At 38.9% G+C, this 288,358-nt stretch overlaps 4 protein-coding genes and 1 long non-coding RNA gene across 18 annotated transcripts; 3 read left to right on the plus strand and 2 right to left on the minus strand.

Annotated features, from left to right (window-relative positions):
• Positions 1 to 900: 900 nt before the first annotated feature.
• BRDT (bromodomain testis associated) lies at positions 901 to 23,261 on the minus strand. 3 transcript variants are annotated; one of them, XM_032118176.1, is made up of 19 exons: positions 23,043 to 23,261; positions 20,807 to 20,944; positions 19,955 to 20,084; positions 18,971 to 19,143; positions 17,511 to 17,882; positions 16,371 to 16,499; positions 16,012 to 16,200; positions 14,569 to 14,756; positions 14,205 to 14,494; positions 14,007 to 14,120; positions 12,334 to 12,456; positions 11,364 to 11,425; positions 9,992 to 10,154; positions 9,136 to 9,248; positions 7,740 to 7,881; positions 5,959 to 6,032; positions 3,171 to 3,370; positions 1,829 to 1,988; positions 901 to 1,105 (listed from the first exon to the last, which is right to left on the minus strand). In XM_032118176.1, exons 1-19 carry the CDS (start codon positions 23,232 to 23,234, stop codon positions 1,037 to 1,039), a joined length of 3,021 nt encoding a protein of 1,006 aa, XP_031974067.1. In that variant the 5' UTR covers positions 23,235 to 23,261; the 3' UTR covers positions 901 to 1,036. The 3 variants fall into 3 exon arrangements, with proteins under 3 accessions (XP_031974067.1, XP_031974066.1, XP_031974068.1); XM_032118175.1 differs by having other exon boundaries at positions 9,992 to 10,175; XM_032118177.1 differs by lacking the exons at positions 9,136 to 9,248; positions 9,992 to 10,154.
• A 26,826-nt stretch (positions 23,262 to 50,087) lies between these two features.
• On the plus strand, positions 50,088 to 166,311 carry TGFBR3 (transforming growth factor beta receptor 3). 3 transcript variants are annotated; one of them, XM_032117543.1, is made up of 17 exons: positions 50,088 to 50,287; positions 63,769 to 63,944; positions 96,020 to 96,204; positions 115,528 to 115,665; positions 128,651 to 128,834; positions 134,351 to 134,519; positions 136,815 to 136,962; positions 141,540 to 141,729; positions 142,934 to 143,247; positions 143,927 to 144,076; positions 145,859 to 145,990; positions 146,242 to 146,409; positions 149,024 to 149,323; positions 149,809 to 149,929; positions 153,903 to 153,938; positions 155,955 to 156,062; positions 162,306 to 166,311. In XM_032117543.1, the coding sequence occupies exons 2-17, from the start codon at positions 63,884 to 63,886 to the stop codon at positions 162,422 to 162,424; spliced, it is 2,523 nt and encodes an 840-aa protein (XP_031973434.1). In that variant the 5' UTR covers positions 50,088 to 50,287; positions 63,769 to 63,883; the 3' UTR covers positions 162,425 to 166,311. The 3 variants fall into 3 exon arrangements, with proteins under 3 accessions (XP_031973434.1, XP_031973433.1, XP_031973435.1); XM_032117542.1 differs by having other exon boundaries at positions 50,089 to 50,287; positions 142,931 to 143,247; XM_032117544.1 differs by lacking the exon at positions 162,306 to 166,311 and having other exon boundaries at positions 50,089 to 50,287; positions 142,931 to 143,247; positions 155,711 to 156,061.
• A 44,302-nt stretch (positions 166,312 to 210,613) lies between these two features.
• On the minus strand, positions 210,614 to 227,452 carry CDC7 (cell division cycle 7). Of its 2 annotated transcripts, none has more exons than XM_032118582.1 (12): positions 227,398 to 227,452; positions 225,772 to 225,922; positions 223,804 to 223,887; positions 221,747 to 221,882; positions 221,016 to 221,109; positions 220,771 to 220,913; positions 218,842 to 219,091; positions 218,199 to 218,294; positions 216,995 to 217,173; positions 215,740 to 215,822; positions 212,782 to 212,931; positions 210,614 to 211,794 (listed from the first exon to the last, which is right to left on the minus strand). In XM_032118582.1, exons 2-12 carry the CDS (start codon positions 225,863 to 225,865, stop codon positions 211,418 to 211,420), a joined length of 1,686 nt encoding a protein of 561 aa, XP_031974473.1. In that variant the 5' UTR covers positions 225,866 to 225,922; positions 227,398 to 227,452; the 3' UTR covers positions 210,614 to 211,417. The 2 variants fall into 2 exon arrangements, with proteins under 2 accessions (XP_031974473.1, XP_031974474.1); XM_032118583.1 differs by lacking the exon at positions 227,398 to 227,452 and adding an exon at positions 226,746 to 227,184.
• LOC116448327 lies at positions 219,320 to 225,846 on the plus strand. Its single transcript, XR_004241889.1, has 4 exons — positions 219,320 to 219,560; positions 221,471 to 221,587; positions 223,364 to 223,474; positions 225,765 to 225,846. It is a non-coding gene; the product is annotated as an uncharacterized LOC116448327 (long non-coding RNA).
• A 21,905-nt stretch (positions 227,453 to 249,357) lies between the features above and the next one.
• Positions 249,358 to 285,688, plus strand: HFM1 (helicase for meiosis 1). 9 transcript variants are annotated; one of them, XM_032118181.1, is made up of 39 exons: positions 249,358 to 251,565; positions 251,660 to 251,728; positions 252,404 to 252,557; positions 252,945 to 253,066; positions 254,501 to 254,807; positions 255,550 to 255,815; positions 257,346 to 257,393; positions 259,089 to 259,159; positions 259,653 to 259,785; positions 261,991 to 262,142; positions 262,489 to 262,566; positions 262,710 to 262,871; positions 263,599 to 263,687; positions 264,341 to 264,384; positions 264,476 to 264,577; positions 265,941 to 266,086; positions 266,501 to 266,595; positions 267,377 to 267,510; positions 268,407 to 268,454; positions 270,510 to 270,590; positions 271,218 to 271,309; positions 272,119 to 272,225; positions 272,313 to 272,360; positions 272,573 to 272,670; positions 272,759 to 272,890; positions 275,697 to 275,782; positions 276,715 to 276,798; positions 277,808 to 277,965; positions 278,685 to 278,788; positions 280,682 to 280,837; positions 281,071 to 281,166; positions 281,578 to 281,696; positions 282,513 to 282,598; positions 282,705 to 282,808; positions 282,915 to 283,013; positions 283,478 to 283,538; positions 283,805 to 283,910; positions 284,287 to 284,444; positions 284,718 to 285,688. In XM_032118181.1, the coding sequence occupies exons 1-39, from the start codon at positions 251,505 to 251,507 to the stop codon at positions 284,782 to 284,784; spliced, it is 4,323 nt and encodes a 1,440-aa protein (XP_031974072.1). In that variant the 5' UTR covers positions 249,358 to 251,504; the 3' UTR covers positions 284,785 to 285,688. The 9 variants fall into 9 exon arrangements, with proteins under 9 accessions (XP_031974072.1, XP_031974073.1, XP_031974076.1 ...); XM_032118182.1 differs by having other exon boundaries at positions 281,578 to 281,681; XM_032118185.1 differs by lacking the exon at positions 284,287 to 284,444.
• Positions 285,689 to 288,358: the final 2,670 nt, after the last annotated feature.

Genomic DNA, 288,358 nt, shown 5'->3' on the forward strand with positions numbered 1-288,358 from the left:
TCCAAAGTGGAGTACGGGGAAAAAAAATTGAATACAATCTTCAAAAATTACAAAATAAAATAATAACTAAGCAAAATTAAATAAACAGGATTAAAAATAACATCAGAAATTTAAAATATTATAATGTAATATAAAAAATATACTAGTACAGTGAAATATTGTATATAACTTATAAATTAATAAACGTACATGTCTTGGGGTCCATGCTTAAAATTTTTAAATGATGGGGTACATGACAGAATGGGTTTGGAGACTACTGGACTAGATTGTCTGAAGGGGGCCCCTTCCACCCAGAGTTTCTCTAATACACATTGTGTTTTGGTATTAATTCTATAAAACAGTATTTCATTAGTCCCATGTTAATTTCCCATAGCTGTATATAATCAACAAGAATGTATGGTTTTTACATTCCAGTTTCTACCTCAGACAATTTTTCAACATTAATAATATCTTGCATTGATCAGAAAATCTTTCAAACTGGAGCCAGTTGTTTTAGATAATTTCTTCCTGAGAAGAACTAGAACTATTGTGGTAAACATGTTTGCACCCTTAGCTAAATGTTATGTTAACATAAAATACATTAAACACATCTGGGCCTTAAAAGACATGCAAGTACATAAGACTTACTACTGAAATTATAGAGTTCATGGAAGCTTTTTTTATGATTACAGGTAACGTTACACACCCCTTAGACAGTACCACTATTAAAGAGATCTTTTTGTCACAGCCCAGATTTTGTGCAGGTGTGTCACAGTAAAGTAAAAAAATCATTTTTTTAATACCATATATACACAACAGATGAAACTATAATCAAATTAACAACTCCATTCCACTGTGTAGTAGACTAGATTACGTGTTACAAACAAGCAGTGAAAAAAATAAATCTTGTGACACTTCAGGTATTAATGAACAAGCTTTTAATACAAAGCATTTTAGAGAAGGTCTTTAAAGCAGTCTTAACATTTAAGATCCTAACAGGTACAAAATTGTGCTATTTGTAGTAGTTTGAAGTTAAATTCTATATAAACTACTGCTTTCACTCAAGATATTCTTCGAAAGATGCCATAATATCTCTCTGCAGATTCACATCAATTATCCAGGCTGTCTGCAAGAAAGCAAACAAGTGTCTTTTCAGAGCAGTCAGACATTAAAGAATACTATGCAGGTCAAATACTTAATGATTTAAGAAAAAACTATAAACACATCTTCTCAAAAAATGTATGGCTTCTCTATTATGATAAATTTGAGTGTGCTTGTTGTTGAAGCCCTCAGAAAAGAGCCAAAGGATGAAAGCTTCAGTCAAACTTACCTGAATCCAGCAAGGTCTCATACTGGTACTTACGTTCCATTATACAACACTAGGAATTTTAAAAAAATGTTTAATCTAAAAAAGGTAGCAATTAAAAACATTAATTACTTTCACCAATAAAACCAGATAGTTTTTAAAAGGCTCAGGCTTGGTATTTCACACCAGAACAGTATGACTAGCACTTTTGTTGACATGGAACACATTAAAGAGGATGGACAGCTTGCAAGACTGAAGGCTGGAAATTATTTAGAGGGCGGGAACTCCTCCTCAGAATTTTATTTTACCACACAATTATTCTTAGCTTATGGGAGTAATAGGACCAAGCAGATAGCTTTTCATATGATATCACCTGAAGACATACTTTGAGTTTCCTTTTGCATTTTCTGGACTAACTCTTCAGATAGTATAGTTCTGTCATTTTCAATCATTCAGATCCTTTGAAATAAGGACCTGACCTAGTATTTGTTTATTCTCTAATAAAGTTGAAAAAAAATCATGTAGCAAGAGTCAGCAACTCACTGCTTCCTTCCTCCTGCGTTCTTGTTCCATTTTTCTTGCCAAGTTACGGTCTTGATCAAGAATATGTTGTTGAGCTTTGGGCAGTTTGCTATTATGTATTTCTTTTTCAAGCTCACAGTCTGTTGCTGCCATGGCATCCACTCCTGTGCTTTCATGGTCCCTTTAAAGGCAGGAGAAGAAATCAGTATAGGATAAAAGTTCTTTTTTTTCATAACAACCTGATAGAATTCTGCAAATAATTTCAATCAGTGCCCAGCACTTAAACTGTGGTTCTCTTTCACATTGTTTCATAGTGATTTCCCTTCACGAGAGTTATGTGCACACAACTGTTGGGCTGTCGTAGGTTCATGTTTCCCGTGTCCATGTGGGATTTATAGATGTGCTACACAAAACTTACGTACACTTGCTTTGAAATTCTTGATTTTCTGTTACTTTCTTGGCCTGTGATATTTTTCTTCTACCTTCATCCTCTCCAATTACTTGAGGTAGATTTCGCTAAATTCTGAACCAGGAGTATACTCTTAAGTCTCTCAAATGCTCTGATTATTAAAATAAAACAATCCAAGCAATTGACTTATTCTGATACAACCAGGAATGGGCAAGTGCAGGAGAATTAGGAACCAGCTCAGATTTATCTTTCACAGGGTCAAACAGACAAGAAAAATCAAGACTACTGAAGAGGGAAGTCTTGCAAACACAGTTTCCAAAAGGTGGCAAACAAAGTCTATACTTTTTTATATTACTGCAATGCAGTAATTGGTAGGTGGTCCCTTATCCCACTCAGCATGACCATAGGCCTCAGGGCATTCCCTAAAATGGGCTGCAAACAACTAGGGAAGAATACTACAGCAGGGGCTTATTGAAGGTGCCTTTCTACAGCAATGCAAAGAATTCTACTGTCTGAAGTGATGCACACTGGAACCCCTGTATAACTATGTTAATACCATGCTCTCAAAGACTATGTTATCCTGTATCCCCTTAGGAGAGCAACAAGGAAAATAAGATACTGAGGACAAATGTGAACTCTGGTCATGACCAGAGGCATTGAGTGCTCCAGAGGACCAAAAACCCTCACCTTAATGGCCAAACAAAAACCAAACAGTCCTCCATCAAAAAAAAGAAAAAAAAAAAAAAAAAAATCCCAACGCACACTAAGCACACTAACAGCGTTTTGGATGTGCAGTTGTGCTTACAGTGGTATGGCTCCCCAGCTTCACCTCACCTGTGGCAATTACCTAATCCAAAACACTTGTTCATGAATAACTAAGCCACCCAGTATACCATACAGGCAAAAACCAGAATAACACTTAAACCATAACACATAACATATGTGGTTACAAACCTTTTGTTTTCTTGTGGAAGATTTTGCAGCTCCTTCTCAGCTTGCAACAGAGGCCTTTTTAACTCCTGCACTTGCCCAGTCCTCTTTAATACTGCATCCCTGAACTGATTGAAGCTCTCAGCAGAGGCTTTTATTGGAGCTGGAATCTTCATCGTTTTACAGAGGCTTACCCAGGAATCAATAGTCTTAAATTCTGTATCCTGAAGTTATTAGAAAAAGGAAAACACAGAAGAGGAAAAAATATGCTGCAACTACTGACATCTTTTACCTGCTTAATTCTTACATTAGCACAGTGTTTGGCTGGGCCTGTTTGGAAATATCTACACCAGAATATCCTTCCTTTGGCAGGATATTAGTGCAAACACAGCAATCTGAGAAGACTTTGATATGCGTTCTCATCAATTTTGAGAGTTGTTGGCAATATGCCAGCAATCATTAGCATTTGTAGCTATTCTTACCATTAAGTCTACCTCTCCACTTTTTCATTTCAGAAAAGAAGGCTGAGTTTACACAAGGTCCATTGACAAGGTTTTAATACAGAGAGCATCCATCTATCCTCTATATGTAATCCTTACATAACAATAGTTTTATACTAGGCTTGTGGGTTTTGTTTGTTCCCCTGTGGCATTTTCTTCACAGCATAAACCAGAATAAAACCAGCATTCTTAAGAAATCCTGCTTCTAGTAGAAGCATGTTCTTACGAAGGAAATACGTATTTTTGGAATTGAATTCAACATGTTAGTTAATAGCTTTCTGAAAGCTAAGTGCCTAAAGGAAAATCCTAGAAATATTTTAGTACAACAGATGATATAGAAAACTTTTTATGTCCAGAGATTCACATGATCCATTATTAGTAATTTTGATCTAATGTTTTAAAATAGCTGGTTACACGAGAAGAATTTAGTAGATGAGAAAATATCTCTGTCCTTCCATTTACTTACTGTATGCTAGGAAATACTTTGCTTAACTGTCATAAATACTTTTAGTCATTAAAAATGCTTTGTCTTTTTTCAGAATAGGTTTTCCATTAGCACCAAGACTATATTCCACATTACTCTTATTTTTGTTAGTGGATCAGCAAGGGAAAGTACACTAGTAACTTGGATATCAGAACTAGATCCAGGAACACTAGTTCCTTGTTTAAATATTAAAACTAGATGAAACAAGCCATATTTTAATATGACAACATGGGCATACTATTTTATATATATATATAAACGTATCTTATATACTTTACCTTCTTGTCATAGGTTAGCAAGCATCGTCCCGGAAGGGACGTCCTTGCTAAGGGGTGCTTACAGTTTCCTCTGGGAACTGATAGAACCTATCAGCTGGCCAGTTTGAATATGGACAATTCTCTAAGCCACTTAAAGTTGTGATCACCTCTGTGATCCACATTTAAGAATAGGCAAACTCCCCCTCCAAGCTCTCTCTCGTTTCCGCTGCTGGCACAGGTGGCTGTGGGCCCCGAGTGGGGGCCAGCGGGCCCGGCCAGGCCCTGCTTGGGCCAGGCCGGGCCGGGCCACGGCCATCCTGGAGCCGATGGACCTGTTCCAGCCATGGAACCCCCCCCACTGCCTTGCCGTGGGCAGCCGGAGCGGCTCGGCTCTCCCCCCTCTCCACTGCGATAAGAAAAATTCAACATTCCAGCTGCAAAGCTGCAAGGCCGAGGTGAGAGTAACCCTTTTACTGCTGTGAAGAGCTGAAAACCTGAGGGAAGAGAGAGAGGAGATGCTTAAAGCTGAAAGTCTGTTGTGAAGCTATGATATAGCAGAGTATCCTGTTGTAATTTCATGAAGATATGGGGGGTGGAGTGTTCAACTCGTGAGCAAAAGCACCTGCGCTGAGATAGGCAGATGCTGCCGCAGCTGTAATTTCATGAGAAGTTTGGACAGGGAGAGATGAACCAGATGAGGACTTTTGCTCCAAATGGGAAAGGAGAAAACCTCAGTCCCTAGAGATGAACCAGATGAGGACTTTTGCTCCAAACGGGAAAGGAGAAAACCTCAGTCCCTAGAGATGCTCCCAGAGATAGTCCTAACAATGAAGATGAGGAAGACCCTTTGCTCCCAGGGAAGGAGAAGGGCCTCTGTTTTTGTTTCTGAACGGCTCAACCTTAAAATTGTACCCCAAAAAACTTCAAGAGTGGACCCTCGAAAGCAGTTGCGGGAAAAGCTGCAAGTCGGGGGAAAGGACTCACACGCAGGCAGAGAGATTCCTCTTCCTAAATGGACTGAACAATATTTGGAAGTGGGCGGCTGGCTCGTTGTGATAATGTTTTCATAGCATGAGCAAGAAGAGACTTCTCTTTCTAAATGGACTGAACAAGGTTATTATGGAAGTGGTAAACAGACTGAACATCTTAAGGGTTGTCTTTTCACATTGTCAGTGGGAGAAGGGAGGAAGGTGGGGGGAGGAGGAGAGTTCTGAAGGTGGTATAATTTTTTTTCTTCTTTTAGGTCTGTTAATAAACTTCTTTATATTCTTTCAAGTTTGGTGCCTGTTTTGCATTTCTCCTAATTCTTATCTCACAGCAGATAAACAGTAATGAGTATTTTGGACCAAACCACTACACTTCTGAAATGAAAAGAGTCCATAGATTTGTTTGCTTTTAGCACTAAAAATGAGATAAATCTGTACAGATTATAACAATGTCCAAGGCCTATTGCACACTAAATACTCTAATCGTAAAATAACAGATTTTTAGAGAAGATCCCAGGTCAGGGAGTTATTCAACCTCATAAGTAAACTCAGCCTCTTCTCAAGTAGAACTTGAGCAACACTTACCTTTCTTGGAAGAAGTTCAGACATTGGCTCTAATATGTTTTTATCATTACATTTATCATCGGGTATACAATGACCTGATGGAAGAATTAAAAAGGGCTTTTCAATCATGTTGACTTTATGAACTATTTTTTCTCAAATCTAAATGATAAAACTTTAGTCATTCCAGGAATTGACTTAAAAGCTTACATTGCAGTTTATTATTTAGTTCAGAAAGACAGAAATTCTTCCAAACATGTCCTAAGCTTAAGTTGAACTGGACCACTTCTCTCCACTTTTGGGCAGGGAAAGGTATCATTAGCTCAGCTACAGATGAGAAATTAACTCCTGGTTAATTCTAGGAGAGGTCCAAGCAGAATGCTCAAAACATTTGGTCAGAAAGCCTCAACACAGCCCTTTGCCACTTACTTCCTTCTCCTCCCCACCTAGCCCTCTATCCTTTTGATTCCAGCATTATTTAAGAGTACCTGATAGATTATGCAAACTTATTTCACCAAAAGGTCTCGACCCTATTTTTTTTTAAAAAAGCAAATAGGTCAGCCATCAAGGGCTAGTCCTCCCCTTTCCAGTAGCCTACAGCTGTACAAATACTCCATGCTGTTACTTTATTATTTGAGGGGAAAAAAAACCCCAAGCACTATTTTCAAACCAGAGATAAACAACACATTTTATCTTATCTTCTACTGTAGTTTGAGATGTTTCAGTGTTTAGGTAAATGCTTAATAAGAAACTTCAGGTAACATGTTGGCCTTTTTTTATTATGCAAAGGATAAGTTTTTGAATGTTTGAATCTAGAATACTGAAGTATCAAAGCCTCAGCCAGTTTTTCATAAAAGGGGTTTTCAGAAAGGCCTCACAGCCTCAAAACTTTATAAGTGAAAATCCTTAGCCAAAGCCATGGACAGTTCCACTGCTGCAAGTCTAAGCAAAGGGGGTCAGTAGATGTATGGCTTGATGTGTTAAGACCCTAAAATGAATAGAAGTTCATAGAGAGTTAAATCTCCATTTTTAGAAATGCTTTAATACACCACAACTACTTAGCATTATTCTTTGGCAACAAAAAGAGAGTTCATCAGTGAACAGGCTCTGCCTTTTAATTTCATCAAGCTTTCAGAAGCTTCTTCCCTCCCTGTAGAGGTGTTCTAGAGGGCAAAGAGTAAAGGAGAAACCAAAACAATCATTGTCTGGTAATACTGGACACAGAGGATGGATGTTCAGTCAATTCTTTACTTTGAAATATGTATGAAGTACAGAATGCAGCTTTCAGAGGGCCAATATTCTTGTAATAATTGCAAGTTTATTCCATAGTGAAAGTCTCATTGGCATTGATTGACTGTCAGATCCTTGTCACCAAGAGCCAAAGATAATAACTCAAAATACACACAAAGTACCCTGGGAAAAGAGCGCCATGAAGCTTCAGCAGAAGACACGTTAAAGGCCAGGAAAGTTCAACAGATTGAGGCATCAATTCTCAGACTTCATGGAAGACTGGGTTACTTATCCCTAGTACTACATTCAGAAAGCTAAATTCTTAAATAAAAAAGTAATCTTCTTTATATATTTTAACACAGAACAAGAACCAAAGATCTGTTTAATTTCACTTTTTTTTTTTTTTTTAAAGCAGCAAATAAGAAAGAGCAAGGGAAAACTGCACACCCACTGTTATTCTACAAACTGATTAACGTACAAGTGTTCAGCAATACATTTCTTTAAACCGGTTCCATATACATTTTTGGCTTTGCTCCCCTGATAATGGTTACAGTTTTTATTATGACATTACATACTTTGTTCTTGACTTATGGATGTTAAATCAGCAGTTCTCACACAGGTCTTGTTTTGAAGTTTATTTGATTTGTCTAGATGTCTTGTTTGCTCAGCTTGTTTACTCCAGTCAGCACTGTCAACCTGGAAAATGGTGTTGGATACCTAGAAGAGAAGCTAGACTTCAAAATATGTTCTTCATAGTATTTGTGTTTAGCACATAAGGATTGTTATTATACAGCATCAGGATTAAAGGTTTTGAAGCTTAGAGCAGTAAATTCTTGCAGCTCCAGTTTCTGTAAACACCAGGGAAGAAATAAATTTCATTCATATTATGATAACCAAAGCAAGTTCATACCTCAAGACTTCAGATTTAGAATATGCACTGCTCAGCAATCCCAAGTGATAGAGTGGGTAGAGCATGAGAAACTGATACAAGATCTTTAACCCCTAACATTGTACAGCAGAATAAGGTTGTCATAAAGCCTGCTGCACTTGAGCTTGTGGATCAGGGTAAAGGGTAGCTGTGATCTTCAGTGCAGTGGTATTTTTTCTCTGTGCAGTAATCCCTTGAACTGAGGACAGTGCTGCACAAACCTGAGTCATAATTTGCATTACATGCTACCTTGGACAGTGGACACCAGTAGGAAAGGGCAAGCTGCTTTTCATCCTTAATAGCAGGACACGTTCTTGTGCTCATAGATTCAAAAGGTAGTTTCTATCCATTGCCAAAAAGAAAGCTATTACAGCCTGATTAAAGCAACTAAAATTTACACCACATCATCTTAGGAGGGAAGTGATCTTGCTGCAGTAACATCAATAACTTCTTTTGTTCCACAGAGGCCCTTCTAACCAGGATACTCTCCAAGAACATACTAAGACAGAAATCAACAGTGACTGAATATTTTGCAACCTCATCTAGACCCTGAAAACCCCAGTTTCCATAGCTTTAGGAAAAGTATGAAAAGCAAAACACTTTTCCAGTATAGCCTCTAGACCCTCAATATCACTTAGTTTGTGAAATTGATACTTCTACAAAACCAAAACACACATTATAATCTGCTTCTTTTGTAAAGCTGTTGGTTTACAGGGTGGACTTTTAACCTGGAAGTGTGCAAGGGTTACTTAAGTTCAAGCTATAGCCCCAAAAAGACGTAAAATAAGCTTTATAGTACACTATAAGCTTGATCAGCCAAGCTTTCCTTTTGTGTTGCAGCCAATAGGCAATGAAGCAATGCCCTGTTAAAGGATGAGAATCACTTTGTTATTCGGGTTTTAGAAAACTTTTGTTGTAAACCTTAAATGGCCTTCATCACATCAAATTCAAGCCTGAAGTGTTATATTACATCTTATTTAAAGGGTAAGAACATACAAAGATGCTGTTTGAAATTAATTCGTTGGAGAGAAGCACATATTCACCTCTGGAAGAGCATTTCTGGAGTGGGTGACAGAAGACTGAGTTGTCTTTGGAGTACTCTGAGGAGTTTGCTGGTGTGGGGCATCATGCAGAGCAGGTACAGCTGTGATTATACCTGAGAAAGAAGTAGGGTATGATTTTCCCCCTGTCATGCAAAATGCAGTCCTACATCTCAAAATTAGGTCACTGTTTGGATCTGTGGAGTAACTCAGTATGAAGATATGCATTCTGGCCACATGATTTAAGAGAGTTATTTTTAATTAGTTTTTAATTGATTTCTCAGTTCATCAGCTACCAGTTCATGCTGTCTTCTACCAAAATCTCAGAAGTGTCTGATGTTATTAGACTTTTTGAAATGAGGGAGGGAAAAGAATAGCTCCTTGGGTCAAGTTCCTAAGCAACTTCATGTATTTGATGTGTCTAGACAACAACAATCAATTCAGAAGACCTATGGCACCAAGCCTTACATTCAGCTAATAGGGATTTCAGACATGAACTTGGATAGTGGGGACAGTTTTAAGCATCTAATTCCTGCCTAAAGGTGTTCAGCACTTCCTGTAACTCCCAAGTCCTTAAGGTATCCTTTTCCATCTCATTGGAAGGAAGCACGAACACCTCCTGGTTTTAATACTACTCTGCCCTGCCACAAATGCCCCAGTAATCAGAACCCCCTAGCCAATCCTCAGTGCTGCCATGCTTTAATTTACATCACGCTCTTTTGTAATCCATACCCTGCAAGGACTTTTTCAGTTATCCACTTGCTAACCTCCAGAACGCCAAGATAAGCTTGCTGGGCAATACAGGCATACTGACACCCCTTCTTTCCTCAGCAGTCAAATATAACCATAAAGGTATTACCTGAGAGAGTCTGAGCATTTTGTTCTGAAGGATTAAGTGATCTAAACTGAAACGTTTGTGGTGCATTGGGAGGTTGCTGCTGCAGTTCAGATGATCCATGATTTTGCAAGCTACTAGTAAGAGAGGAAGGCTGTGCTTGCAGAACAGCATTGCAGGATGTCCTCTGTAAACAAAGTGGTATTCTCTATAAAGAGATTGCAGTGGTTAATACAGCCAATTTTTTTTAATAGCTATTTGATCCTCTTCTCCCACCACTACCCATTTCCACCGTTTATCGGATTCAGTACTCCTTGTATTATGATCCTGAGCCGTAATTTTCTAAGAGTTTTGATGACAAAAAGCTGTGAGGTAAAGTGCACGCTCTGCCTTGGTCTGACAGGTACAGGAAACCCCTGAGAACAAAATGTAATGTGAGGATTTCAAGTATGATTGGTGCTACTGAAGGTCAGTAAGGGGCTGCTACAACTGACCAAGCTGAAGCTCATTTCCTGGATCCTGTTTTCTCAAGTTTATTGCTGTCATTCTGTCACTGCAGAGGCTGCAGTTCTTAAGCAAAAAAAAAAAAAAAGGGTGTTGCATAATTCCTTCCCTGAGTCTTTGCTTATGAAGATGCAGAAGGAGCAGCTGAATAATAAATTTGCAGCCTAGTTTCCCGTACTTTAAGGGAAAGCAAGTCTATTGCAAGAAGAATGAAGATTTTGCTGTGATTTTGCTTTGAAATTCAAGGTCTCTGTCTCTGGTAGCTTCAAGGGAAATTGTTAAAGGCAGCTAACCTTGACAAGAAATAACACCCACTGTATAATACAGTAACAGAGCAATTCAATCTAAGAGGCATTAAGAATTATTTCTAGATAAAATTGCTGTTGATTCTAATAATGCCATAGCAATAAGCAATATTAAAGTATCCTGAAATTAAGGAGTATATTGTACAATTTATTTCTTTTCAGGTGTAGAAGTGAGGTTATTAATAGATTGAAAAACATTTAAGTGGGGCTTGCACTGTTTGCTAGGTCAATTCTATCGATTTGGAGAGTATCTGTTTTTTTTGGGGGTAGGTGGGGTATGTGGAACATTCTGCCCTTCATCAAACACAATCACCACAATAATTATAAAAGGTAAAAGCCTCAGAAGTATATCTGTTCCTGTATAGATGCATAAGCTACTTCTAACAAACAGCTCATGTGAATCTTCATATCAATCAGTCCTACAAAACACATAGCATTCAAGCCATATTCATTATTTCCTGATAAAGTTGCATCACTTCTAGTACCATTATATGTTAAAAAATAACTTTGCTTAACAAAGTTATTCGCGTAATTACTTTGTTATTTGTTTAGGGCAAAACCACTATATCCATTCCAGCCAGGTTTACCTTAGACTTTTCTGTAGAAGCTGGACAGTTCTGCCTGGCTCCAGTCTGTTTTGAACAGGTTTCTGTAACCGTAAATACAGTGAGGTGGGCAGAAAAAGAGGGACGGAAAAAAACCAAAGCAGTCATTGACATATGTTTCATTATTCACACATACAAGGTGTGAATTGCAGTTGTACCTAGATTCAAACCTCGCAGTGAAAGGAACATTATCTTGAATACATTGACTTGAGCTTGATATGTTTAGAGAACTTCTCCCAGATATAAAAAGAGACCACAAAGATTCCTGCAGGATCAGGGTCTTCATTGCCATTGATTCACTGTGTTTGCTCCCCCCCCACCACTGCAGAGAGTTGAGCATTCATCTCACCTTATACCTCATATGGAGATCTAACACTGTAGACCTCCAGTTTGGCAGATCTATTCTTCCCTAGAAAACTAAAGAGAGTTCTGTGTACAGAGAAACATCATTCAGTGTTCTGATGCTGTAATACCCTTTAAACAAGCTTGAAACAGCTTAAGCACCAGGGTGGATTTTGGCTCTGCAGTTAGTGCTGTAGGCACTTTTCTTGCTCAGGTCACCCTTCATGCTGCAGACCAGAAGATGAAATTAAAATGAATCACACTTTCAAAAAGGGATCAAAGCTACAAGAATAAGCTATAGCCCAATAGTTGAGTATCCAGGTTATATACACAGACCTTTTGCTAGCTTATTTTGGTCCCTAAAGATTTTCACTTGTAAGTTGAATGGATGTAGTGGGGTTTGGTTGTTTTGTTCTTGGGTTTTGTTTTGTGTTACCTGGAATCTCAGTATTAAGGCATTCATTTTGTAGCATTTGAATTAAGCCTTCAAAATGGAGCAGAGGAAACCAAACCAAAGATAACTAAAATCCTTTGTAAGCATGTGGAACAGTAGATGCTAACAGAGATAAGATTTTTTTGCCTACACAAACACAAAAATAAGCTTTCTAACCTGATTCAGAGTCACTGCTATCTGAGGAGCTAGAATCACTGCTGGTGCTGCTGCCAGAATCTGAGGAGCTGCTGCTGTCACTCAGTCTGCTTGGCTCAGTACTTGACTCAGCATTGTTTTCAACTGCAAGAGAAAAAGAAAGAATTCAGAGCAACCTGCAATGGAGCATTCTTCATATACAAGACTAGGATCAACCTTGTTAGGCCTGTTCTCCCATGTAAGAGTTCATCTTATTTCCCTTCCTTGTGTACTGTCAATTTAGCAGTGGACTTGAAAACAAAGGCCTCCCTCTAGAAAGGGGAAGAGTGGGATTTACCAGCAGCAAGCTAGTTGAATGAATGAAATATCCAAGGAGAAGCTGTAGTCACACAATTTACAATTCTGAAGTAGATTAAAACTATACAGTCTTAAGACACAATTCAAGTAATTTTCCCCCATAAGCTTTCCTGCTGTTAAGAGCCTGTTTCTGTGCATGTTGCTGCTGCCAGACTTGGATGTAGAGTTCTTTATCTACAGTCAGCTGTTCTTTCCTAACCACGTGTACTACTCCCAAATTGCCATCTTTTGCCACCTCCCCACCATCTGACTATTTTTCATCTACAGGGTTGATTTTACTTGGCTTACAATGATTTTGCAGTCAAATCTTTTTCAAAGTTTTTGCTCTGATAGAGGCTTCGAAAATGAGAAGTTACATGGATACCTGTTTCCCTGGACACGAGTCCAGATTTAGCTCTTGTAAACAAGCCAGATACCAGTTGTAAAGACTTCCTAGCCAGCTTTTTTCCCTCTCTTCACAACATATACTTCATAATTGATTTCAGCTGCTTCTTTAAGCTTTTCTTTGTAGGATATTTTCAAGCCATTATGTATACAAGACAGGAAGACCTGACTGAGCTAATGCTGGATACAAGTGTCCCTGTGTCTTCCAGAGATGATTCTATCATTTCAGCTAACTGGTTTTACATAGGAGCTAAATAGATATCCAGTGGCAGGCAATAATAGCACTCACTCTTTTAATGAGGAACAGCTTGACTCATAATAGCAGCATCAGCTGCATTGATCCATTCTCAGCCCCTGATGAGAGCCATCAGTAAGTGTACAGCTCAAGTGCGCACTGAATTTCTGGCTTTGATCTTGAAATGCATTATTGCCTGAAAAATGGAATTGATTCTCCTAGGACACTTCCTTAAGTCTAAGATAACACAGCACACCTGTCACTGATACACAAGTTTTGTTAGCATGGCAGCATTAATGACACTGCCACCTAACAGGTATGACTAGAATTGGTTATTCTTGCATCTCTAAACCACAGAAAATGAATTGCAAACAGACTGCGTGACTCTCCACACACCCCACCATATTTTCATATATTAGCATAAGAGAATTGTTCAGTGTCTCAATTTCTGAAGCTGTTACCATCTTTACCTGTAATAAAGTATTAGGTGCAGAAATAAGGAAGCTGCTTTAGACAGAACAAGTAACTGACCAAATTTGCTGCTGTGACTCCAGCTCACTCAACATAGAAAGAATCTTGAGACTAGCTGTGGGAAGCTTAATACCCCAACTAATCTGAGGAGAAAGTCCCCACCTGCCTAACAGGACTGAAGCCCGAGGGAAGAATTCCACTTTAAGCTATTTCCATTGCAAATGAGTAAAAGTAAGAGCCACATTACCCTTGAAGCTCTCCTTCTTTGGGTTTAGTTGACCATTGACATCCAATAGTCTCTTCTCTAGCTCTTGTTTCCTCTCAGAATTAAGTTCTTCTTTTGACTTTGTTGGATTTTTATCTGCATGTGAAACAGAAGTTAACATGAAAGCAAAACAGAAAGTAAATCTAGTGGGCTTTTTAAAACATCATTTATGCTACCTACCCTGTTTTCTTTGTTTCTTCTTCAAACAGGTTGCTACATATTTCTCTAGTTCTCTGAGTGTTGAAGCATTTAAAGTTTCGAAGTCTATTTCTATCTCATCAGGGTTAGAGTTCCTCAGTGCAGGTTCTCTTGACTGTATTATATGGACTACTTTTCCAAGCTTATCTCCAGGGAGTTTATTTATGTCCAAACTCAACTGTCGTTTTTCATCATAATTCATAGGTTTAGCAGCATCTTCATCTTCTGACTTATGTGCCAACAAGATCTGCTGCATGGTTTTCTTTGATTGACTGCAGGAAAAAAGTATACTGCAGTAACAGCAGTTTAAAATAATTTGACACCCACACAAGTTCCCCACACTTACATGTTTAATGACAGCTTTTTCTTAGATTTCTTCATGTATTTCAGATTTTTCTTCTTTTGAATCAAGCTTTTTATTTCAGCTTTTTCCTTGTTCTTTCTTTTCTTACTTTTAGCCTTCCCTTTTTTCTTTTCTGGTCTAGATAAGCATGCTTTGGTCAAAAGCCACAACTGCTGGTGAAGAGCTTTAAGCTATCAAAAAGAAAAAGAAAACAAAAAACCCCAAAATCCTGATAATATTGGCCAATGTAGGAGGAACAATAAATTGGTCCTAAATATCACAGGAAATTTGTGGCAGCTGAGTGGATATTAATAAGATATTTGCTTTCCAAACCAGATTTATTTTCCAAACATTTTACTATATTTTATCTTGGTCACAGATTATGCATCTAGAAGATGTAGGATTGTTTATTTTATTCAGACATTTCTAACAGCATGTGCCTTCTAGCATCCTGTCAAGAATACTTTCCTCCACCCCCTCCCCCAAAAAAAAGAAAAGAAAAAAAAAGAAAAGAAAATCACTGTAGGGGTTTCCAGAAGCCTCTCTTCAATTTCAGGCATTTGGGATGCACATAAATGCCTTATTTGGTTATACTTCTACAGCATTGCTGAATTAGGCACGTGGGACTGGGCTCGTACATCTCATTTTGCAATATGAAATGGCTAGTTGGGACATAGTAAGAGTTTAGAAGAGCTTCACACAACATGAATTGGAAGATGGTCAGATAATGAGATTAGAAATCAGACACACTGAAATAACTCACTACTGTAAAGGTTGGCTTGTACATTTCCTTCTGCCTACATTCATAAATTGATGATGCTAGTCTGACAAAGACTGAAAACTCTCTCATTTGACTAGCAGAACAAACGCTAATTTTCCCCAGAGTTTATAGATACATCAGCAACAGGTTAAAAAGTTACATTCAAGCAGAAGCAACACCCATCACACTCCTAATATGAAGCATAGCTTTGCTTCACTGGTTTACATGAGATTCCTTGTTTTCTCTCTCATACTGAGCTTTGTGAAGTAGAATTTAATGACTTTTGTGTGGCTCAGAAGAGACTGAGGGTAAGGATAAGGCTTTTTAACCATATGAAGTAAATGATCCTGTTGGAAAAATATGCTACTAAGCTACATGTGGAATGTCTGCAGGCTCTCATACCACAGGAACACAGTTTTATTTTTTAAGAAGTTTGAGAGTCCTCTGAAGAAGTGGTAGGCAAGAGTAGTAGAACAATTGTTCACTAAAACCACTTTGTATTTGTTGAGGCACTATTTGTTTAACATTTAGCAGTGCTTCCAAATGGGAATAAAGTTCTGTGTTAAAAAGACAAGTTACTAGAATCTTTTAAAAACTGATTTTTGTTGCTAAGCCTTGATATAAACCATTGAAAAGGGCATTGCCAGAGAGATCTTAAGTCACACATATTAAGTACTAATGCTTACCTGCTCCTGAAGCTTTCCTAAGTGCACTTTTCTTTCCTCTTCAGAGTCTTCAGATGATTTTTCTTCTGAAGAGTTATCATTACTACTTTCACTGGAATAAGCTTCTGTCATTTCTCTCATAGGCTGTGGCAGATGATCACTTGCAACAGGCTCATCAGGAATTTTAGCAAAGTGCATTTCAAAAACATCCTGAAGAGTTAGAAATCTGAAAAATATGCTGTTCCCAAACCTAAAAGCATTATGCAGCTACTACTTGCAGAACTACACAGAAACATAGTAGTTCAGTAATATTAGTAGATTCTACACCAGGGCATGAGATGAACTATTCTTTTTCAAGTCTGACTTAAAAGACAACTCACCTGAAGTTTTCTTGCCATAGCAACTATTTCATGGTCTGGAGAATTACGTTTGTAGCAGCTCATGAACATTAATCTAACATCTGTAGCAAATTCTTGTATATCACTATATTCAAAGTTATCCATTTTCTTCTAGAGGAAAAGAAATTTAAGGCACATTTAGTAGACAGTATCACCATGAACAAGCCGAAAGAAAGGAGGAACAAGAATTTTGACATATATAGTCAGGTTCAGCTTGTACCAAGACAGTAAATATTATAAAAAACATTATGGAAATACCTGCTTCTCATTTCAACATTGTCTCTTTAACAAAGTTAAGAGATTTTTTTCCCCCCCTCTTTTAAACCGATTTAATTGTAATTGCTAGAAGGACTTTGTAGTACTAGTTTCAGCACTTGGTCAAGATGACAGTGTTTGGGTGGTTTTATTTGGTTCTGAACTCAGCATCTGTTTTTTGATTCTAAACATGGTATTTACACAAAGCTTATTCCATAATAGCTGGAGTCAAACTAATGGACTAGAAATTGGGAAATTACCTTTGTATTGTGCAAGTCAGCTTTCAAGATAATTTAGTAAACTATTAAAATTGAACATTCCCCCAAAAAATGGAGCTTAAGTGGGCTAAATAGTTTAACCCCATACAAACACTCTCAGTGTTCACAGAGCACCATCCACATATCTCCATCTAGAATGGGTGCTTTCCACTCAAAAGGTGAAATGTGTAAACATACAGCGCAGAAGTTCTAGGGCACTTCACCAAGAATATTGAGATTGAGGGAAAAGCAGAAGTGGGCAGAATTGCATTTTGTTTTATGGGACATTAACAACAGCACTGCATGTACAGACAGATATTTAACGTGCAGCATGCTTGGAAGGGCTTCATGGAGATCATAATTCCCTCACTACTTATATTAGCTTGTTCAGCAGATAAGTAGATTAGCCACTATGTGTGGCTATGTGTCACAACGAGACTCAGAAGAGTTTCTTCAGTGACCTTGGCTAAGTTTGAGAAACAAATGTATTTGGTTTCTAGACCTGTTATGTCTTTCAAAGGAGAAGCAGCTTTCATGACACCTTCTCAGCTAACAGATTTAAAACCTTATAATTACACAAATAGTCTAATTTCCCCAGAAACATACTTACTTTAATGGTTCCTAGGTCTGTAGGAAATTTGGCAATGGCTTGGTTTGCACCAGTGGAGAAAGATGCCACATCTAGAGGTTTTAAGAAAGGCCATGCATATGCTGCATGTTTCTTTGAAAACATTTCTTTAAGTATTGCATTACAATGTTTTAGTTGTTCTGACAACTGAAACTTTTTAATAATTCCAGGTGGCTGTTGAGAATCTGAAAAGGATCTATTCAGAAGCTTGTTTGTTACCATACATTCATTTTCACCTCCACGTGCTTTAACAGCTTTTCTTTCATTAAACATTGCAGAAGATTCACCACTTGCTGTCACTATTGAAGTACTAGGAGTTGTAGTGTCAGCCTTCCTTTTCACACCTTTTTTTGCCTAAGAAAAGACAAAAATAAACAGGTGTTCAGAACAGTAAGAGAATGGTCAGTTTTAGATTATTCTTTCGTGTGTGTGTAGTCCAAAAAAGTGTCAGAACTTTTACAGCTATTGAAGTCACAGCAGAATGCAGCAATCCCCCAACCTTAGACTAAATACCTACAAGGTATTACAAGATCAGCACACCAGACTCCATCTTAGATGTAAAGAAAAGAAGAAGTACTGCAGATCAGGCTGTGGTCAGATTTTAGCCAATTGTGAGGATCCCAGGAAGCTGGCAGGTTATGAAATTACATGCAAGTTGACAGCTACAGGAAGGGGGGAAAACTACTGCAATTAATTTTAGGCCTGGTTGAGTGCCTTATGCACATGGTTTATCGCTGTTTTTCTCTAACTTGATCAGTATTTGGTTTGGAAGCTATATAATGTGTGCTTTTTCATCAGTGTTCAGACTCTGCGTGAGTGTAAATAGACACTATAGGAGAGTCTGGAAGAAGTGCCTGTTGCTCACTGAAGAGCAAAACCAAAACAAAGTCAATACAGGAGTGTTTTTCGTATGTTCACATACAACTCAGATTGAGGTAAACAAGAATTTGCTTTGCTTTTGTGAGCTACAAACACCTTCCATTCTAGTTACAGTGTTTAAGCAAACATGCTAATTTTTGGAGAATCAAGCGTTTGATTTATGTTGAAAACACGAGAAGTTATTAAATAGAACTTAGAGCTTTATTTTAGTACTAAAACCTTTATCCTTAAGGTGAAGTCTGCAGAAGTGTATATAATAATACACTTCAAGAATGATCATCTTAAAATTAATTTTGTTTCTTTGAGAACAACATTTTAAAACCACATTTATAGGGAAAGATGCGCCAAGCAATCATCCCAATTTCTGTTTAGTTTCTAGAATTAGTACTGGCCCAGTTATTTAGCAGAGACCTAGATTTTAATAGAGATCTCTTACTATCTTCTATTATAATAAAAGTTTCAAAAAGATACAGCAATAAGAATGGCTCCTAAGGTTTTGCCGTCAGTGCGTGAGGAAGCAATTTCAATATCTTTCTTTCTGAAAGTTATTTGAGGAAACTTACTTTTGTTATAGAGACTGCAGCTGGCATTAAAGCAGCCAGCTGAGCTGCAGACAAAGGAGCCAGTGGAACCTGCTGTTGCTCTCGAGTCATCACTGGAGGCTGCTCACTGCTTTCAGCTTGTTTCTCATTTGAGCTTTGTTCATTTGAAGTCCCAGGGTTGGGCTGCTGTGGTTCTGGTTATTTTAATACAGGACATTTTAGAAGTTAGGTCTTCAATATTGCAGTTAATTTCTTTCATGGTCAAGTTGACCAGTTGTCAACATAATCACCCTTCTATACATGAATGACAAATATATGCAAACAAGAGTGTTTGTTACAGCAACCTTGGTATCCTCCTCTACTCAGCACTGTTAGTGCTTCAGCTAGAATATTGTACCAAGTTACACATTATTTGGCTTCAAGAAAGTGTGGATTAACTTCAGACCAAAGATTAAAGAGGCATCATACTGCACTCTGTACATTGTAAAAATGTTCTTGCCAAGGAAAGTATCAAGTTATTTTCTACAAACACAAAGACCAAGCAGCAAAGGGTGCAGACTGCATCATGAAGGTTCATGTTTCCTAAGCATAGTTAATATCTGCATATATTGCTTAGCAATATTACATATCTCCACCACTGAGATCTCAGAACAGTTTAGACCAATGTTTTTCTGTATTTTGTTTGGCTGGTTAGATTACTCATGTCTTTTTCGTTCTTACTCTGTTTAGTTCCCACAGATGTTCACAGTGCTAAGTGGCATGACAGTCTCTGAATTGGAAGTCAGTTTCCTTTTCTTAAAAAAAAAAAAAACCAAAAAAACAACCACTTGGTTTTTTTTTTTTTTTAAGCTTCTAAAGCCTTATAGAAGTATTGTTATTTGTCTGATTGTTCTGGAAAGAGTAGAGAGCACCCAAACTGTTCCAGGGTTGGGTTGTGACAAAGAGCCTATTTCCAGTTTTGCTTGCTTAATACATTACAAGTTCAGCATATAAAACAAGCCTTACCTTCTGTCTTCTTTCCTTTTCTCTTTCCTTTATTGAGACTCACTAGTCTTTCTTCTGGGGGCATATGGGCTATTTTCTGCATAAACACTTTTTCTAGTTCTTCAGCCATAAACACAATGTCATCACCTGGCTGCAAAATATGGGCCGTACCATTCAGTCAAGGAGAAGCTGCAGTATTGGGAGCTATCTCTTAAAACAACCAGACTAGAGAATTCTGTCCCAACAGATTGAAAAAAGCCACCAGTACCCGAGAGGTCTAGAAATCATTGCCATCCCTGCCCCTGCAACTCTAAAGCAAATTACTTTACCTTTGAAATACTCTTTCTCCCACTGTTCCACTGAAAAAAACTCCTTTACATCTGCATACTTCTACAGCAAAGGCCAAAGGGGGCAGATCTGCAACTCCCTTTTTTACTCCTGTGTTCTGAAGAAGCTGTTGAAGCTCAAAGACACTGACACAGCCAACAAATATTCAAGCACAGGGAGGTGCTCACACTTCATTAGGTTAAATTTGTTGAAGGAACAGAGCATGGCTCAGGCTTACTAGCTTTAGACTTGCACAGCAGTGACACTGTGCTTGCTGTTCATGAGCTCTGCAGCTAAACCTCAGAGATTTTGGATGAGGGATCATTGTGCAGAAAAGACTATGCACTCGGTTGTTGGAACAGCAAGCTAGACTTCACTTGTGTCCTCAGTCAAACCTAGAAAAAAAACCTCCCCAACATTTCAGAGAAAATAGTTCCAAAAAAATCATGAAAATGTCAACTAACTTACTGCATGTTCTAATAACCATGTGCTTGTTTGTATCATTCAGTAGAACCCGTTACTGGTACAAGTTGCTGTTTCACATACCTTGTTATACATGTAGCAGTTCCAGAACATAGTTTTAAAATCTTCAATGCATTCTGCAGCTTTTGTGTAGTAATTATGTTCCAGACGCTTTTTTATGGTGCCTAAATCCATAGGTTTCTTTATGATAGTGTAATAATCCTGTAGGTATTGAAAAAATAAGTCACCAAACAGATACCTTAAAATTAGGATATGAAGATTTTTACAGATTTAGTTATGAAAGTTAAATTACAAGAGAGGAGAATTGCATTATGGTAGAAGCAATATTTTATTTAAAGGAAAACATTCCCCTATAGTCATAGGCACCAAAAAAGTACGTGTTCAGGAAATCTTCAGCTTATATTTTGTCCTTGTCCTTCCATGTAACATACCATTTAAAGCCCCAAAGAATATTTCAACAGGCTCCAGAGCTGTGCTGGTAGTAGTACGTATTAAAAGTATATGCACTTCTCATTTGTTATCTCAAAGCCATTTACACAAAGTAGCACTCCAGTTTACAGAACAGAGGAAAAAAGCCAAACTTCAACAAAGTCTCAGTCACTAACAAAAAGAACCTACCAAGTTTTCACAATTGCTGCCAAATACTTTATACCTGGCTATATTGGCTCTCCTCTTAAGGTTGGTCTAGTGAAGATGTGGCAATATCACTGAAAGGCAGCTGGAATGGCAACTGTCACCATTATTGTAGTAGCATAGCTAAAACCTTGTGAGGCTGTTTCCCTGATGGAACATTTAAGAAATTGGAATGCAAATATCCCCACTAAGTTCACATATACATTATAACATATACATTGCAACTGTATGAAGTAACTACTACTTCTGGAGTGTTCTAAAGCTATCCTAACAATCTGTTTTGGTGAAATAGGAATGCTGAATACACCAGAGTGCAGGCTATTTAATATAGCAAAACAAAAATGCAATTAATAATTAAATATTGTCCATTCTGCATCTTCTAACATTTGGCGGAGAAATGCAAAGGGGGCAAATACTTTTACTGCTCTTGCCATGGAGCCAGATGCTTGCTTGTTACTGTGCAATGGTTGAACTAATACATACTCTTGGAAGTCAAGAGGCTGCCTTAGAAATCCAGAGAGGCAGAACTGGCCTGAAGCCAGCTGCAAATGGTACCACAACTCTGATGGAATGCCCCTTAATATTAGCCTTAACTGACAGCCACTTCCAAGAAGGAAAAAAGGTAAGAGAAGACACAGAGTGATAGTCACTTTGTGCTTTTGTACAAACCGACCAGATGGGTTTGTCAAAAGAAACAGCCACAGAAAGACTTTTGTCTGCTCTAAACATAGTTTGCAAAATTAGTCTTCAAAATTTGTGAGAAATAAATATCAATGCTTAAGCTGGTGGAGGGGAAAAAAAAGAAAACAATCCAAGGGAACGTATAATGGTTTTATTTAACACCTTTCTACTTATCTACCAAGAGCAGTATCTTCCAGGTCATTTGAAATACCATTGTGCCAATAACCTGTATTTTCATTTGACTGAAAAACATCCAAAATTGGAGTCTAAAAATACCTGAATTAAAATCACACGTCACAAAACATTGTAGTCAGGCACTTTGTTACAATTAAGCTGTAGCATAAATAACATGCACGCGGCAATACAGAAAAATCATTTAAGCATCCTATCTTCTATTTCATGGAAGGAGGTTCTTCCACTGTGGTATAATGAGAACCACATCTCTTTTTATTTCCATATTTTTGCAGGGACATTTATTTCCTCTAGAAACTTCAGAGCATAATGATTTGAAATTGACAAATACTATAGGTCTAATGACTTCTCTGCTACAAAATGGTTCCAGACTTGCCTGTTTACTTCGGGGTCAATCAGATCTGATTTTCCATCATAACGTATTTGACATTAAGGCTGCCTAATATTAAAAAAACTCAAAGGCCAAAGAAAATACTCATCATTTGCAGTTTTAATAAATATGTCTAAACCAGAAGACAAGACTGAACACCAATATACAGAAACTCTAAGAAGCCTGTTTAAGTGTTATTATTATCATCCATTAGAAATACTGATTTACTAGTTTCAGGTCAGAAAAATCAGCAAAAAGGCAGCATTTCTCTAGAAAGAAAAGCATTTTCTCATAGACTTGGATTAATGACAGCAGTTCAATAGCAAAAATAGTCTTCCAAAATCTCTTGCATCAGAAAAAACCTGTTTAACATTAATTGACACGATTTACATATTAATACCCCAATTCCAAAATGGTTCTTACAGGAAGATTCAGTGCTGCTGCATCTACAGGTTGGTGAAACGGCCAGGAAAAGTTGTGTCTCCACATGGCTCTCATGACCACCCTCTGTAAGTACTGAAGTTGGTTTGTTTGACATCCACTACTTTGGTTATTTATGTATTCTGGTGGAGGAGGGTTAATAATACTGGAATGGTGTTGGCTTTGAACAGACATCTTTAGTGAGTTTGTATATCCGCTTGTTCAAAGATCTTTATGCATTTAACCTGAAGGGAACAAACCAGAAATATTCAGTGAAGATATCTAGATTTAATGCTGTTTACATGTTCACATGTTTGTAGAATGTCAATACTGTAACTCCAGGCATACCTTCATGTTTTAAGCAAGACATTTATTTTAAAGTGCATATTTGGATATACTGCACCCCTAGAGTCTAGGAATGCATACTAGCTTTCTCCTAAAAAATCTGATAGCCTGCTTTTCTTAACAGAATGAAGTATTTCATGAGGTGCAGAAAAAGTCATGATAAGGTAGACAGCTACTGTTATCAGCACACTGACAGAACAGTGCACATGGCCCACTCTTCCAACAACTGCATCGTCCCATCAGATATTGCTGATCACACATCTTATATTTTCATTTATTTCAGCATTCAAAGCATACCTCTTCTGAGCTCCTGAAGCCTACACTTCAGCTAGTAAGAGTGGATACTATTTGCACCACCACACATCATTAGGTAAATGCTAATCCTTTCACCAAAGTATCTATCTTAGAAGGGAAAAATCCAGACTCATACAGGATCTGCCTCTTGTATAAACTGGCCAGCATTAGAAGAAAAGTTCTGAGGTAGTTTTAAGTACCTCACAACCCAGCCAAGTCCATCATACACTATTTTCAACTACTACAACACACTATCATTTTTTCCTGCTTCTTTCTGCCAAAAAACCCCACGCTATATGATATCAAGTGCAAGCTGTTCACCTTCCCCATCCGAAGCTCCAAGGTTAGAAATGGATGACAGGAGCAAAAGAGTACAGTTTGAACTTAGCAAAAAATCTTATAGCAACAAGCAAATAAACAACAGCATTTAATACTTAAATAAGAACATAATGAAACGTCTAATTTCTTGAACATTTTGTAAATCAGTACAGTAGAATCTAGAAAAAAAGCTCAAACTTGGCATCAAGAGCGCCAAGGAAACCAAGAGACTGAAGTTTTGTGTACATAGCAGTGTCTTAGGCCTAAATGCTTAGCTTTTAAAACCTTAATTTATGCTGCGGAAACTAACTTCTATGCTAACAAGAGAGCTGAGACTGCATCTTCTAAAGACAGACAGCAGTCTGTGTTTTGGTCAATCCCTTCTTTACTACCTCCCCCTCCATCTCCCCAGTCACATAAGACTCTTCTGTATCTTAAAATAAAACTTATGTTTGCATACTGAAGCAAAAGTGTGGTGGGATTCCAACCAGTTAAGTTGTTTGATATTCTTCAAACGACCCCTTCCCAGCCCTGTGTGTCCTTGAACTACTGAATCAGGTCCCAAAAGTCAAGTAGTCTTGAAAAGATAAGCCTTGAGTGCTTTCTTAAGACCCAGTTTGAAGTTTTCAGCTAACCTGATAGAGATGTGTTTTTAGTTTAAGAGTAAAAAGCAAATAGCTTACATGAATTACATTGCTAGAGAAGTCAAGGCTTTTGGCAAGATATCACATTTTGTGAGAATCAAATTTCATTCCCTTTTTTTTGGTAAGAAGATATTATTTGCTATCAGTGAGCACTCTCTAAAAGCATTAAAATGCATAAAAATGCATTAAAGAGCCTGCTGAAAAGACAGCTATTTCCTCTTGTTTTAACTCCTTATTACAACTACCACCACAAAACTTGTATACACCATATACTGGTCAAGGATAGCAGCTTGGAGAAATATTAACATACCACATACAGGAAAAAGGCAGACTGTCTACCAGAGTCTACACACCAAGAACATTTCATTCTTTAAAGCTTTTTAACAAATTTTGTTTAGGTGATTGCCAATAATCACACTGAAGATTCATAAATAATACTAGAACCTCCCTTAGGTAAATATATTAATTATTATTTACCTTGGGTAAATCTATTAAGACTACACAGAACAGAGCACAGCCTTCTTACTGCAAGCAGCACAATCTCTTCTTTCAAAAGGACGACTATCCCCATAAAACAGCATTTCTGTATTTTTAAGACCTCTCCTAGGATACACCAAACAAACCTTAGTTTTAAAGACAATCCATATAAATATAAGGTGTTGAGAAAACACTGACTTGCTGCTATTACCATAACCAACACCAACCACTCTTGGGCAATTCCAAACCAAACTTCCACCCTCAAAGCAGATCAGTCATCTTTTTTACCTTAATTTTAGGAAAAGCCACAACTCGCTTCCTCCCCTTCTAAAAGATAAAGAAAGAAGAGAGCTTTAGAAGGCAGACAGGGTAGTCTTTACAACCTACTCACACCCTCATTTTATTCTCTAGCAATAACTCAAAACACCTGCAACTGTAACTAAAACCTGCCCTATCAGTGGTTCTCATTGGGAAGTTATCAACATAAAACAGGATCAGCTGCTAAGGGCTAAAGCATACTTGATGGTTATTTATGCTAGGCCTCCTCTCTTGGCAGTTAATAAGATAGGGTAGAGGGATGCAAGAAGGGGAGTGGATATACTTAGATAAATTTTGGTTTGATTTTATTATCTTAACTTCTAAGTCTTAAATTTAACATGATGGGAATGCTTATGTTTTATCAATTATCCTGGGTCACGCTGGATTATGGTATAAGAAGAGTGTAGAAATAGTATGTCTGGTTAAGAGTGGTACAGTGTTCATATTATCCTTTACCCCACAGATTCATTGGTTAAATTAAAACCCAAATCTTTTTAGTAAATGCACAGTAGTATAAAAATGAGGACCAGGTTGTTTCATAATAAATTTTGTTTGTTATCATTAAAACTACAAAGACTTGGAATTTAGCCAGCTTATTTTGAATTTTGGCTATTGACTAAGTATTTGTTTCTCTGAGTACACCTAAAAAGCTTCATCCCCGGCATGCTTTAGTAAAAGGCAGGTCTGCAAAATCAGATTTGTATTTAATTTGTTGTTCCATTCATGTGTATGCCCCAACTTGGGATCAAAACCTGCTTGGACTCTTATCGTGAAAGTAATTAATCTGTATGCTTTTTAAATTTCCCTTATTTTTTTTCACCAAGATGTCCTGGTGACTTTGAGACTGCTGCATCACCCTCACAACACATGAAATAGAAACAAAATTGAAACTTTATGATTGCAGACTTTGATTTATTTTAATTTGTAAAAGTTGAATTGTATTTCCCAAAAGTATTCACTTACAGCATGTTAAAATTAGTGAGAGCATTTAAAGCACTACTTCACCTAGTGAATGCTGTGTGACAGGACCTGTAACTACGCAAGTAACAAATACTTAAAAAACCACTGGAAACAGAGTAACAGGAACTGAAGCTCCCCACAAATAAAATGTGATTACAGGAGTCAGCTTTGCATCACAGTAACACAAAGAAATTGAGGTTAATGACTACTGCTCCATGTCTAAGCCAAATATGAATTTGGAATAACTCTACTAACTTCAACAGAGTTGCTTAGGTTTTCATCAGGGTAAATGATAGCAAAGTGTCATTTCCTTATGCTGTTTGTCACTGTATCATTTTTCTAGATATTTATAACTTCGTTCATCTGAGACTCTGTGGCAGAGTACCCATGAAAGTTGTACAGACACGTACAGGAAATGACTGAAAAAAATTCATCCATCCCAGGAAGCTGCACTATTCCTGCTTGCTTTTTCACCCAATTAGATTGTTCTCACACCTAGAGAAATCTCACACTTCAGTCACTCAGCCTTCAGCTAGTGTCCAACCAAGGGGCTATTGCAGAATACCCTGAATGGGGTATAATACATCATCATCTGATTGAGCTGGCAACTACCTATTTCTCTCTCTGAAAATGAATTTCTAAACTCTTTCATTGCAATTGAGTCAATTATTTCTGACAGCCAGTGAGATGCTCCCTGCACCACTGCTGTGGCTCTCCTGGCCTCCACCAGCCTGCAAATAAGCAGCCTTCTCTTCCTTGCTCTGCCTTCTGGCACTTCAGCTTCTCACCCAAAACAAACATGTCCCTCCACCTGCTCTGCACCTGCCTGGTCTCATTGTTCATTGGATTGGTGAGAGGTATCTGCTTATTTCTTGGGTCTTCTAAGTTTTTTCTTTTCCTTATTAATTACCTTCTCAAAATAATTTCACTCTGGTCAGGCCTTCATTTTTGATGGCCAGCTTGTTTCTGTGCTTTCAGAGATCATACCTGGATGTGGATGTGGGGGCTGCTCTGCTTTGAAAGGGAGGTATCCTGTGAAAACATCCATTCCTCTGTAAGTTGAGCAGGAAAAGAAGCCTTTAGTTACTGGGCTTCTCTGTATAGGACTTTAATGCATTACTCTAAAGAGTTCAAGTACACGTCAGTTCTTTGTCCCATTCCATGACCTTTGGCCATCTTACAGAGAGAGTAGAAAACAAAATTTCAAACTCCTCTGATGTGGAAAGGGATCTCTTTTCATTGTGTGTAAAATGAGCAGGATGAAATTCTCAGCATGCTTTTCACAATCAAAGATTTAAATAGCTTGCCAAGAGAAAATGACTAGCTTGTTCAGTGTATTTTTGTACTCCCCGGGATGTTGATACTCAATAGCAGCACTAAATTGTGGTTATTAGAACTAACTAGAGTGCAAAGAACAGAAACAAAAACGTTTACTAAGTCTGAATTTCACCTTATTTTACTTCACGCAATGCCCTTTATAAATACATCAGGAAATAAGCTTTTCTTTCCTAGGAAGTCTCCTAATGTTTTCCTAAAGCAACAGCACATGACAAAATCCTATGTGTTTAGCCATAAATTAGGGATCTAATTTCTGTTATGCAGTTATGGTGTGGCTGTGCTGCTGTCATATGATTGAATCCAGAGAATGTGAGTGGCCCTTCCATGTGTATCGAAAGGTTTGGGTGCTCCCCATGCTGTCAGTCTCTTCCTTGTGCTGTATGAGAAACTGAGGGTGGAAAAGATGCATCCACAGCCTTATCTGCTTACTGACTTGACTTTGTTGAAGTAATTTTCTTACTTGTTTGAGTCCCTGAGAAAACAATCTTTTTCTGAGCATAATTTGATTTTTTAAATCCTCTTCAGTGGTGGCTTTGTGCAAGCTGAGGTGGCTCTATATTACAGCCGGCTAGGATAATGTACATTCTCTTAATTACTGTGCCTCAGCTGAAAGCTAAGAACTTTTTGAACAGCTTTAACACAGTTGGAAGCTATTATGTGTTTGTACCCTTCATGATCTAAGCTAACCCAAAGCAGATCTCACTAAAATCAATTTCAGCAGTCGTTTCCTTGAATAAAATTGGCTCAAAGTTATGTTTGGAATGCAAAACTTGAGGTGATGATTGAGTAGTTACATCCCCTAGCTATGTGCCTGATTTCTCTGTGAGAGATTATACCCTTGCAGCAGAATTGCATCAATTTATACTTTTATGAGCTCTTATCCTTTCAAATCCCAGATCATTCACCAGGCTGGAGATCCTTAACAAAATGCTTCTCTGCGTTTCCCGATTATGTCCAGTGCCCTACACTGTTGCAGTCTTCTGCCAGTAGATGTCAGCTCAGAACCGGTGAAAGTTTATTCTGCTTGTTTCAAGGTAATTAAAATCAGCGGTCCTGCGATTTTGGCCTTAACTGTTAATATCGGATTGCTTGTTCAGAACATCAGAAAGTATGATGTCACTATTCAGATATTGAACATATGACCAGTGTGATATTTGCACACTTGGTGACATCTGTAAAGAGAGAATTCAGACTGAATTCATTGTGATTGCAAAAACAAAGCCAGGTAGTCAGTCATTAAACTTTCTGGAAAAATTTTTCAAGATTGGACTCTGATTCCAAGTTGACTCTGATTCTAGATTAAGCTAAGGAACCAGGGGAGAGGAAGCACCGTGTTGCAGAGGGTGGTAGTAGTTTGTGGCAACCTCTACACTGCCAGAAACAGAATTACTGGAGCATTTGGAGGAGTTCCTGCCCCAGTGAACTGGTTATCCCTGTGAGACAATGTGAGGGAGGGATATGCTTGCTGTTGGAATTTTTTTTCCTTTTCCTAGAACTATAGGACTAGTTAGTATATGTTTATGGTTGTAGTTTGTATGTGTTGCTGGAACAGCATTTGAGAAGCAAACCTTTGATCAGTGGTCTTTACAGTATCACGGTACTGTACATACGGCCACCTGCTGGAACAGGAAGAGCTGGATTTCTCTATACACGGTGCAGACAGGCGCTGTAGCACTGCCTTCGCTTGCTGTATGGCCTCTGCTCTCCAGGCACACAGAAAGACTGATTACATGTTCTTGGGACATGGTCATGCTTCAGGGTGTTCCTGTGTTTTGTGAGCAAGCATGCATGGGACAGTCAGTCTTACCTTCAGAAATTTCTGCTTCAGGGATAGAAGCATGCTATTAGTGCATTCCCACACTTTCCATACTGCTGTAGCTATTTCTCCTGAGGACTCTAGAGATCTAGCCCAGAGATTTTAGTGCCTCAGACATGGAGCTGTTCTGAGTTGGTCTGTGGTACGGGAAACTTGCTGTGCCCTGTGAGGCAATGACTTTAGCCCACTTTCATATCCTGATGGCAACCTTCTCAATCTTCTCTGACATTCACTGGACTATCAGCTGACTGTGGTTACTGTTAGCAGACCTGCTCTTCTCACCTTGCCTGGGAGCTTTGGGATGGGGACCTTGCTGGTGAGGCCACTGTCACCACTGGCTTTGTGCTTACTCAGCCTGGTGGAGCAGCCGGCTCCTGCTGCTCCCTGACACTAACCTGCTGCTACCAATGGGCAGCTATCACAGGCTGATTTATCTTCTGTAGATTGTAAATCAAAACTTAAAAATACATGCATGCATTAAAATTAAAATTTGTCTTGGCAGTTCAGTTCTCTGTACTAGGACCATGGAGTCTGTTAAGTGATTAATGATGTCTCTCCTCAAAATTCACAAAGATAAGAATTTGTACATTATTTTCAGAGATTAGGCTTTTGAACTGATAAGTGTCTTATAGATGGCATATCTGCTCCCACTTGATCCTCTAAAAAGAGAAAATGGATACATCAATTCCAAGAAAACATTAGTCCTCATTTTTGCAGACTGCAGCCTAAGTCAGTGCACAGTTGTGGATGTCAATACAATAAATTCAGAAAAGTTGAGTTGCACAGTTCCAGTGTCTTTAGGAGATTAGCTGCCTGTTTGTGTAAAAACTTGTTTCTAGTGACCTTGCTCCTTACCATGTGTCATTACTTTTTTTTTTTTTTGGAGGGGGGAGGTTCCTCACTATTCCCATTGCTCAACAAATGGAGCTTTTTTAACATCAGAGTGCCAGGGACAGTAGAACTGGCTGTAAATATTTGACAGTGGCAAGAAGGTGATTTTGTTGAACTGCATGAAGGTTGATGCTGGTGACAAAAATCCATTTGGGTATCAGTGTTCTCAGGGCCCTCAATTAGACTGAGCTAACAAACCCTGCACTGTAGACCCAGAGGTATTTTTATATGGTGCATTTTCAGGAGCCTGCTTGTTTCAGGAGCTGATATAGGCAATCAGAAAGTCCCATTGTTCCTGGGGCTAGCTCAAGATAGGTGGGGAATTAAGATATACCCTGCATACCTACCTCCAAGTGGCATAGGAAGTGAGTTTCTGAGGGGAGCTGTAATAGCTTGAACACTTTCAATGAATTTTTAATTAGATTTAACTATACAACCATCAGTTAATTTGTCACAGGCTTTATGGATTTATAGGTTTAGGGAGGTTTTTAGGTGTTAAGTGACCATATGTTTTACAGGCTTAATATGGCTTTAGGTTTTAGATTATTATGACATTTTGCTTAAAGCTTAGTAATTCGTTCCTTGGTTCTTCTGCATGTGCAGAACCCATATAGCAATGTATTTTAATAACAAACCAAATAATTAACTATTCAATCAAAGCCAACCATTTTAAGCCTACTAGATACTTGTTCACATACAGAGAAATAAAAGTGAAATGTGATTTGAAAAGATCTGTACCCTTATGTGCTCAAAGCCTTTAAAAGAGCTATAGTGAAATTATGTGACCCCGTAATAATTAGAGTAATGAAGGTCAGTCCCACTGGTAGTGGATATCTGAAGAACTCTGCATTCCCAGACCTGAGCAGTTCTTGTGTGAAGTGGCTTGAAGCTGAGCATATGGATGCTGGTGCTTCAGAGCAGTGCACCGGTATTGAAGCTGGTAGAAAAGCCACTGTGAAACCGTGTGTGCAAGCTCTCGTCCCCAGACTGGTGACTGATTTCACAAGCATGAGGTCCTGCTCCTAAGCCTCTATCCTTGTGCAAGGAACTTGCCCTGCTCTTTCTGCCTGTGCATTCTGCATCCACTTCTGTGGAAAACTCATCCAAGGCCTGCTTGACTTTTCTCCATTGCTAAACAGTCCCCACTTCGTGCATGTCAGCAGCAGCTCTTGCTATTAGCATCTACAGGCACATGATGTTAAGGACAGTTTAATAATGTTAGAACTTGGCCTTCCTCTATTACCAGTGCTGGTTCTAACTTTCTTTAAGGCCAGAGAAGTCCTGGAGAGTACAACAGTTGCTAAAATACCATAATGGAAAAAGGAACTAATATTTGAGGCCAGTGGGAATATTCCACCTCTCTGCGCCAAGGAGCCTGTGAACGGAGCAGTGTATCAGCAAATGGAGAGGCTTAGTAAGTGACCAGCCCAGTCCTCAGGAGTTTGCCCAGTCCAGAAATCTGATAGCCTGTCACTGCTCCTGCTCTCATAGATAATGCTGATCAGCATTATTTATTAGGGAGGAGGAAGGATAACGCAATGCTGCACTGGGATGCAGATGCTTGCTATCAGAACAGCTTCTCCTCCTTCATCCTCTTATCTATGCTCTGCAAATAAATGAGGAAGGATAAACAGTGTGGATTTACAGCTCTGTTCTTGCAATATTAACAGTCCTCATGGGAAATGTTTATCACTGTATCAGTGTGGTGATATGTGCCTTTTCCAGGGGTTGAGGTGTTGTGATAATTAAAGCTACAGTCTGTAGAAAGGGAATGAGGAACCTCTCATGGGATGAAATGAGAGAGAGGTCCTTGCTGCATCCCACTCTTGCAGCTAGCACAGTCCCAACTTCTGCATGTTCTTGGCCACTGCCTGAAGCGGAACAATTTCTGCAGGGGCTTTGAACTTTGAAGGTGGCAAAGGAGAACAGACTGCTCAGGTGGAGAATGCATTCTGAGTGCTTCTGACCTAACTTCAAGGGCTGAAATGCCTTTAGCTGGAATGGGGAGGGGAGCGTGTGGAGGGGCATGTTTCTGGGAGTGAGAGGTGGCAGGATTCAGGACTCTGGTACTCAGTGAGAACAAATAATGAGACAGAAGAGAAGGGGATTTTGACACAACCTTTCTTTTTACTAATGCAAAACTGAGAGATTTTTCAATAATACAGTAGTACTTAAATAATTATGTGGAGTACTTACCCCTCCACCATGAAACTCCACTATGCATATTTGGTTTTCTTCATGGGAGGGTCAAAGTATGTTAAATTAATCTTTTAAAACAGAAAAAATGTTGAGTCTTTTTGGGGGGAGAAAAAGCTGAGGGCAAGTAGTAGGTTGGAAAACTGGGTTTTTTGAGATAAATGGCTGGCTGGAGTCAGTTTTAGCTTAAACAAGGGTAATACAACTTGTGTAAGACTGACAGCACAGCCTGTTTATCTAACTTTTGTTTATTATTATCTAGCTTTCTGAATTTCTAAACCTCTGTTTAAACATATTTAGAATTCCCATTTCATTTTCGCAAGATGCTGTATTTCGCATTATGCATTTGGCTGTATTGCACGTGCAGGGGTTACAGAAAAGGCATTATATGTACATTAGTGCTGTACCTTTATATTTATCTGCATGCCAAGATTAGTCCAAGATGCGGTAATGTTTTGCCCAGAGCAATTGTACCAATGAACCTTAACCCTGATCTTAAGAGACTTACTCTCTGTTCCTGTGACAGTTTGTTTATTCTTCACTTCAGGGCCTCTTTCGAGCTGAAACAGCCATTAAGAGCAAATTGTTCTAGACAGCTTTTCTGCCTCCAAGTAACAAAAACTGTGCAACTTATTTTCATTTCTTCCTATACCTTTTCCAGGTGATTCTTACAAACATAAATCCACTATGGTATCCATCCAGCCCTGGAATGTTCTAAATGCAGAGAAATTACTCGACTCATTAACAGTGTGACCTTTCAGCATTCTCTATTTGTGAAAATTGCGTGCAGGGGACAAATCCCACTGTACTTTGTGTACATATTATTGTGAATAAGATGTGTACAATGTCCATATTGGAGGAAAAAATGCATCCAGCTACTTTGTATATTTTCATCTGTTTCTGTACATTCTTGTGCTGTGTGAGTGCCAGATGAAATTACAGCTGTATTGTAAAAGAATGTTATGTGTTAAGAGTTTAGTCCTAAAATAGATCTAAACCCCTGTAATTCTGTGGAAGGTGTAAGTGCTCTGTATTTATTCAGCTATTTGATTAATCCAATTAATTAACTTAATCATTAAAATCAATAATCTCAAAAAATGACTGAGAATATATTCCTATATTAAGCAGAAAATAGCTTTTTACTTCCTTATAAACAAATATATTATCTTTGAAAGGGTAGAAGAAAAGAAATGAAAAGGATTGTTTGCCTGTAGTACAGTGGAGATATCAAGGGAAAACTGGAGCTTTTGTTAAAGTTAATAAGAGCTGGATCAAACCTAGGATTTCTTACAGCTCTCATGAGGCATCACAGTTCTTGACTTCACTAATCAAGAATTAAAAAGGAATAATTATGAACTATATCTTTCTTTTCACAAAAGAAGAAATAACTCCCAGGTAGATTAAACATGGTAAAACTTGCTTTATGAAACCTTTTTTAATTAACCAGATACCTTACATTATTTCAGGTCCTGCTGTTCTGTTTCTTCTCATAGGAGGACTACTGAAATGGAAAAAAAGGTCAGTTTAGTAATATAAAACTTATTTTAGAATTACATCTAAAATGAAAAGTTAATCAGAAATAAAATTATCAGTATCCGTCAAGTTAAAATCTCAGGCTGGCAGTGCAAATAGGTTTAGAGTAGAATAATAAATTAATTGCTTCCCTTTGAAAACATATTTTGTTGAATTGCAGTTGCAACATAATTGTTGGAAAGGAGGTAGAATTTTTTTGTTTGTTTGCATTTTCACAGAGATTTTTCTATGGCTGCCACAGAACAGCGACAGTAGTTACTTCTGTATTGTGGCAAATACTCTTCCTTTCTGTTTGCATAATCCTAACATAACTGAGACATTTCGCTGCTTAAAATGAAAAAAAAATACATGGACAGATCCATATGTATAATGGTTATGTGATTACAGATTTTTTTAAATAGAAGTATTTTTATTGCTAACATTAATTGAGGTTTCTATCTTGTCCCCTCTTTCACTTTATTAGAAATTATGATCTAGGAAAATATGAACAAGTGAAAAATCTGATTTACTGTTTCATATTGCATCTCATTAATTTTAAAGCTGCATAATTGTAAACTACAGTAATACTTTTGAACAAATTTATATGTAGTTGAATAGCTAGATTGAGGAGCTGAGGTGGAGTCTTACAGGATACTTAAAATATTCTATGAACATTTTGTACTACATGCATTAATGGTAAATTTTGAGAAGTGTGAAGTGTTGATGGATGCAATGAACAGAGCTGGGATTGAGGTTCATTACAGCTGCAGCAGTTTATAAATACGAGGGTTGTGACAGCTTATTCTTGCAGAATAAGCACCTGCTCATTGTTTGTTACCAAACAAATGAAACACTGAGAGGAATCTCAGACTGGTTTCTCTGTGCAAAATCTGCTTGTGTTCAGGTATTATTATCCTGTAGTGAGGATCTGAGGACGAAAGTACAATTTACCACCTGAAGCAATCCTGTCTTGTCTTGTATGATTTTACACAGAACATGTAAATTTCTCAGGTGGTGCTCAGTTAGCTGTAGCTTTCTGCAAAATTATGTAGGAACATAAATAATTCTGATAGTTCATGAAATATGAATAAAGGCCTGTTCAATACTTTTTTTTTTTTGAGGCTCTTGGGAAACCTAAACTGAATTGTGTTGCTGAAGTTCTTTTGAATACATATTCTGTAAAATTTTTAATGTACCATTTACTTTTCCATTTATTTGAAATAGCTTTCAATTCTTTTGGTGTTCCTTCCCGATGAAAAATTTTGGCAAATGCCAGTCCTCATTTGTACAAGGTTTCCAACAAGGGCTATTGGACATGTCCTAAAATGATTTACCTCAGTGCTGGAAACATTTCACTTTTCTGTGTTGCTGTTTCTTGTTAATACAGAGAGAAACTGTCTTCTGTTATTGCTGGGCAAAATGTTTTGCCTCTAAGTAAAATTATAGAGATGTTATTTGTCTGTTTGACATCTATGAATACAGAAAGCCCAGTGCTGCTGCTTGCAAGGCATCTTCAATTCCCTGTGTGCACTCACGCAAGGGGCTTTCCCTGCATCTCATCATTGTGCACTGTGAATGTAACAGGAACATAAAAGACAGAGTATCTGTCACAGATGTTCCTAAGACTCCTGCTGCTGCGATGTCTTTCTTGCCCAAAATTACAGCAGACTACATCAAGATTAATTTGGTCAAAAGAAATTATAAAAAGGCAGAAAAGCTTTCAAATTGAGAGAGGTGAAAAACTTCAAATAAGATAATTATATACCTTAGATAAATAAGACGTGCCATAACTCATCTGGTTTTAAAAAGTAATAGCAAATATTGCTAAGTTAGAAAAGGAATGGCTGTTCACTTTATCTTACAAAACACAGTGAATAAGATAGTCACAAAACTGAAATGTTTTGCCTGCAAAATTGAAAGGAAGTTTTTCATGCAATGCATATTGTCCTTGGGGAAATTATTATTTCAACATATGGTTTGATATCTAGAGTTTATTGGGATTTAGAAAAAGAGTTGACCATCAATAAAACTCAACAAAACAAAACTAAAACACATCCTTACTCAGATGTGACATACTGTTAAGTAAAGAATTAAGTATTTTAGAGAAGAGATAAACACTCTACTGACTTATGGGGTCTAGAAGAATCTTTACCTGAGGCAGGTATGACCTAACTACCTCTTTCAAAACACTTTTAAGTTTTATGAAGCAGCTGTGGCCAAGGGCAAAGCTGTGCACCAGTTGAACCATGGGCCTGATCCAGCACAGCAATGCACTCCGACTGCAGCAATTCCCCATGATGTAGAATGGGGCCCTCATGGTGCCCTGACACCTATTAGCTTTAGGGGGAATCTGCATGTGTTTCCTGGGTTGTATGATGTAAGGGAAGTCCAGCTCAATCTCCTACACTTCACTAGCTTGTAGAATCACCAAGGGTTAAAAGCTGCTACTTCAGTGTTGGGGCCATCAATGTAGCTCGAGTTGGTCAGCCCAGCAGTGCTGCTGATTCCCATGCTGCTGGTGAGAAGCTGGAGCTCCTACTGCTCCTGCCAGGAAACCCGTGTCCGTCTGCAGGGGCAGGGCACTGCCAGGTACCCCTCTGGCTGCTTAGGGCTGGGGAAAGGAAGTATTGGGTCTTCTTCTACTGACCTCCAACACAGGAGTCTAGGTGACTCCAGGTGTGCTTTTCTTTCCTGTTTTGCTCCCCTTTCAGCAAACCTGGGTGCCAGACACAGCTGATGCTTCCGCACACACTTTGGTGTCTTTTTGCTGGAAAAAATGCTGATTAGCATCCTAATGAAAATCTAATTGATGCAGTCAAGTTGTCTCTGATCCTGAAGTACATATGATGACAGACACTGTAAACAATTTATTTTCATGTATAAAGGAAATATGTCAGCTCCAGTGTGACCCTGATTTACGTTAAAGACACACTATTAAGAGTTTTGCCTGATAATTAAGAACCAGCATGAAGATCAACTGCTACTTTAATTTATACAAATAATTTCTATGAAACAGCTACTTTGAATGAGACTATCTGAAATTGAAGCCTTGGAAGTGCTTTCCAATAAACGAGGTATTCAGCATTCTAACATTTACTGCTGAAATACGATTAATTATATGTTACACTTTACTGTGAAAACTGGGTACGCTTAAACTCTCCTCAACATATATGAGCTGGATGCTTTTTCATTCTCTTTTTAGCAGAGAATTTCACATGTTTTAAGTGAAAACTCTCTTTTTTTTCTCATTACTGTTCCATGTCTGAATTCAAATCTCTCTCCTGTAATGCTGGGTGTGGTTTTACTTGCTTTATCACTGGCATTTCCTATAGTTTGTGGTGATTTGGAATCTAAATGCTAAAGACATCCCATCTCTAAAGTAATGGCAAAATTATAAGAGAACCTGAGTGTGTTGCTACTAAATTAGGCCTCTTTACCCTCTTTGCACCTCCCTGTCCCAAGGGCTGAAGTTGGCTGAGCCACAACTAGTTCAGTCGAGAAGCTTATTTACAGTCTTATGCAAGGGGCTTTCATTCTGCATATGTTACAAATAAGAGCTTTGGACACATAGGAAGATCCTAGAACATTACTCTGACATCTGTAAGTGATTATTAGAAGTTACATTCCTGGTTGAAGGATCTCTCCAACTCCCCCTCCTCTTCTCCCAGATCTCTGCTGGAAGAAAAGCCATTCTCTGTATGTTTGAAGAAACTGGTTCTGAATCTCTTACAGTAGGTACGTTGATAATCCTTATGGTAGAAGTCCAGTCTTACTCCTATGTATCAACAATGGCTTAGCCACATGACAATTACTGTAATAAGAGAAAAAAAGTCTAACTTTTGGTAGAACATATTGTCTGGTGAACATATGCCTACATGCTAGAAGTCACAGGCTCTTTAATCTGAAGTGGCCTGATTCAAGCACTCGTGTCAATGTGTGAATTTTCCCAATAAGCAGAGCTATCAGAACCTTGGCTGAGTTATGCACTATTCCACAAGGAAGAAAAGCAGCAACCTACAGCATAGTATGCATTTTTTTCTTTGCTTATTCTGGCCTGAGTCTCATCTTTGTTTGAGTCTTGGTCTTTGGCTAGTGTTTGTTTGCTAGTACCACTAGGAGAACTGAATTCATGCAAACCAAAATAGTGAGAGGTTCCAACTTGCATCTCTCCAGGCAGATGATCTCATCACGGTTCTTGGCAACAAAACTTACACGCTCGAGCAATTTCATTAACTCTGAGGGGAACAACTTATTAATTGATTGGTACATACGTCAGTAATGGTTGAACTGGGGCTTCATGAAGATAAGAATTATGGATGAAGTTCCCTAAGAACTTCACTGGCACAGATGGGTAAGATGATACCCTAAATTAGAGCACCACAATAATCCATGTGCTGTTCTGGCATGAAGAACAAACATAAGGTAATACTAAAAGTAATAAAGTAAAACCACTTTGTAAAAGTTGGGTTTGTTGGTTTTTTGTGTTGTTTTTTTTTTTTTAAGGAAAAAAAGAGAGCACTGTAATTAGATACTATAATGAAAATATTTTGTAAAATTGCTCAAATTAGCTGTCAAGCTAATGTAAGCTCTTTTTTCAGATCCACAAATAAGCTTAAATTCATGTTTGCTTTTTTTAAAATAAATTGACAAGAAAAATATTTAAGTTTAATTTGACCAGATTTCGTGTATGCCGAAAACATGTAGTAGATAAGTGTGAAAGACTTGGCAGACAATTTGTATGGGCAATTGCTTCTCTTTTCATACATGCTAACTTTAAAATCAAAGTGATAGCACATTTCTACAGTATATAGTTGATCAAAATATAATAAAAAATTGTAAATAATTTTGAAATAATAATAATAATTTTCAGGATAAAGCTTATTCTTTTGAACGTGTTACAAGAACTATGAGAAAGCAGAAAAAGGGGCAAACTAAAAAAAAAAGATTGCTCACATTTACATAGCTAATTTAACAGTGGGCTTGTATAACACTTTCCTTTCTGGTATGTGATATGTCCCACATGCAGTATCTGTATTTGTTGGCAGATGAAAAATGGGAGCAGAGGGAAGTGTTCCTCATTTAAACAGGTCTGCTTTCCTTTTTTTAATAATAACCAAGAAATAAGCTATCCTTTTAGTGTGCTTGGCTATATGTACTTTGCTGCTTAAAATGGCCCTGAGTGTATTAATAGTACAGCACAGGATTCAAATATTATCATTTGTGGTGGGTGTGGGAGTGAAGGCCTCGTAGTTGGGTTTTGGAATATATACCATGGGAAATCTCTTATGAAATAACTGTTACTTCACTCAGTGTGGTCCATTCCAAATGCTAACCATTTACTTGTCAGATATTTTTCATGAGCCTTGCAGATAAGATAGCTCTGTGGGGATTGATTTAGCTGTGTTCAGAAAACTAAGCTCTCACTAGAGATGGGGAAACCACCCCACCTTTCTTTCAATTTGGTATAGAATATTAACGAGGGGGGTGTTAGTCTCTGGAGCTTCATCCCACCCTTCAACACATCAGATTCATATTAGCAATAGTTATTATCTAGAAGGGTGACTCACTGTCAGCTGTTTTCATTTTTGCTTATAGTACCCTGGAGCAAAATGTATATGTAAGTAACAATTTAGATTTTCATTTCTGTGTTTTATTGCAGTGAGGCTGGTCACAATACCATAGTAACAGTTGCTTTGCAGTTTCACTTTTGACAGCATTTGATTCTTTGCCATAGCAGACGTGGTTAAAAGGCTTGCTTGTGGTAAGAACTGTTAAACCTGCAATTCTGAATAATTAAGTGCTATTATTTTATTGGAAGAATTTAAAAGAAAACATTTGTCTTTATTTAAATAAAGACAAATATTTACAGAATAAGTAAATAGAAATATTCAGCACATTATTTTGCTTCAGGACTTGCTTCATACAAAATGTGTGTGTATATTATATTCAACAGCATGCGCAATGTGTAAAGACAATTTTACAACTTCTACAGCTGTTCACCACATGTGGGGCTGCATGGGGAAAACAAATATGAGCTATGAATGGTCCCCAGCTTATGCCCCTCTGAGAGATATATATGGTTACAGTAAAAAATGTACATATAGTGTTGTTAATAAAATGCCAATAGTTACCAAGGTCTAAGTTTTGAGTAATACAACAAGCCTGCATTTCAAAAACTACACACAGAACAAGAAAATTCAACTAAACTCCTGAATAGGTTGGACTCTTTTTTTACCCACAGAAATTCAACAAATAAACAAAGTCAACATGGGCCTCAGTATTACTGCTTAGGATAGGATTTACTCTCAAACATTAACTGCATGTCTTGTAATTAGAAAAGACAGCAGCCCAGTCAGATGTTTTATCTGTCTTTTGCTAACTTGACCTAACAGATGCTAACTGCCTTTCTGCTGGATGAATGGTTTCATTTGTTGCCATTGTACTTTTTAACGTAAAAGGTAAAAGAAATATGTTGTATCTGAAAAATCACTCTTTGTTTTGGTAAAAAACAAGTTTTCTCAACCGATAGTAAATAAGGCTGTTTTATCATTAATGTATGTGGGATTTATTATGCAACTGTTAAGAAATTACTTTCGTAATCCCTTGTGCACTTAAGAGAATTTGTTACCTTTTAAATTTCTAACATTAAACCTTTTGAACCAAGGAATTCAGTGGTTTTCTCTTCAGGGATCTGAGCTCCATCCCATACAATGACATAGAACTGTGGTTGACTATTTTTACCTTGAAGAAGTAAAACCACTTACAAAATACAGGTCAGCACAACACAGTTATCTCCTCTGGTGTATTTGCCTCACACATACAAGTATGGATATGTAAGGTTCCAAGGCTAATGGAAGAGTCATTTGTGTTTTGTTTGAGAGGAGAAAGAGGACTGGGGAGAAGGATTCTACAATCCCTTCATGGACAGTCAGTGAAGTTCTCCCTAGCAAAGGGCCAGTACAAATCCTGGACACAACACAGAGTCAAAATAGGAATGAAGAAGAGCAGAGCAGTACATGAAAGCTATTTCTCTGCATTAGCATGGATTTCGACACTTAGAAGCAAAGACCTAAAAATGTTTTGTGAACTTGCATTCCCTTTGAATGTGAACGTCTTGGAATAGTATCATATGCATGTATTTGGCAGGAAGCAAGTGCTGGTGCTGTCAGTGCTCTGCAGTATCTTGTCTGTCAGTTTCTCTTGCCCATGTGTGTCCCTGAAGAGAATTAAATTGTGTCCTGTGAGGTATTTGGGATATGCCTCCATCAGCATTTTAGGTTGCACCAGGAGCAGGCTTTGGAAGTGAACCTCCTAGTAATTCCCACATGTGGAGCTTTGGTTTTCAAGGTGGTTTACAGTGTCAGAGGACACAAAGGGGATTACCTCCTGAGTAAAATTAAACTGTGACCCAGGACCTAGCATGCTCCAGCAACTAATGAACATGCAGTCCACACTGGAACTGGTTGGAAATAACTTCCCATAAGCTGTGTCTAGTGTAGATACCAGACTCTCAACACATATGGTTTTGTTCTATAGACCACTTCCTATTGTACCTGGCTAGTTGTTAATGGAGAGATACCCACAGCCTGATCATTAACAGGTCTTGCTTTTTAAAAAAAAAAAAGATTATGGGAATCTGCTCTTGTATCTCCTATTCCTTCTGGAATTAATTACTGTTCATTAACAAAGTGGTTGGTCTATTTCATGGGAGAAACAGGATGAGACAGATGGAGGCCAGCCAATGTTCTTTAGCATGAGGCCTTTCTCACCCTCATAGTGCTAGTTTTGTGGTTTGCACATTAGGAATAGTTTTCAATGTAGTTAACTATTCTGCTTCTGCTGCCTCATAATATCTAAATATCTTGACATCTAAATATCTAGATTTCCGAGTAATCTGAAAAAACGTGTTCTTTATCTGTGAGATAAGAAAGTGCTCCCTGGTTTATAGATTTTTCTATCTCTCTCTGTGTACTTCTATAGATCAGTATATTTTCTAGGGTAGGCAAAAAGAGCACATTGTGTAGAAATGGTTTGTAGATTTTTTTTCTTTTTTTCTCCCCAAGAGCAATTGAACTAAACAAATGAAGTATCAACAAGAAAATGCAAGTATATAGTGTTTCTTTCTTCAGACTTTTGGTCTCTTACACCCTATAGAAGTAGAAAACTCTTAGGTACATTTTGGCTAATTCATAAAAACATGAGGTTTTCAGTATAAGTTTTGAAACCTCCTGCAGATCTGTATTCCTGTGGTGGCCACCTACCATGCCAGCCTGTAAAGATCTTAAAAAAAAAAAAAAAAAATTAAGTGCAAATGAAACTCCCAATCCTTAAGATAAAATTAATCCCTGAGGCAACAGCAAAATTTGAAAGGCCTGAACAGCAAATTTACCGGATACATGTATTTATAATCTCTGCTAAAGGCATAACTTGCCTTTGATTATTTCTTTTTGTCCATGGTTTTCAACAGCATTGAGTGTGCAATTCTGTTGCCCGTCTGCTAAACTACAGATGGTTCAACAGATACATAGATCACATGTGGCAACTGTAAGCAACCTATTTTGTGCAAAAAGTTCTTGGCCCTGTGATATAACAGGACCTAGACTGTCCCTGCTTTTAGCAATTTTCACTTGGTAACAGTGAGGGCACTGGCTCTGACGTACTTCATTTGCTGATGTCCTTCAGCTCATTATCGCCTTCATATTTGACATTGCCAGCTCTGTGGAAGGAATAATCGAGAAATATGTAAAATTCTTATTGAGTAAGGGAGGGAATCGTGGTGGCTTACAAGAAGCAACTGTGAAAATTACTAAGGCTTGTGTTTGGGCCCATAGCGAGGAATATTAATGAAGATACAGATAGCTGAATATACTTTGGACTGCTTATGAACTGGTATTTCACATTTTTTGTCTTCAGATTTGGGCTGTGATTAGTGGTGTTGGTCAGCTGCTTTCAAGTTATTTGTGTTGATTTTTATGTTGAAAGATTGTCTTTCTCCACAAACCCTATTCTCACTAGTGCAATCAAGAGACCCAAGAAGTAGAAAGACTAATCTTTTCCCTCAAGGTTTGGTAAAGGAGCAGATGGAATATTGGGTTGTTTTTTCCTCCTCTGTCTCATTACTCAAGATCTCTCCTATCTTTTGTGCATATTTGAAGAAAAAGAAACTTGCATTTGGCTTTTTTAATATGTAAATGGCAACAAAGACTGGATTTTTATAGCATTCCACATGCATCTACACTAAATAATTGATACTTTATGAATCAATGTATGACATGAAAGCCTTCCAGCAGCAAATGATGTGTCAGATAAAAGTGTAAACCCTTCATATATTATATGTATGTAGTTGTCTTACATCCCCATCCAGACTCAATGAAGGACAGTTAAGACTGATAGGTCACATTCCCTGGCACGTGTTATTGTAATTCCAAGGATGATGAAATAACATGTGGGAAAAACAAACAAATATCCAACATAAGGCATTAATCAGTAGCAGTCTAAAGCAAAATAAGGAATGTCGTGTATTGCACAGCACTTGGAGGGATAAAAATCAGATCCAATACTTGCAAAAAGACTCAAATTCTCATATACACAAAGACAAAAGAATATGTTCTCTGAAATAGTTAATGCTGCACTGTATATGTGAAAGAAAAACTTCTATGTTGATTCATAATTCCAGCTGGATCTAAACTGTAAGTCCCATAGGAAAGTATAAAATTAAGCCCTTTTACAAATTTGTTCTGCAGTAGTATTTGTAATTTCCATTGCAAAAGAAAAAAAAAAAGGTGTGTTCTCCAGGAGCAGTGCTAAACCCGAGCACAGAGCAGCAGTGCAGAGGTCCTTCCTCGAACTTTTGGAGTTTAAATAATTAAAGAAATAATTTGGAGCATAAGCAATGCATTACTTGATAATTCCCAAATCCCAAAATTTTGCCACAGGTTGGCATTTAAGTTCATACAGCTAATAGGTTTAAACGGGTGACTTTTTCTTGTGGGGAGCATGTTTGGAAACACACTGTATACTGAAGAGAGGCTCACTTGATGGCTTTGCTTTAAAATGTGATTACCTATATTGGACTTCAAAAATATCACACGGCATCACCTTATAAACATCTCACAGCCTCCTCATCCTCAAACCACTTTGCAGACTGATAGTAAAACAGTAGATTTATTTACTAAAATAAGGACTTGCCACTTCCGTTTTTTTTGGTTTGGTGGGGTTTTTTTCTGGGGTCTTTTAGATTTGATTGTTTACTTGACATGAAATTTCATTGGTATGTATAGCTAGATTCTGACCATCTAGCCAACCTATTCATTATGTGACAGAAATATAGCTAAAAGAGTCTTATTTCAGGCATTTTTACTGTGCTAGATAAAATTTACTTTATGAAAGATAACGACTGTTTATCTAGTAGCTTGATTTTTAGCTCTGCTTCATCTGTGAGGCAGACTGTACTTAAATCTCCTTTAATTTCTTTATCATGACCCATTTTATCATGTCCTTGCAATTAAATCGATTGGGAAAGGAAGAAAAAGAGAAAAACAGATCAAAAAGGCTAAAAGGAAATGTCCAAGAGAAATAATTAATACAGTGTGTCAAACTTCAATGCACAATTACACTGTCTCGCATCTCTTTCATTCACTTACCTTTGCTAATTGAAGTTGTTAGCTCTCTATGCAGCAGCTTTGTCTTGATGTTTTTCAGTAAAATATTTGGCGCCCTGTGGAATTATGTAGATAAAAACTAATAAAGTAATTAGGAAATTGTAGACATGAAAAGATTTTAGCCTGTGATACTTTCATATTGGCTACAAAGAATTTCACCCATAATACAGTCTTGAAACCCCAAGCATGCAATATGAACTTCAAAACAGAATACAGCAGTTTGGGACCCAATCCTGCAAACCACACATGTAGTTTTAGCCATATGTATAGTTCCATATTTTAGGTATTACAGGGTCAATATCAGTTATTTAATATATGAGCTTGAATCTGAAAGTATATGTTATTTAATAATTTTTATGTAACTAAGGTCTAGGTGTGTTATGATAGAAAATAAAGATAATTGTCTGGAACTGAACAGTTTAAAGTAATCTACTGACTTTTGCCTATTTGATTAGACTTTGCATTGAGCTTTAAACAGACAACATACAATATGAGGAATGGGATCCAGCCAGAAGGAAGTGATTGAGCAGTGAAGGTATGTTAGTTTCATATTTTTCTTGTTTGATCTTTTGTTGATTTTTTCCTTCTCTCATATAATCTCTTTCTTTCCTCCCTCTTCTGGTCTGTTGTGTTTGCATTTGGTAGGTTGAAGGCCTATAAAAATCTTATCAGAAAAATGTTGGAAGGAGGGTAAGGGGCATATCAGAGTCAGTAGAAGAGTGCTGGGTATAGAGGAGCCTGTGTAAGGCAGGCAGGGGAGAACAGGAGGCACAAAGGAGATGGTTAGTCATGCTGGAGGGTTTTGATCTTTTTCCTTTTTAAAATCTGAAATCTGTAAAAATGTGTTATTTGAATTGGATATGTAGCCTCAGATTTGAGTTTGAAACCCATGGTATCTTCCAGGATTGCACTATACATGACTTGTCCATGCTTGGAATTATTCCAGATTTGTTGCTGCACTTGAAATTCACTCCCTGCCTTAATCCAAAGTAACTTTCAAGTGTAGACAAGCCTAACAGTTCAACGCTAACATTTACTTACCTTTAGCAAAAGTTTTAGGTGTTCAAGGAATGCAGGATCATTTAGTAAGGAATGTAGAATTTTACTTCATTAGTTTGTATTAATGAGTTATTTCCTAAGAAGCTTTTAATGGCTTAATTATATTAACTGAACCTTCATGTTAAAGGTTGTTGGGTAGAGTCATATGACTAAAACAATGGAGTTACTGCAGCATAACAACCCATATCTAGTCAGCAACCTATGGTTAATACTTTTAGACCTTTCCTTTCCTTGCTTTCAGCAGCACAATAAATCAGCTTAAAACACAAAGCTAATTTTACATAATAACATTTTACCTCAGAGAGGGACAGAATGGATGTGCTGGGCAATGACTGCACTCATCTGAACATGCTGCTTGTGCTTGATCCCAGTTCCAAACCCATCTTACATACAAGATATCCCTTCCGGATGCCTATTCATCCATTTGGTTTTTGAAATTTAGTGGTTTAGCATGCTTACTCTTTTCTGGATTTTCAAAACTACCGATGGTTCTTTGGCATTTCAAGAGCATGGCTGCTGGCCTGTTTTATGGATCCAGTGTTACAGAACCTGTATTGGCTTAATGTAGAACATGATCCAAAAATTTAAAAGCAAACAGGAACAGTTCTTAGGACAGTGTGGTCCTCCGTAGCTTTCTTTTTTTTTTTCTAATGCTTTATTGGTTGGGACAATCTTTTAGCCTTGAAAAGATTCTAGACACTGTGTAAAGTATGAGAGTTTTGCGAGAATTAGTCCTTACTAGTGTCTGAAAATAATTTCTGTGATCTTAAAATACTTTATGACAAGAAAACATTTTCATACCAAGTTGCTCATTTATGGAAATCTGTGTCTTCAATTACATTTCCAAGTCAATTTGGGAATAAACATTCTGTAGAGCTATTGTACCCTTCATTTCTTCTGGTGGGTGAAGTATGTTTAAATAGTGCTATAAATAGGTAAGTGATCATCAGATGCCTACATCCTGCAGCAATTATTTAAAGTGCACTTGTACTCATGGCAGTGGATTCATCGTAAGAATCTGTTAATTAGCAGGCAGTATATTCAGTACTCCATCAATGACAGGACACAGTCCCCAGCTCCACGTTTAGTCCCAGGGCCCCAGTCTAACGTCACTACAGAAGGCAGAGAGGATTCTGTGTTTCTTAAAACTGTGGAAATAACCCAGGCAATTATGGGTTTAGTGCTAAAGTTTTGAGAAGTGAATCCTAATTCTCCTTTCCAACCCATTCTATGATTCTGTGAATATAGAATGGTATGCAAATTAATAACCCCTTTCCCTGGGAAGGATTAATTAGTTCAGGTTGGATACCATCTTAACAGATAAATACTGCTCCTGGCTTGGGTGAGCTGAACTCAGCTGGCTTCTCAGCGCAGGTTAGGGCTTTATGACCATAACATGAAATTAGTAACTGAAGCTAGTCTAGAATTTTTTGAGAGCAGTAAATGGGTAGTTGTTATCCACAGGAGTATCCCTACTGAATTTTGTGGAAGAAGAGGAAAAAAATTAAAACTGTGATGTTAATAGTTTTAACAGGGCATATTTTTTAAGATTTTACATTTACTTAGGCTTAATTCTGTGGCACCGTGAAAACCTCTAAACCTCCTGCAAAAGTGAACTGTCACAGCTTTCATACATCTTAGTGAGGATAATACATTATGTTGCTGGATTGGGTCAATGCCTGCTCAGTGAAATAATCCTGCCCTGGGCTGAAGTTAATCACTAGATCAGTAAGTACTTAAAAAGTAAGTAAAAATGTAGATTATGTATGTAATTGTGTTCCTCAGCTGCAAAGATTGAACACTATAGTTAAGAGTACAGGAATTTTCCACGGTTTAAAGAGGAAATTATGTGTTTTCTGTTTATTCTGTCACAAAATGTAAAAATAAAAGAAATGCCAAAGCCAACTGTGTATAATTATGTTCCTGGGTGAGCCAACCCATGTGCCAAATTGTACTTTAATGTGGCAATTTGTCATGGCTTCAATCTTTGAACTTCATGTACATCAACTGAGTTACACATTAGTTTATAACTAAAAATCAGTGTTCTTTGCTTCTTAGAAAGTCTTGAGCTTTTTCAGACACCAGGACAAGTGGTGTAAATCCTAGACTTTGGTCAAAGATGCCGAGTACCCAACAGAATTGGCTCCATGGACAAGAATCAGTTCTTACCAACATCACTGAAAATGGTGATAATAATTTGGCTAGGGCTAGACCTATATGCAAAGAATTTGATTTTACAAAGGTGCATACACCTTTGATGTCACACACTTGAACAGCTCTCATGGCTGCTTATTTGAGTGAATCTAATTGGTTTCATTTAATCTTTGAAGGATTGGGACCTAAATGAGTAATTAAAATAAAAACAATGTGTTTGCTTAAGTTTTAATCACAATTTTAATCAGTGGTCTGGAATTTTAGCTAGCAGAAATATAGTAGACACACAATATGCCTTGAAATACATATGTTGCTGTAGAATATTAGTTTTCTTCTTTGTTCAAGGGACTTCCCCCACCTCCGCATCCCTCTTGCAAAGATTTTGCATCCAACACATGAGAGTGATAAGAGAGGAGGTATGTCATGCTCCAACATGCACAACTTTTCAAACACTAAAAATAAATAAAAAATTCTGAAAGCGAGCTTAGGCTGCCAACAAGCAGCCTGAACTTGTATTTTACTTGTTTCTGCAGGTTTTTCTCCAAGTTTTGTAAGGCTGTTTGCTGAAATATTTAATGTAGACTAAATGCTTGTTATTTGGTTTACTTTGAATTACTTGCTAAAGCTCTCATATACAGATAATGTAGAAATTTTGAGGACTAGTCTTTGGGGGACCCAGCCATTGACTGATGTGTGGTACATGCAGCAGAACTGTGAGTAAGGCTTGTTCAAACGTGTGCAGGTCAAAGCCAAATGGCAATGGATTATTCTAGGTTGCAAATTGGCATTTCAATTCATAAATTGTCTCTGAACTCTCCTAACATGCCTGTTGGGTAGATGAAAGAACTTGGCATTCATGACTCAAGGCAAAGGGCTGGAAGTCAAACAGCATTATGAAATATCAACTCACCCCTAATCCCCTCAGTAAGAAAGCCAATTGAACTAGTAAAATTTTGCTGAAACGTCCTGAAACTTCTCTCTACTTCTCTGTATCTCCACATAGTCTCCATGCCTATACAAGAACAGTTGATTATTTGGATAATAATAGCACTAGGGCTAAATTTTGTGATGAGAGTTTTACTGTATTAATGTTTGCCAAGTTCTAGTACTGCTTTCATTACCATGACCTTTAGAGGACATACAGCTTCTGAGAGCAGCATGCACCTGATCTTGCAGTCTTGCAGGGCTGTGTCAAAAACTAACTCTGTTCATACTGTGGAAGGATACAGTTATGATTGAACTGGGCTACGGCTGGAAAGGCCTTATCCGTGGTGTAGCTCCCTTAATGACAGTTTGCTCCACAACTCAATAGTCTTAAAGTTGGGGTTTTGACAACCTTAAACGTGCCTTCTGCACTGAACAGCACTTTCCGTTACTTTCTAACATAATGAACCTCGAGTGATCTGGATTAGTTTGGTCTGGTGTAAACGATGTCAGCTCTACGGTGTTGGCCAAAACTCGTTCTTATGTGGGCTTTTGGCTGCCCTTGGCTGGGGTGGCAGCACTGAGGGGGCGGCCGGGGCCTCGCTCCGCGCCAGTCGCCGGTGGGAGCTGGGCCCACCCGGGGGGCTGCAGGGACGTACCTCGGTGCACAGGGCACGGCCTGCACCGTCACACCGCCGCTCACACTGGGCCGAGCGCAGCCCAGGCCCCGTTACGGACGCGGTGCCCGGCGGCCTCACGCGGTTTCGAGGCCGGTAACTTAAAGCCGTTGCCGGCCCCGGCTGTCGTGAGCGGGGTCTATCGCCGCTATGCCCCTCGCCCCGGCTGCGCGGGGGTTTTCGAGCCGATGGCTGCCAGCACAGCTGGGCCCTGTGCAACCCCGGGACCCTGCCCACGGCTCCCGGCAGAGCGGGCGGGGCTCAGGTGCGGGACGGGACGGGACAGGGGCCGCGGTGCGCGCTGGCTGCACGCGGGCGCGAGGGGTGGTGGCGGTGGCGGCGGGCGCGGCCGTCACGGCGCCGTCTCCGCCCCGCGCCCAATGGCGGCACCGCCCGCGCCCGCCCGCCCCGCCCCGCCCCGCCCCGCGCGCCACGGGGTTACTGCCGGGCCGGGGGCCGGGCGGCCGCACACGCGCCTCCTTCGCCTCCGCCTCCTCGCCGCCTCCTCCGCGTACCGCGGGCCGGGCAGCAGTGGCCGGCGCTGGGCGGCCTTGGTGAGGGCTGCGTTCTTGTCCCGTCCCGGCCCGGCCGGCGGTGCCCATGGCGTAGCCGCGCTGCTGCGCGCCTGCCCCGCGGGACGCGGCGTGGACAGACCTGCCGCCAGGTAGGTGCGGCGGCCGCGACCCCCGCCCCGACAGCGGCGTTCCGGGCCGGGCGCCCCGCAGGGATGCGCCGTCCGCTGGGGCGGGCACGGGGTGTGCGCCGCTCGAGGTGTCACCGTGCGCGGGCTGAGCGGGAGGGTCCCGGGGGCCTCCGCCGGGTGCGGGAGCTGCCGGGGCGGTCAGTGTCCGCGCGCGTGCCGTGAGCAGCGCCGGGAGCGGGGTCGCCCCTCGGACCGTGCGAGCTGCGGGCCCCCTGTGGCAATTGAGGGGTGAGCCGAGAGGTGGGCGTCTGGCGAGGGAGAGCTACAGGTGTCCCAGCGTAGTCCCGGTGTCCGGCTGGTTGGTACGTGCTGGGCGAGTTACGGGCACCGAGGGAAACCCTTTGCAGATGCTCGCACTGCTGTGCGTGCGTGTGTGTGTCTTCGTACCCTTCATGAGGTCAGGTGAGAACTCAGCAATGTACGAGCAGAGCGTGAGTTTAGTGTGAGAATAATATAAAGGTCAGTTGTAATGTCCCTTCATTGCTATTTCACTGAGGAGTTGTTGACATGTGGGAGTTACTGTTGCATATTTTGCAGGGGATGCACTGGAGTCAAGTCACTGCAGGCTTCTGAGTACATCTCTCCTAGCAATAACAAGAATGTGCCTTCAAAGCTAGATGTGAATTAAGTAACTTTTAAAATACGAGCTTTCCCCAGTTTCAGGTGCACTTGTAATTCCAAAGTCATTGTCATTGGTGTCAAACAGCACGGGAGGTGATACTTCTTGTCCCTTTCAAAAAAAAAAAAAAGGACTTACTTCAGGCATAGTGTGCGTGTGCAGTTAGGCCTTTCCCACTTGCTGTGGATGTAACCAGATGTAAAGCTACTTATCTCAGTTCTGTTAAGCTGTTGCTTTTAAAATTGATTTGCTATAATTTAGTATTCTCAAATGTATGATCATCAGCACAGTTCATTTTTTTACAGAGACTTTCTGGTAGTGTTTGTAACTTATTAGAGAGACACTTGGACAATCAAGTGCCATGATTTTGTTCTAAGAAAAAGTTTTTCTGGTTGGGTCTGTATTTATACCAATCTAAGCTTTTATCTACTTTTTGTTTGGTGAGGTCAAAGCAGCTGATATTAGACCCCCACTGGGAAGAAAACCCGAAGTGAGAGAGCTGCCTGCTTATCAATTGTGCATCAATGAGGTTTGTCTCATGGTGACCCAGAAGACTGATACTATTGTAGTTTTATATGTGAAAGACTTTACATGTGTAAATGAAATGTCTTCCCAAGACAAAATCTATTTGTTTATTGCTACTTATGAAGATTACTTTATTTCCCTTACAGTCCATCCTTTTTTTCCACGAATGCCAGGCACAGCATGAGTTGGTAGCTGGGTTTTAATTAGCACTGCACAGCTGTCCTGTCAAAGTATTCCCAACAAGACTGTTAGTAAAATGTTAATGGAAGATGTTTATTCATTTTGAAGAGCTCCAGTTTAACCCATGAAAGTTTACAGGGCTTGAGTTCCAGCTGAGGAGGAGTTGCTCTTTGAGTGCAGACCTGGGCCGACACCAACTGCTGCAGCTGGTGCTCGGCTGGGGGAGGAAGGGAGGGACGCGTGTTGGAGGGGGGGCAGGTCATTGGCTTCCTTCAGTGAAGAGTCCTTTACTCTGAAACTTGCTTCCCCCAATTGTTTGCTGCAGTCCAGCCTTTTTAATCTTAAAGTGACGCTTCAAATTTTTCTCTCATGGCACGCTTTTTGTCCCTGGGGAGATCTTGTTACATTGTTGATTTTGATGCACATTTTGTGTGTCCAGAGCCTCATCTAGTCAAAGTGTGTAAATGATATCCACCAAGGATGTGGATTCTTTTAAAAAGTAAGCTTCAGTTTTTGTTCCTGCCATGCAAAACATCTTTCCATACCCCAGCATCTTGATGCCTGCCTCAGGAACATTGTTTTGAAGCCAATTGCTAAACCAGCAGGGGGAACACAAAACTTTCTGTCTATAAAGTCTCTCTTCCTACCATAGTTGTAATTTATTAAAACTTTGGGCTTATACTTTTGATACTATTTCTTTAGAATGTGAATATCAATTTACTTGGAACACCCACTTACATTGAAATAAACACATTATTTTAAAATTCTTGTTTATAAATTTCCTCTAGCAGGCATGTCTCCTATTCATCTGGAATTTTTGTCATATTAGCCATTACTGACTTGCAAAAACATTAGAGGTTTATTTGACTGAAATTTCTCTTTGAAGATATTTGAAGTGAATTAAACCTAAGAAATGATATTTTGAGCAATCCTGCAAAGTTTCAGATATTAAACTAGACAAAATATTTTCACAGTGGAGCTCTTACTATATCACATTTATGATATAAAGATATCTTGAGCGCTCAAGTTGACTTGTAAAGCAGTTGTATTCTCACAAGAAACTATTTCTAGTATTTAGGATTTCCATAAGAGAAAATATTTTTAGAAATTCTCTTAGATTTTAAGAAGTACTTACTAGCTTATTATTGTAGAGGTCAACTGACAGTCCCAGTGCAGATCAATAAAGGTTTTCCTTTTTGATTCGTATTGGCATAATGATGAAGTCCTTTGTACCAGCAGTACTGGATGAAAAGACTATGGCCAAGGAAAGATATGTGGATGGCTTGCACCAGTCCATATTGCTTTCTGGTCTGTGAAGTCTGGTGCAGCCAAATGGCAAATACTGAAGGTGTGGATGTACAAACAGATGGCTGAATGCAAAGTGAAGAATGTGAATTAGCAGTGCGTCAGCTATTCCCCAGTCAGAGCTGGGGAACAGGCTCTTACCCACAGTAAATGTGAGAATCTTGCTTCTACTTGGGGTTAAGCCACCTTTCACTAATGGTGGGATAAAAATGTGCCAAGGAACATTTGCTGCAGAGTAGCCAATTTGCTGCTCGTGAGTGATAACAATTGTATATTCCACTAGCATTAGGTGTTAGAGAAAGTAGAGACAGTAAAGTTCATATGAAATTAACAGTGCTAGATCAGGTTTAAAGCAGGATATGCAGGCTCTGGTTCTAGAATGGCACTGACTGCATAGTGAGGTATAAAATACCTATAAATGTATATGAAGTATATGTGTTTTTCAATGGCCATGCATTGTTCTCGAAGAGCATTATGTGATGTTGCCTGCTACTGAAGGTACAAAAGGGTGTATGTTCAATTCCATTGGCAATCTCCCTCTTCCGCTGTTTTCATGGAATCCCCATACTTTTTCTCCAGGCGGTTCTCTGAGATGCTGAAGTGTGTAATTTGTAAAGCCAAAGAGAAATTCCTGTTTTAATGTGATTTGAAAATAGCAGTAAATCTTTGCCTACTTTGTCTTACAGTTCTTTTCTTTGATACCTCCAGTAATATTCTGTTAACATTTAAGACATGAAATACCAAGTCTCGGGCCATTTATGTGAATCTCAGAAAATACTCTCTGGGATACAGATTGCAAATGTCTTTGCAGTCACATTGCTTTTGATCTAGTTCCACAAAATATTTGTGTGTTATAAATAGGCATTACTTCTATAGCAGTAATATTTGTGGTGATTAAAAGTGGCATGCTAGTTTCTAGCCACTTCATGAATAGAAGCATGTTTTGCCATAAAAATGTACTAGCAAAAAGTAGTGCAATTGGAATTGCTTTATCCATAACTGTGGATTCGCATTTTTATGTGCTGGCAGTCATCCAATAGAGCAACATTTCTTGTGCTATTACAGCAACAATTAACTCTGTCGTAGCCAAAATGAAAGAGATTTACACCTCTCTGAAAATCACTGAAAGAGGGACTTAAAAGCTTCAGTTTATATTCCATATTTTTATTTCAAGTGTCACAAAATAGATTTTTTTTTTAAAGAAGAACTTACTTTATGACCTTGATTATCTAAGTACTCATATTTGTCAAGTTCAGCAGCGAGCATTTCATATATTGCATTTTAAGTGTAATAACTGTTGATTTGTACTGCTTACAAATAATTATGTCTAGGAAAGTCTGCTAGTTTCTGATGTATGCATAATCAAATGAATGGTGTTTTTGAGGAAAATGTGAAAATAATAATTTCATCTTCATCTTGTGAATAGTGCTTTAAAATGAGCTATAACTGCTTATTATTAACGAATTTAATTGCATTATATTTAGCACTTCTCTTTAATAGCCTGTCTAATTTCAGTACACTAGTTAGCCAAATTTAGATTTTTTTCTTTTTTTTCTTTCCTGTTGCAAGATGTTGTAAGGTTTTGAGAGTCAGCTGGAAAGTGCCTCTCTTTTAAATAATTTCAGTTGTGACCTTGCAAGAGACCTGTTTAGATTGCAGGAGAACAGCTTCTCTAGAGGTCTTGGGTCTGAAACAGGTTAATTATAGAGCTACTATGTAGAGGTTGTTTTTCTGCATAGAAGGCAATAGGTGCTGTGATACATAAGGTGGTGTTAGTGATTCTAAAGAATAATGGCAATTCACTTATTCTCTGATTCTCCTTTGTAAGCACAGGTATTTTCTGTTGGAAATCAGTGAGTTATATTGTGTGAGTCAGGGACAATAAAAAAATCCCAAGGTATCCAGTGAGTTTACTGTGTAGTATAAATCTGCTGAATTAATGTATTTCTTTGCCAAGAAGCTGGAGGTGGATTGAAGACTGATATGTCCTCTTTTGTCTTACATTTAACAAGTAAGTTGTTACACTGTAGCTGCATTTGACACAGTGTGATTGAGAACTATGGTAGTATTTTATTGCACATGTGATACGTTGTTTTTGATAATGAAACAAAATTCTATTTTACTTTACGAAGTAGCTGTTTTAGTATTTGAAAAGATGGGCCTTTTCTTGTAGTGAAGCTATTGCATTAACGAACCAAGTCAGTATGTACAGCTTGTATTCTGTGATAGATTAGTTCCTCTCTCCAGCATTTAACATGACCAGTGTTTCTGAATACTTGTAGATCTGGTGATTTGATTCATTCCAGTGATGAGGTGTAGCAATTTCCTTCTGGCAGATAAGATGCACAGATTATTTATATGACTACAGGAATTTGTTGTGGTTTTCCCTCTCCCTATACCTTTGCCCAAAGATTTTTACAGCTGTCATTTATATGTTTAACGTAAAATGATCAAAGGAAATTCTGAATGGTAAAGATTTTATGGGAGTGTATCTCCATTCTGAGTGGAACATTCTAGTGATTCATACCTTGACTGAAACAAATCCCCAGTGAAGAGCTTATAAATAAAAACTTGTATGAAAAAATTTTGCTCCAACCTGAATGTGTTTTTCTGCTCAACAAATGGAATTACACCATTATTATTATTATTTGACAGACAGTCAGGGAAAGGGCAGATACCCCTACACAAAAGGAAACTCTTCTTGACTCATTCTTTTAACTATGTGTCACTTTAAGGACTTCCCTATTTGTGTGGGAGAAGTTTCCTATGAGATGTGCAGCTGAAAGTTTAGTGGCCAACAGTTAACTTTTGGTAAATGTGTTTATCTTGCATTCTTGTTTATCAAACTGAAGAAATACTCTATTAATCTACCTGCCTCTTAGAGTTTACCTTATTCTAGAGACCAAAAGACATGCTTCTTTTGTTGTTCTGTTTCGTTTGGCTTTTTTCCAAAATGTGGGTTTGATTATGCATGCAGTTAACTTTAAAATACCAGTAATTAATATTTCAACCTGTTAATTTACATCTTGTAGTATCTAATGGCCCATGGCAGTGAGAAGGGCTGGTTTGTATCACCTCATCCAATTCCCCTGTAATGGGAAGCACTGATTTTCAGTCCTGTTCACTTATTTACTAACTACCTTTTTTGTGTTTGTTTTTCGCTTCCCAAAGAGGATTGCGTCCTTATACAGTGAATTTATGTTTAATGCTATAGTCTTGCTTTTCATCATTATTCTTTGTGGGTTTCTCACAATGAACCCAGACAGTTTCAGGTATTTACAGGTCATGGTTTCAAAACTAATTTTCTAAAGGTGTAGATGTCATTTCAAGATTTTAAATCCACCAGACACTGACTTAATTTGTTTTCCTGGTAGGAAGGTTCTAGGTAGAATATTTCTAGATGCAGTCCTAAGGTTTTGCAGTTCAGTCTTGAAAAAAATAACAGCTCCAAGCATTCATTGACAGCAATTTGCTGAAATCTTTGACCCTGAGTGGAAGAAGCCTTGCTGAATTGTTGGTAACTTTCCATCCTGCTATGGCTTCAATTCCACAGAGATGCCTTCCCTAGGGTTATATCTGTCTTGATAGGTACATTAGAGCTGTTATCTGTTTAGTTTAGGTGTGCAATTAGAAACTCAGCCAAGTAAAACTTAAGATGAATTAAATTTGTGTAAAATTGTTGGCTGCTGCTGTGTTTGTGAAGAGTAAGATAGTTCAGTGCCAGGAAACCTATTCTGTTTCCAATTAGAAACAATAAAAGACATAAGTAATTAGTCCAAAGAAATTTAACTATGAGAAGAAAAGTTTGTAGAGATGTTTTTTCATGCAATTTATGATGATCTTGCTCTTCCTGAAGATTTCTAGTGCTTTTGTTTTTGTTTTAGGGTAAACTTTTCAGAAGCAGCAAGTCCCATTTAAAAAACGTGAGCCTGGTTCCTGTTAGTTGTGGTGAGATATTACTGGTTAATAGGGAATTTGAGTTTTATTTAAATGTACATTTGAGATTTCTTGGGTTGCCATGTTTTTTATGTATGTGTGTTTCTAGTAATCGCTGCTTTTTTTCTTCCTTCTGCTTCCTGAATGTGTATCAAGAAGATGGTATATAATTGTGCTGCTGGTATTTCCTGGTAAGATCCATCTTCTAGTTAGAAGTTGGAAGCAAAATGCCTAAAGTTTTATTGTCTTTGTAGGCAGCTGTTAAGGGGGTGCTGCTGTGGCCAAGGTGAGGTCCTGTTATAACTCTTTTTGCTTGTGAAAGAACGGAGTACCTCGGAGTTGCACAGAAAATACATGGCTGAAGCTGGTACTAGATTGCAGATTGCTTGAGCCATTACAGTATTAGAGCTGTACAGCATCCCAGCATCTTGTTTTCTCCACTCCCTTTAGAAATGTCCTGATGTAGGAAGTGCCTGAGGGCTCTACGATAAAGTAAAAAAATTCTGATTTGGTACTCAGATTACGTGTAGGGTGTTGGTCTTGTTAAACTCTGTCCGCAGTGCCATCTGTGCTTCCTCCTGCAGAGGTTCAGTAACCTCTAGGAATTTCTGCTGTTGTCAAAAAGCAATCTGTTCCAGACTACTCCTTGTGGAAGTCTTGTGTACTCCTTCCTCTTTAAAGATACCCGAATGCACTTCCTTCCCTTCCACCTATTGAAACCCTCCTACATCCTGATCCTGTAAGAGACTATTCTCTTGTTTACACTTGGTAAGCAAAACCTTGCCCCTCAGCCTAGGAAGATGCAGCTGTATGCCTCCCCATGTCTGGGGGAAGGGAAGTCCTGGGAACATGCAACAGAATGATTTTTGTCCTGTTTCTGTAAACTATCTCTTACTTTTGTGGTATATTGTGCTATGATTCTTTAGCTGAAACTTCCAGTGTCTGGTGTCATCCAAACTCACAGCAATAAAATCAGGTGATTAAAAAAAAAAGTTGTGAAGCTGAAGGAAAAATGGGTTATAAAAGGATGCTGAGAATAGACACTCTCATCCAAACTGGGGCTTCATTCCAGCTGTGGGCCAAATATGTACCAGGTAACAAAATCTACCTCAGTATACTATTACTAAATAGGTGGAATGGTTTCACATTTTTAGTGGAATTATTTGTGTATATTTTTCTTCCTGTAATTTGGCAGGCGACATTGTAATACATTAATAAGAAAATAAACAAACAAAATACTAAAACAAAAATCACATGGAATAGAGGGGCACAATTGCTAAATGGCATAAAACATCTTCCTTTGGCACTTTTCCAGTTCCCATAGCCTTTAACTGTGACTTGTTGAAATGTCCCATTACAAGCACAGCAGCATGTGAACTGCAGGACATCAGAGTTACTTTTTCCCTGGGCTTTTGATATGTCAGGATTTTTAGTTTTATTAGTATTCATATATTCCCTGAAAATGAAACCACTTTGTTGTTTCTAAACCAAAATCTATGTTATAGTTTATGAATAAGTTACTATTTTGAGTTCTGAATGGTGGGACTTTGTGTATATGCCTTGGACATAGGCATTTAAAAATATGTACAAATTTTCAGTTCCACATGAACATTAATTCTAATCTTATTAATCAGCTTTCCAACCTCTATGTCCGCAAATCATGCGGAATTGACATGATAAATGTCAGCTAATTAAAAAAAGATATCTTCAAAAATGCATATTTAATAGGAGTAGGGTTATAAATAAACTCTTCCAAAAACTGTGCTATTCCTAAGTTTATAGAACGACTCATACAGTTAACTATTGTGTTGGTTTTTTTTACTTGAGATTGGGTGTACTTGATTACAAATGATTGCTTTTTTTTTACTTACACATGGCACGCATGCATTCATTGCATTCACATAGGGAAGCAACCTGGACAAGTGGGAGAAAAACCGGTTAAATCAGTGAAATGGTTGCCATGCGTAAAACAAGCAAACAAAAAGTGAAAAAGCTTTGGCTGTGAAGGCTGCCTTGGATGGCCTAGAAACTTGGGTTCATGTTGCTATGGCAAAACAACACAAAGGGGCAGATCCTGCTGGCTTTGCTCAAGTATCCCCATTCACTTTGTTGGGACTTGTGATGTGACTTAGAGAAGGAGGATTTTTGGCTTGCTTTGGTAAAGAAGTGTTTGTTAGCAGTGTTGTAGAGAGCTGTGCAACCTCTGGCACTACACATGGAAAGAGGAGGGGATTACCAGAGTCCATGTTGATAAGGAGGAGAGGAAGTGGAAGTTATTCTTCAGGCAGTAAAGGAAAAGTTTAGACAAGAAGAAGGACAGAGTTAAGGCAGGGAAGAACTTGTATGGCAAAGGTAGGCGCTGATTAATGGCGCTGTTAATGGTGGCTGTTGGGGAAGGGGCTTAAGGCAACAGAAATAAAAGGGGTGAATAAAACAATAAGTTTCCAATTCAGCAAGAAATGTGGCAAATTCCTATTCTAGAGAAGCCTTTAATAGGAAACAGAAACACCCCAGAATCTGTCGCTCAGTCCACCAGGTTGGACTGGGCAGCGAAGCTTTAAAAAAGTAAGCAAAAATAAATTTACCAAGAGAAAAAAAGTTTGCAAAAGTTGAAGCTAAGGAGACTGCTGATTTCAAGAAGACCCAGTACATAATAGGTACTTGGGTAGAAGAACAGAATCAGACTGAGCAGAAAGGTGCTCAAATGTCCTGAAGCTTAATCCCTGGGTGTACACTTGTTCATTTTCATTTATAGTTCCTCAAGCACTTTAGAGCAGAGTCCCATGCCCTTTCGGGAGAGCATTAGGCTGGTGTGGGGGTGGATACATTTCTGCTAGTGGCAGAACAGTGCAGCATGTGATTTTTTAGTAACAAGTCATCCATAGGCCACAGAGCTTTATGGTCTGGGAGTGCCTGTCAGTAAGGACTGGAAAATCCTTAGGGAAAGGTGTTTTTTTAAGAGTAAGCATCATGCTTGTAACCTGTGAGTTCTTCCATCTTGTTGTAGTATTAGAGGTGACTTTTTAGTTCAAAGGATAGCTTTAAAAAATCTAAAGACTGAAATTCTGAGGAAGATGAGTAGCAGATTTTTCCAAAGAAAACTATTTCTGTTAGTGAAAGGCAGAGAGAAAACAGTAGTGCACTCAAGTGATTTGTATTTTGTCTGCTGCTGGCTCTAATGAATTTAGATTGCTTTAAATACCACTGAATTAAGGAGCATTTGTTGTCCTCTAGCTTAGCATAGCAATGAGATCTGTCCTTCCAGTCAGCGCACTTCGGTATCTTTCAAAAGCACCATGCTTTTCACTGGGTTCTAGCTAAGCCTTGTGTATCAAAATTCTCATGGGCATCAGAGGCTCCTAGCTGAAACCAAATTAAAACCTTATGCTTTCTCCTCTCCTTGTTCTTATGTGCTTCAAAATGTGTTTTCTCCCCTTCCATTCTTCCAGTCTTCTTTCAAAACTAATAAAATAATAAAAAAAAAAAAGTAAAAAAATAATAAAAAAATAATAAAAAATTAAAAAATAATTAAGTAATAATAGAATGTAGTAGTAGTAAGATTCTTCCTGATGTTCCCAGTAGCACTCCTTCCTGATTGGATCTGCATATATATATATATATATTTTTTTTTTTTTTTTTTTTTCCCCTCAATGAAACAGGGTCTTTGTGCATTCTAGACACTCACTTTTAGCAGGACTAGTGGCCTTTACAACAGCAAATTTCACTGAAAATGATCCTGTGCTCTTCAATGGTTTTGATTCAGGTGCCCTCTTTTGCCAGCCTTCCTTGCAGCTTGTCATAGTATAAAGCATTGGCATGAAAACATATTTAGTAAACACAAAGCTCTCATGTCTTCTTCTTTCTCTTCCACATGGGGATTTTTTGGTTATACTTTTAATATGCCCTTTTGTGACCTCATTTACAAAAATAGCCACCCAGATATACCCCAAAGGAAAAGATGATTCTCTTGGAAATTTCTTTTGAATCTCAAGTTGACTAGCAGTTGTGTTTACTTCTTGAATAAATAGTTTATGTTCCTTATCCCTTTGCACAGCTTTCTTCTCTTATTTCAAAGGAAATGTCTTCCTATATTGTGGAGTGGCTCTACTTTTCCTAGTTTGCAGGTTTCACATGTTTTTTTAGTGACAGCAGGCCTTAGACTGAAGCAAAATCTGGCAGATTTTGCACCACATCTTAATTTTCTCATGTTCTTTTTTTTATTGTTGTTGGTTTGTTTCTGTTTGCTACTGTCAGATGGTCACTTAATAGCAGCTTTGTAGCTGACTCCTGTCATAAGTGAGGATGATCAGGTTTTGCAAAATACTGACAAATTGCCTGCTTAGTAGGTTTATTCTTAAATGAGTTATTAGTAGCAGTTTTGTCTTCTGGCTTAAATTGCAGCTGCGAACCTGACAGTTTGGGTATCATTCATCCTGAATTCATGAAGCTGACTGTCAGTTTGTCACCTCTTCATGTTGTTTGCTATTTGCCTTCCTTTTTAAGTTTGTGAATGCATGTCTTCAAGCAAGGGAGCTCACTCTTCAGAAAGCCCTTTCAAATTTTCATTTAAGTCTTCATTATTCACCCTTCATGAACTGGCAGAATCAGGGTAGAAGTTTAGGGCTTTTCAGTCATATACTGGCAGCTCTTAGTTATACCATGGAAATGTATTGGTCAGTGGGTTGTGGTAGGAATCAAATTACTCATACAGACAGAAATATGTATGTGTTCTCTCTGCCTTTTAAATTGTCTTTTTCAAAAAGACTTTCATCAAAGTTGAATTGAAACTTGACATTTTAACATACTTAGATGCTCAGGTCAGAATAGGATTCTAAACAGCATTGCTTTCTCTCCAGTTGTTTCCCTGTGTTCCCTATTTCTATCCAACTTGGTGCCTTATAAAAATGTCACTAAAGAATGAGAGGTTTGTGCTGATGGGACAGTGATCAAAGTCAAGTCTTGTGTTTCCTATTTGATATATTAGTGTATGTGCTGTAGTTGCTCTTTTTCTGGTTTCTCTTCTGTTAATGTTGGTGGTGACATGATTGCACACCAGTAACTTGGGGTTCAGAATGCTTCTTCATTGCCTATTTGCACACATGACATCTTGCAGAACATTATGATGGTCTTCTGTAGATAACACTGATGAGAAACCTCATTATTTGCTCTATTTGATAATTTTTCTTTATGGCAGCATTTAAAATTTGAATTTGCAACCGAATACTATCACCAGGTAGCATTAGGTTTCTTTTCATCTAGAGAAATAGCAGCAAATTATTCCAGTTTATATTTGACTTCCCAAATGATGCTCAGTATTTGTCACGTCTTGCCATTTTGCCAAAAGTGCATCTTACGTGGGACACTGAGCTTGAAAGTGACCTGCATGAACCCCATGTTGTGACAGATGGTCAGCTCCTTGCTCGCCCCATACACTGCTGTCCTGCAGAAGTGTGTCTGGGTGCTCCCAGCAGCCTGCAGAGCTGCTCCTGGGCTTTCCTCCCACCTCCCAGGTGGAATCTGGGGAGCTGCCAAGACCGGTTGGAGGTTCCAGGAGTTGGGTGCCAGGTGAAGAATCTCTTGGAGGCTGGAGTTCTGGCCTTGGGCACTGACAGCCCTTTCAGGTGTGTGGATGCAGCTCCCTGCACACAAAGCAGTGTCGTCCCTGCCAAATAACCCGTGGAGAAATGCTGCAGAGGAGTTTCTCGTGTTTTCCTCGTAGCCCAAGGAGTGCTGGTCTAGGTGCAGGTTTTTTGTTGAGCAGACTTTTGCTGGTGCCCAGCATGGCACACACTGTATAGCAGAATCTGGCCTTTTGTCCTTGTGCTTAATTCCATTTTAATGTCAGCAAGAACCTTTTAAATGGTATTCATGTTGCCACAGTTTTAGATTTTTTGGTCCTGACTCAGCATTTTGCTATCACTTAGCCCCATAATGGGGGTTTGTAATTGCTTGCATTGCTTTATGGTGAGTGTTAGTGGTTGCCAAGGCACCATCTGTCATCTGCTCCCAAAGGCTGGTAATGAAGTAAAGTAGATACAATTTTTTATTTGACTGAACACAATACTGACATTCTGGTTCTTTACCTTCTTGGTGTGTAATCTGATTCTAGACATCTAAATGACTGAGAATAGATTTAAAAAAAAAGGTGGAAGAGGATACTGTGGATCTGGTTAAGCATTTCCCCTCCAAAATCTGCAGCATGCATTCTGGGGTCAGAATTTTCAATGTTTGTAAGGCTTGCAGGCATCAGCTGTATTGTCGTTTGTTAATATAGCACACTAGAGTTGTTTAACTGACCTGGTATATCATCTCTTGAAATCTCTTAAAATAAAGATTCTGACCAGTTTTATGTTTATATTTAGTGTCAAGTGGCATTGAAAAGTTTTCAAAGTTTGTCATACTGAGAAATGATGAATTAAATCGAGTTACCTGTAAACCAGCTAGAGCACATGTGAAACACTTCTCCATGCTATAATAAAGGTAGTAGCAGATAACGAAGCAAAAAATGTTTATATGCCCCAGAGAAAGTCTGATTACTTAAAATAAACATGTCTGAGGGTGTGAGTACCACTGGCAGGCTTCAAGTGGGACTTTGGTATTAGCTGACAGAAAGGACTCTGGGATCTCACTTCCAAGTAGATCCTAACTTGCACAATATATAATATAAGGGAGCAACATCTGCAAAGAAGTACTGAAATACAGGGGGAAGAGTACTAGGCCACTGGTACCTAGGGTATCTGGCAATATAAAATGCATTCCTCTAGTAGTCCTTTGAGAAAGTTCTGTTTTTCTTCTTAAAAGAGAGATAATTTAAATACCCAGTAACATTTCTGTAAGTTGTATTTGTATTAATATTTACTTTTACTTCTTTCTGTAGGCAATTAAAAGTCCAGAAGATCTGATTTCAAAGCACACCACAAATTTCAAAGAAAGTAAATCTACATGAAGAGCTACAAAGGAACTTGATTTGAGAAGACACAGCATTTACAAAAATGTCGTCAAGTTGTGTGACTTCAGTGTTTGCTTTGATCGTTTTGTGCTTTGCAGCTGCAGGTAGGTGGTATTATGTAAATCATGCATTCAGTGTAACTGATCGTGCATATTTAGAACTGTTGATCAAAAATACTTTTTCATGCTGAAAAAATGTAGGTCACCTAAAGTTTGTTTATGTCTAGGTTTTCAATAAAACTATTGTGATCATAATTGCATCATATATGATGTGAGAAACAATGCTGTTCCTATAAGAATGTTTTCTTGCACCTATGTTCACCCTTAAAATAATTTAAGAACTGCAGTAGTAATGTGAATTAAGTTATTTACTTACTTATTTTGTAAAAATTGCATGGTGCACATATATTATAAAGGGGAGGGTTGATATGAAAGCTTTTGGGAGTGGAAGCAGGGTAGCTCTGCCAGCATGATGAACTATTGGCTCTGTCAAGAAGCTGGATTTATTTCCCCAGGTGCAGGGTTGTGTTGGTGGAGCTGAGGCTGCTAGAGTCTCTCTAGAGTTGGGCTGAAAGGGTGTACCAGCTCAGCTCCATGCTGCTTCCAAGACCTATAATCTGGAATTAAGACCCAATTATTTGACTTTATAAAAAATATATCTCACAAAATCCCAGTAAGGTTCATAATACATCACTGAGTCTGTCCATCCTTCCTGGATTATTGGAATAAACCTCACCTCGGTCGTTCCTGACAGTTGTCTAATCTGTTTATAGTTAACCATCAGTGCTGATGGCAAAAACCTTTTAATAACAGTTGTCAGTGTTAATGGAGTTCTTGTAGGTTAGGAACATGCATTGCCGTTTAAGGGGATTGTTGCTGTCCCACATTTTGGCCTAGCTGGGGATTTTGAAAACAGTATGTTGCAATAACTTATGACAGAGAAAGGAAAGATCTGTGGAGTTCAAGTACATAGTTCATAGTGTCGTTTCTTCAAGCACTGAAGTGATTCTACTCAGTATGTTTGTTTGTCAAAGTTCTTTCTGTGGTTGCAAGGGGAAGCCTCTTATGTGTCCAGCTTGTGTACAGCATGGGTCTTTGGAGAAGAGGCCAAGTGGATATACAGCCAGTCAAAATGAGACAGTGGGAAAAGCGGACAGTGGACAGATGGCTTGCTTAAATATGAGATGTCCTCACTGTGGAAAAGATGACCAGCTTTGGAAGAGACAAGGCTGAGCAATTAAATATGTTACAATTTGGCTTCATTTCATCTTCAGCATGGAAAATTATGTTGTTTCAAGCCCTCAAGCCTTGTGGGACTTTCTCTGGGTTTGACCTCCTTGAAGGCATCCATCCAACATTAGTAACTTTGATTGTTTAATAGTACGTGATGCTAACATTTTGCAACAGCTTCGTTACAGACAGACTTTCAGCAATACCGGGTGTGTCTGAGTGTGTCTGCGGCTGCAGCTGAGGACATGAATGCTGCTCTTGGCTGAGAAGAGCCATTACTTGGAGCAAATCCCAATCGTTCTAGATGTGTAAAAATCTACTCTAAAAGGAAGTGCCAGTGCAAAAAATAAAAGCTTTTTTAATTGATCACAACCATAATTCTGTTTTGCTGCTGAGGAGAATGCTTGCCTAACAAGGCAGCTTACCTCTTAACACCAGCTTTAATTAAAACTCACTGATTTAAAAGTGTTATCAAATTGTACTACTATTAGAAAGCTATTCAGTGTTCAGAAAACATGTCTGTCTTGAAATTTATTGTGGTTTTTTTGGTTTTACTCCCCAATTTTGTGTTTTCCTCTGGCAGATATTCTTGAAACAAACTCTTAAAAAGATTTGGATTCAATCAGATGCTTATTCATAAGTAGAGTCACAGAATTATTTTGGCTGGAAGGGACCTCTGGAAGTCTAGTCCAGTACCCTGCTTGGAGGAAGGCTAATTTCAAATTCTTTCTTTCTTGGAGACTGATTCTTCCCTCTATCTGAATGGGAAGAAGTTAGCTGAAGAGAGTAGGAAGGGTCACAGTTTGTTGGGGGAAGGTGAGGAAGCACTGTCTTTGTGGTTTCTGGCAGTACCTCCCTTTGTATTTTGGTTTTCCTCCATGCTTTTAAATTTTTTTCAATAAATTCTTAATGAGAACAACTAGTTAATGTCCTTTACAGAGCATAATGAATACAGTAAGATAAGAGCAAGAACTGGTGGACTATGATGAAGAGGAAAGAGATGTCAGGCAGATATAATTAAAACTAAGGAAGGACAGCTCTCTGAAGGTTATTTAGGTAGAGCTTTTGCAACTTGAGATCTCGAGTCCTGTTAATGCAAACACTTATACTTTAAATGCAGGGAGTTTGTGTCTCTAGGTGAAGAACAGGTGGGAGCAAGCAATGAGTTCCAGTCACGTGAAAAAGCTGTGGCAGAGGCCCCTGAGCTCTGGTCAGCGTGATGGCCAGGGTACTGCAGGCTTGGCTCTTAATTGCCAGTGTACAGAACCCGTGCTCTTTCAGTCTTGAACCACTAATGTACTAGTATAAATAAAACTAGAAGTCTAAATAAAGTTAAGAAGTATAAATAAAATCCCCGCATGCTTGTGGTGGAGCCTGGGGGAGGCAGGGGGCAGCATGCCACCTCCCTAGGGTATTGATTTTTATACATTGAGCCCTTTGCCAGCTTGCTCTTTGTTTCTGAAGAAGTCAGGCTGCTGCAGCAGAACACACCTTTCTTTTGTTTGCCAGTCCTACACTGAAACTGTTGCTACTGGTCTAGGGTTTTTTTTCTGACTTTACAATATCTTCAGCATTCTTGTATTTTCAGTGTAAGTGAGCTTCTAGACAGAATCTATGTTCTGTTTAGTTTCTTTCTTTTTATTCTTGCTCTTTAAGGTACTAATGTGTTAAATATATCAAAAAACCCCCAAAACCCTGGAGATACATGACATGATGCACAGAGATGGATTGTCAAAGATGAGTCATAGACTTGCATGTTTTTCATGCCAATAGCTTGAAGATTACACCTCACTAACTGCATTGAAAATGGTGTATATAAATATTCAAAGAATATTTGCCTGTTTTTCTACCTCCTCATACTACTTGGATGTATGTAGCTAAATGCTTATGTGAATCTGATTTGCTTTCGTCTTGTATGTGGATTTCTTGTAAGTCTGTATTTATACAGCTTCAATTAGACAGAAAAACACTGTAAAGAAAACCTTGATTACTCTGAGATTTTTCTACTTCATGGAGAGTCAGAGGCAGGATGGAGAGAAGAACTGCTGGCAAGCTATCTGCCTGACTGAAGGAATTAAGTTTTTGAAGTGGGATTAAATTAAGGTCTGGCAACCTGCAGTAGGAACTCCATACAAACACTCAGAACTGCACACAGTTATCCAGGCCTTGGATAACCTCTTAAGTTAGTCTGGCTTTGTAATCTTGGAGCAAAAATATTATGTCCTAATGTGGCTTAAATCAAAGGCTGGAACATACTTATTTTACTTGCTGGCAGATTTGTTCAGTTGGGTGCATGATGCATGTCTTAATAAAATGTCTTAGAGGACAACTGAAATGCATACCTGCCCTAGACCCTGAGGGCCAAACCTTCAGCAAGACAGGTCCTTCCATGAGAGAATGGGAACATTTTTTTAACTTGAACTTCTATTTTTCCTTTTTTCTTTGCTGCATTACTCTTTGGCTGGAAAGAAGACAGAAGGGTGATACAGCCTCTGGATCTGCACTGGCCAAAGGTTCTCATTCCAGCCCCTGGGGTCGATCCTCTGTTGGTGCAAATCCTCCCTGCTGCTGAGAAAGCAGTGCAGCTATGCTATCTGATAGCAACCAGAATTTGCCCATGTAGCCATGTTCACTTTCCTTCAACCCCCCTGATATTTGGCCTGTGCTTGCCTTCTAGACACCTCTCTCCTATGACAGAGTTTCCTGGTTGTGGCCAAGCAGATGAAGACCCTGTAAGAATTGGATATATTCAAGAATTTACCTTTTTTCTGTAATACCGTGGTTACTGGTTTATCTGCTCAGGTTAGGTCTGTCTTTATGGTTTTCTTCCAACAGCTCTTTATTCCCTGGTTTTCCACTCTACTGTAATCCTAGCTGTTTTTTCTTTCTTTCTACATACTTGTTCTTATAAGTAGTATTACATTGTTTGGAGCATGTGTGCTTCATTTTCAGTAAGACTGTCCACTTGCAAGCTCATGTATCATTTGGATCTGTGCCCCCCAGATATGGTGGTGATGGGTGCCATGTTAATAAGCATAACAACAGGAAGAAACAGGCCTTGTCATGACATCTACTTTTGCTTTTTTTTTTTTTAGACAAACTTCCCCTGACCTTGAACACTGTGTTTCCAAAAGCAATATAGGATTCTTCAAAGCGTAGTAGAAAAACCTTCAACTGGAAGGTGAAGGACATGATCTAAAAAAAAATAGAAATTAATACTGGGAGTTACACAAATTTCCTTCTATTTTAAACAGTGGTTGCTGGATATTTCCCAGATGTAATTAGGTTGTAATTTAAATTTTTTTCCCAAAGTATTTGTTGCCAGAGGTATGGAATTTTTTGTTTGTTTAAATTGTTTAGAGGATGAGAACCAAGGGACAGAGGCTGGATCTTGAATTCCTAGGACTGAAGTAAAGCACAGGCTGGTTGCAGCTTTTGAATGGATGAGGATTTCACTCTCTACCTCCCTTTCCCTTCACTTTCTCATAATCAGCTGACTTCTGCCTCCCTTGTAAAATCACCTACTCCTATCCCTTTATGGTCTGGGTATTCAGACTTTTGAGGATGAGATGAACCATCACTAAGAACATTTGAAGATTTGCAGTCTCAGAATTAGAGGAGCAGAGGGCTGGTTCCTGTGCTGTCCATGCTGGAAAGGCTGTGAGCCCTCCTGCAGGGGCTGCAAGGGAGTGGTCACCCTCTTCATGGGAGGCTAACGTGCTCTCAGTTCTGAGAAATACTATTGAGAAACCAATGACTGGCTATTAAAGGTGGAAATTGTTCTAATTTTTTTATTCTTTCAGCGCCCTGATGGTGATTCGAAACATCTTAATATCAGTTGTTTATCTGATAGGGAAGAAAATGATGAATTCCTAACTTCATGTCAGTGAGCTCTGTGAGGTAACCTTGAGATGCCAAAATATACATTAAAAAAGATATAGTTAATTTTAATTTCACACAGACCATAATACCTTTCAAGCAGTAAATTGTTTTAAGTGAGCACTTTAAATACAAAGACTGATTAAAACTCGGAAGCTAGACTAAATCTGTGTCCCCTGACTTGAGTTTCTTCAGCATTCTTCTGCTGCATGGTGATCTATTCCTTTGTAAATTACATTTTTAATCTGGTCATCTGTCTGTCTTTCAACAACTGAATTGCGCCAAATCCTGTGCCATTTCTGTGTGCTTTATGAATAAATAGTGGTATTTTATCTTCCAAACCCCCACAAAAATTCTGAAGAACTTAGAGTCAGGATACAGAGAAGGGTTATGTATTTTCAAAGAGGTAATTGTATCACAGACTTGGAATGGCTTGAACTGAGCAGATTTCATTTTTCCTGTATCAGCAAGGCTATTAAGCTAAAAGCAGTTGAATTTCAGCAGAATTCTGCACAATTCTGCACCCATGTGGAGCAGTAGGATGTGGGATTGTGGGTCCTGATTGAGCAGAACAGCTGAGTGTATATTGAAGTGTTTGCTGAACCCAAGCATTTATCTCTAAACATGACTATCTGGTTCTTTGATTAAAACTGACTCTGGGTGATGCCAAAGGAATCCTAAGAAATAAGAAGCCCATAATGCAGTACTCAAATTGTGTAGATGCAGGCAAATGGCAGCGTTACTGAGGGTCTCTGGGGAGAAGTTCTCCACTGATGAAAAGTAGTTTTGAGGAAAATTTTATGGCACAGAATGGGGAATGGCATTAATCCTTGTCTTTCTAAGGAAATTTATTCAATTTTTTTTAAAAGAGAAACTTGTCTTTAACAAATTCTAAGCTTCACATAATTATTTTATAAATACTTTGCTAAAAATAATTCTTTTGTTTTCTGAAGGGAATTGGGATTTGAGGTTTTGCTTGTAGATCTTTTAATATCCTTTCTGTATCGCAGGCCCTTATTAACTCTTTCTTAGCTTCTCCATCTGTCATTTGTCTTATAAATAAAATGAACCCTTGATCCCTTTAATTAATAAAAAAGTGAAAAGGGCCTATTTAGTTAACTAAAGATTAGGCTTCAAAGGCTGTAGCACCCCAAACCCAGCATTCCTGAATGTGATCCTGGGGTGTCTCAACAAGAAATGAAGCATCTGCTATTAGAAGAACAATTGCTATTTTCACATGAAAATTGTACTGAATTTCTGCAAATCTTTTTCTTTTATAAGCTCCTTCCACTGCAATATGCTTGTATGATTCAATGCTGTTATTTTGCTACTGGTTATATTATAGTGTAGAGAAAATACAGGGATCAGACACATTCCTTTTCAAAGATGAGAAATAATTTCATCCTCTGTAGCTAACGACAGAAAGAACTGAAGTCCCTTAGGCTGTCATAGGAGAGATGAATTTGGAGTGAAAAAAAAATATATTTAGCACAAAGACTGTACCATGTTTCATTACCTGAAGGCATTGAGTTGGATTCGTCTTTGGTGTAAATTTGTTTTAAGTCAATGGAATTTCACCAAGGATAAATTTTGACCCCAGGTGACAAAAGCAAAGGTTTTTAATAATGCCATGAAGTGCAGCTGCTCTAAGCACAATGTGCTGTTCCTCATAAGTGTACTTTATAAAAGATGGAGCTATTGTTCCTTTTTTTGGCAGCCTCCACACTGTGAGACTTACTAATAGGCATTTAATAAAAAAGGGATTTTACCTGTCAGGGATGGAAATAACTAAACTGAAAATGTCATTACTCTCATTATTTGAAGTAGTGCAGAGAAGTAACAAATAAAGGAATTCGGGGTTGGGCGACAGAAACATATGTAAGGTTTGTTGCCATTTTATCTCTTCAGGGAAAAGTTTGCTTTCATCTGAAGCAGGTTTGGTGTTTTGGTGGTTGTTTTTTCTTTTATTTTCTTTTTAAATTTTAAATTAATGCATTTTTCTTAACAGTTGGAGCTGAGAGTGAGTGAAGAATTTATTTTTATTGTTATTTTCACTTCTTTTCCTCTTTTCTTTTTCTTCATTTCCTGGATCACTAAATTTGCCTTGTGTCTGGAAAGGATGATTGATGCAATCTGTTTCGGAATAAATAAAATTTTTCTTTTTTATTACTTTTAATTTAAATGGAGCAGTAATACATATGTCCTACTAGAGATGCTCCTCAAGTTACTTTGATTCTAGCTACTACGTCAAGTTTCCTTCACAAGATTGTGTCCCTTCCATTAGTGTGTAAAAATCAGTGGGGAGTGACTGGACACTTAGTGTCACAATGCCTTGGTGATTCTTTAGACTTCAGGAATTGTATTAAAGTGGATAAAGGTGAAAAGGTTATTTGAAAATTTAGCTATTGCTGAAGTAGCTTAGCATAGTTCTGTTTGCAAATTTGGGGTTGCTTTAAGGAAATCTGTAGAAGATGAAGGACTTTAAAAGCAATGGTCACACATTTTATATATTTGTGGATGTTTGTGTATTCCAAATGGGCAATTCCTGGTTACTCTTGAGAAACATGTGCTCTGTAGCATCAAAGCTCCCTGTGGCTCAGGGCATGGCTGGACAGGTGCTGCTGTGTCTGAGGACCATGGTGGAGTCTTCTCCTGCCCATGGAGTGATGTGCACTCTTCACAGAGCCAAGGCACAGCAGCCCTGTGTGACTCGATGTGTGTGTATTCATCCTCTGTGGTGGCTGACTGTAAATGCCCGTGTCTGAAGGACCTCTGGGAGAGGGTGGAGCGAGTTAGGGCTGTCAGAGCAGATCCTTCCAGCTGTGGCTCAGCCATGAGCAGGGAGTCCTGAAGGAGAGCGCAGGGATGCTGGACCACCAGCTGGACTTGTTCTCCTTGTGGAGTCCCCGTGCCCGATGGCTAGAGCTGTATTAAATGAATAGGGCTAATCTATGAGCTTCTGCTTTTGACTGAAAGATGAAAGGCCTTGTATCTGGATTTGTGACTTTCTCTGTGATCTCCCCACGAGTTATTTCATCTCTCCATCTTGGTCTCTTGATATGTAAAACAGATGTGTTCAACCCTGGCATCTTCCATGCAGGACTGTTTGAAGAGCCAACGTAATCACTTTAAAGTACTTGGATCACATTGTTGCAAACTGCTGTGTTCTCATTAATTCTTCAAAACCTCCCTCTGCCCTTTTTTGGAGGTAGGAAAATGGCAAAGGTTTTATTTAAGGGACTGTCAGACGTTTTGCCTATTTTGCTTATTTTTAGACTCATGGATGCTGAACTGCAGAAGTTTGTTGTGATCTCTGATAAGGAACAACGTGGTTGAAGTTTTGGCAAGTCATAGATTAATTATGATATTCTGAGAAGTGTCTTAACTCATGGAGTAACTTCTTTTTTCTCTACCTGCCATGCCAATCCTCATTAAAAAAAAAAAAACAAACCCAAACTATTTTTGCAGGAAGTAGAATCAATCATACTAAGGCAAGGAAGTGGGAAATCTGAGACTGTACCAGAAAGGATTTTCAGGTGAAATGCAACTCATTTCTTGCATCACTGGGAGACAACTTACAGCAGCAGGTAGTACTGTGTTAAATCCCATACATAGTTTGAGCAACATGATACAAGTTAATGTGTGGCTTCAGTTTCCTGCATTAGGGTAGACTTTGACTTTGGAGATGATTTGTTAAACTGTATAATTTGTAAAAGTTGCCAGATTTCTGTATCTTCTGCTTTGAAATGTTAGGTCAGTCTGGCAAAATACTCTTTTATAGCACTAATGAGTTCAAAGCAGTAATTAATTTTTCTGTGGGATATTTTTACCTTCAAGCTGAAAAAGTAATGGGTATTTGAGTAAATTGGCAAGAAAACTGTTCAGAGATTACTTTGGAAATTACTTGTCTCAGTTGCTTTTTGGAACTAGGCCAAAATGCTAAAATAGTGCTCATGGCCATATTGTTGGCTTCATTCATTTTCATTCTCCCAGTGCTAGTGTTTGATCTCTGTGATCACATTTACCATCACAGATGGAAGTAAGAGAGCTCAAGTTTGCATCATAGGAAGGTCTCTGAGATTTTTCAGAAGATTACAATTGTCTTAATTGTAATACTTGACAAATGCTTCTGCAGTGCCTCCTGGTTAAAAGGCCAGTTATCTGACTTTAGTAATGGTTTGTTTACCAAGGAAAAAAAAGGAACTGAAATGTCAGAATAAGGATTACTTCATGCCAGTAGTAGAAAAATAAAAGCAACCCTGAAAAAGATCTGGTTGTGTTACTTGTGTTCTCTTGAAATCTTTTTTATTTTTTTGAAATTAGCAAAACTAAGGTTTTTGTCAGCAATTTCATGCCCAAGATAAAACAATGTTTAAGCCTTTGTGAAGGTTGATTTTGAATAAAACCATTTTTAAAAATTAAAGTTACTTGATTCTAGGTCTCTGATACTCTTACTGGATCTCAAAAGTATGTTTGCAGCAAGAAGCCTATAAGTCAGCTCTTGTAAATACTAGACTGAACTTCAACTTTATTGATATGATTCAGGAAAAAAGAATTCTAATGAAACAGTTCTGAGTATTGAACTGCTTAATGGTGTTGTTAAAATCTTCTTGTATGCAGAGAAAACCAAACCAGCTTATCCTTCTGTTTGTTTCAACATTACACAAGCACTATGTAAAGGATTAACCAAAAAAATTGTCTAAAACATTTCCAGTAAAAGTTGCTAACAAAGAACTCCTTTATTTTTTTCTGCCTTGAAGAGTCCTAGAATGTATCTTCCCTCTTTCTCCAGAGAAATAATAATGCACTTGAGATGGTTTTATGGGTCAAGCATTCATGTAACTGTCTATGATTTGACAAGATTGCACAAAGAAGAAGTGGAATGAAATCAGGATTTACCAGGGAGGATTTCTGAGCAATGAATCAGTGCTTTTTTGGCTAGTGGACTGAAGTAATTTAATTGGAGCAATCTACATTTTTTGTGCTAGTTGACTGAACTAATTAAGTTGATTCAGTTCTGATACCTGTGTTGTCATCTTCTTCCAGTTTCTTTCCTTAAATTTTTGGAAGGAACCAGCCTCTATACTGGTGTCCCCATGCTCCCTGGTGGCATCCCTTGCTGGAATGCTTTTCTGAGGATTTCGTTTGTTGCTTGGTGGGCTACAAATGCTGCAGACAGAACAGGTTCATGTTCCGACTATAACTTTCTGCAGATTTGCTGTGTCTTCTCCCCTTTAATTCCATTCTAAACCAATGAGTAGGTGTCTGATCCTGATACAGTTGTATAGCAGTATGTCTCTAGGAAGATTTAATGGGAGAAATTTGAAAGATCCATCTTTCTTAATGGATTTAATCCTAGGGTTCATGCCCTGAAATGGTAACAAAACTCGTGTTCTGGTCTGAAGTCTTTTGGCATGCCTTCTCCACTGGCGACACATGGGTTTGTTTGCTTTTTCTTCAAAGCTGCTTCTTGTTAGGTCCTCTGGGCTATTTTGTTAAATAGGCCACGGCTGGTGGCATTGGAGAGAGATTTACTGAGAACCTGCTGTGCAGGGGCTGTTGTGCCAGTGAAGGGAAATCATGCTATTGCTCGCTGTTGGTGGGACCCTGCAATGAATGTGATGTTCTCTGCTCCCCTCTTTACTTGGGGGTATGTTCTTCCTCCTGTGTTCAATACCTCACTGTAATTGTCTGTATCCAAGATGTGTATTAGTATGTTTTTTTTAGTTAGGATGATCTCATCACTAATGAGTATTTGATGCCTTTGTAATGCTCCTAATATACACATAGAACAGCTGGAAGAGACGTTTTAAACAACCATCTTTGTAATATCCTGAATGATCTCAAAGAACGTTTAAATGCAACGGTGCAGTAACATTGGAAGCTTTAAAGATAAACATTTCTTTTTCGTACAATGGCTGAACAGTGGGTAGTGGGTGACATATGGGGTCTCTCTGCATTTATGATGAATGAAAACTGCAGTAAACTGTCCAAGGGGACTAACTGAACTGTTAATGGTTAATATTAAGTATAATTTAAAAGCTGGTAGATTAGAGTACACTTCTGTGCTATATTTCTGAATATATTCAATTAGTTACTGTAGCCTTGTTATCCAGAGAAAAGGATTGTTTGTCCTCAACAAGAACTTGGTTCTTTTCCAGCCAAACTTGTGGCACTGGTGGTAGGGCTGTCAGTAGTGGGACTGTCGAACTGCTCTGCCTGCGTTCTCTCTGAGCGTGAGTCAGGTCTGTGCTGTCCTTGGGGGAGGGAGTGGGGGTGTTTGTTATTCAGTTGTTTGTATCCAATTAGAAAATGTTGATACCGTGCTTCAGTTGGTAAGTAGGGGGCGGTGGCTTTTCTAAAGCAGGATACACTCAGGCTTATGCTTCACCAAGTAACTTGCCTTGCAGTGTAATGTTAAGACTGCCTCTGCATTGTAGGGACAGTAAATTACCACAGATCTCATGAGGTATTAGTGAAAGAATAGGTGTTAACTTCCATTCCATTCAATGAATTTAAACCACTGGTCCACTAATAGGAAAAACAAGTTTCAGCCTGGCTCCTGTGTGCTCACATGAGAGCTTTTGAAGTCCTAGAAGTGGCTGGTTTTCTCTGAACCGTCATGATTGCTAGAGCAAATAAGGGACCCTTGAAAGTGAGTGGCAAGGGTAGTGGAGCCTCCCATTTTTGCAGCAGCTCATGTTTGTTCTAGAGGAAAATGAATTTCCTCTTACAGAAGTAGAATATCGAAGTATTGTTCAAGTATTTTGAGCAAGCTGATCTATGGTTCACCTGGTGGCACAGTCAGACATAACCACAAAGTAAAACATAGCCTGTCAGAATTGGAACGTATGGCAACAAAACGATTTGATTTACTGGCATAGCTATACATCCTTACCCAAAAGTACATGAAAAAGCTGACAGAAGCACTTTTTTTTGTTCTTATAACTTATGTAATTCTACCCATAACAAGGGTTTGCCAGCTAGTTTCCTACAGGGATATGCAATACCTTACAAAAAGGAAATGTGCCACAGTACAGTGCAATGTGAAACTTTTATACTTTTCCTGTGAAAACTGTTCAATAAATGAGGGGCAACAGTCTTTCTCTGGACTGTGAGCTGGAACCCTTCACAGTCAGTGTGTTATACTACAGTGTAAGCAAATGCAAGCCTGAAACATTTGAGCTTGTTAAACTCTACCCAACCATATAGTTTAGCTGGGCCCTGTGTTAGTTTCTTTGCTTGGTTTTTTGTGTGTATTAAGATGCCACTTGTTTAATATCTAAGTTTTTTCAGTCCCTAGCTCTTGTTTTTTTCCCCAAAATCAAAACCTGATTATTATCTCCTAATCACAAATATGTTGAAATGGGTTGCTTAAATGGTATTCTACAAAAATAATAGTAGTAATTAAAAAAAAAAAAGGAGGGGGTTATGTAAGATGCATAGCAGTGGCCTCTTTCAGGCTGTTATAAATTCCAGCAAACCAGATGAATTGCCACAACCAAGTGCTGACTCAATGATAGCTTTTATGCGTACTTTGAATATTTAGCAGGAAGAGAGATTACTCATTCCCCCACCTTTCTGGGGGACTGTTTGAAAGCTTGCAAAGCGTGTATGAGGCCCCTCAGACTGCTGACTGCACTGCAAAGTTATTTTGCATCTAGTAAGTTCCAGGATATTGTGACTGTTTTCTGAATAACACTATCCTTTACTGATTGTACTTGAAAACAAATAGTGCTGTTGTAAGTGTTACCAAGTCACTTTGAAAGTCTCACTGAAAGGTTTCTCAATGCTTACCCCATATATAGGGCTGGGCTGTTGGTTGTTCTTTCTGTTGGAAGCAAAAAGCCATCCTGCTCACTGAGGTATCTGCTTCCAGTTAAGTCAGGGGACAAGCAAGCTTCTGTGATCTTGCACTTTTACATTTAGTTAGTGTTTAGTGGTTAGTTTTTACAGAATCTACCTGCATATTTTTCCTGAAGTCTTGTTTGTTTGCTTGTTGAAGAAGGAGCAACAGGAGTTTTCATGTACTGGAAAAGACAAGGAATTGTCCTCCATCACCGGCAGTTGGTTCCATGTGTTCCCTGTTGTCTGTAGTGTCAAGGGGGTTCATGCTTCCTTCATGCAAGCCCTTAAATGGGAGTTGAACCCTTGCCATACAGAAAGATGGATTTCTACATTTGTGGGGTCTCTGAAAGGGAAGTACTTCAGATGTGCGTGTGAACATTTTATATTTTTGTGAAACCTGAATCAGCTTTGAGGTTCCCTGAGACTTTTTTCCATGCAGCAATGATACTAAGATACATGTCTTATAGAGGCTATGTTAGCATTGGGCACAAATGACTTATTTCCTGAGTTAAAACTCCTTTCCCCAACTTCCCTTAAAAAAAAAAAAAAAGTTAATAAAAGATTATTTGAGGAGAAGAGCCATTGTGATTTCATATGGAGGCCATCTCAGTTCTCCTTTTATATCTGCTGCTTGCCTGGGAGTATATGCTGTACTCATGTCCAGAGCTTGAATTGTTTTCAGCTTCTTATTAGTTTTGAAAATGCGTTCAGCAGTTAACTGCCAACGTGTGTGCGCCTTCTGGTTACTGCTAACAAGCAGCTGGGCAGTACATTAAGAAAATATGGAATCGGTTAACTCTTGTAGAACCACATCTCTGTTTCTTCAGTTGCCCTTGTAGAACTATATGGGGAGAAATCCTGTAGGATAACACATGGGGCATGTGCTTAATAAGGGAAGAAATGAGCAAAAGGAAGTCAAGGAGAAGAAAATCTTTTGGTGTTTTGGCAGGGAAGAAGGGCTGTAGTGAGCGAAGTGCGAGTTGTTGCCTAGATAGAAAGAAGATGAGTGAGTGGTGGCATTTAGTAAGAAACTCCTTAAAGAGAACTTTACCTCACGCGGAACGGAAAGAGATACATTAGTGAGTGATTCATTTCAGAGCTCTGATGTTGCAGATGGCCTTTTGAGAGACATCTCCTAAGTGAGCAATTTTACTTTTTCATCGAGAATGATTTTGTTTTGGCATGGGGTTTGTTTTATTGCTGGTGGGCAGAAAAGAACCCCCAAGGATGTTAGTTAGTAAGTATTTTATTTTACAGGTGAATATTTATCCCTTTATGTTACTGTAACAGTTTTGAAAAATCTCATTTCTGGATTGATTCTGTGAAAATTTACATTTTAAATGATCGAACTGACGCCTGTCTGCTGATGAGCCTTTTTCTTTTCAGTGAGGACGAGGCACAAGTATAGGATATATACGGCCAAATCTTTTTACATGTGGCTGCCATCTGCGTGAGCTAAATTACTCCCTATGAATCAGGCGTACAATATGCAAGCTCTCTGCTCTGTATAAAGATCTGCTCCCAGCTTGTTTAGAGTCATCCTTTCTCACTCTCCATTTAGTCCTTTCTCTGGCAAATCTCCCATGGACTTCATCTGGATTCTTGCCTGATTAAGGACTAAGAGCTTGACCCTGTGAGGTAATAAAACCTCAACATCCCTGCAAGAACCTACAGATTTCAATGGGAGTTGAAGGCAGCATGTGCTGCTAAAGTCTTTAGCATGTATTCTGGGTTTAAGGTAATGATTCCAGGACTTGGCTGTGTTACAGTATACATACTGGCCCTAACCTGATTAAGCTGTGAGTATATTACCATGATTTCAATCCTCTGTGGAAAGGGAAACACATAGTCTCTCTGTGGATTTTGTGGCTTATTTAGAATGAATTTTCATTTTCTGCATCTGCATATTGAGATGTTTCTCACCAGAAAATTTCAGTTTATTGGTACTCATACTTTTTTAGGAGCTGTTTTCCTAAAAACAGGGATCCAAGAGCAGATTGCTTTGGGAAGTGGAGGCCATGAAATTTTAAGAACTAGAAAGGGTCGTAACTTTTATTGCACACAGCCTTCCAAAATGATTCACCATTTCCTTAAAAGATTCCAGTATCTCCAAGTTTTGGTTAAAAACAAAGAAACACAAAGAAACAAAGAAAGCTAATTATCACATCCAGGAAGAAAACACATTACTGAATTAGACCATATAATGAGATAATGAGCCCAGTTGGATAGTGACCTTCAGCTCTTTGTATGGGTAATGCCCTTTAGACTTTCTTTAATAGAGTGGACTACCCAAACCCAAGGTTTAAAAAGAAAAAAAAAAATCCCACAGAACCTTACAGTTTAGGAGGGGCAAAGAAATATTGAAATACTCACATAGCCCCCAAATTAGATTTTAATTAAAAACTGGGTAAGTATAAAATGCATTTTAACTTGCAAATAATTTCTGACATAACAAAAACCTGTTCTTTAATGTTGTATTACTGCTTATAGGTTTGTTTTGGAATGCTATTGCACCTAGGTACAAGAAGGGGCCTGAAACTCAATTTTAGGTTGAAAGAATAACCCCTAAAAGACAAAAGTTTCTTGATTTGAGCGCTACAGCATAGCTATAGGATGCCTACAAAGAAAGTAATTTTTTATTGAAAAGCTCACCACAAGCACAGGTAGTATTTAATTAAAGCAATATTTTTCTGAAACAAAATATATTTGTCACCTAAAAATATAGGTAGCTTTCTGGTGGTAATGCTCTGTCTTTCAAGACCAGCACTTCTGTTTTTATAAACTGTTTTGGTGCATATGCTTCTTTTTTTCCTGTGCCTGTAATTGGCTCCATACAAGGTTCACAGGGCTGGGTGTCACTGTGCTTGCACACTTGGTAGTATCTGGTCAAAGGGGTTAACACTTGTGTGTTTACAAGCCTGATGTGTTTTATCTTCCTACTACATGGACTTCTGCTGTGATGACCTAGTGACATGTGGTGTTTATACAGATAGGAACAGCCAAGCTTGGCTGCTTTGTGAGTCAAGCAGAACGGATTGTGAAGGCCCACGTGATGCAGCCCCAAAGAGGTTATAATGAAAAAAAGATATGAAACAAAGACTAGTAAAAGTGTTCTTGTACACCCTGATGCATATTCATGATAGTGGTCTGAACCAGTAAGTTTGTGGTCACTTTTCTTGTAGAGACTGAAGGAAGTAAGATGGGGTTTGACTGAGAAAAGAAATGGTAGCTGTGAAAAGAAAGAGTAGAAGGCAAAGGCTGTGAAGGAAAGGAAGGAAATAGTGTGATTTCTGTTATCCAGTCTGTGTTGTACAGTTCACGGTTATCACAGATACATGGGGGAGGGCAGGAAGGAGGAGGCAAAAGGACCTCCTCCCCACCTGAAAATGCCTTTGGCTGGCTTCAGCTGGGGAAGTCTCCCAGCCTGTGTGGAAAGGACTGGTAGGATGCAGTGCCTGGAAGAGAGCACCCTCAGCCAGTTCACTGATGGTACCGAGCTGTGCGGTGTGGCTGACACGCTGGAGGGAAGGGATGCCGTCCAGAGGGACACCGACAGGCTGGAGACATCAGCAAGTCCAGAGGAGGCCACGTAGTTGTTAAAGGGACTAGAACACCTTCCTTATAAAGCAAAGGTGAGGAAGTTTGGGCTGTACAGCCTGGAGAAGAGAAGGTTGCATGAAGGCCTGAGAGTATCTGAAGGGGGCCTACAAGAGATCCAGAGAGGGACTCTTCATTCAGGAAGTGTAGTGACAGAACAAGGAGTAGTGGGTTCAAACTGAAAGAGGAGCAGTTTAGGTTAGATATATGGAAGAAATTCTTTTCTGTGAGGGTGGTGTGAGATACTGGAACAGGTTGCCCAGGGAAGTTGTGGATGCCCTATCTCTGGCAGTGTTGAAGCCTGGTTGGATGGGGCTTTGAGCAACCTGGGGTTGTGGGAGATGTCTCTGCCTATGGCAGGGCCATCGGAGATAGATGATCTTTAAGGTCCCTTCCAACGTAAACCATTCTATCATTCTGTGGTTCCAAGGGGAGGGAACATGTGTCCATTTTCCTGGCAATTGATCCAAAATAATCTTTCCAGTCCCAATTTTCCTTAAAAAATTCTGAGATTTTAATTCCATTTAGGTTCGTGTCTGTTATTTCCCATGTATGGCTTTTACTGTGTTTCAGGGCTTGAACTGCTGAGTTCAGAGGAGTGGAAGATCAGGCAGGGCATGGGGCATATGCTATACTGTGGCACTCTGGCCAGGTGTATGATTACGTAGTCCCACCATCAGTTTCTCCTCCATTAAGTGTGTTTTGCAATATGTCTTTTTTGTTTTTTTTTTAAAGGAAGAGGTGAATAAACTTTAAGTCGTGTTTTTCATGTAAAATGTTCAAGGAGAACCTGCTGTGTTAGGTAAACAGGGTTAATTTGAAGTCTCATTTAAAAAACACCAAATTATTTGCCTAAGGACAAGCTCGCATTTTCAGCTGCTAAATTTCTTTTGCCCTATAAATTAGTGGTAATAATGTTAACAGGTTATAAAAGGGAGAAATACAGCAGTGGAGCCATGTTTGTGCAAACCATCTATCTCAAGTGCTAAGCTGCACTTTAAATGATTGTTATGCGTTTAGGAAACTGGCGCCAAGCATTTCAAAAGTCTCAGATCCTCAACTTCTTGAAAATACTCTGAAAAAATGTTTGTCTAGGTTTATGCACCTGGAATTTCTGGTTTAAGTAATCTTACTTTGAGATAACTTCACTGTGATGATGGCAACACTGAGCTGTGGTGGAATGGCCTGTGGTCTAGTGGAAGGTGGGTTGGTTGTTTTTCACATGTAAATATTAGAGTAACAAGTGAGTTTAATATGTAACATCACACTTTGAAAACAGATTCTGTTAAGAGTGTGGTGTAAGCACTGAGCTTGTTAAAAGGTATTGTTTTTGCTGCTTCTTGTCAGCCTTTTTGTGTAGATGTTCAAAATAGAGATTTCTGAGGCCACTTGATCTCTGTGCTTGTATTCCACTCATCCTGTTGAGTCAGTCTTATTGAGAGGGCAAAGTTCAATTTCTTCCAGTATGGGGAGGAAAAAACAAAGATGATTTCTGCTTTTCCTAGCTATAAGCCAAAAGCAGTTGACTTGCAGAGAAGATCTCTTTATTTACTTGTCTCTTTATTTATTTACTATTTTACTTGTCTGAACATTTACAGTTTTATAGAAGTAGCAGCAGAAGATGAGAAAAAATGTGCACTTGATGTGGACAGATATTATGCCCAGCAAACAAACCTCTGGACAGTACTGATGAGAAGATGTTTATTTTTATTTATTTATTAAGCCTTTCAATGGTTAAAAACCATAGATATATCTGTTCATGATTAGATGGTTTCAGAGTTGGTCTGAATCAGAGGTGCTTTTTCTCCTGTAGAAAGCTTTCTCCTTCTTTGAGGCAACAACCTGTGTATCAAGTCATCATGCACAATAAAACCCAATCATGGCAAGGGATTTGGATTATTTTCTTGGTCACTCAGATTCTGGGCTGATGATTCCCAGCTCTGTGTAAGACGGATGTGATTGATTACGTGTCTGTACTGGAGAGGCTGGTGTCTTTAAGACAGGTACCTGCCCAGGTGGTCATTTTGGCATGACCCCAACAGTCAGTTAGGTGGAATAGATGCTGACATTGAAATATATGCAGGAACAATACCTGCAGATCCCACTTTTATCTACTTTTGAACACTTGGGCTTTCATCTGTATTTAATATTCAATCTCTGTAAGTGTAGAAGGCCTCTTGACTTAGTCCGCTCTTTTGCACCATGTCTTCTCTTTCTGCCTGGAATCTTCTGGACAGAATAACAGGAGTTTGGTTGTTTGTTCAGGACTTTCTGGGATCTATGAGCTTGGTTAAAGCTGCTGGTACTGATATTGGATAGTTTACACGTGTTTGGAAGTCCAGGACAAATGTCCATGCACTGCATAGATGCAGGTGTTACATTGCTGTGTTAGAATGACCATACTGCTGCTTTTGAAGGAAAGGATTGGACATTTCAGATCATAATTTTCAGGTTTTTAGTGGTTTGGGTTTTAATATTGACCTACATATTTGTAAATTTCTCCCTGGACATACTGTGATAATTTAGCAAATCACCCTGTTTCATTAGCTATGTAGGTGAGGCTGTGTGTGGTGTGGCAAATTATTTTAGGTCTTCAGATAGAATAGTGATCTTGCAAGGTGAATGCACAGAGAAGTTGTCTGCAGCAGTTTTCAAATCTGTAGCATCCTGTATACATACATCTTGTCCCATAAAAAGATTCTATAGCAGTAACCTGAGATGATGAAAATGTGTAAACCAGACAGGATTTACCCAGGATCTGTTTAATCAGAACAGTAAATAAAACTTCTTGATCCTCATTTTTAGGTTAAAAAAAAAAAATAGCATTTCTACCCTCACCCTTTTACCCCACCCTGAAAGCTAGAGGTAAGTCTAACTTGGACTGAGAGCTAAGCTGGTAAAAGAATTGTATGGCTCCTTCAGTCTCCTTGAAAAATTATTCTGTCTGAATAAAAAGCTTTATGTAAATTCAACAATAATAAATAACTTTATGGTATCTGAAGGACTGTGCCATGAGGTCCTAAATATGTAAATGAATTGAAGTGACAGTGTATGCATTTAATAAATTATTAAACCAGTTCAGACTTCTCCCACATCAGGTCTAATACTGCTACATCTAAGGTGATTCTTCACAGTGCAGCTGTAAATGCAGTTTCCAGGAGTTTACCACAGGAAGGGGAGTGCAGAAGTGCAATGTAGTTACCACTTATAAAGGCGGTAGCTCCAGTCTTATATTTCATATGATGTGTTAAGAGTGGGCTTACAGGAACACTGCTTAGGAAAGCAATTTTAAGAGACCATGTGTCATGACTGCAATGTCTGTCATTGTAAATGGTGAGTATAGTAGTGCTGAGGAAATGAAATGAAATTCCTTCAGGAAAAGTTTTTATGTCAAAAAACAACAGTCTCTTGCATGCTTTTCAAAAGCAAAACAAATACCTTTATATTACTAACGTGTGGTTGATCTCACTTCCACTGAATGTTTTGCCAACATCTAGATGAAATAGCTATGGAGAACGTGTGTGTACATATATTTACAAACACACATGGACATACATAGAACTTAGTGAGGTATTTCATTAAGCCTTTTTGGTAATCAGAGCACTTGTTAAACTGTGACTATTCGTGTTCTCCACCATGGAAATAATTATTCAAAGTGAAAGTGCATGAGGAGCTTTTGAAAATAAAAAATGGTAGTTTGTCTCACTGTTGTGCTTATCATGGACTAGAAGGAAACTGCATTTCAGCATATTTTCTAAAATCAACAGTATCTCCTTCTAGGAAGGTCTTTTCACATTGTCAGTGAGGTTTCACAAGCAAGCATAAGCAAGTCTGAAGGCTCCCTGCTGCCCATAGTAGGGACAGGGGTGCAGTTTATTCCAGTGCCCTTGGTGACAGTCAGCATAGGTACTCCCCAAACCTTCCTTCCTGCTCTCCAATGCACCAAAGGCCAACAGAAACCTGCTTAGTCTCTTTATTGCTGGGTTACTTTCCTGTCATGTTAGTGAGTTCAGTCAGCTCCTGGGGAAGGCAGGTTTGGTCAGCATCAAAATAGGCATAAGGTAGCTGGAAAGTGTTGGTGGGAAGGAGGAGAGAGGTGGAGAGAATGAGTCCTAGGTTGGCTGTGGTTAGATGTTGGGTGATTCATCCCGTCTCATAAACCTGCAGGGTTAGGTTTTATTGTTTTTTCATTACCTGTAGAAATAGCTGTGTAGGTATAGGTCTGTCAAACCTGCCATCCCACAGACTTGTTCACTGGGGTCCATCTCCCTCTGGATGATGTGGCACCCTGTGTACGTGAAGCTGAGAGCTGTGCCCCGGGTGCCAGGCACAGCATTTGTCACCTGCCAAACAGCCACTGGGGACTGGGGGACTGTCCGGCAGCTGGGCTGGTGCTTCTGAGAACTTTCAAATCATATGCAGGCATTAAGTCACAGTGCCCACAACTGCCTTGGCTTGGGGCATTCTTCAGCACTGGGGCCAACCTGCTGTTTCCTTGTCTTCTTTAGGCACAGAACCTTGAAAAATTTTGAGCACAGAGTCTTTCTTAGTTAAAACCAAACCAGATAAATATTCAGAAGTCTGAAGAGAAAACCTGTAGCAGGGCATATTCCAGGGTTGATTTCCTTGCTGATTCTACAGCAAAGGGCGAGAAGCAATTGGTAACTGAGTGGGGGCTGGGGTACAGTACAGTAGTTTTTGGCTTTTTTTAGTTTATTTTTTAAGTATCTCTTTTTGTATTTTTCAAGACAAGACTGAAGCTTTTTAGTGTTTTGCAGAGGGAAGCTTTGTCTTGCTTAAGCACTTGATAAGGATCAGTTTTCAAGGTTTGTTCAGTGAGACATTTAGTGATAGTGAACTCATCCTTAAAGGGTCAGTTACAGGAATTCAGCCTTCAATTGAACTTGTAATCTTGTTATTTTTAATTAGGAAAAAGCTGGTATGCTTTCAGTTATGGAGCCATCTTTCCCCCAGTTTTTCTCCTTCCCTTTGGCTTTTGCTGCTTCTGAGATCCCCCCTGCATTTGATAGGACTGAGGCAAGCAGTTGCCAACTGCTGGAGCTGAAAGCCTGAGTAACAAAGCTACATTTCTTTATTTTAAGAAGGGTCCTGTCCACTGATGAGGATTTTCAAACCTTTTGCAGCTGAGGAGCTGGGAAAGGCAGCCCCAGCATGTCCTGGTGTGGCTGGCAGCGTGCAGATCCCGTGGTTCAATGCCGCTGCTCTCATTCTGACTCTGCGTCCAGCAGCGGTGTTTATCAGATCTCCCTGACACACAGCACTGAGCAGATGTTCCCTTTTTTAGTATGGAGTGATGTTTCTGACATGCAAGCTGAGACTGGGGGGGGGGGGGGGGGGGGGGAAGGCTTGTAAAGTTTCATGCTTGAGTGAAGCACCTATATGTCAGTTTCTGACAGGCAGAACTAAGGGGAGGGAATACCAAACCCCAAACCAAAAAGTGCTCTCCAGCTGCTTTTCACTGAGTGCCTGGTGTTGGAAGCAGAATCCACAAGCTTCAGTACTGCCCAAGGATTAGAGGCAGTGACTGCTAGCCTGTTCTTCTGATGGGCTACTCACAAATGGCAAGGCTCCCATGCAGCCCTGGGCCCAGTGACAAAGTCAAAGCAGATGATGATTGCAGGAAGTTGCTGTTGAGTTGACAGCTGTACCATCTGGTACTCTGCATTTCTGTGGCTGTCAAAAAGATATTTTTGAAAGGAAATCCCCTCTCTCTAACTCTCCAGATGTGCATGCATCCATATGCACCAGCATCCAGAATTCATTGTTCCCTTTCTGAAGACCAAAATACAACTTGCTGATAATTGAATTGACAGATAAAGGCAAGACATCTTATTGAAAGAAGAGCCATGTGTATGCAGGTGTAGGGAATGCTGAGTGCTGATGAAGCTTAGGGGACTAGGTAGGAATGTTTGAATGGAATAATAGGGGTTGGGTAAGAAAGAAAACCAACTATGGAGAAGGAAAGGAGTTCATAGAGGTGATTAAAAAAAAAAAAGGTGCAAACAGAGCTCCTGTAAGTTCAGTGTGTCTATGTATGTGAAGAAAAGGAAGCAGCTTGGGCCAGGTAAAAGAAATTAAATAAAAGGAAAACTTCGGCTACGCTTTCACTTTGAAGCTTGGATAACCTATCAAAAATAATGCTAATGTTATGAATTAAAGGAAAATCTGTTAGTGGTTTGTAGAATTGTGTAATACTGTAATTGTTTAGGAATGTTTGTAAAGTGTCTAATAGATTCAGTAAAAGCAATTGGAAAATTTTCTAAATTGCAAGAGTAGCTATCAACTCTGATTGGGATGCCCCCTGAAGCAGTAAACATGAGGCACCTCTAAATCTGTCCTGATCTCATTGAGGTTGTCCTCATTAGTCACCAGATAAGATATAAACTCTTTTCACCGTGTGGTAGTGCCCCTTGGACAACCAATATAACACAGTGTATTTTTGGGCAAAAGATGGCTGCATATGTAGTTCCAAATGAGAGTCAGTAGGGATTAAGCATGTGACAGCTACTTGCAATTCTGAAAAACTGCCATGGGATATTTTTAATAAATATGATTCAGAAAGGGTGAAAAAAACCCAAACAAACAACAAAATCCACCTATGCCAAAAATCTTACTGCTGCCCCCATACAGAAAGTATGCTTTCTATAATCTTACTATTACTGTGTATTTTGGTACCTTTATCTATACTATTGATACTGCCTGACATGGAATTCCAACACTTCCTGTGTTGGTTTGAAAATAATTAGAACTTGTATCAGCACTTTCAAGAATGCACATGAGTATACAAAGAAGTGAAGAATATATTTCCAATTGAAATAGGTAACATTTTGCTTAGAGAGACTCAGGAGGCTTGTTTCCTTGGATAAGCATAGATTAGTGAAGTTTACATGTGTGTTTTTGTGCATGCTCTTTGATGAATTCTTGTATGGCTGATTGTGAAAGTAAGTACGGTTCTCTGTCTTTGCCTCCTGAAACTGATTTTATGAAGTCTGGAATTTCCTTCTCTGCCATCTTTAATTTACCCAATTTCAGGAATACAGTAAAAGCAGTAGTGTGGGTAGGATGGTTTGATGAGTTTCAATACTGATTTATTTAAAATACAATGGTTTTGAAACCTGTTTGAGTTATTTTTGCTCTAAGTAGGCATTAAATTTTTATACAGGTTTTTTTTTTTTCTTCCTTTTGGCCCCAATACAGAGCTCTCGTGTAAACCAAGCAGAATGCTTCCTGTAGTTTTCTGATAAAAAGTGCACTTCCATTCATTGTTTCCATTCAACTTCCTATCTTTCTATAGTAAAGAGGGGTGAATCTGAGACAATTTATGGGCTATCTCTAGGGAAAATAGACTTTTACAACATGATGTTTAATTGTTGTTGGAATAATGAACAAGGAATTTTAGAAATAGTTTGTGTTTATTCATTTCTTCCTCATTGTACAATCACTGTGCTGAAGACAACTTCATCCATTAAGAGTAATGAAAATTGAGTGCTACATTTGCTTCTTCCATTAAGGCTGTTAAGGCACGATGTTTCATTGCGTTTTAGGTACTGCTTGTTATCTGAAATAATTTTGTATCTTTTACAATCTTGATCAAAGTTCATGATGCAAGTTAGCCGTTTCTGAAATACAGTCATGCCTGGGGGCAGGGAAGCCCTCAGTCTGACTAACACTAACCACTGTTTAAAAAAGAAGGAGTGCTTCATGGGACATAGGATTAATGCAAGAGAATCACCTGCATTTGATTTTTAGACTAAGTGCTTGAAACTTTGGGTTTTTTTCTAGTACTTGAGGATAACAAAGGGAAAAAGTCAACAACCCTCTTTGAAACATTGGTGGACCACTTTGTTTTCAGTTCTTTGGCATGGAAAACAGAAATTGTGCTTTCTGGATGTGTTTAAATGAAAGTCAATGCATTCATGCTCTCATGTTTGCAACATGCAAACATGTTCTGTTTATAGGGATTAAAAAGATGCTCTTATATTAGTGGAAATGTTTTCCAAATACTTGCTTGGGAGAAGGAATGGGAAGAGAGAGTAAGAGCATGTGTGGATGAGTTTGCACATTCAGGCATGGAAAAATACTAGAGAAGAGTTCCTGTGCGCAGTGTTTTGCTGCAAACCTCAAGAGAAGGTAGGGCTCTGACAGTACTTCTGGTCAGAAAGAAGTACAGCAGAGGTTACATAAAATGTAGCTCTGTGGTAGAGTACATCTGCTTTTGAAAGACTTCTTTGTTTTCCAGGTGCAGATGTTTGTTTTCTAAGATTATGCCTCATGGGTAGTAATGCCTTAAGACTGTGCTCAGCGGATGTTAAACCAAACAGGTTTTTCATTCATTGCCTTTTCTGTTTAATTAGCTTAATATGTGTATAAACAAGACACCTGGGGTTTCTTTTGTTAAACAAGATACTTACTGATTGACATTGCCTAGTTTTGCCTTGCTTGCTTAGGTATTGAAATAGAATTTTGCTGTGTAATGAATAAATATGACTTTATAATTTGCAATTTTTCATGAAATGGATAGCTTAGGTTTAATTAATAATTTCTGAGTAGCAGTACCTTGCTACAGCAGTTGAATTTTGTTTGATAGTTAAGCTTTCCAATTAAACTTGCATCAGTTTAATGTCCTGATAAGGACAAAAGATCAATAGACGCTTATTTTTCAAAAAGTGGAAGAAGGAATTTCTCCTTTAAAAATGTAATTTAAATTTTTCCTACATGGAAAAAACTGTGAGGTCCGTGCAGGTAACGCTTGAAATTAGATCATCTCTACTAAACAGCGATAAACCTTGTGCTTTTACCAGTGGCTGGGAGCCATGGGAGTGGATGTTTTGCAACACATCCACCAGAGAGGCATAAAAAATTATTTTACTTAGAAGGAGAAGCCAGCATCAGGAGTTGTACCAAGCATAACAGCAACCTAGAAAGGCAATGGGGCATGCCATCTGAATGATTCCCAGTGGGCAGGCAGATGATATTAGATAGACTTTACTATGTATAAGAGAAATGTCTAGAAAAACTGCAGAAAACAGAGGATCAAAAGACATGGCAGATTAAGTGTAATCTACTGTGTTGAAATGTCTGAATAGTTTGGTCCATACATGGAATAAGTCTGGGCAGAGTTGATAATAGTGGAATGGGAATTAATTGGGGGATAGTATTTGGGGATAGACAGCCCATGGAGCAAGGGTCTAATTGCATATAGCAGTAACACCAGATGTCAGTGTAAAGGTGAAGAATGTAGGTTAATGCGTAGTTCCAGAGAATTTTTTTCTTCCTTGAAGAAAGGGGAAGGGTGCAGGGATGGTGTCATGGAGCTCCTGGAGGTTAGTGAGCTCAGAGCGCTGGAATAGGAAGCCTCTGCTGAGTTTTTGCAATAGCACATGTTTTTAGTTAGTACAGCTTGTATGTTTTAACTCCTTCTACAACAAATCTTGCCACCTGTACTGGATATTTCTTGAGGATATATTTTTTTCTCTTCTCAGTAAAGTTTTATAGCTCGTTCAATTCAAATAGGTGTCTGTGGAGTCTGGTATCTTGGGTGTTTTGGTTGGTTGGATTGGTTTGTTTTTTCAAAACAGGCAAAACTAGTCCATGTTCATGAATCTTCTCCCTGCAATTTTAAACCTCTCACCCTTGCCCCAATGCTAATTCAGTCAAAAGTAGCTCCACCATGAAAAACATGTGCTAGATGTGACAGTAAAAGAACTCCCTGAAAATTAAGGATCTGAAGGGAAATGTGTAGATTTATACAAATGTAAAAAACAGTAATCTGCTTTAGTCTTCCTCCTGGCCAGTAAGAAGGTCTGATATTCTCTGCCCTGCATCTTTCTTATGCCAGTCACACTTACTCAGAGAGGAAAATCGTGTAATCCAGGAGTAGTCTTGGAGAGCCCATCCACTTGTGGTTGCTGATCATCATGGAGGTGCTTCTTCTTTTCATGAGCAGAAACACTGTGGTTTCCTCTATGCCGCTGCCTCTCAACACAAAGCCGTGTAATATTTCCTACCACCTGATCTTGTCTTTTTCATCTCTCAAGGCTGCTTGCCAGAATTAACTGGTCCTGAGCAGAGATGTCTTGCTTGAGTGCTTGCTTAGGAGTGTGAAGCTGTTTTTTTTCATAGACATCTGTACTAAAAGCTGCTCTTCATATTAATAGTGGAGGTTGTCCATTATTCTCTACATTCAAATTATTAGGAATTTGGCTTTCCAGGTGGTCATTTGTGAAGGGGTATGCAGGAAGGAATTTAGTTTTTACTGTTAGAGAGCCACTCATATTGAATAAGTAGTAGTGACTTATATTTTCTCTGGGAGGGATAGGTATCACTTCTCTCTGTAAATTCTTATTTGCCTCAACTGTTGAGTATATTTTTTGGTAAAAATGCTTCCCTCAGTGAGAAACTCTTTATGAGAAGAAGGTTGTGTAGGTGGTAACAATTGCTCCATGTAGAACAGTGGCCCTTCGCCCATGCACTTGTATCTTTAGAAATGAGTGGTGAAGGTCATGGGAAGAAGTTATTGCTGAGTCTTGCTCAAGTGCTCTGAGAAGCTTTTTAGTTCAAGAGAAAATGGCTTTCCCTCCCTGTTGTTGGTCAAAAGCATGTTTGTTTCAGCCATCATTGTCACTAAGAGATATAAGAAAATGCCCTTAAATTAACCTTCTCTGAAAGAACTTTTGTGGAAGTCTGTCATTTGGGCATACTGAAATCTCTGCTTTAGTTAGCCTCCTCCACATCTTAATGTGCCTTTCAGCATAAAGTGATGAATTCTAGCAGGATCCGCAGTAATTTATATTACTTTGTACCTGACAGCATAGAGATCCCTTGTGTTCCTCAATAGTCTGGATTCTGATTTTTTTGTTTTTACATATAATGACGAGATTAGTGTCATTCTCTCATTCAAAAAACAATTAGAATAAATCTGTCCTTCTTCTGAGAAGTGTTCAATCCTATTGGTGTGGGTTGTACCCTCTGCTATGGCATATGGGAACCATGCTAATGTGCTGTGGAACCCCCAGCACAGATTCATGCAATTTGCGGGAGCTGCTCGTGCTTTTCAGCTGACAACACTGCAGAAATCACCATGGAAATACAACAGAAAGTACATTACCCTTTACTATTTGAATAAAATCAATCACAGTTATGAGTTGGTCTTGGGCTGTTGTGTTATCCCCCTTAGTGTCTTACTCCCATTTCTGCTACCTTCTTACAGCAGAGCACATGTTACTCATTAGTAGCATGGATGATATGGGAAACAAGAATGTTGAAGTTGTATTGAATATGTTCCAGATGGACACAACTACACAGTATCAAACAAGGTTGGGTCTGCACTGATTTCCTTTAAAACATTAATTGGAAGTGAAAAATAATTCAATACTCAACAATTCTCTCGAATTCTGAATTCTCAAAACATTTGCTATCGTAAAATATATACCTATTAATTGTTTCTTATAAAACTGCCTAACCTGCTTTCCATCCTCTAAAGGCATTAAGCAACTAAAATTTGATTGTGGTAGGAGCCAGGATTTCCTAACAAGATTAAGTGGTTACATGCTCCAAAGTTAAACAAAAGCCCAAGGATGGCTGTGTGTGTGCACTTAGATTCTCAGCAGAGAAGGCATTAAAAGCTTGTGACATCACTAGGATGGATAAACTGAAGATATCTTTGACCCTTTAAGTTTGAGGGGGATGGAGACACAGGAGAATATCTGTACATGTTTAGAGCTGATAAGGCAATCTTGATGTGTTAATTGGATGTTGAAAAGAATGGATTTTGGCAAGATGTTGGTATTGCTGATGCGGGTGAGGTTGGCAGAAACAGGATGTGAGGCTGGAGTGGGAAACTGGCAAAGCCTCATCCTGGGGTTTGTGGGGGGCAGAGCAGCACGACAGTAAAGCTCAGGTAGGATGAAGCTGTGGTTTCATGTTGGCTTTCAAATATGAGTAGGTGGTGTGATAGACAATCAGATAACAATAAGGTGATAAACAATCAGATTAGCAGCGTCCTAGGGTGGACTTTGTGTTTGGTTTTTTTTCAGAGTGGTAAATATGCCTTTTTTTAGGGTTTAAACTACATAGAGAAAGTAACTGGCTTTCTAGTCAGAGAAAAGTGGCAGGCAGGCAGGAAGATAAAGAGAAAGGATCTGTGAGGGAGCCAAAAGCTGCTAATTTGGATAGAGGAGAGCTCTCGCAGCTCCCACTGGAGTAACAGTACCTTGTAGCAGCATCCACCTTTCTTTGACTGGGGCAGATCTGCAGGTGCAGTAGGAAGGGCTAGAAAGAAATGCAGTTAATGAATGTTGAGGAAATAACTCCATCATTGCAGCGGTGCACATGGTGTAAGAATAGACTAAAGTACAGCATAAATGCAGACAAGGTGGCAGAAGGAGCTGCCTTGTGCCATGTACAGGCTGAGCATTCAGTGGACTTTGTGACCTAGGAATAAGTTTTCCTTTCACTTGGCACTACGTCCAGGTGTGCCAGTGTATGCTGGGCATGGCACTACACCCAGATCAGTGGTTGGGCAGATAAGCCAATATCAACGCACGAGGATTGAGGTTTGATATTGCCAGCATGTGTAAGAGGAATGGTGATCATGGGAGTCTTGAGTTGCTGGGAAAGGCAATATGGGCCCAGGACATAGCTACACAGGCACCTATGTGAACCTTGGCAAAAATGAGACAGCTGGAGTAACCTCTCGGTTATTTACCCCCCAGCATGCCTTGTACATGGGCAGTCTCACAGCACGTGTGGGCTCATTGCAGTGGAACATCCTCTGATACTCTGGTCGTCAGTTCAGATTTCCAGGGCTGTACCCCTTTACAAGGCTGGTCTGAAAGCAGTTCTATCAAATGCAGTAGTTCCCCCAAAGCATTGGTTTCTTAGACTGAGCAGCTCAGAGCAGCTCTGTGTACCCCTTCCCTCCAAACAGAGTTGACAGAGGAGCATGCCCCAGGCTGGCAGGGCGTGCGGGCAGGCGCTGTGCAGCTGCACTGCTGGAAGAGTGGACCTACACCAGTAAGCCGTGCTCAGGACTGGTGCAGCACGTGGGCTCGCTGCCAGCAGGGTGACAGGATTTCTGCCAGAGATCTGGCCCCTGTCCAGCCAGGGTGGAGTGCAGGCAGAGCAGGCATGCCTCATTCTGCCCGTCGCTGTGCAGATAAGCTCAGCTGTGCACAGTTAGCCAGGATCTGAACCTCTGCTCCCTCTGGGACTGTTTGCATCTTGCATGTTGAGCAGAAAAGAGGGATTTCTTAATGTGCATGTGAGGTGCCAGCAAAGGAGGCAGTTACAGCCTGAACAAAACAGTCACAATCATCTTCCCCTTGTAGGATGTGAGGGGAAAATCCACATGTCTTCTACTCTAATGTGGTAAATTTGTTGAGAGTAAATACCAGATGGAGGCTGGAGGGGAGGATTGGTAGATGTACTGCATGGGAATAGGTGTTCACAAGGAAATCACAAGGGAGGTATTAGGTCTTTCTCCTGAACCTTTGCTAAGTAAAGTGCATGTTTTTGTCAGCAACTTCATTTCTGGTTTTGTTCAGTCTTGCATCTTGTTCTTTGTGAGTGAGTGTGTGTTATGACTGAAACATCTTAACCATCAACTCCATTCTGGCCTACAAGAAACGATTCAATGAACAAGTGCTTCTTTCCTTCCTAGCCTGAGAAATGTTTGTGGAGTTTAGAAAAGTTTTTTGTGCAGGTTGTATAACATGGTGTGCTGTAGGACTTACACATCAGTGGCCGGGCTAATTGGTTAGTAGGTTCTCTGATCTGCTCTTGTACATCAGGAAAATGTGGCCTCTCTACTGATTGTTGTTATTGTTACAAATTCTAAATATTTCTTCAACCGGAACAAAGGGCAACTTTTTAATGGATGGTTTTTTTTTTTAAAGTGAGTATCATTTCTTGGACTGGTCCCATTTTGTATGTGTGTTCTTTAAAAGGAGTCAAATAAACCCCAGAAAACCTCAAGTCCTCCAAGCTGGTGGTCAGTGCTACTGCCAAGCTTCTCGTTTATAGAGAAGAAAGTTTGTTTATGCTCTGTACCCCAAGCACAGGCATGCGTAATTTATGCCTTGAGCATTGCCTTTACAAATATCCCTGCTCTGTGGGAGCTCATAGGATATGCACTATGCACTGGTGGGTTTCAGGAACGGCCCTTTTGTGGCCCAAGGCACTGCAGAAATCTCCCTGTGCTCAAGGGCTTTTCTTTTTCCAGATAGTCTGGTTTAAGCCAGACTCGGACTTGTAAATAAATGGCCAACTGCAAACTGTATTTTGAAAGAACCATGGTTTTAACCAGCAAAGTCTAGGTCAGTGCTAATATAATTAAACATACGTGTACACCAGTGTCAAATGAGCTCTAGTGCTACAATAGCTGGCTTTAGACTTGACAAAACCAGATAGAGCTCTGCCATTTAATCAGTTGAAGATTTTCTTTATTTTGAACTTCTTTCAAAGGAAGCATTTTACTACAATTGCAGACATGCACGATCTGGAAAGAAACTATTCTTCTAGCTTGTATTTCTCTTTTATGCCTGGCAGCCTCTGAACTGACTGATTCATGTGAGTGTAATTCTTACCTGAGTGACTTTGGTGCAAATTAGGGGTTAAATCAATTACGTTCTCCTATGACCTTCTGAATCAAAAACATACATGCATCTGTTACTGTCAGGGGTGGGCTTTAGCTGTTTTGGAAAAGCAGGGCTGCTTTTCCTAAATATTTGTCTTGATTTAGTTTCCTGAGATATAGTTTAAATGTAAACTGCCCCGTATGCTTCAGCTTTTGTGCTATCTTGCTCTATCACATCACACGGTCTCACGTACTATATAAGAGTATGGCACTGCATCATGCTGTGGTGATTATTTGAAAGGGCGTACACTCTGTTTTGGACTAGATAACTGTTATCAGTGTAGATAATTGCTGTCAGACACAAAATAGACTCAGTAAACAAACATTTCATTTTATCATGTGACAGATGCCTGCTGTTTTGTACAATGTATTTGAATGATGTTCACTATAAATCAGCACTGCTTCAAAAGCAACAAATCCAACTCGCCCAAATCCTTCCTGATGTAATTACCTTTATAGTAGATGTTAACTTTTTGTTGTTATTTATACATGATTGCATTTTCAGTGTTTGCAGATAACAGTGTTTGACATAAATAATTCGCATCTAAGACAAACCAATTCCCCTGCTACCACTGTGGTGGTGGGTTTTTTGGTTGTCTGTTTTTTTGAGGGGTTTTTTGGGGTGTTTTTGTTTGGTTCTTTGGTTTTTGTTCTTTTGTTTTGCCTTTTTTACTTTTTTTTATATTTTTTTGTTTTCCTCCCTGGTAAAGAAAAGACTACCTTCAATTTTGGAATTCATACTTGAAAATTTAGACTTTCAGAGAGAAACAAACCAATGAGTTAGCATATTCAAGAGAACTTAGAAGGGCAATGGGAATAAATGTCTTAATTTTGTGGAGAATGAACATGAGGCTTCTGCTTTTGTTCCCGTGGATTTTCTGAACAAAAGGATGATCATTATTTGACAAGTATAAATGATGTATTGTTTTTTTTTCCTCCAAATGATGTGTATCTGTGTCTTTCTCTGCAGGTCCTGTGCCTCAGAGGGAATGTGTCTTATTGCCTGTTAACAATTCACACCCAGTCCATGCCTTATTGGAAAGCTTTACAGTCTTATCTGGCTGTGCAAGCCGGGGCACAACGAGCCTGCCACAAGAGGTGCATGTCCTCAATCTCAGAAACCCCAAGGAGGGTCTTGGCCATCATGAAAGAGAGGTAAAGGGGAAATTACTTTCTGTCCAGATCCCTGGTGATAAGTATATCTGCAAATGGGGTTATTATACGTTAATTTGCTGCATAAAGATATTTCTGAATTGTCACCAAAGTACCACAAAAAACCATGTGCAATTTGCATGGAGACTGTCCACCTATGCTTTGCATGTCATATGATTAAACTGCTTCCATACCTAGCCACCCACTTCATTATCTTTCACAACCCCCAAGTATACTTAAAAAAGGTGGGGGGCGGGCAAAGGAAATAAGAAACAGATTTAGATCTCCAACAGGCCTTTGCAGAATTGGCTGTCTTCAAAAGCAGATCGTTTACCTAAATGTGTTGTAAATTAACATGAATACCTTTGGATCCCTGCCATGACCACTATAAACAAACACTGAAGTTCAGATTCTTTTACCAGTGTAGTACAGCCCTAATGTTTCACTGAGGGGGGACTGCTGAACAGAAAAGCAAGCAGTGCTGACTATGGTAGTCCAATTACTTATTTATGTGTGCTGCACTCGGAGGGACTGGCAAGAACTTTAGCTGTTCTGAAAGCCACAGCAGAATAAAATTTTTGATGTCAAATTGTGCCATAGTGTTGTTTACTCTCAAAACACATCAAAACAGAGTGCCAAAGTGCAAAGAAAACGTTGCATGCCCTGACAGCTGAGCTTTTTAGTTCATGTTCTTACAGTATTACACACAAATCCTTAGTACTGTGTCCTGTGAGAGCAACATGTGTGTACACAATTAGAGAATTTGTGATGAGAGAACAAAGAGGATGATCCAACAGGGAGAAGCTTAGAAAAAGAGGATTGTTGCAGTGAACCGTGTACTGCAGCAGAGGATCTAAATCTGTGCTGAAAGAACTTCCAAGTGAAGTCTTTTATAGTGATTAAAATAAAGGCAGATTCTCTTGGCCAGAATCAGTCTTTCCACTGACTTCAGTATCAGCCTTGTTGGATTTGTGATGGCTTCAGCTCAATGTGTATTGTATGCATCCATGAAACTTCAGCTGTTGTGTTCATTTTCAGTATATATACAGTCTTAAATATCTAGTATATGATAAGAAAAATTATTTACATTTTTTTTCAGTAGATATCTTACTGGCTTCCATTAATCAAAATTGTCAGGTCTTTTACTGTCACAAGATGAACAGAAGAATTACACTTTTTTTGGTGGGACTGTGAACGAGGAACAGATATTTTTATATTTGGTGGGGGGTATGGGGGTTTGTTTTGGGATTTTGTTTTGTTCTGGTGTTTTTTAAGCCTTTCTTAGTATGTCAGGCGCTGGGTTATCAGCCTGATAAAGGCACTGTGAATGACTGAAAAAAGTGTAGGTACAATCAGTTCTCTGCACATGAGGCCCAAATTGTAGGGCTTTTTGTTCTTTTGTGGGGTTTGTGGGTTGTTTGCTTGGGGGCAGGGAGGGGGTGTGTTTGGAGGTTTGTTTGCTTTGGGGCTTTTTAGCATGGTTTCTGATGAGAACTAAATAGCTGTATGTGATTCTGCTATGGATTTGTCAGTGCTTCTCTAATCACTCAGCAAACTTTAAATCCGTTGCTAAGTCACAGGCGAATTTGGTATGAGTAGATCTCACAAGGTAATCACAAGTTTTATTGAAAGCGGGCAGAAGAGTGCCCTCACTGTGGGGACGTAGTACCAGGGGAACTTGTCATGCCTTGGTTACTAAAGGGTGCCCATGGATGGGATGAAGCAGGCTGCAGCTGGAGCTTGTACCTCCCAAGAGACCAGAATGACTGAAGTGCACATTTGCCTAAGCCCAAATTTCCCTCTGGCCCGCTGCCGGCGCCGCTGGCACTGCTTGTGTAACTCGGCACTTGGTGCAGTTGTGTGCATGCACAACGGGAGCGAGGCACGCGTGCACGAGGATGCAGGCTGTGCCCCTACTGCCTGATCAGCTTGACAGAATCATAGAATTAAATACTTGGGTTTGAGTAAAAATACTTGCTGTCTAGCAGAAAGAGGCTGCTTGTGCCTCATCTGATGTGCTTATGTTAAGAAAGCAGCGTGCCCTAAGCTGTCTTGTCTGTGTACTTTGGGGGTATACTGAAGTGTAGGGCACTGAATAGATTTCAGCATTTGGAGCCTTGAGCCTCCTTCTCCCATTTCCTGAGCAATTTCCAGTCACAGCCCGTGGAGACGGCTGCTCTAAAAATGCACAGGAAGCTGGAGCAATGTTTGCTGGCAACAGTGTTGAGCAAAAGAGTGTCAACAACTTGGAAAGATCCAATTTTACTTATAGGATCAGACTCAGAGAACAAAGCAGAGCAAATGTTATCTTTTCCATTATTGTAGAAACCAACTCCAAGTGGCCCTTTGTCTAAAAGTAGAATGTACCCATCACCTTAAGTTACGTGAGCTTGATTTACCAGCTGAGGTATTTCCTGTTGCCTACAAATGCTGATACCAAAGGTAGAGATCTGTTTGTCATACAGTATTTCCAGTAGACTCCAGAATAAAACAAGTGGCTTTGTTTGACAGCACATTACTTAGATTTAGCGACATCGAAAGCATGTTTAAAATAAATGATGTATTTGTTCAGAGGTTGGCTGAAGTTCTGATAATATGGAATGCAAGATTGGAAAATCTTTAAGGGGAGGCTTGCTTTGGGGGAGGAGGTCGGGTTGTTTTGTTTTTAACCTGCACTATGCTAGAATGCTGCTAAATTACACATTCCTTACTTGCTGGGAGGAGTGTAAACTTCCCCTAGCAAATTCCTTGGAGGGTTCATGCATTAAACATACTTGTGCAGTTATCATAGTTCTCATAAATATGCAACATATGTGTATGCATTAATTTAACTCACTCTGACACTTGTGTAGAATATACAGACAACAAGGGTTTGCAAATTTAAACACAGGAGGGGTGGCTGATGTGGGGGGAGGGCTTGGCAGGGGTGTATGTTCCTCCTGTAACACATGCAGGCATTTCAGTAAGGGTTAGTAAGATTTGGGTGCTTTTCCTTCCCTGTAAACTGGAAAAAAAGTAGACAAAAGACAGACTGAAAATGTATAGGCTTATGTATTTTGAACAGTCTTTGTGAAACTGAATCAGTAGTTTACCACTTTTGTGTTAAGGCAGAAATCTGGTAAATATTGGGTCATATCATGAAATGCTGTAATCGCATCTATGATCTTCAAGGAATTTGTTTGTATTTTACTTCATTAATCCCACTGGGGTGAAATCTTGTATGTTGAGACGGGGAATGTCTTCTTTCTTCAAGCAAAAACCCCTGAAGTTCCAATCTTTTTCAAGTATTTCTTAGAAATGTCTTTTATCACCATTCATATTTGGCCATGCTTTATCATAGGAAATAGAATACGGGTGCATGTAATAGCCTCAAGTGTTTATATTGAACTTGGCATGAAAAATGCAAGCCTTTTTTGTTTGTTTTATTTGATCAAATATTCCTGGGGAAGTGAGTGCGTGTGTGCGTTTCTGTACTGATCTGGGTCTCAGCTGAATGCCAGGAACTACTGAACTCTTACAATAACTTTCTCTTTGGCTTTGGGTATCTTCACTGCTTCAGTTTCTCAGTTTTTAGAAAGGAGATAGTTGCTTCCTCATGGAGCTGTTTGTTCCGAGGAAGAGTTTGCAAAACTCTAGAGATGTGCACCAGAAGAGTGTGTATAGAAGAGCATAAAAATTATTTTAAGATGGAAGCCCCCCTTTAGGTATATTATCAAGTCCTAAATTAACAGAGGATTCTTTTTTTATGCCTCTTGGTTGAATTTCCCTGAGTTGCTTCAAGCGTGCAGTCACAATTGAAATAGTTAAGGGGAGAGAGGAGGAGCATATAAAATTAATCTCATGTGAATACTTAGGATTGAATACATATGAATACATGGAATCAGAGTTCCTGGCAATGGATTCACTATTGTTGTCGTTGACATCCTCATCCTCAAAAACTTTAAGATGTTACGCCTGATACAGATGTTTAACATGTGTTATATGAAATGAAGGCAGGAAAACTAAGGACTTGTCTATATTTTTATAGTTTTGAGTAACGCCACTGAGGCTGTAATAATCCAAAAGACCTTTTTCCCCACTGTTTAATCAGTGCTACTTGGCAAAAATCTATAATAACTTCAAAAAATTTCCTTTGAGAGTAAACCTGATATTAAAATGGCTGTTAGCTCCTGGAATAAGCTAATTATAATGGGCTGATCCTGAATTCAGGATAGTTTTTCTGTGTCACAGGATTTTGGGTTTTTAAGACTATGAAGATCTGGGTGATGAAGGTGGTGAAAACCTAGTTCGTTTTGCCTATTATGCTACACATTTACTGTATTTCCCAGTGTGTTCATTTTAACTGTTTTCAGAAGTGTAATACTACAACAGCCTTACCCAAGGCTATGTCGGGGAAAAATGTTTTGTTTCATGCTCAGGCATCCAGAGATCCAGGAACAGCCTTGAGATTCAGCTCAGATAAAGGGGCCACTTTCTGGGCGTATTTTAAACATGCTGACCTGCAGCACCAGAGCCATGGTCAGAGGGGGCCTGGAGGTCGTGTGCCGACAGCAGGCAAGAAGGGAATTCAAGGTTTGTTATTTGACAGCTGGAGTTAGTGAGGATTTTGTTACCTATTCATTTGTTTGAATAGGTATACATCGCTGCACATGGGTATATTTAGTACTTCTGGTAGGTCAAAGGCCTTTGCTTTGAAGAAAAATAGTTGCTGCTTTAGAAGAAGCAGCTTTGAGAGATAAAACAAAGCACTGTGCCTCTGCCAAGGTACAGACCAAATCTCAGCATTGCAAGGGTATTTTCCTTTCCTTGCCTCTTCACTTTCTGACCACCTTGGCTTGGCAGCAGCAATGGATCTCTAGCTATTGCAGCAGACATGCAGGTTTCAGTGCGAGTATGTACAGGGGTTTTGAACCTTCAGTCTCTTCAGCTGGCCAGCTCTCCTGTTATGCTGAGCCCATCCAGGTTATTAATCACTTCACCCCTTACTTCTTGTTCCTTGATGATGTGTGGTTCATGAAGTTATGCAGAGGCAACATAATCAGCTATAGTGGGCATACAGAATGACAGTGGAAAATGAGTTTGGCCACCTGCAAGCCTCTTTGTCAAATTCGAGATTGACTACTGCTTTTTATTGTGGTCTTCTTGCATGGTGTGTTGTGAGGGAAGAAGATCCACAACATAAGAAGATCGAGAATGGGAAGTCCAGATGAATTACTGCTTCCACCAGTGCTCTGTGGCAGTTAGGTCTCAGAGTCAAGTTGTGGGTGACACTACGGCAAATGTACTCCAGGAATACCCTGTATTTGTTGCTTGGAAAGCAGGAGTTCCTCATCACATGCATCTCTGATCGTGGGTAATTTCAAAAGCTTGCCCACAGCTTGTGGTAGCTCCACTGGCTCACCAGGGTGGTTTCACAGGCTGCTGTTACTCCCTTTACACACAGCCATGCCCAAGAGCCCAGCTGGAGTACTGGACTGAATCAGAAATTAAGCTCATGATAGACCTTATAAAGCCTTAAAGATAGTGGTAGCATGCTCCACAGAAATCATAATCATTCAGTGTCTGTCTCAGATAACTCCACGTCTGCTGAAAGCCGCAACTCCCATGCCGCTGATACACTAAAATGACATTCATGTCTTAATTGCCTTGATTGATGAACATGGCATTGCCATATCTTTAAGAAGTGGAGTTTGCTTGTTTTTTGAAAACCATCACAATGCTCTTCCCCCTCTTCTCTTCGTTATCACTTTTGAGGCTTCTGTGCTTGCATAAAATAACACCTTTTTTAATGTGCCTTTTTCATCTTGTTTGTCTGGACCGCAGTCTTTGCGTGTTGTTTTTAGCCAGCTCAGGATTTGCTGGTCATTGGACTTGGCAGTCATTTCAAGTTCTGCCCACCAGAACTGCCAGAGGAAGTCCTGTGTTGGCCAGAGAAGCATGTTTGTACAGAGCCGGCTGTCCTGCGGGAGCGTGGCTTGATGCGTGTCTGCCCTTAAAGAGGCAGCAGTGACATCTCATGACTTGGAAAGTGCTGTGCAAACCCTTGGTATTTTCCGTTTTTAGCAATGGGACTGTTTGCTGTGTGCAGAAAGTGAGCCCTGTTCTCAGTTCAGAGAGCTGTGTGGAGCGGTGTCTGAGGCCATGCCAAGGCCTACCACAGAACGCTGACGGGTTCAGAAGGAAAAAACGCCAGGATGAGTTTTCTGACTGCTCACAGTTTTTGTGTTTGCTGTCTGCTGCTTAAAGCGTCACGTTGGAAGCTGTAAACTGGACTCTTGTTTTCCTCTGATGCAAGTGCCTGCAGGTACTGATGTGCTCTTGCAGGGTTGTAGAGAGCAAGAGGGCTGCTGCTGCTGTTTACTAGATGGACTCTTCCTGTCTCTCTATGGCTTGCGTGTGTAAGCACATTGTGCATCTGTGCTCACATGTTTCTTTCAGGCAGATGTGTGTTGATTTTTGATCATAGACTGTGATTTGTGTTTGTGGTCTCCAGTTCCCTCAAAGCTTGTATCTGATATGTCTTAGAGTATTTATAAATTACTACTCTGTCTGTAATTACTTTCCCCAAGAAAAGATAATTAAGGAAGTGATGATATTTCCAGAAGTCCATTTATATCACAAACCCCATGGTCAGGTTTCAGTCTAGCTTTGGGCTCATGCATGTGTGTGTGAGATATTGGAGCAACATTTGTCGTGAGTGGTCATGTTTATGTTGTTCTCTAGAGTGTCTGTTTGAACCAAAAGCTGGAATTAATGAAGTCATTCTTCTTCAGCTCCCAGCACAGGGGAGAATTTCCAACATAAATTGTGTGGACCTTGCCATGCATGACAGTCATGCTCCTGTATCAGCTGATAAAGTAAAACCATGCTATGGCAAGATAGGAAAACAACAAATGTTTTAATTGGTTGGGTGTTTTTATGTTCTCGCTTTTCAATTACACTCGACTTTGTGTTTCTCTAGAAGTCTCTTATTTCCCTGTGAAACATAAGCAGAGTATTTATACTTTTTATTTAAAGGAGAAGATGCGAAAATAGCACCACCATGAGGTACAAATATCTGAAACTTTAATTGCTTGGAAAGTTTGAAGGAAATATAGGTAGTTCATAGCTGATACTGTCTCTTTAACAATTGCTATGGCAATTTATAATAAAGAAATGTTTTTATTATGATTAGAGATCATTCCATATGTAATAAACATGGTGATGGCAGTAGTTAGTGTTCCTGGATGAGAGGTGGTATTTGTTGATGACTCAAATGCCATCAGCGAGGGATAAGTATTAAGAGCTGTCACCATTCTGGAGATAACCAGCATTCTCTTACCCTGAAGACTGTTTGAAGTCTGGCTCACTCTTCCATCATCTCTCAAGGAAGCACAGTGTTCATGTCTTCTGCATGAATGCAGTGTGTTAGTGCGTGTGAATATGTACATAGGGTTTCGGGGCCTCTTGGGAAAGTGACTCTGTCTGACATTGGTTTTGCAGAGAAGTACAGTGGCACTTGCTTTGTAGATGTCTCTTCAGAGTAGGCCATTGGAACATGCCGTCTTTCCTCTGCTAATTGGGTTTCAAGTGATACTTGCAATGAAGTAAATTGAACACTGAAAATGCACCTGGAAGCTACATGGAAAAATACTGAATGCAAGGAGCAGCAATTGGTTCTTTCTTGCTGGAAAGCAACCCAGTATTTTCTTCAGTAAATCTCTTTTCAAGCAAGAATCAGCAAGACAGTGTAGATATGAAGTGCATAAAATGGCATCATTGTGCAAGAATATACTTGATAGCATCACAAATACCTTCTGGAGGTTTTTGTCAGATTTTATGGTATTGATTCTGCAATTATATAGAGAAAAGAGTAGTCTTACTTATAAGGCTAGGCCTGATTAAATGGAAAATCTGGTTCCTTAGAGGTTTTGGTGTTCTTTTTTTCTGTGTAGTTAGTATCATAAAATCATTATTTGAAATATTCCCCAAATACTCCTTTGTTTGTACAGAGATTAAAAGTTGTGATTATTTTTAAGTTTGACAATAAGAAAAGAATTGGGAAGATTGAAGACCCACCCCAGGGGAATAGAAAGACAATATATTGGTGACAATTACTTTTAATCTTCTGAAAGCAGTTTCCTTTGTATTTAATTTCTAATATTATTTGTGAGCAAATGTAGTACAGACACATATTTGCACCAACTCTTACTTGGGCTGGTGAGTTACTGACAATAAAGTAAACAAAACTGTTTCCTAAATCTGGAGCTGCTGCTAGGTTTTCTGTTTTTTATGAGTCATGCACACATGCTGTTCCTTACTCTGGCTTGGAAAGCAAGAATTTAATTTTTCATATCCAATAAAGATGTGAATGCTGCATTTTACACTCTCCTGTGTGACAGTGCCCTTTAAAAGACACCTGTAGAATGATGTTTCTTTTTTCCAGTCATCTGGATTTATGTGTGGTCTAGCTGCAAACCGTGAGGACCAAATTCCTTTGTGTGTGGAGGCTTTCAAATGGCATAACCCTTTGTCCTGCAGTATTTCTGTCCTCTTTTTCATGTTTGTTTGTAGTATTTACTTGTTTTCTGAAGCCGTATTATATCAGCCTCCTCCTCTTCGCCACCTGCAGCTTGTGAAACAGTGGAAAGTATGATGTTAAACCATTAAGGGTTTACCCTGAGATTTGGAAATTGTCTGTTCAGATTCCAGTTTTGCTATGATGTTCTTTAGACACTGTGTGCTCTGTTACATTTGCATGGTGTTTTGCAGTTGAGATGAACTTGAACCTGCTGTGTCAATTCTACCCTCAGACCTGGTGTGGATGGGATATGCTAATACTGTCTCTGAATACACATAGTATTCAGTATTAGTACCAAGCCTTGATTAACAAGACCTGTTGAGAGGCAGTATGTATTGATACTGTAGTGATACATTAGTGCAGCCCTGTCATTTGTGGCTGGGTGGCTAGCACCTATCTAACTTTCTACAGGCAGTAGAAACTTGGGTGTACCTGGAATAGCCTGCCTAGATTTGTTCAGAAGGCCCCAAATGCATTTAAGGTAAATGATCCTGGCAGAAATTTGTTATACATCTTTTATCTCTCAGTTTAAGAAGCATTTCCTTTGGGACATGAGCCGCTTTTTAGTATGTACTCATATTCTCTAACATAGTTAATCCCCTTTACACCCATTTTTTCTTTTCAGGGCATTGGGTACCCTGTTACACAACTACCTGGTAATAGTTTAGGGGTTGGAGAAGGGAAGGCAAATTAAAATTTGCAGCCCAGATGATGCACTGAAGAAAAAACCTGGATTTGCAATATATGTACACATAAGTATGGAATAGAAAATTAGTTTCATTTCTGCATGAGTCTTCTACCTGAATTGTTGAAGTAAAATTTAGTGTGATGATACCATTTTTTTGAATAGGCCGCTATCAGCAGTGGGGGGGATGCTGTACTTGTGTACAGGGACAGATCCTTTGCCCTTAAACAGATCTAAAGCCAGTAAGGAATTTTCCCACAAAATGTATAAAAGGAAGACTGTCCCCTCAGGATTCATTATATGCCATGTGAATGGCGTTGACAGCTACTGATTTATGCAAATCTGAGCAAAGCATTGTGTTTTTAGGACTCAAGTGCTGGGAAGCCTGGCTGATCTGCAGAAGGACGCAAATGGTGTCCCTTAATCTTTGGGAGCCTGAGCATCTAGCTCAGGTCACAGACAGAACTGGTGAAGTGGTCCCAGCTTTGCACTGATGGGCATGAGTTTTCCATTGACCTAACCATGGGGCTGGTCACTGTGGGCAGCCCTTGCTCTCCAGGTGACCAAAGTAGGGATTATTGTGTGAGGGTTAGATTTGGTTGGCAGAGCTGAGCAGAGCTGCTTGTGCAGAGACTGGTTTTTTTTTGCTGCAGATGGAATTTTTTGAAAAATCTTATTTTTCAGGAGAATTTTGATTCTCAAAGCTATGTAATACAGAACACATTCAGTGAAAATTGAATTGAAATATATATGCACAGGGAAAGCTGGATTTTATGTAATTCAGGTAAATTAAGCTAACATAGGCAGTGTGTGTATGGTATCTACATAAAATTTATCAGTAAACCCTTTGGGTTGTACTTTCAAGATGATTGTCACAGAACTGTCTCAGTATGACTTGCAGTAATACAGTTATTGCCCTTTGTGTTCTGTCCTTATACAAACCCTCAAGTTTTCTTACTCTTAACTATTCTTGCACTCTGAAAGTAATACCCCTTTCTATTGCAAATAGGACTTCAATAACTGTCCTGCTTTTGTTCTAAAGGGCTCCCTCTCATCTGACTGTTGGATACAACTGCCAAGTCAGTGTATGGGCAGAGGTCAGTTTTCTGTCTGGTTCTGATGATAAGCCTTAGATCTTCCTTAAAAACAATGTGTTGCTCTGCATGGAACAGGTGCCAAACTCCAGGGTGATGCTTCATCTGTACTGAAGGTGAAGGGAGCTGTGTTTGGTTCTTGCCTTGAACATGTTTTGAGGCTGCCATTTAGCACCTGAGGTCACTTGTTCTGTTCAGCCTAGAGAAGAGGAGATTGAGGGGAGACCTCATCACATTCTACAGCTTCTTCATGAGTGGAAGAGATGGGCAGGCACTGGTCTCCTCTCTGTCGTGACCAGTGACAGGACCCAAGATAATGGCCTGAAATTGTGTCAGGGAAGGTTTAGGCTGGTTATTAGGAAAAAGTTCTTCACCCAGAGGCTGGCTGGGCCCTGGAACAGGCTCCACTGGGAAGTGGTCACAGCCCTAAGTATGACAGAGGTTAAGAAACATTTGGACAATACTCTCAGACACATGGTGTGACTCTTGGGGACGGTGCTGTGCGGGGCCAGGAGTTGGACTCGATGATCATTGAGGGTTCTTTCCAACTCAGCTTGTTCTGTGATTCTCTGATTTTTCCTCTGAATCATTAATAATGGGAACATCATGCATAATTCAAAATAGTTTGTTAGCAGATGTTGGCATGTTCATGTGCTGCGGGACTTGATTTTTAAGCTCTTTGTGTCTAGCACAGCACACCCTGACCTTTAACCTCTATTGCAGGACAAGTAGGGGTGGAGGGAAAAGGAGTTTTCAAACACGTTTTGGTCAAAGGTTTTTGAGAGTACTTCTTAATGAAGAGAGTGCAGTGGGCCCTAGGTCATAGCTGGGCACTCCTTATCAAGTTTTCTCTACTCTTGTCTTTTTTTTTTAATGGAGCCTAGTTTTCCAGTCTGGGTGGTAGATTGTAACGATCAAGAGATTGTGCAATAGTATTCTCTTTTTTTATGAAGTAATGTATGGGACCACATCAGTCTCTGGTTTAATGCCAGTAGCTTCAGTGGAATTATGCCAGGGGTGAATCTTTCCCATGATTTTTAAAACTGAGCTATAACTGCTGTTTTGTCAATCTGATTCTCTCAGTACTGTGTGGGCGAGAAGGTCCAGGCAATGCCAATCTATTTGCAATCACATATTTAGGGTAAAATAAGCAAAGGGTTGATTTTAGAATTAGAGTGTTGCATGAGCCTTGGAAATAAACTACAGTCCCCCACGCACCTGGGTAGATGCTACCAGGGACTCAGATCCATTCCCTAAGGATTGAGTCGTGCCTCATCCTGGAAGTAACAAAAGGTCTTTTCTCCCCTTGTGCCTCATGCATCACAGCCCCCATCCCTGCTCTCTCCCAAAGGGGCAGGTCCCTGCCCCAGCAGCATCCATGAGTGCTGGTCTGGCAGAGAGAAGGTGGTGTGGTGCGTCCCTGGCAAGGGCTGTGAAGGTGGCCAGCATTGGGTTCTGTGGGAGAAAAAGGAACTGTCTGTGGGTACGAGTACTTTCTTTTAGTGCCATTGCAGTTTCCCTGGAGTTAGTGGTTTCTTTGATACTGATTTGAAGATTGTCTGTCTGATTGCTGGGATGAGTTTTCAAAAACTGGTGCTTGCTCTGTCTGTACAAAGAGTCTGCACTGGAGAACCTTCCTAGAAGGGAAGCAGTAGGATCTCGTGTGCTTTTAGGAACGTGCTTATACACTCATTTGATTTAAGAGTGCAAATATCTAACCGTTTGAGCAAAGTTATGTTCAAGCAGTAACACCATGTGTACATACTTGGAGTTTCTTGGAAAAATCAGCAAACTCTCTCTCAGAAACTGTTGACTCTGGAAAGCTGGGCATTGTGATCTACTAATAGCTGTCTTGGTATCAAATCTGTAACACAATATTCAGTGATCATAGCAAAAATATGAGGGGGAGGAAAAAACAGTATTCTATTTTGAATTCACAGTCCATGTCTAAAGAATACACTTTTCCTTTACTTTTATTTTAAAAAGATAAGTATCCTTCCCAAAGTAATTGATGAACACTTCTGAAAAGTGGCGCAGTACCAGATCCCACCACTTGAGGTGGATTAATGGATTAATCCTTGACTGAATTCTGTTACAGCCAGTGTACCAACATTATATTTTTTCAAGTGAATTTCAGTAGAAATTCCTAATCTCCTATATTGATAGACACAAGTGAACTGTAAAAATAAGTTTCTTCATATTAATTTCTTTGACTTGCAATACCAGAACAAATTATGTCTTATAAATATTGTATTAAGAGAAAGAGTGAGAACACTTAAGGCAGAGATAGGTACAAATTTTCAGATTTCAGCTCTAAATTTTGCCTGCTTTGAATGAGTTAATCATTGCAGCAGAGTAATGAGTTAAGATGTCATAAATCCATCTTTACTGCATCACTTGTAAGTCAAAAAATGTGCTTATGTGATCTGAGAGTTAAAATTCTTTTTTTCCTTCTTTTTTAGAGAACAGCTGTCCAAGCCTAGGCAGTGTAATTCAATACAACCCTGCATATTTTGTCCTGGCTTATTAGCAAAGATTTGTAATGGCTGTTTTGGAAAATGTGCTATGAATTTATCTAAAGGTCTTCATGCCGGAATAGTTAATTCAACCTTACAAATCCTTGGCACTTAACTTTCATCTTTTTAGAACAAAACACAGAGCCTGTGATTTGATGCCTTGAAGTCAGCAAAACAAAATGGTACTTTAACAGCAGCATTTACTTTGATCAGTTTTCAGCATTTGTGTCCTTGCCTTTCACATAGTACAAATTGCTTTACCAGAGTAACAGGGCAGGAGCCCGTAGACTGTTTTTGTAGTTGGTTTCTGTGGTGATACTCAGCCTTCCATGAAACTCTGATCTCTGGGGACAGAAGCTTCTGCAGCCGCCTTAACCTTGCTGCTGCTGGAGACCTTAAAGGAACTGTGTGCAGAATGTGCAGACAGGGGTGAGCAGCATGAGTCCGTACAGAGACAGCTGCCTCAGCAGTGCCAGTGAAGGTTTGATGGACATTGTGCCTGTGAATGGAAAAAGGCATTCTAGCAAATAGGACACAACAACTCTGTGGTTCACGTCCCAGTTGTACTTGGATGCTTTTTAAAGATGAATGTGTAGGTTTTAAGATTTTTCAGAATAGCTTTCATCTATAATTTTCACCTATGACCAAACTGTTGTATTCCTCACAAGTTAGTCATGTATGATTTGGAGGAGTGCGTGCCAAGGGGGCCCAGACGTGAGTCTGGAAGAGGAGCTTCCTCTGACAAACAGCTGCTGAAGTTGAGCCTTGGTGAGAGGACCATTGCTGACACACATGCCCAGAAGGTCTGGCCTAGCTACTCATTGCACAATGCAAATGCTGGCTGTGCAACAGCTCAGTGATCAAATGAGTCCTTCACTGGGAGTGAGGAATGTGTTGGACCACATTGACTTATTTTCCTGTACTGATGTGCTGCTGTCTGCTTGGTTAATGTGCTGTCTCTTAATATGTTTTTAAAATAACATGGGCAAAGCAATAGCAGCTGCTTCTTAAGTGGACTAGGTGACCTAAAAATGCCCAAGTCCATTTAATGATTCTGGTTTCCTTTTCTTTTGGTGGTGTTTGACCAAACTGGTCACAGAGCTGCCTGAAGACTTTGAATGAGGCAGAATGTTGTTGAAAAGTACAAAATATGTGTATTTTATAAGCTGCTTTGAAAATCTGGGAATGGATGGATAGTGTGTCTTTTTGGATCCCTGATGTTATTTTTTTTAAAAAAGCTTATATGGCAGTTTCAGAAAAAAGTTAGAAATTTTAACACAGAACTCAATGAATTTGGAGTTTCACACCATGTCTTCAAAACACTGTACAGCACTGAACACACATAGGATTGGTTTCTGATGGGGTTTCTGGGCAAGGCTTCACATAAATATTTAGTAATATGGATTTTGCCAGTGAAAATACAAAAAGAAGGAGAAAAATCATAGTTACCTCTTGTGCTATTAATTAGAAACATTTTGTTTGGTGGTTTGAAGTGATCCAGTGTCTTTCTATTAATTTGTGTTGTCTTTAGAAGGTGCTATGAACTTTCTAGACATTTGAGAAAGGATGTGCCTTGAATGGCTCTTGAGCTGAGACAGAAAGGTGTCTGGGGGAGGGGGATCACGTAGGACTCAGCTAATATATGGTATAACTAGAGCCACAGTGGGGGCACTGTAGCAGAAATGACATTTTGTTGAGATTGTTGTAGAGAGAGTAAGGATGAGGATCTTGCACTGCACTGCTGTGGATGGAGACAGCCATGCCAGAAGTTAGCAAAGGGGCAAGTTGGTGGGAGCATGGATGTGGCAGCAGAAAGCTTAGCAAGGCAGAGCTAAAGAGAGGGCTGGTGTCATGCTGGAGGGGCTGGTGCAGCTGAAGTGTTGAACTTGTGCTTGTGTTGACATCATAACTTTTAATACCTTAGAGTCCTGCTAAGCCTTTCAGTCTCTGAAGCAGGAGTGGGAAGAGGACCTCTGATGCGTAGTCAAAGTTCAGGCTCTCACTTGGACCCTGCAATTCAAACCACTCTCCCTCACATAAATGCCTCTCTGGTGAGCTCTTCTGACCATGCCCACTGTACTTGGGCTGAAATTTCATGGGATACCCACTGACTGTAGTTATGCAAGGTAAAACCCAAATGCTTGGCAGCAGGGTTTTGGCATAAATATCTTGAGTGCTGGTAGCTCCCAAGCAGTTTGCTTGAAAAACTTTCCAAGAACCAGAAAGAAGTCTCATAACAGATATCACTGCTGTGTATCATCAAGCACTGTGTGATGCAAGACACTTGTGATGCAAGACAGTGATGTTGGAGCAACTCTAAGTTCAAGGGGGGAAGTATTTATGCTATGAGGAGTGTGTTAATTTTGTACAACTTCTCAGTGGGAACAGTCACATTCAGACTTGGCTAACCAGCAGGTAGGTTCCTCAGCAGTGCTAGCTCTGAAGCAGAAACTGGTTATGAAAAACATGATGACCAAGATGGTCCTGTGTGGATACAAAAATGCTGCTAGCAAGGATTTTCTTGCTATTTTCCAAGTCCGTGAGAGACTTTTCTCTCTCACAGAAGATAGTAGCAGAGTTCCATAAACAATGAAACACCTGCAACCTTGAAAAGTCTTGTTTATGGTATAGTAGAAAAATATTTTGACAATGGATGTTTTAGGATTTTAGCCAATCACACCCAAGGGGTGGCTGATCCTTTGTCCAATTAGACTACAAAGAAAAAAGTCTTTAAAAGAGTTTGTAAAATAATTAAATCATTCAATCTTGCTGCACAATTCCTGCCTGCTGGATCTTCTCTCCTCCTCCCTATGGCTGCGGGACACGGTAATATACCCTAGGGCATTTTAATAGTCCTGAGCGGGTTTTTTTCAGTCTGTAAAACCAAGGTGTTTTTTTTTTCTCAAGACTCAGTTTTTTGCTGAGTACTCTGTTATGCAAATAAATGTAGTGACAGGGAATATATATGCTAAGGAATATAGTGATGGAGGCTGCTGCAGAAGCATGGTCACATGAACTATATTCTTTCTCAAGTTTAGAACTAGGGATATGAATTTTTCATTGTGTGTTTTTTTGCTTAGTTATGAGCAAACTGAGGAGTACAGGAATGCAAAATTACCTTTATTTGGAAAATTTTCACAGAAGCATTTCATTTAGTTATGAAAAAAGTTGATTCGGCATTGAAGTCCTGTAGCTTTTCTCAAGGATCTGCACTTTTCAGGCAGAACTGTAGGAAAATTCCATTATGTGGTATAACTTATCCTACAGTTTCAGCCAAAGGCATGGATAGGTACATCACCACTTCTGCATACAGCTCAAACTTTGTTGATTATTTCCATGCATGAATGGAAATAATAATGTATGTGTGTATTATACTGCATCTTTAATTTTCAAAGCTAAGGGAATAGCAACTACAAAGTCTGATAGTAGATCCAGTTGCAAAGAGTCTCTGATTTTCTCACTAAGGTAGTATGATTGCTCTGTGCTCTCTTGTGTGACTAAAACAACAGGAAGGAATCTTCATGAAGTCTAAAACATCTGTCTTGTCTGATAGATGTCGGCTTTGAATAAATTTGTCTGAGATCAGTTGAAACAGAGGTACTTCTCCATTTCCTTACTATGCAAAGAACTTGGCCGAGCTGCTTCTGAGATGAAGTTTTCAGAATGTGTTATATGTATTTATCATTCCTGCTTTTAATAAATAATGGATGTTTTAAATAGCAAAAATTTTTTGAAGTTTCTAATAAGAGCCATATCTTTTACACTGACTTGACATTCTAACAAAAATACAACCAGAGTGCAAGCCCAAGCTGAGTGCTCCTGTTGGCCAGTGCAAGAGGATTGTTACTGGTTTTCTATTCTTGTTTATTTAAGCACATAAACTATATTGTAAGTAATTTCATCAATATCTAGGGTCAAAGGAAACCAGTTATCATTGGGCATGGAAGTACACTGGATGCATTTTATGCCATTTGAAGCTGAAAAAAATCAGAATAAAATTTGAACTCATATTTGCAAGGTCAGAACTACAAAAGATATAACTGGACTACTTTACTAAACTGAGATTACAGTATTTTTATTGTTTTGTAAGAAAACATAAGCCCAGAACAAGATAATTACCTTTAATAGTTTAAACAGCTTATTAGTAATTAGCAGTGATTACAGCTCAAAAGCTACAAGAAAAGAAACAAGAATGCTTTTTAGTTAACATGAATTTAATAGTGGTTCTAAACACCTTTTCCTTTTTCCTTTCACCTCTCCATTTCTAGACCGAACAACAAAGCAGGAGTCTTGTAAAATGAATAATTTCTCTCTCATGTTCAGGTAACAGAACTACTTTGGCTCTATAGGTGATACAGTAAAGCAGTTTCTGTAGCTACAAACATGGTTGTTTGGCATTTCAGGTCTCTGTCCTCCCATTAGGATTGAGAGCACTAGCACCCTGCAATTTGCTAAAATGAGGTATTTTATTCTTTAGAGGCAGAAAATGGAGAGAAATGTGGTTCTTGGTACTCCGTGGTACTTAGTGTTTTCTTTATGAAATGTGTAAATACTACCATGTCTTCTGCTGGAGAGGCCAGGTGGTGCCAGAGGTGGCTGCAGAGGGCAGAAGATGGCACTGCCTGGCCTTCCTGAAGGCAGGGCTGGCACTGCCCGGCTGTGGGCCAGGAGAGGAACTCATTCTTTAAAGCAGCTTGGGTTTAGTACAAATATGGATTTACTCAGCTTTCCAACAAGTTTTAATCAAGCTTAACAAAGAGGAGGACAGGGATGTCCTCGGTGCTCCCAGAGGTGTGCATTTGGGGTTTGATGTCTCTCACTGTGGGGACTGAGGACAGGTTTGGTCAGTGGATTGTCAGAATCTGGTGCATTCTGCTTGTAAGCAACTGCTACCAGTTAGTGTGGGAGCACAGCCAGCTGTTTGCGAGCTATTTTTGCAAGGTCTTAAGTAGTGGAAAAAGGTCTTTCTGCTGTCCTCTGGGTGTCTGGGACCTGAGACCAAGGCTTAGTGTTGACTTTATAGTGATGGTGAACTTTTCAAGAGGAAATAAATAAAAAAGACCAACCAACAACAACCACCCAAAAAAACCCCAAAAAACCAAACAAAAAAAAATCCCCAATGCAAACAAAAAACCCCCAACCAAACAAAAAAAATCCCAAACAAAAAAAACAAACAAACAAAACCCCACCCCCACCCTTCTTTTTATTTTGGAAAAATTTGCAACAGTAATAGGTACCTAGTTTTCAATTTGGTCTCTAGCTTTCATCTAGTTACTTTACTGGATGAACCTCTGTTTAATGGTAAACTAATGGTTGTTTGCCACTTTGTAAGAATCATGCCATGAACTATACATAGTGGCTCTTCTTTATCTCCAATTTACTTTTGGATTCTCTAGCAGGATACAGAATTAATTCTGAATTACCCATGTGCTCATTTCTGTTTGCCACCACTCAAACTGCTGGTTGTGTTCATGTTTGCTTCCTCTATACATTTTTTAGAAAGAGTTGTGATTGTCTGTCAGGGAACCTGCCAGTCACCAGTATTGTGAGACATCAGCTTCCCTGCTCAGTCTATGGTAGATCATCTCTCCACTGCACACTAAAGGGTTCTTCCTATAATGTGGGATGAAGTATCAAGCTAAACCCCGACTGCTTAAACAGCTTCTTAGGTGCCACAAAACCACTGTAATATCAACTGCAAGTCTGTATATGCTATAAATGGACAGGCTGTTCTGTCATGTGTTTGGTTATGGTTTTGCCCAACACTGAAGCCTTTCTAGAAGGGCAGTGCCAGGATATGAGGAGCTGGGCAGGAGGGACTTCCAGCAACCACAAACTGGTTGCTTCAAAGCCACCTGTAACTGTTTGCCTCACTTCCATGATGTCCACTTTCCTGGGATCATTTACCCTGTTATCTTTTTAGTCTCTGAACACCGGCATTTTCTTTGCCTAGTGTATGTTAAAATTTCTTTTGGAATTCCTTCCATAAAGTAGTGTAGTGCTCACTTGTGTTTCTGGATTTGTTCCTCCTGTTTTTTGTTTGTTTAGGTTTTTTTTGTTTTGCAGGCTAGATTTATGCCCTTAATAGAATCAGCACGTGAGGTTTTATACTCTAAGCCAGCTTTGTAGACTACCATCTAGAAACCAGAAATCAGAGTTTGCTTTGTAATTCTTTTTATCTCCATGTTCTCCAACTCTCAGCTTAGTGGTTTGACCTTTTGCATAAGCTATTTTTCATCAGCATTTGCCAAGGTTTTCTTTTTAACAGTGCTTTGCAATCATAGAGCACAAATGTTAACTATTTCATATTTTATTTTCTCTGTGCTTTGTTGACTGATTTTTGTGGAAGTAGATTAGTGTATAATCTTGAGTCAAGACCTGAATGCTAAAAGTCATAATATGTATAAATTACCTTTGATTCATTGTTTCAAATTCCAGGAAGTATTTACATATTTCTGTGTTTTTCTGTAGGTCACGTTACATTTGAATCCAATTTCATCAGTGCATATCCACCAGAAGCCTCTGGTGTTTCTTCTCAACTCTCCTTTGCCTTTGGTCTGGAAGCTAAAAACAGAAAGACTGGCACCTGGAATCCGAAGAGTTTTCTTTGTAAGTGTACACAGTCCTCTGGCCTGCTCTCTATCATAGCTGCTTGTTGCATAAGGCGTGGAGTTAATGGCATTCATTTCGAAATTTTTCAAACTTAGATTAAAAAAACAAGTTAACAGCGAGTCAAGTTTCCTTGTAGGGCTCTGGGGAACAGTTAGGTGGTAGGGCAAAGCAGTTTGGGAAAAGTAGCCAATTACTTGTTATGTGAATTTAAGGAAAAGAAAGCAAAACTGCTTTTCAGAATCTGCACATCATATAGTTATTAATACTAACAGCCATTCGAGTTCAAAAAGCTGTGAGGCTGTAACAGATTCCTGATTGGAACTCTTAACAGTACCATAAAGCAAAAAGTCTCAAAGCAATTGGAAATATTAAGAGTGGATGCTAGTTGTGTGGTCTGTGACCAAAACAAAAATTTGTATGTATTGAGCTCAATATGTCCAGTTACGGTTTATGTCTCTGATGAAGCTTTGGTCTATTGAAATGACCAGGCTAAGCCCAGAATGAAGTCATTTTTGTTTCTCAGAAAGACTGGAGCTCTGCTTATAATGCAAGATCCAAATATTACCTAGTATTTGTAAATCATGTCCTTACAGTTTGCCAGGACATTCAAGTTTGCTATTTGTAGTGAAACAGACAAGTTGTTTGGATTAAATTTTTGATGCGTGACATCATGTCTAATCATGAGTTGTCTTTATGGAAGTTACAGCTTTCACTATATTCAACTCTAATTGCAGAACTAAACTTGATTATTTTTAGCGGTATCCTTATAGGGCTTCATTTTGCTCCTCCAGCACAGTTGACAGTGGTAGGCAAGATTGTTTCTGCAGCACCCAGTAAGAACTTAATTGTGTCACTGTGCATCAGCAGGACAGGAAGATGGACCATGGTGCAGCATTAGAGCGCTGAGAAGGGGGCACTGCTCTCTCAGTTGACCTGGTATGGTGGCGACACTATTAAGTGCACGAAGAGTTCTGTCACTTGCTGGACACTGCAAGCTTTCTGGAATTGTCTTTCTTTTTCCTGTCATCAAGGTATAAGAGTAGGAGTACCCTTGATATTTTGAACTCTGAAGGACTCTGTCCTGTTTCCAGTACAGTGTGTTACTGATTGGTGCCAAGAACATGGGCTTGTTTTTATTCTAAGGTATTCACAATCTTAGGTTTTTCATTGGTGTTTTGGAGATTCATTACTGTTATCTTCTTGTTGACCATTCCTGTTACATGTCCTTAATGCAACCAGTACAGTTCTGGTGTGCTCAGAAAATGGCTGAGGAACAACATGCGGAACAACAGTGTACCACGTCCTCATTCCTCTCATTGACAAAAGAAGCAGGATCTTTCATCAGATAATAACACCTTGGACCTACTTTCAGTTTAGTTTTGACCTTTTCCTACAATGCATCATCACTCCCATTTCCTGTCAACTAGATTTTGCTCAGCTAGTTTGTGTTCTTCCTCTGCACCCAGGATTTTCCCCCTCCCCTTACCTTGCTCCAGGCCTGGAGAGATGGTCTTCTGAGACTCATCCATTTCTGCTCAGCTGATTGTGCTGGAGTTCAGATGGTGATCATGCTGAGCTTGCTTGGTTTGTCTCAGTGGGGCTTCAACAGCCTGCATTAAGGCTTAGGAAAAATAGGAATGTGCCCAAGGCTCTGACTGCCAAAACTGTACCATTAGATGTGTGTTTGCTTCAGAAAACTGTTTCAGGCTCTTCTGGTTACAAGATTAGGCTTGAAGATGTGAGCAGCAGCAGTCATAGTCCTTCCCAAACAAGAAGTTGCCTGACCTCAAGAACTGCCCTGATAAACTTGGCCACTGATGCTGCAGGAAGGAGTGGACTGTTTCTCAGCTGGGGCAGGAGTACCTGGTAGGCACTACAGATTTCCTGCTGTGTTGGGGGCTCAAATCAAATGCCTCCTCTCAAAACTGTACCTCTTAGTCTCTGCTGGTCATGGTAAGGGCTGAACAATGTGGTGCCTTATGCCATCCTGCCAGCCTGTGGCACTGGGATAATGCTGCTGCCCATGGGAGCTCACCTTTTTTTTTGCAAGGGACTGAACTGAGTCTCAGTGTTAACCCATCCCTAATCCATCTGAATAGCTCTCCATAACAATTTTGGATCTCCTTAAGTGCCATATGAATTTATGTATTTTTCCTTCTACCATATTAAGGTTTATATTTTTCTTTCCTACAAAGAGCTCAAAGAATGAGATTGCAGAATGCCAGGGTGTTGATCCACCATTACCTCTCCCAGTTTAATCCCTCTGGTCCCTCTCACTCTGAAAGTTCACTCTGTTTTCTTTTCCTAAGGCAATATTTTTGCTGTAAACATAAGCTAACTTCAGTCTCTTACTAGGGATTCATCAGCCTTCCATGACCCAGTTTCTCAGTAGCTAGGGCAACTTGGGATGATAGCCATGAGGTTACGGGCTGAACAACTTTAAGTGTGCTCATCATCTGTTGCTTTTCCACAATTCCACTCTGCTCACAAGGACGAATGCATTGTTTTCCCAAAAGCTTTCTGAAAAAAGAGCACAGAATCATGTGGCACAGAAAACATGAAAAATGTGGAGGAAATCCTAGCAGCACCTGTAGACAAGTGCAGTATGCCAAATAGAGGTCAAGGGGCTCTAGTTTTGCATAGAGCTGTTTGCCTGTGTTGAGCTGTGCTAGTTTGCAAACCCTGTGATGGTCTCTGTCCTAGAAAAGGTTGTCCCTTTTCAGAATCAAGGGTTCTTGATTTGGGTAAGCTGTGGGGCAGAGGGACATACTGCTTCTGCCCTAGTTGCAGAGAGGTTCCCTGCCTCTGTGCCAGAGCCTTCAGTAAGGTCCAGACAACTGATCCTGGGACTGTAAATAGCAGCTCCAAGGGTTGCAGAGTGCCGAGCATGCTTCCTTGGCCCTTGTTTAAAAATACTTAGCTCTGTGGCTCTGACTTGTTCAGTCTCCTTAAATGTATAGCCAAAACAGAAAATTGAGTATTTTGAATCATAAAAGATTTCAAATTCAAAAAAGCTTTTCTAGTGCCCATGAATTCTATGCTCAAAACAGAAATCTGTGCCATGCATACCACAGGAGTGTCATAACAATGTTATTGTCTGTCTCTGTGGAAGTCTTAGGCAAGATATTCATTGACTTTCCAACTTTTCCTTCAGACTTTTCAAACAATACATTCATTCACAATTTTATTAATATACTGTATGTAAAGTATGAATTGCAATGACTTTCACTGATTGAGTCCTAGTTAGAATGGTAAGTAGTGTAAAGAAGTTTAAATGACAACTTCTGGGACTTGTTGCTGATAAAGACCACGTTGCTAGAGCTAGGTCAAAGTTTTTAGTGAAAGGATCATGTAACCATTAGTGAAGTCCTAGGTCCTTATTTCTTTTTAATATTAGCGCTTTTTGTCCCCATGTAAAGTATCATAATAATGTTTTCAAATTGTTACAGGGACATGTGCTTTGAGTAAGTAAATAACTAAATAAAAGTTACAAATTAATTGTATTATAAATTCCAGGGTTATTTCTAACAAAGGTAACTCCAGGATACGAGATAATTAATTGGAGCACAAGTGCTGTTATTAGCCTTGTACAGGTGGAGAAACCAAGGCACACTGAGCTTAACTGATGATTGTACTGGAGCAGAGGGTAGAGTTAGGGCTGTGTGTTCCTAGCGTCCTCATTAGCAAAATGGTCTGTTTCCTTCACTCTGTGAATTTATTGTTTGAGTTTCCATTAAAGCTAAGCTGCCCCAGGAAAGGATGAAAAGATTTAAAGCTTGTGTCAGCACATACCCAAAAGACCAGGAAAATACAGGAATACTGAGTTGGGCTGGAGTTTAACTTCTTATCACATAGTTCAAGCTTGGATTTTTGCCTTGGGCCTGGTCCTCCATCAGTTAAGAAGCTTAAAATGAATGTGGGAGAAAATCCAGGCTTTGGGTACATGGTTATAATATAGGGGAAAGCACAAATTACCCTCTTGGTAAACACTTTTTCAGTATGAAAATGTAGATTTGATGTATACATGCGGTCTTGCACTTATTTTTATCATGTAATGCACATAGTTTCACTCAGTGACTTGTCATGTGCTTTATCTTCATGGAAACAGCTCATGGTTTCATTTTCACAAAATGTCTACTGGTGGCTAAACCTCACAGTGGAATAAATTGTCATTAAAATTAAGTTGCATGCCCCAAAGTGGCACTGAATGGAAGCAGAGTGATTCTCACAGAGTGACAGTACTTTGGAGGAAGCCATCATGACAGGGCATGGCTGCTGAGGGAAGTTGTTCTTCGCTGTTCTGTTGCCAGTGTTGTAATTTTGCTGCTCAGGGTGCTTTCCCCATCTATAAATCAGAAAGAACACCAGTGAGTACTCTTAAGAGAAAATCTGGGCATTTTGATAAAAACCTGACAAAAATTTTCTTTGGACAAGAAAGAGAAAAGAATATATGGTGTCTACCTAGTGTGGTGTTAACAATACATTTAGCATGGACAGGGTTATTTTCAGACTCGGCACGAGTTACTGTATATTGCCGGGTGAAGTAGGTGATGCTGTGAAATTATTGTAATTTTAGTAAAATAAGTCTTGAGTTTATTTTCATAGTGTTAAAAATAAATGTACCTTAGTATCATGGCATTTCAATCCAAAAATACCTGAAATGGGTTAGGGCATGAACTGCCTGACCTAAGTAATTGTAAATCATCACTTCAATTACTGGTGCATGTTGTCATATTAGTCTGATTGTATATTTGTACATGTCACAAAAATACAACAATTTGGGAACTGGGCATTTTCTGTTCAGATGTTCATGGGCTCATCACTCTGAAGAATATTGCATGGGTGTGAAGCTCTGTTCAGTTCAGCAAGGGGAATGCTTGGCATCTGTGCTACGTTTTGTTTTTTTTCCTCAGCAGGGAATAAATGCCAAAATTGCATTATGAAGGGGAGTGGGAGAGGAAGTTGAAGGACATCTTCACTGGTGATTAGACTGGTTAGGTTATGACAGATCACAGTTCTACGTAAGCTAGACAGCTGCTGTAGAAACTGCTTTTACCTGTGATCTTGGTGCAGGTCAGTATTGCAGAAAAACATTACCAGACCTCTTCCACTACCCCCCTTTTAAGTTTTCATACAGCAAAATAGTTTCCTTCCTTCCCATCAAGTCGTCATTTCTCTCTTTCCCTAAAACTAGTTTATTGCTAACACGTCTTGGCAAAAAACCAGAAGTTTTATGAAACTGTACAGAAAGAGGGTTTTATAGGTGCTGCTCAGCATGTTATTTTTTTTTTCTTTATATATGGTAGCTTTTTCAATTGCTTTTATAGCCTAGGAATGTCTTTACTCAGCAAGTGAAAGTAGTGAGAATTAAATCAATGAAAGAAAGTTCCCAATCCTTTGTGATTTCCTGTTAGAATAGATCCAAAACCCCTTAAATATCTACATATGTGATTATATGTAATATATGATTTAAGAAGCAATGCTTCAGCTCTCTCTCTGATTTAGTTATTCAGGCAATTAAATGAGTAAGAGTTGTAGGTAAGAAAACACTTATGCAAACAAATAACCTTGCAAGAACTAGGAGTGAATGTGTGTGTTAAGGTAGTGAAATGGAAGAAGCAAGAGCAGTAGTGATAAATACAAAAACAGATCACTTGCTCTTGGTTTGAGATTTGAAAAGATAAAATAAAAGCTTTAAAGAAGAAGAAGTGATAGAATGAAGAGTTTAATTATTAGTCATTTCTGTATTTCTGAGAAGAAAAAAAGCCATGTTCTTATTATTCCAGCCAATTGGTGGTTTATTCCTCTCACTTCATGAAAATATGGTTCACATATTTTGGGTCACTGCCACCAAACCACAGGCTGTTCTATGGATTGCACTAGATTTGGATGACTGACAAAACTCACTGAAAAACAAGTGCTATTTGTTTTCCTGTGCCTAGTATTTAACGGGAAATCAGGAGGCTAAATTTCCAATCACTGGTTAAACAGACCCAGATGTGAAGAAGAGTGCTCTGCTAGGAGAAGAGTGAGGAAGGATAGGAAATGCATGACTAGTGATAAATTCGCTATTAATAGTGACCTTTCACTATTCAAAGTAAAAGCAGTAGATTTTCACTGTTGTGTAACAGTGTGAAGAGGAATTTAAAGGGACATTTACATTTTGCTGTAGAATCCTGGGGTTTGGGGTTTTTTTTATAGATCTTCATCGTTCTTCTACTCAGGAGCTGGAAATAATCCTGTAGTTGCCCTTTTCCACTTGGAAGAGTTCATATCCTCCCTTCCCCTCCCCACACCGTTTCCCTGTCTTTTGAAAAAATGTGAAAATTAGCATTATGTGTCTAATTAAAAGTGTTTAGTAAACAGTAACTCTTACTATGCTTTTCACAATGGTAAATTTCCCTATAGACTTTGTCTCCTGGCATGATTCAACCCTGGCAAAATACTGCTTTTCTAAAGTCTATATAAATGGGTTACTCCCAGAAATATTAGGGTGACCTCAGGCTACATATGGTGGTGATTCTTATATTCTTGGCAAAAGAGGGGAAGGATTTTGTCAGCAGTAGGAATGGCAGAAAATGACAGGGTAGTAAATACATGCTTGAAAATGATGCATGTAAAAGGAGTTTAAGAGTACAATAATCCTAGTAAGGCATCTTTAAATATCTAGAGGGTTTGAGGGTTGGTTTTTTTCATTCAAAGCTTGCTTCAGGAAGACATTTCAGAAGAGAAGTGATATTTCTGGCTTAGGAAGCAAGATATAGTACATGAAATGAGTATGCAGAGCCTGGTAAAAAAATTCTGTGTGATGTCCCAAAATAGGGAAATTTTATGATGTGTAGGTATCCTCTGGTTTCACTGTAATCACTTTGGTTTGGGCAGAAATATTTCGAAAATACCAACTTGCCAGTAAATTTCACAGGAAACTAGGCAGGTCCTTGTGCCTTAGCTTCTTCTTTCGTGGGACTTCGAAGGGCTGCATTTTTTTGGGAGCTTGGTTTGCTAAGAGTGTCATGGAGTTCATACTAGATCCCATGTGATTAAGATATCTTTCAAAATTCAAGCTTTACTGCATGATGTTTGTTTCAGCTTTAAGAGTGGGCTGTCTCTGTGGGTCATTGCTCCAAACAAAACTTCTGTTAGGAGTGTGGATAGGCCAGATCTGGATGATGCTGCCTCTTGTATCTCCTGCTGATCTTTCTCATTGCTGCCTCTGATCCTAAGCATTCCTCCTACTCCTGGTCCCTCTAGAAGCCCAGACCTATCACTTTCAGAACCAAGACAGCTGGTAGTCAGGAAGATGTGGACTTTAGGTTAATCCAGGCTGCAAGAGTAAGGAAACAAAGAATATTCTTGCATTTAGTGGTCAAGGTGTATTCCCAAACCAGTCTTGCAGGAGGCTGAAGGACCTGGAACAGGCACCTGTGATAGTCTTTTCTCTTGTGTATGGTCATGGCTCCTTCCTTTCTTTGTTTGCTTCAGTAAACAGGGGCTTAACCAGTGGAAGTTTACAGAAGCAGGCAGTGGATTTTGGCAGACTCCTGGTGTTAGTGACGTGGAGATAATAAATCACAACAGGTTGTGTTACTGAGTCACTGATTCCAGTGGAAACTATAGCTGCAGTTGCATAGATACGCTTTGATTCTCCCCTTCACTTCTTCCACTAAATTGACTCTAACTTGAAACAGAATCCCTGGAAAAGCTTCTGCTACCTTATTTTGCTCATATCAAACAAGTGTTATGTTGAGTCTATTAAGGTGTTGTTAAATTAATGTGAGATGAGTGGACAGTTACCTGTCTGCAATTAATAAACTCCTGAGCCTTAAACTTTGGGAACAGATTTCCCCCTTACACAGATTTTCTTGTTTGTTTGTTTATCATTCTAGTAACTGTTCCTTAGGGGTTTTGAAAGTTGCACTTGATTTGACACAGATTCAGCTTTGATGGAAAATCCCAGGATTTTTTTTCTAGCTATATAAAGATGTGCAGGAGTCTGCTCTCTGATCTCATAAGGTTCTGCTTTCATCCTGAGAAAACATTGTATGGCCTTGGTCATGTAAGGATCTTTGGTAGCTGCCAAACTGAGCATCTCCTAGGAAGTAGAATTAAAATTGAAAATGTAATTAAGATAATGCTGCTCTTATGTGTGTTTTTTCAAAATGTGAAAACTGTAAGTGGAATTTTTTAATGACTGCATGTGGTCTTGAGAACACTAAACTGAAAATGAAAAGTTTTGTTATTGTCTGAAAACATCACACCTCTGTGGCTGTAAGGACTATGCAAAGTTGATGATTCACAAATGCGGCATGTAATTTCAAAAGCAGCATGTTTCTTATTTGTTGAAGAGAATTGTTCTCTTGATGATTATAGTATGTTGTATATGGATTTATTAACAACAAAAGATACATTTTTTGAGTACCTGATATTTCTCCATCCATGGCTTTATTTTTCCTCTGTAAGTGGATGAAAGCACATAAAAGTACAGTATCAAAAAACACCAGCTGACTCTGATCCCCATGTAGGCCGCTCTGATAGTTGGTTGAAGTCTTTTAATTTTATTCTGAGCAGATATACTCCTCTCCTACATGTTCCACCACAGGTCTGATACTGCATACCTCAGATAAAAATATGAAGGATGCTGCTTCTTTTCCTTCTATATTTGCTTCAGTCATGGATTTAGGGGTCGATTAGTTGGTCACTTGTGCTGGCAGGCCTTTCATGGGTAGTGGTGTAGCTGTTGTTGTGAGAGGAGGGATTGGTTCATGCTGTGTGGCTGTGGACACTAAACTTTGTATTCTGAGTCATGTCCCAGAGGTGTCTACCTCTCTCTCTCAAGGCTAAATTATGAACTTGTTTCCTACTTGGGAGTTCTGAATTATAACTACGTTAAATACTTAAAATGTTATAAAGCATGATCCCCCTGGATCAGATTCAAAGGGGAAAAAAAGGCAATAAACATTTAAAAGGAGAGAAGGAAATAGGTGAAATAAGAAACAGAATGTGCTATTTTGTGTGTGCAGTATTCACACTCACCACTGTATGTATTTGAGATGACTCAGGTTTGGTTCTGGGAGTTGTTTCCTCTGGGGAGTAGTAACTTCTTACACTTCTGCCAGGTAACTGATGTCCTGAACTACCATGGCAGCCTTGCAAGGGCAGTTTATGCAGACTGGAACCTTTTCTTAAGGGACATATGAAGGCTGTCCCCCCAGCATGAAGGGTGTATGTTTCCTTGCCTTGCTATGATGCAAAGAAAATTTCAGGCCCTATTTTCCCCAGTGGTCAGCAGGGTAATAGTGTATGTAACCAAAATATGTTTCTAAACACATTTTGTTTTTTGATGGAAGACTCAGGTTTTGGTAGCAAATTTTCAATATACTGTGCTTGATCCTCATTTCCTCTGAGGAGCAGCCCTTTGAACTGCGGCGCTTGCTGTGGTTAGTGGCCATGGCCAGTATCTTTTGGTCTTGCAAACGGATTTTCCATGTCCAGTTTCTTCATTTAGCCTCAGAAATGTGACAGGACATGTAGGTGTACTCAGCAGCAGAGGATGTTTCCGATGCATTCCCTTTTCATGTCCTTGCAACAACTGGAAGAAATAGCGTGGGGGCACTTTTTCCACTCTGCAGCCTCAGAAAGTAACCACTGAAGGAGTTGAAGGGAGGAGATAAAAGTATCTGTAGCAGCAGTCTCTTAATCACTCAATCAATGCATAATTAGTGCTCAGATAAAAATTGATGTATCCCCAAATATTTAAAACATTATTTGACTTTAATGCTTTGGCTTATCCTACACATGTTAGAGCTGCTTTTGATTTGTTCTGAAGAGTAAGTAGTTAATGTTCAAGGCAGGTGTTGAAACAGTGATGGTTGCCTTTTTTGGAAGGGTCTGCTGAATTCTTTCCAGAATAAATAACGTGCTTGGCTCACTTAACCTTGCCTTAGGTCTGCGTAGTAAAAATCCCAACATTGGCAAGCACAGCAGAACTCTGCAGTCCTTTCTAAAACCTGGCTAGTGGAACCAGCATTTCAAATAGACTTCAGCATGTGATTGAAAAAAATAAATATGATAAGCTTCATGTTTATTTAAAGATGTTTACTGTATGATCACTTAGTGAGGATGCTTGTGCCAGACTTTTTAGTTGCTCTGCTTTCTGTCTGTCAGTTCCTCTCTTATAGAACTTGGTAACTTTGATAGGATCTGTCCCTCAGGAAGACATTTGTCATGATGCAGGATGATAAAAAAGGTTTTCAAGTTTTAATTAGTAATAATGAAAAGCCAAGTGTATTCTGAGGGAAGACAGCTGTTGTGTTAGCATACATTTAACTATCTCAAATGAAAAATACAGCAAAAATGTATTATTGCAAGGCAACGCATTTCTTTGGTTGTTAGAAGGAATAATATTTTCTCTCATGCTGTCCTGAAATGTTTAAAAAGACACGCTGATGCTGCTTTGCCCTGATGCTGACCATAAAAAAAATACTGGAAACAATGTGTAAATGAAAACCAACTACTGTACTTACTGGATAAACTGTTTGTCTCTGAGGGTGAAATGCCAACATCTATTCAGTATTCCTGCAAAATAATCACTGGTTAAGTCCTTAAATCCTGCAAATTTCATTCATGGGAGATTTTTCTAGTTAGGCCAAAGGTCTATGAAAATGTCCCACATGTCTCTGATACAAAAGCCAGCATTGCTAAGAGGTGCTCTGTACGCAGTCTGGCATGACCTGGCTTGTGCTGTGTCACTGTCATCCCCTCAGACTGTACACTTGGAATTTGCACAGAATTTGGAGTGTTAGGAGTAACATAGAGATGCTCCATGAAATCAGTCTGTGGCATAGCTGCTTCTAAGTCTGAAAGTACAAAGTGAGTGCGATTTGCGAAATTCTTTATAGAGATAACTGGTTCCTCTCTTTTCCTAGTACTGGGTTACCTCTAATGGCAGACTTAGCTTCCTTATTTGAGAATATTGAGAGAATGTGGTGTAGTCTGTGTTACACTGAATAATACAGACTTTTTTCATTCAAAGGAAGCATTTTATGATAGTCATTTGAAAACAAATAAGAAAGATTATTCAGAATTGAAACAGATGTTAGTTTAAACTTTGAAAACTATTCTGGTAAAAGGATTCCTAAGCTGGTTTTTGTGACAGGTCTGGTCAAATTGGACTCTGAATTGCCTGTGCCTTCTCGTAGAGGAGAATATATGATATGTGCATAATAAATGCTGGCATTATAGCTAGCAACACAGGGAAGAATTTGGAATTTCTTTTCATGTGCCAAAGGATGTAATTTATGTATTTATTTTGACAAATATTTGTAAGTGCCAAACAATTTGGTATGTATCACCCTGAAATAGTGCTGGCAACAATAGTTCCAAGGAAGGTAATAGTCAATTGCCATTAGTTAATTTCTGTAATTGGAAACTGACTTCAGATAATCTGTGTAAAATAATTATGTTGAGAGATACTTATGTGTAAATAATGCTCTGGACAGAAATTGTTATGATGTATTTTTATGATGTATTTTCCCCTCTTTAAGTTATCAGTAGTTTTGGCTTCTCAGTTGGGTAAAAAAATACGCTTTTTTTCCACCACAGAAGTCTGGGTTAGTAGAAAGATGTGAAAAGGGAAGGGGCAGGAGAACAACTGGGTGACTCAGACTTCTTCCTGGGGTGCTTGGAGGACAACAGAAGATGGAAACTTCCATGAAACCTTGGCTACTGCAGTGGCCTGGAAGTAGGGGCTGTGTGTTGTATCTGAACAAACTACAGGGGTATGTCCAAAAAAATCTTCACTGATGCTTTCACACCTGAAAGCTTGTTAATCTTGCTGTGCTTTCACTCAAGTACATATTCTTCTTGACTGGTATTTAGATCTTAGTGAAAGTGTTCATTGAAGGACCAGCCTGGGCAGGGCATGCGGGTCCCAGTCCTTGAGCACCTTGAAGGAAGAGACAGTGAAGTGTATGGATGGGTTGGGTAAATGAAGGAATGCTGCTCTTCCACCACTTCCTGTAGGGACCTCTCCAGAGCTGACAAATGTCCTGGAAGTGTTGGCTACATCCATCTGCAGGGACAGGCAAGTCACAAGGTTGCTGTTGGGATGATGTTACATTGTAGTAAATCTGGAATGACTTGTTTATCTCTCAAGACCAACACAAGTTGAAGCAGGTTGCAATCTGAAAGAGAGTCTGACCCTCTGCAAACTTCTGTCTGAGTGATGCTATTGCCACTCCAGTGAAGATGTATTTGAAAATCTTTGGCTTTCCTGCAGAACCTGTTACACTTCTATGTACTGTTTTTCCATTTTCACGATTTTAAATTGCATTTTAGTCTTTCCATTCAAGACCTCAGTTAATGTAACCTGGTTTTAAGAATATTTCAAAAGATGTATATAACTCATCTGCCTTATGTATTAAACTAAAGTATTTCCTTACTTTCTGTAACTAAAGCAACAGTAAATACCTTCACTTTCTCTTAGCCTTTCTCTTTCCGTACATTCTATTTCTGGGCTGGCCTTTGTATGTCACTGAGCTTGGACTCATGTTCTTTCTGATTTGAGAGTTACTTCAGTAGTTCCCACTTTTATTGTGCTTCACATTCTTATCTGCCTTAATTTTTTCAGACCATCCTGTTCTTACTCTCTCCCTCCCTTTGCCCCCACAGCTTATCTCCCCTTGCAGCACTGTAGTTCCACTTCTGCAGCAGTACAGTTTTGGAGAGTGGTTCAGAGACTGCTGTTACTCAGCTGCCATGTGCATCTCACCTGTCCTGATGGACACTTCATTTTTTAAAAACACCTCTGAAAAAGGAATCATTATGCAGATGTTAAAACATGCAACATTTAGGTATTGTTGGAAATAAACCATAATCACCTTCAGTCACTGCATTTGGGTGTGACAGATTACATTGCTTAAACATGCTACATGTCTGTGTGGATAAACGTACCACATTAAAAATATGTTTTTATTCCCATCAGGTGTCCTTAGGTTCTGTCGTTCAGTTTGAGAAGGGAAACTTCTCCTTGTCAGCAGAAACGGAAGAAAAGTTTTTTCCTGAGAAAAATGAACATCTCCTACAGTGGGCCCAGAAGGAATATGGAGCAGTAACATCTTTCACTGAACTTAAAATATCAAGAAACATCTATATTAAAGTAGGAGAAGGTAAACCAAACTAAAACCAACAGAATTCATAGACAGTTTTAGATACTGAGAATAAGTCTTGCTTATATTTCACTTGTTTTAATTTTTAAACATACCTCTTGTTTTCCAAGAGATACGAAAGGGGAAGGCAGAGAAACAAGAGCAAGCCTAAAGTACAGACCTTGGGTTTAGGCAGCTTTTAATGGATTCTGGTGCCATAACTTTATGCTCATACATGTGGATGCAATTGCTCAGCATCTTACAAGAGTCAAACTTTGCCTTTTAAACAGAATCAGCTACTCATGGTGATTGTTTGGGTGCATTCTTCTGAAGAACTGAAGTGGAGAACTTGAAGTAGGGGGGAATTTCTAGAAAGACCCAAGTTATGTTTCCCCCCTCCCAGTATTTGCTTGTATAAGGACTTAGGCTTCTTTGGGCAAAGAATGATTGGTTTCCTCACCAAAATAAGTTGCTTCAGTCTGTCCTTATGCATTTTCATCCCAAGGAGAAAGATTTCCTGTCCCTGTGAGCCACATGCCAAATTCTTCAGGTGGCCTAGTGCAGGTGGGAGAGGACTCCAGCTCCTCAGAGACTTCACAGGCCCATATTGGGATAGGGTTCAGGCTTTAGCTCCATAGCTGAGCAATGTTGGAACAACATAACTGTATGATACTCTGCAGCAATATCTCTGTAGAAACTCCCAAACAGCTGAACTAGTTGGTTACAGAAAAAAACCCCAATAACTGAAAGCCTTCTGTGGAGAAAACATTCTTTCCTAACCACCTGTATCTGATCATTTGATTTCCTGACGTATGAGCCTTGCCCCCCAAAATCAGAACATGCCTGAGTTAGTTGTATCCAAATACTGCCAAATTTGTAGAGGATTCCCCTGTGTGATTTTTTTTTTTTTTTTTTTTTTTTTTTTGTTTTGTTTTGTTTTGTTTTGTTCTACTTGGCACCAGTCTTGGATTCTAATGCCAGAAAATCATTCAGAAATATAGTTATTAGCTTATTAAAGTGCTCTTGGAATATATACATGGGAGTAGTGGTCTCTGCATTGCAGAGACAAATATTTAATTAGGTACGTTGAAAAAACCAGATAAAATTCTGTTGTTTGATTTGCACATCTCCAGTCAAACCAGGAGGCTAAAGAGGAGAGTTTTGCATCATCTTTAGAATGCACTAAAACACAATTTAATTTGGAGTAAGTACACAAAATGGAACTTGGCAGGCAACCAAAATAGACAGTTTCTGAGAAGGCTCCTACAAACTAGCTCAGCTGTAACCGTATTGGATTTTGATTTAAGTTCTTGGCAGAAGAATGAATATGCATGTATGTGTGGGGGTTATGCATGTGTTCAGGGGTGGGGAGAGGGTCAGTTCTTGAACTGCAGCAGTCATGTGAGGAGTTCTGTGAAACCCACGTGGGATGTGGTGCTGGTCTGCTTCTCTGCCGAGTGAACAGTAGAATCCCTGGATTTCACAAACCACAGCATACAGTGATGTATATTTTAGGCTTTTCATACAAAACTTACACTCCTTGAGCGTTTTTGTAAGGTACCCTCAGCTGACAGTCTGTGAATCACTGCTAGTATTACTCATAATCTATAGGTGGTCATACAAATAGTTCCTTGCTATGTGGCTGATACAGAATTTAATTGCTGTATCTGTATAACTGTCCACATTCCAGTTTCACTCAAGTTAGACAAATCTGAAACTGGAAGATGTAACATTTTAGAAGTGTAGGCTATAGCTGAATACAGCAAACAGAAAATGCAAGCCAAAGGACAGAAAGAACACTGATCTTTCATAGAATAAAGCTGCTTCTGATGCTTTGGGTCTCTGAAGTCACTTTTGAAACTGCAAATGAAAGGCAGCTGAGAGCACTAGCAAACTGGATCAGGGCCAAGTGCATCTGAATCCTGTTGATTCGAAAGAGTGGCTGATCAAATACTACAGGGATGGTGGTCACAGCAAGAGCTTTAAGGGGCCAGAATGGGGGTGTGGAAGAAAGGGGCAGAAGAAGTGGGGTACTTGTTCTTGCCTTGATTTGTGTAATGAAGGAGATGGCAGAGTGACTGTCAGATTCAGATAATTCAGATGACAGATAATCACTGTCAGATTCTAGAAAGCAGGAGTGCTCATGGTGAAAGTGGTCTTGGTACATGTTTTTCAGCAGAAGTCAGTTTAATTCCTCATGGTTTCATAAGACATGATTGAACAAGGCAGGAAGTCCTATCAGTTAGCTAAATGTTACCTAATGCATCAGTGTAAATCCAGGGCAAATGTGCTAGCCTGGAGGGACACTAATTTCAACACATTTCTTAGATAAATAAGAAAAAAATTAGTCAGCCATACCAGTAACTAAACTGGAAGATGTACAGTCTATTTACAGATGGTAACACTGTGCTTCTGTCCTGGCAGAAGCTGAAGCCATCAGTCCTGACTCTGAATTTATAGCCAGTACACACCAGTGCACATATCCTGCATGCCATGCTTGCTTGGTTTAATGCTTGTACATGGTTGCATTGTGTCTGGCTTAGCTGTGTGTCCTGCTGCAGGAGGAGTACTGCCTAGAGTTTGCATCCTCCCTCCTGAGACTCCTGTAGGCCCTTCCCTGATCCCAATTCTGTCTTGCCATTAAATACCAGTAAAGGTTCTGATTCTGTTGTGCTAAGGGCTGGCGAACTGCGAAATACACATGAATAAGCCCTGCCATCAGAGTGCCCAAAGAAAATTCCAAACACCTTGTTTATCCCCAGCTCAGACTTTGAAAGGCAAGCTCTGCTTGGATGGGATTTTTATTGCTGAATCCAGCTGCTGCTGCCCAGGGTGCCTGTCTTGGAGAGTGACACTTGATTAACAGTGCTCATTTGCACAAAAACCTCCTCAGGATGATGTTAAGCTTGGATATTCAACTTTTAGCCAAGAACCTGTGGATGACACCTAATTTGTGCAGAATAGAGCAGACAGTGTCTGTCCTCATCAGTAAAATAGAAGTGCTGCACACAGAAACTACAGATCCTGGTGTGCAATCCTCTGTCTCCAGCCAGGCAGCCTGGCACTCGCCAAAGGAGAGAGTGGCTGCCGGCCACTGCTCACAGCTCTGCTACTTTCTGGCCAGCAGGGCCCTCAGCACCCTGGCCTGCTGGCCAGAGAGCCTCTGCTGAGGGTGTTGCCTGCAAACCTCACGTCTGATTCCATATTGGGAGTCTGGGGAGATTAGAGAGGCACAGAATCCATAAACTGACTGCTTGTTGGCTGGTGTGGTAGTGTTTTTAATTAATTGCAGACACCTGCAGTCCCTTTCCAAAGTAAGTAGACAGCCCTGAAACTAAGAAAGAAGAGGTGTGTAGTGAGCAGAGAAAGATGAAATGGATCCCCTTTTCTTTTCTACTCCAGCCCGATTTTGGTAACTGGTGTGGATGAAAGTAAATGCATTTTGGTGTGTATGTCAACTAGCCCGTGACAGAGTTAGAATTTGCTGCAGAGGAAAAGCATGCTATCGAGTGGAGGCCCTGGCTGGGGAGTGTCCGTGCTTCTGGCAGCAAGAGCAGCAGTTCTGGAGAGCTCCAGAGGCCTAATGGAAGTGCCAGGAGCAAGAACTGAGTTCTTTGCAATGGCAAATGATAGCATGTGTGGTAATTACCCACAAACTACTCCAGAATTGTTATTTTACGGCCTGAATCATGTTGTACAGCAGTTAAGAAGCAAATACCTAGTGTCTCTGTGTGTGTATATATTTATATATATTTAAAAATTCAAGCTCAGCATAGACCATTTGGAATCATTTTCCATTCTGTGCTGTTGTGGGAGGAGCTGGCAGAACTGCAGCTGCATTCAAGGCTAATCTGGCAGGGTACATACCAGATGCTAGAGAAGTGCTTTGCTTGGGCAGTATGAATAGTTACAGCTTTATACAGCTTTAGTAGCTTCTGTAGGGGAGACAACAGGGTTAATGTTCAAAGGCTACTTTGTATAAGATCAGGGGAAGAAACTCCCCTAATTGTTTCTGCAGAGACCAGGGTCACAGGAGTCTCTGGTTTTCCTACAAAGTTGTGTAGCACACACAAATGCACTTCAGAGGTGACATTTCAGTTCCCATTTATAGAGTGCATGACAGCTTTTAAGAGTTTGTTCACAGTTTTGTTTTCACAGTGCATGCTATTTGATTTATTTTCTTTTGGGAGTTTTTTTTTGTTTGTTTGGGTTTTTTTGTTTGCTTGTTTTTTGGGTTTTTGGGGGTTTTTTTTTGGTTTTTGGGGCTTTTTTGTGGTTTTTTTTTGTCATTTGTTTGGGGTTTTTTGTTTGTTCTTTGTTTTTTTTTGTATCTTACTACTGACCTTAATAGGAAAAGTCTTTCTTGTAAAGCAATGGTCAAAGACCCAGCCATGTGGAATTGTATTCTTACAGGACTTCATGTGTTTGAACATGGTACTTAGTCCTTCTATGTATTATGACAATTCATATGTCAAGCTATCTCAGAAATTCAAAGTGTTCCTGATTTTCAGTTTATTTTCAGTATTTTTACAGGAAATACTGTTTCTTGGGGTACAGCAATGTAGGCTGTGCATGAGAACTTCATACCAAAGTGGCTATTTTTTATGGTTTGCATTGTACACTAGTGGCTCTTCACCCAAAGGGTGGTTGGGCACTGGAACAGGCTCCCCAGGGAAGTGCTCACAGCACCAGCCTGACAGAGGTCCAGAAGATTTTGGACAGTGCTCTCAGACACATGGAGTGACTTTTGGGGTGTCCTGTGCAGGGCCAAGAGTTGGACTTGATGATCCTTATGGTGTCCCTTCCAACTCAGTATATTCTGTGATTTCAAAATGCACATGTTCAGCTAGGCAGTTAAAACCAAAAGAGAGATTGAATAGTTATGCTGGAATTTCATCATTTCAGCTATGGATATTATGATCAGACTTTGGATCAACTGATTCCGTAATTATCTTGCTGGTTTTAATTTTCCATGTGCAAGAGAAATGCAGTATTTCTAGACAACACTGACAGCAACTACACAATATGTAGGAAATATATTGAGTAAGGAAATGGAAAGTACTTTCTGTAGTATTTAGAAAATGGTAAGTTCATAATAACAAGAATAAAACATTTTCCACAGTGAGAAGGAGTGGATTCCAAAAGTTATCTCTGAGTAAAATGCAAAAGAAAGAAATTGCTTTTGAAGGTGCAAGGAACAAATTGAATGTATTTTATTAATTTTGAAAAGTTTTCACATATTTTCCTTCAGAATTGTTTTCAAATATCTCTTTGTGGGGATTTTCTTTCATTAAATGTTTAAATCCATAAATAGTAACTATTCAGTTTAGAAGTATATATTTTATATCAGAAAGGTGATGTATTCTTGCAACAGTGATCTCCCTTTCAATATGATGATTGGTCACGTGCTTATAATAGATGGTAGATTCACCTTTCAGCACTATAGTGCCACACTGATGTTGATGTGGTATGTGTGTACATCTAAGCTGACATCTGTGTTTAAAGGTGCATATGCTTTCTTTTTTTCCCCCCTCCAGATCAGGTTTTTCCTCCCTCGTGCAACATAAAAAAGAATTTTCTCTCTTTAAATTACCTTGCGGGATATCTACAACCGAAACCAGCAGAGGGGTGCCTTATGTCTAACCTAGTCCAAGAAAGAGAAGTTCATATCATTGAACTAAGCACTCCAAATTCCAATCCTAACAGGTAAAGTATCGTCTAAACAGACTAAAACTGTTTGAAATAATAACTAAGAATTTTATTTGTCTAATAAAAATCAACTGAAAGTAGCCATTTCATAATTTCAAGAAAATCTTGGGCTTTTGTGCTTTGCCTTAAATAGAAGTTGGTTCTTCAGTATGTAAAGATTTTGAATTCTGCTTCATAATCACAAGATTTTTCTAGACAAGACTGCAAAGCACAGCTTTTATGGATTATATACTGCTCCCCTTCTTGCTCAGTCAATCACATTCTTCCAAGGATAAGGTGAATAAGGGAATATCAGTAAGGGCAGTATCTGACCAAGAGGGTTGAAGGTTAGACCACTGTGAGAGGAGGTGAGAGAGGTTGAAAGTAATCTTGACCTGTCACAGGTGGGGATGACTGGCAGCAAAGCCTTGGACAGTGGCTCCCAAACAGTGTCCAGAGGTTGCAAGTGATCTGTGGTCTGTGGTTAGTGTTCCACAGTTGCTCTGAAGATTCACACTGGTATTTTCTGTCAAGTTTCCAGTTGAGTTTAAGGGGTAGTTTGATAATTACGAGAAATGTTAAGGGTTGACAGTGGTGCACTGACCAAAAAACTTTGTAACTACTGGTTAGGAAAAGTAACTCTCTGTACATGTTATAAGGATTATCTAAATTGTCAAAGGTACCTTTGGGAGGTAAAACATTTAAAATACTCATCCTTTGCTGGTCTTTCCTAGATCTTAGTGGGAGAATACGGGTGGGGTTTGCTTCAGATAGTCATACTTCGAAAACCTCTTCCTAAGTGCCAAGTATGATTGCTAGAACAGAAATTTGCTATGAAACTTAGATGGTTACAATTTCATCAGAGATAAGGTAGAATTAAAATCCTGTCTGCTTACTGCTGACACTGGATATCTGGCATTGTCCAGTTCTGCTCCTCGTGCAGCTACACATGAGCATATCCTATCCCTAATGAGAAAATCACACGGGAAATGGAGGTGGGAGGAGGTGTTTTTGTGAAAAGGATAATTCTCACTGCAAGATGTTGAACCCAGAGCCTGATAATTTTCTTGCCTAGCAACCTGGGAATAGTAAGAAAGTGCTGAGATGTACTGGAAGTGGAGTAGGTAGCCCCAAATGATGATGCAGCCCCATCCTGAACAGAGCTGATGATAATCTCAGCATCATTCCAAGTCCCTTGTAGTGTTACACAATGACAGTCCGGGTTCCAAGCTTTTGGCTTTGGATGATAGTACAATAGGAATTTGCTTTTCAGATGATAACCCTGCAAAAAGTTTAAATATTTTGCTATTAGAAGTAAAAAAAAAAAGGTACTAAGTTACTTTGTTCTTAGTTTTATGTGTTATATACAGCTATCTTTACAAAGTTTAAATCCCCAAAGAAACATAGAGAAGCCGAGCTGGGCATGTGTAAAACTGCAGGAGAGTGAACAAAGGTCTCCAGATACACTAAGTCTCAGTGCAGCATATTAGTTGGAACCTATTACTTGGGGATGAGCACATTCTTGTAATGTATGGCCCCATAAGATGATCTGGAAGTATAGGTTTTTCTGTTGAATTGGTATTTTGCATGATGAGATGTTATTGATGGGTAAGAACCCATTTGCTTTACTTACTTTACTGAGGTCTTGAAAATCTGGATAGTTTTCATCTATTTTCCAGCAAGCAGTAGGCTGGACATCTGGGTTTTTTTTTCTTTTTAAAGTAAGTATATATCCAGAAGTATTGGAAACTGAATACACTTCTTAATTCCTCAAAGCATGCAAGATCTTAGGCAAAGTAATTCCACAATTTAACTGTTTAGGCAGAGACACCCGCCAATATAGTTCTTGTGGTTTGGGTTGGGTTTTTTGTGCACGTGTGTTAACCTGCTTGTCTTTTTGATTTTTTTTTTTAGGTATTATTTTAAGTTTTAATACAGTTATAGCCAGAGAAAACTGAAGCAGTTATATTTAGGCACTGTCACAGTGAAATAAGAAAATTATGTTTACTTTAGAAAGCAACCTGCTAGTCATATAACTTACCTGCACTAAATAATAGGTGAATTGAGTAGCACACTTCTTGTAAATAAGAGACAGAAGTATTTTTTTGTCTAAAAAGTACTTGTTTCTATTGTTATGCAAAATCACTTAAGTGTATATGGAATAACAATCTGTTTTGCACATGTTGTGTTGCCTGGGATAATATCCAGCATTTTAATCATCTGGCCAGACAGTGGAAACATGATGGATTGGAAGAAGGTTGATAGCTGAAAATTTCTGGCATTCTGTTCTAACTTTCTATTTTCCACATACAGTGCTCTCCAGGTGGATATAATCATTGACATTAAACCATCTCAACCAGGCGCCAGACTTGTCAGAGATGTCGTTCTTATCCTCAAGTGTAGAAAGTCTGTCAATTGGGTTATCAAGTCTCATGATGTCCAAGGAAAGCTGGAAGTGATTGTAAGTTAAGGCACCTTTATTTTTTGAGAGCTATTGTGCTGCAACAGGATAGAATCCATTTAAATGTGATGTAGTGCTAGACCATGTTGATTTCTGAATGTTTTCTCTTAGCTGCTTCTTTTTAATTATTACTGCATTTTAAGGAGTAAATACATAAACTTTTTGTTCTGCTTAACCTTTAATATATGGGCTATAAAACTGACCGACTCATCGCAGAAGCCAGGTGGTTAGTGCAAGGATTGAGTCTGTGTCTTTTTGACTTCTGTTGAAGCACCCTAAACACACAGTTGGATGTTTATATCCCTTTTTGCTGTTACTTTGGTGAATGAATCAACAGGTTCATCTCAAAAGTGGAATGATGCCTTCAAGTGCAGAATAGATAATACTAGATATGCAGGACACACCCACATCCCTTTAGAAGTGGAAACACTCTTACTTCTGCTTGTGGCTGTAGTACTATCTATCCCTCTTCCCTGCCAGTACTTCTGTCGCCAGTAAGTGTTTGGTCAAATTGACCTCATCTCTCCTTAGACAGCAAAAATTAATTTCTTTAAAAGTTAAAACCAGGCTCTCTAAAGTTAAACCTCTAAAATTACTGGAGATGCTGATTCATGTTGAGTTTTGGTACAGGCTTTGTGGCTTAACACCATTTCTACTAAGAACATGTGTGTTCCCTTGCTCTGAAATAAATAAATATAATTGAACTGATCTTGCAGCCTATAAATTTGTGGCCTATTTCTGTCTTAAGCGATCAGTTAAGAGCACATTGTACAGTTGAGCTGAATGTTTGCTCAGGACCACCCAGTAGCCTCATGATTAGCAGTTTTGCAGCAATTCAGTTACATTTTCAAACTCCAGTTCTTTGTATTTATAGACATTTTACTTTGCGTGGTTGCTTTCTGCTTTTAATGTGTGCAGAGGAAATTCTGGCAGGATCCAAAGGCTGATTGATCTAAATCTCCTAAGAAAACAGATCAGCAAGCAGGATTTCATAGTAGCTTTTGAGAGTGAAGTAAAAGAAAACATATTTTGGTGTTGCTCAGAAAATTGAATGAAAAAATTACCTAGGGAGGATGACGACGTTCCCTTTTGATCCCTGACAGATATTTATCTTAGAGACAGGAAAGGATGTTCTGGTCATTCTGTAGGTCCGAAATAGTCAGTCCTTAAAGAGAAAGATCAAGGTTGGTTGCTGAGGATTACCACTGTTGTAAGCAGAAGGGCAAAAAATAGTGCTTGACTTCAAAGCTTCATTCTGGTTATCATGTAAAATTCACCACTGCGCATTTTGGGCATATATGGATCTCCTTTCACAGGATAGAGAATTGTGCCTTAGTTCACACCATGCTAGGAGATAGCTCAAGTACCGTATTTCATGTCCATGAATGGATGATCAATTTTCACAAGAGGATTTCTACGGGATTTAAAAATTTCTGAAGTGCTGCACTTGAACATAGAAAAGCAAGGCTGCTATTATTTTTACAGTTCTTCTTTGTTGATTATTGAAAGTATGAGTAAAAAGTATAATTAAAAATTGTTTCTGTAATAAGTACCAGAAGGTAACATTTTATTTAGATTAACAAAAAAAGAACGTAATACATAAAATATATGTGGAAATGTCAGTATTTAAAAGACTTTGTATTCATGTTAGGGTTTGTGAGTAACTATTTACTTTACTACTTCATTTGTATAGATGCTTCATTTTCTGAATATGTGTTAATTTTCCTTTATTTCGAGGGGATAAGGGAGGGAACTAAACTCCCCCATGTCACTAAAAGCCTGCATATCCAGCATTTAGGATCTCTTCATATCTCTATTAAGCTGAAGGCCTTTCCAAGCCCAAATTTAGACAATGCATAAAAACATTACTAAGCAATTAGGTAATGTTTCACAATGTTCTTTTTATTAGTTGAAGCAGTTCCATGCACTTCAATTTTCCTAACTTCTTGCCCTCACTATGAATTAGAGCTGTCTTGAGGGGATTGGCAAGCTGAGAGGGAAAGGTTAGTGCTAAGCTGCCTCAAACCCAGGACTGTACGTTACTGAGGTCTAAGTTCACAGAAAAAAAATTTAAAAGATGTTTTAGGTCATATAGCTCATCTCCCAGCTTGCTGTGTTTCTTGAAACTCTGAAAGAGGATGGACACAAACCCAAGTAAGATGGGAGTACTTTAGGTAAATTAATTGCACATGACATATGTGCAGTGCTTTCCCCCCAGGCTGCGTTTAACTCCTGTGTGCAGGCAGTCCTTACATGCAGTGCTTTTGTGGTTCTGTGCTTGTACACTGCTGTTCACATTGCTTCCTTTGCAACTGGTGTCCCTCTGCAAAGCTGGGAGCTGTGCAGTGAAGTTGCAGAAAGAAAATGTTTGTTGAGGGGCAAGGAGTGAGAAAAGTGCAGTGCACAAAGCAAACCTGTGAGGGTTTCAGAAGCTTGGAGGGACTGTTGTTTACCTGAGAACAACTGCCCACCACTTTCTGAAATGGTGTCTATTCTGAGTAGGTTAGTGAGGGCTCAGATTGCCTATTTCAATCACAGTGTGTGAAAGTGTTGGCAGGCAAGTGAAGATAGGTCTATTTCTGCAAGCCCTTGTTCTTGCTTTTGTTTCAGTGAGGCCATGCAAGACTGAACATTTCACAGGCTCAGTGTGGAGTGCAGTGGTGTAAACAAGCCCTGAAAATGCTCGGGTGCCAGCTAGGACAGTAAAGTTCTGAAATAATATTTGTTCAGCTGTCTCTTCATGACAGAAAAGTAAAGAGCTGGAGCAAAGTTGGGGTAGCATAATAACTCCTACCAGTCAAAGGTGTGTGGTAATATGAAAATACGTGATCAGTCGTGTCCAGATTTGCATCTGTGGAAGATCAAAGATTAGTTGATCCCAAAGAGCAGTAAGGCACTAAAATTAGGATACCTGTTGCTCCATTTTTGTTTCTAATCTTCAGTGGCCTTGAGCGTTGATAACTGTACTGGTAACAGTATCCTCAAACCAGACACTCTGCACTTAGTTATCTTGAACTTCAATTGTGAAGCTCCAAGTGTTTAAAGGCTGTAGAACTGGGTGTTCAGGAAGAAATGAGGGAGGGAGCTGAAGGTACACTATGCCATTCCATCAGGACTCTCTACATGCTTTATTCACTTCTGTGTTCAAAAACTCATTCTGATGTCAGGTAGAGAAGTGCAACTGAGCTCTGTGACCTGTGTAGCATGTCCATATGAGCCCTGTCTAAAAGAGATCTCTCTAGTCAATCTTTTGGTGTTCTAGAGTGAAAGAGATGTAAGATTTGTTCACACTGAGGAAAACCAGTGGGGATGAAAAGAAGATGCAGCCTATATGATGGAGAAGGTAATCGAGCATGGGAATGAAAGTGTTTGTGGAACATTCCATGGTATCAGCTGCATTAAAAAGTGCATTTCAATGACATTGCAGAAATCGTTGAAAAGAGGGTCATCATGCCTTTCCTGCAGCATCTATGTTCAGCTTGTTCTGTAGCCATTGATGTGATTGTTATAGTGATAATAGTAATGTTGTGAGTGTAAAAATAAATATGTATGTATTTAGCTTTGGTGTGAATGAATACGTGTTAAAGATGCCAAGCTGCTGAATGCAAGTTTATGTAATGCCAGTGAATATTTTTGAACTGCCCCTCTAACAGTGAGAGATACTTGTTATGTTCCTTTGACTTGCCCATTTGGGCAAGAAAATTTGAAATTTTACAAAACGTTTACAGGAAAATGAAAACTAAGTGGTTGTGTGACTCATTTATTTAATAATAATTCAGCATGTGCATTCATAAGGTCAGCATGTGCATTTATGAGTTTGCTGTATCAACTATTTGTGTAAAACTTGTATTTTTCATTAATTTAAAAATCTTTTCATGTGCAGAAAGTATAGGTTGTTTTATTTCAGTAGTCTGCCCGTGCATAAATGTGCATGCTCTCACTGCTCTATTAAGCATTTAGTTCAATCCTGTTTAATGAACTCAAAACTTTGGAGGAGGCACACGGCATTCCTAGGGTGAAGCTCATTCAGACACAGCCTGTCCTTGGTGCCAGCTGACTTAATAGCATTAGCTGGTATCAGCTCTACTTCATGAGCATGCTTTTTGCCTTTTTCAGTAATGCTCATTTGAACAAACGTTTTCCTTTATCCAGCTTAAGTAATGCTCTAATCCAAGAAATTAAGGGAACATTTGAAAATTCAGTTGTCATCCTGAATTCACCTCACCTCAGGAGTAATTTCAGCTCAGTTTTGAAGAAAGTATTGCATTATACAAAAGGCTGTAAATATGTCTTTGTCTCATTTAGGGATTAACAGTTTCTGATTGCTTTGATTTATTGTACTCCAGGCAGAGCCTGAGAGGAAGCAGGGGTCTCTTTTCCATCTGTGCAGCAGTTATGTGCCTAAGGTGGCAGGGTTTGGTTTATTTCCCAGATGTCCTCAGTTTGCTGTTATTTAATAGAGTAAAACAGAATAAAAAATCAGGGTTCAATCAGTGTCCAGATCAGTGTTCAGATCAGGTTCCATCATAAGTATCCTTAAGTGGTAAATCACAACCCAAGTTTCTCTTTATTTGCAGACATCAAATAGTATTGGTTTTGGAAAAGAAACAGAACGATCCATGACTATGAGTAAATCAGTAATACCTGACATTCCCTCATCACATGAGAGTTTGATCAAGTGGGCTTACGAGCATAATTATAGTCCAGTTATTTCCTACACAAAAGCACCTGTTGCTAACAGATTTCATCTGCAACTTGAAGATACAGGTAAGTTTGAAGATGGACTTTTAGCATGTAGAAAAACGTATCTTGTGTTTCCAGGAATGCAATTACTTGAAAGGTGTTTTCTCAGTTTCGAGGCTTTGGTTTTGGCTGTTACACTTCTTTTACTGCTCATCGTCAAGAATGCTGGTAATATCTATAAATGATGGTTGCAAATAATAATCTGTGACTTTTTGATTAGAAAAGTCCAGGCAAGTTGTGTTATTTCCTGAAATTTGGTGGAATTAAATGTTTATATTTTATCCAACATGCAAGACTTTATAGCTGATGATACCCAGTGTTCACTGAAATGGATGTCAGCAATAGGGTATCTTGTTAGTTAATAAATCCAGCTTTGATTTTTTTTTTAGTATGTTTTTTCCAAAAGTATGAGCATAGTGTTTCCTTGAGACGATTAAATAAACGTTGAAACTTTTTATGGACATGAGTGGCTTACCAAAAAAATCTGAGCAAACAGAGTAAATACAATTATTAAAAAAAAAATTGGTTATTTGGCCAAAGTAATTGCTGATGTAAAGCTATCTGGGTCCTTTGAAGCTAGCAGAGTTGTATCTCTGTTTTTCACTAATTCTGAGTTTCAAGCACTATAACTATTGTTTTACAATTTTGAAAAAGCTTATGTTCACATTAATGTTGTCAATTGCCCTCTCAGGGGTTCTGTCCTCAGCAGTTACATGTATAAGCCAAGAGATAGTTTTCTCATTTACTCACTATAAAGCTAACTCTTATTTAGCTTCACTCTGGCTTTGTAAGTAGTTTCACAACAATAGTGACTGAACTTCTGATGGGTCTGGTAGTGGAAGAATTTAACCTAATGATTTGCACTTAGGCTGTTTCAACAGTACCAAAATAGTATCTTTAATGAATGTGATGTTTCTTTTACCTCTGTGGATCTTTTGCATAAAATAGGTCCACTCATCAAAAGTTTATTTTCAGTTCTTGGTGAGGGAGATTTCTGACAGGGACTGAGTATACCAAGATTAAATGCCTCAGTAGCAACTAAGCCCTTAGTTGTAGGAGTTGTGGCTACTTACCTAAAAGTACAAAGATGCAGCTTTTAATGTCCTCCAGGAGCTCCCTTTATGGGATAATATTTTTTTTGTATTATAATTATTAGTTCTGGATACTTTTTAGGAAAAATATTTAATAAACTAATGTGGATTTGTTGCTTTTTGTTCTTTTTCAGAAGAGATGAATGATGAGGAAGACCACTCCCTTCCTCCAGAGTTGACAGAGTTGCTGGGTGCTAACCCACTGCCAGCTCCAAAGAATACTGATGGCCTGACTTTTCCATTTCACATTAACAGAGGAAGACATGACACGGTGGGAGAAGAAATCTTCCCATCCAGGCATTCAGTAGATACATTAATAAATCATGACTTCGGGCATTCCCTCTCAAAACATAAAGAACCTGAAGAAGTTCAGGGCAGTGCTGATATGGCCCTGTCAATAAAGTGTGATGACAAAGTCATGACAGTAGCTGTAGAAAAAGATTCTCTACAGGTTGGTGTAATATCTTTTTCTCAAAACTGGGGAAGCTTTTTTGGGCAGACCATTTATTGGCATTTTAATTGAAAAAAATAAACATTCTAAGTTCTACAGCCATCCCCACACAACCCCTCCCAAAAACAATTTGGTGAGGAAACTGTGCTGTAGATGTTCATTAACATGACTCATAGTGTTTTCTCTTCCCAACAATCTGGTGGTTTTTAGAGGGAATTTTGACTGACGGTGTGCATGGTTGGTTCTGTAAAAAAATTACTGTACTCAACCATCAGTCTGAGTTTTTAATTTCCAAAGTACAAAGAAGCTGCTTTTGGTAGCAGTGTGAGACCTAAATAGATCCATCTTTACCATCTACCAGCTGACAGGTTGCTTGTGTCCATTTGTATTGTGGAAAAGAGCCTGATACAGCCAGCATTTTTAGCACATTTCAGACCAAACAGAGGCAGCATTATTAATCGGCAGATTAATAACGAACCTGTTGTTTCCTTTTTTTCCATGTTACATTTATTCCCTGTCTGCCATGTATAACAGCATTTTGAGAGTGACCTTCCCTGGATGTCAGTACAATGAACTCCACTTCTTCCTGTCAGCAGTCACGAACAGTGACTGAGCTGCACTTTGAGCAGGAGCTGTACGCAATTGTGCTTCAGCCCCTCACAAAGCGCCTTTGTTTCAGGCTGGCGGCTACAGCCGGACAGAGCTCTCGCTGCTGGACCACTCCTGCAAAGCCAGGATGAATGGGACCCACTTCATCTTGGAATCTTCACTCAACAAATGTGGGACTCGGACAGCATATATCTTGAATAAGATTGTTTATTTTAACTCTGTGAGTATTTTACAAAGAGGATCCACCTTCTGTACTGCACATCGTAGTAGTACAAGGAAGCTGTTGTAGTTAGCTTTAGTCTTAGCAAAAAGGAGGCATCCTCATCCTTTCCTGCCTAGCTCAAACCTAGTTGCAGCCACAGTCTCTGTATTCAAGGAGCTATGAAGGCTGCACATTCAGTGTGCTCCTGTGGTCAGATAGTATCCCAAAGGAAAAAGGAGTTGGAGTTAAATACATTTTTGCACCATGGCTGCCCTTTGGTACCATCTGTACCAGTCTCAGAGAAGTTGCACTGGCGTTCCCTGTGCAGCTTTGGTGCATCCATATGTAAGCAGTACTACATTGCTGTAAAGAGAAATAGGAATGAAGTTTTGTAATTGCACAAAGCAATACCTTTTAATTCATATCATGAATTAAGTGAATTTTTTTCTTCTAAAATTGTGTGTGAAAAAAGCCTTTTAAAATGTGAGGAAATGACATTATTTTTGCATGCTTTTCTCTTAGAATTTGAATTTATATTTTTTATCAGTTGCTATACATAATGAAGGGACTCTTGAGTACTAGTATATGAATGATGATGCAAAGGAGCCCAGTTAGGTTGCAAGCATCTGCTTCCAGACTGGCTCAGCTTATGAGCCAGAGTACAATGCAGATATTCTGGGTTCAAAAGTAATGACACGTTTCTCTTGCTGAGCTTTCCAGTACATAGAAGTAACTTTGGCAAATGATTGAAAGCCTGTGGTCCAACCCAAACACAGCTCAGGCAATCTGATCTGACCTTGCCTGGTTAAAACTGTTCTGTGCTGGGGAGTCAGTAGCACCTAACTTTAGAAACAGCCCCAAACCAAGATAGAATCATCGGCACACGACAGAACAGCGTGGGTCTGGAGCTAAATACTTTTATGGTCCCTGTATTCTGTTATGGCCCAAAGTAAAGTGGTTATTTACCTCCTCTCCTTTCTCCAACATGTCTTTTAATAGTCTTGGCTTCACACTTGAACTCCCAATCATGTATGGGATTGTTCAGAATTTGGGAGTATTTCTCCTAGAAAACAGACACCATGCAGTCGAGTGTCAAAGAGGGTGTGTATGTCACTTTTTAGCAGTTGCTCTATGTCTAAGAAAACAAAGTTAAAGTCTTGGAAGGAAGGGAACTAGCTGAGGAGCTACAGGCATACAGAAGCAGAATGCAGAACACTGGAAAACAAAACCAGAAATTTCCAGGTGAAGAAGTGAAGACATGTAAAAAGGACAAAAAAAAAAAAAAAGAGGGGGAAATTTAGCGAGGGAAAAAAAAATAAGAAGGGGAACATGAAGAAGGAATATCATGGTTTTGAGTATACATGTCTGAAAAAAAATTGCTAATGACAGAAGAGAAAATCCTTTAGTGGCCCTAACACTTTTAGTGATTTTTTTTATGAGTGCACTAAGGAGAACTGCAAATAGCAAAATATCACTTTAGAAAGCCATTCCTTTTTTCAGTGTTGGCTGTAGAAATACCAGAAATAGAATGGAAATGCTAGGCTGCTCATTCAGACACCAACACCCAGACTGGTGTCTTTCTTTGCTGGCTCTGAATTCTGGAAAAAAAACTTGGGGGCATTCTTTAAATATAAGCTACATATCCTACATGCTCAGCGCAAGGCTGTTCAAGACACACTTTCACCATTTGCTTAGCTGGTCTTTTGGCCTTTGCATTGTTCTGAAGAGAGAAGAAAATAATAACCATGAGAGTGCTCAGTTATCACCTAATCTAATTTGTTTGCAATACCTCTTGTGCAGATTGTCATTCAGCTGTCATCACCAGCTGAAGGCAGCGGCTTTGAAGATGACGACATGGAATCGGGTGATAATGGATTTCCAGGGGATGCTGATGAGGGAGAGGTGGCTTTCTCAAGCTGGCCTGAAATAGCGGTATGTTATCCTCAGGTTTGCACCTGACAGTGAAGAAATACCTATTGTAATAGGCATTTCACATAAATTACATTAATTGTCTAGAAATTCATTTGTCTTTTAACACATTTCTTCTCACTACTGTTTCTTATGACCCTGTTGAAGATTTGCACTAAGTAGATGGAATGTGGGTGGGCCTATATTGTACACACCAAATTTGTCCTACCACTCCTGATTTGTGATGTTACTGTATTTTTTTTTTCTCGTTTCAGTTTAATTGCACACTGCACCAGCCAGAGGATGACAGAGGCATTTTCTGGCCTCCTGAACCACACATCACCAATGTGACCTTCAACATGGAGCTGTACAAAACAGATTTGTTCCTTGCTCCCTCCCAAGGACTCTTCTCTATTGCTGAGAATGGGCCCATATATGTTGAGGTAACAAACAGAAAAAGACTTTCAAACTAATGGAAGTGTTTTGCAAGGCTGTGCAACTGAGCCAAATCTGTTCTTGTCAGTTGAAAGGTTTTGTTGGGCATTTGGTTCAAGACAGTGTGGTGGCTGCAGAGAACAGAAACTGTAGGATAAGAAGTAGGACAATATTTTGGGTAAAAACCCCAAAGGATTCTTGCAAAATGGGTGAATTTAACTTACAAGGTAAACTGGTGATTCTTGCTGTATCTGCTTTTCTGTACAGAACTTAAAGGTGGTTTCTGAGCTCTTGCTCTGAACAGGCATGTCTTGATGGGTTCATTTTATTATATGTCTGAACCTCATCTGAAAGATGCAGACATGCAAAAAAACTATTACAAATGTATGTCTTTCATATGCTGGTGTTCTCAGGTTACACAGTTAATACAGATTCTTGTCTTTCTCCAATCTGCTTAAAAACATCAGTTACAATCCTTTTGAATGCTACCACACAAGACATCTAGCAGACTTAGATAAATAATACTAAACCAAAATCAACAGCTGGGTGTACCCTTGACTTCAGGTGTATTTTGCACATGATAATATTTCCACGTTTTGCTGAGTTGCGTATGAAATCTGTGGAATTTCAAACCAATACAGTCAATATTTTTAAAGATAGCTATGTGAACAGAATTTTGGCTTTTCAAATAGTGGCAGACATTAATAAATGCAACTTTGGCAATGAAGAAGTTACCGTGTTTCTAGGCGAGTAAATCACAAGGTGTGAGCCTTGGGGTTGTAAGGCCCCAAGGAAAAAGGAGCAGTGCTGTGCTGTGTTTCTCTTGCCCAAGTTAGTTCCTCTTTGGGAGCCCATGTTGCACATAAGCACACTGATCCATTTGACATTGGTGCAGTTCTCTTCATGATTTCAGTGTGCTTTGTCTTTTCTTTGTTCTCTACCGTGAAAAGTACTTAAGTCCGCTAAAGCAAAAATAAAGCGTGTCACACTCAGTTAAGAATATTTTTATAACAGACACTTAAAAACATCCACTTCCTTCATGGATCTGGGATGAATCCCCCTGACTGGTGGATTTGTCTGGTTCTGGAGCTGTTTATTCAGACAGATGTTCTGATTTCTTCATCACCTGTCCTGGCAGAAGCCTTTTTTTTTTCTGTTTTTCCTTCTTGCACAGTGGAAAATGTATCAGTTTTGAACTTCTGTGACTCCATTTTTTTAAGCTGACACTGATTTTTTTTTTCTTTTTTATTTCTATTTTGCATTTGTTATTCAGAAAAATATTTTTGGGTTTTGATAAATACATATTTGGTAAAAATTCTTTCTCTCTCTTTTCCTTGTTTGGTAAGGATTTTTTTGTGTTGGAATGTTTTGTATTCTGGTTTTTTTTTCTTTCTTCCCTGCTGTCATTTTCTTACTATATTTTGGTCTTGCACCTTTCTCCTGTGGATCTTTTCTTTCCTTGAGATATCATTCATCCTTTTATTTAATTAACTATAATATGCCTGTCCTACTTTCCATAATCTCTTTTTTAATTAGTTTACACCATCAGCGTGTTTCCTGTCAGTATCTGTGGCTGACTTTTGTTCATCCATCTTTATTTCTGTTCTTTTTAGAAAGTAGTCTTTCTTGCTTAGATGCTTTAGCACATCCCTTCATCTCTAATTTGATTGCTGCTCACATAAGGGAGAGAAAAAAAAGATAAATGCTTTTATTCACTGCAAAACTCCTAGAATCCAGAAATTACTGCGTAAACCGCACAAGTTGGCAGGCTCTTCCTTAAAGATACATGCAGAGCATATGGATTAAGTATGCATATTTCTTCTAAGATGATTTCTTGGGGAACTGTTGCATTGGGCAGTGTTAATGGTTAGACAAAATGCTTGTTGTTTATTAAGAGCAACATGCCTCATTTGTTACAAATTCCATTTGTTTTTTATTTCTTTTAATTATTCTGTAGCATTTATTGTCTGCATTCCAATCCAGCTGAGCAACATCTCAGGGCATTGGAAGCTTTCAGTCTTAATTATTTTTCATAAAAGAATATGAATTTCAAACTTATAATAAGCTAAAAGGATCCTTTCACAAGAAATTATGGCCTTTTAGGAGGCTCCCTCACCCCCTCCAGTCCAGGAATGCCACCCACACGGCAGACCATGACCTCCTCTCTGCCTTTGCATTCCTGTCTTGGCTGGGGGTAGATTCTCTGTTGTGTTTGTTGCTTTTATTTTTTCTTCTGTTTTCATTATAGTTTTGAACAGATACAAAAACATGGAATTAGTGATTGATTTCCATACAGCTCTGTTATAGCCTGTGTGTCTAAGGGAGGCAGTGCCATCTCAGGTGGCAGTCACAGTCATTAACTGTGGGTCTTATCTGGGTGGGGTTTTTCACCTGCTTTCAGAAAGATAAGGGATTGCTGTATTTATGCATGGTTACACTATTAAACAGCTGCTGGTCTTGAAACCACAGATTTCCAGTCTCTCAGTTTGACAGTTTAGCCTTCAAAATATTTCAGATTGGAAATGGCACTGGAAAACTGCTTAAAAAAATGTTGAAAATATTAATGAAATGTGAACTTAAAATGTCATTTCTGAGATCTTACTGTCTCTTTCTTTAATGCAGGTGTCTGTGACTAAAGCTGACAGATCCTTGGGCTTTGCCATTCAAACATGCTTTGTTTCCCCATTTTCAAATCCAGATAGAATGTCTGACTATACCATAATAGAAAACATTTGTCCTAAAGATGAATCTGTTAAATTCTACAGTATTGAGAAAGTGAATTTTCCAATACCACATGCACAGAAGGACAGAAAAAGATTTAGCTTTGTGTTCAAACCAATGTTCAACATCTCACTGCTCTTTCTTCACTGCGAATTGACTTTGTGTACAAATAAAGACAAAGATACTCAAGGACTGCCAAAGGTCAGTAATCTATTAGATTTATCAAAACTTCTGATTTAGATGAAAACTCTTTGTTTTTTCATCTGAACTCTGAAGGTAATAAATGGTTTTCTGTGGAATTGATGTAATAAACATGTTATCTCTAGGCTCAGGATTTTAATAGATAAGAGTTATTATACTATGCATTTTGACTACATAATTTACAGTTTCTGTTTAAATTTCATTAGGTGGCTACAAATAGAAATTGCTTTTTATTGCACAAGTGGTTCAAGTTTATCTTTTCTATCCATATCCAAAGCACAAACAATGTTAGCTTTAATTTCCAAAAACATGCACCATATTGGATAATATTGTAATCTGATTGCTACAAAAGAGAAGGTTGTTTGGAGGTTCTCATTCTTTGGTAAATTGTGTAGGGTAAAACTGGTAATGAGGCAACTGTGCAACTTGCACAGCTGTCCTGGCAGATGGGTGACTCTGACCTCACACTGTTCTTTGCATTCCAGTGCATTCCTCCTGATGAAGCTTGCACCTCTCTCAATGTGGATATGATCCTTGCCATGATGCACAACAAGAAAACCTTCACCAAGCCCCTTGTTGTAATAACACACGAAGGAAAACAAGAAGGTATGAAAATGAGCTTGACCTCTTTAATAATGCTATATATATATAATATTGTGTAACATACAGCCACTGAAATGAGGGAGCGCAACAAGTATGCGACATTCTATAATCTTGTGGTGATGCTGTGCCTGTAAGATGTTACTTGTTTGGATATTTCCCTGGCAGCAGTCATCAGGGCAATTCATTGCCATTTTTTAAGCCCCTCTGTTCTCTGGACTTGTGGTTTTGCCAAGCATGGAGAAAGGAATACTCAGACTAGTACAAAATAACATGGGTTTTGGAAGTATGAATGTAGCAGTAGCACTTGGAGCAATTTCTTGTTGCCCAGAGAGAAAAGGCAGTGTTCTGCTCCCTGCTGTATCCTTTATTTATTGTGCTTGTAAATATAAATTTAGGAATAATAACAATGGAATTGCAAAGTACTGAGGATGTTAAAGCCTGGTAAGTTTGTAATGCAAAGAGGTGGCCGCTGGAGACTCACTAGATCCTTAAACTACGAAGAGCAAAGGATAGTGTGCACAAAGGGGCTCCACTTTGGTGCGACTTGTTTGATTATGAAACAATCATAACCAATCTTTTTTTTATTTAAATAAAAGAGTGTGGTTAGTAACTGGTTGAAGGAGTTGGAGAGGCTGAAATGCATTATGAGATAATGCCAAACAGCATGATGAGACCTTATTCTAGTTTAAGAATGTGCCCTGTGAAGGGAAGTAAGAACTGTTCTCACAGTTTCATTTCATTTGAAAGTTTTTCTTAGTAGGTCACTCTGACAACAGCATCAGTCATGTTTTGATGCAATCCTAGCAGAAAATACGTGCATTTATCTTTTCTTTTTGTATTTGCATTGTAGTCTCATAAGAGGCTTCAGTGGCTTTACATACACACCAAAATCTTCCGATAGTGTCCAAACGCTGTTTGACCTCTGGAATGCTTTTCAGGGGGCATCAAAAGGATGGGCATCAGGAGTCCTGTAACTGCTGTTTTACAGTGCATGCTGTTTAGTCTTTGAACACTTTAAAGTACCATACAGCATTGCTAAGGGACATAGGCAGCAACTGTTTCTGTCTAACTCTGCAAGTCAGCTCATACTTCATTTGGAAGGTTTTTAACAAATTTGTTAATACAGATCAAATCCACTATGAATTAAAATCAAGTACTTGATCTGTCACTGTTATAATTAAAACTGTGCTTTGGGCCTGATTCTGGACTTTTATTTTGCTCAGCTCTCGTATTATTTCAGTAGGTTTTCTATTAGGAATGAGTAAATCCTGCAACTGAAATTCAGCTTTCAATAAACAGACTCGTACTTCAGCTCTCTTTTCCTTATGATGTGTGGAGCATTGTGCACAGCTCCCATCTTGGGCTCCACTCAGAATGTTGCCTTTGTCAGAGGCACAAGGTCTCAGTGTGCAAAGACAAGCTAAATTTATAAAGATTAGTTACAGGACAACAGTGTGATAGAGTATTTTGTTGCGTTGTGGGTGATTTAGTCTAATTGTGGGACGCTTGGTGGAAATCTCCCCAGCATATCCCAGCTTTCAGACATAATACAAAGTGGCACATTAACAACGTAGCTTTGTTGGTATGCAGTTGTTCTGCAGTGAATCAAAACCCCTTTCTTAAAGCCAAATGCCATTGTCGGCCAATATGTGAACCTAAGACTTGGAGAAGAAATTATATCACATTACTGAACAGGAGAACTTACCTCTCAGAGGTAGTGTTCTTCATTTTCTTTGATGCGAACAGAACCAGCTTTCAGTATTGAAAACCCCACTATGTGAGGTACTCTCCCTGGATCTGCTCATCAAGCCACATATGAAAGTCATGTGCTTGACATTTCAAAAGTCAGAACAAACTGGTCATTGCAAAGGTGGTTTTTTTTCCTTCAGACAAGCTTATAACTGTCATTGACAGTATTAGAAATCACAGTACTATCTCTAAATGAGAATTTACAGTAGATCCTAATGGAAGTGCTTAAAACACAGTTCCATGCCACAGACATTCCCTTTGCATTCTTGCATTTCCCCATGCTCTCCCCCACTCCCGTGAAAGGCAGTGGATGGCCATTTATGTGCTAGGAAATAGATGTTGTTCTGTTGAAATAATCGACCAGTGTTGTTCAGATTTCTGCTAAGTGCAGAAACTTTAGATTATTATTTCTACAGCAAAAGGAGACAGGTCATAGAAAGAAGGTCAAACGGGCAACTAACAAGTGTCTCTATCCTACAGAGGTATAGAAAATGATGGTAATTCTAAAGGCTGGCAGCACTTGTTTTTAAATTAGATGTTTTTCATAGACCTCAAGGATTTTCACTGCTTCTGAATTGCTCTGAGCAAATCACAATAAAGTAAATGTAAGAACTGATGACTGAAGAAAATTGGTAATGAGCTACACAGCTTATCATTAGCTGATTTCATATTCTCTGTAGAGAGGCCAGTGATAGAAATAGCATGGAAAATTCATTTTCCCCTCATCTCAGAAGGCATTTTCTTGGCACTTGAGATACGCTAGTGGAGTGTTTGGACAATCTGATAGTGCCCTTACCCATGTTTGTACTTTTCAGGGCTCCTTGGTTTCAGTCCAGCCCTCCTCATAGATCTTACATTCAGTTATACTGTTGCTGTTATGTGCACCTGATAACTTTCCAGATTATTTGGGCATATACCCCGCCTCCACCCCTCTATGTTCTCACTACTCTATGTTTCCTACTACTGTTCCACCTATTTCCTATCATCTGCCAAAGAGATACTCATGTGTTAGAATAAGACACAATAACACAGTTTAAGAATAAAATTATTTTTTGGATTTTGTAGGCACGTGTCTCAGAGCCTAATGGTCTAAAGGATGTTGCTGGAAGTTTGGCACTGCCATCTGTGTTTTAGAAGTTAGAAGCATAGTCTTGTTTAAGAACACTTTCAATAAATAAATATATTTCTTTTCAATATTTTTGAGCTGTTATGTTTGCATAGTAATTAATTAAATTATTTTTTCCAGTTGCTAAAGATACAAAAACAAGTACTGAAACACTGTCTTATCAAATCCTTTTACATCTGATGCACTGAATGCACTCAGATATGCCAGAATATAAATGAAATCCCTGAGTTGCTGGGCAATCCAGAATCAAACTGCAGCTAACCAAACAGTTCCCTGAGTCTGAAGCCAGAATCTCTGGCTCTTCTGCTTGAGGTGGCATTCTTGGAGAAAGATAAGAAGGACCAGTTAGGAAAAAGAAGGGGAAATTCTTCAATTTTTAAACATTTGTTTACTTGTCTCTTTCTGTTACACGGTGATATCTTCATCACTAGGATGATGATATTTGATATTCCTGAATAACAGCTTTGATTTTTGAACAATACCTATGATCTTTTATTTCTTATATATAATTAAAAAAAAAAACCCAAACCAAAAAACGCACACAACTTCCAAGACAGAATACCAAGTAGGACTCAGGAAAATGGGTGAATCAACACACATTCATGCAATTTGGACAAAGCAGTATGTATTGTGCCATAAAACTCACCATTCTTTAGTGAGAGAGTGTGTGTTTTAGTGTGTGATTTAGTGTGCTGGTATCTCGTATTTATGATTAGCAAGTGGTCAGATGAATGTAATCACCTTAAAACAATCTTTGTTCCTTCACAATCTGTGATCTTTAAGAGCTCCACAGAGGAGTAACCAGAGTTACTGTAGGTCACACCTGATGACATCTGATTTGGGAAAGGTTGCAGTGTATTTGCCAGCAAAATATATGATGCATGAACTATATCTAGAATCCCTTGAGGAATAATTAATATATGAATAGAATTTTTTTGAGATGAGTGAGATTACTGAAGTTGGGCTGCTCTTCCTGAAATTCATGGTTTGTAAAATTTGCGATTAAAGTCTTTCTGTCAGATGAGAACCTGCATAGTTTGTAGGCTGCATGTGGAACCCCATCTGATTAATGTTTTGTGCATTTTCTTTGTTTTAAATTAGATCCTTCTCTTCCAAAGCCAAACGTGAGACAGCCACGTAAGTAACTCTTAAAACAATCTCTTTTAAGCTTTAAACGTCTGTCTAGAAAGCATTAGATAAATTAAGAAAATTCTCTTCAAGCTTTCTGAGTGTGTGCATGTTTAATTCAGAGACAGAACAGAATTCTGACTGTATTGTTAATTGAGAGGTTCCCATCAGTGTTCAGAGGAGGACTGTGACCTTTTGTGTATGTGACAATCAAGTTTGCACAAACACCACTGAGAGTCTCAGCCTTAGCAAGTTCATGTGCTGATGTGTGTGTGTTACCTCCCCTTTCTCTGCTGAGACCACTGCTTCCCAATACCAGTTCTAGAGCAGCAGTGCCATCCCTCAGAGCCTCTGTGCCCTACCTGTGTCCTATTTCAGCCTCACTCCTATCCTGCACCACAGCTGGCCACAGCCCCAGGTACTCCAGCACCAGCACTTACAGGCCTTGCTTAGATGAGATCACTGCCTTGATACCGATTAATTTCTCTGGTTTTAATGTTGTCTTGGTGTAGTGAATTAATCGGGGTTGATTAATGACCCAGGAAAGGAGAGAAGCAGCACTAGAAGAAAATAATAAACAGGAAGGTGCTGATAAATGCGCAGCCAAAAGCAAGAATTAATGGAGAAAAGGGAGATTTAAAGAGGAAGTACAAAGAAGGTTTTTCCTCTGCTCCTGTCCCTGTCAAGACTAAATTTGTTCAAAGTAGCAAAGGCAGTGATAAATTATGCTTCTGCTGCTTCTCCACACAATTTTCTTCTCTCTACTGTGTTTCCTCCTAAGGGAAGAGGACACTGACTGGTGCCCAGTGGAAAAAAACAGTTGAGTTTAGTCTTTTGTGTTTGCATCTGAAATGACTAGAAGTAGCCAAAGGAACCAGAAACAGTCGCATAGAAAAAATGAAAGAAAAACCTTCTAAGACAATATCTGTCAGGTGGTGTATATGCAAACTAGGTCACAGGCACCCAGAAATGGGTCCTGAAGGCCCTTGCCACCAGGAGCTGCTGGGGAAGACTTTTGTCAAATGAGGATGGGGGATGTCCTTAGGGACATGTGCTGGATGCAGGATGTGCAAAGGGAGGGTGTTGGTTGTGTTCTGAGAACTGAAAATTCCACTGAAGGATACTACTAAGATGGAGTCAGCTCACTTCCTGGCCAGCATAGTCAGTAAAATGTTATTCACTGGCCTAAGTGATTTTCTGCAATGGGAGACATTAAAAATATTGAAACTAGAAATCAGTTTTTTAAGAAGAAATTTCCCCAAATGATTGCTTAGTGATTATTACTTTTTTAAGTATTTCTAATTGCCAAAAAGAAAAACACAGAGGCAAAAAATTTTTCTGTTTGGATGATTAGCACTGGGGGGCCAATTACCCAGGAACCAGATGCTGTTACCCTTGAAATGGTCCTACAAAAGGGCCTCTCCCCTAGAAAGTGATTTACGTGTGTGTGTGCTTCTATTTTTGTGTTCTGGAATTAATTTCAGTTATTGAAAGCATTGCCAAATGTGAAAAACAATTGTTTCTATTTATGTTTTTGCTGACTTTTTTTGCTGGCATCTCTTCCCTATTAACAGCAGTTCCGTTCTCCACCTAGATTTCAGACTGAACATGAGGAGATGTAGGGGAAAGTTTGCTTGAATGTTAGGCCATTTAAATGAAAAGCAGTTTTGCCAAAAAATCTCAGCCTTTTTAAAACACACTCTAAAGATAAATGAATATTTAATTGAAAGCAAGTTGTTAACAGCCAACTGAAAATGCTTAATTTTTGCAACATTTTCCAGATTTGGGTGTGCTGAGCTGGAGTTTTACTTTGTGATGTGGAACAGTTGGTTGGACTGAAGCCACTTTAAAAGCATCACTTTTATTTCCTTGATGCAACTCTGCCAGTCTGTTCCTCAAAATGGTGCTTAGTTAACTGTGAAATTTTAAAAAGCTCTTCCATGGAGGATTAAGGGTGAGTTTGTATAAAATGGGTTCTGCCACTGAAATAAGAAGTGCTCGTGTTGTGTGTGTTTCCCTGTGCAGCCGTGCTGTACGGGCTGGACACGCTGACGGTGGTGGGCATCGCCTTTGCGGCATTCGTGATCGGAGCCCTGCTGACGGGAGCACTCTGGTTCATCTACTCGCGCACAGGTACGGACGGGGCCTCAGCAGGGCGGGACACGCGGAGTCCTCTGAACCGCTGCATGGGGCAGGGAAGGGCAAGGGAGCCAGTAGTGCTTATCCTGGGCTTTTTTATTTTCTTGCTTTCTCTTCTTACTCATGAGTTTTCCAGCAGCTCCTCCCACGAGCCTCTATTGCATATCAGCTGAGTGATACCCGCCCTTCCCTAAAGAGAGATGTTACGTGTTATGGTTTAAAATTTGCTGAAATGATTTTAAATGCAAGTCTTGAAAACTCACCTGGGACATGAGTAAAACTGAGTATTCCTGGCTTGTGTATTATCATTAATAGCATCTCTGTATTTCAAATTCAGTTAATATTTCAGTTAATGGATCCCCTTTGGTTCCCATACTACTTTGTAAGATTTTCTTTTTTCAGTTAGTACATTAGGCTGATGTGTACAAGAAGTGGGCCAAATGGTTAAGAGAATGCTTTGTCTAGACAGACCTATTCTGCATATAACTAGACTTGAAAAGTGTTTTGGGCCTTGCTTACATAGAATTTTTGCCACAATTACTTATTCCTCCATTCTTCAACTACTATTTTCAGTTGCTAGAAGTCACATATAATCTTAATTGTGTGCAACTAAATAATTAGGAATGTGTCTGAATTGGTGCATCCTTTATGCACAGATAATTTTCCAGTATCTCTTTAGAATTTTCTCCCATGCTAAACTAAATTAGCAAAAATGGAACACTGTATTGAAAGAAGAGGGCATTTGGGGAGCTTTCTGCTGTATGCCACGGACAAGGACTGGACACTGATGGAGCCTTGATTTCCAGCATGTGACCTTGGCTGCTTGTGGATTGTGGGAGTATCTCAGGATCCTTAGAGTATGCTGGGCTCCCAACTACTTCCACTTCTGACCTCATAAGACCCTACCAAGATCTTTGGGAGGTCGGAAAAATGTGAGGTCAATTACTCCAAACCTATGCAGCTCTGGAGCACTGAAATTTGCCTGTAGCCCACTGCAGAGGGGTTATTTTTGGCATCTAAAACATCATGGAACCTATTTAGGAGTGAGAATCCAGCCCTGTTGGGTCAGAGCTTCTGTAAACATTATGACCTAGGAGCTTATGTTAATTTAGAACTAAAAACTATGGTGTTCTTTCCAGTTGGCAGAGCAACAATTTTGTATAAGCAGTTTAATACTTCTCAGTGCATCAGCTATGTATGAAACTTGTTTGGAATTGATGCAAACATGGAAAATTTAAAGGTTGTGATAATATGTATAAATTGTATAATTCTGTCTCATATAAGTACTGAAACATTGTGGAAGAAAAGTAAGTGCTATTTGAGCAAGTAAATGGAAGTTAAGAAAATAATTCCCATATTGGTAACCTTTATTAACGACAAAATTTAACTAATTGTTACCTTTGGTCCTGCATTTGTGAAAGTTCAATCTGTATTCACATACAGAGCCATCTATAGACACATGTTGTGTGTCAGTACTCAAGGAACACTGGGAAGCCAACATGGTAAATCCTTGAGCAGCAGTAGAATGTGGACCAATTCCATTAAAAGAATTATATTAGCAAAGCACATCAGTCATGGTGACCACATACAAGCAGTGGAGAGGGCAGCTGCTCTGGCTTTGTGTTTGAGAGAAAGTAAGTGGAGAAAAAGGCCAGACAAAAAGTAATAAATGAATATAAGAAAGAAAGGGGGCACTGTAACTCATCAGATTAGAGAATCACAGAAATGATAAAAATTATCTAGGAAGTTTTCTGGTTCTGATTTTCAAAGGACTGTGAAAGTGAAACTATGTTCCTGTGCACATAATTTTTCTGTGCATAGTATCTTGTATCTACAAAGCATAACTTGCAGAGTGCAGCAAAGGCTCTGGCAGGCACAGTGTCTTAGAGGACAACTGCTGTGGCAGACAAGATAATCCAGCTGCAGTGGAAACATTCTATAGCTCAGTGCAGACTTTTATTAACTTGAAGAGGGGAAGAAAAAAAGATAATCTAAATTTCATCTACAGAGTGGCTGTCTTTTGTCATAGAGAATTTATACATTGGTGAATTGTGTTCTGAAATCTCATCTTTTGTTGTAACTAGTACCGGATTTCTAACATGATTTAGACCAAAGGTTGGAAAATATGAATTCATTCTAAAACTCTGTTTTGCTGATACTCAGAGCACAGATAAAAGCTACTGCTGGTAGAGAATGGCAGCTTGGGATGTGTGAAGTAAGTTACTTTTTTTGCTGTAGTGCTATGTGCAATGCAGCAAAAGGCCACCTTTTTGCCAGTAGCAGATTTACTGATACACTTTTATCAGTGTGTCTCTGCTGCTGACAAAGAAGTGTTATGTGAATGAGCTCTTTTGTTCATCTTGATAGGCCATTAGCATTAAAACCTCAAGCAAGTGATAGCAGAAAGGAACTACAAAATAGGTAGAATTTAATCTCCAGATACTGAGCAAGGATTGTTGTGTTGTCATCAATCAGCTTTTGCTGATTTCAGTCATGAAAAATTTCTGCCAAAGCATCACAGCTGTGCTTTAGAGTACTCTAGGTTTTCTGAAACAATTCAGCATGGAGTAGAGATGTCCTATGATACAGGGGTAGTAAGAGGAGAGGGAAAGCTAATATTAGAACAACAGAGGAGGAATATTAGCTGATTTGTCTGCAAAAAGACTCCGTACTTTTGATCCTTTCTCTAGTCAGTTAAAGGACGTGAAAGGTATTGGTCCTGCCTGGAGAGGACCCAAGAACTAAGGGAAATAGCAGACATTTGTCACAATTAACCTCATTTATCTGGGGTCTTGTAAAGAAGCAAAAATTTTGCAGTGTGCATGAATGCAGAAACTCTTCATAATTTAACCATATAAATATGTATCAATGTCATATGTGTCTTAGTAGGGATCATTGAGTATGTTTTGGAGGGACAGGCACAAGCCTGATTAGTTAATGAGACTGTTAAACCTCGTAAAGTGTGTTAAAGAAAACATCCGTCCCTGTGTTCTCTTAGGAAGCATGCTTTCCTTCTTCAGGCGCTGTTGCAAGTTAAGAGGATAAAATGTTCCAAAATCCGAGAAGTTAAAAGTGTCCCTCCTCCCCCACTTCTCCCTTTTTATGGGATCTGATTTAAAGTAAACTGACATAGCAACCAATTATATTTGGCAAATGGAGATAGAAAAGCAAACATTCAGACTTCCTGGACAGGGAGTACAACTGGCAGCTTTCCTAAGTGTGAATAATAAAGTGCATGTTGTCGCGTTCAGATGGGTAAAAGCTTGTTTACTGTCAATAGATGAGATGTGTCCATTCTGAGCAGTTCTGGTTCGGTAACATGAGGTACATGAAGCTGTTTACATGAAAAAGACAGATGGAGAATGCCTCTTCAGTGATAGTTTACATTTCTTTACATCCTTTTCTTGAATACCCTTTTTAAAAAGCTTTGCTACGGTTTAGCTCGGTGTTGAGGAAATAAAATACAGGAAAAATCAGCTGGTCCAGATGCAGTTGCTAGGCTGTGTGTTCACAACATCACTGTGATTTGGATTTTCTTTTTTCTTGAGAACATTGAGAATTTGTTATTCTTCAAGAAGTGATTGTGGTGTATCAGAGCTGCTGATGGTGCTCTAGAAATGAGGTGCTGCAGAGGCCATTACAGTGGAAGGCAGGGGTCTTCCAACCCAAACAGAAGGGAGGATGCCTCCTAGGACACTTTCCAGAGGAGCTCAGAGGGGAGAGTGAGCAATTGGGCTTGCTGGGGACTGCGGCACTGCACTTTCACTTTGCCATAAAATAAAACCAACATGTGTTTGGCTTACAAATGAATTTATGTTTAAGTGCCTACAGATTGCATTGATGTACTGAGGCTGACCAAAGCTGTGTGTAACCATGTGGTTTGTAAAATGGGTGACAGTGGAGCTGCAGGGAGAGGCAGGGGCTGGGGGCCCCACTGGGGGAGCCCAGCGGCCGCCCTTCCTCTACCGCCCAAGTGGCTTCTGCGGCAGGGCTGGGGGTCTGCAGCCTCCCCTCGCTGCTTTCTGGTGTTTGTGCTCGGTTGTTTAGTTTTAATGAAAGGGAGTTTGCTTATCGCTGCCTTTATAAATATATGCTGTAGTACAAAAGGAAGGAAGACATGTACACAAACAACGGGAGGACAAGGGAGCAAGTCAGGAGGGGAAGAAACATCCAAACAAGGTTTATGAAAGCCTTTACAGCACAATGACACATACTTTGATTTGATACAGTTTATTCTGGGGGGGTTGCAAAGCCATTTTCAAAGCAAGTTAAAGCTGAAACTTGATGTATTTGCAGATGACTGGGGGTAGATTCTGACCTGCTGCCTATGAGCAGAAATCCACGGCTCATGGGTGAACTATATACTTACTTCTTACACTGGGAAAAACAGACTCAAAATCTGCTCACTAGAGTAAATGCTGGACTGAATGCTGAATTTAAAAACAAAATCCTCATCCTCTTTTAAAAAGTTTATTTGGCCTCCTGGGTGGTGTGGTTTAGTAGTTTAGTTTGTTGTTTCTTCTGTCCTCTCCTGTCCCTTCTTTCCTCCCCGTTCCTAAACCAGTGGGGTGTAAGGGAAGAGCTGTGTGTTGTGGGGCCTTAAGTGCACTTCAGCTGTGGCTGTGGCTCGAGCTAGCGGCAAACCTGCTGGTCTCCATTACACACAGCACTTGCAACTTCTGCTGTGAGAAATCCTCAGACCTCCCTTGTTTGTAGCAGACCTCTGAGTACTGAGCAGCCTGCAGGAGGATATTTTGTTGCCTGAGACACGAAGCGTTAAAGGCGCATTTCCTCCGCAGCCACATTCGGAGAAGCTCGGGCTCTGGCAGCTGGGCAGCAGCACACAGGGCATGGGGATGTGCCAGAGCAGCTCCTGTGGGAGGAAGCTGCCTCGTCCTTGCACTGTAACCCTCTGGATGCAGGCTGTGCCTCCAGCCTTCAGCCAGTCACTGCAGCAGTCACTGAGGAGTGGGATCTCTACCAAATCCTGAACATGGAAGAAAAATTGAAGTGTGCAGACCTGACCTATGGCATCAGGTTCTGGATAACATAGGATAATGTGGAGCAGGAGAGCTGCATCACTGTAAGCTCATGAGGCAGGAGATGTACTAGCCTTTGATTTTTCCTAATTGCTCTGCCCACGATCCTGCAAAACATTTCCGTCTTGCTCCTTCTCTGGGAAAGCAGCCGTGCTGGTACTGGCAGCCACGGCAGGTCTGCAGTCTAGGCAGCAGCAGTGTGACTGTTACTGCACTGAGATCACAGGTTCACATCCTGGAGATGAGCTCAAGGGAGGGGGCAGCTACAGTGCACATTATATAAACTTAAGTCTTGCCATCTGTTTCAAAGAGACTATTTTGTAATATTGCTAAGGTTACAGACTTGAGCACTGTAACTTTAAAAATGCCACAGTTATGGTTTCCTATGTGGCCTCATTATGATCTTTTAGGCATTAAATGGCATAATTATTACTTTCGTGCTTAGTTGAAAGCTGGATTTTTCCCTTGGAATCCCAGCCACAGGTGCAGAAGGGGTGTGAGGAGACTCCAGGTGCTTGATTTGGCAATCTAAATAATGAAAGGGTTTTAATTTATTGTCAGTAAACAGTTAACAAGAAATGGTGAGACATGTTCTCACTACAGGTTTTAAGTGCTGCACATACTGTGGTAGCTGTAGGAAAGCTTCCTGCATGTTGTATTACAAGTAAATCAAGTCAAGTTTTCAGGATAGCCTGTTATTTTTCTGCATGAAGAAAACTGGCTGTGTCTCAGGATATGTGGTATCCAGCTGATTGACGAACATTCTCTTGAGCTACACTTTTAGCAAACATGCTGCTCTATAAACTGGCATTAAAACTAAAGTCTACATTTCCTGGCCTTTTTCCTGGAAACAGCAAACCTATAAAGTGTCTGAGTTGTGTAATAGGACCCATTTTGAGTGACAGCTGACAACAGAAGATAGACAATGTTGATCTTGGCAGTTTCCATCAGCTGCTTGTAAAATGCTCACGGAAACAGCGGTGTTATTTTCCCCATGTGCACAGCAATGCTTAGGTGCCAAAGTCTAGTAACATTTTCAGTGATTCTCTGATTAAGGTCTGTTACCCAATATATTAATTGCATGGAAAAACAGACCACCAGAAGAGGAAGACTGGGAAGAAATGGATTATTGTTTTCTATGACAACATTTTCAGTTTCCCTTCTCCTGACTCCACTTTTTCTCTTGCCTGTCCCTCAGGGGAAACAGCGGGAAGACAGCAGGTCCCTACGTCGCCACCAGCCTCCGAGAACAGCAGCGCAGCGCACAGCATTGGCAGCACGCAGAGCACTCCCTGCTCCAGCAGCAGTGCCACCTAACTCGGGGACAGCTGAGGAGCAGCACAGGACTGCGTGTGGACATCGGACAGCAGCGTTTTAACGTTAAAAGTTTCGGTTTTGGTTGCTTCTGAAAAAAATAAGGAGAGATTTTTCTACAGGAAAAAAACAAACTGATTTTCTTTTGGGGAAGCCACTGTGTGTGTGTGTGTGTGTGTGTGTATACGAGCACACAATGCATGAGTGAACGCAGCCTGTTGGATCTTGTTAGCATGTTATGCTACATGTGACAAAGCTACTAATTTTACAGTACTGCAACCTGTTCTAGGGGTCTGTGGGCCCTCAATGTGAAATCTATGCCAGTTTGGAAAAATGCTGCTTTGTCTAGATGATATTTTCCTTTCCCTGAACCTTCTCATTGACAAGGTATTCATTAAGGGAATTCAGTCATAGACTCACAGAATGGTTTGGGTTGGAAGGGAATTTAAAGATCACCTAGTTCCAACCCTCTGCCATGGGCAGGGACACCTTCCACTAGACCAGGTTGCTCAAGCCCCATCCAATGTGCCTTTGAACACTTCTGGGGATGGGATAGCCACATGTTCTCTGGGCAACCTGTTCAGTGCCTCATCACCCTCACAGAAAAGAGCTTTTCCTAATGTCTAATCTAAACCTGCCCTATTTCAGTTTAAAGCCATTACTCCTTGTCCTATCACTACATAAGATAAGCAGAACAAAGATGATCTTAGGTCAAAGGATTTCTCTTTGTCTGAGCAAGAAAGCGTCAATGTCCGATCTCCTTGGTAAATAACATTTTATTATTCAGCTATGTTTAGCCACTTTTGAGTAATCTTTGTTTTGTTCAGCTTACAGCTACAGCATCTCATTTGCTTTCTTGTTGTGTTTGCAGCTTCAGGTTTGTTCCAGGTATTTTTGTTGTAATACTCATTGATTTGGTAATTGGAAAAGAGCACACTCTAACATTACCTCTCGTTTTATGGGCCAAAGCTCTTTTATAAGAGATTTTTTGATATGCTATACCAAATGCAGGCACACACAAACATTAAGACAAAGAATGGTCTTGTGCACTAACAGATGGGTGTGTACCTTTAATGGCAATGTCTTTATGTAAATAGATATATATCAAGGTAGACAGAGCCTAACTTACCACTTTACCAATTGGAAATTGGCACAGCGTTCCTTCCATACATAAATATGTAATCTATAAATATATATATATATATAAAAAATTAAAAACTTTCTTCAGTTTATAATAGAGGAGATAAAGAAGTTGATTTGGTTCTAATCTTTTAGCTAGCCTAAAGTCTCTTTGAAATAAGAGATGAGTTTGAAGGCACAAGGAATGTACAGTAGTGCCTGTTGTTTGCTATTCTCTGGAAAAAGTTGTGCAGTTGTTTGTGTCAAACTGTTGTATGAACATTACGATTGGATTGTCCCAAAGTAGTATCAGAATACGGAAATGGCAGAAAGGTACTAATTGTCACTCTATTTTCTAGTGTCATTGCCTTATCTTGACCTTCAAATTGATGCAAAATGAAAAGCAAAAAAAGACACTTTTAACATGTAATTGTTTGACTGTTAGTTGCCACTTTGTAATGTGTTCTACTGATCCTTCTTTGAGGAAGAAGGAGCATTGTTTTCCTCTAAAAATGAGATGAATAACTTTCGTTAGTTGTACTGAAGGTTACCTGTGTTCTGCAAGAGAAGAAGGGACTTCATTACACTCAAGTGATAGTCTGCTCTGAAGTCTGAGCTGCGGATTTCTTGCCGATTCTACACTTGTGCCTTGCTGATGTCAGGATGGTCCAAGTGCAACATATGCAATAGATTTAAGTGCCCAGGATCATGAGGCAGAGTGTTACTCACTTTAAATCAAATCTGTTACTAATCCCGTGACCACCTATGCAGATGAGTAACTGCACCCCTTGTCCTCACGATTGGAAGCACGTTTGGCTCTGAACACCAAGGCTGGTCTCAGTGTCCGTGCAGGCAGTGGGTGCTTAGAGTTACACATGCAAAAATGTTTTATGTTACCAGGCCAGTGGTGGTCCTGGTGACATGGACAGGGTGTCATGTAAGTGTAGTTATCCCTGTGCATAAGGGTATGCAGGATTGGCTCTGCTCCAAGGTGTGGGGAGGATGAATGTGCTACCTGTGTGGTTGAAAAGAAAGCGCTTTGCCTAACCTTCAGCAGAATGTATTGTTAAAGCATATTCTATGTGTAAAGTCTTTAAAGATGTCTTCAAAGAAGACTAGAGTCTTTAAGTTCAATCATAGCTATATTTTACTACATTAAATTTCTGTATAAAGATATATTTAAATGTTTTAGATAAATGTAAGTTACTCTATATGAAATGTTTAATTTCAATTACTGTGAAATTTACATATTTTGTAAATTCCTTTCCCCATTTTAACCCTTTCCTTCCTCAGATATTTTATTAAGTAGTTTCTCATAGGAAGTATTAGATTTGGTTGTTGGGATGGACAGGTTGAAAAATTCTGTGTAAAATAGATAATTGTATATTTTTGAGAGAAACATGCTGCATTATCAATCTTTTTATAAAAAATTTACTCTAATTTTAAAATAATTTACAGATTTATATTTACCATTGGATAAACCAAAAATATATAAAGGTCAAAGATTTGATTTGTTGACTTGTGTGTGAAATACAGTTTAAATTAACTGAACTTGGTGTACTCAGCTATTTAATTCAGAATTTTTAATACACTTGAGTTAATTGTCTGTTGGAGTTTTTACCAAAATGGCACATGATTACTTAGCAGATGGAACAGCCATTTCTGCTTCAATAAGGAGAGAGAGAGAGAGAGAACCAAACCCCAAGCATTCCCAGTGAATAGCTTTATTACAGAAATGTGTAGTACTTTGCAGCAGCTGTCAAGCTGCCCTCAGCTCAGAGCCTGATACACCTCTAGGCTCTGGTTTTGTAGCAGCCATTTGTCTCTGCTGCCAGTTTCTGTGTGTGGTGTGGCAGCTCCCGCATGCCACTGATCCCACCTCTGTCCCACGTGGTCTTGCCATGCTGGTCTCACATGGCAGAGCCCTGTGGGGTCTGGAAGGCCAGACTCTCCAGTCCCAGCAGAGGGTGTTAGAGCAGGGGTTTGGATGGATGGAGTCAGTGGTTAATTTCAGCATGATGGAACCAACTGCGAAGGAACTTCTTATGTAAGAATGAGAGGATTGGGCTTAAAATGGACACCTTCTGCCTGTAAAAGCTATTGGTAGCATACTTAAACTCCAAAGTAGACTGCTTGTTCTATCATGTGTTGTCTAATCGCTAACTCTAACCTTTTACAGCATTTGGCTTTGGACATTACTACATTTGTGTTTCAAGAGATCAGATCTTTCTGTGTTAGGCTATTTTTGTAGCATTTTCCACATGGAAATGGATTTTACAAAATGTCTGTAGATGCTGATGATTGTAACCTTCCCCCTGCTCTTTCCTAACCATTTCTCCCCTGTATGTTCTTTCTGTTATGTATATCTACCTCATGCTTCACAAGAAGACTGTACTGTTGGTTGTGCTGGCAGCCCTTCGTGTGAGGTGACTGTTGTGCCCTGTTGTTGTTTGTCGTTCATTGGGATGTTCATAGCATTATCAGATCTTCGCTGCCGTGTTCCTACCAGTTCCAAACACAATATTCTCACCTTTGAATAAATAAGTATATTTCTTTTAGATGCAAGTGCCAGATGGTTTTTTTAAATCTAAGAAAGGGAGACATTTACTTGCTAATACCTGTGGCCAGTCTGAATACCCCATTTGTATTTCATATTACATTCAGTATTTCAGAGCCTTGTGGAAATGCATAGTTGTACAGTTTTGATAACAACAGTGTCATGTCATCTTAGTCTCTTGTGCATAATAAAGTATATATCAATTTATTAGTAATTGATGTCATTATTCATTTAAGTTGTACAGAGCCAACAACAATAGATCAAATTTTGTCTCACTGGCCTGTCCTCATGTCCCATAAATTTCAGTGGGAATTAAGTGCAGCATTTGATCTTCTGTCCACTTCTGTTTTCTCCTTTCTGAGTTCTTTTATCCATTGGCTTCGGTTGACTACTCAGTATCGTGGCTTCTTGCAGAAACCAGTAGATATGTTTAGTTAAATGCTGCTGTTCTTTGCTCTAAGTTGAAGTCCAGTCCTGTGGGCATTTACTTGTTGCATGTCAAGACACAGCCTCAGTCGAGTTCTGCACAAAGCCTGGTTGAGCACAGTCAAGCCCAAGGCTCTGCAGTGGCAGAGTGCCGGTGGGTTGTACCTGTGACTACAGGTACACTGGAGACATGTGAGCAAGACAGTGTTTTCATCACTGAAGGGTCTTCGTGTGCAGGAGCAGATAGTTTGGCTGAGTATCAGCAGGACAAGAATTCGGGTGTTTACTACCCTGCTTACTAATTTGCTTCCTGTATTTCTTGTGCAGAATATTCTTTATGGCACTTGAGGGGAGCAGCCTCAGCGGTTTTTCCCCGGGTTATTCAGAGGTTGTAGTTACTGACTCACAAAAGAGAGTTCCTTGGTAAGGGAATCTAAAATGTTTAATGACCACTTTTAAAAACCAAGATTCCTTCAGTACAGAAAAGGCTATTAGTTAGAAGCAGTCCTAAGCTTACTTGCTGCCTATGACACAATTCACAGAGGTGCAATAGATGTATTGCTTTACAACAACCATATTTCAGTTTCTGCATCAAGACAATTTTGTTTTCCTGTGGAAATGAGCTCCATAGAGTGAACCTCAACTGAAAGTTGCTGGAGCTGCTATTCCCTTCTGCCTGTAAAAATTATATTTTGATTGAAACAGGGTGTGAAAGCATGATCAGTGTCTCATGTGTAGAATTAATTTTAAAATGCAAGTATTAGCCAATGAATTCTGATAGATTTGCATGAGTGTTTTTAGACATTAAGAGGTAAGAGTCTTGCCATATTGCAGAGTAGGTACCAATGTTGTGCATATTTTTTGTCTCAAGCATTGTGAGTGAAGCAAGTGTTTTGGATGGTCAAAAAATACCAGGTGCCAGTTTCAGGAAAAACAGAGTCCAGAGCTCTTCAAATTTAAACAGAATTAAATTTATCACAACGTTCCAAGACAGTATAAAAGGAAAAGGAGACAATATTTTGATAAATTTTCACAGCTGTCACTTTGTAATTGTAAAGCAGATATTTATGAGGCTGGAAGTCTGATTGCAGCATGTGTTTTTGTACAGCGTTCCCAAATCGCAGGCCCTGGACCTAGCCTTGCCAGCCTGCGTGCATTTACACTTTGCTTAAGAAAGATCATATTACATCCCTTCACCTACCCAAAGAAGGTTACAGCTCAAATTACATATTTCTCTGTCATTTGCTAGAAGCCCTCGGGGTCCCACTGCAGCCTGCCCAGAAGGTGATGTGCACCGCCGTGGCTGCCAGCCGGCTCTGCAGCCAGTCTTGTCTGCCCACCCCGCTGTGCTGAGCTGCAGGTTTACTGTGTTTAGGAAAATCTAAAAACGAGTTGGTTTATGGCTAGATGAGGAGGATAAGCAGCACAAATTGCTACTCTTGCACTCTTGTTTAAATAACAGATTTTTTCCATCCAATTTTGGCACATATATTTTGAGGAATTGGTAAAAAAATATTTGGGTGGAGGCTCTTTTCCTCTGTTACTGCTGCTTGTAAACTGACATCTCTAGTAAAGAACATACTGTAGTGACAAAAAACTAAATCAGTATTTTAGAAAACAAGATATTGAGGTTTAAGCAAAGAAAGCTGATGGCATTTAACAATGCATTAAGTGGCTCACCAAGCACTGTGTTTTGTCAGTAAATTTTTTATGGTGTGTCTGTCTGCAAAATCACAGTGCAATCCATGCAAGTGGCTATGGTTTTCCCAGTTCTCTAAGCATTTAAAGTCCAGATTTGTTTTGTAAACAGGGTGAAAAGATTAAAAAATTCTTAGTCTGTCCTTTATACAAGTAGGCATGTCCCATGGGTCATAAGAGCTTGGGATGTAGTCTTTGCACTACACAGGATTTTTACTAGTCCATGATCCTAAAGGTGATTAGTAACACTGGCTGTTAGGATTGAAAAATAAAATAAACAGGAAGATTTAAGGGGAGCATACACACAGAGCATTTGCAGCAGAAATATTTAGGTTTTCACAAAATTTTTTGAGTGCTAAAACGTGACAGAAAATTTAAATCGCTGAAATAAAATAACATGAAGGAAGCAGTTAAGAACTGTCTGGAAATGGGAAGACTCATGCTCAGCCTGAAAGGAGCTGGATCTGGCAGACTTCCAGGGCTGCCATGCCCTCAGAGTGCCAAGGGCATGAGGCCTGGGATAGCGCCTGTCACTGAGAACTCCGGCTTACAGTGCTGGGCATCGGCCAACCTGGCAGGATCATTCTAGACAGGACTTGTGCTGTTAACTCTGGGGCACGGCTGTCCCTGTGATACGCTGAGGGTGTTTGGTGCACCCAGCGCGCCAGCTGAGAGAAGCCCGGAGGTCTGGCTGCACCCCACTGATTCACAAAATACACAGAGAGGGGTCTGCTCCTCACCGATGGGAGCTGCCTCGAAGCTGGATGGAAGAGCACGCAGGTGGAGGCAAAGAAGGAGGGAGGGGACTCCTCGTACGGATTCCACAGAGAAGGCTGATACTGGAGGGATCAGGAACGAAGAGCCGCAATGCGACACGCGTCCAGGAACTTTATACTGAAGGTTGGAAAGGCAGGGATAAGGGATACAGCCAATGGGACAAAGGAGAGGAGGCGGGGTTGAAGCTGAGGGAACCAATAGGAATAACACATGGGCGGGAACAAGGGAAGCAACCAATGGGATGTTGAGGAGTACAGAACTTTCTAGAACTAATGCAAAGTTAACTAAGGGAAATGAATATTCATAACTTCATACATAAAAGAGGGAGGGGAAAACATTAGCCAATCATGAAGAAATACAGAAATCTTTAGACCGGGGGGTGATGAGTTCTCACCTTAACCGGGAATGTGTTACCAGACCTCGGTGCCTGACCACCACATACTGATTTCTGTTGTACCTTCAGGGGTCAGGGTGGCTGCAGGCACACGCACTGCCACGATACATCCTGTGTTAACAGGCTGTTTCAGACAAACCAGGTGTGTGTGTAAGCTTCACCGTTCTCTCTGGCTTTTGCATTGGGAAGAAGGGCTGTGAAATGTGAAAGGCTCTGGTTGGAAGTCACAATATGCACTTGGGATGGCCAGAGAGAGAATGTTCGTCTTGCAAGCAGGAGAGGAGGCACAGCACCAGTCCTGCCTCTGGGGAGCTCCTCTGCTGCTAAAACCTGAGTCCGGCAGTTCAAAATAAAACCCCCCATCACAAACGAGAACCAACTCCTGCTTTCCCTGTCCAGCTCATGCAGGAGCAGCGGGACGGAGCAGTCGCGCCACTGCGGGTCTGGGTGAGACCTGTGGCCCCTCAGGCAGGCTCAAAATGGCAATGTGGGGCTTGGCACCGTCCCACGAGGGTTTTGCAGTGGATCTCATTGAGGGGAGGCAGCTGTCGGTACGAGGGGACAACTGAGGGCTGCACGACAGTGATGGGCAAGGGCTCCTCGGGGTCAGGAGCCAGCGGCTGTTTGGGTGTGGATTTAAGGGAGGGCAGCCAGGACCGCCCGTGTACGCCCAGGGGGAGCCGTTGAGATCCTTTTTGGACAAAGCTAAATATCACCGTAGGTGAAAGATGCATGTGGGCTTTGGTGGGGGGAGGGTGGCTCACGTTTTTAGCCTGATTGTTAAATTGCCCTCTCACTGGCCCCCCATGTGGGGAGCGATGGGGGCTCTGCAGCCTCCGGGAGCACCGGCAGCTCTGTGAGGGATCTCTGCTGCAGGAGGCACCTACACAGTCTGGGGCTGTGGTAACAAACAGTCCTGCCCTCACTCTGAGTGGAAAGAAACCCAAAGGTGGGGTTTGGATCCCAGTCCTCTGAAAAAATGTTCCAACCCTCTCTTAGCGCCACAGAATGTGCTTGACAGGCAGCTCTGATGAACAGGGCAGCATGGAAGAAGCAGACTCACACAAGTGCAAGGTGATGAAGGGTGATGAAGGTGGGGAAGATGGTCAGGTGAGAGAGGCAAGAGCAGGTACAGGATGACAAACACCTACATGAAGAAGGTGAGGCTGTTGCTTTGATTTAAATATACTAAGCTGGTGGTGCCCTCAGTTTGATGATGTGGGGAGGTGATGTTGATAATTAAGAATGGAAAAAGGAACCATGATGAGGTTATTGTCAAGTTGGTTGGCAGAGAAGGCTGGATGAACGCTGTGATTATGAGTGTTGTAGCATGACTGTGCTGACTTTCTCCGGAGAGGGCTGAGGGATGATCACACTGGAAAGCACGTACCCCGCTGACATGCTTTGTACCATTACAAAGACAGAGTAAATACACCCATGTTTTTACTGGCAGTGCTTAGTTAATTTTTCTGAGACTTCCCTCAAATGTGTGTCCCTGAAGTGAGTCATATTTTACTACATCCTAGACAACACGGATCTGTCATAAACCAAGAGGCCTTGCCTGGGCCAGCTGCTGTCCCTGTGGGCCATGGAAAGCACAGGATGATCTGCTCTGTGGATAGAGTGATTTCTTCGGCTTGGGTTGTGCCCATCACCTGAATCATGGGATCACCTACCAAAGAGGCCACAGTTGTATCAGGAACTTCACAAATCTAGCTCTGGCAAGGCATTGTGAATGGTTAATTTTGTTTCCTGATTTAATGGTAGGAGTAGGGTTATGACAAGCTGATTCCAGATGATTTCTCCATTGCTTGTTCTTGTTAATTTTTGTTTATGATATTCCTCTTTCATTACAAGATAAAAATTTATAAGATGTTGAAACTCAGATCTCCTACTTTTGGAGTCTGTGCCTTTTAGTCAGTATCTAAACAACTGTTAAACAACTGCGAGCCAAGACAAATTTGCTATTCTCTCATCTAGAAGATGTAAGAAATCGTAACTGCAGTGCTTATTTGATTAATGACAAATAGTATGGTTACATAGACCAGAGCTACATTTTATAGATTTCTTGGGCTTTTATTGAGCAAAGGTAAAACTATTACATCAAAAACCTAGGTATCCACGCAGTTATGTTTTCAATATAAATGCACACATATATACAAACACACATTATTCCATCTAGTACTGGGGGAACCCAAGAAGGGGAATTTCCAGTGTGTGTTGGAGGCGAATGCATGTGGCCATGAATAGTGCAGAAAGCATGTAGAGTATGTGAGCCACTGCTCTTGTGAACAAGCAATTTACATCTGGAAGATTTGACTCAGTTCTTCTGTCTTTCAAAATCTTGCAGGCCTGGATTTTGTTGGCTTAGTTCAGGCAGTTAGGGGAGCCATCAGCCTGTGCTTCCTGTCTGGGGACTGGAGGAAGCAGCCCCTGACTCAGCACACCTTGCCTGTCTGCTGAGTGGGCACCGGGGAGATCCAAGAGAAATCCTGTTCCTAACTGAGCACCTGCAGTGGGCTGGGATGAATCTGCAAGTGCATCTTCTCTAGAGGGCTTTGCTCATGCTGGGAACCTGTTCTTACAGAAATCCTGTACTTCCATCAGAATGAACTCATAATTCTCAGAGCTTATTAGTGCTGGTGGTGCCAGTGTAGAAATACGATGATATAGGTTTATTTTGACACAATCAACGAAGGGAACAGTTACATGGAAGGAGACTGGAGGGCAGCAGGGTTACTGCCATAGTAGCATGCAGCTTCTGTCTGTAGGAGGCAACTCAAGTGTTGCCTCCTGCTTACAAACCTTTAAGATTTTTCACAGCATGGAAAGAAACCAATGTGTGTAAAACTGGAGGCATTTGCCAGGATCCCAGCTCAGTGCCACACTTGAAGAAAAAAGATAGTTTGCATTATTCAGAGTCCATATTTCATTTTTAAAGCAAACTAAGGGCCAAATTCTCAGCTGGTATAAATCTGCTCCTTCAGCTTCAGTCAAATTTTGTCTATTTACACCAACAAAGCATCTCTCAAATGTGTAAACCGTTCTTTAGTACCTAATAACAGAAATATAATCTGGCATATAGACAGTTTTGACAGCTGCCAGTGTACTTCGTATCCAAAGATGATTCCTTGAACTCCAGCTCTTCCCTCCTTCTTCAGACTTTTATTAAAAACAGGACCTATTCCCTTGTCCCTCATGTCATATATAATTCTTGCAATGTTAGTTCAGCACACTACCCATTTTCTCCAAACATCTGAATTTTGCTCCACAACTGTAAAGTCCTTTTCCTCAATTCTAGTCAGCATTAAAAGCATTTATTCCCAACTGAATTTCTGACAACTGTGGTGCTGGTCCTCCTGTTTGCATTTAAGTCAAGAAGGCTCACATTTCAGATCAGCCAGTGCAAAATGCCATGCTAATTTTTTAAAAAGGCATGTCTTTTAAGCAGGGTATGCAAGGCAGCAAGGCATTAGAGCTATTCTGGCTTCAAAAAACTTGGATAGGATTTACTATAAAAACCCCAAGGAAAGGTTGAAGCAGGTGTTCTGGGCACCTGATCACAGTACACAGAGGATGGCACTTGAGGTCTCCTCACTCACAGTGTGACTGGGCTTGCCCAGACAAGTGCTCCATGATATATTTGACATTGACTTTCTGGGGCAAAGGGAGAGAAATGCTGCCAATGTGTGGAGCACTGGGCTGCGTTTCCCAGGTCACTTTGGCACTTGTGAAGATAAATGGCTCCCAGGCTGTGATGGGCTTGCTCCTGACAAGGGTGAGTCAGCAAGGGGCTACTGCTGCTCTTGTGTCCCTTTGCTCAGCAACACTTGGTTAGGTCTCCAAGGAAAACACCAGCATTAGTCATACATGAATCAGCTGTAACGATCCCACCCCTTATACACCCTATCCATATTGCCTGTTCCCAGATGTTTTTAGCTGGCAACTGCTTTAAAATGTGTCCATGCTGTGGCCAGGACTGGGCTAGTTGGCACTGCATATGATGAAGCCCACTCATGAGGGAGGCTTGAAAACTGTTTAGTTGATCCAAGTTGTCAGGAAGATTTCTCTCTCTTTTTCCTTCGAGCTCATTGCCATTCCTGCATTGAATGCTGTCCGTTCACACTTCCAAGTATGCTTTTTGGACAAAGCAAGCACATCTCTATCTTGACATTTTTGCCTTCGTCTTCTGGAAGTGAGTTTGTAGGTTAGGTAACCTCACTGGAGAGAAAGAAGTAGCATGTGGCATTTGAATTCCTCAGTATTAAAGAAGTATTTCCAGATAACAGTCTGCAAAAAACACATGGACTGCAACTTGCATTCAAGGTTCATCAAATGCCTTGGAATAGCAACCAAAGTAGTAAAATCACACAGTGCTCTTAGACAAGTAGTAGGTAGGGGGGGAAAAATAACTGTATGGGATAAGTATGTTCATTGTATTGAACCCTTTGGGAAAGATTTAGAATTTGTAGAAAGAAACAACCGTTCAGTTCTGCAAATGCAGACACATGAAGCTGCTGCACAGTGCTAAAGTATTTTTAAGGAATTAGAGTTGTTCTTTTATCAGTCATCAAATTTAAGGAAACCATTCTTCATGTGTCATAGGCCGTGCTTTCAACATACCCTGTGATTCGTGGCCAAGGACTAAGAAACTTAAGGGATGTTCTCTGAACTTCTCACATTCCCTAGGACTGACTGCCATTAAAATGCACACTACATGAACCCTGACTAAAGCTTCTAATGTGTGATTCAAACTGAGACTTGACCAAGTCTTTGATGGGAAAGCTTGCATTTTCCCTGAAATTTTTCTTTATTTTCCTGAAGATTTGTAGTGCTAAAATTAAGCCTATTTTAAACTGATTTACTGAATTACATCACACAACTCTGTGCCTGTGGCTGTGAATTCAAATACACAGCCAGTTGAGGAAATTTCAAACCTTTGTTTTATTTTTCTAAAATACTTGATAACTTCATGTGGACGTCATTGGGATAGTGCAAAACACTCTCATGGAAGGATTACCCATTTCTTTTTTCTTGAGGAAATTTGGTTGATCAAAGCTATCACATAAATCTTGTGAAACTGTCAGGTGTTACTCTGCATAACATAGCAATAAAAACTATTCACTGGTGATGCTAATTAAGCAAAACATTTCTCCCTGGCAGTGGTTTTCCTTTGAGGTTGCTATCAGGCCAGTGCAAACAGGCAAATGCCAGAGAGCTGAAACCTTATTGCTGCTAGTATGTCACTGGTATCTAGTATTGCAGGGCTGTTTTCCAATAAAGGCATAGGGAGTTCTCTGTATAAACTGTTGAAGCCCTAATGGGAATTTCCCCCTAAAACTCTCCTGCAGATCTAATGAAAAATTGGCTCTTTACTCTTGATCTCTGTGTATGTATCTTCATCCTCTCACAGTTTGAGTTCATTTTGCAATAGAAACAGCTTGTGTTTATTTCCTTTCTTTTTAAATCCTGATAGTGACAAATAGGTCTTAGCAAGCTATTTCTTGTTTTTATTTCTGCATACTCCAGGTATTGCAATACAGTGGAAGTGGAATTAACTTTGTAATAAAACATTCACGCATTGTAAATTAGACATAGAAAAATATCTATTTAGGCCACCTTGTCTGAGACATCTGGAGGTTTGATGCACATTTTATAGCAGAGAATTAGTGCTGGTTTCTGTGACACAACCCCTGATTATCACCTGAGTGAGTCAGGTACTGGTACCCAGACACAGGAAACTCAGAGCAGATCTTGATAAGTCTAAATCCAGGAGATTGGGGAGGTATTAATATATTGCTTGAGATTTATACAATCTACTTTAAACCCTTTGGGGGCAGCTCTTATCTGCTCTGTTTCATTTAGACATGGGCTCTGAAGAATGACATTCCCTGGCCAAGATGTCATTCAAGAAAGGTAACCTTGTACTTTCTATGGAGTGATGTAAACCACTCTGAGGGCACAGCACAGTGGAGAACCCAGCCTTGCCAGCAACCATGTCAGTGCATTTGAATTTTTTCTGCCTCACTTTTTTTTAATGTGATGCTTTTCTATTCACTTTAGCAATTTAAAGATGATGCATGTCTGAGACCTGACATTCTGGGGAGAGGTCTCTCTTCTACTTTCACTGCTTCAGCAATCTGAAGTAAAATGTGAAAAGTTAAAACTTTCTCTAAGTGTTTTCTAACTTTTCTTGCTGACAGGTACATTTTGCCAGGTGCAAAAAAAAAGGAAAAAAAAAAGGTAGTCCTTCACTATATTTTTAAAACATTACATCAAGAAAATTTCCCTAAAATTTTTAAATACATATTGCTTCTTCCTCTTGGTAGTTTTTTTCCCCCATGGTATCCACAAAGGCAACTTTTTTCAAATACTGTTCACTTGTAAATACATAAGCTACATTAAAGGATAGTACATAGGATAGAAGAGGCTGATCTTTCTCTTTTCTGCACCCGGTTCTCATCTGGTGTGTTTACGAAGCAGTGCCTTTGTCACAGCACACAGAATTTGTGGAGTGAATCTGCACAAGTGTTAAATGTCAGGCTGTAAACTAAACACTCCCAGGAATGGGAAGCATCATGAAGGGATTCATGTGGTGAAGAAACTTTGTTTTCCTGGATAAACTTGAAACAACCCTGTTTTCTTGACTCCCTATTTCAAAACTAATTGCATGTTCTGAGATCATTTTGGCTCCGAGTGATGAATGCCATGCCCTGTAACATTTAATAAGCTTTTCACTCTTACATAGAAGAATGCTCTGTAAAATGATGGACATAGAAAATATCCCAGCTTAATAAAGTTGATTTGTAGGTCAAGAGAATTAGTCTAATAATCATCATTGATGATTAAAAGATGTTGAAATGCACTGGATCCCACAGTTCAACTGTGGCTAATTTATTTTAAAGTTCCTCATGCTGAAAGGAGGAAAGTTGTATCACAGCTGTGTGAACCACACCATCCAATGAGACATTTGGTACAAAGTATTTTCCTCTTTAGAGACCTGTGTGACCTCTGGTGTGGCTGAGGCTCAGGACTGCTCTTCCCAGCTCCCATTCTGAGGCTGACCCCCATGTTGGGAGCTGGGATACCTCAGTGTGATCCTAACATCTGTCTACTCTGTAATTGGATAAAGAGTTTTCCTTATTTATACCACCGTTTTCCTTGCCTAGTCTTCTTCTGCAGGAAGTCTGAACTTTGGTTGCAAAATCTGCCTTTCCTTTTGTAGGGCTCTGCACTGCAGTGCTCTTGTCTTGCTAGGAATGAGGGGTATCCTGACTCTTCAGGATCTGTTGGACTGCTGCCCACCATCTCCTGTTGCTAGACCACCTGAAGCAGCTATTGCTCCTGCTCTGGGACATCTTCCTCCACCTCTAGCCAGATGTGTAAAACCCACAAGAGGGGCTCCTTCTGTACACTGTCTTCTCCATTTCTAATTCTTCCGACTGCACACTCCATTCAGACCGGAGTCCAGCACATTCAAATAAACAAAAATACTTAATAGTGAAAAAGCCACAGGCAATAGCTTTACTGGTGGGGGAGTGTGCTTTGTCCATGATGACTTCTCTGAAATTAGGATGAGAAATTGCAAGAAGTGACAAGGGGAAGCTCAAACTGTTTTGGAGATTTCTTGGAAAAACAGATGGGGTTTTGAGACGTTTATTTTGTGTGATGTGATTAGTGTATGCTGGGTGCATTATGGAGGTGACTCACTCGTTGCTTGGGTGCAGGGGATGAGACAGAAACAAGAGAAGTTGGCTGTATCCTTGTGGAAAGCTTTGAGTTTTCTTTACTAAACTCTCTGCGGGATTCTTGGTTTAATTTTTCATAGAAAACCCTTATCCTATTCTCAGTCTAATTATGATGTTACTCACAGAGGAAGACATTTTCCCATCCAAGCAGCCACCATGGAATAAAGACTACAAGGGAGATAAGTAAATAACACAGGAAAGAGAGGTGGAAGGCAAAAGGAACCTCTAATATATTGCAATTCATGGTTGGTTGGGGTTGTATAAATACTTTCCAACAGTGCAATCATTTAGATATTATCCTTACAGAAATCCATGTAGTCAGATAAATCAACAGGCACAAGAATATGGTTCAGGGTTTTTTTTACTCCTGTAACTCTCCCATACTAAATATGCACTAGCATTCATGGTTCTACTTGGGTATTTGTTTACAAAGAGTGTTATGTTCATAAATCTTAATTTAATTTTTGACCATGGCAGTGACCAACTTCTTGCACACTAAAATCCACCGGGCATAGCAAACTGTACATGGAGATAGGACTCTCTCCAGAGGGGAGACCACTTCATTTAAACATTGACTTTGGTGGAATAAGATTACATAAAACCATTCTAATGGTTCTCCTTCCTCATTAGAGCAGTTCATTGTTGGACTTGAAGTTCTGGTACCAAAAGTAGTGTTTTGTTTTCAAAATATTTAAACGAGACTTCTTGAATGTGCCTTCTGTTGCTATTTCCCCAGCCCAGTGGAGGGTTTGTTGTGAACATCAGTGGCTCAACTGCCTCCACCTGCCCTGGGCTCCAGCTATGTGGGTTGTGTGTCCCAGGTGGGGCTGTTGCCCGAGGACTCTTTCCTGGTACAGGATGCAGAGGGAAGGAATCAACCACCTTCCATGTTGGAGCCCACTCTGAGGTTGGCAGGCAAAGGTAAGGCAGCCTAAAAAAAATGTATATGCTTGATTTTTACTTGTGAAATAAAGCCTATGAATCTAAAATTTCAGAGTTACAGTGAATATGAACCCTGTGGTGAATTTGTCTCTGAGAGTAAAGCTGTAGCAAATAGTGGGAGAGTGGGGGGATGGGGGTGTGAAGAGTCCTTGAACTGTCTTTATTTGACTTTCGTCAGAAATAATTTATTAAGGCTAATTTGAACGGCTGTGTGGAGGGATCTTGCAGATGCTGAAATTGAGGGATTGCTTTAGCTAGCATATGGAAAATATTTACAGACCTTACCCAGTGGTGATATATAAGAGTAAACAGAATGTCAGATAAGCCCTGCATTCCTTTATTTTCACTTAAGACTCGGGAAAAATATATGCCTCTTTGCTAGCAGGGAGAGAGGAGGGCATGTTGGAGGGCAAACTGATCTGGAGAAAAATGTGCATGTTAAGCAAAGTGAAATATCAGCTTTAAAATCCTTAAATAATTCACATGTCATGATATCTCCTGTGAAGTCTGTGCAAAGGCTGATTTTTGTGGAGTAGGAGCTTAGGTTGTGGCTCAATTTTCTGTCCACCTCCATTTAACTTGCAATTAAAAGTTAAAATATCACAATTACTTTGATCCTGCTCATGGTGGGGGTGGGAGTCGGGGGGTGTGTCTGTGTCAGCTGGGGAGGGGGACAAGCCCCTGGGGCAAGTTAAGGCTATTCTTCCTTTCCTTGGGCACCGAAGTAGTACCCGAGGATGTCTCATGAAAGCACAGTCTGGGAGTCTGGAAGCAGAGGGTCCCGCTGTGTGGCAGCTCCGCCGGAGGGAGCAGCCCGCGGTGAGCGGCACGGAGCGGAGCCTCAGCTCCTGCCCCGGAGCTGGGAGCCCACGCAAGGCTTGGACCCTGAGCTTGCATTCCCAGAGCTGAGCTCAGCTGCTTGGGCTTAGGCGTGCTTACATTTTCCTGTGGTTTTATAGTTTTTCAGGGTTTGTATTGCACAAATCTGTACTTGCCTGCTCCCCAAGCTCCTCGGGATTCCCGGGGAGCATCCCAGAGGAGCAGGGCTGTGCCCCCGTGCCTGAGCAGTGCCCGGGGCCGGGCAGCCCGGGGTCGTTGCCCAGTTGGGAAGGCAGGAGCAGGCTGACAGCTCTAAGGGGACACAGCGCTGCTAGGGCTGACCATGCTCTGCCGGCCAGCAGCCAAAGCAACTCCAGCTAACGTGGCCTGGAGTTGCCGGAGTTTTGCTGTAGATTTATTAGTATGCAGTCCTATGCAAATGGTTTCTCATTCTCCTCAGTGGTGAATGGACTGGTGATGCTCTTTCTTTCTTTCTTGGCACAAAAGCTGGCTGGTTTTCTGACAGAGGCAATGTGGCTAATATATAGGAAATTCAATACATTGCTAGCTAGGTGAGGAAAAAATGCATCTTTGACCAAGTATGTTACTGTAGCCGAGATCTTAAGAAATGGTTAGCTTGTGCAAAATACTGGTGGTTTGAAACAATGACATTTTAAAATGTTGCTGACCTAAGAACTTTCTTTGACTTTTGCTGCTGTTTCTTTTGGATACGTTTAGTTGTTTATCTAAGCAACTCTGGTCATTGAATGAGGTTTCAAGAGAAAAGGTAAGCAGAGGAAAGAAATTAATACAGGCAAATACAAATAACTTATGCTATAGCAACTAAATATTTTTCGTTTTCCAACTCTGAGACTATTTTAAAATTTATTGATTCAGTAAACTTTTTCATATTTCTAAAAAGAGCTGGATTGAGAATACTTACCCATACTGAAATGCTTAGGGAGTACCTAACATTTGTTAGTTTTGGCACAGGGCTGCAAAGGCAGTCTAATGTCATCATGTTTGAAAAAGGAGGACAGTGGCAAAGGGTGATTCAAGTGCAGAATAAACTTGGTTAATTTACAGCACAATCTTGGTATTAATAAAAACCAGGGGAATTGGTACACAGTGCTGGCAGAAAGCCTGAGGCAAAATCAGATTTAGCTGTGGATATCAGTTAGGAAGCACAGCCAATATTTGCCATTGCTACATTTATTTTTTGTTGCTTAACCTTAAGATTACTGAATCTGGTTGGGTTTTGTTTTGTTTTGTTTTGTTTTGGTTTTTCAGTTTTGCTTGGTTTGGTTTTTATTTAAAGGCCAGCCTATAACTGTGTCTGAGGTACTTTTTATATGACTGTGATGTCCTGGTCTGCTCTGAGTTCCACTGACAAACACACACCAGGTCACTTGCTGCTTGGTGCTCGCTCACGTCACGCTGGGTCCAATAAGAACCAGCTGTGAATGCATCTGAGCTGTCTCTGATACAGTTCCAAGTCTGGAAAAACTAATTCCTCCCTTTCTTTGCAGACAGTGTTGTGCAATGGCCTGAACTCACTAAATTCTTCTGTTGTTCAATAGCAAGTAACCTAGGTACCACATCTGCTTTAACTGGCTTGTCGAGGCCATAGATGTTTGGGAGTTTTTTGCACCCTATGCTCTGTTTATACCAACTCACCTTTTTATGCTGCTGGAATTACAAGAAATCATTACAACTGTTTCATCTTGGTCACTATTTCCATACTATTTTGCCAGCTAAGCAGACCTGAAAGACACTGTTTTCTGGCAGAATTCCAGGAATCAGGTTAATTCTGTTGCTGCTGTACACACAAAACCAGTGTTAGGGAGTTTCTGTTAGCTGCTTATAAACTGCTTTGAGGAAACATTTTATAGGACAGATTTCCTAAAGAAGTGAAATGGTAAGTGAACTAAGGTGGCTAATTATGAAACTATATGGAAAATCAAATGATAAAGCAAGAACAACAACCCAGGCACTTTGGTATGTGATATTGTAATTTTCCTGAAAGGGGTGAGCTTGGCTAGCAAGATTTCCATCATTATCCCTTTCCTCTTCTACCCACTACATCCTTTGGCTCTGTAGTGCTCTTGCAGGTGGTGTGTGTTGCAAAATACATCTAACCCCCAAGGAATCTTGATGACTACTCAACATACAATAAGCTACTTGTGCCAGCTGATCTCTATTTCTACTTCTGGAGTGAGAAGTTTCCTGTAGTTTTTCTTCAAGAGGTTTTTACCATCTACCTTAATCATTTTAGTGTTTACAGGTCTGCAGTTGTTGACAGCATTAACTGTATTGTTTGTTCCCTTTCTTTCTGCAAGTAGTGTGATGTTACACAGAAACACCATCTCAGCCACTCTCCTACTTTAGTATTCCAGCAAGCAATGTAGTTTTCCTGGGCTGTTTATTCTCTGCAGCTGTACTCTAAGGGTCCAAAATGAGGGCTGAAAGATAGAATCAGTTAATGCTTTCAAGTAGTACAGCATTAATATCTGTGCTTTATCTTCATAAAATACTAATGCTAGGATAAGAAAGTGGCTACAAACATAGTTTACAACAGCACTGTGCTTACAACTTGCAATGTTAGCAGCCTGCAAGCTGGTCTATCTTTGTAAGCAAATGGATATTCTAATTTCTCATCTTTCCAGTAAAAATAGCCTATATTCAGGGCCAAGATCATCAACTCCCTAAGTTGGTGGAACTGCCCTAAGATTTCCAAGGACTGCATGCTTACAGCTCAGGACTAGCTTGGGTTTGGCAAGACTGATTATCAAAGTGAAAAAGCAGTAAGAATCAGTTATTGAAAGAGCTCCAGTGACCTTAGGGGATGTAGTCCAGAGTTACAGTTAGGATAAAAAGCAGAAAAAGCCAAGGGCTACAACTGGTGTGGAGGCAAAAAGTGGCTACAAAATGAAGGGGTAGCCTGCACAAGGACTTGACATTTTAGGAAATGACTGTTGAATGTGGAAAAAGGTTTAGTCCATGCCTGGTGTTATACTTGGTTTTAGGTTTAACAGAGAGGCAAAGCCTCAACACTGACCCAAGCCAGAACCTGAATCCTTGTTCATGGCCTGAGCCCATGACCCCCAGTTATGCCCCAGAGGAATAAGCTGGCACGGATCTAATATTTGCACAGCCTACCCTTCCCTCTCTTAGGTGCCCAATTCCACCTGGTGCTTCTAAACCTAGGAGTTCTTCTTTACCCTAACACTAATCCCAGAAGTTGGCTGATCAGGATATAATCATGCCCCGTTATGGCCCAGACAAATACTTCAGTATTTATTCATTTTTGTGTGGCTGATCTATTGTTTTGGTTACCCTTCTGCATACTGTCCCTGCTCAGAGCTGTGTCTCTCCTAACCCTAGGAATGGGCTGAACCTTAACTTGTGGCCACCAGGCATGACCCAAAGGCCATGGGTGTAATCCTTGTACAGCCCATCTCCTGGTCTGGCAGCTCTTTTTCATCCCACAGCAGCAAGAGCTATACTTTCAAGGTAATGAGCAGACTGGGTGGTGATCATCCAGCCCTCATTACATCATGTTCCTAAGAACAAGTACATTACAAAGAGAAGAGAAGAAATGCCTTTTCTCCAGACCTATTCTGCTTGGCAGACAGACAGCTTCTATACTGGTTTATACTGAGACTTGCTGTAGCTACCTCCTGACAGAGCCTCCCCCAAAACCTCCCTGTCATGGGCAGTTTGTGTTCTTCTCGAAAAACGGCCTCTGGTGGGACAGTCTGGAATGTCCTTTCTCCAAGCTCACAGTTTCAGAAGGTTGAAAAAGTGTGATATTTCAGGACTGTGGTTCTGTGTTCAACAACTTCATTTTAAATGTAGCTTTGAATAAATGATTACTAACTCAGGCCCTCAACTGGGAACCAAAGCACTGTCAAGCCCATGGAAATATGCTAACAAATGTAATGCTGACCAAATGTCTAGTACATGGTGTCACATTTTTGAGAAATGTCACAAGGTAAAATACTCATTCTTTGGCAAGGGGAGGTCTCTACTTGGAGGTGCCAAAGGAATTCACAAAGCTTTGGAAATCTCTACGTATCCCTTTCTCTAGAGAAAGAGAGAACTCGAACATGATTTCCTTGACTGTTTACATCTGAAAATGAAAGCTGGAAACCCATCAGGGACACAAGAATTTCAACACAGTTTGTTGCCACAATTAGCACTCTGTGGAATATTGATTCTGAAGCTGTTGAACTTGTTCTCAGGGGTCTGTTTTGTAATTTATATTGTAGGGTTTGCATTTTATAATCTAATTGGAATTTGTAAGATTTTTATGCATGTCGATTTATAAAAATCAAGGCTATGTACTGAGTTTTTTAGACCTGTGCTGTGCTAACATAGATATGAGAAGGGTGTATTCAACAGTCCAGTCACTGTTAACTCAAAGAGCAGCAGATAACACTACCTGGCCGTGGATGAAACAGCTGAGATTAATTAAGGTATAGAAGGTCATTAGAGAAACTTCTCCTCATAGTGTCTCTGAGATAACAACTGATACAAATTCTGATGTGAAAGAGTGCACTTTGTTCAGCAACAGTGCCCCACACTGGACTTACCCTACTATCAATATTGTTATTTGATAGTTTAAGACTCTTCCCCTGCAGCTGGTAGTGTGTTTGGGGTAAGCACAGGTGTGTTGCAGCACTGTACTGTCTAAAGCAGCAGAACCTGAATCTTTATACCTTCCCCACTGGTGATCAGATTTACTCTGCCTTGGAAAATAAAAGTGGATCGCAGGTCTGAGGTTCCTTAAGTATGTTGTACAGTACTCTACCCATCTCCTTTGTTGTGGGCACTTGAGCATCTGCGAGGTTGCTGTAGTCTGTGCATTTCCCAGCTTCCATGTCTTCCTCTGCCTGTGTTTGGGTGGAAAGCTGAAAGAATTTTATTTTAACAACAAAGGAAAGGTGGCTTATGGACACTCAAAATGCACTCTGCTGCAGCTCCTGGGAAGAGCTGTTATTTTCCATGTTGGTGAATTAGCCAAAACTAGTGGCAAGAACTGGTGGAAATTAATTATCCCAGGTAATTGGGGAAGGCAGTTTCTTCTGTTTGAATATGCTGTGAGCATTTGTCATGTCATTAATGACATGGCATCCATTGCCTCTCATGTGTTTGTCCCTAACTGCTTCCCTCAGGCATTCCTGCTCAGAGGGGTTTCTGTCCACCAAAAGCTCCAGGGTAGAACGCAACTTAATATGTAAACTCTATTTAGGACAATTGCTCTTTCGTGTGTTTGCTGATTTATATCCTACTTGAGTGAATAATGCCTTGTACAAAAATTGATTGGCAAATTGCTGGTTGTCCTTAACCTCTGGTGTTACTGAGGATGTTAAACCATTAGCAATGCTGAGAAGAAGTACAAGTTAGCCAGGAACTGGTATTTCATCATGTCGCTGTGGTGGTAGGAGCTTGCAGATAGCCTGCAATGATGGATCACGACAGCTGGCCTTGGAGAAAGTCTTGCCTGCTTAAGGACTAACATGAGGAGAGGCAAGATAGCTGTCATGCCTCCTGTGTAAGAGAAACAGACCACTGGACTGTTTTGCCAGTTAGGATGGAAAGTGTGTTTGGTTTATGTCTCATATAAATAATAAAAGTAATAAAAAGACACAAATATCTCACCGCAAATGAAGCGGTCAGGAACAAATTTAAGAGAAAAACAAATAGCTGACCAAAGCACATTAACCATTCAGACTTAAATCTGACTTCAGTCTCCAATGAACAGCTTTATTAGCCCCTACACTTGATGTACTCAGTTGACTTAAGCACCTAGAGTTTTTTTCCTGCTTCTGGCAAAAACAAGAATCGATGAGAATAATCGTGTTCATGAATGTCCCTCACTGGGGAGAAGGAGAAAGGTGCCAGAACTCCCCTTCTTCACTCTTGTCTCTGCCCCGAAGACCAGTCAGTGCTTGCTCTGTTAGGAGACGCTGGCAGGAGCGTGTGTTTCCTTGGCAGAAATGCAACTTGTTCTATACACACACACAAAATAGTACACAATGTCCTCTTTCCTCAAGCACTGGAAATGAGCATAATGCTGTTTCCTTGCTCAGATATCCAAGCCTGCCTTCCAGAGAGTGCTATGCCTGAGTCCCAGCCCCCAGCTCCATGTTCCACTGGCCAGGCTGGGGGCTGGGCTCCCACAGCTGCAGCCCGCCAGTGCTCTGGCCTCTTGTGAGTGCTCTGTCTCCGAGGGAACTGCTGAAGCCAAGTTCAGATTCAAATAGTCTAAGTCTTGCCATCTCTCAGCCTATATCCTGGCCAGTGGCTTCTGGTGTCTGTTCCTTTCAAATGCAGAGCTATTAAATTTATTTAGCTACTTTATTTAGATCAAATACAGTTTTATGGTGTCTTGTAGGTATCTGAAAGCTGTGGCCATCTCCTCACATAGTTTTTTTTGTGAAAGTTTTTTATGGAAATGGTCAGCTTTATGCTTATGAGGACCAATTAATATTTAGGTGACGCTTTTGTTTTAAAAGATACTTGATCTTTATACATGTGTTTTTCTGCCTGTGTGTGGTTCACAAAGGTCAGCCTTATTCAATGCTGAGGAAAACACCATGGGCACCTTTTGCTGATATAAGCTGCCATTAACAGGAACATATCAAATACATCAGCAGACAACAGGAGTTCTTAAGTGCTTAGGAAAGATTATATTAGTTATTGTACATATTTTAGTTATTACTACATTTCTGACCTTTATTAGATGATTACTTCACACAAGAAAACTTGCAGACCAGCCGTTCTGCACCAGTGTGGTGTGTAGGGACAGCTGTCTCTTTGCTCTACGAAAAAAACTTATTAAAACTAAAATCCCATTGTTTATAAGCATTTGGTTGCAAAAGAATCTACCTGGGTAATTCCTTGGGAGGAATGAATTTTTGGTCTATAAAAAGAAGCAAATGATTTTCAGATCCCTTGGCCTGATATGTGATGCACCAGCTGGGTGACACTGCAGGGTGCCCCCCTGGCTGTGGGTGCCAGTGGGGAAAAAGCTGAGACTGAGCAGACTACCAGGGATTGCCTGAAGACATTTTTTCCAGATACCAGGAACTATAATCTTTCCTGGCTTCCTTGAAATGCTGAGTGCTAAAATAAGCGTCGTCGATGGAAAAACTGAAGAACACACAAACAACAGATCAAATGGAGTGGAGGCCCAAATTTCACATTTTAGGTTTCCTTCAGAAATGCAGAACTAGATTAAGAAAGGTGAGGATAAAGGTGATGATACATTGGGAAAACAAGAGAAAATTCTGTGGGATATATATTACCCCCAAAGAAAACACACAGCCCTTATAAGTCTCAAGAACAAAATAATTTTTTAATGAATTAAAAGGCTATCTTCTCCCTTCTCTGCAGAATCTCTTGGAGAGTGTGTGTCAAGGTGAATATGTCCATGCTGTAATTCTTAATTCTCTGGGATATGTGCCAGAATACTGCAGGGGTGCCTCCAGCTGTATTCTAGAATTTTGAAAAACTGAAAAGAAAAAAAAGTGAAAAACATAAACTCTACAGTATCTCAGAGGAGCCTGTTTAAGCCAAAATATTCTAACTGAAATGAGGCCTGGGAATGCACAAGCTATTGAGTCACCTTCTATCCTGACATTCCTTCTCTTTCACTCCTACCACAGCACATTTCCCTCATATGGGAAGGCACTCTGTCAGCACTTCATTGCAATTAGCTTGGTTGCACTGGGAATGGCTTTTAACGAGGCAGCTTAGTCCTGCCTGGTCTCAGGAGCGTGACTGACAGCAAGGAGTTGTGTGCAATAGATGCAAAGATATGGAGCTTGCAGGAAAGTGTGAGTGTTGTGTAGATAATCCTGTGTATCTGATGCATGTGTTCTGGAAAGTGATTCACGCTAGAAGTTTAATTTGAAGTGAGCAGGAAAAGAGAATTATCAGTGGCTTGAATCTGATGGTTGCTGAATGCTCTCAGCTCCCTATGGAGCTTGAAAAGTTGGTTCCTGTTGCTTGTTACTATTCCCTTCTTTATTCAGTATTCTCCTGTGAGGTTTTATTTTATCTTTATTTATAGGCATGGTTTTTATCAGGGATGTTAATTGAAACCTTTCTTATAAATAAGACATGCATGCATGTTAAGCATGGAGGCTGTGTACCCACAAGGGCTACAGGGAATTTTAAACAGAGGAGTCAGGAGCGCCACAGCTGCCCTGGATTAAAGCTCCATTGGGTAGGGACAGACTCTTGTGCATGCAAGACAGCTGTCTTGGGGAATCTGCTGTTTGCTTTAACTGATGTTTGGGAAAAAAAATTGCTTCTTGGGAGAGTGTTTGTCAGTATGAGACTATCAGACCACACTGAGGAAAAATTAAGAAAAAAAAGATGCTTTTTTCCTGTGTTTTAAGGGGAAGCAAGTTTATTTTCAAAAGCAGAATCAAGTTCTGAACACAGAGCTATGCTCCATGGGACTGCATATTTTCTGCACCCCTCAGCTGCGCCAAGATGTCCAAAATGTTAAAGGGTTCTCAGTCTGACATTGCTAATGCTAATAAGAACTGACAGAGTGCAACTTTTCTCTCATTGAAAGCCTCTTTTAATAGCCTTGTGCAAAGCTCTCTAAAGTCAGTGGAAATGTTCCAGCTAACCTCAGTGGGCACTGAGCCAGGTCATACATCACATCTGTCCCAGTCACCTGCGGATGTGCATAAATAACATGCAGTAGAACGTGCTTAAACTGGGCAGCACAGTTTAGGAGTTTTCAGAATCTCTAACACCCTTCTTGTAAGTACTGGAACACAATGCAATCCTCTTAAAAAAACATTTTAAAAGCCCCCAAAACTCACTAGCACACACCAACAACAAAAAATACCCACAACCAAACAAAAAGCTCCCAACAAACAAACATATAACGACACCAAACAAAAAAAACCCAACCCCAAAACAAAACCCCAAAAGTACTGAAGGCAAATCCTGAAAGTCTGCCTCTGGGAAACTCTCCTATTCTGTGAAAACTGGAGTCCAAAATCAGTCCAGAGAAGTTCTATGACATTAAAAGAAAACAGAATTTCCTGCTGTAATACAGGAGACGAGGAGCCTGTGGGCCACTGTATTTGGAAAGAACAAGTATATGAGCAAATGGATTACAAGTGCTTTATAAACTTGCTCTCTAGTGTTCTGAAGCTGAAGCCACCTCTCTGGGCAATAAAGATACATTATATTAAAGATACATGTGGCCAAGAGAGGTAAAAAGCAACTGGCCTGGTGTTTTACTTCTCCTTCAACCTTCACATTTTAAAACGTGGTGCCTTGTGCTTTGAAAATGTTTTTCAGTATCTTTAGCATTATTTCAGACCTGTGGTGCAGAGATCCCTTTCATAAGATGCCTGTGACTAGCAGCTGATGAAATCCTTGTCAGAATGGTGTCATCAGTCATCATTAGAGATGTCTATTTTTTGAGTCTTTTGAGGTTATTCTGATGGTTCTGGCAGCTAAGGAGTCTGAGGGAGCAGAGGAGCAGCCACACTCCTTTCAGCAGGATCTGAGCTCCTTTCCTGCTTGCTAGCTGTGATATCCCCTTCCTCTGGATCCTTGTTTTCCTTCTGCACGCTGCTGGTCTTCTAAGACCTTTCTCCCATGTGCTGGAGATGCCCACTGACAACTTAGTCTTCTTAAAACCTCTTTGCATGCTTCTTCTGTGCTGGAGTGGAAAACTTCACTACATTAATGACAAGCTAATTTTCAGAAATAAGCACATTTTCCTTTCAAGCCTCTGGAGGGAGAGGGTGAGAGTTCGTATTTTCTTCAGCTGTTATAGTTGACTTCTAGGTCTTTTTACTTAAATAGCTTGATTTATTTTGGTTTTCAGAAATTTATACATTCAGAGCTGCAGTAATATGTACAAATATTTACAGATGGCAACAACAGTTGGAATAATGTCCAAACTTTTTCACAGCAGTTAGCAGGGTATCCAGAAGAACTGAAACTACAAGAGGGTTTGCTAGACACAAGCAATAAGAGACAAATAGCTTATTCAGTGGAGATGGTTAATCTCCATTACAGTTTAGAATTTGCTTTCTCCATCTTATTAGTCTACATTACTGGAAAGAAGTGTTATCAAAACTATCTTCACTTCTAACAGAGCCTTTTGCAGAGCAATTTCTTATATGGTCCAGATTAGACCGGCTCAGGGTTTGAGAAGAGTTAATGCTTGGTAATCTTGCCTCATATTTTGTGAGCTTTCAATGAGATAAAATGGACATTTGTATGGAGCCAGTGAGGCAGCTTCTCTCCACAGCTAAGAAAGTATGGACTTCTATACATGGTATCTTCTCCACAAGAAAGAAACAGGATTACTCTAAAGAATCTACCTCTTCTTTGAAGATACAGAAGAGAATTGGCAAAATTTCCTAGTCTAAAGCAGGTCCTCTTTCCTCATCTCTTGTAAGTCACCAGTTGCACGCACCAGCACAGTCTCTGGATCAGTTCCTATGGAGCTTGGCTCATGGCTCATGATGAAAGCGATGCTTTCATCAGATCAGAGTCTGCTACTGAGACTGGGGAAAAACCTGCCCTCGTGTTAGTTCCTGCCCTTGCACCAGAACTGGTGTTCATGTACATGACTATCAAGCAAACCCAGCAGAGGCATCTGCATGAGTGAAAACTAAACATTTGGGACAGAAGGAAAGGGAGGAAAATTAATTTTCACCCAGATCATCTCCCTGATTTATCTCACAATTGCACTGTTATTCCTACTGGTAAAGAAAGAGGAGAATGTAAAATTGGCTCTTGTGACAGCAGCCTGCACTTGGGTCAGTGTGAGGCAAGTGTAAAACCACTGCCCAAACCCCAATCTATACAGCCTTTGGTTTGCCATTTTAAGCATCTGGTTTAGTCAAAAACAGTGAATAAAAAGTTGTCCTGTCATTAGTTGTAACTATGAAGAGTATGTGGTATGGAATTCATGCAAAATATTGATATTCAAAACAGTTTCAGACCTCATAAGGGCCTAACATGCTCTGAGGCCATAACTGTATTCTGATCTGATTAGAATGTGTCCACAAAAACCATGACATGCCACAAATACTACTTGATTATTGAGTTCAACTTTTGGGGCCTTTTCCCTTTACCTCCCTGGAGATGAAATTGTGAGCAGATACTAACAAGAACCTGATAGCTGCAACCTGAATGAGTCCTGAAAATATAATCTTTCTAGAAGTTGTAATGAGCTTCCTAAACAGGCTTCCCAAAACCAGGTAGTCCAGGAGGAGGAAGGTACTTGGAATGCAGAGATGGCCAGGTATTGAAGTCTGTTATTTATTCCAAGTGTATTGTAGCATGACTGACCAAACTTTCATGTATTTAAAATTCCTTCAGAAAAGTCAAGCTGAAGATGTTAATGGCTGGAGTGGTGCATTGAAGCCATGCCTAATATGAGAGTGCAGCATGGTGCTGTGTGGTAGGAGCTGGGGCTGATCTGGAAGTGCTGCACACAGCTGCTGCTGTCCGGGGCATACAGCATGCCCAGGGACTACTGCCTGGTAAATGCCAGAAGGCAGAGTGCAGACAGCTGCAGGGTGTGCAGTGGTGCCTCACTGCCTTGCTCTCTGCAGCACCAGTGCCAAGCTCTGCTTCGATTCTGATGTGTGCAAGTTGCTTTAAGGCTCTACAGTAGGTAACATGCCATGGGGACAAGGTGTGCTTCAATGTCTGAGCAGAGAACAGAAATCACAGCTGCTAAAAAGCTTTCCGAGATAAAATTGCCTCTAAAGTGAGGCTTGTTTGGGGAATGAAAGATGCATCTAGTGATCAAACAAGAGGTGACCATGCTATTCTCCACGTAGCACTGGATGACCAGTTGGTGAGAGTGATTTCAGCCCTAAGATGTCTGTACAAAAGTTTTTTCAAAGATCCCTGGCCACTTATCTTGGCAAATCCAGTCTTAATCAAGTTATGAGAAGTATTACTTAACCTAAAGATGTCAAAAAATTATTCGTGTAGTTAAACCAAAGTGATGGATGAATAAGAATAAATTATGGCAAATAACCATGTTAAATGAGGGTCAGGTTGCTCTCTTAATCAAAAAACTTTGCCAAATATTTACTAAAATAGGACAGGCTCTTGTAAAAGTATAAATAGTTTGTTAGTTATTTAAATAAAAGATCCTTACAAACCTTATTTGGTATGATTCTTTGATAGTGTTTATGAGGGGGGTTTTAATAGCAGGATTTCCATTGTGGTTTTTCACTAGGGAAAAGTAATTTTTTTTTTCCTGGCAAAGTAGATTTTCCCTACAAAAATCTGATAGAAAATATACTACTTTGTAAATTATGAGACTGTAAACACTCCATACATGAACTTTAGCACTAAATAGATTGTTAATTAGAAAGGGTGTTGCCATTTGTGGCTTTTGACTAGATATTTTGTTGCTGTTTTGCAATCAGCAAGTTCTGAATCCCTGATAAGAAAGTACTTAGATATGCATGGAGGAGGGGGAATGTTCTGGAAGAGAAAGCTTACAGTCTTTTGCCCAAACATGTTCTTTGTGCATGCTTGTATTTGCAGAACAGGATATGTTCAGAATGGATAAGACAGATTTTTAAAAAATGTAATATTAGAGAATATACATAAGATAATGCAACATGAATACTGAGAATAAATGTGCACATTTTCAGTCTCCCTGATCTTGTGGAGTTGGAATGCCTGTATTCATGTCTCGCTCCATCCTGTTATGTACAATTCACAATATTCCTTAAAAAGAACCCCACAGAAGATGCAAATTGCTGTCTAATAGTATGGAAGTCCTGCATAAGGAAATTGAAGAACTTGACGAAGTGAAAAGTAAAGTATAATTACATTTTGGACACTTCTTAATATGTGGGAAAGAGCAGAATTCTTTGATTCCGTTTTGGTGCCATAGGTGTTAATACCACACACTCAGTGTAATTACAAATGGGATGAGGATGGGAAAGTGGTAAAAAACCTAGTGTGAATGGATAAATCAGAAAGTGTCCCTGGTTAAAAGATTAGGCAATGACTGCTCACCAAGTTAACCTGAATCATCTTGGTTATCCTATGTCCAGTATACATCAAGTTCTGACAACCAGTTTAGCCAAATGGGGGACACTTGGGGCAGCAAATGTCACATGAAAAAGGTTGGGTTGTGTTAGAGAGAGATTAAAACAAAGATTCAGCAATATTTTCAGCCAGTCTGTGTAAAAAAAAGCAATTTGGCCTGAAATATTGAAGGCTGAACTCTCTGGCCACAGACTTGAAAATAGTATTATGTCCATATCTTTTGCTGCTTTTTTATTACTCTGATTATGTAATCTGTAGTTGTGATGGTGAGTGTTTATATGGGTCATATCTTTGGCTTTGGTGGAAGTGGGAGTAAGTTTTACCACCACTATCAACTTCTGCTTTCTAGTGTTCCTCTTTTTGTCCAACCTTGCTCATAGCATCTATGGGAGTTAAGTGCATATTGTACTGAGGCATGGTCACAAGTATAGACACATTAATTTCTTTCTGGATGGGAAAATGGCCTACTCTGAAGTGATTTCAACTTCACAGTAATAGCTGGAACTATTGGAAACTATTGAATCCAAGAAAGGATTGAGCCTGGTGTTCTCCAGGCAAGATCAGGAAAACAACCAGAGTCCCAGCTGCAAGCCACAGAAAGCTAGAACCATGAAATAAAACGAGGGCTGCTCACTTTATTTTACAAAGGCTCCATCCTGACCTCCTGTCTGTCTGCACATCATAAGGAGTAATAAGATACAAAATTATTTTCAGTCGAAGATCAATTCCGTCCATACAACCATAAAAATATGGAGAATGCTTCATTCCCTGCAGTCACCCAAGAGGAAAATGAAGCTAGCTAAGAGCTAGACTGCCATCTAACTCTAAGCATAACAGCCTATAATATTGTTTCAAAACTCTTGAAGTATTCTAGCTATCTGATCAGATTATTTCAGTCCAAATGATACCTAAGCAAGTCAGTCAATAAAGAGATTACCATAGATGAAGCGACTAAAAACATGTCGAATAACTGATAAAGGACCAGTAGAAAATGGAAACAAAACATAAGGAGTGCAAAACCATAGCAACAGTCAGTGTTGCTGGCTACAATAGGCTTGTGTTAACTAGAAATAGAACTAAGTAATGCAAGGGATTGGAAAATAAAAGATAAAGGCAGTTTCAGTATTTTCTGTTGTAAACCATGCCATTTATGGAGTAATACAGCAGAAAGCAGTACAGTTTAAACAAACAGTGTAAAAAGATGGGAATAGATAATTCTGTGAATGAAATGCATTCTACATTTTAAACTATTCAATGAGAGAAAATGCAAAGTGTTAGCAGTTTTTTGCTCAAAAAAGAAAATACTGCTGATGCAAGCAGACTGTGCAGGATCTTTCCTGTGCAAACATCTGCAAAATAATCAGTCATAGTTAAATGGCAATCTTTAACTGGTGACACTGTTTATATGAAAGGCAGTTTCAGTGCTAAAGCCTTGTGAAATATAATGGCAAAGTGAGATGTCTTTTTTAGCAAAAGACAAGCGATAGTACCAAACTTGTAATACTTGAAAAATTAGGGAAAAAACAACAAACCTGAAAATAGACAACAGAAAATAAAGTGAACGGCAAGATTTTGCAGTTCTGTTAATGTGTTTCAAGGGGTTGGGAGTTTGCCAGTACAATGTACTATGTGGCTCTACTTCAGGAGATTTAAAGCCTGAACATACCTTATACCTGTAAGTATTCTCAAAGACTGAGGTTGAGTGCATGGAAATCCACCTGGGTGCTGATCCATGCTTCAGGCTTTCTGCTCCCAGGTTTCCTAATGTGCCTGTGGGTGGATTTCTTGCTAATTTGTGTGTGCTTTGATGTGTGCTACAGATAGTCCCCTTGTGCGCAAGAAATTTGGGTCTGTCTTACGGGCCAGCTATTAACGAATCTTAGAGGTTTCTACTCCTTAGCAGTTTTGGTAGAGAAAGTCAAAAGTGGGTTTGTGGATAAATAAGAGATAGAGGTACAAACAGTGCAATCACTAAAACCTCCTTACTGCATGAGATCAGACCAAACCCCAAGGCCTACGATGTAATATGCAAGGAGAAATGGATCAGTTGTTTAACTGAGGGGTGTGTTGAGTGAAAGGGTATGTTGGATGGGGGAATAAACAGCTGGGACTCATTTGATTGTAACACTCAAAGCACCAGACAGTAGTGTCAGAGTTTCTGCAAAGCCAAGAAATCCTCAAGAGACAATGTTCATCTGCTGACTTGAATGGAATAGTGGGAAGAATAGCATCAGCCAAATTACTGTAACCTAGCTTTGTTCCAGTGAATATTATTTGATGAGGCAAATTCTAGAATATTCACTATAAGCAAATTGTTTGCACAGCATCAATTCCTGTCTTTTCTCAGTGTTTTGCACCCAGTGTTTCTCTGGACCCAAATGTAAAGATTTAGTGGGGACACAATATGTTTTGAGAAAACATTCCAGAAACACACAAAAGCAGCATGCTAAAACCAGTGTTATGTCTTTGGAATTGAGACAGCGCTCACATTTTTTTATCTTTTTTTTTTTTTTTAATAGATGCATATCATTGATACTGGGAAAGTACAGAGATGGGAAAGCCTGAAACAAACAGGAAAAGTTGAGCAACTCTAGTCATGCTAGTACTCTACAATGGAGGAGATGCTCCTTGCATATTTATTTTTATGTGGAATTCCTTGCTTAATAATGTAGGCAAAACTGTTTCGCTATCTTGTCAAAGGTGAGGATGGATGGGAAAGTGAGCTGGTTTTAAACCACCTTGGCAGTGTTGTTATTTATCCAAAAATCAAACTCTTAATCAGCTATTTCTGATCTGAACTTCAGACTTCAGCACCAACACAGCTGCAGTTGTAGAACCAGTAAAAGAAAAATTTCCTGAAAAATATGATTTCAAAAGCATTGAGCAGAGCAGAAGAGATAATTTGTATTTTTAAAAATTGCAAACAAAGAAACCATAGAACTGTGGTCATATATGTCCTCTATATATGTATAGGGGGGATTTTGATGTGTCCTTTTCAATGGCTGTGTGTTATTCATGAATTTGGATTAAATAAGCTTGAAAGTATAGTTTGATACATTTGCTCTTCTAGCAAGGCCTATTAGAAAAAATTCATGTCTCTGCCACACCCTACATCCCCATGTGTTCTCCTTATAGTTCATTATCCCCTAGGCTGTGCTTGTGCAGTTGTGTGGTGATCTGCTTCTCTGAGGGCACACAGTGGGTGCTCCATTGTTTCAGTGGTTCACTTTGCAGCAAGGTCAAAAAAGCAGCTGTGCCAGTGTGAGAGAATGGGGGTGTGGGAGGGCAGAAGATGTTCTTCTGCAGGAGGGATCCTCTTAAACCAAGAGTGTTTCTGGAGGAAAGGTATTTTTGCTGCATCCTTCAGGCATTGCATCTCAGGAGTTTGAAATGTGTAGATTACTGTCACAATCTAGAAAGTAAACATAGTGAAACCTACAGTTGATCATACCATACATTTCATTTTCTCCAGTGATTCTACAAATGATTTGAGGGAACTCACTAAAAACTGTGTGCTGTATTCTGGCCATAAGGGTCTATGGGATTTCTCTGTAGGATACAGGGATTACCCTTCAATTCCTACCTTATTTAAACTTAAAACTGAACTGTTGTTGGGGACTACAGACAGCTCAGTCAGATCTATTCTGGAAGAGTCTCAGAGCAAAGAAATTAAGAGATTAGTCACACCAGCTTGCCAGGAGGTTTTGCCTAATGTGTCATACAGGAACTGCAAAGGAGAACTTCGGAATTATGGAACTGTGCACAGCTATAGAAGTACGCGAACAGCAGCAACAGCAGAAGGCCCAAGTGAGTCAATGCTGGAGTTAGTGTGGCCCCACAAAGCCAGGATCTGATGGCTGAAAGACTCTGTTGTTGCTTCTGATAGGAAATGTACCTCAGGCAGTACTGTTGTGTGATGGCTGGGTCACTATGTGCTCTGACATGTCTCTACTCTGAATGTCTTGTTCAAAAAAGGTTTATATTCAGAAAATCTTTGTTTATGACTCACCTTTATCATCTAAGAGGAAGAGGCCTGCACATGGAAGGCTGTACCGTGACGCAGTAGCCTGAGCTTGGTGATGAGAGTTGGAGAGTTTAGACGGTGGTCCTGGCTTTTTGCATCACTGAACTCTTCTGCTTGTGCACAACACTTTTGGAGAGGTGAATGTTCTGTGATGAATGTGCATGTGTTACATATGTGCCATAGATGGGTGCAAGTAGGCTAATCACCATGAGATGAATGGGGAAACAGACACAATTCCTCCCATGGTAGCTGCTGACATGTAGAGGTGGGCAAAATGGGATCCCTGATGTGTGCTGGTTTAGTGTATTATTATTGTTTTTATTATTATTTGGTTTAGATTTGTAAACACCAAGTTCTGAACAAATATTAGATTTTTGTGGGTTTTCCTTGCACAGAAACACCCACAATTCTCTCTGTAGTATAACATCACTTTCCTTCAGGGCAACTGTTGTCAGGAACAATCAGTATGGCCAAGTATTTCCCACTGCCTCCACCCAGACAGGAGGTTGAATAAATCTGATGTAGCCTGCACTCAGATGGAAGCAGGATACTGAGGGAGTTTGGAGTTTTTTCCTCCTATTCATTGGTAGCTCAAAGAAATAAACAGACTTGTTAAACTTAGAATATCTAATTGATTCCAGCTTCAGAAGTGCTGAAAAGGTCTAGAGAACTAAAAGTTTCTCTCCTCAATTTTTCCTCTGTGAGACAGTAGATATAAATATTTTCATTTAGAATTTAAGTTTTTTGAATGCTGATGATTATAAAAATCAATTATACTCAGGCAAAAAACTCTTCTCTATGAGGCTCTTTTGATAAATCAGGATTTTTTTCCTCCTGAAATGAAAATTTCCTACTAAGACACTGGCCAAAACTTCTCACTTCCAGGTTTTGGACTAGGGACTTGAGCTACCCCTAATCTTATCAAATATCTATTTGACAGAATGCATCCTCAAAGAAAATTAAGGAAATTTAACTGAAGTAACCTATTACAAACATACATTGATTACGGGATAAATTTTCAATCCTAAAGAAAACCAGCCCTGAGGTTTTGCAGCTATTCACTGGGAATCTTAGTATGATACAAACAGATTTGGGTTAAAAGCCAGACATATAACAGCTGTGTTGTTGGAAAATTAGGAATCTTACTCTAAATATTTTAAGCCAAAAGAAATGTTTTTAAAAATCTGCTAAGCTTCAAAATTGTCTCATGTGAGCAATTTCATTATCTTTAGGGGAACAAGGACTGCTTAACTGTTTCTAGATCTGGTCCTTAACTGGTGACATATTTATATTCCTAACTCAGGAAGAAAAAAACTAAGAAACCCTTGTATTCTAGAGATTATAATTGAAGTTACTGGTGTCACAAAAGTAACTCTTTTTAAAATATAAAACCTCCCTATATCTGTCAAAAAATGGAGAGGATTTAATTTCTAACATTGGCAAAACCAACAGATCTAGGTATTTCTTAGAGTTTTTAAATTAGTAAAGCACGTGGGGAGTGGTGGGTGGAGGAGCTTGTATTTCCCTTCCCACCTCAGCGCGGGAGGAGCTCCGTCAGTCAGAGTCCAAGGGGGTGACTCCTGTGCCAGGTCACAGGGAAGCAGCAGAGGAGCAGATGTGAGCGACAAGGGTCAGTGTGTTGCCTCCTGTACTAGCTAAACTTAAAAGAACTTGCAACTTTGTAAAATGTATTCAAAACCATCCAACTATCCATCTCCCCCTTCACGAGTTCCCAAGAGTGGAGATATCACTGCTTTAAGCAGGCAGTGTGAAAATGATTATCACTTTTATACTCAAGCTTTCATGCAAAGAGTGAACCACGTGTCTTGGAGTGGAAGAGTGGGCACATGTTTCTCCATTTCTGCTGAGAAACGTGGCTGTTCGTGATTTGGTGCAGCAATTCAGCCGAATTCTTTCAGGGACAGGAGATTTGCAAATATTTTCTGAAGTTAGCATGTGGGATCCTCTATGGAGTCTCTCACTGCTTAATGCACTCCATTTCCACGGTGCTCTTGAGTGTTCAGAGAGCAGGTATCTGGCCAGGGTCAGTGGGCTTGTCCTAACCCTAGGGCTGGGCAGCCTGTCCTGAAGCAACATCTCCAGATGTCTGGAAACATTTGGGGTCCTTGGTGCCAGAGACTGAGAACAAGGCAGCTCTTTGTAGATCCAGTGCTCCCAAAAGTAAACCCAACTCCCCTTTCATTGCTCATAGCAGACACCTGATTTGAAATCAAGCAGTTTGGGAATACTTGGAGTATAGAGAAGCTGAGATAGGAGTTAGAAGAGAAGGATCAGGGCAGGCTGACTTCTCTGAGTCACGTTCACTTGGAATCCTGCTCTTGTATGTTCTGCTGCAGCCCAATGAGGCACGGGCGACTTGACAACAGTGATCACTTATAGGTGCAATATGGTGTCCTGACCTACTTTAAAACACTTGATTTCAGCCAAGCCCCACTCTGCCGTCTCAGCAGGAGGCTTGCTTTAACGCCTGCCTTATTTTCCTTACCCAGACGACTCTTTAGTGGAATAATTACTGTACAAACTCCAAAGCCCAGCAAGCTGCTCTGCATTCCAGTTTCACAGGAAGTAAATTCCGAGCTTGCCAAGTCTTCTCACTCATCTGCGGCTGCTCGGCATCCCAGATTCCTAAGTCTGTTACAGGGGGTTACGTAACAGGCACACGCCGGGTCTGTGACTTTTTATATAGAAAACCAGAAATAAATGAGTGTGATGTGGCAGGAAGCAGCTTGTATGAAAGGCCCAAATGGAGATTGAGAGATGATGGTAATATGTTTTCAATAGTAAGTTAAAGCAATGAAATACTCACTTGAGCAGCAACTCCAAAGCCCCTGAGGCTGATTTTAAAAGGTATAAATGAAGTAAACCTCAAAAATTGCATGGTCAATTTTTGACAGCATGAGCTTAAATTACCCTAACAGCTGGTTTAAAAACCATTCTCTTAAGAGAGGGAAGTATTAAGGCAGCTGTCTATCTTTTCGGAAACACAATGATAAAGGCAATAGGATTACAATAGTAACAGCCTCCAGCAAGGAGATGAGCAATTAAGGTTTGAACCACTATGCTGGGACCTGGAGTGCACCCAGTGCCCTGGGGCTGTGCTTCAGCTCAAGCTTTGTCAGCGTGTTTGCCTCCAGCTCTGGCCCTACCTCCTGGATGTTTCTTGGGTTTGCACTGTGGTCTTGTTTGCGGCTCCGCCTCCTTTTGCTACTGACCCGACCCTCTGCATAGGACCCTGGACCTAATTTATATCCCTTCTGCTGTACCAGGGACTGCTGATGTGCCAGCACCCAGCTCCACCTGTCCTAGTCACACGGGGCAAGACTGTGGTTTGTGTGTGAGGGGGTTGTCTGCACTGGGCCACCTCGGCCTCTGGCTCACAGCCCTTCATGGAGCAGCCCTTCTCATGCTGCTCTTTACTGGCCTTCAGTGGCACTTGCTGCTGGACTGCAGCTGATGCTCGTGTCAGAGGCACCGGACAGTGTCCCAGGGCAAGACACACCAACCACAGCAGTGTGGTGCTGAACTCCCCCAAATGTCACCAAACTGCTACAGAAGCTGATGGAAATCAACCTCATCCTGTGCCATTTATGCTTCTCGAGGGTAACAGAACTTCTCAAGGTGTCTGTCATGTACTCAGACTAAGCCAATTGACAGCATGTTTCCTGACCTCTCTTTTCAGATCATATCTTTTTCCTGTCTGCTGAGGGCATTGGTTGCTCCTTGGGATGAGCTCAGGCTTTTGTTTAACAGATTTCCTGTTGATATGGGGACCAGAGCAGGGGAACAGTTTCTTCAGTGTTCTTCCTGTGTGTTACGAGGCTTTGGGGTTCTTGCTGCAAGTCTGAACCTTGCTGATGTTTGTTGAGAATTATTTTATGTGGTGATATTTGAAGACCTTCAGAGTTCAATAGTTATAATGCAGATATGTTAGACTTGAACAAACAGAACTCTTAAGCAAAATACTGTCTCAATTTCCCCCCAAGAAGAAGAGAGATGATACAAGGAGGAAACTTTTGGTTTTGCTCTATAGCAGGTATCAAAGTTGGGGGATCCTTGATCTCTGATGGATAGGGTTGGGACAATTTTCATCTACTCTGCTAGAATGCAAGATGGCAGTTTCTGCCTATTTTTTCTAGCAACCTTACAACAAAACAACCTTAAAAAAAAAGAGAGAGAGAAAACCCTGGCAAGCAAGCAGAACAGGCTAGGATCCTACTTTCACCCCTGCTGCAGTGGAGGGTGGCATGGGTGCTGAGGAGCAGGCTGTGCTGTTCTAGAACCTGGTGTTGTGTGAATGTTCCCTCCCCTCCTTCCCTCAAACCATCTTGACCAAGATGTCTCTGCCCCAGGAGGCAAGACCTTACCTGGCAGAGCTTACCTGAGCCTTGGAAACTCCATATTTACCTGCCAAGGTTGTCCTCATGGATCATAGACAGGCCAACCCTACCTGCATCAGGACCTCCAGCTCCAGCACAGCAGTGGCTGAGCTTCACCTGTTTGGAAATGACTGGAAATGGAAACTCTGTGTAAAAGCAAACCTGTGTTTTGAAAGGAATAGATGGTAAAATCTTGCTAAATATCAGCAAATATTTTCAGGTTATTTTTGGTCCTTTCTAAATATTAATTAGAATTAGGAGGGAGGAGGGGAAATAGTGTCCCTGTCCTGTAGAATTAGAATCAAAACAGAGAAAAGATGGAGGGGAATTGGTAATAATTAATTTACCAGGATGCTATAGCTCTCATTCAATGTGCTGCAGTAAAAAGTAAATGAAAATCCAGATTATGTCTGAGCACATGAAGAAATAAACAGTTCCTGTGTATTTCAGAGAAGAATGAATTTCACATTGCTGTGGTTCCCAATCGTTCCTCAGTTTACTCAGAGATGGTCATTGTCAGTACATTTTTTAAACATGAACTAAACTAGTTTTTGTTTTGAAATTATGTACTTCTATCATCATCAACACCCTAAGTGAGGCACTTTATAAACTTTTCTCATATTACAGTTTTATAATGACAAAACCAGACTAAAATACATATATATAAAATTTAGAAGGTCATAAGGTACTGCCAGTGCCTTTTGGGGGCAAATTCTCCAGTTTCTCTGAAAGGATTGTTAACCTGATACTGCAGAATTCTGGTGCCTCAAGCAGTGCCCCATCTGAGCAATCACTCTAAAAGTATGGCTCTCTAGGGATGAGAAGAAGAACTATCTTACCTCTTGCATTGTTTATTATTGTGAAAGCTAATGGAAAAATCAGATTTGGAAAAGTTATTATTCAGATTCTGTGCTACTGGAAATCCAGTATAAAGAATTTTATTCCTTTCTGCTACAGGTATCCTGTTTCTTTCCTTGTGCTTCACTGTGTCCTCTCTTTGTACAGAGGCAATGGAATTTGTTTGAAAATCCAAGCAGAGCCTTGATCCTTTGTACTGGCCTGACTGGGCAGGTACAGCCAACACTTACATAGGCTGCTGATCATTTTTAGATCTGGTTTTAAAATAATGTGTAGAGTATTTAATAGAAGGAAATTCATAAACAATATAAAAATTATCTTTTATACTTTTATAATTATTTTTGGTTTAAATTTTTTAAAAATTATGAAAATGTTTTCCAGTACACTTAAGTGCTCTGTATTGCATTAGTTCATATTCCTATGGTTCAGATTGCTTGCACTTGCATGAGTGCATTTATCCCCATGATGGATGATCTTCTTCTGTGCAGCTGAAGTTTTTGGGGAGCTAGTATGTTTCAGCAAACTTAACCACACAGAAAAGGAAGAATGTGCGCTTTATCACTGCACATTTCACCTGTGAAGGGAGTAAATACATTTAACATTTAAAAGAAATGGATTCATCTTAAATGGATTCTTCCATGGATTCATCTTAAATGGATCATTTAACTTGCTTCTTCATTGTATGCTTCAGAAACTAGAAAGGACTAGAAAATACCTTTTTTAAAAACTGTGACAAGACTTGAGCATCTTGGGACCCTCTTATCTCTTCCTCCCAAATGATATGTCCATCTGCATCAATTTTTTTGAAACGATAACTGTAAGAAAAAGGTATTTTCGGTGTGACTTGATCAGCAAGTCAGTTGCTGTGTGTCTGGAGCACCAGTGAAGGATCTGTGTGCCAGTTTGTCTTTGTAGTCAGTAATCTTTTGCAGGAATACACCCATGTATTCACAGACTGCTTATGTACCTCTGCCATGGACTTTTAACCATTACATCTTGCAATCTGTTTCATAACCACCCTTGTCTCCTATTGTTGCTTGCCAACTGTAATTAATGGGCTGAGTTTTATAGCAATGCACAAGCATGCTCTCTGTATATGTCCTAATTCTGGCAAAAGTTGCGTTGCCCAGGCCTCACTCTGGACTGTATTTCTGTATGAAATCCTAGTGCGTGCGGGGACCTTCAGCAGGCTGTCGAGATGGCTGCTGCAAACTTATCTTTAAAGCTTTATTGCAAGTCAGACTATTTGGAAACTTGGCATGCAGCATTTGGAGTGGGTGCAGTTCTCTTAGTTAAATCCGGGTCTGTCTCCTGCTCTCATTTCATAGTCCAGGTTCCCTAGGGGAGAGGGAAGTACCTAATTGCAAATCTGTCTTGCTGGGTGCTTGGCAACTACAGCTTCCCCCCACAGTGGAGTCTGTCTCTAAAGCAGATAACGTCTGTTTGGAAGAACCTGACATTTTAGGCTAGAAAAGGGCAAAGAGTTTTAAAGAATAGTTTAGAGATTAAACTCAAGTAACACACTTATTTATAGACATTGTGGATATGACACTTTTTAAACATGTCATTGGTTGAAAAGAATGTCTTGTAACAAAATCTGTATTTTTCCCTTTCTCTTGCATTTTTGTCTTTGGCCGCTATTGCTTTATTGTGGCATTTTAGGATATTTGGGTGAATGATAATGTTATGCAAACATTTTGTACCTGTGTATCACACAAATATATCTATATCTACTTTTCAAGAAATCTATGTGCTTTATTTGAATCAGCTAGATAGCTAGAGTTTGAGAAGTACTTTTATGGCTTTGTGTATGTTACAGAAATCTGGCATCTGGGTCAGTGCTTGCAGAGTGTGCATACCAAGGAGCACATATCAGCAGAGCAGAGGTACAGCAGAATTAAGGGCCTAGGGTTGCTGTGAGTCAGTCCTGTAAACCAGCAATCCTGCAGAGTCAGCACAGGCCCCACGAGCAGAAACCTAAACATCTGGTTAACTTTAGGCTTGTGCTTAAGCTTCTTTGACATAAGCTGCTAAGGGGGGGGGCATGGGTTTGCTTTTAATCTCTATTCCAAGAGCTTTACTTCACAAGGTTACACTTAGGAAGCACTTTTCCAGCAGGATGGAGTTTGTTCCAGAGCTTCAGCTTGCCTTCACATGGTGGGGCAAGACGAAGGCATACAAGTCCCCAGGTTTCTCCCTTCCTTTTCTCTCTCTCCATATGCTGGTTTTGCAGAGGAGGGAGCCAGCCTAAAAGAGAGTTTGTAGCTTGTTCATGTAAATATCCCAGCTGGAGAATCAAGGGATGCAGAGGCACAGGGTGCACACCTGCCCCAGTATACAAATAGCCTACAAAATGCTTAGCGTGGAGATTTCCCTTTCGGCTGGGGTGGTGTTCAGTAATACCTCACTGCGGGGGCTGACCAGTATTTGTGCAATTATCTGAGGGACTCTGGCTGTGAACACTTGCAGTGGGCTTGTTCTTTTATTCCCCTGAGCTATGAAAACAAATTGCTCTTCTTGAATTCCATTCCCATTTCATTTTGTTGCTGCTGTTTCTCTATGTTTCTCTCATGTATTTTCCTCTGCTTTTTGCCTCTCCAGACTTTCTGTATTCATACTAATTATTAGCTACAATCGTTTGTATACATATATTCTATATATTACTTTATTATAAAGTTCTGAATTAAAATCTCAGTTGTCCTAGTTCTAATGATAACATGGTCAAAGAGAACCTTTCAAGAACAACCACAGCTGAAAATGCTTGGGGGAAATTACATTCTTGCCATGACACTGATGTTCAATCTGAAAAGCTACTGGAAAAATAGCACTAGTCTGTTGAAGCCTTTCAGTTGTGCTCTGTTCCCCCAGACAGTAGAAAATGTTGCTTTGATCCACCCAAATAAAGGAACTCAGCTTGGAGGCCTCTTCTGACTCTTTGGTCACCAGTGAGTTCAGTAAAGTTTTAAGGATCCCTGCTGTGCTTAGCTCTGATATACTTAATTACACATTATAAACTTGACAAACTCATTTTTGGGAAGAGAAATGTAGAAGTCAAAGGAAGAGAGTGGGAGGGAAACACCTTTTACTTCTCGCTACTAGAAAGACTTAATTCCAAACTGGGGGAAATAAGGCTTGACAACAAATGCTATGTTTCTGTTAACAGACCAACAGGATGATCTCCCTCCATCCGAGTGGGAGGACGTTAATGACTTGTTACAGTTTGTTTGATGGGAATTGGAATTTATTGTGGTATCTGGTAGCATCTATCTTTCAGTTCTTTGTCTGTTTTGATAAGGAAAAAATCCTGTGCTGCTGTTTCCAACTTCATTCCTCCTGATAAATAAGCTGCATATCTTTATAAACCATCAATTACCCTCTGTTTGTCAGTTTTATAAACTGGAAAAGATTAGTGGGAAGAGAAAGGGAGGGTTGCAGCTCATGTTGTGTGCAGGGCTGGATGGCATCAGGGAGGCAGCTGAGCAGGGAGTAGGGAAGGTGGACAGGGGACACCCCACCAGGGCGCTTCCTTGCTGCCGCCTCCAGACCGGCAGCTCCTGCGTGGCCCAAGCCTGAGGGAGCACCCATGCACAGCCCTGCCCTGTTCTCCAGGTCTGGGGAGCTGATTGTTTGGAGCAGTGCTTGCTGTTGAAGAATGATGTCTTCTGCCGGGCTGAAAGGTGCCCTGGGAGAGCTGCCCTCCTTGAAACCACCATCTTGAGAGCCTGGTATGGGCACAGCTCCTCCTGCATCCACAGCACCTTTGCTCAGTCATCTGTGATACTTTTTAAACTGTGCCAGCTGCAGTGCTTTTGGGACCGTGAGTTGCCCTTGCCACAAACACTGAAACAAGCAGAGGCAGGTGTATTTCTTGTGCTACCTTAATTTTACTTTTGATCTCTTATTGAATGTAGTCTTGGTTTATACAGAAGCATTTCTCATAACTTCTAGAAAATTCACAAGGAGCTTTTTGCACTGGAAGATAGAAAATAGACCTGCTGGGATTAATCCAGACTACATGCACTTGGCTGAATCACAGCAATGTATTTCTCCCCTGGATATTTTGAGACTTCTTTGAACATTTCAAATTAGCATTTCACTCAGGCTGATTCTAGTGATAGGGGATGAGTGACGTTAATATTTGAAAATTCTGTAGTAAATCTAATTTTCAGGTTTGCATGCCAAATCTTAGCATGTACTGAGGCACTTGAAGCTGACATATAGATGTTGTAGTTACAATTTAAATGTGTGGCTTGTCTCAGCATTTCATGCCCCTGATATAAAAATGTTAGAGGGTTAAAACCAGTGCATTGCAAGCATGATGATACAGCTCTTTTGAATAATTAATACCTGATAGAACAAGACAATACCTTCTCACAAACTGTGATTATGGTCTGTCACCACATGAAAAACAATTGGGCTGGTAGTTTTAATTTTTTACCTCAGATTTTACTGGTAGGCCATGGGCAGAGTGATGCATGTCCAGCTGATACTCTGGATCAGTATGTATTCTTAAAGGCAGTGTGACAGCAGGAGCTCGGTAGTTCAGCAGCAATGAGCTGAAGTGGCACAGTAATGTCCTACCATATTCATTGGGTTCCAAAATGGCTAGAAACAGTAGGCCTTGATTAATCAGTTTTATGTGCTCTATGAAATTTGTAGGTGATGAATCTCCATGGAAATGTTTCAAGGAAAAGCCCAACATTAAGTCTCCATTTTAAGCTCTGAAATAAGGCCAGGAAATGCAGTTCTGGAGCACTGTTGGTCCAGTGTATTTGTATCCTTGTCCAAAGTAATTTACCATGGATTTCGCAGTCCTCATTTTGCTGTCTTGATAGAGGATTTACCATATGTAAGTCATAATGCAGCAAATTAATAAAAGCATTGATTTTAGCAAACAAAAAGCTTAGCAATCAGGAGGTTATTAACTCAGACCTTTCTCCCCTCCCAGCATGCGCTGCCTGTAAGTGAGTATTTCGGAATACTGTGAGTTTTACAAAGACAGCTGGGGTAAATACCTATAAATTCAAACTGCACACTGTTTTTTCATTCAGCAACTGCAATGAACGTGACTCAAGTTACAGAGTTACAGAACTAGTTGCAAGCAGATCTGCAATGGAAAACATATGCCAGATTGTGAAGGATCCCAGCAGGCAATAACTGCTTGGCTGTAAGCTGTGTGCAGGACAGTTCTGTGTGGTGGTGAATTGTCCATAGTAAACTACCACAGTGTAATCCACTAAAAGAACGAAAAAACCAAAAAGATCCTCGATATGTCCGAGTTCAACACACATTTGGACAACACTCTCAGGCACATGGTGTGACTCTTGGGAGGGTCAGGAGTTGGAGATGATCCTGATAGGTCCCTTGCAACTCAGGATATTCTGTGATTCTGTGTGTCTTCTCTGCTGCAGTAAGGCAGCTATTGTAATCCCCTCACTTTTGGGATGTGGAAGGAGCCCCATGCATAGCTAAAGCAGCCCAGGGGAGTGGGCTGGCCATCAGAAGGCAGAGTAGCTTCTTGGAGTTTTGAAAGCAAACTTGAAACAAATTTTATAGCTGAATATGAATCTGGTGAAGGAAAAAGGTGTTGAATTGTTTATAGAACAAGAAAAAAAGCTGGCTTTTTGTGTCCTCTGAGATCCAGGCTACTGTCTCACCTCAGTGCTTTTCTCCTGACTGGTGTATACTCATGTAGTAGAAATTTCAGCAGTTCTCTTCAAAACTGGCATTCCCAGATGTGGTAAGAGAAGACTATACACAAGAAAACTCAAATGCTACAGAGAACTCTAGAATTTCTTACCTACACCACCAAATCCAAGTGGGAAGGGGTTTGATAAGGAAACAGATCTTTGAAACAAGTAAACAGACAGTAAAACAAAAGCAGGACTCAAGAGGACTCCCAGGACACTTGGAAATAATCGGTACTTTTCACATAACACACATTAACACTTAAAGCAGCAAAAGAATTGTTAAAGACAAATGCCTTATAGCAACACAGAATGCATCTGAGTCTCTGGAAGGATTTTTGGGGGAGGTGGTGAGAAAAAACAGGAACAGGAAGTACAAGAAAGGTTTTATCAAGGAGCTGCCTGCTGCTACACGTGACCTGTGGCATTCATTATATCAATCACTTAACCTTTCCTCATAAGATCCTAATTTTCTTTTAAAATGTCAGTTGTTAGGCTACATAGCTATCTTATCACATCAAGAAGTAAAACTAATTATGCATTACTTGTTACAATTACTTTGTTTATGCCATGTAAAAGACATGGATCAAATTAATACCTTAGGCAAAACATTTTTTAGCACTAGAATTTTCAAAGCAAAAGTTTAATTAGGTCTTAGATTAAAATCTGACTCTTCTGAAAACTATGGAAGAACTTTATGCAAGAAACCAAATAACATGTAACAAAACCACTCTCTTCCCTGCCATATCCCCACAGGAAGATGTGAGTCTTTCCAAAAATGGAATAAACAATACTCTGGGGATACTCAGGAATGCATATAGTGGTTAGTTTTTAACATGATACAATAAACCATTGTATAGGGACAACATTCTAGCAGTCAATGGAGATGAAAGTAAAAGGGGTTGAGTCATGGAGAGGCAGAATTAAACATACAACATGCATATTTAAAAACCCTTGGTTATCTGGGTTAGGCTGATGTAAAATATCCAATTTACTGGACCCTCAACTCAGCAGTACCAGAATTTTTTTGTTACCAGGGTAACAAAAATCTATATGCTGGCATTTGTAAGCATATGATCAAAGGGACTATCCAATTTCCACCCACTGTGTGCAGGCTGCCAATTTAAATATTTACTACCCCTTGAACTGGCCAGCCAGGAATGCAGCAGCAGAGAAGGGTATGAACCACGTATGTACTGCCACTGACCTGGGACATGTTCTGTTTTCTGGAAAAGCTACAAGAGAACTCTGAAGTGAACATGCTGTGTCTACATTAGTAGAATAATTTACTACATGCTCTAAAAAAACAAACATCAAAAAAATCCAACCCAACCAAAAAAACATTTACAATTGTGCTGCAGTAAGAGCACTGCTTCAGTAATGTCTCAAGAGAGCTGTCCGTGCTATAAGCCTACCACTTAAGCTGCATCGTTTCATTAGATTAGGAATTCATAAAGCCATAAAGTACTAATTTCCTTTAAAATGCTGTTGTTCTATTAAGTGATTTGAATGGTTAGTAATTTTCGCTACATAGCCAAGCTGTCTTTTAAATGTGGCGTAAAATTGAACAAATGAGAGAAAACTGTTGGAGTTTGTTTTCTTTAATTTTGTTGCCTTGTGTGGTCTGCCTTCATGATGTAGAAGTTGTTCAGGTGTCCCCTGCTAAATGCAAACACTTTATTTATGTCATTTCATTCAGAGCATACCTCTTCATGACCAACAAATACATGAGGCAAGCTCTAAAGATTTTATTTTCTTTGTATTTTGCTCTCTAATAGAATGTAATGGCCAGAAAAGTGCTAGGAAAATAAATATAAATATGTATTTATTACCCTTTTCAACTAAGATGAACATAATAAACATCATAGTTTCCTCACCAAGTCTGGCTTAGTACTGAGAATAAGTATTCTCAGTATTAATAAGTACATTTTTATTAATATATTTATTTTTATTATAATCTTTTATTAATATATTTTTATTAATATATTAATAAGTATATAAGCATTCTGATCTCAGAATTCTAGTTATCAGCTTCTATTCATCTTTCCAAGTTCATGCAGCTTTTTGCTGCCATTTTTGGTTTCTGCCCAATTTGTTAATAACCTTGTCATAGATGGTGTCCAGAACTTAATACTAACCCAGCTGCAGCCTCACAACCACTGAACATTTGTTGTAGTGATGCAATTTCTCTGCAGAATTTTTTTTAATTGCAGCTCTCATGGTACAAGATTCACGTTCAGTTTAGAAATACCTCAAATCCTGTATTAAAACTTCAAAGGAATCTTAGTACTTGGCTCTTACCTATGGTTTTGAGAGATTCTTAGAACCACAGCAGAGAGAAGCAGAAAATCCAGTGGCAACCACTGCTCGGTTCTAGTGTTTTCTTGCTCTTTTCCTTCATCTTTTTCTTTTTTTTTTTTCTTCCCAGTGAGAGCCCATTGCATTTAACATTTTACTTCTGGCTTTCTTCTTTTGTAGACTGCTACAAAAAGTACTTCCTAAGCATATGCTAGTTCAAACACACTTTTCTTTTTACTTTATCCTTCCCCTTGAAAAAAAATTCTCCACATTTTAAATAGCTGTCTGGAAAAAGGAATACCAATGTGTTCTTCCAGCTCGTTATGGAATACACGGAGCTTAGAACTGTTCCTTACAAGTTTTATTTACCCTTAATGTTTTGGAAAAAATACCATTAGCAATGATTTTCACTTTTTGGCTATTAAATGAATGCAGTGGTTAATTGTTGTAGGGCTGATGGAAGGAGCTGCTGAAGGCTGTTAGCAGGGAAACTTTAAGAGCTGAAGTTGCTTAGAAAGCTCACAATAGATAGCTGACATATTTTCACTTGTTGTCAGCTGGTGCTCTCATAAGGCCATAGACAGCATGAGTGAACGTAGGAGGAAACAATACATCTGCAGACACTGGAAGACAGCATTGCTTGCCAAATTTGGCCACAGTTCCTTTAGATAAATAATTTCTCAGTGACATGCTGTGTTGAAATTATATAAACAGCAAAAATTACTAAGACCTGGGCCCCAGGGTCCTGTGGGATTCAAGATTTTCTGCAATCAATATTCTGACATCTGCAAATATTTTTCCCTAACAGCTGATGCCAGAAACAGAGCAACATTACAATCACTTCCTATGTATTCAAGATTTTGAAAATATTGAAGTCTTGTCTCTTCAGACCCAGTCCTGGTCAGGATCTTTGCACTGTCATAACCATCAGCTCATATGAGAAGGCTTTCAAAAGAGTTACCAAAGCAGCAATCTTACTCAGAATGGCCCAGAACCTCTTACAGCAACTCCATCAGCATTTCAAGAAATGTACATGGAAAAACACTGTATTGTGTTTAAGTCTCCAGAATTATCAAGGATTTTAGAGAAACTTCTCTTGAACATGATGTAGCTGACTTTGCACACTGAAGGTATGGGATTTTCCTCCTTAGGACCAGACAAGAGCCAGCTAACTCTGTGATAAGACTTCCTTGATAATTAAGATACTCCACTGTCACAGCCATACACACTAGAGCTATCTGAAAAGTGTCTTCTATCACTGAGGAATTTATGCAGGAAACCAATGTGCAAGATCTTCCCTGAACAGAAACATCCCACAGGAAAACCTTACCTGACTAACTTTTATAGAAGCATCTCTAGACAACCTTCTGAAGTTATAAAACCAAATCATTTATTGAACAGATATTTTTTAAGAAATCAGTTTCTACAAGAGAAATCAAACTTATGCCTGGCACCTGAGACGTTCTGAAGGCAGCAGCTGTGGAATATTGACAGTTACCGATGGCACTGAGGAAACATGGGCTATGCAAAATGAGTAACTGCATTTATTACTATTGCCTAAGTAGGAAAGGCCTGACAGGAACAAAAATATACTTTTAAAAGTTACGCTTTTCTTTTGATGATATAATCTCCAGCACCTGGCCTTTTCTCTAGCAACACTCCCAAAGTAATACTGTTCTCTGAAAATAGTCTGAACAAAATGAATACACTTTTTTCCATTTCAGTCCCCCATGTACCAAACAGGAACAAAGAGATATGCAACTACAGAAAAAAGTCTCTCAAACACTTTCTTATTTCAGTCTTACCTTAAGGCAAACTTCTAAATTTTAAGGGAATATCTCAAGAATTAAGCATAGAGCTTACGAAACTCTTTTTCCTTTGTTGTTTTTGATCAAAGTTAACTTTCTTAGAGAACAGGTATGCACAGCAATAACCTCTCAGAAGTGTCTTAGGATAAGACCATGTTAGTGATGTTTATGTAACTTTGCATCTGCAAGTATTTCTTAAACTGACATTTGCAGTCTAACTGTACAAGACAAAATTTCAGTAGTTCAGAGCACAGTATGATATTACTTCAGTGAGTGTAAATGTTGAGGGCAACAAGGTAAAACTACCTCAGTATTTAATTTCCACACAAAACAGATGAAAGGAATAACAGAGTAAGTTATCTTCTCAGAGTTTTATGTCTTTAAAAAAAGGATGCAGCAAAGCCTCTTTTGCAGTTATTCTTGTTGCAGGGTTTAAGTCTAGTAGCTTATCAAGTAGGTCATATGCTTCATCAGGAACCTGATCCCATCCTTTCATGTCAGTTGCCTTCACTTCCAAAGCACCATCACCTTCCTGAAAATTCTGTAAGTGTTGAATTTGTTTTCCGAGTGTCTCAGGAGCACAGGGTTTGTCTGCTGCAACTGGCAAAGCTGTGTTGTTTTCAGACCTGCTGGGCCCTTCCCCCTGAGATCTCTTACAGCTGCTATTTGTTCCTCTCAGCTTTTCACAGAGGGTTCGTAGATTTTGAGTTGGGACAACTTGGGTACACACAACTGATTTTCCTAGGGAAAAAAATTGTACAATAAGCCACATTTTATTATAATATCTATGCAACTGTAACTTCTAAGTTTCAGAGAAACTTCATGTCTCAAAGTATAACCAGCATGAAAGAAAAACGTCCCAAATCTATCAAAGAACCAAATTTACCCCCCCATGCCACCACACCAGCCCTGCTGTTGCAGCAGCAGACCCTGAAAGTCAGAAGGGTCATCATCTCAGTTCTGCTCAGAACACAGAGCTTTGGGTTATGTGAAGTTATGTAGTGACAGGTTGTCAGCCACCCTGTACACCAACATTATGCATTTCACTGTCATTTTAAAATAATTGAAGACAATTAAATACCCTGATTTTTACACCTCTGGCTCGAGAATGAAAATTGATGCTGGCAGTTACACATCCAGGTAGCAAGTGCTGCAGCATTTGGCCTGCAAGCAATTAGCAGAATGGTTATTTGGATTTTTTGTGGTTTGTGGTGATTGTACCTTTTTTAAACAGGCCAGCTGTTGGGTTTTGGGTTTTTAGCATGTTTGTTTGTTTGTTTTACTAGGCCTTTTGGGGGGAGGGGCAGAGGGAAAAGCAAGGTTTACATCATCTAAATATTAAGTCATATTGACTTAAGCCTCCAGGCCAAGTTTTGTAGGAATAGAAGCACTGTCTCAAGAATTCTAACCAAATGCCAATAGGAAACATTTAGTTGGCATACTTCACCTCAAGTAGCCCTAACTTAGTGAAAGGAAGTAGACAGGTTGGGAAAACTATGACATAAAGTACCCCATACTCTGTAAAAGATAGAAAAACACAAAACTGTCTTAAAAGTCTGTCAATGTAGAATAATACTTATAGTTTTTACATGCAAAAAGTGTGATTTGCTTCCAAAATTACTCTCAAACCTAAAAATATATTTATACACACACACAAAAAATCATTGATTGTAAATCACAGCATTAAATAACATTTTCCCCTTTTCCCCATAATTAAGGTTTGCATACCAAAAGTTCTAGCAGCCTGAATGGTTTCTCTGGATCCACGAACTGTCATGATTTGTGCCAAAGCAGTTAAATCATCACTTGCTTTGAAAAATGGATATCGTCCACTGAGTAGAGAAAGGAATATGATTCCTGCAGACCACATGTCTATTGCTGCAAAGGAAAGCAAATTTATTAATAACTAAACCCATGATTTCATCACAAACAAAATCTCAACTTTCTTTAAAAAGAAATTACGATCTGAAAAGTTTCTATCAGCAAAAGTTATGTTCTGAAGTACTTCTTGACTTTAGTCACATAGCTATACTTCAGACAAAAGTGGAAATTGCTATAATTGGATTGAAGAATAATTTCCTACTTCGATGCAGAGGGATGGTTTTTCATATGAGTAATTTCATTAACTTGCTTAACTAAAAATGGACCAAAACAATGTTGGAAGTTGTTTTACCCAGGGAGATGAGAGGGGCCAAATGAAATGGCCCCCTGATTTTGATACATATTTAACTTTACTTCACATGAAGAAAACCTTACCTAAGGGTCATAAATAAAAAACAATTCACAAATGTTTGTGAAACAATTTTTTGGGGACTGAGGCTGCCACAGGTGGGCAGTACTAAGAATTTTATCTTATTATGAACTTTTCCTCTCTAATATGAACTCACTTGACAAGATAGGCAGTTTAAAAACCATAATAGTTCAAAGCTCTTCATTACTTTCATTGTGTTACGAAGAGTACAGAGAGTACTCTGGGGATAGAGGCCAAAGCCTAATGGAAACTTTAGTACTGGAAGTTACGAGAATACCTGTCTGCCGTAACTTTTTTGGCTCACTAAGGTGCACATTTTGAGAGATGGCAAGGAAAGTGAAGGAGAGAGTTTGAAGGATCTCAAACTCTGAAGAAAAAATTAACAGTGGGGAAATAAAGGCATATTCAGCCTAGTCCTATTCAACAAAGTAAGTGGCAAAATAGGCAATAATTAATTTGGACATTTTAATTAGAAACAGTCTTAGCACAGCACTTTGATTTGAAAAAAAATATTAGGTTGACTTTAGTTGCAAAACCAGATTTTAGTCTTTTATTAAAAAATAAAAATCCAAGTTAATCATTTGGCACAATTTACAGTGGAAAAGTTTTCTACCTTCTGCATAGTTCCTGTAAAAAAGTTTTTAATATCATCTTTTCAACAGTGATACAGTAATATTTTCTGTTTGAGGGGCTGTGCACCCCCCTGAGGATGTGGTTGGGCAAGCTGAAGTAATCAAGGCCAAGATCTTTGAAAAGGTTTAATTATGTAACTTGCTGAAATTAAAAAGCATTATAGATCTGAATGGGCAGTAAATCCTGGCCCCACAATTGTAGTAGAGCTGTGATCATCAGCAGAGTGCAAGATGACATCAAAATCATGATTCCTCCCTATGCTTTTGTCTAGTGTTATCCAGCTAGTGAGGAAAGGGGAACAGAGGGACAAACCAAGGGAAAGTGTAACTGGACCTTTGTAGCATCAACTTGGGAGTTTAGGTTGTACTTCCAGCACTGTGAACCTAGGTCAGATGTGCTACAGTAGCTCTGGGTAGTCAGCTGGATTCAGCCAGTAACTTGGTCTCAGCACAGAGGCCAAAACTAGGAGTAAGATTGGCAGGAATATGAAAGTGGACAATAATATTTGCTAGTTCAAATAAAACATGATATCATAAATACTAGTATTAGTCTACCCAGTTCTAATTAAGGCCTTTGTTGACATACTGCAGGAGTTCAGCACCACTGACTCAGTCCAGGGATGTCTGTGCCACACCCAAGGGTGTCCAGATTTACCCCTACTCTTTGTAATCCTGCTATTCATTACCCCAGAGAACAGAAAACCATCTGAAAGCGTGTTTAACACCAGCATGTGTCCAAGATTTCCTAGGTATGTCTTCTTTCTGCCCAATTCTGTCTAGATGGATTCAGAGATTGTTGAAACTTGTCCTAGATTTCTGGATGTCTGCTAGCACATAAAGCTGGCTGTTACAGCACAGGCACAAGAACTCCAAACAAGCTGCCATACCTTTGAAAACCCAGTCATACCCACAGGACAGATGTTGTTTCAAATAACAGTAAGCTATCTAGGCATAAGCTGATCAAATATATTGTTAATTCTATTTTGAGTTAACTACTGAAAATTGACAACTTTCTCAAAAGATATTCAGAAAAAAAATGGCTAAAACATTTTATCTTAAATTCAGTTTTTGAGGACATTTGTATTTTCTCCTGGTCATACACCAAATGTTTAATGGATAACTTTGCTTCTATTGGTTCTCCATGCTGCAGGTAGGCACAACCTCTCCCATCTTGCTAGCACCAGCTAACACATTAACTGTCCCTCTGCCCTGATATTTACCCAAACCACTGAACCTTATTAACTAAATTTTAACAGAGGAAAATTAAAATTTTAGTTTAAAAAAAATTACATTTACACACCAGCTATTTACAGCACTAGCAAAAAGAAAAAAAAACTGATAAAAATCATTAAACAATGCTTTCTAGAGCACATTTGCAATCACACCATTAAGTGTACCTGTTACAGCAGCATATGTTACAATCTGCCTGGAAAAGGCTAAACAACGTCCTCTCTCCCCAAGATTTATTCAAGATTTTTCTTGAATAAATAAGCCAAGAAACTTCATAAAATTTTTTATTTTCTTTTAAAATATATTGTATTCAACTCCTGCGCATGGCACTACCTCTCCAATGAATAAAGACACATTCAAGTTCCAAACACAGGAGAAATATTCCTGAACTGTTCTTCCTCTGAATAATAAACTTTTAATTAAAATCAGAAAATACTTAAAAAGCATTAGAAGGGATGAAAAATGAATTTCACAAGTTAAAAAATCCTCCCATAAAAAAGACAACAAAATATGCATAAATGAGAAGGATGAACAGGTGAAAAAAGGCATTTGTTTCAGTCTGTTGGGCAGTACCTGTGGTCTGAGTGGGGCACTTTGTTAATACTTCTGGTGCTCGGAATCCAGGTGTTCCTGCCCTGGGAGCCACTTGTTGACGCCTTGTAATAAGAGACAAATAAATTTGGAATATAAAAGTTGATAAGAAAGTTCTAAATCTAGTAATGCTTAATATTATTTTTAGAATATGCTTGTGTAAGACGTGTAAACAGCCTAACCCTGCTTTATTCAAATTTTACAGAAGTTTGAACATCTTATCTAGCATGAATTTGTAAGACACACACATAACAATCTTATTATCTATTATATTATAATTATATTATCTAGCATAAGATAATACCAGAGAAATACTTATTGCATACTTAACTCACAATGGCCTTTTCTTAGTTTCATCTAAGAGAAGTGCCATTTTTGTTAAAAGCTTGTTTTCATGGGAAACTTTGAAGTTGAGGCTAATTAACCCAAGGCAAAAAGAATATGAGATTCTTGAATGTGGATGCTATGGTTTTGTGTTAGTCCAGAGCAAACTAAGGGCTGCTCTGAGTGTTGCCAGGAATTTAGTTTTTACTAGATTAACTAAGAGGTGTGAGGTTATAATTATTTTAAAAAACGTGTAGATAAAAGGCAAGAGTAGATCATAATCAAAACTAACTGCAGAGGGATGGAGTTTAATTGAGCTATGAGGCACTGGAACAGGTTGCCCAGAGAAGCTGTGGACGCCCATCCCTGGCAGTGTTCAAAGGCCAGGTTGGACAGGGCTTGGGGCAACCTGGTCTCTGGGAGTTGCCCCTGCCCATGGCAGGGGGTTTGGAACAAGATGGCCTTTAAGGTCCCTTCCAACCCAAACCATTCTGTGATTCTATTTGTTTTTTAGATTAACAAATACAAAACAATCATGCTTCCTTTTTATTCTACATTTCATGATTTCCAGAATCCCAACTGTTGGCATAATTAGATAACTACTAAATGACAGAATGATGTATTGTCTTTTCTAAGTGTTGTAATTAACACAAGTGATTTTCTACAACACATGTAGGTGAATAAGTAAACACAACAAGAAAATAATTAACAGTGAATCTTTCTAGATGCAGATAGCAGTGAACAAATCCATGAATTCCATGAACTATTCTTAAGAAGAGCATACTTAGTGCTTTAAAGGCTGCAGAGATCAAACGCTGTCTTTCATTTACTAAATCAGCAGTCTAGTAAATCTAAGTTTGAGTTTGCTTGACAGCAGAGCAGACAATTTTACAACACTATCAAAGCAAATTACCTTGAAAGGCAAACACTGCAAACTCTATCCGTTGCATAACAGTCACAGGGCAGGTTTAAAGGGCAACCACTGGCAGCTTTCCTGGCTGCCCCATTGCTCACAGTTTTGGTAGAAATAATCTTCTTCTTTGTTACTAGCTTCCTAGATGAAACATCGATCATCTTTGATTGTTTTATGAGCTGTAATGTAGATATTGTAGAGAAAGTGACATATTTAAGAAGTTTCCCTTTACATACAGATAGGACAGTTCCTAAAATACTGACTTAACAAGTGCTCATGAACAAGAAGAATTTTAGGACAGACACAGCAAACCTCTTTAACAGTATCAAAACTACTATAAAACAGACACTGGAACTTTCTGGATATCTGATTTCTAGATATCCTGATTTCATCCGTTCCCCTTCAGAAGACATTTTCAGTGCTTACTAAAACCAATCTATATTAGATATTCTGAAGCTACAAGACAAGTACTTTTCAAGTTAGTATAGCGTTTCAAGATTTTTTTTTTGGCTCAGTATGAAAAAAATGAAAAGAGTATGAAATCCCACAGCAACACACAAGCACTAACTCTAGTTCTACAATAAAATACCACAAACCAAACCCTCTAATTTAGTAGGTGTTTCCCCCTTGTCATATTAAATACTAATTACAAAAAAAACCATTACAAGCTTTATCCTCAGCTTCAACTGCAAAATAATTTTTAAAAAAGTTTCACACAGTAAGTAGGGGGTGGTTGAGCACTGGAATAGGCTCCCCAGGAAAGTGGTCGCAGCCCTAAACCTGACAGAGGTCAAGAAGCATTTGGACAATGCTCTCAGGCACATGGAGTGACTCTTGGGGTATACTGTGCAGGGCCAGGAGCTGGACTCAATGATCCTCACGGGCCCCTTCCAACTTAGCTTATTTTGTGATTCTGTGATTAGTTGCACAGATAGATACATAGGAAAAAAGATTAACTTAGCATCCAAACAAGATCAGCTAGGGAGACAGCTACAGAACTTGTTGTTTAAGAGTTTCAAATGGGACTGAAACAGAAATGAAAAATTCTTCGAGCCTTTCAGGAAAGACATATTTAATAATCTGCTCAAAAGCCTTTCACATTTCATAGCATTGTGGAGCAGTGTCCAGTCTTACAGAACAACCAGTTCTATAATGTTTCAAATATGCAGCAGACTGATCCTGCTGATGAGTCAATACTTCTTACTTTTGTGCCTGAGTTCTCCTGGTATGTAGAACTATAGACATTGAAATTCCTCTCTCCGAAGACAGAGCGCTGGACAGAATGGTGCACAGAGTCCTCCTACAATACCAGCAAAAAGGACAATAAGGATCCTGTTTAAGAGGCGTCTGGGTACTGACAGGTCAAAAAAAAGTGTGAAGTGACATAAAACAAGAACAGCTGTGTGTAAGTTATTTTCAGGCATCAGTTTACTGTGGATGAAGAAACACGGTCTAGACAGAACAGCAAACATGTTTACAAAACGAATCACACCTCTGAAGTGTCCCAAGACAATCTCAGTGTACCCTGTACTGCATTTGTTATGCAACTAGTAACTAAACACAGGTGAATGATTATTGGCTTGGGGAGGAGTTTCACCATCCCTATCTCCTATGAAAGGATTTAAGGCTGTCTAAATAGTAACCCATGCTGGGGTTTTATACAGCCTTCAGCACTGTATTAGATCTAACAGATAATGATGAAGCCAGTAGTTATGTAGACGTAGCTCCTTTGATATGAACACTATGATGCTGTGCAGGCTCAGCTTCTGTGCAAGTACTGCATCTCCCCCTGTTGGATGAAGGAACACATTAAACATACAACAGCATTAATGAAAGAGACTGAGAACCTTTTCTCCTCTTCCTTGTTTCATCTGTACTTTCAGAAGTGAGCTGGACCTTCTATCAGCTGCTTTTGAGGCTGACTGTTGAGCTATCTGTTTAGGTGCTGTGACACTGACAGAAACCCCATTTCCCAAGGCTACAGTGGGATTATTTTGCAAGCAACTTCCCTGCTGGTCTTCAGAGTGGCCAGTTTTAAGAAGCTCAATTTTTGTATCAGGGGTTCCTTGTGCCAAGCCAAAATCTACCAAGGCATACCTGAAAAGACAAAAATTTAGAATCAGGTGTCACAAAGTATCTATTAATCATTCAATTTACTGTTCATTACTTATTTATCTTTCTTTCACATTTCATTCAATGTTGCTTATCTGTACTGTTGCCAGCATCACAGTCCTATTTTCTTCCTTCTCCTCCTACATTCCCATCTCACCTATCCCCTCAGTGTTTTTACCCTATACCACTGTTCACTGTTTCTTGTCCCAAAATCTCAAGTACATACTTTCTCCAAAGGTGTTAAAACATATTTTCAGCAACTCATTTTTGAAGTTCTTCTAATCCTACAGCTCTGAATCTTCAGCCAGCAGTCATGTACCAGTGGCTTGACTCTTGCAGGGTTCCCATGGGCAGAGGACAAAGGTAGCAGTGAAGACAGACAAGACCAACAGTGCTTACAGTTGTGACAGACTTCTGGCTAATATTACTGGAATTTTCTTTAGTCTTGTAACAGGTAAGACTATCTTAGCTCACACTTCAGATCTGTCTCTAAAAGAATTATTTTTTGCTACAACCAGTACAGAGACAATCCACCTGTCCCTGGGTCTCAAACTCAACTGCACGCCTCTAGACACAAAGTAGAGATTAAGGCTCAAACAAATGCTGGAAGAGCAAAATGGCAGTGTGTATTCATTTTGACAGATTAAAAAAACAAACAAAACAGTATTTCTCAAACTTTTAAGCTTGTGGTTTGGCAAAATGCAATCAAATCACCCCTACAAACTGTCACTGCATAGAATCACAGAAACACTTAGGCTGGAAAAGACCTTTAAAATCAAGTCCAACTGTTAACCCTGCTCTGCCAAGTCCCTAAGTGCTAGGGACAAGTGCTAGATCTACAGGTCTTTTAAATTCCTCTAGGGATGGTGACTCAACCACTTCCCTGGGCAGCCCATTCCAATGCTTGATAACCCTTTCAGTGAAGAAATTTTTCTAATATCAAACCTAAACCTTCCCTGGTAAAACTTGAGGCCATTTCCTGTCATCTTATCACTTTTTACTTGGGGATGTGCATCCTGCTACAACCTTCTCTCAGTGCTTTGCTTTGGACACACTCGAGCACCTTAGTGTCTCAACTGTACAGAGAACAATGCTAACAAATACAGCTATAGGACTGCTAGCACTGCAGCATTCTATCCACTTCAGATCTTCACAAAGAAGCAGTACCTCACTTTTTACAGCTTTTAAATTTTGTAACTTGCAGGCAGAAAAACCAACCCTACTAAACATTAATTCAATGTAACGTGAAAACAGCTCAAAGCCAGCTATCTTATCTGTATCAGTTTCACCCTATTCACTATTAAAAATGTACAAGGATCATTCTGTGCACCACAAGTTAACTTCCTTATTTAAAAAAAAAATTACTGATTTTATTCTTCTCATTCTTATTTGAAAATACAGTGCTTTTACTCAGTAGTAAAATCTTCACTTTATCAGGTACTTGTGACTCTATGAAGCAGGTATTACATTAAGTAAAAAAATTTCCTTCACTTCTTAAGTCCCCTAACACTGAAAGAAAAATTTTACAAATAAAAAGAATGTTTTTAGCTTTATTACTTAAGCACATGTTATGCAGCTGGAAGGAAAGAAGCCTAAAAGCCTAATTGACTCTGTTCTGCCCAGGCACACATGCCCAGATGAAATCATAGTATGGCCAGACTCACTTTTTTAGCTGCCTGTTGTAGAGGAAGTTGCTGGGCTTGACATCACGGTGAACAATACCGAAGTGATGAATGCGCCTCAACGCTTTAAACAGATTAAACATGTATTCCCTCACTTCTTCAAAGGAAAGGGAATTCAAAATGTCCTGAAAGATTATTTGGATACTGTAATTTATAGAATCATAGAATAATTATGCAACTACTTTTAATTAAATGTTTTTACTACACATCAAAAGTCTGAGACTCACCAAGAAGGATTCATGTTCCAGATAGGGCATAACAATAACAACATGATCATTTTTCCTAAAGCAGTATTTAACTCCCATAACATTATCTTGTCCCCTAGAAGAAAAGTAGTGTTACTGAACAAAGACCAGAAGGTGGACGTTTATTTTCCTTTATCTCTTAAAAACTTCAGTCAGGCTTTCTTTTATAATCTTAATTTATATTTTGATAGCAGTCTTATCAGCAATCCATAGTTGTGCTCTTGCTGCTCGCTGCTATGTTCCATTTGTTCTGCAGTTTGGAATGAGAACTCTACAGATTATCTGTGGGGCTGTGGTTTGTAGTTACCACGGTAATTAAATATAGGACCTAACTTTCATGATCCTACTGCTTTAGGAAGGTGCTATTCAGCACACTCTGCCAACATGTATTCATTCCTAAAATCACATTTTCTAACGAAGTGATTCTTTTTTCCAAGCATTTCAGAACTGGAACTTTGTTACCACAGAGATACATAATGGAATTTCTCAGATGGAAAATAGAGCCCCACCCCCTCCCCCCAACTGAGACTAGCAGCAAAGGGCATCCATTACAGGTAAGACACTCCTTTTGTTATTTGCTCTCAATAAAAAGAATATATATGTGTGTGGTTAAAAATAAATCAAGAGAAATGCCAAAACTTAAATAAATATAGAACAGTGAGACAACATTCAGCAGTTTAGTCATGACAATCATAATTTTTTTGTTTATGTACCCTGCCACTGTGAGGCACTGAAGTTCAGCAGCTATTCGCAGGGGGTGGCTGGTTGGAATCAAGTGTTTCAGAGCCATTTTTTCTTCATATCCTGTTTGTAACTGTGCTGTGGCCAAGTAAACAGAACTAAAAGTACCTGTAAACAAAAGAGAAAAACACTGCCTTCAACATTTTTAATTAGGTCAATGCAGATTTTTACAGAAGTGATCTAACTGTTCACAATCCTGCAGTACACTTGATACTACATCAAAAGCAGATTCTAAAAGAAAAAATCCAGTTCCTTTTTTCTCCTACTGAATTCAGTGATCTTGTATACAAGTTTTTTATGTCAGTAAAAATGCAAATATAACACTGTCTAACTTGCCTGGGACACAGTGCTCTTTGAATGTAGATTTCCTATCTTTGATTTGCTTTCTTGTTTAGGTAGCTTACTTTCATCTGACATCTAACTCCTTTCCCTACAATGTAAGAGGACTATATAATGCTAATCTGGGAAGCACTGCCAGTGCTATTCAGAGCATTTCTGAAATTGCTACATTTTCCTTAATTCTGTACCTTATTTATAAAGTAAGGCTTCCCACATGATGTGTAACTATACTGTTTGTTTGCCCAGAGCATTTTACTACATCAAATGTGATACACTTGCTTGAGGAAGGGAGTATTCAGACTGTATGATAAACTTACCCAGCCATTTAATTTTAAGGATATCCTAATATACCTCTTAGGAGGTTAATTTATCCTAATGATCTGAGATACCTGAACATGCAAGTTGAAGTGTTCTTCCATATGAATAATGGAATATATGAATAAAGAATAGAAATAACTTTTGATTACATTTTAAGTAAAGCGTTTGCATCATGCTGGTTCAACAGTCTGAGTGCACACATACATCAAAATGCCAGCAAAAACTAAGTACTTCATGCAATCATAAAAAAAATCCCAAACAACCTAGAGACAGACCCATACCTTCAACAGAGCTATTACAGCAACAAGGGTTACCAAATTTGACTTAAGACATTATTTTTCGTGGTGAGAACTGCTAAAATGAAAGTGATTCCAGAGTGGAATCCTAAGCAGAAGCTTGTTTTCTCGTAATGCTGTTGAACTGCAAATGGTATTTTTTAAAAACATTGTTTGCTCCCAAGAGTAAAATCAGAGTACTATTCACATAACCAAAATTTTTTTAATTACACTATCTTTTTTATAATGGGCAGAACTCTATTTTTTTTTTTATTTTTGAAATTTTATCTTCCTGTGGGGAATGGAGTTGGGAGTTTTTAGGTAGTTTGGGGTTTTTTTTTGAGATAAAACCTCCTAGCCATCTAACCTACTGCACAGAAGTTCCATCACAAAACAGATGCAAAACAATCCAGCTTACCATCAACATCTTTTGTTTTTAAAAGTGTGGAATGTTACAGAGCCTTTCAGAAATTGAATGGGTAAAGTTTCAAAAAGTGCTGAAATCCCAGACTCAGAAGTACCTGAATCTATTTATAGTCATGCCTGACACTAATTTAAGGTATTTGCAATAGTATCTATTGAAGGCAAGGTGTACACAAGCATTCTAAAATTTGATACTGTATGTCTTCAAAAATAAAAAGTTCTTTATTTTTTAAGTAAAGCAGGTCCAGCCTTTCAGATTCCTCATCCAACTCTGCCCAAGAGATTTTAGTGGAAACAAAGCTAACTTAAGGAACGCCAATTAAGCATGTCAAAACACAGCTACATGTAAGTAGATTTCTCTTGTAAAGGAGAAAAAGAGTGGAATTTTAAGACATTTACTTACTTGAATCTACCTCAAAAATTTTTAATTGTCAAGCTTGGAATGCTGTTTTTTCTAAAAGGCTATAATATACCATATTTTCAAGAAAATATCTTGAAAATGGTCCTAATTAATACACCCACGTGCTCAGCAACATATTAGAATTCCTACAGAGACATTAAAAAAAATTCATTTGGCTTACATTGCATATATTGGGATCTTAGATTTATACCTTTTTAAGTTAGACATGCCAAAAGAAATCTTAACTCTAAGCAAGGTAAAATGAAACATTTACCTTCTCCAATTTTTTCCTTAATTTTGAACACATTTACAAGCTGTGGTACTGCTTCATAAAGTTTTTCAACATCTTTTTTTATTCCTGTTGTAGAAAAAATGGGGAAAACAAGTTATTGAATCAAGTAATAAAATTCCTATCTGATCTTTTTTGGAGATCACAAATTACGTGTCAGTTCATAGGCCTGTGGATTCACATAAACAGAGGGAAAAACAGCACAAAGATATCTTATCCCCGCTGACATTACCATGTGCATACTTGATATTGTTGTTCTTCATCGATGACACTCCCTTACAAGCTACAGCATTTAAACAATTATTTTTTACTTATCTGACACAGCGGATTCTGAGAGGGCAAAAGCCTTCTGGTTAGTAGGACACCTACAGCTCATCACTAAATATTTACACGAGATTTGCAACAGCAATTTGACAGAAGACAAAACTATAATAGCTGTTTCTATTTCTGGCAAGCACAGGTGCAAATCCATCAGATGCAAATCAAAAATGCAGAAAAAGAATTATTGTTTACATATTTTTAAGATGGATAATGCAGTCTTTCACACTGTTACTGACAATAGCTGGCACCAAAGCTTGCTCTGCATTTAGGTTGCTGCATTTCATGCTGCGATCACTAGATGGCACGACAAGGATGCTGTACTGTATAATTTCCAAAAAACCGTGTAGTTTTCCATTCAGTTTACAAATCCTTGTTGTTTAAGCATTTTTCTATACCTCATATAAGAATTCTCTTCGTTTGACGCTATCAATTATGTAGAGACTGTGACTAATTTCTGTGAAGTAGGTGTAAAGAATATTTGAGTATACAGAACTAAGCACAAACTGGTATTTGAAAAGTAAATCAAATGAAAGAATGTGTATACATTTTTCATCCTAAAAATAAATAATAAATTAAATTTAGTATAAACAGATAAATTATAATGTATTGTACATGTAAAAATGGACTATTTTTCACCAGGGCAGTAAGTCATAAGCAAGAAGAATTTTTTTTCAAAATATCACAGGCTGGAAACAAAGTATTGTTTAGCACGCATCCCTAGCCTTCTATGCAGCTTACTTTAACAACAAAAACTGCCTGAAGAACCCTTTCTTCCTGATAAAAACCCAACAAATCAGCTAGTAACACAAGTTATAGTTAACTTTCAATTTTAATTTTTCTTTATTTCTAAATTTTATAAAAAATCAACATACTAAAAATGCTTCTGAGAACTGAAACCTGCTGCCTCACTTACTATGCATTTACTTTCCTTATTTTTGTCCTTTAAGTTGTTCTTTCTGCTTCTTCAAATTGTTTTAAGACATTCTGGGGAATATTTCAGGAACGAAAACAATTTCTGTTATAAAATAACACTAACAATTCAGTAAGTTACTACATAACATTTCTTTAATTGATAACACTCATATTGCCTACTTGCTCAGAACCTTATTATGAAATGTATCTATCATTGCTGTAAGTCTTACTGTTTTGTCACTAAAAAGAATTATTGATAAAAAGCTTTATCACTTGAAAGTGGTATTTCCAATTAGTTGGCACAATAATTTCAAGTATTTTCACAAATACCCATGTATTATATAGCAAATATAAGACATTCAAGAAAGCTTCATGAAATCTTCAGAAATTACAGGAAAGGTCAGACTTGTCTGGTCAGAGTTTTATTCTCAAGGGCTGGCTGTTTTTCATTCTGGTATCCTCTTACAATAACATTCTGTAATAAATAAATACTGGGTTTAACAAATTGTGACAAACTACTGTTGCTGAAGTTTTGTAACACACAAACAGCAGGAATAAACTTAAATCAAGAGCCACCTGAAATGTTTTCATTTCATTAATTCTTTATACAACAGGATCATATATAGACAGACTTATAATCGATACAGAAGTTTCCCTAAGTGATGAAGCAGCATGTCAGCAACAAAACATAATGTGAACAATCTCTATTTCAGCACATACCTGAAAGCTTGCTGTTCTGCTCAAGATTTCCGTGGAAGTCTTCAGCCTGCTGAGGGTGCTGTTCATCACAGGGAGACTTCAACACTGTCTCCATCACAAAACGAGTCTCAAGTAAAAAAAATCCAAGCCTTCGAAGGCCACTGCTGGACACCTGGGGAAGCAAGCATATCTGGTAAGACACTTCCCTGGCCCTGCAATCAGTTCCTAAGATGAGATGTAGGGAGCCTGAGGAGTTCTGTGCTACCTAAAGCAAAGTGTCACCCACCATCCCAGTGAAACAGTAAACCAGTAAAGCCACGAGGATAGAGCGGGGGGAAGGAAGACTGCAGAATAAGCTTAAATACAACTGATTTTCATCTCTCATGTTTCCTCATTCACATTAAAGCATTGTCTTTTCCCTGAAGTTTTGCTTTGAAAGGCAAGGAACTGATGTACACAGAAATAGCTGCATTGCACATTGCAACAGCTGTAGAAAGCCAGAAAAACTGTAAGAAATTATAAGAGAAAAAAATACCTTCTCAATACAAGAGATCTCTCCCTCCTAGATAAATTCAACAAAAGGCATAATTATTTGTTGCCCTCCCACCACAACAAGAAAAATAGAACATACTTATTTTGAAATGCTTCTTCCCTAATCTTGGAAACACTACCTAAAACTGTAAACTAGTAAAATCCACTAATATTGTACAATCAAAAAAACCCCTGATAATCCCTTTTCAGGTGCAAAAGAGTGGCAGGGAGTCCCAGGGCAGAACAACCAGTGATAAGTGAGCCTGGAAGCACCAGCTCTTACAGTTACTCAAAACTGGTTCCATTCAAAAATCTCCTTCCTTGTTACTTTGCCAAACCTTCAGAGTTCTGGATGAACTTTTCCACACGGGGGAAACATATTCTGAAACACTCCTGATGAAAGGATTCATCTGTTTCAGCTAGGGAGCTAGAAATACGTTTTGCCCCTAAAGAATTTGAGCTACCTTTATTCTGTCATCCTCGTGTAACAACAGGGACGAAAGGCAGGAGCCGTCTCTTTTGAGCCCCGTTTTTTTGCTAGAGCTTTGCTGGAGAGGAACTTGGAAACTACTAGAAGGCGATTAGAGAGAGTTCTAGTTTCTTACAGGTAGCCACTGCCTCTGCTAGTGTTGAGTAGGCAGATTAGGCTGTTCCAAACCTCACCAGCAGCACAAGGACTACAAGTTAACACACATTAATACAGAGTACCCGTCTGGCACAGGACGAGCAAGAGCCGTCACACATCCAACCCCAGTGCGCACTGGTGATGTCACCACTGCCACACAAAGCGGGAACACCCGGAGCTCGCCACCGGCTTTACAGGACAGCCCCCGCCAACGAGGCCCGGGGCCGAGCGCACGCCGCGGGCTTCCCCATCGGCCCCAGGGCTCACGGGAGGCCGCAGCGGGGTGCAGACGGGCCCTTCGGCTCCCCGCGTGCAGCCGTCCCTCAGCTCCGCTCCGGGCGGGCAGGGGAGCCGCCCGCGCGGGGATCGCGGGCACGGAGGGACGGAGGGTGCGCTGAGCGGGGCCCCCAGACGAGCGGAGCGGGTCGGGTGAGGGGAGGGGGAAGGCGGGGGGGGCCCAGGCGCGGGCGGGCGCGCGGACGGGCACTCACGCGGACACCGGCGCGCGCCGAGGTTTTGCTGCTGCCGCCTTTCGCCGCCCGCGCGCCGCCGCCAATCCCGGCCCTCGGCGGAAGCCGCGGCCCCGGCCAATGGCGGCGCCGGGTGGCGGAAGGCGCGCTGCCATTGGCCGGCCGGAGGGGCGGGGCCCGGCCGGAGCGGCGCGCGCGGGGTGGGGGCGGGGCCCCGCGGGGGCAGCGGCCTGGGCTGCCGCGGTGCCCGGCGCCGGTGGCGGGGCGCGCATGCCCGCGGTGTTCAAGGCCCCGAAAACAGTATTTGGCCCTTAGACTTTCTTTTCTACGCGTGGTTGTTGCGAAATAATCCAGTCCCCAAGTCCCCAGTAAGATCTTCGCTCTAAATTCAGTTAAATAGCCTAGAGGCCAAGGAATGGCTCCACCTACCCCATTATAACGGGGGAACAGCTTGGCTTGCGGCCTTGCCTTATTGCCTGATTACACAACAAAAGGATCGCGCAGAATACAAAATTAAATTTGCTTCTTGGTCTGGGCTGTAACTGCTGACCAGCAATGAGTAAGACTAGGAAATTCAGTGGAACTATTGGAACTATTTACTGTAATGTTTTGCTGATGTTCGAAGTAGTTGGATTTTATTGAAACCAATGCAGTTACATGATTGTAAATAAAAGAATTTAGCACTTCTTGTTTTTTACCTATTTTTGGTCAATATTTCTTCTTTTTTTAAGATAAAAGAATATTACTCTTGTTAAAGAGCAGCTCCCCTGCACTTGATAATGCATAGATATCTTGTTTGCTAGAATATGAACTAAAATACTCTTGTTTATTGCATCATTCAGGTAACTGTAACCACAGCCCTTGGTACATAACAACCAAGCCTGGGGTTGCCAAAGTTTCCAAGGTGATGTTCTAGATTGGCTTTACCTTATAACAAGCTGTGCTTAGGTTAAGAAATCGTTAAAAGCAGAAGCAGGTTCCATCACTTTTGTTAAGTTGTGCTTCCTATTACACGTTTTATAAGGAGGGTGCAGAAACGAGTTGCTGAGCTGCTTTGGTGGTTTTGCCAGGTTTGGTTTGATGTTTGGGTTTTTCTTTCTCAACAGTTGTTCTAATTTGCACTTTCTGTTTAGGGCTCTAATAAGTCAGTGCAGCAGCTTGAGTTTTAGTGAAGTTAAGTATGCTAGCTCAGTAATTTTAGTTAAGGGTGACTGTATTTAAAAGCAGATTATACCAAACATTAATTAAATGAGGTGTAATGACAAAATACTGTAGGCCAAATTCTGTTATTTCTTTTATCCATGTTATCTTACGGAAGTTCAAAGGGCACCATAAGCATTCATAAGTGCAGGTTTGTCCTAGTGCTAATGACAAGCAACATCATTCTAAATTAACCTCTCGGGACAATCTACCTACAGCCATTTCTGAATGCTGTTGAACCAGGAATTACGTTTTCCAGTTAATACTTGCAAAATAGCTGCTGGTTATTTACAGATTGCATATTTAGCTCTGCTGCCTCCTGGCCAGGTCAGGGTTTCAGCCAACTTCCTTGGCCTCCCTGCCTTGGAGTTGTCCTTATGTGGAATACCAAATCGCCACCATTTCTATGCAGCTCCCATTATTGGCACTTCTCTGTCAGTCATATCCACACTAACTTCCTCCTCATCACTTAAGTTACATTTCTACATAGCAAGAAATCTGTTTTCATTTTATCTTCTTATCCAAACTCTGTCTAGCTGTTGTTTCCTTCCCTGTAATGTCTAAATTTATCTTGGCTCCAACACCTAAAATTATTTTCATTTAGACCCAGGTCATTTATCTGGCTTGATCACTAGCTCCTCTCCATTTTCTTCTTTCTTATTGATCCAAATATGTTGTGGTCTCTCATGCCATCTTCCAGTGATTCTGGCTCTCCATCATGTCAAATTTTACTTTTTTTGTTGTTGTTGTTGTTCTCACAAGCATAACTGGCTTTGTAGTATAATCTAATGTTGTCTCTTAATTTATTGCCCTACTTTTTTTAGCCTGCCAGAAATGCCAGCCTTGATGCTTGCCTTCCTTTATGTCTTATGAAATACTTTTTACCTTTTTGTTTTTCCTCTGTTTAAGGAGGAAGTTAAGTTAAATTGGATATGATTCTTCTCATAGGAATATCTTCTCAAAAGTCACCTCTTAATCAATGTTTTTCTCCATGTATTTTTTCACAGGAGACAGATTATATGTTTCATTTGCACTGTATTTCCTCAGTACTTGCTTAAGTACCTTTAGCTTATTTTTGCTCTGTTTTGAATGAATGTAGAAGAGGTAAAGGTACAGCTTCTGCTTTGCATCTGCACAGCTTCTGTGCCTTTCCTATAGCATGAGACACTCCTCCTTTGCTGTTGGCTTGGATAAGCAGAAATTCTTTCACTTGTGGGGCAGAGAAGGCTCCACCTTCTCATTCAACACTGAGCTTCTAGTTCCAACCATGAACCACAGTAGGAACTTCTCAGAAGGAAAAGAAGAAATTGCATCGACTAAATATGACAAACAAAGCAGCAAATCTAATACTCTATGAGCCAAACTGCTGCACTGTCTTCTCTTGTGGCTTTATCTCTAGGCTGGATACGAAGGATGAGAAGCCAAATGACAAGCCAGGCCCATGCAGAATGTTCCCTACGGCTGACAAGCAATCGCCAAAGTCCACATCTGGGAGCTTGCCAAGAAAGGATCCAAACATTGCTGTGTGATTGCATCCACTGCTGCCAGAATCTGCAGCTGAATCAAACTTTTTGTATCTGCTGACAGGCCTAAAAGAATCTGTGCTGACACTAGAGCACATCTATTAACCTCTTCCTAGGTCAATTAAACTGGAAGTCTCCCTGTTTTGTACTGTCCTCCAGCCTTAGAAAAACAATAAGCAAGATCCAGGATGGTAATTGATTAATTGTATCCAGACAAACAGAGGCAGGAAATCCTTAACATCCCCTTGCTGCCAAGAACATCTGTTCATAAATTAGAAACTTAGAATTAGAAGTCAGAAACTACTTAGAAATGAGCAAATAAAAGCAGTTGTTGCCCTGTCAGTATTAGAAATATACATATACACACATAGACAAAATTCAATTTTAACGACAGTAGAGACTGTTAAATGTACTATTTGGTTTTCACTAGCCTAAATGGCACATGCTTTCCTACTTCTAATTACTCTTTTTGTTAGTAATATGATTGTATGGCAAAACTTTGCTCTCTTTGGCGCCAGATTGAGACAAATCTCTTCATGCTATTGTGCCCTTTAGGAATACTGTCAAATTCAATCATTCAGGACTCATGAGTCTTGCACTAACATGAAGAGATTGATTTGAAAACCATGGGACTAAAGTCCTTTTTTCTGTTTTTCATTTTCCATTTCCATTTCTTAACCAGGAAAACTGAGATTGCCAGCTTTGCTCTCACATGCAAATGATGCAGCCCTAGAATAATGCACTCAAATGTGGCAGTGACTGTCTCTGCCAGCATTTTCTGATCAGTTATATCTGAAATATCAAGAATTATTGTGGTGTCAGAAAACATACCACAATAGCAGTCTCTACAGCCTATTTAAAGGCAGTTAAAAATATATGTAAAAATTACTTCAGGCAAAGATACAGAGGCGTTCTCAACCTTTTTATAAACTGGGTTTCATTCAAACAAAGTGTATTTTAATAAAATCTATCAATATATATCTAATAAGGAATGTAGGCTCTCCTACACAATGGAAAAGTTTAAAAAAGCTAAGCTGAGTAAGCTGATGAGTTTGCTGTAGCAGAAAGGGTTTGTGCAAACCTTGACTTATAGACAGAGCACAGCTGTTGGTGGTAACAATTTTTCCCCGTATGTGCAAAGTGCTAAGGGTGGTTGAGCCACGGTGTGCACGGTTCTGATGCTCACATTGCAAGGTGAATACTGAAAAAATGAGGTGAGTATAGAGAAGAGCTACAGAGTGATCAGGAATCAGAGAAAATGCTTTGAGAAATGAATAGAAGAACTAAAAACCTTAACTTACCCACTGAATAAAAAGATTGAAAGGTGAGTTAACTGTATACATATATGCACAGAAAAAATATTGAATATAAGGGTCACCAGAGTGATATACGAAGGAATAACATCTAGTAGATGGAATCAAGCAAAATTAAATGGTTTTCAGTACCTAGCTCAGTACTCACAATAAGTATGCCTTGGAACAGTTAAGGGCTGTCATTGATTACTTGGCTTTGGGTGTCTTCAGACTGAGACCCGATGCTTCCCTGGAAAACACAGGCTAGCCAAATACAGGCTGTGTTTTGAGTACAGCAGGCTTGGTTCAGGGTTAAGTACACTTGCCTGTAATTTACAGATCAGACTATATACTCCCATAGTCTCCTTTAGACTTTATAAATAAATTTCTATACTTTTTAAACTCTCCAAGACATCGATAAATAATTCATTTCCTCCTACCACCCCAAGTTGAGCTTTCCTTTCCATGTATGCCTCATCTGTATTTGACTTTTCTGTCCCACTTGCACAGCACTGTGGCTGGAAAAATATCACTGGCAGACTATGGAGGCACCCCTTCTTGTCTCAGATGCTGAGACTGCACAACATTTCTCAGAGAAGTTTCTTAAGTAGTGTCATGGCACTCACTTTTATTTGACCTCTAGGAGAATGTGCTTCATCCAGTTCAGCTCTCTCTATAGCTGGTCTGGGGTTGTGCTTCAGAGACTTTTTCCATCTTTCAAAGAAAGTAGATAAAACCAAAGCTTTCCTCAGCAGCAACAGTCCATTTGAAGTCATTTAAGTGTTCTTTTAATTGCAGCAGCTTTTGTGATTGCTTACACCTCACAGCAATATTTGGTTTGACCAAACTGGTACCAGTCTTACTAAGGGCAAAGCTGGCAGCTTACGTGTATTAGCTGTGTGCTTTTCCTTTCCTCATGTTGTATATTGTCTCTTGGAATGTAGAGCTACAGTTTTCTTTGTTGTTCCGTATATTTTACCAACACACAAGATTTACTTCATGGTTAAATTAAATAAGAGATTCTAGTCTCCTAATAGATACGTAGATAACACTGTGGTTTGGCTCCAGTAGCTGACATAAGGCTGAATCTGGTAACCTCACTTACTGAATAATTGTGTTGTCATTGGGAATACTCACACATGTAAAATGAGTAGGACTTGGTCCTTTGGTCATATTTTTGTAATAAAAGATAAAATGAGATTTTTAGGAAACTGCAACTTATGACCATAATATTTATGAGGCTGTCAGGATTGCACTGTAAAAATTCATATTATTTAATTCTTCACTCTGACACTAAAGCATCATTTCATTTATATGCAAATAGGAATATGCTGTTTCTTCACTGAAGAAGCTTTTTGAATTATTCAGATTTTATTAATAAAGCGTCATAAATAAGTATTTTTTCTACTCAATTGGTAGTGGCCAGGGGAGAGAATCTATTTATCAGACTTTGTTATTATGAGCTTCATAACAAAATATGAAGATTTATGGAGTACATAATTAGACGTTATGTGATTGTAATGGAAACATTGGGTTATCCAGATGAAATACTCTTTTCTTTATGCATTTCTCCTTGGCAGAGGCACTTTCTGGAAAATGGACAAACCTATCCCCATCACTAAGTTCCAAGAAATGCCTATGAAAGGCAGAGAAATTTAATACCTTTTTTAATCACACACACAGAAATAATTTTGAATAAAAGAAGATGCCTAAGGAAGATTATAAGGAATGCCAAGGAGAAGCAGGTAGGGAAAATGCCTCCTGTGGGCAGAGGTGCTGGTCTGCAGACTGACAGTTAACTCTGTAGCAGCACAATCCAGCCTGAAACCACCTGGCCTGTAAACCATCATTTAGGTAACCAGCAATTACTGTTCCCTTCAGGTAACAATCCTAGTGAGAGTCCAGATGTGAAATACCTGCTGGACATTACAGAGCAGCCCACAGGGATTTACTACTGTATGCTTTAACCCAAGCGGAGTTTTAATCTTACCCACAGAGCCTCTGAAATCCACCACAGCAAAACTGCTGTAAATGAAGAGCAGAGGAGAACATCCAGGCTGCAGGGCTGGTGCAGAGACCTGAAGATGCTTTGCAGGAAAAGTTGCTGGCTTGAATTTTGACATTGCTGATTGGGTATGGACTGAATTTACTGAATTAATGCTTCTCTGGAAGCAAGACCATGGAGCACATCTTGTGGAAATCTCTCAACATCTCAAACTTATCAAGACTAAGAAATGAGCTTGTAACTGTACACATGACTGTTCATGAACCAGTTTTTTGCATGTGAAATATAACTTTAAACACATGTGTAACCTTGAAGGCACTGGAACTGGGTTGCGTGCTGCTGTTAGCAGCATGTACCAGGTAGATAAGCACGTTTGTGTGTGTGTGTGAATGGTCAGGTAGCTACTTGGAGGAGCCTGGTTTGGATAACACAGGAAGGCAAAGGATGGTCTGAAAATTTTAAACTCTGCATAGTCGTTGTGGACCTAATTATGGTCAGAGCAAAATTTAATAATTTAATTAATTCCTGCCATTTAACATGACCAGGTGTTTTAAATGAGAAAATTCCTTAAAAAAGCACCCACTTTTCATGCTAGCTTGGATAACCACATATTTTATTTTATTTTTATCACATTGACTAAGGCCTGAAAACACTAAACCTAAAGTATTCATTACATTAATTTTTGAAGATGAAGGAATACTGTGACACTGCAATTTTCATTTCTGGAGTTTAATTTTTAAAAAGTCAATACAATAATGATGGCCCTGAACATCCCCATCTGGGGCCTCCCCCCACCCTGCCCACCTCTCTATTTCAGCCCAGCCTGGGGTCACTGACTTGGGTTTTGGTGGTGTTGTAACAGTGCTGGTCTCTTGCTCCCTCCAGCCCTGCTTGGTTGTGGGCTGATGTCCTGGGCTGTCTCTGTACCCAGGAAGGTGAGAGAGGAGTGTGGGGGCTGCCTCTACCCTGCCGAGCTCAGGTCCCAGCTGGCGAGGTCCTGCCCACACTGGAGGTCCCTCCCAGCACCTCAAGATTATATTATGCCTAGATTATTATATGTAGATTTTACTGAGGAAGAAATGCTACACTCATATTGATTATCCTTTACTTCTCTCCTCTACTGCAAAGATGTAGAGCAGAGACTCTCCATGGAAGCCTTCCAGACCAGGTAAGTTCTGACCCATGCATTTCGAGCCTGGTAGCTCTCTTTGCACATAACTGTAAGTGCTCCTGGTTCAGACTCCCAGCTTCTTTGGGCAAAGGAAGCAAATATAGAAATTTAAATTGGACACCATATATCCTAGTCTGGGCAACTAAGCAACCTAATTTTTAGGCTATCCTAGCCCAACAGTAAATCAGAATTCCTTGCTCTGGGCTGTGATGTATTTGTAACTTCCTTCTGTTGCCACTTCAATTTTTCCTTGGGGCAACAACACTAAAATCTGAGAAAAGCGATTAGTTTCTTGAAATCTCTAATACTGAAAGTAGTCATACCTCCAAGTCAGCTGCCTTCAATGCTACTGCAGTGCTTACCAGCTACTGTAGGAATAACAATACTGAATTTGAATATAGAACTTTTTTTTGTTTTTTTGCTTTGGAATTTTTTTCCTTTCACTGAGAGGATATCATGCCTTGGAAAGGCTTTATTTAAGTGTGTACTGGTGCACTGCAGAGCTTGTTCTGTATTAAATTCCAAGGATGAATTCTCTTGTGAGTAGTTTGCTGTGGCTTGACTGATTGATTTATTTTTAAAGACAATTATCTGGGGGTTTTTGTTTTTCTTTTTTTTTTGTTACTCCTAGCTACAGGTGATGAAATGAAAACTAGTTTCATTTTTATTGTATGAAAAACTACAGTGAGGTGGCTCTTTTAATGACAGAAGAAGGTGGTAACTTCTGTGGGCTGGCAGAGGAGCATGTTTAAGTTTACTGTGGCTTCAGCCCCATGTGACAGGCCCAGCTCTGTGTCAGGATACAGCAGAAGGCTTTTCTCAGGCTCTGGCACAGGGAGGGCAGGGATGTGATGATGTAGAAAGGCAGTTCTGCTTCTCCTCCTTCTGTCATGGAAAAGCATGCCAGGTTTCTAGTCTACTGTGATCTCTGGCAAATAAGTGGGAGCCACGCTCTCCTTGTTCTCAAGTTACATGTTCAGGTGTCTCAGACAAGCCCTCTCCAGACAGGGGAGGAAATGGACCAAATAGCACATATGGCTGCATCTGGAATAGACAGGACACTCACATAAAAATGAACATTTTGGAGCCCTCAAGTGCCATAATCTTCAAATGTTCCTTTAAGCATAGAAACTCACCTAGAAAATTTTATTATGTGACACTGCCTTGCCTATATCTGGTTGCCTGCTTTCTGCTGTAGTATGTTTTTTGTGGGGAGTCATATAGGACATTAGTTGTCTCAAAGTTCCTCCTATACAACACCATTTCTTGAGTTTGTGGATCCCTTTCATATCCTCAGTGAGGAAGTATTTTAGTGCTGTAATTTGGTGTGAGCATGCTCCAAGTAGTGGGTTTTGCTGCACATGAACTTTCCAGGGAGGCTTTTGGTGACTACATTCTGATTTTAGTTCTGTTCTTCACTCTGTGGTATGCAGTGGTACCATATGGTACAGCCACAGAAGTATGCATGCTCACTATGAAAGTGCTTCCTATTACAGCTACAAAATATGAAAGTTATGAGTTAAATCAATCAAAGGTTGTGTCACTATTCAAGAAAGCAGCGAGCCCAAAACACCTGTGAAGGAAATATTGTTGTCCAATAGGCATTTCAAAAATATCTAATGTTAAGAAGAAAACGGAAAATTAATTTAATTAATTTAATTTAAGTAACACAGGGTGTACTCCAGATATTTTGCCTAACTGAAAACAGATTTTCTACTAGCATTCCCTGAAAAGGGCATGAGGAATGCAACAGTTGCTGTTCATACTTTGTCCATAGGAGTTGTCAGCTACTTAGTGACTAGTGCCTGTATTCAACAAACATGGCTTTGGTACAAATATGGTAGCAAACTGATCTTTATGCAAGTCCATGACATTCTCAGATATTGCTCTCTGTCACAGAAATCTCTCATCTTCTCTCTTTTGACCCTCTGTTAACTGAAATTTGTATCAAAGTAAAAGGAGTCACTCAGAAACAGGTATTATCATATGAATTTTGAAAACAAATGAGAAAGCAATAGGATTGGATGGAAGGATTGAGAAAAGGATTTTTTTCAGATAGCAGAGGCAGTTTTGTAAACAATGCTGGTAACACTCTAACGAAGGACAGAACAGAATGGAGACAGTGGCATTAAATGGGGGCTTGGGGAGTGGGAACTCACAGGAACACTACAGCGCTCCTTTGGAGTGGCTGGGGAAAGCTGAAGTCTTCATGTTTGTTCTAGTTGCAAGGACTGTGAAGCTGTTGTGAAAACATACAATTTAGCAGGTGTCTTCCTTCCGAGATTTGAGTAAGGGAAAGGAAATAAGGCAACTGTAATGCCTCCCTCCACTATGAACACTGCCTTTCATGCCAGAAGAAAGGCATAGCCTCTCAGCCTTTCTGATCGCTATTATATTCAATATTCTTATAGCCACAGGCTTTGTGTCCTAACCATTCCTTCTCAACTCACAAAACTCAATTTCCTCTTGTTTTTTATCCAAAATACACCCTTTGGACACAGTTAGGGGTATTCTGTGTTGTAGATGGTCTGTTTATCCCAGTGCACGCTTGCACAGCACTGACCAATGGGATGTTATTCTCTGCTGACTCTATCTGTATTCACATATATCCAATGCAAACAAAGCTGTGTGTAACAGCTTTACTTGATAGCATTTGGTATCCACACAGCTCTGATGAAAGTTACTTCCTAGGGAGAGGTGGAATGAAAAGTCCAGCCCTTAGATGAAAAGGTAGTCTGGAAAAAATCCATGGAGGAAAACAAGGAGAGACATTTTTTTAACAGATCCTGCAATCAATGAAGAGCTGGTAGGGATAGCTAAAAATGAAAATTGTTATAATTTTACATTAAAATTGGCCTTCAGAGGATTAATTTTAATGTTCCTGCAGGGTTCTTATACTGAGAAGCATTAAGGTCAAAATACAAGTATTTCAAATTAGGAAAGCAAACAGCTTCAATGATAGCTTGAAATGATCAGATTTCTTACTGGGAGACTTCAGTGAGGATGAAATTATGGTTAAAAACCAGATTGCTAGAGCAATGAGAGCAGTAATATGCAGCCACAAGAGAATCAGGACGTGGAAGAAAGCCAGGGTCTAGGATGAAGTCAGCATCCCAGCCAGCAGGGACAGCCATTAGGTCAGACTGGAGCAAAATAAGAGAGTGAGCAGCTTATGTATAATGAATGTGATAGGCAGGGCCAAATCCTGCCCGAGCTTACATCAGTACAACTTCAATGGCTGAATCCTCTTAACACAATGTCACTTCCAATATGATCTAACAACATACATGCAGGCTTTTATTTAAATCAGTGCACAAGGCTAGATTTCCCACTCTCCTATGCTGTTTCTAGGCAATTGTAACTTCATTGTTCTGCTGCTATGACTATTATGGTCTTAGATAATGCTGTATTTCTTCTCCTGTATATCTTCTGTGAGTAAAAATTCACCTGTTTCTTATTGGCCTTCTGTTTTATCAAGACTAAATTCTTCAAGTTAAAGAATCATTTTAGGAAAGCGTGATATTGTACACTATTTCTTGAACAGTATAATATTATATTTGCATTTTAAAACTGGATTATTTTTGCATTTTACCCACTGATCCTCATTTTTTAAAATTTAGGGGTTGTTTTTTCTTTTTTTTTGCTACACTGCTAGTATTCATGCTTTCCATATTTTGGCATCAGTGGTTTAAAAATAAGTGATATAGAGGAGAATCAGCTTCCAGAATTAATAAGCTGGAAAACTGACTTTGTTTGAAACACCTTTCTTGTCATATCTTTTATACTTGTGGCATTTATATTATTTTTGAAGTTGTCAGTGATGTGAGAACAGTTATTTTAATCTAACACTTAGTTTTCCATACAAATAAAACTGCGCCCACTTATCTGCAAATATGCATGCACACAAGGATTTACTACTCTAAACCCAGAAGAAGCTACAGGCATTTGTTCAAAAACATTATGTTTTTGAACTCTAGCTTTTTAAACTCTAGTTCTTTTATTCTTGTTGTTTGGCAAAAAAGGAAACAAACCCCTATGGGTGATTTTACAAATAAAAATCAAAAAATTGCAAATCTCTAAAAGCTGCCACATCCCTGCCCCAAAACTCCAGGCTTTAGCTACTCTTTTTTATGTATACTTTATCTTAGATTAGCATTATAGAGAAGACTGTATTTACTCCTTGTTTACATCAGTATAAGAGAGGTAGAATTAACCCTCAACTCACTGACTAAGGCAGAGCAGCAGTGGGACTGTCTGGGGTTTTCCTGTGCCTGCCGCATGTTCGGTCTGAAGAGCTGCCAGCACAGGAACAGAGAGCCACGGTTCCTGAAAGAAATGCTCCATACTGCATGCAGAAGAAGGAGGCAATACACACAGAGAAAACTGTGCTGTGCCCAGCTGGCAGCATCCCTGGCGGAGCTGTGCCAGCATCCCAGCGGGCACAGGAAGCACTTGGGAGCCCCCAGCAGACGGTAGCACTGGTGCCCTCAGACCAAAGCAGTCTGTCAAAGAGAAGCTTTATACTGAAAGGAGAGTAATACATATATCACGTAAGGCATCAAGCTTAAAATATTAAAAAGGAGGACAGAACTATGGTAAGGAGGGTTCTTTTAGAAAATTGCCTGTGGACTGTATTTTCTGAAGCTGTTCCCTCAAGCTATCTTACACAATACCCAGTTTTCCTGAGTTTCAGAAATATAAATGATTCAATGGATGCAGAATCACAGAAAGCTCCTGAACTCATCTTATGCTCTCCTCCACTGCCTTGAAGTCCTATTTTCAGCTAGTGGATCAGAATTATAGAGCATTGCAAAGGGGCAAAAAACTCTTCTGTGGTGTTAACTGATACCTTCTTTGAAAGAAATTAATTTTAAATCAGAGAAATTGGATAAATATGAATGAAATATTTCATTTCTTTTTCCTGAGAACTGGTAGATTACTAACCTAGATGCTTGGTTTAATGCAACAATTACAGTAATGAAATGCAGCATTGTCTTTTGTGTTTGGTATCAGGGCCTTTTTTCTTCTCTTTTCCAATATTTCTTTAAATATTTCTTGAGGGTTTTTATGTTTAAAATAGCAGTTACTTGAAATGCTGTAAATATGAATAGAAATTTGGTTAGTAGCAAGCCCCTTTCCCCAGTTTAATATGAGGATAGTGCTTTTTTAATCCTTTTCAAACATATGGTAAATAGTTCCTTGTATAATGTCAAAATATAACCTAGAAATACCATTTTGTCCAAATTCCAGTTTTATAGGATTTAAGATACATGCTAGCTATACAGATCATCATGGGAAATTTGGCTTGTTTTTATGACAATAACAAATAACATTGCAGAATTTTTTCACTATTAAAGTAAAACTAGGACAAATTTAGATAAGGCAAAAATATATCTAAAATTAAAAACAATCCTACACCTAAAAAAATCTCATTTTAATGCATTTTTCTACAAGATTGTTCTGAATGAATTAGAAATTACTGAAGAACTGTTAAAGCAAAGCCATGTCCTGCTGAATTTTCACCATAATAAGAATATTCCACTTGATGATACCAACTTGGCCCAAGGTTTTTATGGGAAGTCTCTTTACTATGATGAGAACTATTTTTTCAACCACTCTAGGTGGAAATGCACTGTTTTATCTCCTGTGTCACATTAATGGTGGGTGTGCTATTTCGCTAGCTTTTACTTACCTGTCCTGCCAGCAATGGATAGTGTCCTCTTCGTCTGCAGAGACCTCACTCTACCCTGCTCCACCACATTGTTTGAAATAGTCTTCAGCAGAAAAATGGCAGTTTTAACAAATTAAAGTACAAACTCCTCAAGCATCATCATGAATCTGTACCAAATTGTCCAAATATAAAGACAAAGCCAACCAAACTGCCTAAGATTAGTATCATATACAGTAAAATCTTATACTGTGATTATGATGCCAGTAGGCTTCTGGGAGGTATAACCATTAAAAATTACTACCAGAGAAGTGGGTTGGCAATTAGAGGGAAATCAGTCAGAGTCCTTGAAATTCCTGGTTTTTCAGTGGCACATTGTAAAACTGTTTAATTGGCAGGAAAGGAATAATGGTTAAAATGCTTATTTCAGGCTGAATGTGCAGCAGTGGTAGTTTCAATGGGGGAATTGTGCTGCTCTCTTGTTCCCTAAGATAATTACTGTAGATTAGTTTATTGTCTTAAAATGATATGTACTAGTACATGTGTGTGCTTATAGTTCTGGGCTTCCCATGTATGGGTTTCTATATTTAGTGTTGGAGGCATGTTTCATGCCCTCAGTGTCAGATGAAAAGGACCAGGTGACACTCGAGCTGTATTTTCAACTCTTGAAATACACACAGTGCACACCCATAAGCTAATGACAAAGCAGAAAGACTGTGAAAGACAAATTCCCTTTACTATTTGGGAAACAGATGACAAGAAGCAGTAGTAATGGCCCTGGTTTAAAAGCTTGGAATATTTGGGGAAATAGGACTTTACTTTTGAAACAAGAAATACATGTAAGTACATGGACCTGGATCTTTCTTTGGAAGCTAACCTAGGCAGCTACTACAGAAGCTGGGACTTCAGGGTCCAGATGCCCCTCCCAGGAGCCTCAGCCACTCTTGGAGTTTTTTGGGGTTTTTTTTTTGAGTAAACTTCCTCTGCTTTTCTGATATCTCCTGTTTTATTGCAGAGTTGTTATTGTGGTAATAGCTCCATCAGCTCCATCATGATAACCGCCTTGTACCTCTGCACTTCTCTGGCATCTGGAAAGCAGTGGTTGGAGCTGCCTTGCAGAGCTCTCAGCTCTGACTGGCAACATGATAAATATGTGCTCTAAAATGGCATGATTGCTGGCCTTTGTCTTAACATTTTAGTGCATTTCTCTTGCTCACACTGCAGTTTTTAAATACTATTATTTTAAACGAATACTGTGAGTTTTAGTTAATTCTGAAGTTCTATAGATCTGTATTCTGTACCTTGTGCACAGGTGATTAAGATTCTTCCCCATACATACAGAGTAGCTATGAGGAATGCCTTGGCACTGTGATTTTTTTGTGACTTTTTTTCTTTTTTTTTGTTAAGAGGAGATTTATCCTAACACTTTGTTTTCCTTGGTACTCCTGCTGTTACCACTTCTATTGCCCAAGGAAATGTTTCTACCTCAAATCCCTCTGCTTCCACAGTCTATGCACACAGACTGTGAATATAGGCCAAAGGTCACACTTTGGAGAAAACGGAAAGGTGGGGGGAAAAGGAAAAGTTATAGGTCTCAAAAAGGGTGTGTCTTGGTGAAATTTAATGGCTTTTTACATGAAGGAGCTTAGGTTGGGGATTCTTACAGCCTCCTTGGTCATACCATTCTGGCTCTGTAGAGGCAAAGCCAGAAGAAAAAGAAGATCTAAAACAAGGGGACAGGAGATGGATTTCTTTTTGTATCTATATTTAATTAAAATGCTGTCTGAATATCATGAGAATTTTATCTATCAGCAACTTCTCAACAAAGAAAATAAGACTCTTTATGAAAAAAATTATTTTCACATTGGGTATTTTGTAATCAGCTTATGAAGACCAAACGTTAAAGTTATTTGCCTAGGTGTTGCAAATGTAGCTTGTTTTACAGGAAACCAAGACACTTAAATGAGTGCAAAGAAGTAATGAATGGTTACTAAACACTTGAAATTCACACTGTAACATTCAGCAATGCTGCAGCAACAGTTTAGGTTAGGCTGACATTTTTTGTAAGTTAGTATGACTTGCAGAACCATTCTGTTAAGACATGAGTTTTTAATCTTTAGTTTCTTTCATACTAAATTAAACAGTTTTAAGACCTACATAAAATCCACTCCTGCAATTCAATGTTATTAGAATGTGAACAAGGTACATTTTGCACTTTTAAATAGTGATTTGACCTTTTGGCTTTTTTTGCAAATGTGATCCAAACATCACTGATGTCACTAGAAATGTCACTTTGCTTACTTATAGTGGCTATTTGGTTGGATCTCTTTGCATGTATTAAATATTTGGACAAGAGCACACATGACAGTATTCTCTTGTAGCCTAGGGGAATGCAGTGATTTTGTTGGGGGGGTCTCCCAAGTCTAAAGGGATTTTCCTGAGTCAAACAGCCATATTGGCACATATGTACTCTTTCTACATAAAGCTTAATTATTCCATACAATTTTAAATGGTTTTACCCTCAAAGAGCTGATACAAGCTTGGATCACAAAACCCAATAGTGGAATAACTGGAGCTTTCATTCATGAGATGGGAGATGTGGACTGAAATCACTTCACAGAAAGGGAAGGGATCTTGAGTGAATACTATAATGCTGTTTGGTAAAATGAGAAGGGAGAACCCTACCGTACTTTATAGTGATGTGCTAGACTTAATAAATTCCCAAGTCATCTTTAGAATTACATAGGAAGCCAGGGCTTTCAATTTTCTACAGAACATTCCAGCAGAAAACACACATATCACCTTTCAGAAGAAGATGACTCACAAAACTGTCAGACCATTATGACAAACCTGAGTTCTTCTGTAGACAAAGTCCACTGATCAGTCCATCTTTCCTCTGTGTATTTAAATGTATGTGTCCTCTTCTGAATATCTTAGCACAAAATTTACCAGTAAGTCTATATGGTCTGAATTAATACATGAAAGGGTTGATTAGTGAATAGCTGGACTAAATATGCAAATTATAAAGTTTTCTTCAAGGCTTATATGAGAAGATGTTTTAAAAACTTTATCAATGTCAACGTGTCAGCCTGCATTTCTCTGTGAAATCTTGAAACTGCTCTTTCATCTATGTTGTAAACACATCAACAAGTATGTAGAATGTCTTGACTTTGAAATGCTGTCACCTACTTTCTGTATCGTTGTCAGTAGTCAGCTTGTTATAAAAATGTTTCATATCTAACTCTGTTTCTTTTGGTAGTGTGTCAACATACTGCATTTTTCAGCTGTGTTCCTTGCTGCCTCTTCCATTTTTATCAAAAATTCTGTGTGACAGAAGTTTTTCTCTTTCTTTGCAACATGTTGATATCTCAGGTTCTCCACTGTCACCAAAGCAGTTGTGCTACTTTGAGGATAAGTTGAGTCTGTGTAAACCATCTTCAGCGTTTTGTGGCAAAGTGCAGTGGGATTTTTGTACTCAAATGTCTTTGTGATGGTGAGAAGTCCCCAAGCTTCAGTCATTGTCTCTACTTCTTAGTTTGGAAGTTTCCCAGAATGTGTTCTATTTAATACTGTGCCTACTCCTGAGATGCTTGGCAGTTGGAAGTCCACAGTTTGCTTGGAACAAACCCATGTGGTGATGGACAGTTTCTTAAATGTGAGTGTATTCAGGCATTCCATTCTGCTGTTTCTCATGTAATTTCTTGTTTTGTTTTGGGGTTTGTTTTCAGAACATATCAGGAACTGGTACAATTGCCTCAAGTGCCCCAACTGGAATCTGAACATCTGTATTTAGTTACTGCATTCCAAAATGCAAGACATTTGCTACTTTAAAGTTTTGAATTATACTTGTTTCACAAGGATTTTCAGTCCAAAAAATACAATACTGCTGGAGTTTACATTTGGTAATAAATTTACATTTGGTATAAATTTGCTTGAATAGGAAAAAAATATTATGTTCAAATGCCTTTGAGACTTGTGCAATAGAATTGGATAGATTTGTACATGAAGGTCAATGAACCCATGGACTATGATGAGGTACTGAACAGATACCACAATCATAGAATCCTTCCGGTTGGAAAAGACCTTTACTATCATCAAGTCCAACCGTTAACTCAGCACTGCCAAGTCCACCACTAAACCATGTCTCTAAGAACCACGTTTACAGACCTTTTGAACCGGCCCCCAGATGGTCACTCCACCACTTCCCTGGGCAGCCTGTTCCAATGCCTGATAACCCTTTCCATGAAGAATATTCAATCTATACCTTGTCTGGCACAACCTGAGGCCATTTCTTCTTATCCTGATATTAGATACTTTTATCATTCCTGTGTATTGCATCTTGCAGCATCTACAACAGGACAGTTTCAAAGGCCGAGTTGTGTTAAGTTTCTACATCCACATAGTTCAAGTGCTGTAAAACACAATTTCCTGGTATCTGATACGAGTCAGGAGGGTTGGCTTGTGTCTGTTCCATCATCTGTAAGGATGAACAATACTTCTGCACTTGTACTTTCTGTTGTGTATTACTTGCACTGCAATAATATGCTAATGCTATCCTCAGGACTAGACCACAATTTGTTACCTGTGTACAAGATACACAGTTTTGCACTTAACCTTTTTTTGATGTATCAGTAAATATATTATATTATCAAGCATTGAATTAGTAAATTTAAAATCATAAGGCTTAAGGCAATGATCCTAAAAGTTGAAATAGGGAGAAAATATAAACTTTGAAGAATGTGTGCTTTCTACCTTAATGCAAGAAGAATAAACTTCGTTTTTGAAGAAAGATCAGTGCATGAACTTGTTTCCTCCTCTATCAGTATAGATCACATTCCTGATAACTAACATATCATAAAGAAACATTTTCTAGTTATGGTATGTTTCAAAACCAGGTTGACATGAACCTGAGATCAAACAAAATCTGTATACACGGACCTACTTTGAAAAAGTTAAGGATCTGTAGGGTGTTCAGATCATATAGTCTGCAGAAATTTAATTGGCATATTGTTGCTGTTTAACTTAAAATGCACAGCATAGCTACAGTAAGGAAGATTATTAGAAATAACTGGGTAAGTAGGCTGTCATCCTAGGAAAGACAGTTTTAAATTAAAAGAATTATCTTTGGAATACATATGTGTCTTAGCCCTGACTACATCAAGCCATTAATCATACTGGCTGGACCCCCCACACTTTGCATATGGATCACACTGCTGCTTTAAACACTGTTGGTGGTTGAGTTGCTTTATTCAACCTTAATCAGTATAAATTTAATAATTAGGATGTGACCAGGGAAGGCAGAAAGTGAGGAAGATGAACTTTTTCTAGAAATCTTTGGATAAGCATTTCAAAGACAACAGTACCTAAAATATTTGTTTCTTTTTTTTCCAAACAAAATGGAGCACACACAAAGCCAAGAAAATAAATTCCCTTGAGGAGGAATCGGACACATAGTTGGTAAGTGGCCACAGTGTCATGGTTTCCTTACCTCTCATCTGCTCCTCACATCATTGTTTGCCAAAATAATAAACCACATTTGAACAGATATAAACTTTCTTGGTGAATAAAAATGCTATGTGTAAAACAAAATGTAGTCTAAAAATTAATCTTAGACCTGTATTTTCAAAACCCACAAATTTTCTTCTGTTCCTTGAATATGGACAAATATTTATTTTTTTACAAGTTAAAAAATTATTCTAGGAAAAAAATCTATAGCTTTCCTAGTACACTTATCTAATAAAAGGAAGCATGCTAAAAAAATGTTACTTTTCAGGAGTTCTGAATCATTTTTTCTCAATTATAGCATTATAATTTCCAATCCAAAGCAAGAACTTTTTCTGACAGGAAACATTTTCAAAGGGCATGAACCATCACAGGATCTGGAATCCAGATGTTAGCTGTATAGCTGTAAATAGAATTAATTAATAATAATTTAGAACAAAAAGCCAATAAAATAAGAGCATTTGTTGTACCTTATACTTCTGTTGAGAACTGATGTCCACAAAATAGCTCTACCTTAAAAAAATCCATTCCATTCCTACCTTTAAAAAAGTACATTGTTGGAATTGACAAGATGAAAATAGCCAGGTATTTTCCAAAACAGTGGTTGCAGATATAACTTTCAGGTTAGTCATATGTACAAAAGCAGACATGGACACTTTTCAATGAGACATTTTTTGTTTCATTTTTAGGGGAAGCAGCAATGATTTGCCACCTAGGAGGTGTATTCCAAATGAGCAAATATCACTGCAGCATTAATCTCATTTTCTTTCCTTCTGCATATGTCTAATTTCATCAGCTGATTTAGATTTGATTTAGATATATAGGAATTTTAAAGTATCAGTTATGTGAACTATAAAGTCTATACTCAATATATCTCCTTTGTCTATGTGGAAAATTGCTAATGTCTCTAATTATATAGGACATAAATGCTTGTACATGACACGATTTGTTCAGGGCGGAGTTGTAAATGTGGAATGTGCTTGTTTTGTTAATTTGAAGCATAAGACTAATACTATATATAATGAAAATAGTTCTTGATGGTCAGTCTATACCTTAGAGGCTCAGTAGGATGAGTTCATCTCTTAAAAGTGTAAGAAAAAAATTATACGGGTAAGAAATTGAAAAAGGAAACAAAGGTAAAAACGTACAGAAAAGACCACTTTCTCCACTTTGCCATGAAAAAAACCAATAGTGCTAAAAATATTTTAGTTTAGCCACATAAAAATCAAAGTTCAAGAGCTAAACTTCCTGGAGAAGCATCTGTTGGGGGCACCGCAGGAGCAGGCTGCTGGCTCTGCCCTGGGGAGCAGTGCCTTGTTTCAGCGCTGGGACAGCCCCTCGGGCGGACACGCAGAGCAGGATTGCCACGTCCCAGCGGGAGCCGCGTTTAGCTCTCTTAAGACCCAATCTTGCAAACACTTATGCACGTGAGTAATTTCAGCTGCCACAAATCAGGTTATTCATCTGTTTTAAGTTTTTACAGGGGTGGTGCAACATCCGGCCCACATTTGTAAATGCTAGCCAACATGATAAAATGGAAGAAACTCCCCTTTTCCTCACCTAGCTGGGTAACTTCATTTTTGCTGTATTTTTATTTGTACTTTATTTTTCTGGAAAAGTTTACAGGTGCAAATATTCTTTTTTAAATTATTGAATTTTACAATTTCATTAATAAATTGATGATTGCAACCACCTCAAGCACTGGTAAAAGTCATGCAGTTCAGGGGTTGCCTGTGACTTCAGGCCTTCTAACATTTCACAGTGATTTCTGCCATGAGGAAGGGTGCTTTTTAGAGACCAATGGTTTTGTCATGTCTCCGAAATTGTGGATAAAGCTCAACAAAGGAAACTGAGAGAAGTCAGCACCGATTGGGAGCTCACTTACATCTTCCTTCTTTTCTGTACTTAATTTATTTGTTGCTGATTTGCTCAGTTTGTAAGTTCTGAAGGAAACTGAACCTTCTAACAGCTCTGTATTTAGCAAGTATGAGAATTGTTCTGTTATCATACGGATCACTGACCAATGTCTGGTGTTCATGATTTTCTAATTGTGTTGCTCCAGAACATGCAAGTTTATGACTTAGTATGTGATCTCTGTGAGCTGGAAAGACTCAAAACATATGGCAGATCAGATGTTAGGCTTGGGGAAAATCAAAAATTAAACTGTCTCAGAGCAGTTGAGAGACTGCTTTGCTATATATTTTATGTGATTTCTGGGTGTGTTGAGGGAGATGTCACCTAGGGAAAGGAATTGAAGAAAAAAATAGCTTTAAAAAATGAACTGTTTGTATTATGGCTTTAAACATTAAAGTCTGGTCAGCTAAAAGCAGATGTTGTGAACGAAGATGGAAACTTGCCTGAGGCCAGAAGCAAAGAAGGCATTCACTAATAGTAAAAAGGAAAAATGCTTTCTGGTTTCAGAATTTAGTATAAGCAAAAAATGAATGCTTACTGCATGCTTATAGTCACAAACATTTTCCCACTTTTATTCAGATTACTGAATAAAACTGATGGCTTCAGAATATCATTTCAGACAATGGGTTCATTATCAATCCTGATTGTTTTCTAAGGTCTTTATAAAATCTTTTGTTATTCCATGCCGGCCAAGATCCTATCATGTTGGAAGTAGGAACGAAGTGCTTCTCACTTTTGGCTGTCTGCCCAGTAATTAGATGAGGAGGTGGGTTAAAGCATCTAAATGCGTGCTATAAAGTTTGGAATATTGTCATATGACACAATTCTGATGCAAGTCTTTTAAAGGGAAGAATAAATACAGGAAAGACCTGAATATACACCAGATAGTAAAAATGAACATGATACTTCTTGCATTGAATTCTTAATTGACCTGGGCTTGCACAACTTGAGCAAACACTCATTATGTAAACATAAACAATGTCTAAGAATTTGAAATGGAAAGTTAAAAATTAATCAATATTTTCAAGAAAGAAAAAAACATTGATTAAATAAAAATTATTAATGTTTAAATCAATCAATATTTGAGAACATATTCTCCTTTTCATCTATTTATATTTGAGGAAATACATATTTACAGTTGCTGCCTCTATAGTATTTGTTGAATGTCATGAAGCTTTGAACCAGCTTAGAATTTAGACTTAGACAGTTGTGCAGTTTATTTAAAGTTTTCTAGTTCAAAAGCTATGCTCCAATGGCAAGTCCAGAATTTTACGTTGCAGTATTTTGGGGCGGAGGGGGGTAAGCAACCTAATTCTGCATTTTACAAATACTTTGTAATATTGTTTCAATTCATATAATTTGAGGGATTTTGTTGCACCACTTGAGCAGCAAGGAAAAAACCTTATTTTCAAAAATCCACTAGAAAGGATAAATATTTTCAGTATCTTTATTTCTTCCTGCAGGAACCATTTTCCTAACTGAGTCATACGGCTCAGGAATCAGCAGCCTTTTCTAATTTACACCAGGGTCGAAGTGAGTAAGAACTTTTCAAGAGAGTAATTCCCAATAGCTCCATGCTTGGACAAGTTACAAGTCGAGCATCAGTCGAGTGTCTCTTTGACAGTTTTTATGGGGAATTTAGGCCCATCCTTTCCGATTTCCGAGTGGGGGGTTTGTCAGGTGCTGCGCCTGGGCCGCCCCTCAGAGGGAAGGCAGCGGGCGTGAGGCGGGCGCGCCGCCCTCCATTTCGCGCCGGCGGGAGCCCCGAGCCCCGGAGCGGCGAGGGAGGGACGGCGGGAGCCCCGAGTCCCTGAGGGAGCGCCGGCCGCGCACAGAGCCGGGGAGGAGCGGGCCGCCATCGCCGCTTCCCTCCGGCCCCGGTGAGGCTGCTCAAGCGCGCGGCCCCACCGCGGCCGCCATTTTGCGCAGTAGTAGCGGCGGGAGGCGCTGTTGGTGAGGCGGGAGCGGCAGCGTTCTCCTTCCTAAGCGGAGGGAGCGGGAGCCTGGCTGTGAGGGGCCTCAGGGTCCCGCGGGAGCCGGGGAGCAGTGCAGGGAGCTGGGGATGCGCTCCGCGCCTTCGGGGCACCGGGCAGTTGCGGTTTGTTTGGGTCAGCACCCCTGAGGGTTGCGACCTTCCCTTTGGGCCCCTGGAGAGAACACTGTGATTAAATACGTGGTCTGAGGAAAGGTTTTGGTTTAGGAGGAAGTTGCAAAGCAAAGTGGCTTCAAAACTGAGCAAACGCCCTCATGGGCTGCCGTGTTTGTCTGTAGTAAGGTGTTTCTTAAAGCAGATACATGAGAGAGGTCGCTCACAGGATTTGGCAAGCACCCCTTAGTAAATGTGAATCAGTGGTCTGTGCTGCTCCTGCAAACACCTACTCCCTTATTCTGCCATCTGGAATATGCATTTTCCCTGTGGAATCCAACAGCATTGAGCGCGTGGAAAAGACGCTTTGTTTCCTTGCCATCTTGGAAACGTTTTGGGCTCCTCCCCACCACTCCCACCCCTGCCTTTTTTGCTTTCTTCTTTTGCTTTAAAAGTCTGAGAGACTTTTTCACTGTTTCCTAGCTGAAGCAGGTGGGTGAATGCAGAGCTGCATAGAGTGCATTTCTTTTAGATTTCCAGTCTTGCAGAATGACCATGACATCTCTTTTTATTTTTTCTTTTACATTATCAAGCAATTGGGATTAATAGAGCTAGTCAAAGAATAAATGACACGTAGAGAGCAGGGGCCCCAGAGAACAAACATTGTGTATAATAAAGGCTGTTCAAGGATGGTAATCATAAATCCAAACTATTTAAATGGAAGTTGCATAATCATAGATTGATGATTCCCCACCTGAGGTAGGAAAACCATTTCATACTGGTGTGCAGTATTTACACCTCCTTGAACCTGATGGAGCAGTGGTTATTCACTTGGATAGGCACTAACACAGATTATTACTACTTCAATAAGTGTGACTTGATTAGTGCTCCTCACAGATACTTTCTGCTGCCACTACTGATACCAAGCCTGAGAGCTCCTGCTTTAGATTACTGACATTAAAAGCATGTGAAAACATGGTGGCAAAATGAAACACCTTTGTTGTACTTTTCTGTGTGATTTCTAAATTCTAGATTTATTAATGTGAAGGGGAAAATGGCAAAACCTGGCGGGGAGGGGGAGTGGCAGAAATTAGCGGAAGTGGTACTGCAGGCTTACCGTGTGTAGAGGGGGCATAGACAGATTTCTTTGAAGTTCTTCACTGTGTTCACAGACAGTTTTGAATACATGCTCTATATTCTCCTGGTATTGTAAAATGTTTTTTATTTTAAATTTGAAACCTTGCTCTGGAATATTTGAAGATTTACAGATTCTGTAAAAGAAAAATACTTTTAAAGTTTTTGATTCACAGCTGACAGTGTGCAGTAATTAAGTAAACCTGAAGCCTATTTGCAAAGCACTCTTAAAGATCCCTTTCATATGTTGCTAATGAGATGCTGGAGTAGAAAAGAAGAGTCACCTTTGGTTTTGTCTCTGTAGATAAAGAAGAAAGCTTTGCTTTGTTATTTTACCTCCAGAGTTGGCCTTTATTGAACTTTATAAACTTCATTTGTGTTTTACCATTTGTTTCAGTGAATCTAAGATTTTTGACTCACAAAATCATTTGTGTGGTATTCTTTTAGTAATATCTTTGTTTTTTAAAGTTGTCCTCAAGCAAAATTAGGAGTTTTAAAACTTCTCAACAGAAACACATAAAGAAGCATTTCTAATGTCTACAGATGGTGCTAAATGAAAAACATTTAAGTTAGCTGGAGTATTTTTAATACTAATGTAAATAATAAATAATTTAGAAATTATCTCTGGTCCTAATGTTTCAGAACAAACCTGTTAACAGCATTAGGGTGTCAGGCCCATACTCCAATTACCCAGGTAAGCAATTTGCATGTAGGTTTTAAAAAGTGTCATTTGCTTGTAAATTAAAATAATTGTTGGCTAGCAGTATAATTTTTTTTTTTTTTTTTAGGTAACAGTATAATTTTGTTTTGCAAAAATGTGACAGACTGTGATCATAACAAAAACAATTGGAGAAAAGGTATATTGGCTGCAGTTGTATAAAATAATCACAGAATATACTGAGTTGGAAGGGACTCACAGGGATCATCGAGTCCAACTCCTGGCCCTGCACAGGACACCCCAGGAGTCACACCATGTGCCTGAGAGCATTGTCCAAATGCATCTTGAACCTGTCAGGCTGGTGCTGTGAGCACTTCCCTGGGGAGCCTGTTCCAGTGCCCAGCCACCCTCTGGGTGAAAACCTTTTTCTAATCTCCAAGCTAAACCTACCCTGACACGATTTCAGGCCATTCTCTTGGGTCCTATAACTGGTCACCACAGGGAAGAGATCAATGCCTGCCCCTCCTCTTCCCCTCACCAGGAAGTTGTAGAATGTGATGAGGTGTCCCCTCATTTTTCTCTTCTCTAGGCTAAATCTTAGCATTGTTCTCAGAAATTAAATACTTTAACATAAACTTTATCTGGATCTTCACTCCTACCCTCTTTTCCCTCCCAGATACGTCATGGTAGTAAAGGTTGCTTCAAGTGCTGCCCTACAGGGCTTTTTTAGTCAGAAGTAATAGGAACCATGTTTTATCAGGAGAGAGATTCTCTATTTGAAGAAGAATTAAGAATGCAGTCAAGAGCTCTAAAAGAAAACATTATAGAAATTAAATATTGGCACTTATAACTAATAAACTTTCTATTGCTTTAGACAGGTTCAAGTCTAGTAATTTCAGTTTTACGGTTGCTTGTGCTGCCCTTAGAAGACTAAGAGACTTCCCATTTGATATAAAAATGTTCAACTCTGCAGACATGATCTTTTCACTGGATAATTTATTTTATGAAAAACCAGATATGAGACAAAGGTAAATCTTTATTGTTAGATATATATAATTGTTTTCCAGGTTTTTCCATACTGAATCAATTTATAGCAGTGTTTTTTCTTATGACTCACTTTTTTGTCTACTGATAGAAATGTGGGGCTAGAAATTTCTAGGTCCATAACCCATACTTTGAAATGTTTCTCCAAGCACATTCAATGATGCAGGTGTATCTTAGGGCTATAAGAAATTGGGGTTAGCAGAGGTTTTGTCTCTTTAATTTTATGTTATTAAAAGTCACATGAATTGAAGAACAAGAATATGTTTTAGCAGGAGAAACAATGGGTTATTTATGATTAGTGATTTTGAGCTAGTTGTTGTGGAGGGTGCTTAAAAAGTGCTTTTTACCTCACGTTTGTGTGTTAAAAATAGGTGTCTGGAAAATGAAGAGCGTAAGACTTGGTTTATTGCACCTGCTCCAGCTATTGCTGAAATTCCAGCTGCAGAGGAGCTACAGAGGGAACTGGAAGAAAACTCAGCCAGCACTCATAAGGGTAAAGTATCATAGAACAGAATCCCAGAATTGCTGGAAAGGTTGGAAAAGATGTTAAGAGGATCAAGTCCACGCATAAACCTGCAAAGTCTGACTAAATCATAATACTTGACATTGACATTAAATTACTTAACAAGTAATTAGTGTGACAGATCATTCCTCTTTTGCTGTGGAATATGAAATATTCTAGGTATGCAAGTAGAGACAAAGAATGTATTTGAGTTGAGAATGATGGTGTTCAATGTGCCAGGAGCATAGCAGTTCTCTTTAGGCATATACATGCCACAAGTTTACTGTGCAGAAGTGGGCAAGGTAAGAAGTATAATCAAAATTTCAGTTACTGCATATTGTTTCACAAAGCATTGAAACACAATGTGAAGTGGTTGTAAGGGCATGATGTTATCACATGGATCTGATGGCCTGTCTCCCACCCAAGGAACAGAGAGTTTATGTGACACTTTTTTCTTCATTTTTGGGACTTTAATCAAATCACTCAGGAGGCTAAATTTGAATCTGGTTATTAGTTGCTGCTATGTGGCATATTCCTAGACATTCAGGATTATCTTAAGGAAATTTATTTTAAAGAATTTTTTGCTTTATCTCTGTGAACTAGATTTCTGCATTTCTTAGCTGCTGTGCTGATTTATGATACTCTCTATTTAGGAATTATACTAAATGGTGGGGTTTTTTTCTACTTCATGCAAGAGTGATTCCATTTGGAGCTACTTATTCAAATAAGCTTTTTGGTGTTTGCAGAATTAGAACTGTTGAGGTTGTGTCACAAACAGGGCATTGTAATTTTGAGTTTCTAGATGAATAGCGTTGAAATTAAGACTGCAAAATAGAACTGTTTTGTTATCTTGTTGCATTTAGTTGCTTATTTCTGTTCCTGCCTTTGCCTTCCTTTTGCCAACAGCAATGCTTGTTGATCTGGTCAGCCAGATCAGGACACTGATCCTACTAAGAACCTTGAAAAATGTGGTAGTTAACCGAGAAGGTTATGACACCAGGCTGTCACCAACAGCAATACCACTTCCGACTGTTGCAACTGCAGTGTTTAATTTAGCTGTTTGTATCAGGAACTTCAAGCTTGGTCATTGTGTCATTTTTTTAAAAGACCATCTTTATTCTGGGACAGGGTGAAGAATTCTGTCATACATACTGTTTTGTAGTTCTGAGGAATAGTTTTTATCCTTTACTTTGCATAGGAAGGAAAGAAAGGGACCTTATTTTTAATACTTTTTGATTGACAATGCATGCATTACATTCATTAGCATAAGTCATAAAATATACACTAAAGTTCTTGCAATGAGATAGAAATACCAGTTTGTATAATATATGTGAATTTGGCTGATTCCATGTGAAAGATATTTGATTAAATGACTATGAATAAGAATATGAATATTAATGAAATAGTAATTTATTGGTTTTGTAGCAGGAAGAAAGCACGAGAAGTTTACAGAACAATGTAAGAGTAACACAGAGGAAGTAGAAGATAAATCATCGGCACCTGTTTATTTTGGCATAGCCCCTGAAAAAGAAGTCCTGCAACTAAGTCTAGGAGAAAGAGATCAAATTAGTTTTCAGCGTGAAAACATGAAAGTGGTTTCATCTTTTCTCTCTTCTGATGAAAATAAATCTAGAAGAGTCATAGATTTTTCTCAGCGACCGCAAAATAACGCATTAAATGATTTTTTAGAAAACAGTGATGATGAGAGTGTCCATTCGACATTAAGAAAAAGGTACATGTCTAGTCAACTCAGATAATTTATCACTGTCAGAATCATGTTATTATTTTAGATAAATCTGTTGAACACAAAAGTTTGGGATCCTTCAATTGAAGGTATTTCAGCAGGCTCCAGATGGTAATTCTTTCAGTATAAGGAAAAAAATGTTTCTTCTTAGCAATATTTTAGTACTTTAATTAAATGTGTCCTGAGCTCAGCCTCACTCATGAAAAAAATAAGCATGAGGTTTGTTGCACAAAGTTTAAAGAAATTATTAGATAACCAAGCTTTTGGAAGATACTGCTCTGAATTCTTTATCTGCATGGTAACAAGCAAGAAGGCTGAGATAATTTGCTCTGCAGAGCAGAGGTCAGCCAGTCAGGAATATCTTGAGCAGTTCTCAGTGTGATTTCAGTGCTGCCTGGGAGGCAAATAAACTGCTCTTCTATGTCCAGCTCCTCCCACTCCTCAGAATCTGGATGTCTTTATTGGTTTTAGTGATGCAGAAATTCAAAGTTAATCTGCTATTGGGAGTCAGAGCCCATCTGGACAGGCAATTTATTCTTTCATGTTCTTTCTGGAATGAAAGTGAAGTTAAAATGTATCTTGAAAGAGTCTTCAGGTCAGATTATATAAAGTTAGATACAATTGTATTTATATTGCTAGTTCTTCTTCTAATGCAAATATATATAGTTTTCAAACATTAGATAAACTGTAACATTACAACAAGCTAGTGAAACTTCTGGAACTTTTGCAGGTTATTTAAAAAGTCTGGCAACACGTATAAAAATACAGAACTTAAAGCTGACTCTGTTGATATGAAAGAAATTGGTACTTACTTAAATACAAGTGAAAACGTGAAAGAAGTGACAAAAGAAGGTTTATGGAGAAATAATCATCATGCTCCAATAACTAAAGATCCAGATTTTACTTTGCATAGGGTAAATAATGAGGAGCTTGTGTCTGAAAATGGAATTAAAATTCAATCATTTTCTAATGCTTCAGAGATTCTGGATATGACAGGTAATTATTTTTACTCTATTTCAAGAAAAATAGTCCATTGTCTGTCTTTGTTATATAATAATAAAAGGTATCCAAGATCTGAGGTAGAGTGAAGAACATTTTCCCACCAGCTCAAGGTGAGATAATTGGCTAAAATTGATAGAATGTATTGCAATCCTGTGGAACTTAATTGTGTTGTTGTTTAATATGAACTGGCTAAACAATTTATGAAGCAGATTCACGTTTTCAGAAGTGCTAAGTCATGTGAAGCTATTTGAAAATGTCACTTCACATCCCCTAAGCAATTTGAAAAGAAACCAGCCTTGTCCCTTCACGTGGTAGAGTTTCATCTTCATTTGAAACCAGAAATTGAAAATGAAATGTTTATTTGTGGTGTGGCTCATATTTGTATCTTTGTAGAAATAGATTTTGAGTGGGAGATACCTGGAAAATGGAGGGAAGTGGTAAGACTTTGATGAAATGATAAAATACTTGGTATAGAAATTCTTTTTTACTTTTAATAGTTTTTAACTAAGTGCAGTTTATTTCTAGATTTTCGACTTTTTGGGACATGACACATCTGTGGAATGTACCTTGTATGCCTGTCTAACTGCTACAGAAATATGGCGTAGAAAATTATTTCTAGCAGAAAAATGTAGGGCAGAGCGGTGGCTTAGGATGGGATTTGGAAACAGGTCAGGAATGAAAAGCACAATTCCTGTCTGATTGCCTAATGAGCAGTGGTGATCCGATTTGTGGCTGTGGGGATAGCAGCGGATATCATTTACTTTGCCTTCAGCATGGGTTTTCATAGAATCGCAGAGTGATTGAGAAACACCGTCTTCCACAACATTCTGCTATCCAGTAGGGATACTGTTATACAGTAGGGCACTGGGAGTGGATCATCAACTGCATGGTGTAAAAATGGCTGGCTGAGCTCAGAGGGTGGTGGTTAATGGGTCACACTGCCCACGTGCCAGCTACAAGTGGAGTACTGCAGGGGTCTGCCCTTGAGGAGGGGGTTGACAGCAATCTCATGAAACAGCAGGAACAAATCCACAGTCCTGCCCCAGGGAAAGAGAAGAACCCTGTGGTTCCCCTGGGATGGTGTGACTGGGGGCAGCTCTGTGGAAAAGTGCCTGGGGTCTGGCAGACAGCTTGCTGAACTTGAGTGAGCAGCGTGTCCTAGCAGTAACAAAGGCCAACAGCATCCTGGGCTTTGTTAACACAGCTAGGGAGTTAAGAGAAGTATTATCCCTTTCTTGGCACTTTTGAGACCACACCTAGATACTGCATCAAGTTTTGAATCCCTGGTATGTGCAAGACATCCTTAAACTGGAGTAAGTTTATCAAAGGGCCATCATGATGGTCCTTTCAAATGATGAGCTAGTGACCTTGTCCTATACCATCATCTCCTTTATATCACCTGGACCTTATTATAGCCTTGAAGCTCCTTACAGAATACACAGCTGGGGGTCAAGAAGATATTTGTCCTGGGTATTGGTTGAAAATTAATCTGGTTTTATAAATGTACTATTTTTACTTCTTTAGGAACTACAGGAAGAAAATTGGAAATTTTGAGGGCTGTTACAGAAATACGTATCCTTGTATTTGCTGTATCTGAATTTCCTGATTTTATTACAGTGCTTTTACATTTGCAAAATTATAGTGTTTAATTTGTAGCCATAGGAATTAATGCATGCCATTGTAAGAGTTTCAATTTGTAGTATAATGCTGGGAATCAAGTGTTGAATAGGTGTTTATCCTTTTGACTTCCAAAGCTAGAATGAAAATAAGACAACTTGTAGATCATTCATTCCTAAAAAAGCTTATTCTTATTTCAAACATTCAATTTTTATCATCAAAACTTTAAAACGTAAAATGTAAAATTTTAATTTGCATAATATATATTTCAGCCATTTTATATGCAAACACACATATACACATGTATCCCCATACACTTTAAATAAAGGAAAATTGAATTATTATTTAGTCTTACTAGGAAAATGGAATCTTCTTAGAAGAAAATTAACTTCAGGTATTCCTTGTTGGTCTGTACTGAGGTTGTAGTGTGCCTATACTGTATTTCCACTGGTTCTTTAAGCAGATTTTACCATAATTTTCTTTCTTCTTGGCCCTGCCTTAAACATGTAATATAATAGACTGTTCATCTCTATCTGTCAATTTTTTTTTTTTACATAGTCTTTTCAATATTTTATTTCTAGTAACTTGTCAAATGGTGGGTTAAATATCAGAAAGAGGATATGTCTATATTCAGGCACCTTAAATTCATGTAAATACCTTTAAAAAGTCATAATTTTCAAAATGAATAAGGACTCCATTGTTGTGAATTTACCAATTACAGTCATTAATGCTTTGCAGTTTGAAAACAGATCACTTATTTAGAGCAGCAATTTTAAATAAGTTTTTTCTTAAAAGTACTTCTTTAGTCTAATGTTACTTGCTTATCTTTCCCCATTTTTAATGTTTAACTGTTTTTATTTCTTGCTTTACTCCTGTATCTTTTCCTCTGCAGTCATTTACTGTAACATGGATCCGAGGCCTTAGCAGTTTGTTGTTCTTGTTGCTGTCGGTGTCATACCTGACAGTGTGCTCATCCTCAGCCTGATGAGATGGTTACAGTCAGTCTGCTTGTGTGGCTGCACTGCAAGTCCAGACAAGGCTCAGATCACTCGTCTGGATTTGTAACCTAACAATGCTCTCTTTTCATCTTCCACATTTTTTAGATAAAAACTTAAATGTGTGTTGTCTGAAGAACACACATTATTGGCAACTGAAAAATATCTTTAAAATCACAGTCAGCAGTAAGTGATCATAGGTGAATTTGTTTGCTACTGTTATATCTGGACATACAATATTATGCTAATTAATTTGTGTTATATTACAAATATTATATGACCACTGACACCTTAGATAGGCTAACAGCAGTGTTCTGCTTGTTCTTGTATCTGGTCTGTCCCTTGCAGCTTCCTGTTCTGTAATTGCATGCTGTTCCATGAAGCCTGTGCCAGGGAGAAGGTTCTTGATTATTGGTATAGTCCTGAGACCTCTCAAATAGGTTGTGGTTTTTTCAGTGATACAGAATATATGGCACACCAAGAATCTAAAACTACTGAATCATTTAATAGGTTACTTTTGGATAACTTTTTACAAGCCTGTGAAGTATTGTGGTATGTTTTAAGTTTGCATTTAGATTACAAGAACAAGATGCACTTACATTCCAAAATTTTGTAATTTACACTGTAGTATTTTAAATTCCTTAATGCTCTCAAGCTACACAATTTAGAAGTATTTTTAAGGAGTTCCCATATTTTAACTATGCACAGTCAAAAGCTTTGGACGATGTAAGTATGGAACATAAACTGCAGCTGCAAGTAGTACTTTGTAAATAAATTTAAGTGGTACTTTGATATTCAGAACATGAAAGGGGTTAGAAAACTCTAATTTATCTAGAACCTCTTCCTGGAATAGTTTATTAGGGTTGTGCTTAGGTGGAAGAAGAAACCAGAAGAACTTTTTAAATGTTTTTCTCAGTTAAAAATACATTTGTGTGAAGATAAGAATTATATTTATATTTATGCATACAGATTAGTAATATATTTGCATGGGGGAAGGGTGGGTGGATGAGTGAGTGAGTGAGTGACATGGGTGAGTGACACTGCGGAGGAGGAAAGAGGGAAGAATCAGTCTTGTCACAGGAAAATGAGGGAGCCTGACATGGACATATCTGGCTTCTAAGACAGTGGAGGATAAAATGTGTGGGAAGGAAGCACAATCATGCAAAACTTTAATTTGTCATTGTTGTAAACTTAACAGTACTTGGCAATTCTTTCCTAGCTTTTATATACAGATAGGAACTTTGTGATTTGTGCTCCAACTGGCTCTGGAAAGACTGTAATGTTTGAGCTAGCTATTACCAGATTACTCATGGAAGTCCCACAGCCTTGGTTAAATATTAAAGTTGTTTATAGTAAGTATTCTGCAGCTTTAAACATTTTGGTGACAGAGTAGAAGATGTCATTCTGCAAATGCAGAGATCTGGAGTGAGTCCAGGAATAATATAGAGATTAAATACATTAAGAAATTGCAACCGCCTTCATTCTTTAAGAAGTCGGTTTAGTGTTTATTTGTGTTACCATTGTAACTATTATTAATATTTAACAGTGTTGTGTAATTGTAGTGTTCAGCATTGCCTATACAAATAAAAATTAGAAAATCTTGTAAGCAGTTTGTCCTCCAAGAAGGCAAGATGTACACAAAAAGGTAAGGAGAAAGCAAAAGAAACTAAAACAAATTCTGAGTGCATGATTTCTGGCTGACACTATCTTTTGTATGGCTGTCTGTTGCTCTGAGATGAAGATCATATTTTCCAGTATTCACTTACCTGGCAAGGTTTCCTGCTGTTTTCTGTATACTACCTCAGAGATACCAGAACTGTGATCTTCATGAGTTTAATTGATCTGTGTAGGAATATGAAAATACTTGGAGATAGTCACACCAATTACATTTTTTTTTCTTTCCTTCCTGGAAAACTGAGTTCATATCATGTAAATTGGATTAAATTGGTGATTTTTGTCTCAGTTTTAGTTTATTAATACAGTGATATATTTGTCAGTCTTACTATTAAAGGTTTCATCCTTATATTTACAAAAGCTTCATATTCCTTTTTTTTAATTCACTTTTTTTCAACTTCTTACAATAAAGCTAGTGTTGCTTTAGAGTTTCTGAATTGTGAACTGATCTTAGAAACAGGCATGTGCTACAGGTTCTCGGTCAGCTGAACAAGGCTGAGTGTATGGTAAGAATTTCTGCTTGCTGTGGTAGAGTTGATACAAGTTGGTTGGTTGGAACTGTCAGTAAGGAAGCAGTTACCTGCTAGTGGAGTTAGATCTGCTGACCTTTCCAGGTTCCACAATGATGGAGAAGGGGACTTGTCAGTTTTCTGAATGTTGGAACAGAGGTGGTAATCAGACTATGTCCTGCTGGTGTGAGCACTGGTGTCTGGTTCATCAGTGGCCCCATGTATGTGAATTAGCTTGCAGTAGTTCTGTAGAGTTGTTTGCCAGTAGTTTTGCATCGAAGGACTGTAGTTCAGGAGCGATCACTTGCTTCTCGCATTCTTGCATTGCTAAAGATGATTAGCTTTGTGATTTTGTGAGTTACTTGCTGGTAGCTTTCTGAAGCTAATTATTTCTCTGATACTCTTATGAGATTTTACACCTCTTTCTGAAGTAGAGACTGGTTCTTTAAATCTCTTCCTTTTAGGGATCATTTGCAAGCTAATATGCAGAAATCATTGGTATTCCAGTGGCCCTAACTAACCTAGAATGCATTCACTGCAAGATCTGTTATACTAGGGCTGTTTTCAGGTCATGCATAGATTGCCTCTTTCTCTTAAATCACTGCATTTTCCATATAGATTAATCATCCAGTATAGCCTTACGTGTGTTGTTAATATCAATCTTTATTGAGAATTACATCTGATTTCTGGAAAAAAAAGAATCTGCAAAAGTACACTGTGTATCCTCAGGAAAATGAATATGAGTAGATTGTTTTAGGAGTCTGTTCATGAGGACCAGCATGAGAACGGCTACCTGCTGTGTTAGCTGCTTGGTATGACCCTACACGTAATTGTACATTTGATTTAGATAGAATACCAGAAGAAATAAAAGTCTGTCTCTTGCTCTTGGATGGTTTCTCATATATAACCTCTTTTCTCTCTGAATACAGAGCACTCAAATCATTCTTAACTGGGAAAAGGTTGGTATTTGTATGATCTTCCATTAGAAAAGATGTATTTCCTGTGGTTTCTTCCATCTGTGAGAAATCCTTTGATAGCTGAATGATTGTTTCCATGTGGTACTGCAAAAAAAATCAAACCCAACAGGATACAGGATTAAGAGAGAGCATAAATAATCTTAATTAAAGGGTTCTGTTTCTGTTTGCTGATGGGAAGAACTAGGGCCCAAACCTCAACACTGATTGTGCACGTGGAGTAGGATAATAAGGGCAGTAACACCAGTTACAGATTTTATGGTTCTGGAAGCAAAGCTGAAAATTAGGGAAATTAAATTCAAGAAGGCATCTTACTAAAGAAACTAAATGCATACATTTTTAATACAGTTGAAGATTTGGTTTTCCTGATTTAATTTTCATTATTTGGTATTGTTTTTAGTGGCTCCAATAAAAGCCCTATGCAGTCAGCGTTTTGATGACTGGAAAGAAAAATTTGGACCTATAGGACTGACCTGCAAGGAACTGACAGGAGATACACTGATGGATGATTTATTTGAAATACATCATGCTGACATTATTATCACTACACCTGTAGGTTTCATTCCAGTTCTTGTAAGAACTTAGAATAAACAGACATTAGCAGTCTTGTATTTGTATGCTGCTAGGACTGCTCCTTTTTTTTGTAATACATAGCAATTTTATGATCCTTTTGTTTGCACACTGCTGTACATACTCTCAGTTCATATTTTAAAAGTTAGTAATATAATAATGTGCCAGGTGAAACATAGATGGCATTAGCTTGAATTTGTTTAATTGTTTCTGTTTAAAGATTTATTAAAGTTTAGGCATATCTGCGTGTACTATAGTCATGGCATATGTTGGCCTTTAAAACATCTTTCAGCTTCTGTTGTTTTGATTGTTGGTTTTTTCCTCCAAGGAAAAGTGGGATAGCATGACTAGAAGGTGGAGAGACAACTCTATAGTCCAGCTTGTACGACTGTTTCTCATTGATGAGGTAAGAAGATGAATGAGAGTTTATGCACTGGTTTTGTGTCTTTTGTGAAGATAAAAGGAAGCTTAGAAAATATTACATTTATTTAGCACATGTCCAGATTGTCACTGGAGAAGTATTAACAAGTCTTTTAAAATTCCTGATAGGTACACGTTATAAAGGATGAAAGCCGTGGCGCAACTTTGGAAGTTGTAGTCAGTCGGATGAAAACTGTTCAGGCTTCTCTTTGTCGTCTGTTAGAGAGTCATGACGCTGTTCCTCCCTTGAGATTTGTAGCTGTTTCTGCAACAATCCCAAATACTCAAGATGTAAGAGTTACATTTTAACTGTATTTTGATCAATGGAATTGTCTTTTATAAAATTTATCTGGAATTACAATTTTAGATGGATAGCAAAATTGTAATTTTTAAGCTGTCAGCTGAAGATAGCCGTGAGGCTGCTGCTAATTATTATAATGTTGCTAAGATTACCTTCAGCCATATGGAATTATCAGCCATGTATGGACATGCTTCAGTTTTAGACTTTTGTTTGTGATTTTTTCCTCTTACATACAAATCACAACAGACTAGAGATTTCAGTCCAAATTATATTGGTCCTGCAGAAAGCAGAACTTCACCTGTGATTTTAAATGGTAAAAATAGTGTTCATAGTTTACACCTAACAAAAGCTAATTAATTATTCAGTGATGCTATTAGAACAGGAGCATGATTAAAAGAAGAAATTTATCTTTTCTGTTCTACTTCTTTTTTAAAGATCGCAGAATGGCTTTCAGATAGTAAGGTGCCTGCTGTATGCCTGAAAATAGATGAGGATCAACGACCAGTGAAGCTACGCAAAATTGTTCTTGGTTTTCCTTGCAGTGACAATCAGACAGAATTCAAATTTGACTTAACTCTTAACTACAAGATAGCTAGCATTATACAAACATACTCGGAACAAAAACCAGCACTTGTGGTACAACAGCTTTTTTTTATCATGTTTGAAATAGTTACTTTCCTGAAAGTGTTGATTCAAAAAAGTATCTTTTGTTTATAGTTCTGTGCCACAAGAAAAGGAGTACAGCAGGCTGCTTCTGTTCTTGCAAAAGATGCTAAATTTCTACTGAGTATAGAACAGAAACAAAGGTATTTTTCTATTTAAATTGGAAATAAGTGTTTGTACATTTTAGTAAACCTGTGGTATCTGTGAAGAAAGCTGTTGAGCTAATACAGTTTCTAGCAGAGGAGTGTGCAACAAAATCATCATCACAGTTGACATTCTTTTTGGTAAATTGGCACTCCTCTTGGGAAGTTCTGTTTGCTTCTCAGAGTTTTAGGATACTTTCCACAAACATTAAGTTGTTTCTCAAAACTGCTTTCTAAACATAAAAATGCTAATTCTTATAAGACCTCTAAGACCTTGAAGTGCAAATATTAAGCATATGAATAATTGAATTGGATGTGATTTTACTATGTTTTAAGTTAAGCTGTAAGATGTCTTTGCTTTATCAGATACTGTTAATATTAATTATTATTTACTTCAGGGTTGCCTAGTCATGGCAGCTGCAGAAGCTACCTCCTGACTTTGGAACTCAAATGTGATCTTACTTGTCTTATGTGAACAACACATAAGGATTGTAGGTGGTGACTTGGAAAGATGACCAGGCTCGAAAGGCTGCAATAGCTGCCCCAGAGAGTCAGTCTTTTCCCTCTGTAAAGATGGGAAAGGTGATGGTTGAAAATATCCAAAGAATGTATATTTTTTTTAATTTATTTTTTTATTTGTGTGTGTTGCATAGATTACAGAGGTTTGCCAATTCATTGAAAGACTCCAAACTGAGAGGTAAATATATCCTAGTATTTCTCTGCTCTGTGATTGAATATTTGCTTGAGAAAACTTAGTTAAATGATGTATATAATTATTTCATTATCAGACCTTTTAACGTATGGTGTGGCTTATCATCATGCGGGTATGGAGATGTCGGACAGAAAAATAATTGAAGGAGCTTTTACTGTAGGAGACTTGCCAGTACTTTGTAAGTAAATTTAACTATGAAAGCCAAAATGTCATTTATGTATCCTGAGAAGATTGCAGTTTGGAAGTGGTAATATTTTATGGTTCTATAGTTTGCTTAACCTTTGGAATTTGTGAAATCCAGGTAAAAGTGTTCTTGTGTTTCACATGCACTTTTACCCTGTGAGGCTACATATGCACTGTTACTAAAGACTAGAGAACTTCTTTTCACCATACATGGAGGTCATCCCCCTCATATGTCCATATAGGTCTGGCCATGTCCATGTCCATTTCCTTTTCCTACCATTGAGCCTTCCCACTGAGGTAGAGCTCTATGCTAGTGTGCCTTTCCTCTGAATTCCTGAGATGTTTTCTTTGTCTCTGTCCTTTGCAACTGTGGCTTCCCTGAAGGTAATCATCTACATTTATGTGTCTTAGGTGGGCAGGATACGATTTTCAAACTCCCATGCAAGGTGTTGTGACTGATGGGGAGGTCCCTAAGAAATATTCCTTCTGTTGTTAAATGAAATGAGAAGGGATCTGAGATGTGATTATCTCATCTCATCTGGGCTTTCTTTTTCTGTAGAAAAAGGTCCAGACCCTATGGGGAATTGTCTGTGTGGTTCATGTACAACACTAAAAGATTCATGGATTTTTTTTCTTTTCTGTTTCAATAGTCATATGAAAAAATAATTACTAATTTTAATTTTCATTTAATTTCAAAAATAACTGGAAATTTCATTAATCCTTCGTTTTCCTAGCAGAATAGTAATATCAGTTGGCCCATATGACTGGCTTTCTGTGTTGAATTCTGGCCATCCCATATATTCTTCAGAGAAAGTGAATTAGACAACATGAGTGTAAGATAACTTGCCACACACTTGATGGATGTTTTCCATGTGACAGTGTGTATTGGTAAGGTGTTGTGATAGTATTGGTGGTGATTCTGGTTTGGTACCATGGATATAATCAATGCTAATGACTGATGACTTAAAAAGTTATATCTTAAAGATATTGACCACTACTAAGTAAGATGAAGTCATGGCTGTATTCAGATATGTACCCTTGAAGAAATAAGAATAATGTTTCTTCATTGTGTGTCTGTTATATTGAACATGGATCAGATTCTGGATTATCTCCAAATATAAAGCAATGTTTAATTAAAAGAATCTGGGATGTAATTTGTTACAGAACTTGAAAACAAATGAATGCTGATGATATGCAAGTACCTGTAATCTACATCAAAATCTTTGTGGTGCAGAATGCCCACTGATTCCACTAGAAACTAAGAGCTCATAGGCATCAAGAGTTAAGTCACCTATTTGCTGCTTGTTTAGTGTCTGCCAGACATTTTGATGGTGTTCATATACTTTGATCTGATGTAGTTACTACTAGCACCCTAGCTATGGGAGTCAATCTACCTGCACACCTGGTGGTTATAAAATCCACAATGCATTATGTTGGAGGAGTGTTTCAAGAGTACAGTGAAACCGATATTCTGCAAATGATTGGGAGAGCTGGAAGGCCTCAGGTAAGTGAATGTTTTATTGTATTGATGTTATCTATAGGCATATTAGTAGAAACTATTTTTGTCAAAGAAAGTACAATGCTGGGAATTTTACTGCAACATTTGGTTTTTAGAGGGTTATTAATACTTAAACTACTCCTAGGTAACTTTTCTGTTGAGAAAGAAATCTGTTTGCTTTTGTATTGTCCATCAAAAATTACTGCTTCACCTTGCAGTGGAAGAAGATCTGAAGATTACATTTGGGTTACATAGTGAATGGGGATTAGAGAGAAAGTAGGAAGCTGGCACACAATAGCCATTTTAGACAGGATTTTAAGAAAAGAATTTTAATGGACTCAACAGGTATGTGATGCAAATTCAACCAGATTTTTTTCTAAGAACTAGAAGACAGCTTTTATATGGGGTTTTATTTTTCAGTTTGACACTACAGCTACAGCAGTTATTATGACTCGTTGCAGTACCAGGGAGAGATATATACAGATGTTAAACGGTGCTGATATAATAGAGAGCAGGTAACTGAGTATTTTTTTATAAGACTCTGTAGATAGTACCAAAGCTTCATAGTTTCTACAGAATGTTTTTTTTTCAGATGGGTTTTGGGGTGTTTCTTTGGTGTATTTAGAAGAAATCAAGAAAGAATTAAGGAAAATAAAACTAAGCAATTCAGGAGTTTAATGGTCTCTTGCTTTATCAGCCAAGAGAATCTTTACAACATCTTAAGCTCAAAAAAAAAAAAATAGTTTTAGATTCCTGCTGGAAAACTGAAGAAACTGAAATAGTATGTATTGCAAAGACGAAAAGCAGGAATTGAACGCAGACCATGTCTCTGAATTTCTAGATGACAGTCTGGAAAATACTAGGCCTATATTTGTTTTTAACAGATTATCAAGAGAAATGTGTAGGAAAGTTAAGACATTGAAAGGTAAAATAGGAAATTTTATTCATGTAATTTTGTTAACATTTCATTTTTCAAATATATTTAGAATATCAACAGCACAGAATATCTGTGCTGTAATTTTTAAATGTATGTGACTTTGTTTTCTAATAAATGTGAAACTTCATAGTTAACAGTTTATTTTTGCTTGCTGGACATTATACCATAATAAAAAAAATTACATTGTTGATTATTTACATAATCTTTACTGTCTTCTATCGATTTCACTTATTTCAGTGAACAGTTGTGGTTTGGGGGGGAGGAGTTTGTTTGATTTTGTTTCTTCCCGAAGAAATAGTTTTATCACCTTCTCTATTGCTATTTGTTAAATGTCCTTAACTCTTGTTTTTTTGCACTAGCTTGCACAGACACCTTGTTGAGCACTTAAATGCAGAAATAGTGCTACATACTGTCACGGATGTCAGTGTAGCTTTGGAATGGATACGATCAACATTCTTGTACATTAGAGCCTTAAAAAATCCCACTCATTATGGTTTGTCTTTATTTTTTTAATTGAACTAATTATGACACTAGGATGTGTTAGATCCATATTATTTGTTTCTATCATTTTCTTATGAACAGTTATTTCATAAATAGATGAAAACAAGATGTGCAATGTGGCCTGTAACATGTTGTTCTTTAACTTAATTAGTGGGAATTTCAGCATGGTATAACATTTAAAAACTATGAAGAAGCCATTTACAGCTTCATAATCTATTTCTTTTGATCTTAATATGCTGGACCATGTATTAATGCAGTAACAAGCCATAATGTATTTTTCACTGCTGAATATGTAATTTGCTAAGAATAAAAATAGACTAGAATTTAATAGTTTTTTCTAAAATAAAATTTCAATTATCTTTAATTCCAGTGTCTTCAATTTGTCTGGTCCAGAACATTATCTCAGTCCCCAGCCCTGACCATGTCTCTGTTCCTGCCCACTTGCTCTACACCTGATTTTGAAATCATTGGGCACTTGCTGGAGACAATTTTTTATAAGGATTTATAGATGGGACTGGAACATAGTACATCTAACACTTGAGTGGATGTTAGAATTTAGGTGGCCTCCTATATTCTAAAATAAGAAAACTGTACCTGAGAAGTTGCTATTGACATTTCCGCAACTTTTAGGACTGATATTTTACATGGGGGATTGTCTGCAGCTTTTACCTTTGCATGTCTGTTCTAACAGCCTCTTACTGATACTTAGATAGTTACACCCTGTAAGACTTCTGACTTTTTGCAGTATAATAAATATTCCCACATTTTTCACTTTGGGGTATTTGTCTGGCTCCTAAAAATCAGCAAATCAGTTTTGATGGGCAATGACATTGACGAGGAAATGTACAGTAGTATTAGGTTAAAATAACTTTTGTTTTTTCCACTGAGGTTTTTCATCTGGATTAGATAAAGTTGGAATTGAAGCAAAATTACAAGGTAAGTGGCTTTTTAGCTTTTTTCAGTAAAATATTACAATTTAGGGCAGGTTCACCCATGTTTATTATCTATATCCATTCATTTCAATAGATCCATTTGCAGAACAAATGTAATTTACTATGGAATGTTATTAATTTTATTTTGTTATTAATATTTTTGAAATACTTTCAGCACATTTTAACTGGTTGAGAGGTTTTTGAGGAAAATAAAGTTTTGAGAGGAAAAAAATTACATGCCTTTACCTACCTCATCTCAATATACGTGCTCAGAAATATGGAGCAGAACACTTTAATTTTGATTGTTTGTCATTCTTTCTAATTTTCCTTTGACTGATCTCACTTGTTTTCATTAATTCCTGTTGCTATACTTTCAAAAAAAGGCCTTTTCAGAAATAGTCATCTTCCCTTCATAAATTGAAAACAAAGGATATAAAATGTAAACGTCTTTGCCTTGTCCAGAAACAGTTTAAAATTGCATGATTTTAAGAGGCTTTTTTTGCTAAGACTTGAATAAAGCCCAGTTATTGACTTTTTTTTTAAATACTTCATTTTAGCTCTTGGCAATTCCATTAGAAAACATACAGCTGACAAAATAGTTTGGGAATTGGTGCCTCCCAACTTTAAATACAGAAATAGCATACAACTCTTCAGGTGGCTTTGTTTTGTTAATTTATTTTAATGTGAGTTTTCAGGTAGATAAAAAAATAGTATATTAATAAAAGAGTACTTGCTATCAAGTTCTGCAAAACTACAAATACGGTTTTCTCTCTTGAATGAAAGTCCTCATGTCCATCATAACCAGACCACTTGGAGCTAAAATATCTGGAGGAGGGCCTGGTACATGAAAACATGGACAGATACATGCCCAGAAATTTGTCAAGCTTGTACTTGGACTCCACTTACCCATTTTTTACATCTTTTACATAATTGTGTAGGAAAAATTTGTGATTGATTTTGGGCTTGGTGGAATGGTGCTGAGGCTGTTCATTGTGTAAAGACTTCAAGGGTCTGTCTTCAGGAACATAGTAGTGTATTTGCTGCCACTTGAAGTCTCCAAATGTGAGAGACATTGACTCTGACTTGCAGACAGTGAAAAAAGGAGTACTTATCAGTAAGAAAATTTGCCTCCTTCAGTAGATTTCTATCTTTTCCTGTCTTTTACATCAGGACTTTTCTATTCTTGCCATATAGGTTGAAAGGAATAGAGAGAATGAAGCATGGTACTACCTCAATAAGCCTTTAGAGGAGAAGGCATGGTTTAAAATCACCTGTACAGATAGTGCTAGAAGAATTCAATTGATGCCTTTTCAGTGTGGATTATATTTCCTTGAAGTTCTGATGTTAAAAACAACCTCTTTTTAAAAGTTCTTGAAGGAACTAGCTCCTCTTCCCTGCAACATGAAATATTTTGTAGTAATGTGTATAGTTAGTTCTGTTTTCATACATTTCATGTATAATGTCAATGATTTCTGGTTGCTAAGGGAACAATTGCTTTGAGTGCTGTTCTGACTGACTTTTAAATTCTGAGTATTGCCTTGGTCTTGAAAAAGAGAGAATGGAAGCGCTTAGGTCATTCTTATGCAGATACCTGACACAACAGGTTTAGTGCAATAAATACAAATGCACTTGATACAGTATGAAAATTTCTAATGAAGAATTAATAAACACTTGTGGATATTTGAAATTTGAACCATTTAGGTGTTAACTCTGTAGCAGAAATCTTTTGTATAAATGCTGTAGGCGCTCTGATCTGTCATTCAATATTGAATATGGCAACCTACATTCCAGCATCTAATTTCTTTTCCTTTGCAACTTTTGCCTTCCTGAGAAAGAGTTGGCTTGTTCTGTATCAATTATCTTTAAGTGAGTTTCCCTAGGCAGAAGTTAACCACCAACTTTAATAAAAGCAGGATCATGTTCTAAAACCTTTACTTGAGTTCAGCGGAATTACTTGAGTATACATTCATTGCAATTCGATGATGATGTTTCTGGTTCACACATAGATAAGGTATTTTTAGTACATGCAGAAAACATCTGTTTTTCAAATTTTTGACAGAACTGTGTCTGAAGAACTTAAATGATTTATCATCTTTTGATTTGATCAGGATGGATGAAGCAAGTAATTTCAAACCAACAGGTAACACTTGTTTCAAATAAATTAATTTTCAGAAGTGATGTAGAGGTGGTAGTGAACTACAAAGGGTCTCAACTATCCTTGTGACCCATTAATAAGAGTGCATAAATGTAGTAGAGAGGAGAATCTGAGGGATTGTTTGAGTAGAATATATGGACAAGTTTCTTGACCAGGTCATGGACATTCATTCTCTTAATCTTGTTTCATGAATAGATCTTCTCTTGTTGCTGAAAATCTGTTGCAGATTAGGAGAAGATTGCAGAGCATTGTGACAGGATAATTGGTTGTGGCACAGTGCAGTGAAGGACAGGTTTTATCAATACCTGCTCTTCTCTGCAGCCCTCTGCTAGAGGTGTTTGGCTTCTTAGCAACCACAGTTTCCTGCCTGGTATGTTAGTGTGAGTTAATCTCCATTGGAGAGAACTGTAACTGGCACATGGTTCCTTCTGCCACCCTGTGATCAGGTCAGTAATGTCCATCAGACAGCTGGGGGCAATAACATACTGAGTAGTGGTGGTAAATCTCACAGAGGCCTGTAATAAGCAAATAAATTAAATTTGTGGCCCAAAAAACTCTAACTCACTGAAATATACTTGGCATTTTTTTTTAAGGTATATTCTTCTTTTACAGAGACTGGAAGATTAATGGCATGGTATTATATTGCATTTGATACAGTGAAGCAGTTTTTCACTATTAAGGGAACTGAGACTCTAAACGAATTGGTAATTTGACTTTTTTTAAAAAATTACATATGTTCATTGTTTTTAAATAGTCTAGGAAAAGAAGCGTAGAGTGTTATTTATTTTAAAGATCTCAGGCTTTGTTTATATAAAGTTTTAAAGAATACATCTAATTAAATTCTATATGGAGTATTTTTAAAATCTTTTGATTTCCAACTCTTTCTCCCCTCACTAACCGTGCTTATGAAGATGCAAAGTTGCTGAAGCTGTTCTGTTTATATATTCAACACTTAACTGTTTTGTGGTTTAGTAGGATTTTTTGTTGCAAAAACCAGCTGCATCAAGAGTGGGTTTTATTTTGAAGGCGATTGTCTTTCTGTTTTAAGCAACTTTCCTCTTTCAGATAACAGGTTGTTATCTGAATCACAAGGCATTTTGTTTTCAAGCAAATACTATGGTAGAACAGATTTGCCATGAAAAAATGGAACACCTGTTCTCCTTTGACTCTTTGTTATTAAAGTGTGAAGAAAGTAAGGTGAAATATATAACAGATAGCAAAAGTTGTTTGTATTTGCCTTGTATAAAGTGTTAGCAGTGTGTGTTTGATTTTAGATAACCTCAACTGAAATAATAACCTAAAAGCTGATAGAAAAAATTTTTCTTTTGATTATCTAATAGCCTTTATAAGAAGAGGAAAGGAAGTTGGTCAGTATTAAAAAGAACTGATTGATTGTCTCTTCATGGTCATAGTGTTGAGACAGTAATTTTTTTTAAAGTGTTCTTTTTAAAAAAAAGAAGTGATAGAAAAATGGCAAATTAAAACAATTACTAAAAAACTTTGATTATTATAGATTACAATGATCTCCAACTGCACAGAATTTGTGGATGTGAAGTTAAGAACAAATGAAAAGAAAATATTGAACACTTTGAATAAAGACAAAGACAAAATAACTATCAGGTAAAATAAAATGCATTGAAAATTGAAAGTACCTTTTTAACAGTAAATAAAATGAACTGTAGAAAAGATGTATGTTTTCATGCATAGGTTTCCAATGGAGGGGAAGATAAAAACAAGAGAAATGAAAGTAAACTGGTAAATATTACATTGCGTTTTTATTTTTTATTGAAAAACTATAATTTTATGGCTGTTGAAGTCCCTGCTAAATTTTCTGTCATTTTGCAGAGGTCCAGATCTTGTATTTTGTTTTTTCTATTCTGAATTTCCTTTTTTTTTCCCCATTAAAAACTTTTATGTTGTTCTTTGTTTACAGTATAGCTTATATATCACACCCATTCTTTTTCCAGTCTCATTCAGGCTCAGCTGGGATGTATTCCTATTCAAGACTTTACTTTGACACAAGATACTGGCAGAATATTTAGAAATGGCTTAAGAGTTACTAGATGTATGGTAAAATTTAATCCTTTTTTTGGGCGCATATACTAATAAGCTACATTTTAGTTTATTAATATAAGTCAATCTTCTTTTTACAGGGTTATCTGACTTTCTGGCATCATCTAAGAACAACTTTTCTGCTTTATTAAACTCTTTGATTTTAGCAAAGTGTTTCAGGTGCAGACTTTGGGAAAATTCACTTCATGTGTCTAAACAATTGGAAAAAATTGGTAGGTGCCAGTTAGAAGTTATAAAAGTGACAGAGAATCAAAACTCATAATTAGCCTGCTAATTTCTGTGGTGTCTGCTTATATAATTGAATTAGTCTCCTAATTACTTATTTGCCACAATTGAGTACCACCATTGTCAGAAGAATCTGCCATAACAAAAGTAAGCTGGTTAGTAATTTGCTTCAGGATTTCAAAGTGTTTCAGAACTGTTCTTATTCCCTAATGTTCCTCTTAGTATCCCAGGCATATTCCACATTGATGTGATTGCGTGTCCCTGACTAGGCTATGCCTTCCTTTCCAAGAAGCTGTTACTGTAGGTCCTCTTACTTGTATGCATGAAAACCTTTTAATTCACATTGAATCATGAAATAGAAATCAATTTACTGTGCATGAGGTTCTTATACACATAATGATCAAAAGTTTCTAATGATAATCTTCCTTTAACTGTATCCTGTTATTGAATGAACTTCTCGCTGGAACTACAGGCTTGTCATAATTATTTGAGAAGGAGTTCAGAAATTTTTGAGTACTCTGTTATAAAAATGTAGTCATACTTGTTTGAGGTAGTAGTGTATCTTCCTGCTTTGATGTCTGGTCTTATCATACCTTCCTCCTTTCAAAATTTGCTGCAGCGTTCTCTTTCTTCTTTAGAGACACATCTGCTCTGCACTGAACAGTGTAGTACAGAGGTCTGCAAATTAGAGAATGACTAAACCCAAAGGTCCGTAGGGTACAGTGCATTACAGCCTTGCCTGCTCAAGTGCAGAGGCTGTAATGCTTCATTCATGTGGATTCAAAGCAAGGGACAGGGCTTGTTAGCCTGTGCACAGCACAGTGCAGAGTGCTGGGAGCACATTTCCACTATCCCACTCCTGTGCCGATGTCGACACAGTCATCTGAGGAATCTGCCTCCTGTTCAGCATTTCTATGGAGTTAGGATGAGTGGAATAAATATGGCACTTGCAGTGTAGACAAATCCTTCCCTGTACAGTATATGCAGTAGAATAAAGTCACGTTTAGTTTCTTAATAATATAAGTGGTGTATATACAGACATCTCTGTCCAATTTTTCATTTTTGAGTGCTTTTTTCTTGTGCTGTCACAGCTATTGCAACATATGTTACAAAGAACTGCTAACTTCCAAAGTGTCATTTGTTCCCCTCACAGGCTTCTTTTGAACATTCTTCTGACAGTTCACTCTTTTCCTGAATCAAACACTGAATTGACTCCTGTAGTATGATGTGATTCTTAACCTCTGTCTATGGCTGCTAAGCTTATTCTATTTGTTTGTGAAGTTAAATGAATTGTTTAAGTTCATAGAAATTTGCTGATACCATGTAGCATATTGAGAAATCCTTAATTTTTAAACTCTTATCTCAGTATGCTATTTTTGAACCTTTAAAAAGCCTTATTAATCAATATTTCCATTACAAGAGTGACTGTTCTTTGACTGACACATGGCCTTACTGAGACTGATGATTCAGTTGAATTCTTACTGCATTTCTACAACTCTTTTCCAATAATGATGCTCCCTCTTTGCTGAATTGTATGTTTGGTTTCTGTTTGCTTGTTCTGACAGACAGGATAATGATCAGTTGCCATACAGGATTTATGACATTTACTACTTGTTCAATTTCATTTCCACCCCCGTTTATTTTTTGCTCAGAAGTGTAGATGAAGATAAAGAGAAAAACTCTTATTTATATCTGGTATTCTCTTCACTGGTGGAAATCCTTCTGCCATTTTAGGAATTAGGATAAAAGAGTTAATCTTCAGCTTCAGTTATAAAGAAACAGGGTAACAGCTCTAGCAGCAGAAGTAATATGTGAGAGTTTTCAGTCTTCAGACTGCAGAGCTTCTGCAAAGGAGCAGGGAGATGGTAAAAGATGCTTTCCCTAAATCAGACCCAAAAGATGTTCAAATACACATAAAAAGACAAAAGGTCTTCTCTTTCTCTAAATTATTAAATTCTTGAGTTAAGTCTCTTCTTATAAGATTACTGTAATGAGGTTTCCCACTTAATTTTCAGATTTCTTATACTGTTTTGCAGAACTGTATGAGAAGGATCCATATACTCATTCTAAGTATTTGGTACTATTTTTTACCTACAATCATTGCAGTTATTGTAGTAGGCGGTAGTTCCAAGTCAGTTAAATGCCTTTTCATATACTGTGATATTTCTAAATCTCACTGGAAGTACTGTGAATCACAAAGAGAAATAAAAATGTATGTGGAATTCTCTGCCAGTCTGCTTTTGTGGTATATATGCCATGGGAAAGTTTTTTGCTAAAGCTGCAATAACTTGTAGAAGGTTATAATAAATACTTCTTTTTCAGTGAATTTCATTATTAACTTGCTCAGAAACACTGAGATCTTTATGATTATTATGTTAACATAGTTAAATAATTTCTTGGATAAGGAAAAAATTCTGAGACAAAGAATACTGTGTGACATGCTTTTTTTTGTCATATATATACAGAACATATTTCTCGACTCTTGTAGAAAGTGATCTAAAATCCATTTTACTGTAGAAAAATTAAAAGTTTTCAGCATTGAAATACTGAATATTTTCATGTTTGGTTTGTATTGTGTTTCTTTTTCTCTTTACTAATGGAAAAATTAAACTAAATAATACTAAAATATTTAATCAAATGAAAATAAATTTAGTGATTTGCTGGGCAGAAAATTGCATCACATGTAATATAAGTTTATTTATGCTTTGGGTTTACCTGCTATAATGCAGTTGTTCAGAATAATTTGAGGTTATTCATTGCCCTTTAACAAACGTGTATACATGTTTTTCACAGGTGTATCACTGTCAAATGCTATGGTAAATGCTGGGCTGACATCATTTAAAAAAATTGAAGACATAAATGCAAGAGAACTTGAATTGGTAACTTACTATTTTGTACATAGATAAATATGATAGGGAAAATATTGAATATTAATACTGTTACCAGTAAAAGCAGTATAGTTAATAAATATTTGCTGTATGATCATAGCAAAATTTAGATGTTTAGGTGATTTATTCATTTTAACTAGTAGACTTTAAAAAGCTGTGTAGCTACTGCAGTTTTCCTTGAAAATGTGTATGATTTTTTGTTGTAGAAAATTTAATGTGAATGATGATTTCACTGATCTGGCTGGCTGTGGGAAGTAGATGTTTAAATATGTAGAATTTCATCATTAACATTGTTTGAATCAAAGGACAATATGCACTTCTCTGTTAGGAGTGTTGGAAAAATATAAAAGGGAATATATATTTACAGTGTCTCTTAGTGTATGTTAATTATGAGAATCCCAAATTTCCATTACTGCAAGTTTGAGATAGTAGTGGAATAAAAATCTTCTGAATAATCTACAAAGCACTTCTTATTTAAGGAAAGTTAGGTGTTACCCTAGGACTGGTTCTTTGGTCTTGGCTTCTTTTCTGCCAAAACTAATTCCAGAGTTCTGAAGGATATAACAGGCTTCTAAAGGAAATCAATCTTACTGGATTCTTCTGTTTTGATTTTGGAAATTTGACTTCTCATTTCTGGCCCCTTTCGTATTTTTTCTTATCATTTGTTCTGTTTTAGTTAAGGCTTGTGCAACATAGAAGAATCATCTCGTATAAAACCTGAGTAGTTGGGTTCTGAGGTCGTTGGTAGTTCATTGGCTGTTAACTGAACAGAAGCAGTAGCAACATGAAAAAGTATTGGAATTTTCTTCTGGTAATGTTGCTATTCTGGGCATCATTGACAGTAGAGAACCAAGAGTGATAAGGGCTTTTGTTGCTAACATAATTACTCAGGTAACTGATTCCTTGGATTTACATCTTTGCAGATTTTAAACAGACATCCTCCATTTGGAAACCAGATAAAAGAGTCTGTTTTGCACCTTCCAAAATATGAACTTGACATTGAACAGGTAAATTCTTTTATATTTATTTTATGTTTTTATGCTAGTATTATTAAATGAAAAGGAAAATACTGACTTAAAGAAATTTTGAGTCTTCACTGATAGAAGATCACACAATATTGTGACCTACTTCCAGCTTAGTATATAGAATGAAACTCCTAAGTCTCAAAGGAGAGCCATGAAACAAACATTCCCCATAGTATATTGGCCTCTCTCGTTGACAGCATTTTATGTTACAGATGTAAACCAGTATATTCACATTCTAGCATTATATGTGAATCTGAGAGGTCTCTTCTATCTTGAATATAAACAAACCTAGGGATGGCAAAACATCCAAATAAAACTTACTGAAACGGTATTAACTCATGTTTATTTTCTACATCACACTTAGGAATATAGAGAAACAGTAAATTATAACATTAACCTACCTGGTGCCCTTTCCAAGGAAGGGTACAATTCTATGTGTAATCAAGAGCTTTGAGGTTCTGATACGCATTCTGTCTTTATATGGGTTACACAGACACTTTACCTTTCTGAAATGCAAAATTTGAAAAGTAACCATAAAGTTGGTAGAAATGAAGACACATTTGAAGATAAAAACTCAACAGATGCGTGAAATACTATTGTTATAACAATCAGTTCTTGTTTAGCTTTTCATTTGACATAATACCAGATGAATAGCTTGATTCTCAGAACAAAGATTTAACAATTACTAATATCTTATAGAGGAACATTGGGATGCCAAAATATAACTTCTATATAACAAGTCTTATTCTTGCTCATTTCTCTTTGCATTTGTCTTTGATTCTCAGTACTTAATCAAACTTGGGATATTCAGCTATTTAGGGCAAGTTAGTACTGTGTAATAGTGTCTCAGAACAACAAATAAAAATTGTACCACAAATTCAAACTGCTTGAGTTGAGCTTTTGTGCTTGTATCAAGTTAGAAATTTATGGAAGGGCATATATTTTACTTTGCATATTTTAGCAGTTATGTCTTCTGTATTGTTTTCCCTAGCTTCCAAAGTACAGTGACACGTTGGCTGAAATCTTAGTAACCGTCAAATTAACAAATTATGAGCAGCTACAGACAAAGAGAACAGCGCCAGACTTTCACTATGTTACATTGGTCATAGGAGATGCTGACAACCAAGTCATTTTTAATCAGAAAATTATGTATGTATGATCAGATCACATCTTTTTAGGGTGTTGGCTTTTCATCTGTTCTGTGACCTGCAGTTTTTGTGATACTTCCTACTGACGTCTAAGAGTACAAAATTATTCTTCATCTTACAGCATTTTCTAGTCACTGTTGTCATTTAAAATGCTACACAAGATCCAGAAACCCCAAAAACATGCCAGTGTACTTGTCAGTGCAGAGAGCACGTGTAAATATCTGTTCAACATCAATGTCATATTATGGAAGTCATAAAAATTTACCCATAAATATAAAAGAGGATAGATTATTAAAAGATAATTAAAAGATTATCTAGTAAAAGATAGATTCACCAGTTGTTACTTACTCCTGTTAGCTATATTTCTTTAATTATATTTTATAAATTGTTTTTTTCCCTCAGAGATGGAATTAAATTCTCCAGTTGGGTAAAAGATACTTGGAGCAAATGGGAAAAGAGAAACAAAATCTTTTTCAACTGCCTGACCTTCATGAGAATTCTGGCCAAAATCTGGCATTTTTGGCACAACTGAAACTGATCTGCAGAATCCTGGGTCTCTTATGGCCATAAATCATGCATTATTGGAAAGTTATTCTTAGGCCACTTATCAAGCAAAACTGAAGAACTAAGACCAAATATAGGCTCTTTCACTTGGTTACAGATACTATAGTATACAGTCTTGTTTTCATTGACCATGTCTAACAAAACTTTGCATTACAGGGATTCTGTGCTGCTGAAAACTGGAAATTGGATGAAGAAAATTGAAGTGAAAAGAGCTCTTAGATCAGAAGACATTAGCATAAATTTAATTAGTTCTGATTATGGTAGGTTATGGTATTCTTTGAATTAAAAAGCAACTGCATAAGAATTTTGAATTAAAACGCGATTAAACCAAAGAATAATAAAGTGAGCTGTTCTGGAAACAAAACTCTATTATATGTGTTTTACTGGGTTGCATACTACCTGTCCTAATTACGTATCTGGTTTTTTTTGTTAACTACCGCATTAAGGAACTAGGAAGCATCAACTGTTACTAGGAGACAGTAACAGTTTTGCTCTGTTGATACAGATTGGGATTCTCTTTTTTCCTCCTTCGAGTGAATTAACTTTCAGAGGGATAACCTATCAGCCTGAGAGGTTATTTAGGCTGAGCAGAGCTGTCTTTGTGAATGGTTAGGTTTTGCATTGTAGTAAAGAGGTGTTGGATATGGATTCATCTCCACTTTGGTAACAAGAAATTCCTACACCTGAAAATGTAGTGCAGATTTAAACATTGGTCCCTCAGTGCCAATTTCCGTACAATTGGAACTATAGTAGCATATGAGGAGAGACCCTTACGACCTTGAAACACAAGACTTTGAAAAACAATTTAAAATTAGACTGGCTCCATTAAATTCTGTCATCATGCCCCACCAGTAAAGAAGATTGCTGTGTGTTAGATTAACTGAAGTGTAGTTGATGCTTCCATGGTAAATATTGAACATTGAGATTATTACAATAATCAAGCCTGGAATAATCAATGTTTCTATAGCTAGACCTGTGGCTCTGGAAAATGAAGGGTTTTCTAACCACACAGAAATTAAGAAAATTGTCCTTTTATCTACATATTGTACTGAGTTCAGTAAAACTCAGCACAACAGTTGATTTTTCTGAAACTGGTAACAGTGAAATTAGAGTAAACCCAGGTCTTCCTAGTCTCTATTTTGAAGTCTGTTCCTATTTCAGACTTGAAGGAAGTCTCAAATTTTTTAAAAGCCTGTCTGGTTTTCCAGCAAATTTTATTTCCATAATAAAAGACAAAATTAATCTCTTTACAAAGGGTGTCTCTCAGTCTCATGAATATTAGCATTCAACTTGAGAAGTATTATCAACATACTCATTTTATGCCTTTGCCACTACAGAGCTGCTGATACTCCTGAACAGAGACTGTAGTACAATTTAAAAGTTGAAATTTTATCAGCAGTGCAAAGCCATAGATAAATTTACTTTTAAAACAATACAAGAACATTTGGTTAAAGGGACTAATTTTGTTGTTCTTCTATCAACTATATCTTTAATTCTGGAAATGTTTAGAGTTTTTAATCTCAATCCTAAAGAATCTGGTTGTATAAGAGTGTGCTTTAAGGGTAAACTATTTTAACAAATTTCCATGATATTTGAATAACATTTACTTGCTTAAACACTTCAGAAAACTGAAGATAATCAGTAGTAGTATTGGTATCAGTAGTATTGGTGCCTTAGGTTTTAACTTTTATATTTTTCAAATCCTGTACTGCTTAGTATGTAACTCTGAAACTTATAGCCTGTTAGCTGCTATTCTCTCATGCTGGTTAGACATAACAAACCCTCTCTGGGCCTGAACTCAATGACACCTTGTTGTCCTAGGCCCCAAAATACGTAAACTAAAGCCTCTGACAGGGGGAGCAAACTTGGGGTAATTACATCATTGCCTGAAAATATAATTGGAAAGCTAACCCTGATATGCAAATGGACCAAACTTATAAAAGTGTGAAAAACCCGTGACCCAGCAGCCATCTTGGGTGGAGCCCCTCAGAGGTTTTTGACCCCCAAGGTGTACCTTTGAAGGCCCTTCAAATAAATACCCACTTTATTCTCTCAATCTTGTGTAGCCTCTGTTTTCAGGTAGCCACTTCAAGGCATCAATATAGAAACAGTTTAAAACCATTTTTAGTATTTTTGTCTTTTTTTTTTCCAAGTTGGCCTTGATATACAGCAAGCATATACAGCCTTCTACTTAACACCAAAACCAGAGGGACATAAGGTGGTTACAAATCAAAAATTGACAGCTGAATCTACACGTGATACATGTTATGGCTCACCCCAAAGTCTGCCAGCAGCAAAAGTAGATACAGGTAAATGGTCAGATCTGGCTAATACCAAAGTCAACAGAAAATTGAATTTTGCTTTCAGTAGGGAGCTAGATCTTTATTTATCCCTGCTGTTTCTTTCTCAAAGGTAATAAAAATACAGTGCTGCTGCTTCTGCTTGTCAAGTACTACAGTGCAATTCTTTGATGATTTTGAAAGTAAGAAAAATCATTGATATCTAATATTACTGTTTGAATCCCTGTATTATATTTATCTAGGAGGCAGATCTAAACAAGAGATTGCTTACAAGAAATATGGAAACAGAGAATGCAACCACCGCTGTAAAAATAAAGATGTGTGTGGGCATGACTGCTGTGAGTTTCATTAAATCTACTACTTCTGATACTTTTGGACAAATGCAATTTAGAACAGGTCCCATCATACCAATGGCTAAGTCACAGAAACAAAACAAGCAAGAGAATGGGGCCTGAGTTGTTGTAATGATGCAGTCATAAAACCAGTTATAAATAGCTTTGTTAATAGCACTTTTATAAGAACTACAATGATTAATATATTTTGAATTTAGGTTCTGTTTTAAGAAAATGTCAAGCTTGTTACACTTTTATATAAATACTGTGTTAAATCTCGTAGTTAGCATGTTAAATCTTTTAGAATCTTTTAATAGAAGATACTAAGCTTAGTGGCAGTTTTTCAAAGTCATTTGAAAATAATTAGGATTTATCCCTTGTAACTAATCTGAAGATTATTTTGCTTCATTTTCTCAGGTAAAACTGGCGTACTTCCAAAGTCACAGATGAATGGAGACACAAAGTTTTCTTTGTACCTAGCTGATTTAAGGAGCAGGAACTCAGTTTCATCTATACCCCCAGTAAAACGGCTAAAGGTTCATTTAAATGCAGTCAGCCATTTCATAGGTTTATTTTAATCTGTTACATATTTGTAGGCATTGTTTGCACAGAGAATTTTATCACTAAATATGAACATTCAAGTTTGACTTTTCTGTGCGGAGTGCAAAAAGTAAAGAAGTACAAAGGTCCAGGAATCTTTGAGAGGTTCTACTGCTCTTTGGAACGCTTCCAATGGTCCACTTTTGTGCATGCCCTCTATGTTTTTTTCTTTTATGGCATTTGATAGGTTGTGGTTGGTGAGGTTCAAAGGCATTGCTGGAAGGTACTGCACTGTGACTTGGTTTGGCAAAATATGACCTGAATGAAACAAACTGTGGTATTTATTAGTCATGCTGCTAAGAGATCTTTTATCACAGGCAGGTAGATACACTTGTTTATAAGAAAACCATCCATATTAGTTTTAAACCTCTGAAAGATTTCATGGCTTGCACTTTATTCCTCTGAATGCAGTGTTAAACTCGGTCTTTCTGCAGCAAGAATGACATTTGAGGTATTGAAGGGTTTTATTTCCACCTCACAGTTTAGTTTGCTTGTTGGCTTGCAATAGAGAATTAGTTAGCCTATAGCTAATACAGATGAGAGTCAGTCTAGCTTTGCCAGGGTGCTGCACTAGAAGCACATAATTCAAACCTTTTTAACTGATGACATTAGATAAGCAGACACCGGAAAGATTTTATGACATTTAAATATTATGCTAACTTACAATATTAATGATGTAATTAATCCTGTTAAAAAATAACAGTTCTCAATATGTTTATATCTTATAAGTTAAAATATTTTGCTTTCTTTAGGTGCAGATGTTAAATCAACATGTGGAAAATGTGGATCTCAAACAATTTGTTTTTACACCTAAGTCTTTACTGCCAGCCTTGCCAAGGTACTACTAAGAATTGTTTTGTGAATAAAATTACTTCGCAACTTTCTGCAACTGTTTTACTGACACGTCATTGATCTTTTTTTTTTTTTTTTTTTTCCCCAAACAGGTCTAGCAATAAACTGTCATCTTCATCACCTTCAGTGGACCAGGTAGATAATACCTTAGAAGTATCTCAGAAACAACTGCAATCCTGGAATTGTGGAAAGAGTAGTAAGTTATTGCTAATGTTTAAAATTACAATGTTCACTGTTTTGATCTTTCATTTAATCCTTCATGTTTTTCTGCCATACAGATAAAAGCAGATATTGTTTTTCAGATTCTTTGAATGTGGACTTTGAACTGAGAGATGATATTTGGGATGATATTGATGATGAGAAATTGCTATTTGCTAGTAATTTTGTCAGTAGAGAATTAGGTAAGATTATTTCAACAAACATTTTTCCTTTCCTATATACAAATTATTCTACAGGCTGTTATTTGAGAATAAATTGTTATCGTATACAATGAATAGAACTACCTGAAATTTTTGGTTAATTGATTTGACTGCCAGGTTTATTATTCTACCTTGAATGCCACATATGTTGTGACAAATCTAATACAGAAGGCAGAGTTGAAAAAGTCACAATTAAAATTTTTTTGGTGGCCCGCAACTGCATAATTGTTGTTGCATAATGTATACTGACTGTGTATCTCTGCTTATCTTTGTATTAGCCCAAAACCCATAGAAGAAAAAGTTCAAGTGTTAAGACCCCTTAATAATTTTCAAAGTATTATTTATCATATCATGTGAAATATTTAGAAGAGGTTGGGGCTGCTTCTCAACTCTCTTTTTAAAATTTTCATTCTTTCATGGAACGTGGAAATATCTTCACATTCCAGATGAGTGTCAACCCCTCTGCCAGTATACAACAAGCAAAGCCACAAATAACATTTCGAAAGAGTAAGAGTTATATAATTTACTACTATTTTATTCAGTTTAAAATATTGTCTGTATTTCACATGCATCTGTGTAATTAAATATATAGAAGGTTCTTCACTTGTAAAAGTGAATGAAATTTCAATGTTTAAAAGGTATGAATTGTTGAATGATTTTAATGTGGTTTTTATTTAAGTGTGCAGGGAAATAAGGAGAAAATTCTGAACTGAAAAGCAAATACATTTGCACTTCTGTAAAAATACTGAAATTATTCAACTTGGTATTTTCAGTTTATGCACAGTACAAGATGAGACCAATATTCAGAACTCAGATGTTTCTGTGGTCAGTAGCACATCAAGAGTGAATTTATCTGTACAGAACAGAAATATAACTTCGGTGAGTAAAAATATATTGATAACAGAATTTCCTATACTTAACAGTATTTACTGTGTAAATATATCTGCCATATCTGACTTAGGAATCAGTTAGGACATCCTGTGTTGTCCAAACCTGCATGCACTTTGTGTTCATTGGGATATTCCTGATACAAAGAAATAGGACATTAATTTACTTTATATAGCATGATTTCAAAACTATTTACTCAATTTGATAGTTTTTCCATCCAGTATGTAGTTAGATTCATCACATGCTTGTTCCTTGTCAAACACCATAATATCAGTTAAATACCAGTACTACATTCTACAACAACCTGTCAGTTTCTCTTTGACTTAGTTGGTTTAACCATATGAACTTTTTAACTTTTATGTTGCAGTTCAGTTTTCAAGAAAAAAAGCATTCAAGTCCTTCTCAAGAGCTAAAAAATGTACAGTGTTCTGCCATGTCAGAAATAATCTCAGACTCTTCTAAATTCTCTAGGAAGGAAGATTTTTTTATTTTCACGAAAGAACAGGAAAAAGAAGTAGATCCTAGGTAATAAAAACTTACATATATTTTTCTTTTTCTTCAGTGTTCCAGTGCTTAGTTCTTCGTGGAACACAGACCTTTAGGCAACGTTTTAGTTTCTAATATTCATTGTTAAAAAGTTTAGTTTTCACAATAATAATAACAATTAGCTGTTCTTAAAAGAGAAATTAAATTATTTTGCTTGTCTTGGTTTCTCTTGACTCTATATAGTGTTCCTGATTTCATGTGCTTTGATGAGCTATACCTTATTTGTTTGTTTGTTTGCTTAATTTTCTTTAGATGTCTTCTTGATGATGAAGTCAATGATGTCAAGCCCTTTCTTGGAATATTTGATGGTATTTTGTAAAACATGTAAACAAAATACATTGTAAGCGCTGGGGAAAAAACTTACAGTCAATTTTACAGTGAAGGCTTCAGTTAAGAGAATTTGATTTCTGTTGTATACCTGTTTATCAGTATCTGGATTGCTGTGTAGAGTATATAATAATAAAACTGATGTCTAGTTTATAGAATTTATAGACTATAAGAAATAATATATTGTTTTGATAAGTACTTAAGTATTTGTTTGTTGACCTTGCTGTTTTCAGGTTTATAAAGAAAAAATATTGAAATATGTCAAAGGAGAATAGTTCACGAACTGAAGGTGCTTTTATAGATAACAGAAAATCCCATAAGGGAAAGTAAGGGATTTGTAGTAATCTGTTTGTAGTAACATGTCCTGCTTCTCAAGTAATCTTTAAGTGAATGAAAGACTCTTTCCTTGGAAATTTCGTAATGTTTTTTGGGTTTTGCTTTAAGTTTCTCTGAAGCTGAATTTTTCATAGTGCTGATTCTGTGAAATAATTAGATTTAAAAATAGAAGTAATAGAATGATAAATTATTCTAGATTCTAGATATTCCTTTTGACAGTGCTATGAATGTGTTAATAAAAAAGTGCAACTTAAGCAGATATGTTTCCAGATTCTCAGCAAACCAGTTGTTAAATGTCTGTAAAAATATTCTAAAACTCCATTGGCTGTTCACTTTCATACCCAAGGTCATAAAATGGACATTCGTGTGTCCTAATACAGATTTAGGCACCAGGCATTGGTTTTGGATATCTTCTTATAGCTTTAGTGTTTGAACAGTAGACCTTGCAAGTTCAACAGTTAGTAGAAGATATGATATTGCCTAAAATCCAAGAGACTGTTAATTTTTACTGCTAATTATTCAAAATGTGAGGAATTAAAATGTTACAATCACGTGTGGAACATTAGCTGTCTGTTCTTGTAATATTGTTTGTGGTGCAACCAAATGCAGCCATGTTTTGCTGCACTACTAGGTTGTAATTTTCTCAGCTAGTAACATTTTACTTGACTGCAGTGTTTCCTTATGCTTTTGACTTGATATAACTCTTTCTCTGCATGAAAGAATGGCCTAGCGTAAGCAGTCTCAATACTCACCACTCAATATGTTTTGGACTATGCAAAAGTCAGCAGGCCCAAGTTTAAACCTCACTTTTCTACACCTCAAGTATTTTATTACATCTGGAAGCTGTAATCCCTTTTTGTCTGATTTTTTAATTAATTAAGCTTCCAAGCTGATGTAACTCAGAATTAAATTACTATACTACTGCTACATTTAGCCCAGCAGTCCTAGTCATGTACACATTACAGTTCTGTGTCAGGGTAAGATGTAAGAATGTGGAGTTTATCTCCTGCCCATCGCCATCTTCTGATTTCCATGGAAAACAGATGCCTCCCAGGCAGATACAGTGATGTTTCTCAAAAGATGCTTCGTATAAATGACATGGGGACAAAAATCCCAGGTCATGCCCCAGAAGTGTTGACATAGCTATGGAGAGCTGTAATTTCCATGGTTTAATTGAATCACATTAAGTGATAAACCTAGTTCACCTGGACACCCTGTCTAGTCACTAGAAAGAGGCAAACACTGTCAGAAAATATTTCAGATTGTAAGTGGGCTGAATTACTCTTTGGTGGAACTCCCCAAATTACCTGTGATGAGAGTGACATGGAGAGGCTGGTGTGCTGTCATTTCACAGGCAGGCTCACTGAATTGCCTTTCTTGTGCACATGAGATGCCTGAATTCCTTTATCCATCTAAGGATCTAACTTTCCTAAGGTGAATAAAACAGCAAAAGATGGCTGTGCTTTGTTTCAGGTGCTGACCAAATGCTAAAAGAGAATAATTAAATTCAGCAGGATATCATCAGAATATTTCACTAAGCTACTAACAATGAGTAAAATATAGACTAAAGTAACTAAAATCGTTGTTGGAGTCTAAACTGATCCTTATTTTTAATTCTACATAGAGTTGTAACATTAAATGAGTGGCTTGAGTTTCAATCAATGGGATTGTGTAAGTAATTCTTTGGGGATACAGCAGGATGCCACAGACTTTAGTCTGGGGATGATTCTACAAAATTTACATTATAAAAAATACTGTTTCCTATAATGGAGTAGTGAAAGAAAATTCAATGTGACAAGAAGTCAGATTTTACTATCTTACTTGTGTGATTCTCCATAATAAAATACATGCTTATACCTGCTTTTAATTTAACTTCAACTTCCTTATATGCTTCCTTGTCCCATCACACATATTGATTTCAAAATATAAACTGAGGTCAACCATATCTGTGCCTGAAGAAAATGCAATATGCACTCAAAACCCATAATCTTCAAAAAATAGTGGGAAAATAAGCGTAGTGTTTAAACATGTTGCCAGACACATTTGTGTATAAGGTAAGTTTATAGCATACAGAATACTGTAAATGTATTGTGACATAATTTTTATTCTAGGGAGCATGTTTTGTGCACATTTTAATTATGTAGACTTTATTAATTTATTGAAGATTTTCATGAGTTAAACATTACAGTAATTGTTAAAATAAGAGCAGTTGCAACAAGTGAGACTCTGGTTATTTGGGTTTATTTTTACTTAGATATACCTTCACAGAATAGTTATGTGAGGTATAAAAGTTGGTGCTCTTAAAGGCAGTCAGAATAATGATAAAGAATGAACAGAAGTCACCATATGAAACCAATATGCACAAAATAGTTAAAATCAGTCATTTTGCAGAGCACAAATGATACCAATCTAATTCATCATTATGACAGTACCAGTGGTACCTCTTCTGAAAGAAAGGGTGTCTTGCATTAGCTCTTTATATCACCCCTTCTGCATTTTATGTAGATGAGCAAAAGAGCTGGATCACATCAATTGTTTTACTGCCAGAATCTTTAATTATATCTCTGAAATGAGATCCGTGAATGCTTGGGGTTTTTTCCAAGCTCCTTTGCTTAACAGGGAAATAGAAAAGAAGGGACTAATCAGGGTAAAATTCACTTCCTGCAGAGGGCTAATAACACATTGAATTTTTGGAAGATTTCCATGAGAATTAACTGAGACACATATGGTGTTTTCAGTGATGAAGTTCAGCTTGACTGAAACAATCAGATAGAAAAAGGGCAGGTATTTATTGGCTGCTACTGTTCAGCTGAGATAAGGGCCAACCTGGCTGAGCCATGCTTCTGTGTTTGTTCTTGAAATCTGTGTGACATTAAATTGTATGAGTTTAAGCCTTCACTTTTCTCCCAGTGTTGTAGCTCCTGGTCTCCATGTGCTCTGGACAGGAGTTTGAGATGGAAGGGGCTGGAGTAAGGACTGCACCTTTGTAAGCAATAGGGGCCCTTGAGGCTCTTCTGTCGCCTGTCTGTCTCTAAGCAATGCTGCTCTTCCCTCTGGTTGGGAAGTGACTGGAAAAGTTGTGCTGCTGTTAACTTACAGTCCTGCCCTGCATGTCCTGCCCTTAACAAGAGTCCCAGTCCAGACCATTTATAACAGTTAGGGAGAGTTGTTTCCCAGCTGGCTTTAGTATGCTGCCTACCACACTGAAGCACTACGCTTTCGCTGCTCTG

This window comes from Corvus moneduloides, chromosome 9 (assembly GCF_009650955.1).
Source record: "Corvus moneduloides isolate bCorMon1 chromosome 9, bCorMon1.pri, whole genome shotgun sequence".
Lineage (NCBI taxonomy): Eukaryota > Metazoa > Chordata > Aves > Passeriformes > Corvidae > Corvus > Corvus moneduloides.

What these genes read in the sequence shown, in the direction of transcription:
- TGFBR3 (XM_032117542.1), top strand. Translation starts at nt 63,884, where the DNA reads ATGTCGTCAAGTTGTGTGACTTCAGTGTTTGCTTTGATCGTTTTGTGC. An exon ending in TTTGTGCTTTGCAGCTGCAG is followed by an intron (nt 63,945 to 96,019) that starts GTAGGTGGTATT and finishes CTTTCTCTGCAG; the next exon opens with GTCCTGTGCCTCAGAGGGAA. An exon ending in TCTGCAACTTGAAGATACAG is followed by an intron (nt 141,730 to 142,930) that starts GTAAGTTTGAAG and finishes GTTCTTTTTCAG; the next exon opens with AAGAGATGAATGATGAGGAA.
- BRDT (XM_032118175.1), bottom strand. Translation starts at nt 23,234, where the DNA reads ATGTCTGTTCAAAGCCAACACCATTCCAGTATTATTAACCCTCCTCCA. An exon ending in CTGCAGTCTCTATAACAAAA is followed by an intron (nt 17,883 to 18,970) that starts GTAAGTTTCCTC and finishes GTCTTTTCTTAG; the next exon opens with GCAAAAAAAGGTGTGAAAAG. An exon ending in CAGACCTAGGAACCATTAAA is followed by an intron (nt 16,500 to 17,510) that starts GTAAGTATGTTT and finishes CTTTTCCTCTAG; the next exon opens with AAGAAAATGGATAACTTTGA.
- HFM1 (XM_032118181.1), top strand. Translation starts at nt 251,505, where the DNA reads ATGTTTCAGAACAAACCTGTTAACAGCATTAGGGTGTCAGGCCCATAC. An exon ending in GAGGGCTGTTACAGAAATAC is followed by an intron (nt 257,394 to 259,088) that starts GTATCCTTGTAT and finishes AATGCTCTCAAG; the next exon opens with CTACACAATTTAGAAGTATT. An exon ending in AGGAGACTTGCCAGTACTTT is followed by an intron (nt 264,578 to 265,940) that starts GTAAGTAAATTT and finishes GATCTGATGTAG; the next exon opens with TTACTACTAGCACCCTAGCT.
- CDC7 (XM_032118582.1), bottom strand. Translation starts at nt 225,865, where the DNA reads ATGGAGACAGTGTTGAAGTCTCCCTGTGATGAACAGCACCCTCAGCAG. An exon ending in CAGTGCCTCACAGTGGCAGG is followed by an intron (nt 221,110 to 221,746) that starts GTACATAAACAA and finishes CTTTTCTTCTAG; the next exon opens with GGGACAAGATAATGTTATGG. An exon ending in AGGAGAACTCAGGCACAAAA is followed by an intron (nt 217,174 to 218,198) that starts GTAAGAAGTATT and finishes TCTACATTACAG; the next exon opens with CTCATAAAACAATCAAAGAT.